Source organism: Lithobates pipiens, unplaced genomic scaffold (genome assembly GCF_037356315.1).
Source record: "Lithobates pipiens isolate NorthernLeopardFrog02 unplaced genomic scaffold, aLitPip1_a1.2 Scaffold_16, whole genome shotgun sequence".
NCBI classification, from domain to species: domain Eukaryota; kingdom Metazoa; phylum Chordata; class Amphibia; order Anura; family Ranidae; genus Lithobates; species Lithobates pipiens.
In genome coordinates, this window is record NW_027507748.1 from 125,596,352 (window position 1) to 125,884,709 (window position 288,358).

Genomic DNA, 288,358 nt, shown 5'->3' on the forward strand with positions numbered 1-288,358 from the left:
TCCTCCAAAGGTACATCGTAGAAAGGGTAAAGGGGAAATATGAATCCAAACCACAACCTTTAAATTTTGTTGTTTGTAGTATGTTTTAAAGTAAATGGGAAGTGAATAAATGATGGAAATGTAATTGGAGGAGGGGCTTGAGGGAGGGGGGTAGGAGCAGAGATAACCAATGGTGGAGACACAAAAATAAACAACACAATTTTTAGGAAATATAAAGGAAGGCTTTCGACCTCCCTAAGCACAAAACACAAACAATACACTAAGGGGTCACAAATGGAATAAAAGCACGCAATAATGATTAAATGAGAAAGGGTTTTTCTTGTTCTCTTTTTTTTTTTTTTTTTTTTTTTTTTATATAAATAAAAGGAATCACAAGGGCACAATAAAAACACATAAAGAAGGGAAATAACACAGGGGAGAAATTTAAATCCCCCCCCCTTTTTTTTTTTTTTTTTTTTTTACACACAGGTTAACTCTGCTCCAAGTATCCCCTCCTCTCGGGCCACCACCTAATATTGTTATAGATATGTAATGGAAAAGTATGTATGTAAATGTGAAGACATTGGGGGACTTGTGTAAACCTCAATGCCTCAGGATTGAATGTAATTGTCTGTTGAATTTTATATAAGAAAATAATAAAGAAGATTTAAAATAAAAAAAAAAAAAATACACAATACTTTCCCTTTAAAAGAGAAGTATGGCCAAAGCTTTTGTCGCCATACTTTTCTTATGAATCACAGATGCACAATTACTTTTGTACTCCATTGACCCAGGTATGTCACAGAGCCGCCCCAAGGTCTGGAAGAATGCCAGCCATATTGTCCAGATCCACACAGCATTCACCCCCTCTCCTTGCCACCACTTCAGTGAGTAGGAGGGTGTCACGTGGGCCACGTACCTGAGACCGAAGTAGTGGGGAGGCCTCCCTTGCACCTTGGGTACTTGAAGCCTCTGGAGATGGAGACAGAGACTTGGTGGACATGGGTGCCAGGGGTGCAGAGCACTGTAAAAGCCTCTGAGATCCGAGGTCAAGTCCAGTTTGGCAATGAAGTATAAAAGGGTTAATCAGAAGAAGAATGCTCGAGATCCAAGCCAGGGTCGGTTCCAATCTGGCAGCTGAGTACAAAAGGGGCAAAGAAGTAGAATGGTCAAGGTACAAATCCGAGATCAATGGCAAGCAGCAATCAAGAGTAGTCAAATAGTTTTCCAGATCACACACTGGCACAGGAACAAGGGGGGACTGAAGATAATCCAGCAAGTGGCAGTGTCTGGGCTTGGCTTATATAGGGAAGTTTGAGGTCACTTTTTGTGCACCTCCTGGGTATTTTCCTGCCTTTTTCCATCAGATGGAGGTCAATTCCTGTGCACCTCCTGGGCATTTTTTCCATCAGGTCTTCTGTGCAGGTGTGGGTTGGCGCACTGAGGTGTCTTTGGTGAATGCTCAGTTGGCACAGATTTCCTCTTGCGTAAACGCGCTATTGGGGCATGTGCAGGGGCGGACTGACCATTGGGCCACTCGGGCACTGCCCGAGGGCCCCGGGCCACTAGGGGGCCCCATCAGGGTTGCTAGCCTCAGTAAAACCAGGGACAGTATGTAAAAATCTGTGTAAAATAAAAAGGTTATGGCGCTAAACCCTATCAGTGATGTGATGAGTTAACCTTCACATCACTGATAGGGTTTAGCGCCATAACCTTTTTATTTTACACTTTTCATTTCCCTCTCCTCCCTATTAAGGAAGTGAGGACTTCAGGCACAGGCAGCTCTAACCCAGTATATTTTCTTTTCTCTCTTCACTTTTTTATTAATTTTATTTCACATATTTCTATCGCATTGGAGATCTGATTTTTCCATAGCGCGACTATAGTTATTCATTTATGTAAAAATCTGTGTTTTTTTTACATCTGTCTCTGAAATGTCCCTTACCGACATCCTTTTGGTCTAAAAATCCTGAGATTATAGCTGCCCCACCGCTCCAGTACCTTCTTAGCCAATAGAAACATGTCTGTGTATACTGTGTGTACATGTATGTGTATACTGTGTGATTGGATACTGTGTGGCCCCATAATCTCTGATTGCCTGGGGGCCCCATGATCTCCTATTGCCCGGGGGCCCCATGTGTAGTAAGCCCTGGACTCTTAGAGAGGGGCAGAGCAGAAAGCATTGGCTGACTGTCACTGCTTTCAACTCTAAGAAGAATGAGAACGGAGTTACTGTACCAGGGGCCATATGATTGCTCAGTTTTTTGGCCAAGAGCCGGTGGGGGACAGCTACAGCATCAGACCGATGCTGTTGCATGAATGTGAGTAGGTATGTTTCATTTTTGAAAACCCCAAACTTCTCCTTCAAAGCCCAACTGCAGCCAAAACTTTTTTTTTAGAGACTTGAGAAAAGTAAACACGTCTACCAATTTTTTTATTCTATCTGTGACCATGGTAGAGACATTTCACCTCATTCCTGGTCCCTTTGACTGTCAGTGACAGTGATACAAGAAATGAGAATATTGGTAGTCACTAGGATAGGAGCACAAAGACAGTAATAATAAACTGACACAGGTTCTAACCTATCCTCATTTTACTTAAAAAAAAAAGGTGAAGAACTGTCCCCAAATGGAACGCAGACTACAATAAAAACCTGTTAGGCTTCATGGCTTCATCGCTCTGTCCATAACTGAAATTAATGTTGGGCTTTATTTTACATTATTGTGCCCACTATGCATCTCTTGGCTTACTAGAGCAGGGGTCTCCAAACTTTCTAAACAGAGGACCACTTTACCACCCTTCAGACTTTATGGGGTGCAGACTGTGGCCAATGGGAGTAGAAGATACCCTAGTGTCAGTGAGAGTAAACAATGCCTCAGGCTTTGAGGTTAGTGGGAATTTTAAAAATGACATAGTAACTGTGGTAAGTAATAGAAGGAATAGTGTCTCATTGTTGATGTCAGTGGGAAGAGTAGTGCCTCATATCAGTGGGAGGAATAGTGTCCTTTAATTGGTGTCAGTGGGAGGAACAGTGACCCATATCAGTGGGGGGAATAGTGCCTCATTGTTGATGTCTGTAGGAAGTATAGTTACTTGTTTCAGTGGGAGGAATAGTTCTCCAGTGTTGGTGCCAGTGGAATAAATGGTGCATCATCGTTGGTGACAGTGCGAGAAATAATGACTCATATCAGTGGGAGGAATAGTGCCCCAAGGGCTGGATAAAGGGGCTGCAGTTTGAAGACCACTATCCTAGAGTATCAGGAAGCTGTGTTAGGTGGCTGGTGGTATATTTTTTGGAGGGAGCGGCAAAAAATCCACCCACTGCCAACTCCCTCCCCTTGGTTGGTCGGGTCACAGGCACCCCTCCGGTCGGGCACCAGCCCAACCGGACTTACCCCGTCTAGCGCTTCCTTCAGGCGGCATCTCCTCCTCCTGGTGCTTCACAGCGGCTTCCCCTGCGTCTCCTCCCTCCTCCTCTTCCTCCTCCTCAGCAGCCAATAGGATCGCTTCTGCTCTCGGCCAATGGGGTGAAGGGTCTCAGGAATCCATGCGACTGGCACCCGCATGTAGATTAGGGGGCCGGACGCATGGATTGGGGGGGTGGCAGGCCGCCACTGGTGCTTTGCATGTATACACAAATGTAGATTTTGTCAAATTTGATCTTATATTCTGCATAGACATGTTCGTTTTCAGTAAAAAATAAGCATTTGATTAAATCACAAGTTTTGGGCCTAGTTCACATAAGGAGATTTGAAATCACAGGTAGAATCACTTGTCTTAATTGCACCCCAAATGCTGCCTTATTCTGCCGCAATTGTTGTGTGACAAAATCATTTGGCAATCATAGCAAAACATGGTTAAAAATCACACTAAGCTTGTTGCCCAAAAAGGAGCAGGAGTTTCTTTGGGGCAACAAACGTGCATAGGGCAGCCTATTAAATTCAATGTATGACATGAGTTTACATGTGTAAATTGTGCTTTAACCGCTTGCCAGCCGCCGGCCGTCATATGACGGGCAGGCGGTGTGGCTCTTGTTCGGGGCAATTGGGAATGGCTGTTTACCACTGGGCCATTGGGCATGGTTGTTTACCACGTGATCGGCCGTGATAAAGTCATGGCCAATCACAGATGGTACCACCCCACTTTGCCCGGCGCATGCAGCGATTAAGCCATTGGCTGGCAGCTGTTTACCACGTGATCAGCTGGGATCCTTTCTCAGCCAATCACTAAATGTAAACATAGAGCAGTAATGAGATGTTACCGAGTTCTCCTCCTCACACACCGATCGTGTGCGAGAAAGAAAGTAACATCTTGTTACTGCTTACAGTGTACATCAATCACACTGATTCCCCCCCTCAATAAATAGGCCCTGTCACCACCCATCAAAGTACCTGTCACAGTTCATCTGAGTACCTGTCACAGTCCATCTGAGTACCTGTCACAGTTCATATTAGTACCGAGTACCTGTCACCGCCCTTCAGAGCACCCGAGTACTAGTCACCAGCCCATCAGAGTACCCGAGTACCTGTCATCAGCCCATCAAAGTACCCAAGTACTTGTCAGCAGCCCATCACAGTACCCGAGTACCTATTTGCAGCCCATGCCTCATAGAATATACGTTGGGGTGTTTGCTTCCCAAAATGGGGTAATGTTGTAGGTAATTCCATTGTCCTGGTGCTCAAGGACCTTCAAAAGTGTGATAGGTAGGACTGAAATTACATTTATGCTCCTAGAACGCCTGAAGGTACTACTTCAATGTTGAGCCTCTGTATGTGGCCAGGCTGTGTAAAAGTCTCACACATGTGGTATTGCCATACTCGGGAAGAGTAGCAGAATTTTTTTTGGGGTGCAATTTTTGCTATACACATGCTGTGTGTTATAAATATCTTATAAATTGACAACTTTGTGTAAAAAAAATGGGTTTCCTTTTTTTTCCACATTTTCCAAAAACTTCTGGAAAAAAATGAACCATTCAAAAGACTCATCATGCTTCAGAGATTATACGTTGGGGTGTTTGTTTCCCAAAATGGGGTCATTTTGTGGGCAATTCCATTGTCCTGGTACTCCAGGGCCTTCAAAAGTATAATAGGATATTGAGAAATGAGATGTGTCATTTATGCTCGTAGAATGCCTGAAGGTGCTACTTCAATGTTGGTCCTCTGTATGTGGCCAGGCTGTGTAAAAGTCTCACACATGTGGTATTGCCATACTCGGGAAGAGTATCAACATTTATTTTGGGGTGCAATTTTTGCTATACACATGCTGTGTGTTAGAAATATCTTATAAATTGACAACTTTGTGTAAAAAAAATGTGTTTTAATTTTTTTTCCACATTTTCCAAAAACTTCTGGAAAAAAATGAACCATTCAAAAGACTCATTATGCTTCAGAGATTATATGTTGGGGTGTTTGCTTCCCAAAATGGGGTAATTTTGTGGGTAATTCCATTGTCCTGGTACTCCAGGGCCTTCAAAAGTATAATAGGTGATTGAGAAATGAGATGTGTCATTTATGCTCGTAGAATGCCTGAAGGTGCTACTTCAATGTTGGTCCTCTGTATGTGGCCAGGCTGTGTAAAAATCTCACACATGTGGTATCGCCATACTCAGGAAGAAAAGCAGAATGTATTTTGTGGTGTAATTTGTTGTATGCATATGCTGTGTGTGAGAAAAAAACTGATAATATGATAATTTTGTAAAAAAAAATTAAAAATCTTAATTTTGCAAAGGATTGTGGGGAAAAAATTACAACTTAAAAAAAACTCACCATGCTACTTAATACCTTTAAATGTCTACTTTCTAAAAAGGGGTCATTTATGGGGTATTTGTAGTTTCCTGACTTGTAAGTAATTAGCAACATTTTATGACAGAAACAAAGAAAGGCATTTTTTTCACAAAATGTACAGTCTTTTTTATTTATAGCACAAAAAATAAAAAACCCACTAGTGATTAAAAAGAAAGCTCTATTTGTGTGGAAAAAAAGTACGCAAATTTCATATGGGTACAGTATTGCATGACTGAGTAATTGTTATTCAAAGTGTGAGAGTGCTGAAAGCTGAACATTGGTCTGGGCAGGAAGAGGGTGTGAGTGCACTGTATTGAGGTGGTTAAACATCTCAAGCGGGAACACTTGAGATGAATGGGGCCTCAGTGGAAACGGTCTGATGTATACAGTATGACTATTAAATTATCATTGCATCAAATGACTTTACCAATATGTATGTGGCCACATTATGGACTTGTAAAAAAGGGGGGGGGAATGTATATCTCCATATACTGGGACTTTAAATGAAACGCACAAGGAAGGGGGGGGGGGGGCAGTGCGTCTCCATCCCTATTCAAAATTCAAAAAACAAGACGAGTATGGGACTTTAAATGAGGCAGGCTCAAAGAACAATGTAAGAGTAGAAATTTTATTATCAACTATACACAAATGTCGGGGACAGTTTCTATGTGACCAAAAAGTGTTCAATACATGTACAGGCGTAACATCCAAGTAAACATGATATAGAACATTAATAATCATAACAGGAAAAAGATTTATAAAAATTTCCAAAGAAGTAGTACAGTAATAATATACAATAGAATTCATAAACATGTTGTAAAAAATGATGGAAATGTGAGGGGTTGCATCCTCAATAGCTCAACGCATTTCGTCGGTTGACCGACTCATCAGGAGCGAATATACAATGTCTGTAAATTATAAATAATAACAGAAGTTCTAAATTAAAAAGCCTATAGTATAGGAAATATTATAAATAAATACATTTTATATAAAAAAGAGATGGTCAAGTCCACAGAACTTACACCCCGTAGGAATACCGAGCATGAGTTGTCCCGGTGTGCACGGGTCGCCACATCAAGCCGCCCCCGGGAGCTGAGGCGCAGTGAGCCCGCCCAGAGCACCCGGCCGACAATGAGCAGCCCCCAGCCAGCAGATAAATAGAGTAATTGGAGTATTATGCCAATAACGGCAAGTAGAATCTATAAGATAAATAGAAGGTATTTTTTATGTGATGAACCTGGTAGCACTGCCAAGCACCAAAGAAATAAAATGCCTGGAGTGAAGCGACAGTGCACAGATAGAGCCATTGAAACAGCCACCTAGAAAATGTGCAAAGAAGGTTGCAGAAAAGTAGAACAATACAAAGTGAAGAAAATATGTAGGCCGAGAGAAATGAGGGATGGGCAAGTGACCATATGCAATAGTATTAAGTGATGACCATAAAAGATCAGCTTGTGCTACTAGGGTCACCCCACTGTTTTTTTGCTCTATAATGTAAATAATTAAGAAATGTAATTATGTAGTTATTATAGTAGTTGGACCAGAGAAAACGTACTGTACTGTATAGAATATTCACAGTTTCAGCGAAGATTTGAGTAAATGGCCTGAATTCAGCAGACCACCCATAAATCCACCAGCAGGAAAATTTACCACAAGCTGCTTACCACCAAAGCTACCCGCAAGAGTCCCCTGGCCACCTGTGCAGTTAAGAAGCCTCATTACTAGTGATGGACGACCTTCCGATGGGACGTTTCACGAACGCGAACCGCGAACGCGGCCAAAAGTTTGCGAACCGCAAAGTTCGCGGCAGGGCCCCATTGACTTTAATGACAGGTGAACCTTAAAAACCTGCAGGTCATTTTTTCAGCCACAAAATACTTACTAGCTGTGCACACATAGTCCCACCACATGGACACTGACATAACAAAAGTATTAAGTGAATCTGGGATCGACAACGACAAGCATTCTTTTTTATCTGTGAAAATTTGACAATTCAGGAGCGCATGAAGGCCATGGAGGAGAGTAAAGGTCAGAGCAGGCTATGAAGAGGGTGCAGGAGATGATCCCCAGCACCGTGATAGAGAGTACTGACACCAGCACCGAGATAGAGAGCACTGAGACCACACCAGCACCGTGATAGAGAGCACTGAGACCACACCAGCACCGTGATAGAGAGCACTGACACCAGCACCATGATAGAGAGCACTGACACCGGCATCGTGATAGAGAGCACTGACACCACACCAGCACCGAGATAGAGAGCACTGACACCACACCAGCACTGTGATAGAGAGCACTGACACCAGCACCGTGATAGAGAGCACTGACACCAGCACCGTGATAGAGAGCACTGACACCAGCACCGTGATACAGAGCACTGACACCAGCACCGAGATAGAGAGCACTGACACCAGCACCGAGATAGAGAGCACGGACACCACACCAGCACCGTGATAGAGAGCACTGATACCAGCACCGAGTTAGAGAGCACTGACACCACACCAGCACCATGATAGAGAGAACTGAGACCAGCACCGAGATAGAGAGCACTGACACCACACCAGCACCCTGATAGAGAGGACTAACACCAGCAGCATGATAGAGAGCTCTGACACCAGCACCGTGATAGAGGGCACTGACACCAGCACCGTGATAGAGAGCACTGACACCAGCACCGTGATAGAGAGGACTGACACCAGCACCGTGATAGAGAGCACTGACACTAGCAACGTGATAGAGAGCACTGACACCAGCACCGAGTTAGAGAGCACTGACACCACACCAGCACCATGATAGAGAGCACAGAGACCAGCACCGAGATAGAGAGCACTGACACCACACCAGCACCTTGAAAGAGAGCACTGAGACCACACCAGCACCGAGATAGAGAGCATTGAGACCACACCAGCACCAAGATAGAGAGCACTGACACCAGCACCGAGATAGAGAGCACTGACACCAGCACCATGATAGAGAGCACTGACACCACAACAGCACCATGATAGAGAGCACTGAGACCACACCAGCACCGTGATAGAGAGCACTGACACCAGCAGCGAGATAGAGAGCACTGACACCAGCACCGTGATAGAGAGCACTGACACCAGCACCATGATAGAGAGCACTGACACCACACCAGCACTGAGATAGAGAGAGAGAGCACTGACACCAGCACCGAGATAGAGAGCACTGATAGCAGCACTGATACCAGCAACTCGCTGCGGGACCCAAAAATATGACACCGATCAACTTCTTCAAACAGGAGGGTACGGGCATATAGTACGGTGTGCTTTTTTTGTACAAGGAAGTGAGCCAAAGGTAGAAAAAAGGTCTGTGTGCTCGATTAAATAAATCGTTTATAGAGTTATGCATAATCCGCAGCACAACAGTCAGCAGCAGTGCACCACAACCCTATATATTGTACACCTATACCAGTCCTTAAAAGGACCTTTGTGGACCTAGTAGCTAGTGATTTGCAGACTGTCCCTCAGTCCCTACACTGACAAAAGACAGCTGCAGAATCGGTCAGCAGTGCACTCAGCAATCACCAGCACAGCAGTCAGCAGCAGTGCACCAGCACCCTATATACTGTACACCTATACCAGTCCTTAAAAGGACCTTTGTGGACCTAATAATAATAGCTAGTGACTAATCTGACTGTCCCTGCTCCACACAGCGTCCTGTTCCTACACTGACAAAAGATAGCTGCAGAATCAGTCAGCAGTGCACTCAGCAATCACCAGCACAGCAGTGCAGCAGAACCCTATATACTGTACACCTATACCAGTCCTTAAAAGGACTTTTGTGGACCTAATAGCTAGTGATTTGTGTCACTACAGTCTCTCCCTGCTCCACACAGCGTCCTGTCCCTAAACTGACATAAGACAGAATGTAAAATAGCCGCCAGATCCGGTCTATTTATAAGGTAGGGGGTATGTCCAATTGTCCATGTACTGAAATGTCTCAATTGGCTGTCCTGTACCCCATGATGGATGTGTCATCATGGGTCAAAGTTCTTTCACAATGTAAACGCATATGTCCGCCGGGCGAACAGCGCCAGAAGTCCGCCGGTTTGGTGAATCGTGAACACGCAAAATTTGCCGCGAACCGACCGCCGGGAGAACCGCAAGGCCATCTCTACTCATTACTACAGGCCGGGCACTGTGGCTCGCCAAGAGATATAAACTACTAGAAGTCCAGCCAGTTACTTATGGGGGTTGAACTAAATGGATTTCTGTCTTTTTTTTTTTCCAATCTAATTATGTAGCTACAGTGCCTTGCAAAAGTATTCGGCCCCCTTGAACTTTTCAACCTTTTGCCACATTTCAGGCTTCAAACATAAAGATATAACATTTTATTTTTTGTGAAGAATCACCAACAAGTGGGACACAATTGTGAAGTGGAACGAAATCTATTGGATTTTTTAAACTTTTTTAACTAATAAAAAAATGAAAAGTGGGGCGTGCAAAATTATTCGGCCCCCTTGCGTTAATACTTTGTAGAGCCACCTTTTGCTGCGATTACAGCTGCAAGTCGCTTGGGGTATGTCTCTATCAGTTTTGCACATCGAGAGACTGAAATTCTTGCCCATTCTTCCTTGCAAAACAGCTCGAGCTCAGTGAGGTTGGATGGAGAGCGTTTGTGAACAGCAGTTTTCAGCTCTTTCCACAGATTCTCGATTGGATTCAGGTCTGGACTTTGACTTGGCCATTCTAACACCTGGATACGTTTATTTGTGCACCATTCCTTTGTAGATTTTGCTGTATGTTTGGGATCATTGTCTTGTTGAAAGATAAATCTCCGTCCCAGTTTCAGGTCTTTTGCAGACTCCAACAGGTTTTCATCCAGAATGGTCCTGTATTTGGCTGCATCCATCTTCCCCTCAATTTTAACCATCTTCCCTGTCCCTGCTGAAGAAAAGCAGGCCCAAACCATGATGCTGCCACCACCATGTTTGACAGTGGGGATGGTGTGTTGAGGGTGATGAGCTGTGTTGCTTTTACGCCAAACATATCGTTTTGCATTGTGGGCAAAAAGTTCGATTTTGGTTTCATCTGACCAGAGCACCTTCTTCCACATGTTTGGTGTGTCTCCCAGGTGGCTTGTGGCAAACTTTAGACGAGACTTTTTATGGATATCTTTGAGAAATGGCTTTCTTCTTGCCACTCTTCCATAAAGGCCAGATTTGTGCAGTGTACGACTGATTGTTGTCCTATGGACAGACTCTCCCACCTCAGCTGTAGTTCTCTGTAGTTCATCCAGAGTGATCATGGGCCTCTTGGCTGCATCTCTGATCAGTCTTCTCCTTGTCTGAGCTGAAAGTTTAGAGGGACGGCCAGGTCTTAGTAGATTTGCAGTGGTCTGATACTCCATCCATTTCAAAATGATCGCTTGCACAGTGCTCCTTGGGATGTTTAAAGCTTGGGAAATCTTTTTGTATCCAAATCCGGCTTTAAACTTCTCCACAACAGTATTACGGACCTGCCTGGTGTGTTCCTTGGTCTTCATGATGCTCTCTGCGCTTTCAACAGAACCCTGAGACTATCACAGAGCAGGTGCATTTATACAGAGACTTGATTACACACAGGTGGATTCTATTTATCCCTATCAGTCATTTAGGACAACATTGGATCATTCAGAGATCCTTGCTGAACTTCTGGAGTGAGTTTGCTGCACTGAAAGTAAAGGGGCCAATTAATTTTGCACGCACCACTTTTCAGTTTTTTATTTGCTAAAAAAGTTTAAAATATTCAATAGATTTCGTTCCACTTCACAATTGTGTCCCACTGATTCTTCACAAAAAAATTTAAATTGTATATCTTTATGTTTGAAGCCTGAAATGTGGCAAAAGGTTGAAAAGTTCAAGGGGGCCGAATACTTTCGCAAGGCACTGTATGTACAGTATATCTAATGGAAGGCCCGTTTTCCATACTAAGCAGATATGTATGGTTATAATATCACTGGCTGGGTGTTCCTGCAAATATTACAAGCATTAAAAATAAAAACAATACAGAATCAACATTTCATTCTTACAAATTAGAGGGTGGTTGATTAGTATCCAAAGTGGCTGGTGGGCTGAAGGAAGTTTTTAGGTGAGCAATATAACAACTCATATGAGTAAAGTACTTGCTAACAACATCATTTAATTCCACCATTGTCTAAAGGTAACGAATAATGGGATTTTTGGATGGGGTGCATAACTTTGAACATTACACATTTTTACACAAATGTGCACTCAGTCTAATTATAGGATGGTACACAAATCTCTTATGAGTAATGCTGTATAATGTGGATTTAAAAAGGTCATCTTGCTTACACTTTTAAGGAATGCATTCAGTTTTAATGGATTATTATTTTGCATCATCATTCATTTTTAGTTAAGAATTGCAGTAGAAGATGCAAAACCCCCACATATCAATAGCTAAATAAAAGTTGATTCGAGTTTATTGGATTGTATTTAAGAAAATCTATTTATTTTATACAGTTCATTGCTATTCAATTATTTTATTATAACATAAAGCCCAGCTTCAGGGAAAACATAAATGCTCCATTGTAACGAGGTTGCACCTTAACTGTAAGGTTTACATTCTTTTTTAAGTCTAGGGGACAGGAACAGCAGTTTCACTTACACGGCCCTCTGATCTACGCTCCAGCAGTGGAAAGTTTCTTAGCGTCCTCATATCTAATTTTTTTAAGGTCAGACATTCATGTTGGATGAGTAGGCCTGGCTCGCAGTCTCTGCTCTAATTCACCCCAAAGGTGTTCTATCAGGTTGAAGTCAAGACTCTGTGCAGGCCAATCAAGTTCCTCCAGCCCAAACTCACTCATCATGTCTTTATGGACCTTGTTTTGTGCACTGGTGCGCAGTCATGTTGGAACATGTTGGAAATGGCCATTCCCAACCTTTTCCCACAAAGTTGGGAGCTTGAAATTGGCATTACCAGAGCCAGCTGGAGCCTACACAGAATATGGTCTACCTAGGAGCCCAATTCAATACTCAGGCAGCCACAGTTTCTTTGCTACCTAAGAAACTCCCCAAAATCCAGGAGAAGTTCCGACAAGCATTGGCTGCACCAGTGATGTCAGCATCCCAGTGCATGAGTCCTTTCGGAATGATGGCTTCATGTATTCTGATGATCCCCTGGGATCACTGGAAACTCAGAGTTTTCCAACGCTTCCTGATGCAGTGGAAGAGTTCATCTAGCCCAGCCAATCAGGATCACCAGCCAGAGGGGCCAGAGTCTCTGGTGGTAAATTAAACAAACGCTAAGTCCATTAGGGGTGAAGCCATAGATCATTGTTACCACAGATGCCAGTGCAGCTGGGTGGGGTGCCACCTGCGAACAACTCAAGATCCAGGGCAGAGGGGAATTTACCACTCAGGGCCTAGTTTCCAATATTGTGGAACTTCAAGCAGCATTCATGGCATTGGCCACCTTGTTGCCTCACATACGGGGTCGCCTAGTCCTGCTCCATCTGGAAAACACTGCAGCAAAGTTCTACATACAGAGATAAGGCAGGACACACAGCCAATCCCTCTTGAGAGAGGTGGAACCAATCATGACTTTGGTACAACAATATCTCCCAGATTTGAAGGCCACATCTTCCAGACTGTCAGAAGTGGATCACCTATCCAGACAATTCCTGGACCCCAATGAATAAACCCTTCACCCCAAAGTGTTCAAACAGATCTACCACGAGTGGGGGTGTCCACAAGATGGATATTTTTGCCTCATCAACCATCTGCAAGGTGAGCCGGTTCCTCTCTCGCTACCCTCATCCATTAGCAGATGGGATGGATACCTTCACCTATCCTTGGGTTGGGCAACTGGCCTATGCCTTCCCTCCAATTTCTTTAACCCTGAAATACCTGAGGAGATTGTTGACAGAGAATTTGACAGTCATCACAGTATTTCCTTACTGGCTTCACAGACCTTGGGTCTCTCTGGCAATGAATCTCAGCATGTGCACACCGATCACTCTGCCAGTGACTACTCATCTCCTGTCTGAAGGAGATACCCTACATCTGCAATCATCATGACTGGTCTTAGCGGCCTGGAGATTGTAAGGCAGGGGTTATAAGAGTTAGGATGTTCTCCAGAGGGTATTAGAACTTTACAAAGTTCCAGAAAAGGATCAACCAATACCATCTACTCCAGAATATGGAATAGGTTCACAAGCTTTGCTGGACGTCAGTTTGACCCTAGTGACCCAAATGTATCTCAAATCTTGTCTTTCCTGCAATCCGGATTGAATTTGTGGCTTCGTTTTCTTAAGGTGCAAATTTCAGCCATCTCGGCTTTTACCCAAAACAAATGGGTGGCAAATCTGCTGGTGGAGCACTTCATGAGAGCGGTACTTCACCTTAAAAACGGCTTTCCTATTAGCCATAACTTCAGGGGGAATGGTGTCAAAACTCCAAGAATTGGGAGCAGCAGAAACTTATTCCATGTTCTTCCCAGACAGGGTTGTGTTGAGACCATTGGATAATTTTGTCCTAAAAGTGGCATTGATATTTCATCTCTCCAGTGAATGGGTGCTTCCAGCCTTCCCAGCGGAATCCGATGCTGTTCTGCACGAGTTGGACATTCCAAAAGTCCTCAAATCCTATCTCCAGGATACTGGATCCAGCAGCTCTTACTACAGTAGAGTTTGGGAAGAAAACCATCCAAGCTTTTATGTCTATTGTCAAATAAAGACTAAGTTTGTAGCATTAAACCCTCCTTCTCAAAAGCTCATTATGTATCATATGTATGCTGCCATGTTTGGTGTCAGGAAAATGGAAAATTTTATCAAATACTTACCGTAATTTTCCTTCCTGACGCCAATATATGGGAGCATACGAACCCTCCCTCTAATCTTTGTGCTTTATATGAAGAATGGGGGAGGTAGCTCTCAGACAAACTTTTATAGTGCTAAACAGGTTCTGTGGGTGGATATAGGGGCGGAGCTATATTATATGTATGCTGCCATGCATTGGCATCAGGAAAGGATTGTGCATGTGTTGTCAATTGCCTCGAGAGAGTACTGGGTGTCCTTATATGTGTTGCAAATGCTATATTTTCTCTTTGTATTTTGTTTGTTATGTCTTTGCAAAACAGATGTGTTTTAGAGCAAGTACTTTTTACTTTTTTTTTTTTTGGGGGGGGGGGGGGATATTTTTCACTGAAATATTTTTGTTGTCACCGTGTGTTGTTTTTAGGTTGTTATTTTCCCTTTGATTTAATTGTCCTGCATTATTTTGCAAAATCTTCCTCAAGATGTTGTGACTAATAAGTGTTTAAATTCTTAAGAGACTGTCCGTTTGTGGGCGCAGTCCTTTTAACTCCTGTTAATTTCCTCTGCAAAGTGGTCAGACCTCAAAACCATATTCTGTTAGTGTCTCAAATTAACATACATGTGTTTTTTGCTTTCCTTGCCTTTTTCCAAGTCCTGCTTTGTTGACCAATAATATTTGTAGCAATTTTTATGTGCTTTGTTAATAATTTGTTTTGCAGATGCATGCTCAATCCAAGTAATTAATTTGAGATGTCCCCCTAAACAATTTTCATGCAACAGATTTCCCAGCTGCAGCTTAACTAGGCTGATTGACATGGCAAAACAAAAAAAGTGTGATTTGTCTAAAATCTACTTTCCTGGTGCTTCATGGTAGCATGTGCATTGATTGTGTGCATGCTGCCATGGATAGGAACCAGGAAAGGAAAATTACAGAGAGGTAAGTATTCAGTGTTTTCCATTTTAGCACAGTGGTTCTCAGTCCTCCAGTACCCCCGAGAGGACATGTTTTGGGAATTTTTATTTTAGCTAAAATAGCTGTCCAAAATAGCAAGTCATTGACTCTGATTTAAAGCACCTGTGCAAGATAAAGGTAAACCTGCAAACATGGTCTGTTGGGGGTACTTGAGAACAGAGTTGAGAACCACTGATTTAGAGCACTGAGCTAGAATCTAGATCAAGAGAATTATATTCTAATTGTGGGCATTTTAGGGAAACCAAGTAAGTTTTAGAACCCCTATTTGTCTTTTATAGGTTGGGCTTTGTGCCCCTTTTCTGAAAATTGGCTTCACTTCCTGTCATTTAGACAAATAGGAAGTGAGGGTAAACCCCTACCAATGTCTTTCCTTGGACACACACAGGTCAATCTAACTAGTGTCTCCATTAGGCAAATTGCACTCTAGCACTTTGTTGTGTACACCCCAAATTATTAGGTATTTGGGGATTAATTAAAGGATTTCCACTCTGCAATACAAGTGTACTCTGTGTAAATCTGAGGGGAAACACTGGCGATTTTATCATCCAGTCATGTAGAAGCAAAGATGCTCTTTTATTTTCCTTGCATGTCCCCCTCGGATCTCCAGCAACTGCACTCCCAAGTGCACTTGTAGTGCAAAGTGGTTTTGCCTTTAGTAAATATACCCCAAAATCCAAGATACCTAATAATTTGGGGTGCACACAGCAAAATGCTAGAGTGCAATTTACCTGATGGGGTCCCCAAGGAAAGACATTGGTAGGGTTTTACCCTCACTTCTGTTTAGACCAGGGGCGTCTTTAATATTGATTGGACCCTGGGCAAAAATTTTCTTTGGCCCCCCCCATGCAATTTCACTCTCCACCTGCTCTGAGACATACAATAAATAGCAGCTAGACATAAAATCAGCTTACTGTATCCGATCAGGCAGCAATTGTGATTCATTGCCAGTGGCTACAGCATATCATTACTGCTTACTGACTGGTTTCTAGAGGTTACAGTACACATTGCGGCTCACTGATTAGTTGCTAGAGGTTACAGCAATTGATTGCTGCTTGTTGATTGGTTGTTAGAGATTACTGTACAGTAATACTGCTCAGTGATTGGTTGCTGGAGGTTACAGCACATCAGCTCCTCACTGCAGGGGAGCATGATATACATATGAATGCTGCCTTTATTTACATATCAATGCTGCCGTCCGCAACCATTTACTTAGTAATGCTGCCACTATTTACATATGAATGCTGGTTATTTACATGTAAACACAGGGTCTGCAGGTCAGTCATCTGTACACAATAGGGCAGAGCTGGGCAGCATTAGTAACAGCACTTCACACTGAGATATCCCAGGACTAAAACTTCAAGGGACAAGGGAATTTAAACTGAGATAATTGGCAAGTATGAGGCAGCTTCTTTGGGCCCCACAACAATGACAGGACCCAGGGCAACTGCCCCTTTTGCCCTGGTTTAGACCTATAAAAATGCACTGATTAATGTGTAAATGTCACTGGCAGGGAAGAGGTTAAAGCTAGGGGATGATCAAGGGGTAAACTATGTTCCCTAGGGAGTGATCCTAACTGTGGGGGGAGGGGACTGACTGGGTGAGGAGACCACAAGTTGTTTATACTTAGTATGAACAACAGATCGGTCTCCTCACCTCTGACAGCACGGAGATCTGTCTGTTTACATTGACAGATCTCCGTTCTATCTCTGTGTGGAGCGATGTTGGGTGCCCATCGGTCATAGCACCCCCCGGGCACGCGCATCGGCTCCCCCTAGTGGTCAAAAGGGGAGCCAATCTGCCACAGTATAACTGCAGCGGCTGGTCGGGAAGGGGTTAATAGAAAACACCAGTTGCCTTTCACTAGAAACATTTGTTAGTCCAGTCCTGGAAATCTACTTTACTATTATTTTTCATAAAAATTGGGTTCCTGCAGCTAGATGCGCCAAATGCATCTAGATGAGGGACTGCTGTGTATGTGAGATGCGCAACTGCTGTGTGTGCGGAAGTATGTACCTGTGGCACATATCTGGTTCCTGGAAGCAGTGGCCAGCACACAGGAATGACATCACGCCCCTCCAGGAAGTTGCTTGTACTGCTGATAATTTCTTTCCACCACCATGCCCTGCTCACTGTTCTCTGAGGAAGAGATGATCCTTATTTGCAAATTAAGATCATTATATAATTATATTTACATGGAGAGGTGTTTGTGTGGGTCATGTATGTATGTCTAAATGATTTGGCCACAAAACACACACATACTTCCTGTGTACAGAGTGACTTCCGGGCCAATGTATATTGCTTCCTGCTTCAGTATGTGTTTGTATTTGTATATATATGTGTATATATATATATATATATATATATATATATATATATATATATATATATATATATATATATATACATATATATATATATATACATATATATAAATAGAGATGTAGATGAAGGTTCTTGTGTCCACCAGCAGAGAGAAGTTGGGTAGATGCCACACTCCCAATCCTGGAGGCATAATAATGATCTAGCACAGGGGTCTTCAAACTACGGCCCTCCAGTTGTTCAGGAACTACAATTCCCATCATGCCTAGTCATGTCTGTGAATGTTAGAGTTTTACAATGCCTCATGGGATGTGTAGTTCTGCAACAGCTGTAGTTTGAAGATTCCTGATCACTCTAGTCTTGAAAAAAGGTGTTTTTTCATGTGCCTTGTATAATGCCCAAGAAATATCGTTTGGAAAATACAAATGGGTCATGGTACATCTACATTCCAAATTTGGCACTTAAGATGGTCATGCACTATGCAATCTGGTCAATCTCTGTAGAACTCGATAATTAGGCAAAATTGGTAATAGGAAGACGCACTTGAACAATTAATTTAAATTTTAGAAAATCAAACAGGCTCTTGCACTAAATCTAATCTATTTTAAGATCTAACTGATTGCAGTGTATGGTCACCTTTTAAAGATCAAGATCTGAAAAAATGTATTTATTGGGTTTAGAAAACCGCAGTTACCCTAGTGACAGTTGCAGTTTACATATGCAGGTATTTATTATCGCTATGTGCGCTTCAATGTGCGCGGGTTCGCGCGCTCGATTAATGACTTTTCCGGCACACCAATTAATGTATGAACTGCAGTGCCTTCTTCTTAGTAAATAACCCCCTCTGTCTTTATTGTATATGCATATATTTTATATTTTGTTTAATATTTTACCATACCGAAGAATGAGATTTGTTTTACTTTAACCGCTTGCCAACCAGCCACCGCTGTTGTACTGTATCAACATGGCTCGGCTGTGCGAATCGGCGTGATGTTACATCACTTCCTTTTCTGCCCACTGTAGCAGATGTGAGTGCCCGGCGATCGCGATCTCCGCCGCTCTCCCATGATTGCTCGGGTCACACCGAGAACCGGGATCTGTGTGTGTAAACACACAGTTTCCGGTTCTCTGAGGAGAGAAGAGACAGATCGTCTGTTCATACAGAGTATGAACAGAAATCTGTCATCTCCCCTACACAGTCCCCTCCCCCTTTCAGTTAGAACACACACTAGAGAACACAATTAACCCCTTGATCTCCCCCTAGTGTTAACCCCTTCCCTGCCGGTGACATTTTTACAGTAATCAATGGATTTTTATAGCACTGATCGCTGTATAAATGCCAATGGTCCCAAAAATGTGTCAAAATTGTCCTACGTGTCCGCCATAATGTCGCAGTCCAATAAAAATCGTAGATTGCTGCCATTACTAGTAAAAAAAAAAATAATAATAATAAAAATGCCATAAACTATCCCCTATAACTTTTGTGCAAACCAATCAATATACGCTTATTGCAATTTTTTTTTTAACCAAACATATGTAGAAGAATACATATTGGCCTAAACTGAGGAATTTTTTTTTTTTTAAATATATTTTTAGGGGATATTTATTATAGCAAAAAGTAAAAAATATTTAGTTTATTTTTTTTCAAAATTGTCACACTTTTTTGTTTATAGGCCAAAAAATAAAAACTGCAGAGGTGATCAAATACCACCAAAAGAAAGCTCTATTTGTGGGAAAAAAAGGACGTCAATTTTGTTTGGGTGCAATGTCGTACGACTGCGCAATTGTCAGTTAAATCGACGCAGTGCCGAATCGCAAAAAACGCTCCGGGGCTGAAGTAGTTAATTAATTTACATGTATAAGATATACTTGGAAGTTTGTTAGAAATGTTAGACAAAGTCCAGGCTGAGTGTTTTGCTATCTTATATTTCTATATGCACACCGTACCATTATTTTTCATAGAATATCAGTTTTGGAAGCAATACATAGGCTGTGTGCGATTTGAAATGATAATTATCTCTATTCAGTATGATACATATTACACCGGAAAAGGTGTTCAAAGCTGAATCAGCAGATACGTTTTGAATGTAGGTGGATAATTCAGTAGCTGGAATCACAGGTGGGTTGCAATTTTCTCAAGAGTGTGCTGAGACGTCATAAATGCATATACAGAATGTTTAAATGCTGAACTATTTTAAATTACTATTGTATTTAGGCATAGTAATTAATATAGGATATGACACAGGATATTAATTATTCACATAAAATAACCTCACCTTTTTAAGCCTCATTTTTGGTAAGTATACTAATATAAAAAATACTCATTTGGAAAGATTCAAATATCCAAGGGTTGCACACTACCTATATAACACATATTTAAGGTACCACATTATAGAAACTGAATAAATGTAATTACCCCAACAGAAAATAAACCAGAGAATTTTAAAAGGTACCCATTCAAAACACATTATATAAGATAAAGCATTTTTATTTGTTCTGTTAAAATAGTCAGGATAAAATGTGCATTCTTTGCTGTTCCTTAAACACATACATTTTTACATGTACAATGGTTTACCCCAGACACCCCAATACAAAATATATAACTACATTTTTCACAATCCATGATTCCATTGTTTGTTCAGGTGAGTATCATTGTATCAGGAATTTCAGCTGGGTCAGCCTTCGCTTCTTCAGGAGTAAAAGTTGGAATAATTGTGTACAATGCAAATGAAAGCATGTTTCTATCAAGCAATAGTAAATATAGCCTACCTCCTGAAAAGCAATAAGCCAATAGTCACAGTTGTACACAGTTTATAAATTAGGAGTCGGCATTGCCAGGGGTAGATACATGCAACCATCCAGTATATCAACCCAGTGGGGTACCAAGTGGGGGGCGGGCCATCCCAGGTGCCACACACTGGGGGGGGGGGTCTCAGGCCGATGTCCCCTGTCCACAACTGAAGCGCTGACAGCGCTTCGGGGCAGGTTTAAGCAGTGGCACGGTGACAGACAGGTAAGAGCAGGGAGAGGCAGTGGTGTTGCAAGGGGGGGGGGGTGAATTGACATCACTCCACCAACCATCCCCTTCTCTTGCAGTCGTGGGCTGTCTGAGCAGTCCCGGATGTCACACAGGTACAGCCGAGCAGAGTGAAGCCGCCTCCCCCTCCTCTCTGTTTATGTGTACTGAATGGAGGGGGTCTGCACTGAAGGGGGGTCTGCACTGAAGGGGGGTCTGCACTGAAGGGAGGGGCTCTGCACTAAAGGGAGGGGCTCTGCACTGAAGGGGGGGTCTGCACTGGAGGGAGGGGGTCTGCACTGAAGGAAGGGGATCTGCACTAAAGGAAGGGAGTCTGCACTGAAGGGGGTCTGCACTAAAGGGAGGGGGGTCTGCACTAAAGGGAGGGGGGTCTGCACGGAAGGGATGGGCCCTGAACTGAAGAGAGGGGGTCTGCACTGAAGGGGGGTCTGTGTAACATGCAGGGGGTCCAGAGCTGTGGGGTATTTATAATGTATAGGGGTTCAAAGTGACAGGGTGCTGTGTAATGTAAAGGAGTGCAGGGGGCTGTGTAATGTAAACGGGTCCAGAGGTACAGGGTGCTGTGTAACGTAAAGGGGTGCAGAGATGCAGGGCGCGGTGTAATGTAAAGGTGCAGCTGTGGAGAGGGGGTACACAGTAGTGACAAAGAGATATTGGGGTATGCAGGGGGCACAGTGGGGTGTTTTTACATTTTAATGTGGGGGTGCCAGATATAGTATCCGCCCTGGGTGCCAAATGCTCTAGGTCCGCCCCTGTATCAACCACCTCATTATCTAGCCACCCAGGGGGCAAAACAGATCATTTACTCCTGTGCCTTAACTGGCACAGGAGTAAAAACATAAATTGTATAGGACTTGGTAATGAGGTATTTACTAACAAATTTGTATATCACTTAATGTGGGAGTAAACTCCCTTGGTTGATTTTTACCTATAGGTAAGCCTATAATAAAAATATGTGTAAAATCTCAGGCTTAAAGTGGTTGTAAACCCTTACAAACCACTTTGACCTACAGATAAGCCTAGATTAAGGCTTACCTGTAGGTCCAAGAAATATCTCCTAAACCTACACAGTTTAGAAGATATTTGCCAAAATACAGGCACCGCTGTCTATGGCGCATGCGCCGTAGATAGCGGCGCGCAGGCGCACTGAGCGTGCCACTGTCAGCAGCGATATGCCACGAGTGGCGGCTCCCGTGCGCATGCGCGGAAGTGACGTCATCGCAGCTTCGTCGAATGACAGCGGTGGAGCAGTGAGACCCACCGAGAAGATGGATGCTCCGGGCTACAGGGGACAGCGGTGACTTCGCTGGCTCCTGTGTCAGGTAAGTGACACATAATGGACTACTATGCAATGCATAGTAGCCCATTATGTTTTACCTTTGCAGGGAATCAAAGAGGAAGTAAACCCATCAGGGTTTACTTCCTCTTTAATATAAATGAAGACTGCTGCACTTTTACCACTCCTTGGATACATGGAGATGATGAAAAAACGTGACAATATAAAAGATTGCGCTGTCTCATAAATAAAGAAAAACTCTTATCAAAGAATTATAATAAACATGGGGTGATTTACTAAGAAGAAGGCACTTCATCCGTTCATACATTAATTGGTGTGCCAAGGTATCTGCGGTATAACGCACGCCCAATACAATTGGCTGATTTCATCTCATTGGATGTGTCTTGTTAGGCAATTAGTAGGTGGTCTCAGTTAATTCACCCTTTTGCTGCTAATCTCATTCCTATCACTTCTAATATATCTTTGAAGTGTGTTTTTCTTTCTTTTTTTTACCCAAATCTTTCAATACATTACAAAGAACAGAGAAGTGTTTCTAAACCCAATAAATTATTTTTTCCAGATCTTTATCTTTAAAGGTGACCATACACTGCAATCAGTTAGATCTTAAATAAATTAGATTTAGTACAAGAGCCTGTTTGATTTCCTATAATTTGAATTAATTGTTCAAGTTTGTCTTCCTATTACCTATTTTGCCTAAATATTGAGTTTTACAGAGATTGGCCTATCAGATCGCATAGTGCATGACCATCTTAAGTACCAAACTTGGAATGTAGATGTGCCATGACCCACTATTTTCCAAACGATATTTCTTGGGCCTTATACAAGGCACATGAAAAAACACCCTTTTTCAAGACATGCTAGAGTGATCAGGAATCTTCAAACTACGGCCCTCCAGCTGTTGTGGAACTACACATCCCATGAGGCATTGTAAAACTCTGACATACACAATATGACTAAGCATGATGAGAATTGTTGTTCCTGAACAACAGGAGGACCATAGTTTGAAGACTCCTGTGCTAGACCATTATTATGCCTCCAGAATTGGGAGTGTGGTCTACTCAACTTCTGTCTGCTGGTGGACACAAGAACCTACACCTAGAGATCGATCTAGATAGATAGATAGACAGATACACACATATATATACACACACACTGAAGCTGGAAGCAATATACATTGGACCGGAAACGACTCTGTGCACAGGGAGTATGTGTGTGTTTTGAGGCCAAATCATTTAGACATACATACATAAACCACACAAGCACCACCCCATGTAAAAATAAATAAAAATGATCTTAATTTGCAAATAAGGATCATCTCTTCCTCAGAGAACAGTGAGCGGGGCATGGTGGTGGGAAGAAATTATCAGCAGTACAAACAACTTCCTGGAGGGGCGTGATGTCATTCCTGTGTGCTGGCCACTGCTTCCAGGAACCAGATATGCGCCATGGGTACATACCTCCGCACACACAGCAGTTGTGCATCTCACAAACAGAAGTTGCACATCTAGATGCATTTGGTGCATCCAGCTGCAGGAACCCCATTTTTAGGGAAATATAGTAAAGCATATGCAGATTTCAAGGACTGGACTAACAAAAGTTTCTAGTGAAAGGCAACTGGTGTTTTCTATTAAACAAGGTCTAAATGGGCCATTGACATGCGTCACAGTTGAACTTAGGAATGGGTCTTTGCAAAGGATTTTATAGATGAGCTCCGGCGTGTTCGCATACTCCATGTGCAGAGCCCACCAAGAAGTCAGCGCAGCGCTGCGCTAATCACAGGCAGTGAGACATTGCCCGATCTCTGCAGCCGCGCATCAGGGCAATGTCTCACTGCCTGTGATTAGCGCAGCGCTGCGCCAACTTCCTGGCGGGCTCTGCACATAGAATATGCTAACACGCCTGAGCCCATCCTTAAAATCCTTTCTTATTTTTGCTTGGAGATAGAGTACAGAGGGATTAAAAGTCTTGTCAGTTTTGGGGGATGTCTGCACCCCTGATAAGGTGAAGACACCTCCCAAACTTTGCAGTTTCTCCTTCAAATTTATTCACTTCCTGTCACATAGCCAAATGGTAAGTGAAGATGAAACCCTACCAATGTCTTTCCTTGGGGACACACAGGTCAATCTAAATAGTTTCCCCATTAGGTAAATTGCACTCTAGTATTTTGCTGTGTATACCCCAAATTATTAGGTATCTAGGATTTTGGGGTTTATTCACTAAAGGCAACTCCACTTTGCACTACAAGTGCACTTTGTGTGCAGTTCCTGGAGATCCGAGGAGGACATGCAAGGAAAATAAAAGAAGACATCTTTGCTTCTACATGATTGGATGATAAAATCAGCAGTGCTTCCCCTCAGATTTACAGTGAGTACACTTGTATTGCAGAGCAAGGATGAGCTCTGGCGTGTTCGCACACCCCATGTACAGAGCCCGCCAGGAAGCTCATCCTTATTGCGGACTGGATTTGCCTTTAATAAACCTCAAAATACCTAATAATTTGGGGTGTACACAACAAAGTACCAGAGTGCAATTAGCCTAATGGGGACACTAGTTTGACCAGTGTGTCCCCAAGGAAAGACATTGGTAAGGTTTTATCCTCACTTCCTGTTTGTCTATGTGACAGGAAGTGAAGCCAATTTTTAGAAAAGGGACACCTAAAAAAGACAAACAGGGGTTCTAACACTAACTTGGTTTCCCTCAAATGGCCACAATTAGAATAGGATTGTCTTGAGCTAGATTTTTGCTCAGTTCTCTCAATCAGTGATTCTCAACCCTGTCCCCAAGTACCCCCAACAGGCCACGTTTCCAGGTTTGCCTTCATCTTGCACAGGTGCTTTAAATCAGTCCATGGCTTGGTATTCTGGACAGCTATTTTAGCTAAGATAAATTCCCAAAACATGTCCTGTTGGGTGTACTAGATGACTGAGGCTGGGAACCACTGCGCTAAAATGGAAAATTGAATACTTACCACTCAGTAATTTTCCCTTCCTGGTGCCTATCCATGGCAGCACAATCCATGTATATGCTACCATGAAGGCACCAGAAAAGTAGCTTTTAGACAAATCATACCCTTTTTGTTTTGCCATGCCAATCAGCCTATTTAAGCTGTAGCTGGGAAAGCTGTTGCATGAAAATTGTTTGGGGGGGGGGGGGGAGTGTAAAATGCATTACTTGGATTGAGCATGCATCTGCAAAACAATTTATTAACAAAACACGTAAAACAAAACATAAAAATGTGCTACAAATTTTATTGGTCGACAAAACAGGATTTGGAAAAGAGCAACACGAGTCTGTTAATTTGAGACACTAACAGAATATGGTTTTGAGGTCTGACCATTTTGCAGAGGAAATTAACAGGAGTTAAAAGGACTACGTCCATAAACAGACAGTCTCTTGAAGATTTAAACATTTTTTAGTCACACAACATGTTGAGGAAGATTCTGCAAAACAATGCAGCACAGACAATTAAATCAAAGGGAAACTAACAACCTAAAAACAACACACATTAACAACGTCCAAAATATTTCAGTGAAAAATATCCCCCACCCCAAAAAAAATAAAAATAAACAAAAGTAAAAAGATACTTGCTCTAAAACAAGTCTGCAAAACAGAACAAACAAAATATACATGTTACAAACTCTATAAGGACACACACACACACACACACACACACACAATCTTGCCTCTTTTCAGGGCAAGGTAAAGAATGCTATCTACAAGCTTTATATAAAACATTTGTTTGGTTTGTGTGCTAATGAGACAATTGAAAACACATGCACAGTCCATGAAACACACACAAATTGAAAATTGTATCAAATACTTACTGTAATTTTCCTTTCCTGATGCCAATACAAGGCAGCGTACATATGATATAGCTCCACCCCTATATCCACCCACAGGACCTGTTTAGCTCTATAAAAGTCTGACTTAGAGCTACCTCCCCCATTCTCCGTATAAAGCACAAAGATCAGAGGGAGGGTTCATATGCTCCCATATATTGGCATCAGGAAAGTAAAATTATGGTACGTATTTGATAACATTTTCAATTTTTCTGACGCCAAACATGGCAGCATACATATGATACATAATGAGCTTTTGAGAGGGAGGGTTTAATGCTACAGACTTAGTCTTTATTTGACAATAGACATAAAAGCTTGGATGTTTTTTTCCCCAAACTCTACTGTAGTAAGGGCTGCTGGATCGACCCTGTAGTGTTTTAAGAATGTATGATGTGATGACCAGCTAGCCTCTTTGCAGAGACAATCCTGCCCGTGTAACCCAAGAAGAAGATGTCCCCCTAGTTGAGTGAGCTCTAACCACCTCTGGAGGATCCTTCCTGGCCGCTCTATATGCCTGGTGAATAGTTTTTACTATCAAGGCGGAGATGGTTCTGGCCGAGGCCTCTTTCCTTTTAAATTTTCATGATGATGCAAGTTCACCCAATGTAGAGACAGAACTTCAAAGTAGGTACACCTGTTAAGGATGTCCTTAAATTACTAACCCAAAAAACACACTCTCTGAGCCTGCCCAGAAAAATCCAAGTGCTGTTCACAGACAAAGCACAAAAAAACAAAGTCCCTGAGCATGCTAAGACCAACCCAAATGCAGCTAGCACAAAATAAGCCACCCCTTTCCAAAATTAAGCACATCATCCAGCATGCTACAAAATTACAGATGGGACAAACACCCCCCGGTTCAGGGGGGCAAACAAAGAGCCTAACATGGGCAAAAGTTATACAACAAATACCATTGCAGTCTATGACTTTATAATTTTGCTAGTCCCCACTTGGCTGGCTTATATTCTAGTTATTGGCCTTAAAATGGGTATGGGGGCCTAGGTCCCACCCTCAGGGACATACAGTATATCAATGTTGCCAATTTGGACAACCTCAAAAACTAAACAAGAAGTGCCTTTAAAAATGCAAAATTGCTTAAAAGCTATCAACTTGGGGGGGGGGGGCTTACTCTCTCTGTAAAGGGGTGCATCTGTAGCATGCATCCACAATGCTGCTTCAAAGATGTACAAATCTGCCAGATTTTAACCCAAAACAAAAAATAGCCTAGCCCCCCCCCCCCCCATACATACAAGGCCATTTGGTCTGTTGGGTCTGTTAAGGCTTAAAATGAGAACCCCCATGTGAAAAATACCCCAAACTACAAACTAAAAAAATATTGTGTCCCTCCCACACACTAGCAAACCCCTAGCCAAACACACAGCAAGCCAACCCATGAAAGGGAGGTGGATAAATGGGGGGCAGGAGGGACTTGGGCACCCCAAAGTCAACCACCTTGTTCCCATATTCAGGAGGGCAAGGGCCTCTTCCACACAACCCTAGGCTGGGGTTGTGGGGGGCTGCAGACAGGGGTGGTTTACCCGAATGTGGAAAGCCCCTTTAAACTAGTGGGTACAAGGTGCTTTGTGGTTGGTATTAGACTGAGCCCCACATGCCCCAAAGGCAGCCAGCTATGTTGAGTGCATGTAGCCTTGTATGGTTCAGGAGGGGGATGGGTGATCGCTCTTCTCGCCCGTTTCCTAGCTGACCCTGTTGTATGCTCTGAAAAAGTATGTGGTTTGAATTGGTGATGGCAGCTCACAGCCTTTTGAGAATGGAGTGGAGTGTGGAGTTCCCCTTTAAAAGCAAAAGTTAGCCCATGGAAATCCAAGGGATGAAACATGGAGTGGGGAGTTCCCCTTTAAAAGCAAAAGCCAGCCCAATTAAATCATATGCATTAGGGGGAAGGTTAAATGCCCTTTTAGGAGGAGCTAGAGGAGCGAGAGTCTTTTTACATAATTTTAACAAGGTGCATGTCACATGTTGGCAACGTAACACGCTAACATGACCTGTGTGCAAATTTCCTTAAAAAACAAAACAAAGGCGAACCAGCGTTAACATTCTCTCCCTCTCAGATGCTAAAAAGATGGTTCATGCTCCAGACTGGACTACTGTAAGCCCTTGTACACACGGTCGGACATTCCAACGGAAAATGTCCGATCGGACCGTGTTGTCGGATAATCCGACCGTGTGTGAGCTCCATCGGACTGTTTCCATCGGAATATCCGACCGACAAAGTTTTAGAGCTGGGCTATAAAATTTTCCAACAACATGATCCGCTCAGACTTTGTCCGATCGTTTGTAGAGAATTCTGATCGGACAAAGTGCCACGCATGCTCAGATCAAATTCCTAGACCAAAGCTATTGGCTACTAGCCTGAACGTAGTCCTGTCGTAACGAAATAACGTCATCATGTTCTGAATGGATTTTCTGACAACTTTATCTGACCATGTGTATGCAACGCCAGTTTCGGACAAAATCCATCGGACAAAATCTGACGGATTTGGTTGTCGGAATGTCCGACCGTGTGTACAAGGGCTAACACACTTCTCATTGGGATTCCTAAAAAAGAGTCTGCAGAGGCTTCAGTACATGCAAAACTTTGCAGCAAGGATCCTGATGAGAGTGCAGAAACATGAGCACTAAGGATGACAGCCCCGGCTGCACAGATCGGGAAAAGTCCCACTGCCTGTGATTAGCGCATTACAGTGCCGGCTCTGCACATGGGCTGTGCGAACATGTCGGAGCTCATCCTTAACCACTTAACAACCGCCCATAGCCGATTAACGGCTTCAGGGCGGTTGTTTAACTTTGAGAGGCCGTTAATTAATGGCCTCCCAGAATTCTGCTCGCGCGCGCCCCCTAGGGCGCGCACTCGAGAGCATCCATGACCGCTGGGTCCTGTGGACCTCATCGCGGCCGATTACGACGTGATCGCTCCGTCAAATGACGGAGTGATCACTTGTAAACAAACCGGCGTCATGTTATGACGCCGGTTCCTCCCTCACCTCTCTGTACCGATCAGTACAGCGGAGGGGAAAGAAATTGGTGTCAGCAGCGCTGTGGGCTGCATCTGCAGTGCCCACATCGCTGCTCACCGAATTTAACCCCTCAATACCCTGGCAATACTCTGCAATACCAGCCAATACTCTGCAATACCCGCCAATACTCTGCAATACCCGCCAATACTCTGCAATACTAGCCAATACTCTGCAATACCCGCCAATATTCTGCAATACCAGCAAATACCCGCCAATACTCTGCAATACCCCGCCAATACTCTGCAATACCCTGCCATAAATTGCCATACCCAGCCATACTTGGAGATACCCTGCAATACCCAGCCATACTCGGAGATACCCAGCCATACTTGGTGATACCCTGCAATACCCAGCCATAGATGCCCCCCCCCTCGCCGCCCTCCGGTGCTTCTACCAACTCGCCAATATGATCAAAGCCAGAATCTTTTTATTTATTTTTTTATTTTAATTTTTATTTCAGGCTTCCCAGCCTAGAGGTGACATGCAGCATCTTACTGACCCCATATCTCACTGTAAAGAGGACCTGTCATCCCATATTCCTTGTAATAGGAATAAAAGTGATCAAAAATTTATTTTTGGGGAAAAAAATTTCAAACTAAAATAAATAAAGTAAAATGAACAATAAAACAATTAAAGCGCCCCTGTCCCCATGTGCTCGCATGCAGAAGCGAACGCATACGTAAGCCCCGCCCACATATGAAAACAGTGTTCAAACCACACATATGAGGTATCACCGTGAACGTTAGAGTGAGAGCAATAATTCTAGCCCTAGACCTCCTCTGTAACTCAAAACATGTAACCAGTAAAAAAATTTAAAGCGTCGCCTATGGGGATTTTTAAGTAGCGACGTGTGGTGCCATTCCACGGGCATGTGCAATTTTGAAGAGTGACATGTTAGGCATCTATTTACTCAGCATAATTTCATCTTTCACTTTATGCAAAAACTGGGCTAACTTTACTGTTTTTTTTTTTAAGCACAAAACAGGTTTTTTTCCTCAAAAAAACTAGTTCGAATAATTGCTGCGCAAATACCGTGTGAGATAAAAATTTGCTGCATCGACCACCATTGTATTCTCTAGGGTCTTTGCTAAAAAAAATATAAAAAAATAAAAAATAAAAAAAATATATATATATATATATATATATATATATATATAATGTTTTGGGGCTCTATGTAATTTTCTAGCAAATAAATGATGATTTTTACATGTAGGAGAGAAATGTCAGAATTGTCCTGGGTGCTCCAAAACACCTGATGGCGCTCCCTGCATTTTGGGCCTCTGTATGTGGCCACGCTGTGTAAAAATCTCACACGTGGTATCGCTGTACTCGGGAGTAATAGCATAATGTGTTTTGGGGTGTAATTTGTGGTATGCATATGCTGTGTGTGAGAAATAAACTGATAATATGACAATTTTGTGGAAAAAAAAAGGAAAAAAAATCTTGATTTTGCAAAGAATTGTGCGAAAAAATGACAACTTCAAAAAAAACTCATCATGCCTCTTACTAAATACCTTGGAATGTCTTCTTTCCAAAAAGGGGTAATTTGGGGGTATTTGTAATTTTATGGCATGTTAGGGTCTCAAGAATTGAAATAAATAGGCTGTCAGTACTTCAGGTGTGATCAATTTTCAGATATTGGCACCATAGCTTGTGGACTCTATAACTTTCACAAAGACCAAATAATATCCACCAATTTATACTTATTTTTACCAAAGATATGTAGTAGTATAAATTTTGGCCAAAGTTTATGAAGAAAAAATTACTAATCTGCAAAATTTTATAACAGAAACGAAGAAAAATTCATTTTTTTACTGAATTTTCGGTCTTTTTTCTTTTATAGCATAAAAAACCGAGAGATGATTAAATACCACCAAAAGAAAGCTCTATTTGTGTGAAAAAAAGACAAACATTTCATATGGGTACAGTGTTGCATGACTGAGTAATTGTCATTCAAAATGTGAGAGCACCAAAAGCTGAAAATTGGTCTGGTTATTAAGGGTGTTTAAGTGCCCAGTGGTCAAGTGGTTAATGAGCACATTACCCCCATTCTTCACTCACTCCATTGGCTTCCTGTCTTAAACCATAAAACACAACAAGTCCCCTTTGCTCCATTCACTCAAACCTTCTTCATATACTCAAGACAATGGGAGACAGAGACTTTTGTGCAGCTGCCCCAAGCCTGTGGAATGCCCTACCTGATGCCTTGAGGACTCCTGAATGCTGACTGTTTTAAAAGTCTTAAGACATTTCTTTTTATCAAAGCTTTTTGTTCCTTTTAGATGTTTGTTTCATTGTATAAATTGCTCAATTTTCTTTTTTGTTTTTAACCTGTAGCACTTTGAGATCTTTCCATGAAAAGGGCACTATAAATGTATTATTATTATTATTATTTAGTAAGATTTTGGGTGCGCAGTGAACAAACGCATGTGAACGAGCGCAAGATCCGCTTGCGCACTGCTTACATTGATCTCATGCAATTCTAAATGTACTAGCAGGCACAGCAGGCTTTCTCTAGATTATAGAAGATCATCTAACGCATGAGGTAAGTAAATGCTCCATGCCTGGCCAGATCCTCTGTGTGTCTCCCGACCTCTGAGATGGATGGATCCGACAGCCCCCGGCTCAGCGTCCCCACACTGCACACTCTGGACTCTGTCTCCACACTGGAGGTTTACTCCACAGTTTCCCAACACTTACAATAGAGATGATAATATTAAGCAGTAGAGAGAGGATGATCCAGCGTTGAGATCACCAACAAATCTGGATGCCAGCTTGTAAACCAGCAGTAGCTCTGACTTCGGTCTCCAGAGCGGCAAAGTCCTGGACTGATAATATTGAGTTAGCTTTGAAGCAGAGCATCGAGTCAGATGAGATTATTAAAGCCCTTGATGAATTAAAATTAGCATACAATTTTATGGCTAAAGAAGCCATCAATACATTAAGATGTTCATCCCGAGCCATGCTATACTCAGTTACCGCCAGAAGAGCGCTTTGGTTAAAACCAAGGTCCGTGGACCCCTCCTCCACGCAAACATGGCACTGCATACCCTATGATGGAAAAGCCCTCTGAAAAACTTGATACGGCTATTAACCGAGTTACCAGAGGGAAGAGTGACCTAATACCTCAAGATAGTAACAGGAGGAAAAAGCTTGTAGTTCAGCCTTCTTTTCAGCAGAAGAACAAGGACAACAGGTCATATAGGCCAGGGAGAGAATATAAAAGGGGCTGGAGAGGTTCACAGGCTACCTTTTTAAAGATGGGAAAGCAGAAGGCTAATCTACTCCATTCAAAAAACAGAAGTCCTTTTGACTTCTTGCCCACCCAAATCAGTCTGTTGGGGCTCATCTCAGGGCTTTCGCTCAGGTTTGGGTGGAAACCTGTATAGATCAGTGGGGCACCTTCACGATACTCCACAAGCACTTGATTCAGGCACCACCCGCCCCATTCTCCGTTTCTACCCACCATGATCCCAAGCTCCAAAGAAAAACTGGAAATTCTTCTCCAGTATGTACAAACATTAATACATCAGGAAGCAGTAGTACCAGTGCCAGAGGCAGAAAAATTATTGGGGTTTTACTCTCCAATCTTTTTAGTACCCAAACAATCAGGAAGCTGGAGGCTGGTTCTGGAGTTAAAACTATTAAACAAATTCTGCAATCTAGAACATTTCAAAATGGAATTTCTCAACACAGTAATCCTAACAGTTCAACCGGAGGATCTCTATAGACCTCAAAGACGCCTACCTACATATCCCAATTCATCACGATTTCCAGCCTTATCTACGATTCAAAGTACAGATCAGCTCTGTTTCTGAACTGAACGATCGGCAGGTCGCAGCAACCCACTGATCTGGCGGCATGCATGTGCCCCCTACACCCAGGGGTGAATCCAGAGTCTAGTAGTCTCGGGAGGGGCACTGCTATAAAATATATTTTTTTGTGTGCAATTTGTATATGGGAAATGGCTGGTATTGGCGCTTCAATCATTACGGCACCATGGGTGTTATGGTGTTAGGATGATTGAAGCGTATTATTTTTATTATTACATTGTAATATAAAATGAAATGGTTCAACTCACCATAATGCAGAATCAGTGGGAGCCCTGAGGGTGTCACTTGCCAAGCCGCCTGCCACAAAATGTGGATTGCCACTTGCCACATCACTTGTCACCAAATGCGGATTGTCACTTGCCACGTCACCTGCCACACATTGCGGATTGTCACTTGCCACGTCACCTGCCACACATTGCGGATTTTCACTTTCCACTTAGCTTGCCACACATTACAGATTGTCACTTGCCATGTCACCTGCCACACATTGCGGATTGTCACTTGCCACGTTGCCTGCCACACATTGCGGATTGTCACTTGCCACGTCGCCTGCCACACATTGCGGATTGTCACTTGCCACGTCGCCTGCCACACATTGCGGATTGTCACTTGCCACGTCACCTGCCACACATTGCGGATTGTCACTTGCCATGTAGCCTGCCACACATTGCGGATTGTCACTTGCCACGTTGCCTGCCACACATTGCGGATTGTCACCTACTGTGTCACTTTTCTGCTAAAGTGGTCTTTTTCTGTGTCCCAGAGTGAGGTTAGGCAGCAGAGAGATGATGTAATCTCTCTGCTGCCCACAGCTGCCTGCACAGTGAGGGCGGAACTGCAGGGATGCAGGGCAGTGAGAGATGATGTCATCTCCCTGCTCCCCTGCCTGCTGGCTTCCTGATTGGCCAGCAGCCCGCTCAGACACTGAGCTGCCAAGCTGCTCCCCCAGACTCACCCACCCACTCACCAACTGAGCCGCCAAGCGCTGTCACCCGTGGAACTGGCCGCACTGTCACCCACGGAACCAGGCACGCTGTCATCCACGGAACCAGCCACAGAACCGGCTGCTCTGTCACCCATGGAACCGGCCGCAGAACGTCACCCGCAATTCTCGTAGGGGGCAATTGCCCCATTGCTCCCCCTGGATCTGCCCCTGCCTACACCGCATGCACAAAGTCATGTATAGGTACGTGATTTTGTGCGGCCGGGCCACAGTATATATATATATATATATATATATATATATATATATATATATGGTGGGCGGTCCGGAGGGGGTACATTTTCTAATTGGTGGGCTAGTACAAAACATTGGCCTCTACAATTACAGACTCCAGGCCATGAATAGCTGCCATTTACAACTATGATGAATGAAGAGACAAAAACTAAGAAGGCCTAAATAACATTTGGTCCACTTGACATGCATATCCACTTTTCCACGAATATCAATGATGATTTTAATTTATTCACGTCAATGGAAGGGTTTAGCCAATATACAGTATTTGACAAAAATTCCAACTGCCCAATTGTGAGCAATCCAAATTAGGTTGATTGGATCATTCAAGTGCACAGACCGATTATAACACATTTTGTGGTGTTATTCAAAACAAGCTTTTTTACCTGATTGTGCAAGATAGGTGTAACATTTATCCCAAGTTGGGCCTTCACTGCCTTACATAGAGATTTAGTCTGAAGGACACTTCTTGAAACAGTTTGTAAAGATATGTGGGAGTTCAATTGCAGTCAGGTTTAAAACCCTAAGAACAATGGCCTGAATCAAGTAACCGTCATAATGACTTAGAACAGGTAACAACTAATCATTTCCCTGATTAACAAGAAATGTCAAACACTTTCATGTACTTTTAGGTAACCTAACCCAAAGCCCTTGTACACACGGTCAGAGATTCCGTCGGAATCTTTCCTATTGGACCGTTTTGTCGGATATTCCGACTTTGTGTGGTCTGTATCGGACTGTTTCCATCGGAATATCCGACGAACCAACTTTTCCAACTTGCCGGTAAAATTTTTCGACAAAATGCTCCGATCGGACATACTCCGATCATGTGTAGCCTACTCCGAAGGACAAAGTGCCACGCATGCTCAGATCAAATTCCTAGACCAAAGCTATTGGCTACTAGCCTGAACGTAGTCCCGTCGTAACGAAATAACGTCATCACGTTATGTACAATCGGATTTTCCGACAACTTAGTCCGACCGTGTGTATGCAACATCACTTCCGGACCTCTTCCGGAATTAATCCGTCGGAATAACTCAGACGGATTTGGTTGTCGGAATCTCCGACCGTGTGTACAAGGGCATAAAGGTTGCAGATGATACAGCACTTTGGTTCTCACTTCATACATTTATTTAGCCAACTCTTGACTCAAAACAGCTGTTGGTAGAGTAATAGGGATAAATTAGATTTATTCAGTAAGTATTATGCCGTGTACACACGACTGGACTTTTTTCAACGGACTAGGTCGGACGGAATGAATCCGCCGGACAATTCAATCGTGTATGGGCTTCATCGGGCCTTTGCTGTCTAAAAATCAGACAGACTTTAGATTTAAAGCATGTTTCAAATCTTTCCGACGGACTCGAGTCCGGTCGAAAAATCCATTCGTCTGTATGCTAGTCTGACAGATGAAAACCGACGCTAGGGCATTTATTGGCTACTAGCTATGAACTTCCTTATTCTAGTCCGGTCGTACGTCATCACATTCGAATCCGTCGGACTTTGGTGTGCTTGTGTGTGGCCAAGTCCGTTCATTTGGAAAGTCCATCGGAACTCCGCCGAAAGTCCGTCGGGAAGACCGTTGGACCTAGTCCGTCGAAAAGTCCGGTCATGTGTACACAGCATTAAACTTACTTTTGGGTAAAACTGACAAATAAACATTCAAGAAGCACAGCCAACATGCATACGTAATTAGTTCAGGCACACAGTAGCCAAACATTCTATTTTAAAAGATGAGTTCATTTAAAAGTATGAATGAATTTTATGTTGACACTGGTGGGTTTGATTTTCTGGTAGAAAATCCTATACATATCTATGAACTGAGATTGTGACCCTGATATGCATGGATCCAACCCCCATTATATAGTAGCCATAATGATGTTGACTTGTACTTAATTCTAACAACACTGAAATCATTGCTGCTACATTCAAGCTGATCACAGCTTACCACAGAGTCATAGGCTTGATTTAATTGTGAGACTCAATGTAAGCCGTCAACACACAGCTTGTACATACTGGGTTAAAGTCTCTTCTGATTTAAATCAATCAATTCAATACTACACACTATGGGGGTTATTTACAAAAGGCAAATCCACTTTGCACTGCAAGTGCACTTGGAAGTGCAGTCGCTCTAAGGGTCCTTTCACACGGGGCGGATCAGTTCTGATCCGCCCCGTGGATATCCGTTTGCTCAGCGGGGATCACTCCGCCGATCCCCGCTGAGCAGGGAGATGACAGCTCCGTCTCTGCACACTGCGCAGGGACGGACCTGTCACAGCGCCGCTCTCCCCTATGGGAGATCGGATGACGACGGACCGCAGTGCCCGTCGTCACCCGATCCGATCCGCAGACGGATGGAAAAATAGCTTTTTCCTCCGTTACACTTTTTCGGATCGGAGCGGGTCGGATGTCAGCGGACATGTCACCGCTGACATCCGACGCTCCATAGAGCTCTATGGAGCACCCGTTCAGGTCCGCCTGAAAAACTGACAGGCGGGCCTGAACGGGACGTCAGTGTGAAAGAGGCCTAAATCTAAGGGGTAGATCTGAAATGAGGGAAAGCTCTGCTGATTTTATCATCCAATCATGTGCCAGCTAAAATGCTTTTTTTATTTTCCTTGCATGTCTCCCTCGGATCTACAATGACTTTACTTTCAAGTGCACTTCGGGGGTTATTTATGAAAGGCAAATCCACTTTGCACTACAAGTGCAAACTATAAGTGCAAAGTGCACTTGAAATTGCACTGAAAGTGCACTTGGAAGTGCAGTCGCTGTAGATTTGAGGGGAACATGCAAGGAAAATAAAAAAACAGCATTTTAGCTTGCACATTGGATGTTAAAATCAGGAGAGCTTCCCCTCATTTCAGATCTACTCCTCAGATTTACAGTGACTGCACTTCCAAGTGCACTTTCAGTAGTGCAAAGTGGATTTGTCTTTCATAGATAATCCCCTTTTAGTGCACTTCCAAGTGCACTTGCAGTGCAAAGTGGATTTGCCTTTCGTAAATAACCCCCAATGAGTCTATTACCAAGTGCAGCTGCAGCCAGCATGCTAATATCCTTTATAAGGATGCAACCAAGGTAAGAAAAGACACTATGGCACTTGCAATTCCCCTATGTGTTTGCTTGCACTTGGTCCCCATTGTACTTACCTCCTTGGGTGTTGAACTGTCAGTGCTCACAAAGCCACTGCAATTCTCTGAAGAATTGAAATACCCACTCCTCTCCCTCTCTTTTCTGCGGCAATTCTGGGACAGATCAGAATGATGTTCTGTGGCAGCACTGACCAATGAGAATTGCTCTGATCTGTCCCGGAAGTCCTGCAGAATGAATAGGGAGCAGAGTGGGGATTTCAAATCCCTGAACTGCTGTACTGGCTGCGTTGGCACTGACAGCTCATCAGCCATGGAGCTAAGCACAGCATGGACCAAAAGGTGGGAACGGTGCAGGGTGTTAGTTTTCCTTTTCATTTTTCCTGGCAAGATGAACTTAGACTTTAGCACTATACCTGATTATTGGAGACAGTAAGTCATACCTAGAGCAAAATACACTGCTAACGTATAGCATAAGATCATCCACCCTTAATTTTACTCCTTTTATTCATAGGTTTACTTACCAACCCACTAACCAACCAAATATTGCTGGCAGAGGGAGATTTTATTGGACTTTGAGGGAAATCCTCTTTCATCCACGTTGAGCTCTCAGCCTTTATTCTTGACAGGGAGTAAATCTTTGATGGACTCATTCTCTCATGTTTATTTGTTAAAGAATGAAGTGTAATTGCAGTAATGACCCGTCTGTCTGAATTTACTAGACAGGCGTGGTTCTAAAATGGAAACTCTCTGAAAACCTAAGTGAGACATTTCTCCTTGTCAGAATGCACCTATCAAGAGCATTCTATAAACTCCTATATTTAAAGTCATAAAAATAAGTTTAAAAATAAAATACATTGGGTTTGTACCTCTATGGTACCATAACACATTCTTTGATATGCCAATACTGTGCTTTTTCACCATATTGAGGTTGGCAGTTGACATAATTTATCATTGGCTAAAGCTGAACTGTAGCTCACCGAAACACAAGTTAAATATGGCTTTTTAGGAATGGACATTTTTGTGAAAGAAATTTACCCAAGTAAATAATTACCTTGTATCCTTGTATTAAAAATAGCATCCCACCACGCTCCATGCTATTGTTAGTAAAGTTCTGCTGTAAAATGTATGTCTGGGCAAAATAAACGCAAAACAAAAAAAATCCAGTACAGCTCTGTAATTAATACCTGCACATTGTTCCATCGGTTGTCTCTTTACAAAACCCGGCAAACAGAGAAAAATACCTGCCAATCCTGCCAGAAATAGGTAAAGCTTCTAACCTCCTAACCGCAGCTGGCTGAGAGGCTGAGACGGTGTCAGTCCAGGCAGCTGGCGGATCCAGACTTCCACTGTCATGATGGCGCGGTGCCTGGACTTCAGTCCGCTCTCTGCTGAAAACGGTCACAGGAGTGCAAAATGAATTGCATTTCTGTGATCCACAGGAGAAGCCCAGCCAAACGAGCTTTGGCTGGACTTCTCCTTAAAACTGGCTTGTCCCTGTTTGCTAAAGGGATAGACAACTTATTGCTTCCGGTCAAAACCCATGCCTTGCCATTTCTCTATGCTGCATCACCGTGGGAGTTCTAATTTGATCAATACATCTCTTTTATTTCATTGATTTGCCTTCTTGTGTCTGTGCCAGATTTAATTATTAGCTTTCACCTGCACAGCACTAGAATGAGAGACACAGGGATTGTGGGATATATAGTTTATTCACAGGAAGTGGCAGTTCTTAGACTACAGACTGAAGTCATGCATTTTTTTTTTTTTTGCAGAGACATGCATTTTAGGTAAGAATGAGAGCATGCCTCACGTCCACCAGTTTGCTCCTAACTCATTCATGACCAGTGGTCATTAATGCTTTAATGCTTAGGGGAAATTTAGCAGTCAGTCAGTTTACATCCCTTAAGCCGCGTACACACGGGGCGGACTGTCTGGCCAACTTAGTCCGTCAGACAATCCGACGGACAGTCCGTCATACTTTCGAATGAACGGACTTGACCACACACACCACTTTTTGAGCGGACTAATACGGCGTACTAAGTCCGCCATACTATCCGCCCTACTTTTGAAATGAACGGACTCGCCCACACACACGGAGGAAAGTCCGCTCATTTCGAGCACGTCTCCAGGTAGGCGGGGCCCGCGAAGGAGACGTCGCTGACCCCGCCGCCTGGAATGGACTTAAAGGGGAACACCAACGCCGAAAAAAATCGGCGTGGGGGTCCCCCCAAGTCCACAACAGACCCTTGTCCGAGCACGCTACCCGGCCGGCCAGGAAAGGGGGGCGAGCGAGGCCGTGTGCCCTCAACATGGGGGGTGCCTTGGGGGAGGGGGGGGCCGCGCGGCCCCCCCACCCCAAAGCACCTTGTCCCCATGTTGATGAGGACAAGGGCCTCTTCCCGACAACCCTGGCCGTTGGTTGTCGGGGTCTGCGGGCGGCCCCCCACCCTATGTGAATGAGTATGGGGTACAATGTACCCCTACCCATTCACCTGTAAAATAAAAGTACCAAAAAAACACAACACACGAGATAAAATACTTTATTGCACAGCTCCGGGGGTCTTCCGTCTTCGGGGGTCTTCTCGCCGGACTCCTCCGCTATCTTCTTGTAGCTCTTTTGCTAGCGGAGGAGTCCGGCTTTCTTCCTCGCTGCCGGCCTCTTCTCCCGACTTCGGGGGTCTTGTCCCCCTCTTCGGTTCTTCTGCCGGGCCACCGCGCCTTCTTATAGCTCTTTTACAGGCGGTGGCCCGGTCTTCTGTCGCCGCCGTCGCCTTCCGTTCTTCTTCTTCTTCTTCTCCAGGAGATGTTGCCTCAACGATCTCTCCGGCCGGAATGCCAGGGACGCACTGCGCGGCCACTTATATAGGGACAAGGGGCGGTGTCACATGGCTTTATGTCACATGGGTTGGTCACATGGGTTGATGTCACATGGGGACTATGACATCGTAAGGGGGCGGGGTCACCATGTGACACCAACGCATGTGACATAAAGCCATGTGACACCGCCCCATTGTCCCTATATAAGTGGCCGCGCAGTGCGTCCCTGGCATTCCGGCCGGAGAGATCGTCGAGGCAACATCTCCTGGAGAAGAAGAAGAAGAAGAAGAAGAACGGAAGGCGGCGGCGACGGCGGCGACGGCGGCGACGGCGGCGACAGAAGACCGGGCCACCGCCTGTAAAAGAGCTATAAGAAGGCGCGGTGGCCCGGCAGAAGAACCCGAAGAGGGGGACAAGACCCCCGAAGTCGGGAGAAGAGGCCGGCGGCGAGGAAGAAAGCCGGACTCCTCCGCTAGCAAAAGAGCTACAAGAAGATAGCGGAGGAGTCCGAGGAGAAGGCCCCCGAAGACGGAAGACCCCCGGAGCTGTGCAATAAAGTATTTTATCTCGTGTGTTGTGGTTTTTTTTGTACTTTTATTTTACAAGTGAATGGGTAGGGGTACATTGTACCCCATACTCATTCACATAGGGTGGGGGGCCGGTATCCGGGGGCCCCCTTATTAAAGGGGGCTCCCGGATTCCGATAAGCCCCCTGCCCGCAGACCCCGACAACCAACGGCCAGGGTTGTCGGGAAGAGGCCCTTGTCCTCATCAACATGGGGACAAGGTGCTTTGGGGCGGGGGGGCCGTGCGGCCCCCCTTCCCCAAGGCACCCCCCCATGTTCAGGGCACGCGGCCTGGTACGGCTCAGGAGGGGGGGGGGCGCTCGCTCGCCCCCCTTTCCTGGCCGGCCGGGTAGCGTGCTCGGACAAGGGTCTGTTGTGGACTTGGGGGGGATCCCCACGCCGATTTTTTTCGGCGTTGGGGCTCCCCTTTAAGTCCATACCAGGCGGCGGGGCCAGCAACGTCTCCTTCGCGTGCCCCGCCTACCTGGATACCCGCTCGAAATGAGCGGACTTTTCTCCGGGCGGGAAAAGTCTGCTCATTTCAAAAGTACGGCGGACTGGCACACACACGGGCGGATTGTCCGCCGAAATGCGAGTCCGACGGACAGTATTACGGAAATTCCGAAATACTTAGTCCGCCAGACTGCACGCTGAAAAAGTCCGCTGAAGCCCACACACGAGCGGACTGTCCACTGAAATGTGTTTCGGCGGACTAAGTAGGCCAGACAGTCCGCCCGTGTGTACGCGGCTTTAGGTTCTGTGTCATTGTATTTTGTTTGCATCAAATGGGTTTCCCATACAAGTCCAAGGGAATGCAATACACACCTGAAGAAGATCAAATGCTGTTAGAAAGAGGTCAACTCTAGGATAAATGCACCTGTCAATGAATTCTGAAGGATCTCAGCATCTTAAACTGATTTCAGATTGATGCCAGTAACACAAACCCAAGGTCATCTACACAGGCCCTTAATGTGACAACAACTCTATGACTAATTTGCATACCTAATTAATTTTTAATAGGATATTAGGCTTTTTATTGATACATTGCTTTATAAAATACCCTTCTCGTTTGTTAGTATAATTGGACAAATATAAAACTTGTTTAAAAATGTGTTTGATTACTTTATTCATAAAAATTTTAAAATATATCTTTTACTTATCAACATAGCTAGTTATACATATACAACTGTCATCCACAGTCAGGGCCGCTGATAGGCCAGTACGACTGGCCCTGTTGTGCCGGGCCCAGCCAGCAGGGGGGCCCGGGCAAGCTGAGCAGATAAATAATATAAAAAGAAAAAATCCTCCAGCCATGACCGATCCGGCTCAACTACCAACCAAATAGCCCCCACCACCCCCCGGTTATTTTTAAGTTTTTTGTTTTTTTTTGTGCAGATAGTTATCTGCAGACTAGGTGGCGGCAAGGGAGGGACTATTTCCTCTATTTCGGGTGCGGAAGAATACCTCTTCTGCACCCGCTCTTCATGCTGGCTGTGGCTCAAGTCCCAGCCAGTGCGTCCTCTATCGTGCCGTCCCCCTTGGCACCGTGGAGTGATTCCTCCCCCTCCTCTTGCGAGAAGTGCCAGTGAGGCGAGCGGCAGTGGCAGAACACAAAAAATAAGTAGCTGGCATCATTGACATGATCGCATCTGAATGGAATCATTTGTGGACAGTTGGACACTCCAGTCCAGGCAGCAGGATCAGGGAAGAAGTGCCTCATGGAGCCCAGCTAAAAATGACACAGGTGTGTGCTTGCTTGGGGGGGGGGAATTCAAGATCTACTACTGATGCAGCAGCATATATACATTATGATATTAGCAGCATGGGTGGCACTGTCTGCAGTAGAATATGGCATTGGTGGCATGGGTGGCACTGTCTGCAGGTAGCACATGCGTTATGGCCCATAAGACATGTGCTACCTGCAGACAGTACCACTCATGCTGCCAATGCCATATTGTGCTGCAGACAGTGCCACCCATGACGCTAATGTCATAACGCATGTGATGCCTGCAGAGACAGTGCCATCCATGCTGCCAATGGCATTATGCCATTGGCGGCATGGGTGGCACTGTCTGCAGCACAATATGTCATTGGCGGCATGGGTGCACTATCAGCAAGTAGCACATTCGTTATGCCATCCGTGTCACGGCTGGCACTGTTTGCAGCACATTACAGCATTGGCGGCACTGTCTGCCGGTAGCACATGCTTTATGGCCCATAACGCATGTTCTGCTTGCAGAGATAGTGCCACCTGTGCCGCCAATGCCGTAATGTGCTACAGACAGTGTCACCCATGCCGCCAATGCTGTAATGTGCTACAGACAGTACCGCCAATGCCGTAATGTGCTGCAGACAGTGCCACCCATGCCGCCAATGCCGTAATGTGCTGCAGACAGTGCCAGCCATGCCTATCACTTGTAGACAAACCTGCACTTTGTTTCAAGGCGGGGTCTGGGGAGGGGCTGGGACAGGGCGGGGCTGAAGGAGGGACCATGGGCGGGGCCAGGAGTGGAGCTGAAGGGGGCCCCGTCAGGTAGGCTGTACGGGGCCCCATGATTTCTATCAGCGGCCCTGTCCACAGTGACAGTTGCAGCCTGCAGGTTTGTTTATAAACAAAGCTCATGTGATCACAATGACTGTGTGTCATAGTAATCACGTGTTGGAAACCTTGTTGATTGGTTATTGATCATTATAATTAACACTGCTGTTAGCTCCTGGTTCTAAAATTAAGTATTCCCCCAGCATGTGGAACCATGCCTATGAATACATTTATCTACAGATTGTGGTTGGTATGATGTTAATCTTACACTGGAAAATCACAGTTGAAAAAGGAAAGTCCGAATCGGATTAGTGGCTGTGGGGAACATGGACTGCAACTAGTTAGAGAATAAATGAAAGCCAGTCAAATCCTTGAAAATCAGGAAAAACCCTCCATAGGATTACTCCAATAATACCTCCTACCTGTTGGAGATGTAATGACTCATTTGGGAGCCTACACCATATTTACTGGGATAGCCCCAAGATTTGCCCTTTTTGGGAACACACTAAAATTGCACTTTGATTATTCGGCCCTCTAATTCCTTCAGATCCTGTATTCTATCCTCTGGGTTTGCCCATGCCAAATACAGCAAAACTCACTACTAAGTTGTTCAACTATTTTTTGACTATGGCTAGATGCCTGATAGCTTTAAAATTGAAGCAACCACTACCACTCTCATTGGCAGGTCTTTGCAAATATATTAATTATGTCTATAGTATGGAATATTTGACAGCTCGGCTCAACAACACTGTTTCTAAATTTAGCAAAATATGGAGCCCCAGGCGCCTTATAGCTTTGCCCTAACTAGTATGTGTATGTATGAATTTGAGTTAGGGACCTTAGATTGTAAGCTCCTTGAGAGCAAGGACTCATGTGAATCTACAGTATATGTGTAAAGCACTGCCTACATTGGCAGCATTGTATACAAACCTGTAATAATAGTAATAACTTTATGTGCAGCAATCTTCATTCCTATCTTGGGATATTTCTTTTTTTCTGCTTTTTATCTTATCTTTCCTGTTGTATCATTCCTTTATCTCAATTGCACTTAGGGCCAGTTCTCACCAGGTGCAGTTCCTGTGCGCCTTTTTTCTGCACTAGGGGCCAGTTCACACCACATGCAGTCCAATGTGTTTTTTTTTTAATGCATCAAAAACGCATGGAAAGTAGGTTATTTGGTCTTTAATGGCATAGTTCACACCAGTGTTTGCAATTCCAGTGCGTTCCAGTTCCAGAAAAAAAGTAAAACATGTTGCATGTTTCCTGCACTGGACTGTAGTGGAATGCTGTATAAAGCATCAAAATCACACTGGAACACACCGGAACGCACCAAAAATGCACTGTTACACACATGTCCTTATTAAATAAAAAAAAAAAAGAGGGGGGAAAAAATGCACTGGACTTCATCAAAAATTTTCTGTGGTGTGAACTGGCCCTAAAGTTTCTGTGGTGTGAACTGGCCCTAAAAATGCATGCACAGTGTTTTCCATGTATTTCAATGGCTCTAGTTCACACCAATGCAGTCAGTTTTCAGTGCAGAAACTGACCGCAAACTGACTGCATGGTGTGACCTAGAGCCATTGGAATACATGGAAAACACTGTGCATGCATTTTGTCCAGAAAAAAAGGGCAAGGAACTGCATCTAGTGTGAACTGGCCTACTATTTCTATTACAGTGGACATCAGTTATTTGCATGTACTTTCACTCCAGCGCCAGAGAATATGCTTACTATTTTTCTATACATCAGGGTAATACTGTCGCTAATAATGTGAATTGTTGGACCTAAACATTATGCAATTAATAATACTTGAGTATATTTTTACTAATGTATTGGAACTTGGACTTCCTTGCTAATTTGCTAGTGATGTTCTACTGTATTGCTGGAATGCTTATTTATTTAACATTTATAACTGTATTTTCTTTAAAAATCCTTCAATAAACAAAAAGATAAAACTTAACACCAAAACTGTCTTTGTGTCACCTGTATCCCCATCCCAATGGACCCCAATATACTGTATTTTGCTACTGCATCTCATATTTTCCCCAAGACTTCAAGGCAATTAATACTCTCATGCCGTGTACACAGGATCGGAAATTCGGCCAGCAAAAGACAGATGACAGCTTTTGGTTGGAAAATGCGATCGTGTGTATGCTCCATCGGACTTTTGCTGGTTGAATTTCAGCCAGCAAACGATTGAGAGCATGTTCTCAGTTTTTCGGTCGAAAAAGTTTCTATCCGAAAATGCGTTCTTGTGTTTGCAATTCTGACGTGCAAAAACTCACACATGCTCAGATTCAACTACAAGAGGGAAGATATTGGCTACTGGCTATTGAACTTCCTTTTTCTAGTCCCGTTGGGAAAACCATCAGAGCTTTTTCGGACCAAAATTCCGATCGTGTGTATGCGGCATCAGTTTTGTAGACATGGGTGCCGTCAAAAAAATTGTTTTGTTTCATTCCGTACGGAAAAAAAAAATTTGTGTACAAAATTCAATTCGGATTCGTATGAAATACAAATTTTTCCGTTAGATTCATAAACTTTTAGTTAAAATAACGAAAGTTCGTTATGATGAATTTATCATTATGAGGGGTTCCCACCATCCCTGTGCTGAGTTCCCGGGTCTAAGTGTACACCCGCTGTGCCCATTATGAGGGGTTCCCACCATCCCTGTGCTGTGCTGACTTCCTCTGATTAGTGAACAAAACACCAGTCAGGTTTCTGGTAATTTGGAACCCGAAATTCGTTAACGAAATTTCCTATTTCGTATGAAATTCGTAAGCATAGAAATTCCCATAGTGTTCCCATCATCCCTGGTCTGACTTCCTGGGGTTTTAACTTTTAGGTTCATTAACTTTTCGTAACAATTACACATTTTCGTTATGATGAATTTATCATTATGAGGGGTTCCCAACATCCCTGTGCTGTGCCGACTTCCTGGGTTTTAAATTTTTAGGTTCATTAACTTTTTGTTAATTACAAATTTTTATTATGAATTTGGATCCGAAATTGGTAAACTAAATTTTGAATTTCTTACGGAATTCGTATGCATAAAAATTTGTATTTCAGATTCGTATGGATGTACGAATTTCCGGAAATTCGTACGAATTTTCGCTTCGTACGAAACTAATAGCACAGTTTTGTGGAGCAGTCTTTCTCACCTAGAGATCCTCTAGAGATTGTTGGGGGTTCCTTGAGCAATTTCTGCTGCTCAGATATATAAAGTAGAGCTATAGGAAAAACTTTTTTTTTTCATTTTAGATTCTGACCCCTGTAAGTTTTTTACTTTTGTCCTCTTTGTCTCAATGGGGGGGATTTACCTTCACTTCCTGTCCCATAGCAAAATCAGGAAGTGAGAGGAAATCCCTGAAAATTAAGAGAATCTCTTTGGGACCCCCAGGGCGCCAGAACTAACTTCCCCATTGGAAGAATTCCTCTTTATTACTTTTCTGGGGAAAACCCAAAATTTGGGGTTTTCTTTTTTTCAATAATAGTAAATGGTAAAGGGGGAATATCAGACAGACAGCAATACAAAAATGATAGGTGTTCTAATCCTACTCCAATCTATCTATCTATAACTAGAAAAAAATAAAATAATTGCCTTTTAGTTATACTTTAACCACTGACATCAATTAGCAATAATAATCTTTTAGCCATATTTAAAAGGGAGAATTCTTCACACTGACACCCAAAGTAAGGAGCATTCTTCCCATTGATCACCATCGTATATAGTAGAGCATTTTTGGAAATTACCACCAATGTAAGGAGCATTCTTTCCATTGGCTGCCAATGTAAGAAGTATACAGTATTTGCCACTGCCCCTCCAATGTAAGGGGTATTTTTCCCACTGGTCACTAATGTATACAGAATTCTTCCCACTGGCCTGCAATGTAAGGAGCATTTTTCCCACTGAGTACACCGACTTTCCATTGTAATGAAGTCCTTCCCCCATTGACCAGCAGTATTATGCCGCGTATACATGGTTGGATTTTCTGACGGGAAATGTTTGATGTGAGATTGTTGTCGGAAAGTCCGACCGTGTGTATGCGCCATCGGACATTTGCTGTCTAAATTTCCGCCAACAAATGTTTCTTAGCAGGTTCTGAAATTTTCCGCCAACAAAACTTTGTTGTCGGAAAGTCTGATCATGTGTACACAACTCCGCACACAAAAGTCCACGCATGCTCGAAATCAAGTACGAGCCGGAAGCTTTTGGTCTTGTAAAACTAGCGTTTGTAATGGAGATATCACATGACTATGTGTTGTACGTCACCGCGTTCTCACGTTCTGAATTTTGGGCCAACATTTGTGTAACCGTGTGTATGCAAGACAAGTTTGAGCCAACATCCTTCAGACAAAAATCCGTGGTTTTGTTCTCGGAAAATCCAATCGTGTGTACATGGCATAAGAGGGCCCTTTTCCCAATAACCACCAAAATAAGGTGAAACTTCTTGGACTGATGGCCAATCTAAGGGGGCCCTTCCTCACTGACCACCAATGTAAGGAACACTACAATTTTTTGCTTTTTTTTCTTGCCATTTTTTTTTTTTTTTTAATTATTACTGAAAATAATTGTCATATAAAGTGGATGTGAAAAATGTAAAGTATACCACATGCATTAGTCTTTAATTTATTGTAATATGTCAAATTTCTATACATGCAAAGGTAGAGGGCTGTTAGGCCTCAAACACACTGGACGTTTTTACAGCTGCTGTTTTTGGCTTCAGGCGTTTTTTTTCTGCAGTCAGTAAACTCCTCAGAATGTTATGCTATGTGTCCATGCAAACATAGGCTTTTATCAGCATTTTTTGGCAGGGATGTTTGCAGGGCTGTCGTTAATATTGATTGGACCCTGGGCAAACATTTTCTTGGGCCCCCCATGTAATTTCACTCTCTACCTATTCTGAGACATACAATAAATAGCAGCTAGGCTTAAAATCAGTTTACTGTATCCGATCAGGCAGCAAATGTGATTGGTTGCCAGCAGTTACAGCATATCAATACTGCTTACTGACTGGTTGCTAGAGGCTACAGCACACATTACGGCTCACTGATTAGTTGCTAGAGGTTACAGCACATCATCTCCTCACTGCAGGGGAGCACAATATACATATGAATGCAGCCTTTATTTACATATTAATGCCGCCAACCGCAGCTATTTACTTAGTAATGCAGCCGATATTTACATATGAATCCCGGTTATTTAGATGTAAACACAGGGTCTGCAGGTGAGTCATCCATACACAACAGTAGGGCAGAGCTGGGCAGCATTAGTACCAGCACTTCATACTGAGATATCGGGACACAGTACAGAACTAAAACATTAAGGGACAAGGGATAGTTGACAAGTATGAGGCAGCTGCTTTGGGCCCCACAATGTTGACAGGGCCCAGGGCAGCTGCCCCTTTTGCCCTGCCTTAAAGATGGCCCTGGACGTTTGCTAGCTGGAAAAAAAATCAGACTGCGCTTCAAGAGGAGTTTTTCATCTGTAAAAACGCATGTATCTGGCTTTTGAGTGTTTTTGAGCCTCAAGCTTTTGCAGGAGAATAGCTTTGCTTAAAAAAAAAAAAAACACTGAAAAATGCGTTTTTAACGTGGCATTCTATAGCTAACTCTACTGTCATTGAGGCCTTATTAGCAGGAAATCTCTGAAACCTGAACGTCATTTCCAATGGCTCTCAAATGTTGAGAAAGGTTGCTGTAGAGGGTCCTGGGTCAATAATAATTTTGAGACCAAGTAATATTTTATACTTAGCAGTTCACCTACCACTGCTTAGAAGTCTCTTGGTGGTCCCCTGTACTGTTCAGTGCCTACAATTTCTATTTAATTTGCAACACCCAAGTTATTCAATATGTAGAGAAACTTTGGGATATGAGTCGATCTTCACTGTACCAGGAAATAAGACGTGTTTGCAGAAAGGTTAAACAAATCATCTTATGACAAACTAATAACTTCAGTATATAGGATGATTTAGGCATTTAAAGCACAGGGATGAGGATTACGAGTCAGACTGAAACTAAAGTCATAACATTTATTGTTGAAAGTGATTATTTCTATGGGATGTATGTGCTGGGACAACCGTAGTAATCACCGTGCCCTAAGCTTCAATTAAGCAACATCATAAGATATTATGAAATAATGTAAAGTGGTAATTAATTCAGCCTAATTTTTCAATTTTGCTATATCCATTTAAAACATATCAATCTGGTACTACCGGCTGCTTGAGCATGTAATTGCATTGTCACATCACCACCTAGTGGCGGTATCAAGACAATATTTTAATATGAGGCTTTGTATGTTTGGCTGATGTATGCTCAATTGTCATAGAAATAATCTACTAAAAACAGTTCAGTAAAGGCAGACAGTAAAAGAAGAGCAGCTATCAGAATGACAGGACATTACACTTACACAATATACTTCAAAAATGCAAAAACATAGGTAGACAATGGAAATAACAACTTAATAAAATCTTAATCTATTCTGTTCAAGCTCAGGTCAAATTCCTAGACCAAAGCTATTAGCTACTAGCCTGAACGTAGTCCCGTCGTAACGAAATAACGTCATCACGTAACGAACGATCGGATTTTCTGACAACTTTGTCCGACCGTGTGTATGCAACACCAGTTTCGGACAAAATTTGACGGATTTTGTTGTTGGAATGTCCAACCATGTGTACAAGGGCTAATATGTACCTGAAACCCATCTCTATCCAGCTATGTCCACGAGTGTCTTGGCCATCCGGGACTCTCCCTACTGAGTGGCTGAGACACAGCAGTGGTTCCATTGGCTCCCGCTGCTGTCAATCAAAGTATGTTAGCCAATCAAGGCAGGGGAGAGGGGGAGCAGGATGGGGGGAGGGGTCGAACTGCAGCTCCATGTCTGAATGGACACAGCAATCTGTGACTCCACTTGGGTGCCCCCATAACAACCTGCTTGTTGTGGGGGCCCTCAACAGGAGGGAGGGGCCAGGAGCACAGAAAAGGCACCTGAGAAGAGGATGATTCGTGCTGCCTTGTGCAAATCCACTGCAACAGAGCAGGTAAGTATAAGATCTTTGTTATTTTCATATGTAGCGGTGACACTTTTGACAAAGTGTCCGCTATGTGCGAATTTAGTTTTTTTCCTCAGAACAGTAAAGGGGTTCTGAGGGTTGATTGTGCAGGTTTAACTTTGGCCTCAGTTTGGCTGGGCTGTGTTAGGGTTCTGCCTGGTCACGTGTACAGTTGGGTGCACATGACAGGTCCAGAACCAGGCCTGGTTGGACGCTTTGGGTATCAGCGTTCCTCTGAACCAATCAGTGGGTGAGTCTGGCCCCGCTGAGAAGTGTGGGGAAGGGTACTTAAGAGGCTGAAGTCACATGTTCAGGTTTGTTTGTTAGGCCAGAGCTGCCTGTTCCTGAATCTGGACCACGGTAGCCCCGCGAGGGGTCCTGGTCACATGATCAGTTTGACTAGCCCCATTAGATCCGCATGGTCTGGGGCAAGGATCCATCTGTTCCCGAGTCTCAGAACCGGCTGGTCCGAGGGACAGTAACTGAGGGAGGATTCAAGGCGTCCGGGTGGGCTCTCAACTTGGAGGGGCACCGCAGCTCGTGTAAGCGACCGGGCGAGGACTCGTCACAGGAGGGCCAACTAGCTGGCATCCCAAGAAGTGCCTGGTTGCTGGGTTGTCAAGGACACTAACGGATCCACGCTTTTCCAGTACTGCCAAGGAGACAGAGAACGTTCCAGGTACTGAGGAAAGGTTCCTGTTCACTTTCGGTTGCAAATTTGTTCAAGGCTAGAGACTTTGTAAGTTCCGGATTAAAGTGCTGACTACCATAATCTCTGGAGATTTGTTCAGCTTTGAAACGCCCACCTGCGGCTACTCTCTGGGTTGTATTAGAGACTTTCTAGTGATTAGCAGTTCAAGGTGCCTGAGTTTCTTCACCCTTGCCCTCTGTTCCCATACGAGACTGTGTTTGTTGGATGTTACCCGTGCAAATAAAAACCTTTCTAAAGGACTTTTATGGTGTCAGCGTCCAAGGTTGTTGGGTACTAACCCTGGGAACCCCTAGACATGGAAGAACAAGCCAAGCGGAGGTAACCGGTAAGCCCAAAAGTCAAGGCCGCCCCATTGAGGGTTATGGCCGCTACACAGAAAAAAAAAAAAGACTTTACAATTACTTTAAATCACTCTATGACTTGTCAGATGACACCAGGATAGATATTCTCTACCCCATAAGATGTTAGGTCCACAGCTAATGCCCAGCTGTAGTGGTCTATATTCTAAAGAATCGTGGCAGGGAAGATGACATCTCCACTTGAACCATACTTCCCAACTTTTTGGAATTCGGAGAGACCATCCTGAGATTTTAACTAAAACCTGAATCCAAGCTAAATCACGGAGCCCAGTGCACGAACAAGTTCCAGCACGTGGCTCCACATATTAGCCTGGTAGGGGAGAAATTCCATTCTGTTTCCCTATTATGTGTGTCCCCTGCAGCTACCATTGTCAGTGGCAGCGACAGAATAAATGCTGTTTATTTATGCCGGGGCAGGTGCTAAAGGCCGGGGAAGGGAAGCATGGCTATGATTGTCCTAATGCCAGGGAGGTGGCGGGTGCTAAAGGTCAGTGCTGGTGTAGGGGGCAGGCTATAAGCCAATCACAGTTAATTATAGCCTTGACCCCTACTCTCTGTGGCAGCTTTTAGCACCCGCTACCTCACTGCAATAAACAGTATTTACTCTGTAGCTACATGTGACAAGCACAACTGCAGTAGAGATTAGGGATGAGCTTTGTGTTCGAGTTGAACCCACGTTCGACTCGAACATTGTCTGTTCGGCTATTCCCTGAATTCCAAACATTATGGGCTGTTTGCACCAAATTCTAGTGGCACGTCATGGCCCATAATTCACTGCGGCATCGCAGTGCAGTGCTGGCTGCTGATTGGCCAAGCATGCACTATGACCCGCATGCTTTGGCCAATCACAGTGCGGATAAAACGGAGAGCCATGATTGGCCAAAGCCAGGGGGTTTAGTACACGCCCCACACTATATAAGACCGCCTGCGTGGGGGACTTGTGTAGTGTGTTGCGGCAGTGGTTAAAGACAGATAGAGAGAGAGAGACAGTGTCATTTAATTTGAGGTAGATAGAGTAGGCAGGTGAGTCAGTTAGCTTCAGTTACAGTGTGTAGAGGATATATATGCATCCCAGGTGTGTTGTATATATATTTATACACTGTATTCAGTTTAGCTAGATCTGTTCCTGTTATTCTCTTCATAATATACTGACAGGCAGGGAGCTGCAGTATTTTCACTTATCGTCCTTTGCACAGTGTGCACCTAAATCTTTACCTGAATACAATTGCCGGCGTTCTCATACAAATACAGGCAGGGAGCTGCAGTATTTTGTTTTAGTGTCCTTTGCACAGTGTGCACCTAAAGCTTTACCTGAATACAATTTCCGGCGTTCTCATACACATACAGGCAGGGAGCTGCAGTATTTTGTTTTAGTGTCCTTTGCACAATGTACACCTAAAGCTTACATGAATACTATTGCCAGCATTCTCATACAAATACAGGCAGGGAGCTGCAGTATTTTGTTTTAGTGTTCTTTGCACAGTGTACACCTAAAGCTTTACATGAATACAATTGCCGGTGTTCTCATACAAATACAGGCAGGGAAATGCAGTATTTTGTTTTAGTGTCCTTTGCACAGTCGGCACCTAAAGCTTTACCTGAATACAATTTCCGGCATTCTCATACACATACAGGCAGGAAGTTGCAGTATTTTGTTTTAGTGTCCTTTGCACAGTGTGCACCTAAAGCTTTACCTGAATACAATTGCCGGTGTTCTCATAGAAATACAGGCAGGGAGCTGTAGTATTTTGTTTTAGTGTCCTTTGTTACAGTGTGCACCTAAAGCTTACCTGAATACAATTGCCGGTGTTCTCATACTATTAATACTACAGGCAGGCAGTTGATTCTGCTAGCTGTAGTATAATCAGTATATATATATATATATACGTCCCAGCTTTGTGCAGCTACATGTCCCTGCAGACCATTAGTATGTCTGGAAGGCCAAGAAGGAGAGGCAGTCACGAGCCAATAAAAGTGGACAAGCAGGCTCTGTGTCTAGAGGCAACAGTGCTGGTTGTGTCTTGTCCTCCTGAGGAGTCCCCCGAACTGTTTGACCACAGTGTTGTGTACATGCTCCAGGAGGATACCCAGTGTTTTGAAGGCTCTGATGATGGTACCCAGCTAGAGGAAGGCAGTAACGTGAGCCCAGAGAGAGGAGGTGCCCAAGAAGGACAGCAAACTGGCAGTCATGTTGCCCCAGCTTCAGCATTCAGCCAGGTTTGCTCCAGTGATGAGGAGGGCGGGGATGATGAGGTCGCTGACTCCACGTGGGTGCCTGATAGGAGAGAGAAGGAGTAGGAGGCACATTGCCAATGAGGCAGGAGGCCCTCCAGGGGCCAGCTTAAGGGCAGCACACTGACTGCATCACACTGCAGAACTCCACATGTGCAGGGCGCTGCTGTCTCTGCGCACTATTCCAAAAGTTCTTTGGTGTGGGCCTTTTTTGAGATGAGTGCATCAGATTGCACCGCTGCTATTTGCAACATCTGTCTCAAGTGTATCTCGCATGGCCAAAACATCAGCCATTTGGACACCACATGCTTGACCAGACATATGTCGACCTGCCATGCAGTTCGTTGGCAAGCGTACCTAAAAGACCCACACCAAAGAACAAAGCGGACCTCTCCTTGCCCCTCATCAGCTGGAATGTTCAACCCCACTATACATTCAGTCCTCTCTGAAACCTGCACTGAGAGGAATGAAGGTGTAGTATTAGGTGTGTCACAGCCAAGTACTTACGGGCAATCTGCTATCGGTACACCGGCGTCAGATTCTACCAGGCAAATTTCCCTGCCCTAGCTGCTGCACCGCCAAAAGAAGTTCACTCCCAGCCATCCACATGCCCAGCGGTTGAATGCTAGCTTGGCTAAATTGCTAGCATTTCAACTGCTGCCTTTTCAGTTGGTAGACTCTGCCCCCTTCTGTGAGTTTGTGGAATGTGCGGTTCCTCAGTGGCAGGTTCCCAAGCACCACTTTTTCTCATGGAAGGCGATTCCGGCTCTCTACCAGCATGTGGAAGGCAATGTCTTGGCTTCGCTGGACAGGGCGGTCAGCAGTAAGGTGCATATTACTGCTGACTCATGGTCCAGCAGGCATAGACAGGGACGTTAACAACAAACCTACAGTCCCTGTCTTGTTTGCACCGCCTGTATACTGCTGTTCAGAGTATATAGGGCCTGGGGGCCCCCACGCCTTTCCATTTTTTAATATGGGTATGGGTTCCCCTTAAAATCCATACAAGACCCAAAGAGCCGGAATATGGATATAATATGGATGTAATATGGATTTTCATCCATATTACATTAAAGCCGCAAGCAGTTTTAAATGACTTTTATTCCTTTAAAAAATTCATTTTGTGCAGGGACTGTTCTAAGCATGGGAAACACGTGCCACTTTACAGGCATACTATAGACACCCCCCAGGTATGATATTTAAAATGAATATTTCACTTTTTTTATTTTTATTTAAGCATCATTAAAATCACTCCTCCCGAAAAAACGTCAATTTTTAAAACTTTTTTTTTGCATTGATACATGTCCCCTGGGGCATGGACCCGGGTCCCCAAACCCTTTTTAGGACAATAACTTGCATATTAGCCTTTAAAACTGGCACTTTTGATTTCGAACGTTCGAGTCCCATAGACTTTAATGGGGTTCTAAAGTTCATGCAAACTTTTGGTCCATTCACAGGTTCTGGTGCAAACCGAACCGGGGGTGTTCAGCTCATCCCTAGTAGGGACACAGAAGAAGAATTAGCTTACTTCTGATCTCTGCCCAGGGAGTAGGTGGAGCTATGATTAGCTGTAATTTAGCTCACCCTATTGGACCAAGGAATAGGAGAATGGGGTAAAGAGATGGAGCTGCAGTACCCTAAGTACTGTGATGAGTTCACAGAGAAGAAAAACAGAGGTAAGCAGAGCAGAGGTGAGACAAAGGTTCCATAACTATAGGCAATTTTTTTTCATTTTTGTTAGAGTAGGTAAGGGTTACAATCCCTGTCATATTTATTTTTTTGCCATCTGTGACCCATTGCAGAGATTTCCCTTCACTTCCTGTCCCATAGCCAAACAGGAAGTGAGAGGAAATGTTTGAAAATTAAGGGAATTCCTTGGGGACCCCCAGGTCACCTGAACTAGTGTCTCCATTGGAAGATTTCCCTTCTAATACTTTTCTGAGGACAACCCAAAATTTGAGACTTTCTTTTACTTTCCCTTTCATTGATAATGGTAAACAGGACAATGAGAGAGGGTGAATCTCCTTAACAGGGGCACAGACAGCAATAAGAACTGAAAAGCATTCTAATCCCCCTGCACTCTATCCAAAACCCCCCAAAAAATAAAGAGTTTTGCCTTTAGTTATACTTTAATATTGTACTCTGTGGTACTACTAACCCCTGAACTCTGTCTAACATAGTACTGACCTCTGAACTTTGTAGTAAATAATTCAGAGGTCAGTAGTATGTGACTCAAAGGCCAGTAGTAAGTTAATCAGAGGTCAGAAGTAAGTAACAGAGAGTTCAGAGGTCAATAGAAAGCAATAGAGTGTTGAGGGGTCAGTAGTAAATAATGGAGACTTCAGGGGTCAGTAGTAAGTATTGGAGAGTTCAAGGGTCAGTAGTAAGTAATGGGAAGTTCAGAGGTCAGTAGTAAGCAATGGAGAGTTCAGGGGTCAGTAGTAAATAATGGAGACTTCGACCGTAGGTCTCTAACTCCCTGAAGTGTCCCTCATTCTCAAGTTTTAAAGTTGAGAGGTATGCTTAAAGTGTTTCTAAAGTCTATCCTACCCTCTATAAGCTTACCTGGCTCCATGTCACCACTCTCGCGATGTCTCCGGTACTGGCGCCACTCCTTTCACTTCCTAATTTTACAGGAGTACCTGCACACAGAAAAGCCAAAGGCTCCTGCTGCCATCAGTCAAATACCTGTGAGGAGAGAGTGGAGGCATGTCCTATCAGCACTGTGTGTTTCTATGGATGCGCTCAGCTCAGGAGTGCACACACACGTGAGCCTCCTTAGCAGCTGGCTAGCTACAGGAGGCATCAGGAGGCAAAAATCATGCAGCACTAACACATGTATATTTTTTATTGAAAGCATTATTAGCATCTGTATTTCATTTGGTATCAGCCCCTTGAAGTCTGTTGTACAGCAAGGGCAACACAATGAGCCAGGTAGACAGTAGTACAAAGACATACCTCACAACTTTTTAAAATGGGAACGAGGGACATTTATTAGCATAGTATGTTGGCATAGGACACACACCCTGCCATGCCCCCTTAAAGGAAAATGATACAAAACAATTATGATTAGTTAAATCCACAAGTGCTTTTTTTTTTATCACTACTATTCCCTTAGACTCCTTTCACACTGGGGCGCTTTGCAGGTGCTACAACAATAAAAATAGCACCTGCAAAGCGCCCTGAAACAGCCGCTGCTTTGTCTCCAATGTGAAAGCCCCAAGGGCTTTCACACTGAAGCGGTGTGCTAGCAGGATGGTAAAAAAAATCCTGCTAGCAGCATCTTTGGAGCGGTGAAGGAGTGGTGTGTATACCGCTCCTTCACCGCTCCTGCCCATTGAAATCAATGGAGCAGCACTGCTATACCATCAGCAAAGTGCCTCTGCAGAGGTGCTTTGCGGTGTTTCTTTAACCCTTTCTCGGCCGCTACTGGGGGATAAAACCACCCTGCTGGCGGCCGAATAGCACCACAAATCTGACGGTAAATCGCTGCTAAAAATAGCGCCACTTTACCACCGACGCACCTTCTGCCCCAGTGTGAAAGTGACATACTGACTTTGGAAATGTACAAATGCAGCATGTTAGAAATTAGATGAAAGGTTTAGCACTGGGAAACACTTTTTGAAAGATAAAAAGTGCATTTTATACATAACTATATAGATCAGATCAAAATGAGGAACGAATGAGGAGGAAAGAGGGACAGAGGGGGACATTGCTCCAAATCAGGGAGAGTCCCTCAAAATCATGGACAGTTGGGAGGTATGACACAGAGTATGTTGTTAGGAGGACTGTACTATTTGGACTGTACAATGTGAAATCTCAGGACTGGTTGGACAGATTTCCAAACTTTTTGTAGGTAAAACAGCTCCTGTATTTATATTTCATCTATGCATTTAGCTGTTTTTCTGGAGTTTATATTTAACATAAAGCTGAACAAAGTCTATCATGGTAGCAATAAATTAAATGAGTAATGGCCACACACCAAATCCAGATTGAATGAGTCTATTTGTAGGCAGAGCCTAAGGCCTATGGTACACAATCAGGGAGAGACCACACACACAGTCTTTGATGATGTAATTTATCCATGGGCATTGGTATTAAACAACATAGCAGTTGGTATAGCGCACTATAGCAATCAGCATTTTTACAGTATCACCAGGCTTGGGCCTGTATTACCTGAGGACAGCTTTCACTGGAGAGATGCTGGCTTGCTGTGTTATGGGATGGCACTCTTATGCAGCTCAGGAAAGCCCCACTTTGCTGGCCCAGATACTGGGATTTTCTTTGTGCACAAGCATTGCTCCTGAGCTAGCCCTACTTGACATGCATGCCTGAATGACGAGGGAAGCCCTAATTTACATTGTCTCACACCAAGATTTCTGCCAAAGGTCACCAGAAGTTGCAATGCTCAATCATACCTTTTGAGATGCCGATGGAGTCTCTGAGGGAACATTTCCCTCTAAAGTCTCCACTCCATCTGTATAGTGCCACACGATCACCTACTGGATGAAGGAAAACCTGCACCTGTCTACACATTTATTACACAAAATGGTGCAAACACATCCCTGCCTAAAACCAACCATACATATGTAGCGCTGATATTTCTGCCTACTAATGCTTTAATATGTAATCCTATGGACAATGCTATACCTAGTATTTGGCGCCATCTAGTGGCCAAAAACAGGAAGTGACTGTTGTTTAATTTTCATGTTTGACCTACCTACCCAGAATGCCAGGTGACCTACCCATGATCACCCTGTACTGAAATGCATACTGGGTAGGCTATAAAAGGACCCCGCGCGACCATCTTAGCTCTCTTCTGGACAGATGGCTTGCCTGTAAGGAACCAGGAGGAGGGCTGCAGAGAGCCCAGCTTACAGCCACTGCGGAGCACAGCCATTGCAGACTCTGCTATCCATCTGTACTGGAGCGACTGAGTAACCAGATCAGGGAGGATCCGGAGACACCTGTCGGCGTCATCAGAGGGGTCTGGTCCATGTTGCAGAGTGGAGCGGTGTGACGGAGCCGGCCGACTAGAAGCAAGACACGGTGCACCGTAGCGGAACTGCTGCATTTCTTCAGATCCGGTTGGTGAGCGGCTGTGGCCCACAGTTTATTACACACTTGCATACAGTTAGACTTCTACACAGAGGTTCTGGGACCATGGAGGAGGATCTAACAAAGATTGACATTAGGCAGGCCTAAAGCCTACTCCTCATTGCATTTTAGTACTGTGCCATACCAGAGGCAATAACCATTGGAGTAATTACAGGAACAGTTCCAGGATCCCTTTTAAGTTAACCCTCGCCATCTTACTTTTTGGATTACACATTTTTATAGCTAGCAGAAGAAAGAAGATCAAAGACTGTGTGTTATTGCGAGGCCTTGCACCTAGAATTCAAAGTAGGGGGAGCTCCCTTGTAGTTATGCTATATTTATCTGTTATTCAGATTTATTGTACTGTCACGTTACGTTGACGTGACAGCACAAATATTGTAATTACCTCCTTATCATAAGCATAGTAAAATACACTTTTGGCTAAGCACTTTGGTGTGGAGTATTGTTCTTTTCCCAGCAGGTGCATCCATTGGATACCCAGGTGATAACAAAGGTATACTGTCATTATATTGTATATTGCAGGGTTATATTTCACCATTTATTCCACACCAACATTGCACCACAGCTGTGTCAAGGGGACTGAGCCAAGTCAGTGGGGGGTTCATTAGCAGAGTGCAGGCCCAAATAAATTAAGCAGCTCCTTCGGGGGGTCAGTGCTACACATATGTAGCTCCACCTGGAAGGAGCCGCTTGGTAATTTTGGGTTCTCTGATCCCTGCCTCAACTCCAAGAATTAAACAAATACACACCTGGTAGTGATAAACAAGTTGAATATATTATCATGGTTTAAAACGGGTGGAAACTCACAGCACTGTTAAACCTTGCCACAGAGAATCAATACAATAGAAACGAAAACCTTGAATAGTAGCAACTGTAAATATAGAAAAGACAGTAAACTATATGCCCTTAGTACAGTGCTGAGAGGGAGGGGAGAAGGTTTGTCAACTTCTCAGCTACTTCTGAGCCACAAACACCATTGAGAGTTGAGCAACACACAAAAAGAAATTTGTTAAACAGCTACAGTAAGCACAGTTCTATAACGTTACAGGTCCTGGGGTGAAGAGTACTAATGTCTTCTGCTAGCAAACACTGCGGCACTTTAACCACTTAGCAACCGGCCCATAGCTGAATGACGGCTACAATGCGGTTGCTTAACTCTGGGAGGACGTACTATGACGTCCTCCCAGAATTTAACTCTCTGGCACGCACCCAAGAACTTCCGTCACGGATCACGGTGAACGGACGCTGATTGCGGCCGTTTACCCTGTAATCGCCCCTTCAAATGACGGAGCGATCACATGTAAACAAACCAGTGTGATTTCCGGTTCCTCCCTCTCCTTCCAGTGTGAGCACGGTTCCATGCATCAGAGGGGGGTGGAGTCACTGGGTGGCCCCGCCCTCTGTTATAAAAGAACTGTCAGAAGAAGAGAAGCGCCACACAGCGGGATTCTCCCATTGCGCGGAGCGGCCCGAGAACGAAGAAGAGACGCTGTGGTGGAAGATGCCGGACGAGAACACCGGAGCAAGAAGAAGCAGATCGGAGGAAGAAGAGGATCGGAGGAAGGAGGAAGAAACCGAAGGATGAAGAACAGAAGAAGGAAGAAGACCAGAAGAAAGAAGATGAAAGAAGACTTTAATAAAGGACTTGTCAAAGACCGTCTCCTGTCATTTTTAACACTTTTTTGTCACTTTTTTGGTGAAATGGTAGGGGTACTTTTGTATGCCCTTACCATTTCACACAGGGGGAGGCCGGGATCTGGGGGTCCCCTTGTTAAAAGGGGGCTTTCAGATTCCGATAAGCCCCCCCGCCCGTAGACCCCCACAACCACCGGCCAGGGTTGTGGGGATGAGGCCCTTGTCCTCATCAACATGGGGACAAAGTGCTTTGAGGGGGCCCCCATGCCATTTTTTTTTTTTGGTGAGGGGGTTCCCCTTAATATCCATACCAGACCCGAAGGGCCTGGTATGCTCTTGAAGGGGAACCGTTTCTTTTTTTTACATTAAAGTCATGTTGTAAGTCGTGCTGTGATTCACACTCAAGTCGTGTCCAAGTTGCCTCCCAAAGTCGCGCTGGAAGTCGTGTTGCCCCTGTGTGAATAAATGGACTGTTATGATACAAGTTCAATAGACACAGATTGTTATTGTCAGAGTCACGTCGAATCTCCTATCTGTATCTAACTGTGTCAAAACGAAAATAAAGCATTTATTTATGTCGGATCTTTCGTTTTCAAATTCTGTGCTTTCGTTATCGATTGTCAAAACGATAACGAAAATACCTGAAATTCGGACGAAAATGCATTCGGACAAAAACGAATGCACATGTCTACTGACTTTACTTTTCACTTAGGAGACTGGAGCTCCTGGGCAAAATGCACAGTCTGTTTGCCTTTAGTAAATCAACCCCTTAGGGTCATATTTACATGGTTGCGTTTTTAGTGTGCTGTCGTTCCCAGCGTCAAACCTGGTGTTTGGAAAATGCAGCATGTCTGTTTTTTTTCTGCTTTTAGTGTGTTAAGAGTAGGGTTGCCACCTGTCCAGTATTCACCTGGATAGTGAGGTTTCAGACTGGTCAGGTTTCAGACTGTCTGAAGAGCCCGGACACATTATTCAGATGGGACTGCAAACCCCCCCCCCCCCAATCCAATTTAGGTGTGCCTATTCACCCAGTGCGGTGCAGAGACCCAGGGCGGTGCAGAGTCCCCTTGTTGCCTGGGTTGCACACACCTATGCTCCCCATTAACCAAGTACCACAACCACCCAGTGCATAGGCCCTCTCCTTCCCTTCTCTGTCCTGCCCCTGAGCAAATGAGTATACTAATGTAGCACTGACCCCGAAGGAGCTCCTGGTTTTGTTGAGCTTACCGTTACCTTCTTGACCTCACCTCTGTCTAGGGGTTCCCCTGGTAGATGGCCTAAAGAAATGCAGAAACTCAGACTGGATCCTCTTTTGGGTTATTTATTTTAGAAGATAACACAGTTTCGTAACAAAGGGAAGAGGGTTAGGAAGGAAGTTCAGGTACTTTTGGAACTGCAAAATCCAGAGAATAAACGTTTCACAGCTGGATTCTCACAACCTCCGGATAGACCTCCTCTCACTAGGCCTAGCAGCCAGCAGGGTATTAAGTAAAGCAAAGTTTCTGCCACAGACTTGTATGTAGAACCTTTGAGAAACAAAAGTCTCTGCGACAGACTTGGATGCAAAACACTTGAGAAATAAAAGTCTCTGCCACAGACTTGGATGTAACTGAGGGACATAGACAAATTTAGAGAACTATCATACGGTACCAATATCTCTCAGCCGGTCCTGGCTATACGTATGAATATAGATCCACAAAGTGTCCTTCAACTGAGCCTCCAGGCTCCTTCAGAGAAACCAGCCTTGCGCATGGCCTTCTCCCAAAGAGTCCTCCCCTGGGTGCTTCTCCAGTTGCTGGGCCTCTCCCTAGATGAGTCGGCACTGGACCACCTTTGAATCATTATGGCCTCATATCCACTCAGGCCTGTCCCTGCAGTTGCTTGGCCTCTGGCTATCCAGCCCTGAGGCTCGGAATTGCATGGATCCACACCCCATGCCATAGCAATAGATACTATGAGTGCTGGGTGGACGCTACTCAGCGCTTTGGAAATTGCCGCAAGCCAGGCTAAACGCCCCGCAAATGTAGCGCCGCATCTGCAATCTGGTGATTGCATAGACGTAGCGCTTCCCATAAGTGCACTGTGTCCGGCGTCCAAACACAGTGGAAACATTTTTTTGACTGCGCCAAATGCGTCCCCTATTTGTGCATCAGTGTGCAGCCATGTTGCAACAGGAAGGGACCATCCCCAAACTGTTGGGAGCATGATACAATTTGTCTTGGTATGCTGACACCTTAAAGGGGTTGTAAACCCTTGTTTAAAAAACAAACAAAAAAAACCCAAACATGTCATACTTACCTCCACTGTGCAGTTCGTTTTGTACAGAGTGGCCCCGATCATCCTCTTCTGGGGTCCCTCAGCGGCGCTGGTGACTTTACCCGCATTGAGTGTCCATGTTAGAGAAGTGCTTTCCTTGGTGGACACCCGTGCGTGCTCACTCCCGAGTCCCGCATCTGTGTCCATTCAGACAGAATGCAGGACTCGGCACCACCACCGGCGCTGCGTCATTGGATTTGATTGACAGCAGCGGGAGCAAGTGGCTGCACTGCTATCAATCTATCCAATAAAATTGTAGGGAAACAGACAGGGAAAGGGTAGCGTACTTAAAAGTGGTGTATGCCTGTAGTTGAAACAAGGACCAAACCATGGTATTCATATGCCAAATAATCTTTAGTTATACAAAAATTTACTTAGTGAAAAACCACCCTCTATGTGCAATAAAATATTTTAAAATATATCAAAGAGACAACATTGTCACTTTAAATTAATTGACACACAAAACGCGTCTGCAATAGTCTGGAGTAACCGCATCAAACATGGAGCACATGCATTCCCATATATCGAAGCCGGAATGGTCTGTAAGTGGGTTTATCTAGAACACTGTGCAATACTTGTCCCATTCAGGCTGTTTGTATGCTACATGTGTCATTGATTCCCAACACAGATATCGACCGATTGATGGACAGATCGTGCGGGGGTTTTTTAGCGATACTGAGGGAATTAATACACCACTGGATAACACAATTGCCTATTGCTAAATTGATATATCACATTTGTTGAGTGCATGACACCTGGATAAAGACCTTGGAAGATATCACGTACCGCACAGCAATTAGATGTCACTAAATTGGTATCCCAGTTAAATGAGTCTGGTGGAATAGAGCATCATAGCATTAAAACCCATAGAGAATAATGTCCTCCTTGAATATATCCCGAGTAGCCAGAAAATAAATGAGGGATATAGGGGGTTACTGTATTTATAACACATGCCGACGCATATAACACGCACCCCAAGGTTAGGGGGGAATTTTAAGGAAAAAAACTTTTAGGAGGGAAGTTTAAGGATAACAAACTTACATTTAAATGCCCATCAATGCAGCCTTATTAGTGTCCATCGGCAGCCTTGTTAGTGTCATTTGCAGCCTTGCCCCAGTGTCATTGCAGCCTCGTCCAGTGTAATTTTCAGCCTTGTCCCAGTGTCATTGCAGCCTTGTCATTGCTGCCTTGCCCCAGTGTCATTGCAGCCTTGTCATTGCAGCCTTGTCATTGTAGCCTTCCAGTTTAGATATGGCACCGCCGAGATAGAGTCGGATGTCCTGTGTATCTCGGCGGAGCTTGGCTCCTCTCACAGTCCCGCCCTATGGTGGACATAACACATGTCCAATGGCGGGACTCGGCGTGACTGTGAGCGGAGCCGAGAGGAGCCGAACGCTGCTGATATACACATAGAGCCAAGTGTTATGTCCATCATAGAGCAAGACTGGGCATGACTGTGAGCGGAGCCGAGAGGAGTCGAGCCTAGCGAGTACACTCGGCTATGTGTATTTCGGCGGCGCTCACTCAGCTCACAATCAGAGGAGATCGGTGGGGATCAGCGTATAACACGCACCCACGATTTCCCCCTGATTTTAAGGGGAAAAAGGTGCGTGTTATATGCCGATAAATATGGTATTTACTAAAGGCAAATCCACTTTGCACTACAATTGCAAAGTGCATTAGAAATTGCACTAAAAGTGCACTTGGAAATGCAGTCGCTGTAGATCTAAGGGGGACATGCAAGAAAAATAAATAACAGCATTTTAGCTTGCACATGATTGGATAGTAAAATCAGCAGAGATTCCACTCATTTCAGATCTATCACTCAGATTTACAGCCACTCCACTTCTAAGGCCGCGTACACACGCGCGGACTGTTCGCCCAACCTTGTCCGCTGAACAGTGTTTGGGCGGACAGTCCGCTCGTGTGTGGGCTTTCAGCGGACAGTTTCAGCGGACAGTTGGCCGAACAAGGTCTTACGGAAATTCCGAAAAACTGTCCGCTGAAACAAGGTTTCAGCGGACTGTTCGCTCGTGTGTAGGCTTGTTCGGCCAACTAAGTCTCGCGCATGCTCAGAAAGGATTTCCACGTCGGAAGGTTGCATTGCAGTGTATAGGACGTCGTATTTTTCGTCCCGTCGTACGTGCCGTTCACGTCATCGCGCACGGTTTCAGCAAACTGTTCGTCCGTCGTGTGTGGCCATGTCCGTCCATGCTAAGTTTGAGCGGACTGTTCGCTCAAACTGTTGGACGGACAAAGTTGGGCCAACAGTCCGCGCGTGTGTACGCGGCCTAAGTGCACTTTCAGTGCAATTTGCACTTGTAGTGCAAAGTGGATTGGCCTTTCGTAAATAATCCCCATAGTGTCCTAATGATCTATACTCATTAGATCTAGAACCCACGGGAAAGCCTATCTGGCGTTATTTGAATCCAATTGTGTCAGATTCCTGACATAACAGCTGATTTTGGGTTGGACCATTGAATAGTATTGCACCCAAAAGACATGGCATCAAACAAGCATCAGTATAGATGATTCAGAGGGGACAATCAAGTTCAAGAGAAGAACGCTGTACATACCACTTCCCAAAGTCTTGCATAGGCAGTTAAGGATGTCGGAGGCAGGTCAATTTAGACTCAAGTCGCTCCTGAGCTACACTCAGCGGAACTATGCTCCTACAGCTGCTTAGATTCACTGTCATCCAGTGGAAAGAGTACAGGTCACAGTCCTCATGAACTTGAACAAGATTCCTTGAAAGATGCACTGACGGTGTCCCGGTCTCACGTCTCCAGTATGTTAGAGCCACGCTCTGTATTGCCTCAGCTCAGCGGCATACAACGTGCAGCTTGGCGTCCTGTGGGCTCTGCTCACGTCAATGCATTTCCCGAACCTTTACGTTCGCTTCATCAGGACACAAGACACCATGTAGAGCTGGTGTGCTTGTTCCCGCCCAGAAAAGGATTGGGGTCAGGTAAGTAAAACGGGTACTCAGGGGGCTGCAGCACCACAGAAGGTTTTTACCTTAAGCCCTGTACACACGATCGGACTTTCTGACAACAAAACTGTGAAATTTTGTCCAAAGGGTGTTGGCTCAAACTTTTTTGCATTCACACGGTCACACAAATGTTGACCAACAATTATGAGCGTAGTGACATACTAAACGTACTATGTGTTTTTTCAGCTTTTTGTAAACGTTGATTTGCGCTTTTCTTTTCGTGTTTTTCATTTAGCGCTTTTCAGTTTGCGCTTTTCATTTTATGCTTTTTAGTTTGTTTCTGAATGGCTCTTCGTCAACCAGTCATGTTGCGGAATCGGAGGAGATAATGTGTTATTTATTATTGGCCTTGGCGCTTGCTTTGACATTATTTTTTTGGTTGAATAATGATTTGATTTGGCATATTTTCTATATTTTTGGATACATAGAAAGCACTTTTTGGTTAAGTTCTATTGGCAGATGCCATGTTTAACCGGTTTCCGACCAGCGTACGCCGATGTACGTTGACAGAATGGCACGGGCAGGCATATTGGCATACAGGTACGTCCAATCTTCAATGCTGCCCTGCCATCGGGAGCGCGCCGCCGGCGGCGCGCTCCCGCGCTGGTCGGGGCCCCCGTGAGTCCGGTCGCGGGACCCGCGATTGTCTCACGGGACGGCTGAATGGAGGAAATGCCGTGTAAACAGCATTTCTCCATTCTGCCTCCATGTGATTGGAGCAGAGATCAGTGTTCACTAAATGAAAGCCCAACCCCCCCACAGTTAGTAACACACCCCTAGGAACACTTAACCCCTACACTGCCACCCCCTGGTTAACCCCTTCACTGCCAGTGTCATTTACACAGGAATCACTGCATTTATATAGCAGTGATTACTGTATAAATGACAATGGTCCCAAAAATGTGTCAAAAATGTCCGATGGGTCCCCCACAATGTCACAGTCACAATAAAAATCGCTGATTGCCGCCATTACTAGTAAAAAAACAAAATAATAAAAAATTATTAATAAAAATGCTATAAAACTATCCCTATTTTGTAAATGCTATAACTTTTGCGCAAACCAATCAATAAAAAAATGTTTTTTTATATATTTTTGGGGGATATTTATTATAACAAAAAGTAAAAAATAATGCGTTTTTTTTCAAAATTGTCGCTCTATTTTTGTTTATAGCGCAAAAAATAAAAACCGCAGGGGTGATCAAATACCACCAAAAGAAAGCTCTATTTGTGGGGAAAAAAGGACGTCAATTTTGTTTGGGAGCCACGTCAGACGACCGCGCAATTGTCAGTTAAAGCGACGCAGTGCCGAATCGCAAAAAGTGGTCTGGTCTTTGACCAGCAAAATGGTCCGGTCTGTAAGTGGTTAATTTTTATTTTTTTTAACGCACAATTAAAAAAATAATAATTGTGTAGAATAATACTTGGCTATGCGTTTTACTTCAAATGACAGTTTGGGAGTAGGCAGTTACAGTTTAAAAAATACAATGTAAAATTGACAAGGGACACCAACATAGTTGTATCTAAGATCTTAAAAACTACGGGATAATGGTGTTGAGGTAACTTGCACAAATAAAAAATAAAATAATAATATTTTTCTTGATATCACTAGAAAAAAAAGCCTTTGAAAATTAGTTTGCAATAACTCCATCATTATCACCAGCAAAGCAGCTTCATTATTATCCCATTAAAGAAGAAGAGAATTATGTGCTGCATTTGGAGATTTCATAATTTGCCACATCACGAATGTTAATGCTCCATTACAAACACTTGTTTAGAAGACCGACCGCTTCTGCTTCCGAGTATGCATGTTTGTACTTTGGACCTTTGTCTGACGGACTTGTGTACAAACCATTGGAAAATCCGACAACACATTTGTTGGTGGAAAATTTGAAGACATGCTAGCCAACATTTGTTGGCGGAAAGTCCGACAACAATTGCCCGATGGAGCGTACACACGGTTGGATTTTCCTCCAACAGCCTGACATCCAACATTTCCGATTGGAAAATCCGATCATGTGGTTGGGGCTTTAATGCATAGTATGCATTAAGGTGAAAAGCTTTGAAGGTCTACAACCTCTTTAAGAGTTCCCTTCACTGGAACTAAGGGGCCAAGCCCAACCCCTGAAAAACAACCCCTCACCATAATCCCCCCTCCACCAAATGATTTGGACCAGTGCACTAAGCAAGGTCCATAAAAACATGGGTGAGCAAGTTTGGGGTGGAGGAACTTGACTGGCTTTCACATTCGAGTGGAGACTGAGAGCCAGACCTTCTCATCCAATATCAGTGCCTGACCTCACAAACGCGCTTCTGGAAGAATGGTCAAACACTCCCATAGACACGCTCCTAAACCTTGTGGACAGCCTTCCCAGAAGAGTTGAAGATGTTATAGTTGCAAAGGGTGGGTCAACTCAATATTGAACCCTACGGACTAAGACTGGGATGCCATTAAAGTTCATGTGCGTTTAAAGGCAGGTGTCCCAATACTTCTGGTAATTTCGCGTAAATATATATCTATAGATGTAGCTTCTTGTGTCCAGAAATGACACTGTGCTACAATGTTTCATAGTTAGTAAGGTTGAATAAAGACACCAGTCCATCCTGAGTGGGTGTCTACAATTGTCCCTATCCCTCACATCAGTCCCTACCCTCAATGAGCCCACAATCCAAGGTCCCCATTCATATACTAGGGCCAATTTACCTACCTGCATGTCTTTGGATTGAGGAAGGAAACCGGAGTACCCAGAGGAAACCCACGCAGGCACAGAGAGAACATGCAAACTCCAGGCAGGTAGTGTCGTGGTTGGGATTTAAACCAGCGACCCTTCTTACTGCTAGGTGAGAGTGCTAACCACAACACCACTGTGCTGCCCACAATGTAAAGTAGTGAGTGTACAGATTGTATAACAGTGTAAATTTGCCGTCCCCTCAAAATAACTCCACACACAGCCATTAATGTCTAAACCGCTGGCAACAAAAGTGAGCACACCCCTAAGTGAAAATGTCCAAATTGGGCCCAAAGTGTCAATATTTTGTGTGGCCACCATTATTTTCCAGCACTGCCTTAATCCTCTTGGGCGTAGAGTTCACTAGAGCTTCAAAGGTTGCGACTGGTGTCCTCTTCCACTCTTCCATGACGACATCACAGAGCTGGTGGATGTTAGAGACCTTGCGCTCCTCCACCTTCCGTTTGAGGATGCCCCACAGATGCTTAATAGGGTTTAGGTCTGGAAACATGCTTGGCCAGTCCATTACCTTTACACTCAGCTTCTTTAGCAAGGCAGTGGTTGTCTTGAAGGTGTGCTTGGGGTCATTATCATGTTGGAATACTGCCCCGGAGCCAGGGGCAGATCCAGGGTCTAGTCTCAGGAGGGGCACTGCCAGAAAAAACTTTTTTTGCGTGCAATTTATTGGGGACATGACTGGTGTTAGCGTTTCAATCATCCTGGCACCATGGTTAATATGGTGTCAGGATGTTGGAAGCGCATTATTTCTAATATTACATTGTTATATAGAATGTTATATAAAATGAAATGGTTCAACTCACCATAATGCAGAATCAGTGAGAGCCCCGAGTGTATCACCTACCACCAGTTGCAGATTGTCACTTGCCATGCCACACGTTGCGGACTGTCACTTGCCACGTCATCTGCCACCAGATACGGATTTCCACATCACCTCCCACACGTTGCAGCCTGTCACTTGCCACGTTACCTGCCACATGTTGCAGATTGTCACTTGCCACGTTACCTGCCACACGTTGCAGATTGTGACTTGCCACGCCATCTGCCACCAGATACGGATTTCCACATCACCTGCCACACGTTGCGGACTGTCACTTGCCACGTCACCTGCCACATGTTGCAGATTGTCACTTGCCATGTCATCTGCCACCAGATACGGATTTCCACGTCACCTGCCACACGTTGCGGACTGTCACTTGCCACGTCACCTGCCACATGTTGCAGATTGTCACTTGCCATGTCACCTGCCACACGTTGCAGATTGTCACTTGCCATGCCATCTGCCACGAAATACGGATTGCCACTTGCCACGTCACCTGCTACACATTGCAGATTGTCACTTGCCACATCACCTGCCACCCGATACAGATTGCCACTTGCCATGTCACCTGTCATTTGTTGCCGATTGTCACTTGCCATGTCACTTTCCTGCTGTCAGGGGCAGAGGCCTGCATTCAGTGTGAGTGATTGGGATGAGTATGGACAAGATGGAGGAAGGAGGTGATGCAGGTGGGAGGGGCCAACACACTCAGGGGCGGACGCATAGAAGGAAGATTGCTGAGACTCCGAGTCCGATGTGAGTCACGTGACTGTCTCAATGACATTACTCGTTGCTAGACGCCAGGTGGCCCAGGCGCTAGCAACGAGTGCAGGGTTGCCAAGCCAACGGCTCAGCACCACCCACCTCCTAGCTCCTCCTGGTCCAGCGGCGCCCTGTAACACACCAAAGTCTCTCTCTCTCTCTCTCTGCACCGCTGATAAGACAGAGAGAGAGACTGGGGCATAGCAGCGCTGCAGCCTGCAAGTGACTGACAATGAAACCATGTCAGTAGGTGTGATATTTTCGGGGGGGGGGGGGCATTTCCCCAGATCATGCTCTGCTTCAGTATGTCACAGTATATGTATGCATTTATGGTTCCCTCAATGAACTGTAGCTCCCCAGTGCTGGCAGCACTCATGCAGCCCCAGACCATGACACTCCCACCACCATGCTTGACTGTAGGCAAGACAAACTTGTCTTTGTACTCCTCACCTGGCCACACACCATCTGAACTAAATAAGTTTATCTTGGTCTCATCAGAGCACAGGACATGGTTCCAGTAATCCATGTCCTTAGTCTGCTTGTCTTCAGCAAACTGTTTGAGAGCTTCTTTGTGCATCATCTTTAGAAGAGGCTTCCTTCTGGGACGACATCCATGCAGACCGACTTGATACAGTGTGCGGCATATGGTCTGAGCACTGACAGGCTGACCCCCCACCCCTTCAACCTCTGCAGCAATCATAGTCTATTTCCCAAAGACAACCTCTGGATATGACGCTGAGCACGTGCAGTCAACTTCTTTGGTCAACCTGAGTTCTGAGTGGGACCTGTCCTGTTAAACCTCTGTATGGTCTTGGCCACCATGCTGCAACTCAGTTTTAGGGTCTTGGCAATCTTCTCATAGCCCAGGCCATCTTTATGTAGAGCAACAATTATTTTTTCAGATCCTTTAGAGAGATCTTTGCCACGAGGTGCCATATTGAACTTCCAGTGACTAGTATGAGAAAGTGAGAGTAATAACACCAAATTTAACACACCTGCTCCCTATTTACACCTGAGACCTTGTAAAACAAACGAGTCATTTGACACCGGGGAGGGAAAATGGCTAATAAGGCTCAAGTTGGACATTTTCACTTAGGGGTGTACTCACTTTTGTTGCCATCAACATGGGGGCAAGGTGCTTTGGGGTGGGGGGGCGCAGGGCCCCCTGCCCCAAAGCACCCACCCCCCATGTTGAGGGAATGCGGCCTGGTACAGCTGGGGGGGGGGGGCGCTCGCTCGTCCCCATCCCCTTTCCTGACCGGCCACGCTGGTGCTCGGATAAGAATCTGCTATGGATTTTGGGGGGGATCCCACGCCAAAAAAATTGTGTGGGGTCCCCCTTAAAATCCACACCAGACCGAAGGGGCCGGTATGCTCATGAAGGGGGAACCCATGCCGGTTTAGAAAAAAAAATAAAAATTGGCGTGGAGTTCCCCCTAATTATTTGGTAATCAAAGTCACGTCCCTGCTCACTGAAGTCATACTTCAAGTCCTGGGGCAAAGTCGGATCCACAATAGTATGACTATCTTGTCAAAATCGTGACCGCGAAATTGCAGCAAAATCGCGCGACTTTGGAGTAGCACAAGTGTGAAAAGGGCCTAACATGTTTGCCAAACTCTGCTCAAACCCAGGTGTTAGCAGCTCAATACTAGTCAGGAATGTATTCATGCAGACATGTAAAGTAAAGCAGCCTTTACATAAGTCCTTTTTTTTTTTAACCACTTGTCGACCAGTCGCCATCATTATACAGCAGCAGGTTGGCACGGCAGCACAAACCGCCGTAGGTGTACGTCGGCTGCTTTAAAAGCTATAGGGGGTGCCGGAGCGATGTGTGTTGCCAGCGGCTGCGATTTCCACTGGTGACCCGCAATCGCTCCTCAGAAAGCCAATGTAAACAGACAGATCCCCATTCTATCAGGGAAGTATTGAGAGATCTGTTGTTCCTAGTGATCAGGAACAGCCATCTTTTTACTCTCTGTCAGCCCCCCCCCCCCACAGTTAGAAACAATTCCCTAGCTGCTTCAGCCCCAGGAGATTTTACCCCCTTCCTGACCAGAGCACTTTTTGCGATTCGGCATTGCATCGCTTTAACTGGCAATTGCACAGTAGTGCGATGTTGCACCCAAATATAGCTTTCTTTTGGTGTTATTTGATCACCTCTGTGGTTTTTATCTTTTGCGCTATAAATAAAAAAAGAGTGTACATCTTGAAAAAAACGCATTATTTTTTACTTTTTTGCTATAATGAATATCCCCCAAAAATATATAAAAAAACTATTCTTTTTCCTCAGTTTAGGCCGATATATATTTATGCTTTTACATATTTTTGGTTAAAAAAAATCGCAATAACCGTATATTGATTGGTTTGCGCAAAAGTTATAGCACCTACAAAATAGGGGATACATTTATAGCATTTTTATTATTCTTTTTTTTTACTAGTAATGGCATCGATCTGTGATTTTTATTGTGACTGCGACATTATGGCGGACACGGACAATTTTGACACATTTTTAGGACCATTGGCATTAATACAGTGATCAGTGCGATTAAAATTGCATTGATTACTGTAAAAATGTCACTGGCAGTGAAGGGGTTAACAATAGGGGGCAGTGAATTGGTTAAGTGTGTCCTAACTGAAGGGGGATTGAGACAGGGAAGATAACAGAATGCTGTTCATACGCTGTATGAACAGACGATCTGTCACTTCTCCCCTCAGAGAACTGGAAACTGTGTGTTTACACACACAGTTCTGGGTTCTCCGTGTCTCATCGGCGATCACAACTCGCATCAGCTCGGGGGCCACTGGGTGAAGCGACGTTACATAATGACGATTCGCCCAGCCGTGACATTTTTGCCGCTGTACAACTGCGGCAGCTGGTCGACAAGTGGCTAGGGAACACTTAAAACCTTGATCGGCCCCTAGTGTTAACCCCTTCCCTGTCAGTGACATTTATACAGTAATTAGTAGCTATTTTTTTAGCTCTGATCACTGTATAAATGTCAATGGTCCCAAAAAAGTGTCAAAAGTGTCCAAACTGTCCGCCGCAATGTTGCAGTCCCGCTAAAAATCGCTATTACTGATCATCGCTATTGCTAGTAAAAAAAAAAAATTCAAATTATAATAAAAATTCCATAAATATATCCCCTATTTTGTAGATGCTATACATTTTGTGCAAACCAATCAATATACGCTTAATGCAATTTTTTTTTTTTTTTTAACAAAAGTATGTAGAAGAACACATATTGGCCTAAACTGATGAAGAAATTTGTTGTTTTTTTTGGATATTTATTATAGTAAAAAGTAAAAAATATTGCAAAAAAGAGACAGGGGACTTCCTACACAAGGTTTGGACCTGTGATTGGGTTTGGCCTTTTTGGTTGGAAGTTACTGCATTTCTTTCTGGTAATTTTGATCTTTGATGTGTAGTCATAAATGGTGTTTGCTTTGCATTTTTTTTAAAACTTGTACACTCAAGTGGAAATTCGGCCAGCAAAAGACCGATGAGAGCTTTTGGTCGGAAAATGCGAATGTGTGTATGTTCCATCGAACTTTTTGTAGCCGAATGTTGGCCAGCAAAAGATTGAGAGCATGTTCTCAATTTTTCGGTCGTAAAAAATTCCGATCGGAAATTACGATCGTCTGTACAAATTCCAACTCGTAAAATTCCTACGCATGCTCGGAAACAATTTGACGCATGCTCGGAAGCATTGAACTTCATTTTCTTGGCTTGTTGTAGTGTTGTACGCCATCGTGTTCTTGATTTTCAAAAGTTCAGAGAACTTTTGTCTCCGTGTGTATGCAAGACAGCTTGAGCAAAATCCTGTCGGGAAAACCATCAGAGCTTTTTCTGACCACGATTCCGATCATGTGTACGGGGCTTAAGACATCACAGCTAGATCCTTATTATATTACGCTAGGAAAACAATAACCCTACAACAGAAATACAACAGACTTTCCGACGGAGGATGTGCGATCGGACTGTTGTTGGAAATTCCGATCGTGTGCGGGCTCCATCTGACTTTTTCAGTCGGAATTTCTGACACACAAAGTTTGAGATCTGGATTTAAAATTTTCCGACAACAAAATCTGATTTGAAAAAACGCATTTTTTATATTTTGCTATAATAAATATCCCCAAAAATATATAAATAAACTTTTTTTCCCTCAGTTTAGACCGATACTTATTCTTCTACATATTTTTGGTTAAAAAAAATCACAATAAGCGATTATTGATTGGTTTGCACACAATTTATAGCGTTTACAAAATAGGGGATAGTTTTATGGCATTTTTATTAATATTTTTTTTTACTAGTAATGGTGGAGATCAGCAATTTTTACTGTGACTGCGACATTATGACGGACACATCGGACATTTTTGGGACCATTGTCATTTATACAGCAATCAGTGCTATACAAATGCACTGATTCCTGTGTAAATGACACTGGCAGTGAAGGGGCTAACCAGGTGGCAGTGAAGGGGTTAAGTGTGTCCTAGGGGCGTGTTGCTAACTGTGGGGGGCGTGACTGTGTTCAGCCTCCCTGTGAGACGATCGCGGGTATCCCCGCGGTGATCGGGACCCGCGACTGGACTCATGGGGGTCCCGACCGGCGGCGCGCACGTGATGGCACGGCAGCATTCTTAAAGGGACGTACCTGCATGCCCATATGCCTGTCCGTGCCATTCTGCTGACGTACATAATCGTGCGCCGGTAGGGAAGTGGTTAAAAAAAGTACAAAAAAATAAAAAATACATTTATTTTTTTATTTTTACATACTGTCACCAATCAGTGTCCCTGATCACCGCCATACCAGTCACATGATGATGCTGTACTACACTGGTGACAATATATAAAAAAATTTGGGGAAAAAAAACAAACATGTTTTACATTTCTTAATTTTCCAAAAAATTTGGACAAAAAATTACAACTTCAAACAACTCACTGTGCCACTTACTAAACACCTTGGACTGTCTACTTTATAAAAAAAAGGGTAATTAGGAGGATATTTGTATTGTCCTGGCATTTTCAGTACATCGGGATTGTTCGATTTTCCAACATATATACCATCGTTTGTGGACTCTATAACGTTCCTACAGACTAAATAGTATATATTGATTTGAGTTATTTTCATGAAGAAAATGTAGCAGTATACAACAAAAACAAAGAAAAAAACGAATTTTCATTTTTTAAATCATATATTTTAATTCATTTTGCAAAAAATACAAAAACCCAGTGGTGATTAAACACCACCGAAAGAAAACTCTATTTATGTGAAAAGAAAATGATAAACAATTAATTTGGATACAGTGTTGTATGACGGTGCAATTGTCATTCAAAGTGTGACAGCACTGAAAGCTGAAAATAGACCTGTGCAGGAAGAGGGTAAAAGTGTGAGGTATTGAAGTGTTTAAAGAGAAGTTTCCATTTGAATTTTTTTTTTTAAAGTCAAAACAAATACTGCAGCCGCTGACTTATAATAATTGGACACTTACCTGTTCCAGGGTCCAGCGATGCAGGAAATCAAAGCTCCGCTCACTCCCCCCTCCATTCGGTGGCACCGGCATTGCAACTGTGGGCACCCACTGTGCAAGCGCGAGTGGCCCCGCTTGCCGTGATTGGCCGTGCAGTCATCTGGGACCTGTCACGTGTTCCAGGTGACTTACAGGAGGGAAGGGGCAGAGCTGAGCCCTTTCTGCACCGAGGGGAAGTGATGTCACCAGCCCAGGTACTGAAGGGGGCAGACTACGAGGGACCCCCTAGCAACAGGCATTTAGAGGTAAGTTAAAGAAAAAAATTCCAAATGTTTTTTTTTTTTTTTTTTTTGTGTGCAACACCACTTTAAGGAAGCTACTGAAAGGGAACTTTTTATGAGCTATACATGCTACATTCCTCTGCTTTAATAATGCAAAGTGAATGCCCAAAAAAAGTTAACAGATATATTCATTTATTGTTACAATTACTGTTGTTACAATATGTTGCTCTGTAGATAGTAACATTTTATACATGTGTACACAAACATGTTTTCCATAGATACCCTGTACTGTGTTTACTGATGCCTGAGATGTATTGCTCATGTTGTAAGTAAATCATTAACATTGATATAGCTCTGAATAAACAGAAAAATGTCTGCAAACTAATAAAGTAAACAGATAGTTAAACGGTTTTAATCATGTGACATTTTCGGATGCATTCCCAGACATCAAAGTCCTTAGTAAGTGGACAAGCCCTTTCACCTTTCTTTTTTTGTTATTATTATTTAAATTGCAGATTTCCTTATTGAGGCATCCTGAAATCCTGGCATGCTGTACTTGATGATATGCAGACTGTTCCATTGGTGCATTTTTGGGGGGTTTTGCATGTAATATGCCCTTGTTCTTGTAAACCGCTGCCATTTTTAATCCGCTGTCAGATCATTATATATTTGTCCAAATAATATCAAAGGCCATCAGGGTTTTACAGTGGAATTTGCCCAGGAAGGGAAGGTGTGTAGGTTGAACATGTAATATCCCCAGGTGTTAATCGACAATGTGATAACAAGCACTCCTATAATATTCAGTAAAAATCCTGCTTTTGCCTATGACAAGAAAAAAAAAAGAAGAAAGCATATATTACACAACGAACTTGCATGTATTTGTTGTACAACTATGCCTTTAGTTAGAAACTTGATATCTTAAGGTAAGTGAAATCGCTAACAATTTCTATAGTATTCATTCAAACAACTTAATCTATTATGCTTGCCAGGCTTTTATGGCTCTTTTACATTGATGACTAGTGGGTGGTAAAAACAGGTAGCTGAACCACTGTTTTATCATCCCACCCCCCTCCCACCGGAATTATACCATCATCATCTAATGCCGCATACACACGACTGGACTTTCCGTCAGAATAAACTGTGATGGTCTTTCCGACGGATTTCCGACCAAATGGACTTGCCTACACACGATCACACCAAAGTCCATTCATTTTGAACGTAATGACGTACGACGGGACTAGAAAAGGAATTTCAATAGCCAGTAGCCAATAGCTGCCCTTGCGCCATATTTGGTCCGTCGGACTAGCATACAGACGAACGGTTTTCCTGCTAGGAATTGATTCCATCGGAAAGATTTAAAACATGTTCTATTTCTAGGTCCGTCAGAATTTTTGAAGAAAAAAGTCAGATGAAGCCCACACATGATTGGAATATCCGATGAAATGATTCCGTCTGACCTTTTTTGCCGGAAAATCCAGTCGTGTGTACACGGCATAAGAGCAATATCCCCCTTGCACGCATACATGAAAACGGCTGTTCAGTAATGGTGGGTGCTGTAAGCCCTTGTACACACGGTCGGACATTCCAACAACAAAATCCGTCTGAATTTTGCCGACGGATTTTGTCCGAAACTGGTGTTGCATACACACGGTCGGACAAAGTTGTCGGAAAATCTGATCGTTCGGAACGTGATGACGTTCGTTCATTAGGACGGGGTATGTTCAGGCTAGTAGCCAATATCTTTTGTCTCGTAATTTGATCGGAGCATGTGTTGCACTTTGTCCGATTGGCATTCTCTACAAACGATCAGATGAAGTCCGATCGGATCATGTTGTCGAAAAATTTTATATCCAGCTCTCAAACTTTGTTGGTCGGACATTCCGATGGAAAAAGTCTGATGGAGCCCACACACGGTCGGATTATCCGACAACACGGTCCGATTGGACATTTTCCGTCGGAATGTCCGACCGTGTGTACAAGGGCTAATGATTACAGGCTGGAAACCATCCATGATCAAAGTGAAGAAATGTCATCAGTACACCAGGGATTCCTCGAAAGGGTCCAAAGCTTTATTATCATAGTCATGTGATAAACATACAGCAACGTTTGGGGGGCCACGCAGGGCCCCTTCATCAGGCAAGTTAGCTGTACACATGCCGCAGCCACAATGCTTTGCTTTTTGGCTGTGGCATTTTTAACTCGGGCTTCAGAGTTTGACAGGCAGCACCATCTGGGATGAATAGGGCTGCACCACAACCGCAAGAAAAATACTTGGCTTGCTGCATTGGCACAGTCTTGCAATGTAATGTTGCTATTCAGAAAAAAAAAGTAAGCATTAGTGCCACCTCCGAAGATCCTGACAGCAGTTGCGATACTACCCCCTTTTGAAAAGCGATAGACTGTGGATCACTTTTTTACAGAGGTAAGCATTACTGCCAGTGTAAAAAAAGAGCCCTGAAAGGGGTTGTAAAGTCTTGTTTTAAAAAAAATAACAAACATGCAATACTTACCTCCTCTGTGCAAGGGTTTTGCACAGAGTGGCCCCCAATCCTCCTGTTCTGGGGTCCCCGTGGCACTCCTGGCTCCTCCTCTTCTCGAGTGCACCGACGGAGAAGTGCTTTCCCTGGGGGCACTCATGTGGGTGTGCTCCTGAGTCCAGCTGCTGTGTCCATTGACCCAGACAGCAGGACCTGGCCCCGCCCCCGGCTCCCGCATCATTGGATTTGATTGACAGCAGCGGTAGCCAATGGCTCCTGCTGTTGTCAATCTATCCAATGGGAACCGGAGCTGGAGCTGGTGTGATCATCCCCGTCTCTGGAAAGACCGGGTTCAGGTAAGTAAAACGGGGGCTCTGGGGGCAGCTGCAGCATAGGGGATTTTTCACCCATGAAAAAACCCTGAGGGTTTACAACCTGTAGACACAGGTTTTTTCAGCTTTAAACAAAAGAATTATTGTCAGATTTTTAATCCTGTTTGTGTGCATTTATTATTTTTCTCAAAAGAGTCTGTAAAGCATTGCCTTCCTGATCAGTAGATCACGGGTGCAATGTCAGGCTCCTGCAGACAAACCCTGCAGCTTTCAGCCCGTATAGAGGTACAGGCTATCAGTTTGAAAGCTGCAGGGCTAGCGGGGTCCTGGTAGGTTAGTATGGGGCAAACATTTACTTGGTAGGGCCCCGTCTGAGGTTGGGCTCCCAGTATTTGGTATGTTTGTATCTGCAACTGGTTGTGTCCGAGTCAGTGGTGTGGTGGTTGGAGGCCTAATTAAGTTGGATGCAGGTACTTTCTTCTTCTAGGACCGTTGAGGCTCCAGGTAAACTGGGTTTAAGATGTTATTAATGTTATATGTATACAGTTTGTTAATAAAAGGCTGCTATGGTCATTTAAATTCAGCTTGTGGTCATATGTGGTTATGTATAAGGGGTAAAGGAAGTGAAGGTCAGAGCAGAATGGAAACAAGCCATCTTTAATATCCTAGTCATGTAATTGTACTTGCAAAGGGCTTGGTGGCAGTGTCCACCCGGGACCTGTTCAGTAAGGAAGGAAAATCGAGGATACAGCAAATGGGAAATATCAGAAGGGAGGAGTAACCATATATTAGGTCTATATAGAGGGGGAGTGTTTTGGCTACTCCCACTCTCTCCCTATAGCCTCTAAGTCCCTCCTCTCTTTAGAACAAAGCCCCACCGATCAGCCAAACATTATTTAAAATTGATTATCTCATTACAGTGGAATCTGATAGCAAGTTAGATATATAAGGCAGCAAGTAAACATGTTGTCCATGAAGTTAATGTGTTTAAAGATGACAAAATTGATATTGCAGTTTGTTGCGGATGGTTGCATAGCTACAGACAATCCAGGGTGTCCATGCTAACTTGTGTCCACAGCCAAAAGCACCTACAATGAGCATGTGAGCATGAGAACTGGACTACAGAGCAATGGAATAGGGTGGCCTTGGCCCATGAATCACGTTTTCTTCTACATCATGTGGATGGCTGGGTGCGTGTGTGTTGCTTACCTGGTTAGGAGATGGCACCAGGATGCAGTATGGTCAGAAGATAAGCCAGAGGAGGCAATGTGATGCCTTGGGCAATGTTCTGCTGGAAAAAACTTGATTCTGCCATTCATCTAGATGTCATTCTGACATGTACAACCTACCTAAACATTGTTGCTGACCCAGTACACACCTTCATGGAAATGGTATTCCCTGATGGCAGAATAATGCACCCTGCCACACTGAAAAAATGGTTCAAGAATGGTTTGATGGACACTGAGTTTAAGGTGTTGACTTGGCCTCCAAATTCTTCAGATCAATCCATCATGCATCTAAGGCTTCATGCACACGAGACGCTGTTAAACGAGTGTTCAGAGGCATTTGGACACTTTTTTCAACTGCCCCTGAACTCATTCAATGTTATCCTATGTGTCCATGTACACAGTCTCGTTTTTTGCAGTTTTTATGCATTTGCATTTAACCTCGTTTTTCCAGAAGCAAAAAAATGGGTTCAGACGCAAAAGTTTCCACGTTTCAGACCAAAACGTTTATAAGCGTTTTTAAAGGTGACCTATTTTTTGACATTAAAAATCTCAAAAATGATTGCAAATGATGAAAAACCATTAAAAACATATTTTAAACAATTGCAATTGCAAGTGGACAATCCACAATTTGTGGCAAGTGACATGGCAGGTGGCAAGTGACGTGGCAAGTGGACAATCCACAACTTGTGGCAAGTGATGGGGCAGGTGAAGTGGCAAGTGACCTGGCAGGTGACGTGGCAAGTGGACAATCCACAACTTGTGGCAGGTGACCTGCCAGGTGACGTGGCAAATGACCTGGCAGGTGACGTGGCAAGTTCACTATCCACAACTTGTGGCAGGTGACGTGGCAAGTGGACAATCCACAGCTTGTGGCAGGTGACTTGGCAAGTGGACAATCCACAACTTGTGGCAGATGACCTGGCAAGTGATGTGGCAAGTGTACAATCCACAACTTGTGGCAGGTACCGTGGCAAGTGACACGCTAAATACAAGTACACTGCTCTCACAGCTGCTGCTACTCACTCTGGTCTCACAAAATTGCTGAAATAGTTAATAATACTGTTTTTTGAGCTTGGGGAGGGTCTATGATGTTAGCTTAACTAAACGCTTCTAGATGCAAACGCGGTAAAGCGCCGCTAAATCGCGGTAAAAATTGTGGCAAAACAGGCATTTCTAAACGCAGGTTTCAGCTTTTAAAAACATGTGTCAAGCAGAGTTTGCATCTGCGTCTCGTGTGCATGAAGCCTAAAGGGGGTACTGGAAAAACAAGTCATCTTGCAACATCTTGCAACTTACAGGACTTAAAGGATCTGGCAGATACTACAGTAAACCTTCAGAGGTCTAGTGGTGTCCATGCCGCTACCTGCAGGGCTGTTTTGGCTGCAAAAGTTGAATTTTTGGTGGAAGAGGGGGGCCAAATCAATATTAGATGGGTCACTATAATGATATGGCTGATTGTTGTATATTAGTGCATGGTAGTCCTGTGCAGCCTGAGATAAAAAAAAAGTTATATTTGTATCTCCGGCATTTCTTGAACCTCCCCATTTTCCTTTAACTTTCCGACATCTTTCTGATGGAGATGGATCTTTCTGGCTTCATAGCTATCCCCAAGTTTTAGATAAGGCTGGCAAAAAAATTACAGTAATTGCTGGGGATTTCTTTCCAGTAAGGAAAAATGACATCACTTCACTATTCCAACTGAAGTGGACACCTCTATCATCAGTTCAGAGGAGAAGTAGCAGAAGAGGTTCTCGAAGATGGTGTGGCTTTTTGATACAACCACAGGGAAGTATTGCAGGTATGCATGCACAATTTTACTGAGCTATTCTACAAGAGTTTCATGAAAAAGAGTTTGGCTCTAACTGCATAGTATTGAAGAACTGAAGGACTGAAGGATATGTTGGTCATACGTACCATATCCACAACCTTGAGCTGCCCATATGCAAAGGCTATAGCATTTGGGGGTGTGGCCACTGGTAACATAAAGGCTAAAGAGGCAGAAAGTGTGCATGGAAGCATTATGTATAATGGATTCAGTTGTATTGCTTTTGCCTGGAAAAAAACAAAAAAAAAAACAGAAAAGAATAAAAAAGTATTAGAGCCCAAATTCACTTTATTTCACATTACAGTCATGCTGATGATTTCTGATTGGTTAGCTGATATACTGATTAATGTCAATGTTTAGCTTCCCAATTTCCCCCCCAAAAATGGCTTTAAATGCATACACACGTGCACATGCATATATGATCTTCGCAGAGAATGATTAGAACATATTGCATTAGGGTGTGTGCACCCCAAAGATCAAACACACATGCGTGTGTATGTGTATATATATATATATATATATATATATATATATATATATATATACATATCTAACAACTTCAACTCTTCTGGGAAGGCTGTTCACAAGGATGAGAAGGCCTGGCTCGCAGTCTCCGCTTTATTTCATCCCAAATGTGTTCTATCGTTTTGAGGTCAGGACTCTGTGAAGGCCAGTCAAGTTTTTCCACCCCAAACTCACTCATCCATGTCTTTATGGACCTTGCCTTGTTCACTGGTGCTCAGTCATGTTGGAGCAGGAAGGGGCCATCCCCAAACTGTTCCCACAAAGTACGGAGCATGAAGTTGTCCAAAATGTCTTGGTATGCTGATGCCTTAAAAGTTCCATTCACTGGAACTAAGGGGCCAAGCCCAACCCCTGAAAAACAACCCCACACCATAATCACCCCTCCACCAAATGATTTGGACCAAAGCACAAAGCAAGGTCCATAAAGACATGGATAAGCGAGTTTAGGGTGGAGGAACTTGAGTCCTGACCTCAACCCAATAGAACACCTTTGGGATGAATTAGAGCGGATACTGAGAGCAGCTAGACCTTCTCGTCCTTGTGGACAGCCTTCCCAGTACAGTTGCAGCTGATAAAGGCAGGAGCCCAAATACTGTGTATAGGCAGGCGCCCAAATACTTTTGGTAATATAGTGAGATATATAGATATATATCTATATATATATAGATATATATCTTATATGTATATGTGTGTGTGTGTGTGTATATATATATATATATATATATATATATATATATATATATATATACACACATATATGTATCTATATATATATATATATATATATATATATATATATATATACACTCTTATCAATAAATGTAAACAAACAATTTAAACATTTATTAAAACATAGACGGTCTCAGTAGCAGGGAGAATCTGTGCCGCACTGGGTTATTAGGGTGTGCCCAGGCACATCCGGCATACCCTGTGCGCACGCCTATGGATTAGGATACTATACGCACAATAACTAGCAGTAATTATTTAGATTTATTATTACTATAGTTAACCACTTTCAGACCGGACCATTTTGCTGGTCAATGACCAGAGGTCTTTTTACAATTTGGCACTGCGCTGCTTTAACTGGTAATTGCGCGGTCATGCAATGTTGTACCCAAACAAAATTTGCGTCCTTTTTTTCCCACAAATAGAGCTTTCTTTTAAAGGTATTTGACTGACTCTGCGATTTTTATTTTTTGCGATATAAACGTAAAAAGACCGCAAATTTTGAAAAAAAATGATATTTTCTAATTTTTGTTATTAGAAAAATCCAATAAACTCAATTTTAGTCATACATTTAAGCCAAAATGTATTCAGCCACATGTCTTTGGTAAAAAAAAAAGTCAATAACTGTATATTTATTGGTTTGCGCAAAAGTTGTCACATCTACAAACTAAGGTACGTTTTCTGGAATTTACGCAGCTTTTAGTTTATGACTGCCTATCTCATTTCTTGAGGTGCTAAAATGGCAGGGCAGTACAAACCCCCCCAAATGACCCCATTTTGGAAAGTAGACACCCTAAGGAAATTGATAAGTGGCATGTTGAGCCCATATTTTGAATATTTTATTTTTCTGCCTCAAGCGATTGAATAATGACAAAAAAAAAATCTTTTTTTTTTTTTTACACAAAGTTGTCACTAAATGATATATTGCTCACACATGCCATGGTTATATGTGGAATTGTACCCCAAAATACATTCTGCTGCTTCTCCTGAGTACGGGGATACCACATGTGGTCGACTTTTTGGAAGCCTAGCCGCGTACGGGGCCCCGAAAACCAAGCACCGCCTTCAGGATTTCTAAGGGTATACATTTGTAATTTCACTCCTCACTACCTATCACAGTTTTGAAGGCCATAAAATGCCAAGATGTCACAAAACACCCACAAATGACCCCATTTTAGAAAGTAGACACCCCAAGCTATTTGCTGAGAGGCATGTTGAGTCCATGGAATATTTTATATTTTGCCACAAGTTGCGGGAAAATTACAAACTTTTTTTTTTTTTTTTTTTTTTTTTTCACAAAGTTGTCACTAAATGATATATTGCTCACACATGCTATGGGCATATGTGAAATGACACCGCAAAATAAATTCTGCTGCTTCTCCTGAGTACGGGGATACCACATATGTGGGACTTTTTGGGAGCCTAGCCGCGTACGGGGCCCCGAAAACCAAGCACCGCCTTCAGGCTTTCTAAGGGCGTACATTTTTGATTTCACTCCTCACTACCTATTACAGTTTTGAAGGCCATAAAATGCCAAGATGGCACAAAACCCCCACAAATGACCCCATTTTAGAAAGTAGACACCCCAAGCTATTTGCTGAGAGGCATGTTGAGTCCATGGAATATTTTATATTTTGCCACAAGTTGCGGGAAAATTACAAACTTTTATTTATTTATTTATTTTTTTCACAAAGTTGTCACTAAATGATATATTGCTCACACATGCTATGGGCATATGTGAAATGACACCCCAAAATAAATTTTGCTGCTTCTCCTGAGTACGGCGATACCACATGTGTGGGATTTTTTGGGAGCCTAGCCGTGTACGGGGCCCCCGAAAGCCAAGAACCGCCTTCAGGCTTTCTAAGGGCGTAAATTTTTGATTTCACTCCTCACCACCTATTACAGTTTTGAAGGCCATAAAATGCCAAGATGGCACAAAACCCCCCCAAATGATCCCATTTTAGAAAGTAGACACCCCAAGCTATTTGCTGAGAGGCATGTTGAGTCCATGGAATATTTTATATTTTGCCACAAGTTGCGGGAATATTACAAACTTTTATTTATTTTTTTCACAAAGTTGTCACTAAATTATATATTGCTCCCACATGCCATGGGCATATGTGAAATGACACCCCCAAATAAATTCTGCTGCTTCTCCTGAGTACGGGGATACCACATGTGTGGGACTTTTTGGGAGCCTAGCCGCGTACGGGGCCCCGAAAACCAAGCACCGCCTTCAGGATTTCTAAGGGTGTAAATTTTTGATTTCACTCCTCACTACCTATTACAGTTTTGAAGGCCATAAAATGCCAAGATGGCAAAAACCCCCCCCCCCCCCCAAATGACCCCATTTTAGAAAGTAGACACCCCAAGCTATTTACTGAGAGGCATGTTGAGTCCATGGAATATTTTATATTTTGCCCCAAGTTGCGGGAAAATTACAAACTTTTATTTTATTTTTTATTTTTTTTCACAAAGTTGTCACTAAATTATATATTGCTCACACATGCCATGGGCATATGTGAAATGACACCCCAAAATAAATTCTGCTGCTTCTCCTGAGTACGGGGATACCACATGTGTGGGATTTTTTGGGAGCCTAGCCGCGTACGGGGCCCCGAAAACCAAGCACTGCCTTCAGGATTTCTAAGGGTGTAAATTTTTGATTTCACTCCTCACTACCTATCGCAGTTTTGAAGGCCATAAAATGCCAAGATGGCACAAACACACCCCCCCCCAAACGACCCCATTTTGGAAAGTAGACACCCCTAAATTTAGGGGTACACTAGTGAGACTCACAGGTAAAAAAGCACCTAGGCTGTCAGCGACTGTATCAAAACGCTACAAAAAAAACTGTTAGCGATCGCAGGGATCAGGCCTGACTCTGCAAACGCTGCAGTTATGTGTGTTGTGTTTTGTAAGTGACAGTGATCGATCGATCGATACTGCACTTGGGTGGGCTGGGCTGGGCTTGGCGGAGGGGCTAAACGCAGGTGCTAGCAGGTAACTGGGCTGATCCCGCTAACAATGCGTTTTGGGAAACCTAAACTGCTGGCGACGCTAATATAGATCTGATCAGATACTATATTACTAAGGGAGGTGTATGCTTTGCGCGTGGGTGTTAGCGGTACTGGCACTAACCTGACGCTGCCTGGGGCGACGCAGACCATATCTGACCCTCAAACTTATATCACCCGCCGGGTGATCAGGGGGTTAAACCTTTATTAGGTAATAAATGGCGGGTGCCCTGAAACTATAAAAAATAACTAACCAACCAGCGTCACCTGTAACAGTTATATGGTGATCACTGGTGAAAGGGTTAACTAGGGGGCAATCAGGGGGCTTTATGCGGTAGTATATTGGGGTCCCTGGCGCTATAAAAAGCTGCGGCGAACCTAAATACCTACCTGCCTAACTAGCGTCACCTGTGACACTAATACAGCGATCAGAAAAACGATCGCTTATTAGGCTGGGTTCACACTGGAGCGATGCGGGAACGCCACAAATCCGCGGTGGGTTCCCGCATCACACTGCCCTATGCGAACTGCTGGGAGTGTCAGTGAAATGTTAATGACACCCCCAGATCAGTTCGCATATCGCAGTGCGATCTGCAAACTCGGACAGGAATCGGATCGCATGGTGTGGACACCCATGCGATCCGATTCTGCTGCGGACCAAAAAAAGGGTCCCGTGCGAGTTTGCGGCGGGTGTGGCGGGTGTGATGCGAATTCAGCCATACTATCTGTATGGCTGAACTCGCATCGCACAGAGAACGGATGTGATTTGCACTGCAGTGCGGTGCGAATCACATCCGTTCTCATAAACCGCTGCAATGTGAACCCAGCCTTAGTGACACTGGCGACGGGGGGTGATCACAGGGTTAAACCTTTATTGGGGGGGTTAGGGGGGTACCCTAGAACTAAAGGGGGCTAACCCTAACTGCCCTAACAGTTATTACAGTCACAAATGACACCAATGCAATAAAATAAAAAAAATGCAATTGGTGTCACTGTGACTGGGGGTGCAGGGGTGATTGGGGGGGTGATCGGGGGGTGATCGGGGGGTGAAGGGGGGGTGAGAGTGTGCCTGGCATGTTCTACTGTGTAGTGTAGTGTTGGTGCAACTCACCGATCCTCTCTCCTCGGTGACGGAACGAAAAATACCGACACGGAGGAGAGATTACATCACTTCCTCTGCCTGTGTTTACATTACAGGAGAGGAAGTGATGACATGCTGCACTTCCATTCGTCAGGAGCGATCGCGAGGGGGTGGCCATGAATGAATGGCCGCCCCCTCATCCCGGATCGCTCCTGAACGGATTCCAACCGCCGCTGGCACCGGGGGGGGCCCGATCGGGCCCCCCACCCACGGGAAGGCAGGGATGTACAGGTACGCCCATATGCCTGCCCGTGCCATTCTGTCGACGTACATCGTCGTGCGGCGGTCGGCAACTGGTTAAATCAATAAAATATGAATTTGTATTTAGTTTCCCATGGGTTTTTCAGTTTGCAAAGATTATTGTGTATCTACAACCAAAGGTTTTATTGTTTGTTTGTTTTTTGGATGGAATAGGGAATGCTCAGAGCCCCCTGCCAAAGGTTTGTCATTTCTCCTACTAGCGAGTTTTCCCTTCACTTCCTGTTCCTGGAGACACAAGAAGTGAAATCTCTTCAAAATGAAAGGAAATCCCCTAATGGCCTGTACACACGATTGGTTTTCCCGTCGGAATAAAATCTGAAGGTTTTTGCGTCAGAGTTCAGATGGAATTCCGCTGAAACTGTCTTGCGTACACACGATCACACCAAAGTCTGACCGTCAAGAACGCGGTGACATACAACACGTACGAAGGGACTAGAAAATGAAAGTTCAATAGCCAGTAGCCAATAGCTTCCGTCTCGTACTTGCTTCAGAGCATGCGTCGTTTTTGGTCTGTCTGAACAGCATACAGAAGAGTGGTTTTCCCGATAGGAATTGGATCTGTCGGAAATATTTAGATCATGTTCCATTTCTAGGTCCGTCAGAATTTGACATAAAAAGTCGGATGGGGCATACACATGATCAGAATATATGATGAAAAGCTCCTGTCTGACTTTTTCTGTCGGACATTCTGCTCGTGTGTACACGGCATAAGAATTGTCATCAAAACAGGTGACCTATTGGCAGGATTTTCCTCCACCGCCTGCTCTGGTGACAACTCTAAGGTGGTTTCAGGTGCAAAATATGTTTTGACATAAAATCCTGACGTTTTTCCCTGCCCAGGGAACTTTGTCTCTGCCTGAGGATCAGTGGGGGCTGGCAGACATCCTGTGCCCAGCACCCACAGATCCACTACTGCTGTGAGTAATCACAGCAGAAGCGGCCCACCAGTGGTACGCTCCCCCTAGGCGGAAATGCAGAATCAAGTATATATAAAAAGGGGATTAACGTCAGGGTTAAAGCCATAATTCTCCCACTCTACAAGACTCTGGTCCGGCCTCACCTGGAGTATGCTGTCCAGTTCTGAGCACCAGTCCTCAGGAAGGATGTACTGGAAATGGAGCGAGTACAAAGAAGGCCAATAAAGCTAATAAAGGGTCTGGAAGATATTAGTTATGAGGAAAGGTTGCAAGCACTGAATTTATTCTCTCTGGAGAAGGGACGCTTGAGAGGGGATATGATTTCAATTTACAAATTCCATACTGGTGACCCCACAATAGGGATAAAAGTTTAACCACTTCAGCCCTGGACCATTTGGCTGCCAAATGGCCGCTTTTTGCAATTCGCCACTGCGTTGCTTTAACTGGCAATTGCGCGGTCATGCGACTATGCTCCCAAACAAAATTGATGTCCTTTTTTTCCCCACAAATAGAGCTTTCTTTTGGTGCCATTTGCCACACCTGCGTTTTTTGTTTTTTGCGCTATAAACAAAAATAGAGCAACAATTTTGAAAAAAAAAGCAATATTTTTAACTTTTTGCTATAACAAATATCCCCAAAAAATATATATTTTTTTTTCCCCCAGTTTAGGCCGATACATACTCTTCTACATATTTTTGATTAAAAAAAAAATCTCAATAAGCGTTTATTGATTGGTTTGCACAAAAGTTATAGCATCTACAAAATAGGGGATAGTTTTATGGCATTTTTATTTTTTATTTTTTTTTACTAGTAATAGCAGCGATCAGCAACATTATGGCGGACACATCGGACAATTTTGACATATTTTTGGGACCAATGGCATTAATACAGTGATCAATGCTATAAAATTGCATTGATTACTGTAAAAATGTCACTGGCAATGAAGGGGGTTAAACCACTATGGGGCGGGGAAGGGGTTAAGTGTGTCCTAGGGAGTGATTCTAACTGTCTTGGGGATGGGCTAGCAGTGACACGACACTGATCGCTGCTCCCGGTGAGAGGTAGGTACGTTACTTTGCCCAGCCGTGCCATTCTGCCGACGTATATCGGCGTGAGCCGGTCTTTAAGTGGTTAATGGGACACATGTCCACTCAATAAAATTAGAAGAAAAGAGGTTTAAACTTAAACTGTTTAGAAGGTTCTTTACTTTAAGAGCGGCAAGGATGTTAAATTCCCTTCCACAGCCGGTGGTTTCAGCGGGGATAGTTTAAAAAAACTATTAGATAAGCACCTGAACGACCGCAACATACAGGGATATACAATGTAATACTGACATATAATCACACACGTAGGTTGGACTTGATGGACTTGTGTCTTTTTTTCAATCTCACCTACTATGGAACTATATATACGTGATTCGGCGCAGGAGGGCCACCCTGTAGCAGTAAATCTACTATAGGGTGGTCCTTAACTGGTTATCTACTCTATGGCAGGCACATTTTTGGAAATACTACTGCATACATTATTTTGAAGTAAATAAAAGGAAACTGCACGTAGGCAGGTTGCAGTCTGTACTCCCAACTTCAGGGGGCGCTCCAGGTGGCGCTCAACTGAAGCTGAAATGCAAAAGGGGAAGGAAGTTCTGCAGAACTTGGTTGCTCTTTGACTTCCTGCAGTCACAAGGAGACAGTTGTCTGCTTGAATGCTGGCGCTCCACAAGACTTCAGTGGACATCTTGGGTCAGGCAGAGTCTATTTAAGACTCCAGCTCCCAGGTTTGGTACTCTTTTTGTGAGTGGCTAGTGTAGAGACAGGTTCCCTGTCAGTCCTTGGAGACAGGGAGAGCTTCAGGAGGAGGAGCGACAGTGCAGGGTCTATGTTTACCTCGCTTCAGGAAGGCCTCCTCGTTGTAGATGCTGTCGGCATCTTCCTAGTCTACAGACCCAGTAGCTCAGAAGTGGCTGCAGGCTGGCGTGCCTTCCCGGTAGGCCTTGTTGGGTTGTGCTAGACCTTTCTATAATATAACACTGTTGCCTAACTTGGACTCTGTGTGTTTACTTCCCACCAAACCACACCACACCTTTCTCACATGCATGTCCCAATAATGGTATATATGTTGGTCATTTAATATTTGACTTTGTTTCTTACCATGGATGCAAGGATTGGTAGGAATAGTGTAGTTGTCGCTACATTACTGGTACATTCCGTGAATGTAGCAATCAGCAGGCACAAGACTAGAGCAATAGCAGCTGGGGGAATACTCTGCAATGGAGTGAGCTTTTCTCCAAGCCAGATCGACAACCCAGAATCCTAGATGAGAAAAAAAATAGCCTATTGACTCTTTATTCCAACATATTAAAATCTAACAGCAAGATAGTAGTGTTGTGCCCCATTCACACAATCAGACTTTCTGACAACAAAACTGGATTTTTGTTTCGAAGGATGTTGGCTTCAACTTGTCTTGCATGCACACAGTCACACAAATATTGGCCAATAATTACATACGACGAGCCGAGAAAAAGGAAGTTCAATAGCCAGTGCGACTTCTTCTGCTTGATTCCGACCATGAACTTTTGTGCGTCGGACTTGTACACACGTTCGGACTTTTCAAAAACAAATTTTTGTTAGCGGAAAATTTGAGAACCTACTATCAAACATTTGTTGGCGGAAAGTCCGACGGCAAATGTTCGATGGACCATACACATGGTCAGACTTTCCAACAACAAGCTTACATCCAACATTTCCCGTCAGAAAATCCAACCGTATGTACGCGGCATTAGTTTAGCATAAGAGTAGCCCATCTATGTCTCATTCTAATGTTTGATATGAAGCTAGGTGAGTATATTATCTGAATGTATATTACCTATGTGGCATGAAATCATACAGTCTTTCTTAAAACTCTCCAAAAGATTCATTTTATAATTGTTTTATATGTATTTTACTGGCAAGTTCATGAATGGGTAAGTGACAGAACAGACTCTATTCCAAAGTATTTTTTTCTATGATATATTAACAATGTTTGTGTGGTATTAGGTAAACTAACACTTTAAGACAAAACTATGTCTTACCTCACTGCCCTTAGCTAGAGCAAAGCCTCCTCCCAGCAGGATGACAATGTTCCAGGGCATCTTCTCGTTTACAGTCTTCCAGTCCAAGAGAGGTGGCGGTACATGGATTTTTATTTTTTTCCCTAGTATTAAATGAAGCAGCAGAAAAAGATGAAAGGTGAAAAGTGCTGTAAAGACGTTTATTAAAATGTATCTTTAGTGTCCTTATTAACAACTAGGAATTAAATAAATATGATGGTCTGTAGTAGTCAAAGTAAAGTTCCAAACAAGTATCTGAATATGCACTTTACCCACCTCAATACTGGGCACTTTCACCCCCTTCCCACCCAGGCCATTTTCCCGCTTTCAGCACTGTCACATTATGAATGACAATTGTGCGGCCATGCAACACTGTACCCAAATACATTTTTTTATCTTTTTCTTCACACTAATAGAGCTTTCTTTTGGTGGTGTTTAATCACTGCTGGTATTTTTTTTTTTTTTTTACAAAAAAAAAAAAAAGGCTGGAAATTTTGAAACAAAAAAGTTTTTCTTATTTTCTGTCAGTAAATTTTGTAAATAAGTATATTTTCTCGTTCACTGATGTGCGCTGATGAGGCTGCACTGATGGACACTGATAGGCTGCACTGATGGGCACGGATGAGGTGACACTGGTGGGCACTGATAGGTGACACTGGTGGACACTGATAGGCAGCAGTGGTGGGCACTGATAGGCATCAGTGGTGGGCAGTGATAGGCGGCATGGATAGGCAGCATTGATGGGCACTGATGGACAGCACTTATGGGCACTGATGGGCATTGATGGGAGGCGCTGATGGAGAGCACTGATGAGCACTGATGGGAGGCACTGACTGATCACTTATGAGCACTGATTTGTTGGCACTTATGGGCACTGATTGGTGGCACTAATGGACACTGATTGGTGGCACTGCTGGGGCTTTCCTGCCCAGGTCTCCTCTGCGAGGAGATGTGCTGATCAGCACTCCTCGCCACACACTCTGTCAGTGTGAGGAGAGCCGATTCCCAGCACTTCCGTATTTACATGTGACCGGCTGTGATTGGACACAGCCAATCATATGGTTAAAGAGCTGGGGCCGTGGCTCTTTATAGAGATCAGGGTTGCATCGTGATCTAGCAACATGCGCGATAGTGGTCATTCTGAGGCGCCATCATATGACGTCCTCCCAGAACGAGAGCCACACCGTCCCTCCATCATTTGAAAGTGGGCAGGCGGCAAGCAGTTAAGAACATCCTTGTCTGGTTTAAAAAAAATACTGATGAAAAGCCCCTGCAACAGAAGTATTTTACTCCCCTCTGTGGTGGACCTGGTTTCCTACCCTCCCTCTATTCTAGGCCCTGCAGGCCCTACCAGCATCTTCAGCATATAACAATTCCTTGAGTGTTGTTGGCTGTGTCCAGGCCCGGACTGGCCATAGGGCACACCGGGCGTTTGGCCCGGTGGGCCGAAGGCCGTCTGTCTGGCTGTGACATGCAGGGTTAGCCGCGGATTCCGACATGCAGGGCCGGCTGCTGATGTTCTGCATATGCTGCTGGTGGTGGGAGGAGTGGAGGCATTCTCCGCCTACCAAGAGCTGCTACAGCTCAGTCTGGAATCTGGGCTGCGGGGACAGCAGCATCACTGCTTCTAAACACATACATTGCCAGACGGTGTACAGAGTATTCTTTCTATTTCCCGGACAAACTTGTGCACACTCACTCTGCGCCCTCCTGCACCCCGATCTCCAGTGCCCTTCTGAGAGAAGCCGGAGCCCAGCTAATGTTGCTGACCCTGTGCAGTGTGGGAGTTGGGCTGAACTGTGAAAAGTTTGTGAAGAAAAGCTGATTAATGTCGGGACACAGGACGGATTTTCTTGCAGGACAAGAGACACTGGAGGAGTCAAAACAGCAGGCGAGTGTGTGTGTGTGTATGTATGGGGGGGGGGTCTGCTAAGTTTGCAGTCTCTCCCCCATAGCTGACACAAATCTCTCAAGCAGGCAGACATCACTGTAAAAGCACCCCATCAGTCTCTGTCCACATACTGTGAACTTCATTTTTGATCGTTCCATTTAACCCTGTATTATCCAAAAAGTATACAGCGAAAAGTATAAACTCACCACAGAAACTAATAATAATCTTCAATAAACAGCAGAGCGCAGTGTTCACAGCTATTTGCATGCTAGCACTGTTGTATGAACACTTATTCATTTAGAGAATAATTTCTGTTTATGGAGTATTTTTTTTTTGCGTTTAGGCTCAGTTCACACATACAGGTGTGACCAAACATGGGCATATTTTTCACGCATCATGTGTAAGGAATCCCAATCTTTCCAATAGTATGCCTTACCTGCAAACAACTAAAAGTATGTCCACCATGTCAGTGCCAGTGTCCACGTCATGGCAATACATGGGCATTGCCATGATGTGGATCCTGGACTGCGACTATAGAATACATCCTTGTGTATAAAAGGGAACTTTGCTTAACAGGCCAAAAGCTGTGTAAGAGGCCCCAAAATGTTTGATGGCCGCCCTGTGCAAGGCAGATCCTGGGTGGGTGCTGAGGCAGAGGGGGGGTGCGGTCCGGCCCAAGTACCACACTGGGGGGTGTCAAGCCAGCATCGCCCACTGTGACAGCTTAAATTTGAATCACTGGGTGCCCACCGTCAAACAAGTCCCGGCTCCTGGTTTGGCTCCTTTGATAGACAACACACTTGTCCAATGCCGGGACATGTGCTGTCTATAATAGGTAGGAGCCAATTCAGGAGGCAGGACTGATATGACAGCAGGATGGCAGTGATTCAAATTAAAGCTGTCACATGCGTTCTCTAAGTAGCGCACTCCTGAGCCATGCATTCTTTCTGTAGCGCACTCCTGAGCCATGCATTCTTTCTGTAGTGCACTCCTGAGCCATGCATTCTTTCTGTAGTGCACTCCTAAGGCCATGCATTCTTTCTGTAGCGCATTCCTGAGCCATGCATTCTTTCTGTAGCGCACTCCTGAGCCATGCATTCTTTCTGTACCGCATTCCTGAGCCATGCATTCTTTCTGTAGCGCACTCCTGAGCCATGCATTCTTTATGTAGCGCACTCCTGACCATGCATTCTGTATGTTGCGTACTCCTGAGCCATGCATTCTGTATGTAGCGCACTCCTGAGCCATGCATTCTTTATGTATGTTTACAGCATTTACTTAACTATAAAGCTTCCTATCCGTGTGAAGTTGACCGTTTATATATTTTTTTATGTATCTGGCACTCTCAATTTCTTTGAAAGCATTTTATTTTTACACACTATGCCCAAAAGGTTGCCCCTGGATAACAGCAACCCTCATCTTGTGCTGCTTCATACTATTTTCAGCACTCCGCCATCAAAACCGGAGTTAATGTAATCAAATCCACACATCCTGGAACCCCACATCTGCCATCAACCTCCCCCGCGAATGCGCCCCCCCCTCCTCGGGCTGCTAAGTCTAAAATGCCCGGGCCTATTTTTTGCCCCAGTCCGGGCCTGGCTGTGTCCCTCACCATATTGTGGTTCCATCCTCCCACACTTACACATCACACATGCTAAAGCCATCCATATCTTGACTAATAGGCCCTAGCACATGGGTGCCTGAGCCTGTTCAATGTAAATTACAGCGTTTTTCCCCCACCCAGAAAGTCAAAGTGCTGTGTGCAGCCTCCCATTGGCACAAATGGCTATGCACAGCTTTACCGGGCTTATGGTAGTGCTATTTTAACATGTATAGAGTAAGGGTATATTTAAAAAAAAACTTTTTGTTTTTATTTGTCCATATGCTAGACTTCATGTACTGCTGTATACCCAGAGTACATCCAAGCACAGCCATTCATGTATATGGGGAGCTGTACACAGCATCTTGCCAGCCAGGAGAAGGAGAGGGGGAAAGGCCATAAATTACGTTTAATGGGCTCAAGCACCCATGTGCAAGAACCCATAATATACAAGGATGCAACCAGCCCACGTATTGCTAACAATCATCATATTTCATCTATTATTATTGTTGTTAAGTGATTGCCTGTCTATTTCCAACCAAAGATAAGATAAACCAACCAAAGTAGGGATTTTGATTGAAAATAAAGAGGTTACTAAAGTAGAAAAAATTCAAATACGACAGAAAAAAAATTCAGGAGTGAGGCCATGTATTGTGTATTTGTATTGTATTTTTGAACAAAAATAGTACTTATTAAACAAAAATCGTACAATCTGGTATCATACAAGAAAAATTTTCATGTTTGTCCTTTTGGAAAATTTCAGACGAAAGCTGTACACTAACGATCAGATTATCATACCTTAAAAACTGTATTTTTTGTCCGATTTTCCGATTGTGTGTACGGGTCTTAAAGGTATCAAGTATCATCAAATGAAGTCATTTAAAACTTCATTGGACCAATTTCTTTTCTTGGTAATGCACCAATAACATGTAATTGAGCTTGTTAATCAAGAGCTAATATATCTTTTTTGTAAAAATAAATCTACCCTCAGTTAGAGAGAAAAACTATCAGCAAAGCTCCTTGCTCTTAAAAATCCCTCCATTCTGTTTACAAAAAGCCTCTGTCACAGGTTGGAGGCCTTTTCAGGTGGGGTCTGATAAAGTCAAGAGAAAACTCATACACCTTCTGCCTTTAAAGCAATGGGGTTCACTGCAGGCTTCCTCATTTGTCATGCCTGGAATTGCATGAAAACAAAACTACGGTAAAAACAAAATGTAAGGCTTCTATTATCTAGGCTCAATTGCACTATGTTCTATTAAGGAACCCTAGGGGCCCCAAAATACCCTTTTTTACTTACTATTTAAACATAAAATCAAAAGAAACAATACTGAAAATAAAATAAGGAAAACAAAAACCTATTAACTTGCGGTCAACTGGAATCACTACCGTTTTTTAAAAATGTCAATATATTAAGAAGTTTACCTGTCTGCTCTGAGTCTTGGGCTTTACATGATGGAAATTCAGATGGAAAAAGAAACAACATAAGTGCTATGAATACAGCAACTGTAGCATCTGTGACATACCTACAAAACAGTAATAAATAATATGTAATCAGTCTTTCTTAAGTATCCATTATTAGACTTCACACCAAGATAGTCGATTCAATTTTAACACAGAGCTGCTACTTTATAAGTAAAATGTTGCATAGAATTAGGGAAGGTCAAAATCATAACCTAAGCGTAAGAAAATGGAAGGCGCATGATCCAGTACATTGATCAAGATGTTAAGGTTTATTCATGAAAAAAGGGGGGCGAGAGGGGAAAGGGGTTTGAATCCATACAGAAAGTATCTACGTGTTCATAAAATCAGGTTACAAGTATACACATTAAATCAGAAAAATAGACATGCCCATGCAAGGGCAAGTGCTAACGTTTGGATTGCCCTTGCATGGGCATGTCTATTTTTCTGATTTAATGTGTGTACTTGTAACCTGATTTTATGAACATGTAGATACTTTCTGTATGGATTCAACCCCCCCCCCCTTTTTTTTCATGAATAAACCTTAACATCTTGATCAATGTACTGGATCACACGCCTTCCATCTCTTTCTTACACTTGGCTTACTTCAGACCATCCCTGGTCAGTTTAGGCATTGGGACTCACATGATCTTCTTTTAATTTATCTCTTCCTTTGAAAGTACTACTATTTTATATCAACAAACGCCTTCACGAGCGCAGGAGAAAATTCTTTCTTTGTTTACATTGTCACAAAATCATAACCTGCCTTTTTTAACATCTGAAATTATCAGGGCATTTATGAAAGCCATTACAGTGGAACCTTGGATTACGAGCATAATCTGTTTCAGGAGAATGCTTGTAATCCAAAGCACTCGCATATCAAAGCGAGTTTCCCCATAGAAGTCAATGGATACTGTATTTATTGGCATACAACACTCACTTTTTCACCATGAAAATCGGGTGCAAATAGCATGTGCGTGTTTTACGCCAATACTTCAATTTTAGCTGCCTCAGAGGGGACAGGGAAGGGGGCAGGGAGAGCGCCATCAGATTATAACTGTATGCAATCTCCAGTTTATTTGGAGACCTCTGTAATAGGAAGTCTCGTCTCCTGGGCTGCCATTGGACCACTGATTTTCTATCATAGGCGATTCTCACTGTATGTAATCTGTCGGCGCTCATCCCACCCCCCTCCCTGTCCCCTCTAGGCTGCAGATGGGCATCGATCAGACTGCACTGATGGCAATGGTGAGACTGCTGCATTGAAGGCTATGGTGAGACTGCTCTATTGAAGGCAATGGTGAGACTGCTGTATTGATGGCAATGATGAGACTGCTCCATTGAAGGCAATGGTGAGACTGCTGCATTGATGGCAATGGTTAGGCCGCTGCATTGATGGCACTTGTGAGGCTACAGATGGGCAGTGATCAAGCTGCATTGATGGCAATGGTGAGGCTGCACATGGGCACTAACCCTTATTTTGCTTCAAAGTTCCTTTTTTTAAATTTCATTTTTTTTTCCTCTTAAAATGAATGTGCGTGTTATACACCTGTGCGTGTTATATGTTGATAAATACGGTAATTTGTTCCACATTGACTTCTATTGCATGCAATACCGCATGTGGGGGGGGGGGCGCCGGAGAGCCTAGAAAAAAACTTGTGGACAGCTCGGCTGAATTGGTAAACCCTTTGGAAAGGCTCGGAAACACTCGGGAACTGAGTATTCCAGAAAGGCTCCAAACTGCTTAGAGCGTCACCTGCGCCCCCGCACCTAGCTAAATGCGGTACTGCAAACCACATTAGCTTGAATTCTGCTCGTTTTGCGAGACAACACTCGCAAATGGAGTCAGGATTTTTAAAAAAAAGTCACTCGTCTTTCAAAATGCTTGTTAGCTGCATACTCGTTAACCAGGGTTCCATTGTATTGTTTTTATAAAATAAATCAGACCCATACATAGATGCCTGCAGCCAGCCTGTGTGAGTGGACAGACTTTGGGATTGACTTACAAAATTTTCCCTAGAGCTTAGTGAATGTGGTGAGGCTTCACTTTCTAAAGAATACCCAATCAGGTGCGAAGATGATTGAAGAAACTGCATTTTTTGCTTTCACATGATTGGATGATGGAAATCAGCAAAGCTTCATCACATTCACTAAGCTATGGGGAAAATTAGTGCAATAGCACTTGCAAAGTGCACAGTCTATTTGGCTTCAGTAGATCAACCCCAATGCTGTGAGTCCTGGCTGAATCATGGAGATTTCACAATTTATTCAGCAAATGAAAAGCCTTCTCCTGTCCCTCCCCTAGGCTAATGGTACTAAAAAGAAAATAAACCTATATTGAGAGAAGTATGTAGAGCTGACTGCTCTTTCAAAAAAAAATTAACTAAAATCAATAGTTACCTGCTTGTGTACGCTTGTATGCTACTCATGCATTTTCCTAATAAAAATTCACTGACCAAAACTAGTTTTCTGACTGACATGCTGACAAAGCTTTAATACTTTCTTAGTCATTTCTCCGAATTGGGTATGTAGATTATAACCTGTGGTTCACTTTACTTTTTCTTACTAAATACTTGTTCCAAATCAATGACTCATAAAGCAATGAAGCTGCAGAATCAATTGGAAAATCAAGCAACATTTTCAGATGAGCGTTGGCTATGGCATCCTTCATATTCCTCTCTTCTCTGTAAACAAATGTGATCTTGTTTCGAGAAATAGTGGAATAAAAACAAATATCTACTATAGATCTCCTAATATATTACCACATTTACTGCTGTGATCCTACAGAATATTTTAGGAAGCATTATTACAAGGTCAACAAGGTGGTTATTACGCTTTCCCTTTAGCTCTGGGTTTATGTCTTAAGTAGGATATGCATGGAGTTTAACCTCTTTGCGCCCAAGGGTAAAACCAGACTTATTGCCTGAGCACAATTTTGCAACTTTAACATGTGTTCGTAAAACTGTACATATTATCACAACTACTTTGTGTATCCAGGTGGGTCACACTGAGTTTTCTTTTTTTTTCAGGAAAAATTGGGCTTTCATTTGGTGGTAAATGGTAATGGATAATGGATGATTTTTTTTATTATCAAAGGAAAACTGACCCAAAGAACAACCCAAAATAAATTCTCCTGCTCCTGGCGATACCACATATGTGTATGTTGTTGTTTATACCCGTAGTACAGGCCAGAAACAATTGTGAGCTTTTTTTATTTTTTTTATCCAACCTAAAACACACCAAAACCCCTAACACACTATCAGATTTTCTGCTGTTTTTTGTCTTCAGATTTACCAAAACCATGTAGTGCAAGGGCCTACCTGATTGCATACAAATTGAAACTCCTAAAGTTTGACCTCGTATTATATGGTTTTGGTAAATCTAAAGGATTTAAAGGAAAAAATCAGCAAAAAATCTGATAGTGTGTATGGGGCTTAACACTAACTGATGCTGATACTTAAATAAAAAGTCCTGTCCAAAAAAAAAATACTGACCCTAATTTTTGACCCTAACCTTGACCCAAATACTAACCCTGGCACTGACCTAAATCAAACCTTGATCTACTAGGTGTTTTTTATAAAAAAAAATTATTTAATTTATTATTTAATATTTATTATTATTTTTTACATACTTTTTTTTCCTGCAAGGAGAGAGAGAGAGATATGATGACTCTTCCATTCACAGAGAGAGAAAACTGAACACTATGATATCCATTCAGAGGCTATTACAGCAATCAGATACCCTTGGTGCTGGGAGCGCACCATGCGGCGCTCCCTCAGTACAAAGGGAGATAGGCAAATATGCTGCCCCACGAGGAAAAAAGCCCAGTGCAGTGAGGCTGCATATTTGCGTACACGCAGCGTCAAGGGGTTATGCTCCATGGACGCTAGCATTTTTTTAAGCTCCTAGATGCTGTTATTAGCATATTTTTTTCTGCTCCTAAAAGCTAAATAGTGTTATCCTGTGTCCATGCAAACTACAATTGGCTATTAGCATTTTTTGAGCTTCAGCGTCTTGGAACAGAAAAAAATAATGTTTTTTGTAGAGTTTTTTTGAAACGTTTTTCCAGCAGAAGAAAATGCTGAATGCTCCTAACGGCTTCTAAATGCTAATAAAAACCATTGTTTTTTAAGCTTTTTCTTCATGTACTGCAAAAACGCTAAGGCCCCTTTCACACATGCAGACCATTCATTTCATCAGTTTAGTCACGTTTAAAAAAAAACAAAAAAACGGATGAAGTGCACCTCAGTTTCTCATCAGTTTTTTTACCAATGCAAAAACAGATGGAAAAACAGACTATTTGTCCATTTATTTTTTTAATGGAAAAAAAAAATAGGGCTTTGATACCTTCCAGAAAACGGATGTCGACAGATATGGATGTAAATGGATGTAAATGGATGTAAATGGATGATTGTTTACATCCATTTTTCCATAGAGATACATTGATATCTATTTTTCATCCGTCAACTAAAAGCTACTAAAATGCTACTAGAAGCTAGCAAAAAATGTTATTATCAGCATTTTTCATCCACAATTTTTTTCTAGGTTTTTGAGCTTATGAAATACGTGTGCACGGAGCCTTAAAGTGATTGTAAGCCCTCACATGCACCCAGTGAAGTGAACAGCCTCAGATGATACACAGAGATGAAACAGATCCTCCTACATAAGTTTTACTTGTATATCTGCTGTCTTCAGCTTTCTACACGCTTTAGAAAGTGCAGATCATGTTAGAAATCTTGTTTCCTCTTCCAGCAGTGGGTGTAGAGTCTGGGCTTACACTGTGTAAGAGCTAATTGGAGGAAAATGCACACCCCCGCTCCCTCAGCATAGGCAGAGGAACAAAGAAATACAGTATGTAGAGCTGCAGTCTGAATAGACCAGCTCTCTGCTATTCTACCTCTAAACTCTCTCCCCGACACAAATTTCCAACTGCTATTATCTCATGTGTTGGAGAACTTGTCAAAAGTTATCATACTTATAACAGAGAAACAAAGCAGCAGAAAGACTCAGCACTTAGAGCTTTGGAGAAAGATAAGTAAACACTACAGATATATGTGCCTAGGTCAGATTTAATGAATGGGGGTTTAAAACCACTTCAAATGTTCTCAGCATTTTTGTAAATGTACTTGTGTAATTTGTACACAAGTACAAATTGTAAATGCTTTCAGAAAGTAGAAAATATAATTCCTGCTTGCATTTAAAAGGTAAATTTGGTGTTTTGAAGAAATATATATGAAGGGCGCAAAGGGAACAATAAATTAATTAAATAGCAATTAAATCATATACAATGTGTATCTAATTAGTGCACAATAAAATGAACCATCAGAAATGTCCATAATAAACATATGTGATCAAATCTTCTTGTGTCTACTCCAACAACGTGAATAATAAAGTGCAAACGTGCATCAATAAACTTGCTTAAAGTGCTTCACCCGAAGTGGTAACAAAATGCGCTCACCAGCCTTGGCCACAAAGTGACCACAAAGTATGATAAGAAATCCTAAATTCAATGCTGTATCTCCTTCATATATCCCATTCCAATCAAGCAATCATGTATGGAGGAAGCTGAATCCCAATCCACTATGCAGGTAATGAATGTAGGTATCTTCACCTTATAACATCTCTCAACTTGCATCAAGTATGTCTGTGAAAAAGCGCCACAACAAAGAGCCACAGAAGGCAGGATATAGTATAATACTTCTTATGTTTTATTGCTTAAAAAGAGCACTTTCATAGTCCAGCATGGGATCACAAACAATCCGCTTAAGGGGAAGCAGGAGCCGGTCGCTAGAGCGTACATCATCAGGAAGTGGGTCTTAAGCGGATTGTTTTGTGATCCAGTGATCCCTGGACTATGAAAGTGCTCTTTTTAAGCAATAAAACATAAGAAGTATTATACTATATCCTGCCTTCTGTGGCTCTTTGTTGTGGAGCTTTTTCACAGACATATTTGATGCAAGCTGATATATGCAGTGGCGAGATGTTATAAGGTGAAGATACCTACATTCATTACCTGCATATTTGGGATTAGAATCATGTATGGAGGAACATACATCTGAGGAATCCCAGTGGATTGGGATTCAGCTCCCTCCATAAATGATTGCTTGATTGGAATGGGATATGTGAAGGAGATACAGCATTGAATTAAGGATTCCTTCCAACAAATCATGCTTTGTGGTCACTTTGTGGCCGAGGCTGGTGAGCGCATTTTGTTATCACTTCGAGTGAAGTACTTTAACTGCTTAAGGACCGCCTCACGCCGATATACGTCGGCAGAATGGCACGGCTGGGCACAATCACGTACCTGTACGTGGCTCTTTAAGTGCCCAGCCGTGGGTTCGGGAGCGCGCTGCCAGCGGAGCGCTCCCGACCCAGTCCTGAGCTCCGTGACCGTGGCCGTGGGACCAGTGGACCCGATCGGGTCACAGAGCTGAAGAACGAGGAGAGGTCTGTGTAAACAAACCTCTGCCCATGCTTTCTACTGTGGCTGTCACCGATCGTCTGTTCCCTGATATAGTTTATTGATGCACGTTTGCACTTTATTATTCATGTTGTTGGAGTAGACACAAGAAGATTTGATCACATATGTTTATTATGGACATTTCTGATGGTTCATTTTATTGTGCACTTTACTAATTAGATACACAATGTATATGATTCAATTGCTATTTAATTAATTTGTTCCCTTTGCACCCTATATACTGTATATATATATATATATATATATATATATATATATACATTTCTGTGCCGACACCCTACACTTTCCCCATTATAGTTGATGTTTTGCGGAAGTCTGTGGACACAAATTTACACTTTTTTCAGTTTTCTATAAACTCACTCTTTTCCACCTTTGTTGAAGCTGATAGTTGCCCATCCTGGCATGAAACCTGGATCTCTAGTGAACCATAAAATAACTAACAAGGTGAAAAGAACCAAGACACAGATTTCTGCAAATGCCATGGATCCCAGGTTCTTGTGCTCCTCAGAGATGACTTTGTATGCTCTCTTCTCTTTCTCCTTTTGTTCTGGTTTTCCGCCACAGCCAAAATTCTGCTTAAATCTGGGGAAGACATGCAGACAACAGATGATCATCCATGTTTTCTAGAGGATAAGTGTACATTTGTGATACAAACAAAATTAATCTATGCTAATCATTATACTTGTTTGTTACATTGAGGGGAGTTTACTGTCCCAACATCATAATTTTTATAGCTCAGAAATTTTCTCTAGACACAGCAGTGGAAGCGTGAAAGGTACAGGACATTCTGTATTGTTACTATATAAAGTAGGGCATCCTCTGCATTATTGTCATTCTTTCATGAGATTAGAAGATGTGTGAAAATGGTTTTATCAGCTATCAACAAACAATTCTGGACTGACATGCATTTGAGAATCCTGATAGAGTTTCTTAATGAACAGCAAGGGAAAGGAGAAGGAAGAAAGTCTTTGTTTGGAAAGTTGCTTCAGTTTTCTGGTACATGAGCCGGTGTGCTAAATATGTAATTAATAATTAAAGTATATGTAGCACCCTCCTAGGTAGGTACTAGAAGAGAGTATAGTTTTTGGTATTTCTGCTTACCAGGAAGATGGTCAGTTAAACATTAGCATGCTCTTTGCCTACCAGGGAGCAGGATCTATTGCTTAGGTCTGCTCATTGTTCTCAGGTGCAGCTCAGCTTGTCTGACAGTCCCACACTGGTCCAATAGGGAGGCATATTGGACAGTGGGAGGGGGACCTTGCAAGTGCACAGGCTTTGTTACAGTCCTGGCTATTGGCACAGGAAAAGTACTGCATTGCATGTTGGGATACTGTACAAAAGCCCATGGCACATGTGCTTGGGGTCAGTTGAGTTGGAGAGCGGAGTGCAGGAGGAAGGGGGTGGCTGCCCCTCCTCCGTAGAGGCGGTTGTGTGGCCTTGGGTGGTTGATCCAAGGGCCTAGAGAGAAGCTGAACCCTGGGGTCCTGCAGAGCTGACTGGAAGAGGGACACCAGGAAGGATCTGATTCTGCCTACAGTGAGTACAGATCTATGTCTTTGGGACCTGTCCTGTGAGGGCCACTCCTTCAGCTAGAAGAGTGAGTGGATGAGTGTCAGTAAAGGGGATGGTAGATAGTATCCTGAAGATAAGAGTGCATAAAGTCTACTGCTAGTGAGAGCATCATACATGTGGCAGTATGGTTAAAGCATTGTGTCTGCTTCCACAATTCTTCTGGTGAGGCCAAGTGAGAGTTGTCCTTATCCATTGTGAATAGTTCAAGTTGGAATATCCCACTAATCCCTTCTCCCATCCAAGTTCCAAAATAAAATACACAAACACAAATACCCTGGACTGGTCATTGAGTATATGTAGACCAGCATTAATATTTTTTGGTGAGTGAGAAAAGTTAAAGTGGTTGTAAAGTCTCAATGTTTTTCACCTTAATGCATTGTATGCATTAAGGTGAAAAACCTTCTGTGCTGCAGCTGCCCCCCAGACCCCCCCACCCCTACCTTTTTCTTACCTGAGCCCGATCTGATCCAGCGATGTGCATGAGCTCAGCTGCACCAGCTGCTGTCGCACTCCTCATTGGACAGATTGATATCAGCAGGAACCATTGGCTGATTCCTACTATCTGTGTCAATGTACGCAGCAGCAGGACTCGGGACCGAGCCCGCACGGGTGCCCCCATGGTGTCCATCAGGCATTCCTGCTCTGCTGCGGTTTACTGACGGTCTCAGCCTGCTCCTTTCTCCTGCTCACTAGTTTCCATCCAGCACTCCTGCTCCACTGCGGTCTACTGATGGACTACACCTGCTTGATCCTGACAATCCATCCAGCCCTGCTGCTAGCAAGACCAATAGGCATATGTGCCACACTGTACACCTGCGCCACCTGTCTGCTCTATCAGGGGCCCTGATTCAGATGTGTAAGAGAGGCCTTCCTCACCATGTCAGGCTCTCCCACCAGGTACGTGACACAGGTGTTCTAACTCTTTCCCCCTTCTATCCAATACTAATGTAAAATATTTTTGCTGGACATAAATTATGAGAAATAAATCCCTATTTAGGTTGCAAGCAGTAAGCTGCAGCTATTTACACAGGTAGTACATTTCACAATAAACTGACATATGACTCCATAAAAATAGATGCCGATATAGACTTACTTGGTTCCCAGAAACATAATCTGTAGCCAGATCCAGGCGAGAGCAAGTAACAATATCATTGTAGGGAAGGCAAATCCAAACCATGAAGCAAAATTTATTATATTATCGTTTCCAGGGAACAACCTGCAAGATAAGTTCCATTTATCACTAAAACAATGGCAATCCATAAAACAGTGTATAATGTTTTGTAAGTATGGATTCAGACATTTTTGAATCCTTCATTATAAATGATGGCATTATGAACATTGCCATGTGTATTCATTTGAAATACTAGAGCAGTGTTTTGAATGCTGATTGTAATCAAGAGTTTTTACTGAAAAAGGGTAAGGTGTGCAACAATCCAGTCAACAAATGATAGGCCAGTTTATTAATCGTTGATTGTTATTTGATGAACAAGGTACCCATAGATTTCAGTGCCCTGGGGAAAGTGTACCAATGCAAAATATGTTCGTTAGCATAATGCAGTGATTTCTCAATGCTTAGAGTGAAACATTAAAAATGTCTAATTCCTTTAAATAACATACCTGGTGCCCTAATCCTGGCTGTGAAGGGGGCGTATCTACGTGGTGACATTTACATTGAAAAAATAGTTTAAAATTGGTAGCAAATGAAACCCCTCCAAGAGTCTGCTATGTACTTTGGGGGACCTCCAGTGCGCGTTTTTTTTTTCTTTTTTTTAAATGCCTTTTTTAATACCAGATCCTTTGATATAAAGAGGCTACCTCATGCAAAAAAAAAAAAAAAATCCATACCTGGCCCTTAATCTAAGCATGCAGCTTGGGGGAGGTGAACCCCCTTCCTCTGCCATACCAGGCTACATGCCCTCAACTTAGGGGGTTGCACATGGTGATGTGGACAAGGGACTCTTCACCACAACCCTGGCTAGTGGTTGCGGGGGTCTGCAGGTGCGGGATTATCACAATCTGGAATAAGGGATGCCCCAGATACCACCCCCTAAGTTAATAAGTATGGGGTACATAGTACTCATACTTATTCACAAAAATATCTAGAATCTAGAAATAAAGTCATTTATTAAAAAATAGAAAACTCCCAAAAAAGTCAGTGTAAACTCATCATCACGATGGCCTTCAAAAAAAACAAAAAAAACCCACAACAACCCAACTCACACAGCCTATTTGAGCAGTACCACTAGCTGAATGATAGCTCTTTGAGGAAGGGGTGGAGACATGTACTGTACATGCAGTATAATCAAAACTATACAAACAAGTCAGACTGCACTGATTTTAACATACATTATTAAGTACTATGTTCCTGCACTTACTGTATAGGAATGACATAATAGGCTGAATGTACTTTGTAACTAAAGGTACATAAATGTCATTGAGGTAACTATAATGTAGGTTATTACCAAAAGTATTGGGACACCTGCCTTTACTCGCACATGAACTTTAATGGCATCCCAGTCTTAGTCCGTAGGGTTCAATATTGAGTTGGCCCACCCTTTGCAGCTACAGTGGTGTGAAAAAGTGTTTGCCCCCTTCCTCATTTCCTGTTCCTTTGTATGTTTGTCACACTTAAGTGTTTCGGAACATCAAACCAATTTAAACAATAGTCAAGGACAACACAAGTAAACACAAAATGCAATTTGTAAATGAAGGTGTTTATTATTAAAGGTGAAAAAAAATCCAAACCATCATGGCCCTGTGTGAAAAAGTGATTGCCCCCCTTGTTAAAACATACTATAACTGTGGTTGTCCACACCTGAGTTCAATTTCTCTAGCCACACCCAGGCCTGATTATTGCCACACCTGTTCACAATCAAGGCATCACTTAAATAGGAGCTGCTTGACACAGTAAGGTCCACCAGAAGATCCTTAAAAGCTACACATCATGCCGAGACCCAAAGAAATTCAGGAACAATTGAGAAAGAAAGTAATTGAGATCTATCAGTCTGGAAAGGGTTATAAAGCCATTTCCAAAGCTTTGGGAATCCAGCGAACCACAGTGAAAGCCATTATCCACAAATGGCGAAGACATGGAACAGTGGTGAACCTTCCCAGGAGTGGCCGGCCCCCAAAATTACCCCAAGAGCGCAGTGACGACTCATCCAAGAGGTCACAAAAGACCCCACAACAACGTCCAAGGAACTGCAGGCCTCACTTGCCTCAGTTAAGGTCAGCGTTCATGCCTCCACCATCAGGAAAAGACTGGGCAAAAATGGCCTGCATGGCAGAGTTCCAAGGAGAAAACCACTGCTGAGCAAAAAGAACATCAAAGCTCGTCTCAATTTCTCCACAACACATCTTGATGATCCCCAAGACTTTTGGGACAACATTCTGTGGACCGATGAGACAAAAGTGGAACTCTTTGGAAGGTGTGTGTCCAAGTATATCTGGCGTAGAAGGAACACTGCATTTCATAAAAAGAACATTATACCAACAGTAAAATATGGTGGTGGTAGTGTGATGGTCTGGGGCTGTTTTGCTGCTTCAGGACCTGGAAGACTTGCCGTGATAAAAGGAACTATGAATTCTGCTGTCTACCAAGAGATCCTGAAGGAGAATGTCCGACCATCTGCTCGTGTACTCAAGCTGAAACGAACTTGGGTTCTGCAGCAGGAGAATGATCCTAAACACACCAGCAAGTCCACCACCGAATGGCTGAAGAAAAACAAAATGAAGACTTTGGAGTGGCCTAGCCAAAGTCCTGACCTGAATCCTATTGAGATGTTGTGGTATGACCTTAAAAAGGCCGTTCATGCTCGAAAACCCTCTAATGTAACTGAATTAGGACAATTCTGCAAAGATGAGTGGGCCAAAATTCCTCCAGGACACTGTAAAAGCCTCATTGCACGTTATCGCAAACGCTTGGTTGCAGTTGTTGCTGCTAAGGGTGGCCCAACCAGTTATTAGGTTTAGGGGGCAATCACTTTTTCACACAGGGCCATGATGGTTTGGATTTTTTTTCACCTTTAATAATAAACACCTTCATTTACAAATTGCATTTTGTGTTTACTTGTGTTGTCCTTGACTATTGTTTAAATTGGTTTGATGTTCCGAAACACTTAAGTGTGACAAACATGCAAAGGAACAGGAAATTAGGAAGGGGGCAAACACTTTTTCACACCACTGTATAACAGCTTCAACTCTTTTGGGAAGGCTGTCCACAAGGTTTAGGAGTGTCCTTGGGAATGTTTGACCATTCTTCCAGAAGCGCATTTGTGAGGTCAGGCACCTATGTTGGAGTGAAGGCCTGGTTCGCAGTCTCCGCGCTAATTCATCCCAAAAAGTGTTCTTTTAGATTGAGGTCAGGACTCTTTTCAGACCATTTAAGTTCCTTCACCCCAAACTGGCTCATCCATTGCTTTATGGACCTTGCTTTGTGCACTGGTGCCCAGTCATGTTGGAACAGGAAGGGCCAACCCCAAACTGTTCCCACAAAGTTGGGAGCATGAAATTGTCCAAAATGCCTTGGTATACTGACGCCTTTAGAGTTTCCTTCACTGGAACTAAGGGACCAAGCCCAATCCCTGAAAAACAACTCCACACCATAATCCCCCCTCCACCAAATGAATTAGACCAGTGCACAAAGCAAGGTCCATAAAGACATGGATGAGCAAGTTTGGGGTGGAGTCCTGACTTCAACCCGATAGAACACCTTTGGGATGAATTAGAGCACAGACTGCAAGCCAGGCCTTCTCTCCAACATCAGTGCCTGACCTCACAAATGTGCTTCTGGAAGAATGGTCAAACATTACCATAGACCAGTGATGGTGAACCTTGGCACCCCAGATGTTTTGGAACTACATTTCCCATGATGCTCAGGCACTCTGCAGTGTATTTGAGCATTATGGGAAATGTAGTTCCAAAACATCTGGGGTGCCAAGGTTCGCCATCACTGCCATAGACGCACTCCTAAATCTTGTAGACAGCTTTCCCAGAAGAGTTAAAGCTGTTATAGCTGTAAAGGGTGGACCAACTCAACATTGAACCCTATGGACTAAGACGCCATTAAAGTTCATGTGTGTGGAAAGGCAGGTATCCCAATACTTTTGGTAGTATAGTATAATTAACCATAACATCTAAAATGGTATAGTGACAAAAACATTGTGATTTTTTCAGTCATTCCCTGATAAGCATATGGCATCAATATAGAAGTTAGTAATGTATTTTGATGCATTTGAGGGTATATATTTTTTCTTAGTTATTGCATATGTCAAGAGAACTTTTTTAACCTACATTATAAGTCTTTTAAAAGAATACAACCTACTGGTCCATTTGTCCTTTCATGACTAGATTGGGCGTAGTTCCTGTTAGTGTTGCAATGCCCCCAATGCTGGCAGAGTAACATACACAAAGACTCATGCCTTTGCACAATTTCAGATGGTTCTGTTTTCTCAAAGATTGTCGCTCCTGCTTTGATTTTTCATCCTCTAAATCCATCTCAAGTGCTGTGACACCTATGGAATAAAACATAATTTATAAAAGATATCTAATTTCCTTGAATAAATTAATATAGAGTATAAATTTGCTAAACAAGCCATTTTGTACTTGAAAATTATAAAAAAAATACATTTACATATCAATCTGTAATTTTCTAAAAATGTTTAAATATTCAATATAACATGACAACCTGGAGGGTCTCTGTACACTAATTGCAAGTAATTGTCTGCTTTTGTAAGTGACGCATGGTGGCTGGTGATTTTTTTTCAGATGTCTGCACTAAGATACTAGTACATTTTTTTAGCATCCTCTGCAATAGCAATTTCATTTTTGGTGAAAGGTTAACTAATTCTGAGGTCTTGTTCACACAAGGCGTACATAACTGTACCCCCTCGGAGGGCTGTGTTTACCCACACTGGGATGCACAGGTGTTCTGTGGTTTACCATGCAGGCAATCCCATTACTGTCAATTTGGATGCAGCAGATGCACAGACACAGCTGCCGCTCCCAATGTGACATCTGTGTGGGTGCGTTCGCAGCTGTGCTTCCACATCCACATAGATGTCACATTGGGAACAGTGGGTGTGTCCCAACTGACAACAATGAGACGCATCCCTCTGTGAGTAAATATGGCCCTACATGGGCGTTCGGTTTTGTACACCCCATGTGAATAAGGTCTAAAGCAGTGGTTCTCAACTCCTGTCCTCAGGACATACCAACAGGCCAGATTTTAAGTGTTACTGTGGAGAGATGCAGACTAGAATACTGCAATCACTGAGCAGCAAATGATATCCCCTGTGATGTATTTTCTTTATCTTGCAAATCTGGCCTGTTAGTTGGTCCTGAGAACAGGATTTGAGAACAACTGGCCTAAAGACCTTGCAGCTTGCCTCATCAGAATACTGAGAGTGCAGCAGGTGGTTATAATGAACCAGATCCTTCCATTCAGGAATTCATCTGTAAATTATTTCATGAAACAAACAGCTCTTTCTTGAGAACAGGAAAAAAGTTGGAATCTACAAAAAATCTTGTTTTCTCTCAACAAATGTGTTACACTTTGAGTGCATAAACACAATTCTGAACCCTAATCTAAATTAGAATGATTTGGATGAAGACAACAAGAAAATTCATGAATAACAGAAAACTCAACAAATGTTGGAGATGCTTAAGTGGCCATCTTAGGTCTAACATCAACCCCCATCAAACCCATTCTACAGGCTTCTTTAAAGGTTTAACACCTGTGACAGAACCGTCCCAGCATCCAGCCTTGGTGCTTCTGAAAGTATACCGCTTCCTCCAGTCTGGACATAGATACCAGATATTATAGCTGCAGCATGCAAGACTAGTCAACAAATAGCTTTTATGAAAACTGGAACTGTTTATTGTAACTCAGACACATGCTTTATACCCCACAGGAGAACAGTCCCCAGCTCATCATATTACCCTAACAATACAAACTGTAACCAGAAACATAATTAACATAAGATAATTAACTAGTCACCTAAACCAGCCTAGGTGACTCAATGCCCACCCAGACAATGTTGTGATTAATCAGACAATAGATGACCCAATTAACACTTAACCATGGGACAGACATGCTTAGCATAAAACACATAACTTATTAAAAATATAATGGCAGGAGACCACCAGCACCAGGTGGCTTGCTGAATATATTAACCACATGCTGACCAGGCTATAGCCTAAAGATGACTGCAGCTCGGTCAGATTATTCCCAGAATCTTGCTCCCACGCGCCCCACCCCCCCCCCCCCCCCCCCCCCCCCCCGGGGCATGCACTCGGGAATTTCTGTGATCATGGATCAGGGTAAACTGCCGCTGTCAGCTGTTTACCAGGTGATTGCTCCGTCAGATCACTTGTAAACAAACTGGCGTCATGTCCGTTTCCTCTCTCCCCTCTCTGTACAGATCAGTACAGTGCGTGCTAATCCATCCATCCATACTCAGAAATACTCATCCATCCATCCATGCTCAGCCATCCCATTTACCCCATCCATACTCAGCCATATTCAGTCATACTCAGCCATACCCAGTCATACTCAGCCGTACCAAGCCATACTCAGCTGTAACCATCCATATGACTTATCCATACTCAGCCATACCTAGGCGTACTCAGCCGTACACATCTGTACTCAGCCGTACCCAGTCATACTCAGCCATACCCAGGCGTACCCATCCATACTCAGCCATACCCAGTCATACTCAACCATACCCAGCCATACTCATCCATACTCAGCCGTATCCAGTCATACTCAGCCATACCCAGCCATACTCAGCCGTACCCATCCATACTCAGCCGTACCCAGTCATACTCAGCAATACTCAGCCGTACCCAGCCATACTCATTCATGCTCTGTTATCCCATCCATATGCCGCCATCCATGGCTCATCCACCCCCATTCATGCTCATCCATGCCACATCCATGCCACTAGAGTGCCTCACAAAAGTGTAATAGGTAGTCAAATTAGATTTGACCCTAGAACGCCTGATGCATGTTGGGCCTCTCTATGTGGCCAGGCTGTGTAAAAGTCTTCCACATGTGATATCGCCGTACTCAGGAGGAGTAGGAGAATCAATTTTGGGGTGTAATTTTTGATATGTTCATGCTATGTGTTAGAAATATTGTAGAAATGGACAACTTTGTGTAAATAAAAAATGCGTTTTCATTTTCTTTACACATTTTCCTAAAACTTGTAGAAAAAGATGACATGTTCAGAAGACTCATTCTGCCTCATAGATTATACGTTGAGTTGTTTTATTTCCAAAATTGGGTAATTTTTGGGGTGTTTCCATTGTCCTGGTGCTCCGGGGCCTTCAAAAGTGTAAGAGGTAGTCAAGAAATGATATGTGTAATTTATTCTTCAAGAGCGCCTGAAGGTGCTCCCTGCATGTTGCGCCTCTGTATGTAAACAGGCTGTGTAAAAGTCTCACACGTGGTATCGCCATACTCAGGAGTAGTAGAATGTATTTTGGGATGTAATTTGTGCTATGCATATGCTGTGTGTGAGAAATAACCTGCTAATATAACAATTTTGTGGAGAAAAAATCTTGATTTTGCAAAGAATTATGGGAAAAACTTCAAAAAACTCACCATGACTCTTACTAAATACTTTGGAATGTCTACTTTCCAAAAGGGGTCATGGGAGGAGGGGGTATTTGTACTTTCCTGGCTTGTTGGGGTCTCAAGAAATGAGATAGGCCATCAGTACATCAGGTGTGATCAATTTTCAGAGATTGGCACCATAACTTGTGGACTCTATAACTTTCACAAAGACAAAATAATATACACAGATTTGGGTTATTTTTACCAAAGATATGTAGCAGTATGAATTTTGGCCAAAATTTATGAAGAAAAATTAATAATTTGCAAAATGTTATAATGGAAACAAAGAATTTTTTTTTTTTACAGATTTTCCGGTCTTTTTTCTTTTATAGCGCAAAAAATGAAACACCCAGAGGTGATTAAATACCACCAAAAGAAAGCTCTATGTGTGTGGAAAAAAGGACAGAAAATTCATATAGGTACAGTATTTACAGTATTGAAATACTGAGTAATTGTCATTCAAAATGCGAGAGCACCGAAAGCTGAAAATTGGTCTGGTTAGGAAGGGGGTTTAAGTGCCCAGTGGTCAAGTGGTTAACATCTGCCTCAAGTCTCTTACAACATAAGAGGGGCCTGGGGAGCTGAGACAGGGGTTTCCTAACCTCTCTAAGGTAAGCTGGGTTCCAGGGGCCCCCCGCCCAAAGGGACACTTGTCACAATACCTACCTAAGACCAGATGCGGAGGACCATGTAACCCAGCACTGCAGCTGTGCCCAGTCCCCTTGTCTTGATTTCATTTCCTGCAGAATCTCTTCTGAATCCTAAGAGCCCTCCAGAAATGGTCAGCCACTAGGAAGTGTCAATGTCATGCAGTATCACAAACGTAAAATATATATTTGTATGAATAAATTAATAAGTGCAAATGTGCAAAAGTGAAATAAAAAATCGTGTTGCTCCAAACAAGCTTTAAAGTGCAAAGTGCATATAAATCAGTCCATTCAGATGTATCCAAATTGTGCAATCAGTCCAACGTATGATGATAACCATGCAAAGTGAATAAGGGTGCAGACTACACCGTTCCTCCACACTTCAGTGCTTATGGTGCACCCCTTGTTTCCCCCAGCCTCTCACCTCAAATCAAGGTCCCTAAGGACCGGATCACACTTCAGGGATAATGGGCTGGCAATCTTCCACCTTCTCTTAAATATAACCTCCAGGACACCAACTTAAAATCTCCACAACTCCCAATCCGGGTTATATCATAATGGGAAAAGAGAATAAAGGGGCCTCCAATGTGTAGTATAATTAAAAACCCTTTATTCATAAAAATATCCACATTTACATATGAATCCAGTAATGTGCGAATGTAAACAATGGTACTTCCGGTCTCGTCCGCGACCGGAAGTGACGATCGACACCTAGCTTCCTCCTGACGCGTTGCGTCACATACCACGTGACTTTCTCAAAGGGTCATTGCACATTTGCACGTTTGGTTTATTTATACAATTCATTTTGATGTTTGTGATATTGGTAACATTCCCTTTGCATTTTATATTTTTCTGAAAATTGATGCACTATATGAGGTTTTATATATGGATTAGATTTATTTATGATAATTTATATATTTCACTGAGAATTCACATTTATTAGAATCCATTTAGGATTTACTTATTTAAGTAGCGCCACATAAAACACCTCTTATATTTATATTTTTGAGTGCAGAGAACACTTTTATATGTGAGCAGCTTTCTAAAATTAAGATCAGACTCATCTGCCGAAGGTTGTGCGCAACAGTATTTATCAAATTTACAATGTCATGCAGGCAGTGACATGGACACCTGAATAAGGACCCCGCCTTCTGTGCATTGAAGAAGAGAGAAGACATTAGGTGATCTTGGATCCAAGTGAATAAAAGGAGCGTTTGGACTTTTATTTATTTTTATGCCAGCAATTAGTTAGAGGAGAGTGGAGAAAGGAGATGAGTGGGACAGAAAGGGGGGGGTTAGAGATTAGTTTTAACCCTTTTGTTGTCAGAGCCATTTTTGTGTTTTTCCACGCATTTTAATAATAACTTTTTAATGACTAAAGATTATATTTAACCATAACCATATAACCATTATTTATTTCCTACAGAGCTACAGAGGCCCTGGAGAATAAAATAGTGGTAGTTCCTGTGTTGAACTTGTGTAGGGGAGGGGCTAGAGCGGTGAAGGCACTTGGGCTCTATGTTGTGCTTTAAATCCTTGTTCGTATTAGTGTGGTGCGCTGGAATCAACCGCATATTGTGAGTGCCCTGTACATTTTAATAAGTGCAAGTTAAAGTGTTTTAAACAATTCAAGCACTATTGGGGTCTTTTTCTCTCCATATGTTCTGCTGCTGAAATACTGAGGAGGAGATCTTGGGAGAAGTTTAAGAGCTATCTGTGTTGGATATCTCACCGGGTCCTGGGGTGGCTCACAGGCGTTTTTGACCCTGCTTATTTTGTTGGTGGTCTGGAAGTTTTACATACAAGATTTCACAATTATAAACGCATGTTAAGTGTTTTAAACAATTAAAGCACTATTGGAGTCATTTTCTCTGCATATACTGTGCTAATGACATAAGGAGGAGATCTTGGGAGAAGTTTAGGAGCCAGCTGTGTTAGTTATCTCACTGTGAGTCCTGGGGTGCCTCACAGACATTTTCTTACCCTGCTTGGTTGGGGGGGGGGTCACATTCCCAGAGGTGAGCCTATACCCAGGGGGGGGGGGGGCATGAGTGAGGTGATCCGTTGGTGGCCTGGAAGCTTTATATATAGGATTTAGGATTATAGGATTGCGATGTGAGGAGGATTAGGCAGATGCACGGCATAGGTTTACACACAATTATGCCTCTCAGCTTTTTCCTAATAAACTCCTTAGGAAAACAGAGGACATCGGCTATTGTCAGCTTTCTTCTTCTGGCTGCTGGGCTTTAAACTTCCCACCCAAACATCCAGGGCCATCTTAATAGCATCATGGGACCTTGGGCAAAGTAATGCACTGGGGCTCCTACAAGCCTGTCATCATTTTTGCACCTACTCTCAAGAATTACAACCCACTACTACTAAATGCAACCCATTCAATTAAAAGGGGGACATTAGTCTAATTGTCCAGGGATGGGGTGGTGTTTAAACTTAGACCCCTTTCACACTGAGGCGGTTTTCAGGCATTTTAGCGCTAGAAATAGCCTCTAAATAACGTCTGAAAACCGCCTGCCATTCATTTCTGTGTGATTTTTCACATCCGGGTGGTGCGCTTGCAAAGCGTTAGGAAAAGTCCTGGGGTGGTTTGGGAGTGCTGTATACACCGCTCCCAAAATGCTCTGCCCATTGAAATGAATGGTTAGGGTTTCCGAAGAACCACAAAATGGGTGCTTTTAACCCCTTCTTTGGAGTTAAGAGTGCCTGCTAGCAGCTGAAAAGTGCCACTTAAACAGCAGCTAAAGCTCCGCTAGAATGAGTGCTTTAGCATTACTGCGGCCGTAGTGTGAAAGGGGTCTTACAAATTTTTCAGCCTCTAGTGTGCATGTACTCCCCTTTGCTACCTGTCCTGCACACCTTAAAGCATTTGTTACCCCAAAAAAAGTTTTGATTCTGCTCCCTTAAAGCAGCTTGTGCTTGGTAATCTGCCCCCCTCTAAACTGTAAAAAAAAAAACCTAAACCTACCACTTCCTCTATGCCCTCTCTAATCAGACCACGATAACCAGGGCAGCTCCACCCTGATCACCATGGTCAAAGTGCCTCCCTCTGTGATAGGCTGCCTGCTCTCTGCTCTCCTCTCTCCCCCCCTCACCTCTTCTTCCTCCTTGTCAGTGCCCTGTCTGTCTCCAGGCCAGCCCCGCCCCCCCGTTCTCTCCGCCCCTACTATTTTAATATTAAAGTATACATTTTGCCACTGCCAGCGTCTCTATTAGAGGCTGGCAATGTACACTGTGTATGTTTTATTTAAAAACGAGCACTGTAAATACTGTATAACAGCTGGCTTCAGGCTGGTCACGTGACTTCTGCAGAGGAGATGAGTGGCCATGTGATCTCCCTCTGACATCAGAGGGAGATCAGGGCCCCTCCCACAGAATACATCTATCAGAGCTGGAAAGCGGCCGCGAGTGAAGAGAGACTGGCCTGAAGACAGCTGATATACAGTATTTACAGCACTCATTTTTATATAAAACATACACAGTGTGCTATGCCAGCCTCTAATAGATGGGCTCGCATAGACTTATATAGGTGCCTTAACAAACACTTTAACATACACATAGAAAGTGTGTCTGTGTGTGCATCAGGGGTCAGAGTATGGATGCAGCTGATGGGGCAGGCACAACTGAGATTGGAGTAGGGTTGGCACCTGTCCGGGATTCACCCGGACAGTCCGGGTTTTGAATCATGTGTCTGGTTTTCAGTCTGCCTGAAAACCGGACACATTATTTAGACCAGACTGTGGCTCCCTAAGATAGATAAAATACTCTCTTATTTGGTGTGTTCTCCAACCTCCAGCTTGCAGGGGGCGAGAGAGAGCCGTCTCAGCTCAGTGTCAGCATGGCACTGCAGGGGAGTGAAGAATGGAGTTAGGAAATGGGAGCTGCATTGTTTTCAGTTATTGATCTGTGAGTACAGAGGAAAAGGGGGGGGGCAACTTTGATGCGTGGAGGGACACCTGGGGGTACCTGATGTAACAGGGGACTGTGATGTGTTGGGAAACTCACATGGGGGCACCTGATGTAAGAGGGCTCTGATGGGGGCACCTGATGTAAGGGGGAATCTGATGGGGCACCTGATGTAAGGGGGGCTTTGATGGGGGCACCTGATGTAAGGGGGGTTTTGATGGGGGCACCTGATGTAACGGGGACTCTGATGGGGGCACCTGATGTAAGGGGACTCTGATGGGGGCACCTGATGTAAGGAGGACTCTGATGGGGGCACCTGATGTAAGGGGGAATCTGATGGGGCATTTTATGTAAGGGGGCACTCTTATGGGGACAACAGATGTATAGGGACTCTGATGAGGACACTAGATATAAGGGGACTCTGTTGGGGACACCTATGGTTGCCACCTTTGTTTTGTTTTTCATTTGTTTTGCATACTAAAAAAAAAAATTGATGTGTGTGCTAAAGTGTTTGGGTTTGGCTTTAAGAAAAAGTGGTGACCCTAGATTGGAGGTGGGGCAAAATCACTGGCCTTTTCAGCAAACTGTGCTGTTCATTTTGACTATAGACATGTGTAGTTAAAAAGCAAAAAAAAGAAAAATAAAAAGAAATGTTGGTCAGTCTTAAATGTAGTCAGCAGGGTGGACACTAAAATCCAGACTGATCTATAATGAGAAATGGCACTTCTCTTCATATGTCAGAAGGTAGCATTAGCCATACAGGTAGCATGAAAGGTAACCACACATACAAGCAGACATTAAGGTGTTAAATCCCATTCATACCAGCAGCCTGCAGATAATTAGCTGTAAAGAGTTAACTATTTAGCTAATCAGCAGTGTACATGTGTTAATTGTAGCAGAGTAGAAAAACACAGTCCTCCCCTAGCACCAAGGACACAGAGGGTTAATTACCAGAGTCCTATTTCAGATAACAGGATAGGAGAAAGTTGGAAAGCTGTAGTACAGATAAGCAGCATGAGGTTTGGAGAGACAGATTGTGAGGATGGTATTTTACTCTCACCCCCTCCAAGAGATACACTCCTGCTGGAGCCACAATCCGACCGGCCCTAATACAGTTCTATGTGCTCCTAGAGAAGCTGACCAGCTCTCTCTCTCTGCTCTCCTGACTGTGCAGAGGGGAGGGAGAGGAGGAGGGGAACTGTCATGCTCTATGCTCCATGAGAGAGACAGACACTCTCCAAACGCTGCAGCCAGCAACCACGGCAGAGAATGGGCTGACTCGGGAGGAGTGGGTGCTTTTTTTGTGTGTGGGGGGGGGCGCAAAAAAGCAAAGCGCCGCCCTAGGCCTGGGCCTTGTCGGCCTAGGCCAAGACACAGTACTGGAACCAAGCCTTAAGGCCCATACACGCGATACGAAAATTGGAAGTAATATTTTGTCAGATGAACGATCTACCAATTTTTGGATCATTAGTATGGTGTTTTCATTCCAATTGCTGGATGTGCAGACTATAAAAATATAATCGTATGTATGCACAAAGTCCGATTTTCGTTTAACTATTATGATTTGCATCAAAAAAAACGCAAGAGCAAGACTAAGCATTCTCAGAAACGAAAGAATACATACAAAACAATTCAACACATTACGTCAATTCTGAAGTTGAATTCTGTTGAGAATTTTCATAACTTCTTCACTTTCGATATGAGATTAGCATGCAACAAAAAACAGACGAACGTTAATCCAAAAATCTGATTGTGTACGAGGCTTTAAACATCCTGCAGGACTGCTTTAACAGAATAATGTAAGAAAAGCTGGTCGTAGACGGTTCGAATCTCAACTGGTTCAGCAGGGACTGGCCAAGATTCAAACCACGTAGGGGCAGGCTGAATGTACCCAAGTTGATCAATCAATCAACTTGGGTACAACCCAGCCTGCGATTATTGCTAGCGACTGATGTGCGATATACGAGCAGGCAGTTTTACACTGACAGGAAGAATCAATGAACTACCTAGAGCACTCAACAGCGCTATGGTGGTTCCTTGAGGACTACAAGCCGACATCCGCAAAGGCCGTCGATAGTTATAGTCTATTCCTTCACAAAACACTGTAAATAAATTAATGCGGCTGGATGGGTGCCCCACACGGCCTTGTTTTCTTTTAATGGTGGCAGCAAGCCTAGAGACAAGATCCCCCGCTTGCCGCCAAAACAGGGACTCGGTTAGGGTTGCTACCTTTTCTTCAAGTTAAGCGGCCTGGGACACCTTTGGGTGCCCCAAGGAGAGTAGTAATGGAGTGCACATAGCGTGCCGCAGCAAACAGTGGATGTAGCCGAATTGCTCTTGCTGACATCATCGTCTTGCCCCCCAGTGATGCCAAACCTGTCCCCAGACAGTCACTCCTGCAGCTCCCAGATGACAGCAGATTTGTGCGTGACTATCTTGGTTACTTGGGGAGCCACAGCCTGGTCAGAATAATGTATCTGGGTTTCAGTCTGCCTGAAACCCGGACACTTGATTCAAAACCCAGACTGTCTGTAAGAATCCCGGACAGGTGGCAACCCTAGACTCGGTGGGGTGCAGGGGACGGTATATTTATAACATGTTACATGTTACACCCTGAATATGGGTGTAACATGTTACAAAAGCTGAACTTCCGCTTTAAGAACTACTTCTCTAGAGGCAGAGAACTACATCAATGTAGTATGCAGTCTAACTGTAATAAATGCTAAAAAATGATACACAAAAACACTGATGTTGGATGATTACTCAAACATAGCTCTGAATTGTTAATCAGCATGTCAAAGTCTTAACAACATTTAATTTGTGAACAAACATTGGGGGTTATTTAGGAAAGGCAAATCCACTTTGCACTACAAGTACACTGGAAGTACAATTGAAAGTGTACTGAAAGTGCACTTGGAAGTGCAGTCGCTCTAAATCTAAGGGGTAGATCTGAAATGAGTGGAAGCTCTGCTGATTTTATCATCCAATCATGTGCAACCTAAAATTCTGTTTTTTATTTCCCTTGCATGTCCCCCTCGGATCTACAGAGACTGCACTTTCAAGTGCACTTGTAGTGCAAAGTGGATTTGTCTTTCGTAAATAACCCCCATTGTTTTTAATTGTGTATTTAACTTACTTGGCTTCTCCTGTTTAATGAGATCGGAATCTATGTTTTTTTCATACATTTCAAAGGCCTGGTTTATGTTTCCATTTGGCTGATTATCTTCTGCTTTGGATTCCTTGGTTACTTTATCCTCAAAAGTCAATTTGGTGTCTCCGTTCGTTTGATTTTCGTTTTGTTTGACATTATCGAAGGCTGTTGAACACTCTTCTAGTTTTTCTTCTGAAGTGTAAAGCTGCTCCAGGACAGCCTGAGCTATAGGTATCATCATGGCAGTGGTGGCTGTATTACTGATCCACATGGACAAGAAGGCTGTAACCACCATGAACCCCAGAAGCAACCTGGAAACAAAATGTTTTATTTTTATTACATTTTTTTTTAGTTATATCATATTTTCAGTTTGTAGTGAATTAACTTTTCAGAATACAACATTATATAAAATTATAAAAAAAAATTTTTTTAAGCCTGTGTTGACTGCTGTTGAAACAAGATATTTCTATTCATCTTAAAAGTCCCTTTCTTGGAGTCCATTGAGTGACATGAAGTCTTGTACTGTCAGGTTGTATTGCTGTCTACAGGAGTAAAGGATCCATGTTTTTTTTTTCTCATCCAACAGCAGTCCACTCAACTGATGGTTGGGCATCAGCAAACAAAACACTAGCAGGCCCACAAAAAAACAACAGAACAAGGGAACTTCCTGCTATTCAAGAGCCGCCTGGTGGACCTTATGACCAAAGCTGGCATCATATGAGGTTGAACATCCACCTTGCAAAACTTGGAGAACGTATAAACAAAAGACCAGGTGCCAATCACAGATCTAGTGGAGTGTGCCTAATCAAAAGACTTGAAGGATGAGTTGTCTGAGCTACTGAGAAATGGTGGAAAGAGAAGCTTGATCATCCTATGGGGACCATCAGGAATGACAAAGAGAGAGTTAGTCCTTCTGAATAAAGAAGAGGTCATGAGGTAAACTGTCACAGCACAAATTTTATCCAGGCATTGGAGGGAAATCCATTCTAAAGCTAGAAAGAGAAACATTGGAGGGGAAAGGCCAAAACTAAATTAGATAGGAAAATCCTTTTAACACCACCTTGTCCTTACATAAGAACAGAGTTCTTTACATGATAGCGCTACCAGCTCAGACATCCACCCAACAGGTTTAATGAAAACAAGAAACACAACCTAATGAGTAAAAGTGGAAAGGAAAATATCCCTGGTCTCTCCACAAGGAGGTTTTGAAGTGCAGAAAGAACCAAATTCAGATCTGATTGAGTCACAAGGGTGAGCACAGACAGCGTATTATCAATAGGGATGAGCCGATGACCCCGCCCCTCTGACGCAGGAGAGGGAAGCCAGAGGTTCCCCAGTGACGTGTGGGTGACCCCGCCCCCTCTGATGTAACGCAGGTTTCCGTTACATCAGAGGGGGCGGGGTCACCCACACGTCACTGGGGAAGTGATTTTAAAAGACTTTTTTTCCTGCACAAATGACACTTTGTGCAGCGACAGTTCTAAGCACCAGAAACATGCGCCCCTTCACAGGCATACTATAGATACCCCCCAGCTACGAAATTTAAAGGAATATTACACTTTTATTGTTTCACTTTAATCATTATTAAAATCACTGCTCCTGAAAAAACGGCCGTTTTTAAAACTTTTTTTTGCATTGATCCATGTCCCCTGGGGCAGGACCCAGGTCCCCAAACACTTTTTAGGACAGTAACCTGCATATTACCCTTTAAAATGAGCACTTTAGATTTCTCCCATAGACTTGTATAGGGTGTTCCGGCTTTTCGAATTTGCTGCGAACAGCCCAAATTGTTCACTGTTCGCTGAACAGGCGAACAGGCAATGTTCGAGTAGAACATGAGTTCGACTCGAACTCGAAGCTCATCCCTAATTATCAAGAATGGAAAGCCAGTGATCTCTCAAATCAAATTAGAAGCACAAAGACCTGACTCTTAGTCAGTGCTAAGGACCAGATGCTGGTCCACACCCAATCTGCAAAAAAACAGGATTTCCTAGGGAGAATGTCTGTTGCCTCGCACCATGCAAATTATGCCTTGGGTAGTAATAGACTATGCAGAATGTAGGCTTTCTAGCTTTTAGAATTGTAGGAATAATTGATTTAGAAATGCCCCATCTCTAAAAATGTTCAGCTTTGACAGCCATGGCTTTGGAGCTAACGACTATGAGAAGTAGGTGTTTTTGAAACAGAAAATTCAGATGATCTAAAATGTGTTAGGAGTCTTGTTAGGTCAGAGCACCATTTCTGATTAAGCCAGTCTAGAGCTTTGAGAATCACTGGACTGCCAGACTTTTCAGAATTGGCTCCAGGCTAGCCATAATGGCTAGTGTGATTGGTGAGAAGAACCCTGAACATTGTTCGGCGCTGTTCTGCTACCTGGATGCTGTGGGTGAGGCACATAGAGTCTACGGGGGAATGCCATGGTTGTGCTATGATGAACAGTTTAGGCAGAGGAGGGTGAGACAGCTGTCACTACGGTGGGACCACAAAGATATTAGTCTGTGGATGCGACTTATGATGTCAGCAAGGACAGCGAGTACTTTTTTTCCAGGGGGGTGGCAGCGGCTCATCCATTCCCGGACAATTGGCCACAAGAAAAAGAGGGTATGTGCTGGCAATATAACGAGGGCTCCTACAAGTCTGGTAGGTCCTCCAAGTACAAACACAAATGCTCAGGATGGACACCCATTGTCCCGCTGCTTTAAACAAGGAAAGGGCCATGAATGTGGAAAAGATGGAAAAGTGGATTTGCCGTGGTCTTTGCAGGAAAAGAGTTTTCCTGCAAAGACCAACGCAAGTATGTAACTGATGGGTGGTGGTTTAACGGTTGTTTTATAAAGTTAATGTAAATTTACTTGAGTGTTAATAAAAAATGGCTGCTAAGGCCAATATTTACTCCAGGTGTGGTCTCCATTCATGGGTAAGGGCAAAGTAAAGCAGAGCTGTGTGTGTGTGCGCGTGCGCACGCAGTGGGGTGGCCAGTTTTGAAAAGATATAAAAACTAAATAAGCGAGTTATTTCTACAGTAACCACACATGCCTGAAATGTCACTTCTAGCCATTTATTTATTTATTTATTTACACCACATCACAACTTATAAATATTTTTTTTAACCCAGCAACACTCTCTCCCTATCTTCCACCTCCTCTTCCTCCAACTGCCTAACAGTTGCACAAATAAACCTTCGTCACTTTAACCCTTCTCTTCTCTATTCTGCTACTGACCACCTCTATGACAAAATCTCACTCCTGTCCTGCCCCAAGCTGGCCACTTCTGTCCACAACAGTTCACTGTCATCCTCCTACAACACGCTCGCCCCAACACGCCCCCCTCACTACACACAGATTTAGGCCCCGACCCCTGCAATATGGGAAAACAGCTACACCAGAAGTCTCAAAAGACATAGCCATGCCCTAGAGCATCTGTGGCATAAGACTAATGGCGTGTACACACGACCAGACTTTCGGCAGGCTTCCAACGGACTTTCCGAACGAACGGACTTGACCACACACAGTCACACCAAAGTCCGACGGATTGGAATGTGATGACGTATGACCGGACTAGAATAAGGAAGTTTGTAGCCAGTAGCCAATAGCTGCCCTAGTGTCGGTTTTCGTCCGTCAGACTAGCATACAGACGAACAGATTTTTGGACCAGACTCGAGACCGTTGGAAAGATTTGAAACATGTTCTAAATCTAAAGTCCCCCTGTTTTTTCGACAGCAAAGGTCCGATCAAGCCCACACACGGTCGATTTGTCCGACGGATTCGTTCTGTCGGACCTTTGCTGTCGAAAAGTCCAGACGTGTGTACATGGCATAAGTCTCAGAAAGACTTCAACCAGCTGTCCTCAAAAAATACAATACAATTTCTGCCTCCACATTGCCAAGCACTTATTTTATTACTCTCAATACCGTCCTCTCATGCAGTCCCATCGACTCTCCTCTACTTTTAACTCTCTAATTCATCCTCCACTGCCTCCACAACCTAACTCTCACTGCCAAGGAGATCAGCAATCACTTCTTAAATAAAGATTGATATAATTTGTGATGAGATCTCCACTCAGTGGTGGCTGATGTTTTTTTTTTGGGGCAGGGAGCGGCAAACAACCACCCCTCCGGTCGGCCAGCAGCGTGGCACTAGCCAACCTGCCCCCCCCCCCGCTGTCTGCCGGTCAGTCCTTATCCTATCTAGGTGGCAGGATGCGGGCAGCTACTCCGATGTGCCCTCCAGCATGGTGGATTTGCCCCATCTAGGTGGCAGGTGGTATGGTGCAGGCAGCGGCTCTGGTGTCCCCTCCAGCACGGCAGGTGGACCCCATCTAGGTGGCGGGTGGTGGCTAGGTGCTGACAGTGGTTTCGGTGTCCGCTCCTCCAGCGGTTTCCGCAGGCATCTCCACTCTCTTCCTCCTAAGCGCTAGGCGTCCAATTGAATCGCCTGACATTTTGGCTAATCGGGTAATAGGTCCTATTACCTGTATCCTGATTGGTGGGGAGGAGATTTAGTGTGAAAATAGTAAATATTAATTCGCTATCGTTACACAACTGGGTGGGATTCAGGCGCAGTGCGCACTGCGCCTGGAGCCCACTCTTTTTTTTAAGCCTATCAGAGCCTCTGCTTCAAACCTCCCCCCCATTGGAATCCATGGTCCGTGCCCTGTATGTAGATCGAGGGGCCAGACGCATGGATAGAGGGTGTGGTGCCCGTGCGCCCCTAATGGACAGGCCACCACTGTCTCCACTATACAGATTTCTCTCACACTTAATACTCCAGGTCCACAGGTAAATTCAATACTACCCTCATTCAACCCCACTACTATAGATGAGGTTGCTAAACTTTTTTCTAATGCCCACCTAACCACATGTCTCCTGGACCCTGTTCCCTTGCAAATACTACAGTGACCCTATGGCTCCATCCTACACTCTAACTCACATTTCCAATCTCTCCCTCTCTTCTGGCATCTTCCCCAACTCTCTAAAAGATGCACTAGTCCCCCCATACTTAAAAAGTCCTCATTGGATCCCACCAATCTTAGCATACTATGCCCCCATCTCCTTGCTGCCCCTTTCCTCCAAACTCATTAGCTACCACTTCACTGAGAATAACCTTCTTGATACCCTTCGGTTGGACTTTAGCCCTAAACACCCCACAGAAACTTCTCTCCAAAAACTTAAAAATGATTTACTAATGGCTAAATCCAATTGTCACTACACTCTACTCCTAATCCTGGACTGATCCGCTGCCTTTAATATGGTTGACTACCCCCTCCACCTCAAAAAACTCCACTGTCCATGGCTGTACTCTACACCTTTAGTGTCACCTCAGTGTCTCCTCTTCCTTTTTCTCTCGGGGTCCCACAAGGTCCTGTTCTTGGAATCTCTCCTATTCTCAATTCACACCTCCTCTCTGGGTCAGCTGATAACCTCCCATGGCTTTCAATACTATTTGTATACTTTTATTTTCTTTATCATTCCATCCCCCACAGTTATTACCTTTTTGTATCATATGACCCCTCTCATTTGCATTGTATGTTGTAAAGTGCTGCATAAGCTGTTGGCACTATATAAATCCTGTATAATAATAATAACACCTACAAACTTGCTTCTGAACCTATACAAGCATTCATATATGTAACTCACAGGGCTGGTTTGACTCCAATAAGGAGCAATACCCTTAGGGCAATCCGTTTATGCAAATTCCATTTCTCTACTGATATGGCCACCAGCAGCCCACCGATGAAAAGCATGTTGGTATCTTTCAGATACTGGCTGCAAGCCTGAAATGAAAAGGACCATAGATATATTAAAACATGGTAAAACCTGCTGAGGGAGAACAACCTATCCAACAACAAGACAAAAATCTATATTAAAAAAAAATTTAGACTTTTAATAACATTTTGAATCTCAGAGAGGGATGGGAAAAAAATCTAACTTTTGCAGCTGCTACCAGAACAGCAGATGAGGACAAATTTTCCAGAAGGGCAGATACCTCAAAGGAGATTTAGCATGAAACTAGTGTAAGCTCTGTACTAGGGGGAGGAATGGGGTGAGCTTGGTAGCCAGAGGAGAGACGGGGGTAGGAGGAACTTTATAGTGGTGTTTCTTTCAGTGACATCACCGATGAAGGGACATTATTTATTTTCAGTGATACTACCAGGGACATTTTTTCCCTTTCACTGACACAACCAGAACAGGTGCCGGGACATTTTTTCCTTTCAGTGATACTGCCAGGGACATGTTTCTTTTTACTGACACAACCAAAGCAGGTGCATTTTTTCTTTTCAGTGACACCACCGATGCAGGGACATTTTTTTACTTTCAGTGACACCACTGAATGTAAGGGCACAACTGGCCCACATCTTACTTCGGGTCCACTCAATATATAGATAGGGCTACTATGGGCCTAGATTTATAACATTAAACTGTAGCTCTAGTAGACAGTAATGGTAATGTGCCTCGCGGGAGCCAGAGTGGAAACCAAAGTGATTAATATACTGTACATCAGACTGGAAGTTAACTTTCAGTATGCGTTATGTACTGATCCATCTTGCTCCCTTTAAATTACTTAATGTTTATTTTCCTTATTTCCATCTAATTGTCCTCTCTGAATGGAGATCTGAAGCTTGTGTATTTTGTATGTTATAAAATGCAAATAAAAACTTAATGGAAACAACTAGTCACTTTAAAATTAAATTCTGGTTTAAGAAAAACACATTTTATTAAAGTATGTATTGCTAACTCAAGAAAGTGCCCTATATTGATTTCTGCCTCCTCCAAATCCCCTAATTCCTTTTTTTTTCTTTTTAGGCTTTGGTCCCCCATATCCAGATATGTTTGTGTAGTGATCTGGAAATAACCTGGACCTCCCTTACCTGTAGAGAGGCTGTCAGCTTAGGTACCAGTTCCAGGGCACACTGACAAATTTCAGACTCAGTCTAGGGATGTCATTTTGAAATCTTTTAGCAGTATTTGAACACAGGTGGGTAGAGGAATGAGGGTGCAGGATACTCAAAAAACACATTCAAGTATAAGAGGACAAACACCCTGTTTCAGTGACAGTCCCAGGGCCCTTCAGTAGCAGCCTTAAGTATTTCTGGAAGTAGAGGGGACAGCCAGCTAATCTGAGACTCTGTATGAGCAGTCACAGTCCCTGTAGTAACCTCTGGCATCTAACTCTTCAAGTACTGGTACACCTGGAGCTTTAGGAGAAAGGTCCTACTCAAAATGGCAAGCAACAGCTCCCCAACCTGTGACATTCTTCAGTGAAAGTGTTCCCTTTTCTGCCCGTCTTCCAGCAAGTCTCTCTAAGTCCAGGTTCCACCAAGGACCTCAGCCAAGCACATGCTGAAGCCTAACAACAACAGCTATTCTGTAACACACAGGCTGCATCCTAGGGGAGACCCCAGGAGAGAGAGTTCTGATCAGACCATGCCAAACATTTATCTTCTCCTTGGCCATACCTTTTGGGCCTCCCTCTCAGAGATTGGCTAGCATCAGATATATACTCATAACCCTTAACACACTCTATTTTTAAAAGCTTCTTCCAAATGCAAGCAGGAGTAATTAACCACCAGGCTTAGGGACAGGCATAACCAGACCTGACATCTGAGCAGAGCCAAAAACTAAATATAGCCAGTCTAGAGCAGGGTGCTACATTTGTATATACAGTACCTGGATACAGGGGGCCAAAGCTTAAATCTGTACATGCTTTTATGTTGAATTCAGGGTTCAATGCATATGTGATATAATTTCAAAATGAGGTATGTTTTCCAACGTTGATTGTTCAAATATGGTGCAATATATATACCTACAATGGGATAACTAAATTTGTGTTTTTTTTCAAAGGCATGTTTTAAGATTGATAAAGTGTACACTGTTCCTGGAAACACATTGAATAGACAATCCAGTGATCTATGTTTTAGTAGTCCTTGTTTTGAGATGATGTAATGCATTTGCATTATGATTGGACCCTTTCTCTATTTTGTGGGGACACTAGTAGCGATGGCCGAACGGTTCGCCCGGCGGTCGTTTCGCGGCTAATTTCGGCTGTTCGCGATTCGCCCGATCGGCGGACTATTGCTGCCGTTCGCCCGTCGGACTTCCGTGTTTTTACTGTGTAAAAGAACTTTGACCTATGATGACACATCCATCATGGGGTACAGGACAGCCAATTGAGACATTACAGCACATGGACACTTGGACATTCCCCCTAACTTATAAATACACCCGATCCGGCGACCATTTTACATTCTTTCTTCTGTCACTATAGGGAGAGGTTGCTGTGTGGAGCAGGGAGAGATTGCAGTGACCCAAATCGCTAGCTATTTGGTACACAAAAGTTCTTTTCAGGACTGGTATAGGTGTTAGGTGTATATAGGTTTGCTGTGCTACTGATTGTTGCAGCAGCCTGAGTGTCTTTTGTCAGTTTAGAGAAAGGGACAGGACGGTGTGTCTGCTGTAGGCACAGTCAGTTTAGTCATTAGCTGTTACTATCAGGTCCACAAAAGTGCTATTCCAGTTATTGTTCCAGTAGCCTCTGTTTTGTCAGTTTATATAGGGACAGGCAGGAAGCAGTGTGTGAGGCAGTGAGGGTCAGTTTAATCAGTAGCTGTTACTATATTAGGTCCACAAAGGTTCTTTTCAGGACTGGTATCAGTGGTATGGTAATAGGCTTGTACACGTATAATATTCTTTCTTCCAAATATAGAAAGAATATTATACTTGACTGCTGCCCTTCTGCTGCAGTCTGCTAATCATTCAAACCTACTTGTTTCACAAAGGTCCTTTATAAGGACTGGTAATAACCTGGTGTAGGGTGCTATAGTACATAGGGTTGAATGAGGTACAGTCTGCTATTCTATAAGGACTGGTATAGGTCCACAATACATAGGGTTGAGGTGCACTACTGCTGACCGCTGCCCTATACTGCAGCAGTCCTTCATCGGTATAGGGACTAACGTACAGTCTGCTAATCACTCACAACCTACTTGTTCCACAAAGGTCCTTATAAAGACTGGTAACTTGGTCTGTCTAGGGTTCTACAGTACATAGGGTTGAGTGAGGTACAGTCTGCCATTCTATAAGGACTGGTATAGGTCCACAATACATAGGGTTGAGGTGCACTACTGCTGACCGCTGCCCTATACTGCAGCAGTCCTTCATCGGTATAGGGACTGACGTACAGTCTGCTAATCAGTCACACACAACCTACTTGTTCCACAAAGGTCCTTATAAGGACTGGTAAGGTATAGGGTACTACAGTACATAGGGTTGAGTGAGGTACAGTCTGCCATTCTATAAGGACTGGTATAGGTCCACAATACATAGGGTTGAGGTGCACTACTGCTGACCGCTGCCCTATACTGCAGCAGTCCTTCATCGGTATAGGGACTGACGTACAGTCTGCTAATCACTCACAACCTACTTGTTCCACAAAGGTCCTTATAAGGACTGGTAACTTGGTCTGTCTAGGGTTCTACAGTATATAGGGTTGAGTGAGGTACAGTCTGCCATTCTATAAGGACTGGTATAGGTCCACAATACATAGGGTTGAGGTGCACTACTGCTGACCGCTGCCCTATACTGCAGCAGTCCTTCATCGGTATAGGGACTGACGTACAGTCTGCTAATCACTCACAACCTACTTGTTAACTTGGTCTGTCTAGGGTTCTATACTGCAGCAGTCCTTCATCGGTATAGGGACTGACGTACAGTCTGCTAATCACTCACAACCTACTTGTTCCACAAAGGTCCTTATAAGGACTGGTAACTTGGTCTGTCTAGGGTTCTACAGTACATAGGGTTGAGTGAGGTACAGTCTGCCATTCTATAAGGACTGGTATAGGTGTACTATTTGGTGTGCAGTATAAAGTTGTGTAATACACGTATAAAATACTTGCACATACTTGACTTCCTCCTGGGGCTGCTTATTATGAGGGGCTCCCACCATCCATGTGCTGTGCTGACTTCCTCCTGGGGCTGTACCTCTGTTGTACATATTATGAGGGGATCCCACCATCCCTGTGCTATGCTCATTATGAGGGGCTCCCACCATCCCTGTGCTATGCTGACTTCCTCCTGGGGCTGCTTACGGTGCAGGTGTCAGTGATGTATATCACGGTGCTGATGTCAGTGCTCTCTATCACGGTGCTGCTGTCAGTGCTGTATATCATGGTGCTGGTGTTAGTGCTTTATGTCACGCTGCTGATGTCAGTGCTCTCTATCACGGTGCTGTTGTCAGATGACTCTATCACGGTGCAGGTGTCATTGCTGTATGTCACGCTGCTGATGTCAGTGCTCTCTATCACGGTGCTGGTGTCAGATGACTCTATCACGGTGCAGGTGTCATTGCTGTATGTCACGCTGCTGGTGATCATCTCCTGCACCCTCTTCTTTGCCTACCCTGGTCCCTGACCTTCCCTCTCCTCCATTGCCTTCATGCGCTCCACAGTCCTGAATTGTCACAACAATTTCCCATATAAAAAAAGAATGCTTGTAGTTGTCGATCCCAGATTCACCTCATACATGTGTTATGTCATTGGCCATGTGGTGGGACTATGTTTGCACAGCTATTAATTATTTTGTGGCTGCAAATTTGACCTGTAGGTTTGCGAAGTTCGCCTCCCATTGAAGTCAATGTGGCCCGCCGCGAACGTTCCGGTTCGCAAACTATCGGCCGCGTTCGCGGTCCACGTTCACCAAACGTCCCGTCAGAAGTTCGTCCATCACTAGACACTAGTGTGGTTAATACTTTCAGAGGTTTTTCTATTAATAAAGCTATACTGTTTTACACAGTTTTGTTGTTATGCATTAGTTGGTTAGTTATCACACCCAAATATTGCTGCTAGACTATACAGTTTTCAGTAATGTCACTATACAGTAAAATAATGCTTTATACCGCTGTTGAGTCCATGATACCCATCATAGGGAATAGCACAACTGGAAATAGTGCAGTTACAGCAAGCGGGAGGGCCTCTGTGCACCAGAATAAAGCCATTAGAACAATCACATAGCCACAGCTTGCTTCCTGTGAAGACACAAAAGAAAAACACTTTCATTACAGTATTTCCTAAAGCTTAGTTCTGTAATAGGCCATAAAAATGCTGATGGGAACCTATAAAGCCTCTTTCTAGTATTGCTTTATAAAATATGAATGTAGTGATCTGCTAATTTCATAGATGGTGCTTTTATAGTTTTGTGATTTGTGGGAAATAGTTTGGCAGTAGCCAACAAGTGTTTCTCCAATACTGATTACTCTTGCTGCTGTTGAGCCTGGTTTAGTGTAAGGATTAAGGGGTGTCTAAACAAAAAATGGTTGACCTTATGTCTTACTAAATACATGTATTTTTCTATCCTTCTCTGTAAAATAAGGATTCGTCATCTATTGTCACGTACTCATCAAGAAGAGGCCGCATCAGCCCTAAAAAGCAGTCTACGCCCAGAAGATTGTCTTATCAGCTGATAACACCCGGAGAATTGTCTTTACTTTGCAAAAATGTTGTTTTTTTACATTTGCTGATGTTTGCTCTTTTCTGTCTATAAAAGATGTAATAAAGAAGCCTCAGAGCCAGAGAAAGTCAGAGACAGTCAGAGTTAACGACGGACTTCTGAGCAGAAATACTGAATAATATCTCCGTGTCTCTTTGCTTGGATAAGAACTCTAACTAACAATTGGGAAACGGTAACATAACCTGACAAATAGGTGACTTGTTGAGGTCACACCTAACATTTCTGGCGCCGCGAATAGGGACTCGCTGAAGAAACTACAAGAGGCGAACGAACATAAGGACGGAACGAAATGGTCGGGCACATCAAGAACCACAGACAAATCCTGCGCAGGTAAGAAAAGCTTTATTTTCTTATAAACTCTGTGCTTCTTAGATTTGTGCCCACCTGATCTGTCTGAATTGTTCTTCAGGTAAACACCAACCTCTGTAGTAAGCGGGTCTTGAACTTAATATTTTGGCTTATGTTACCGTTGTTTCTTGTCTGTCTACTTGTCATCTGTCTGTTGTGAATGAGATAAGCCCTGTTTGTATGGTGTGAATTGAAACATATATCATCCCAATGGGTAACGGAATGCGCCCTTAACTCGTAAGAGTACTTTGGGGGTCCGACACTTAAGTTTGATATACGCTTTTTGATTCATGAGCCTAAAAACGGGTTGAAAGTATAAGTCCTGACTGCCTCGATAAAGCAGGAATAAGAAACGAATGCTGAGAGATTCCATGGTAATGGGAAGGAAATAAGGTCTCCACAAAGCCCGGAGACCTAGTCATATGTGTTTGGCCACCAAAAGGGAATGCTTGTATATGTTGTAGCTGTCAGTCTGGTCATAATATTTGTCAGTTGGCTAGCATATAAGGTAATTCGATTTCAGAAATCTCATCCAGGAGAGGTTTTTAGTATTTTGGCACCCTAGGAGGAGAAGGCAACGAGACACTTAGTAAGTGATCCAAACGCCACCTAGGCAGGACTGTCAAAATGGGCCAGACACATGGTAAACCCCAGGAGGAATCTCAGAAATGTTATGCTGTTAAAGACATAATTACAATGTTGTATGGGAAGGATAAGGCACAGGGCACAAATAGGATTCTCAAGAAATTGGGGATGGATGGAGAAAATGGGCTAAGTGTAGAAGGTTGGGAAGAAATAAAGAGAGACAGACAGGGAGAGATATTGAAAAACGGATGGGTATCACAAATACAATGTTTAATTAAGGTTTCCAACAGGGCTAAAGAGGAGGGATGGGAGTATTGTCAGGAAAAGGGTGGATGGGATATGAAGGTCCGACACAAAAGTCTTCCTTCTGCTCCCGGCGATAGGGTAAATACGGGAGATACTCCACCTCCTTATAACACTACCACACCAGGTAGCGAAAGACCAAAACTTTATCCTTCCTTAAGAGGAAGAGGATGGGTATGCCGAGTATGCGGTACCCAGAATACAGACTGGGCACAGGAATGTGTGCATTGCGGCGCTCAAAGACCAGAGCCCGTAGCTCCAGTCCATAGTCGGACTAGGGTAATACAAGTAAATAATCCAAATGCGGGTCAAGCAGGACAGCCACCTACAGTGACCCGACAAGTCGTTCTGAGGACATGGACACCTTGGTCGGCTGACACTCTTATGGCATTAATACAGAATGCTCCTGATCCCGTAGCAAAACCTGCCGCATTCTGTAGATTCGTGACACAATTACTAGACACACATGAAGCAACTTGGCAAGATGGGGAAGATATATGTAGACATAAAATGACACTGACAATGTTTAATCAATTTATGAATGAAATTGCTCCACATAGACCACAAGGGGATCCAGCGGCAGATCCGCCAGGAGTACATCCCCGTCATATAGACTCTAGACCCCTGTTTATTGCTCAGTTACGAGAATTTTGCCAAGGGAAACAGCAGGAAAGGGGTTCGACAGCGCCCATAAAACAGGCCCCAGGTCAGACTGTTACAGAATTTTACCTCAACATGGAAAGCATGATGGCTGACGAAGGTCTAGATTTAGCCTTACCCGTCACCATTAGGGCTTTCAATCGACAGTTTATGGAAGGACTAGTACCCCAAATAGGTGACAAACTGAAGGCATGTACTCCCGAATGGAGAGCCATACGGGACAGAGGAACATTGTTGCAGAAAGCACAAGGCATAGAGGCTGATTTAGCAGAAACTAAACCCAGAAGGACACCGGGAGTTAACACTGTTGCCCGGGTCAATGAAGGAGGGAATTCCTCCCGTAAACCTCTTACCTGTTATTACTGCAACAAGGTGGGACATATAAAAAGAGACTGTAGGAAAAGGATAAAAGACGAACAGGAAGGAAACACGGACAGAGACACGAGGGACTACAGACAGAGGCGTACCAATGATAGGGACGATCCGACCGCATGACTTGCCCCAGTCCTAGCTGAATCAGAGAACAAAATGCTCCACATGTTGATGAAGGTGGAAGGTAAACATATTCCTTGTTTGGTTGACACAGGAGCGTCACGCAGTCTGTTGTCTGATTCAGTAGTCCCTCCACACATGACGTCCCGTGACACCATACCCATAAGTGGTTATGACGGACTCCTGACTGATGCCCCGCTGACTAAACCTTTAAAAGTAAAGATAGGAAATCACATGTTTTTGTCACGCTTTTTGATTTCCAGAGGAGCTCCCACTAATTTATTAGGAGCAGACATTCTTCAGAAAATAGGAGCGAACATTACTTATCACCCAGATGGCATGGTCACCCTAGCAATAGGAGATGACCCAGAGGGTATAGAAATCTGTAGTAAAATACAATGCTTGGAAGAAGAACCAGAACCGTCCAATACGCCCTCACCGGAAATAGACCAAATTCTGTCTAGCCTTCCGGAAGGGTTATGGGAAACACATCCAGCAGACGTTGGGCTTCTGCCCATACCCCCGGTTACTCTACAGCTGATTCCAGGAGCAGTTCTCCCTCAGCAGAAACAGTACCCACTCAGTGCGCCCCAGGAAGCAGCTATAGAACTACAAGTGGAGGCTCTACTTAAAAGTGGAGCATTAAAAGAAATACAATCACCAGCCAATACCCCATTGTATCCAGTTAAGAAAAAGACATTGGGGGATGGCCCAATAAGGTATAGGATGGTACAGGACTTAAGGGCAATAAACAAAATATTGGCCCCAATAACGCCATTAGTACCGAACCCGCATACCTTACTGTCAGAAATACCGTCAGATAGCTCCTCATTTACAGTTGTAGACTTGGCAAATGCTTTCTTTTCTGTACCCCTGGCGGAGGAATGTCAACCATGGTTCGCGTTCCGCCTTCGAAACCGTCAGCTAACCTGGACACGCCTACCTCAAGGAATGGCGCATTCGCCAACTCTATACTCACAAGCCCTGCAGACAGTGTTAGGAGAATGGCTACCGCCTGACACTTGTGTATTGTTGCAATATGTAGATGACCTATTGTTATGTTGTCCGGATAACGATACTTGTTTAAAAGCCACTCTATCTTTGTTACAATTCCTGGCTGAAAAAGGGTGCAAGGTGAATAGAACTAAGTTACAGGTATGTCAGAAAAAGGTTGTCTTTTTGGGCCACTGTATATCCCAGGGTACTCGACATCTCACTGAAGACCGAGTCCAGGCCATAAGACAAATGAATATCCCACGCAATTTTAAGCAACTTCGTATGTTTCTGGGAATGGTATCATATTGTAGACAATGGATACCACATGCCAGTTCTCTGATGCAGCCATTATATGATTGCTTGAAAATAGTACCCTATGTACTCACAGAAGCAGGTCATGAATCTTTTAGCACCTTAAAAAGGTTACTAATTTCGGCACCTGCGATCGGGATCCCTGACTATACCAAAACATTTCATTTGTACATTGCTGAAATCACGGGACACGCAACAGGGGTGTTGACACAACAACACATCAAACAAAGGCCGGTAGCATACTTCTCGGCGGCTCTCGATCCTGTCTCTAGAGGATCACCGTCCTGTGTACGAGCAGTTGCAGCAGTGTCAATTATCATTGACAAATCCTCAGAAATTGTCTTAGACAATCCTGTAGTGGTACATACCACACATGACATACACGCCATCTTGTCACAGGTCCAACCAAAATACATATCAATGGCAAGGCAGCTGCGTCTACAATGCACTTTGCTCCTACCCCCCAATGTTACCTTTCAGCGATGCACTTCTTTTAACTTAGCACAGCTTTTACCATTACAGACAGATTTGACAGGGGGGAGTAATGATGATAATGGTGTAGACACAGCACAAGATACTCAGGATTCTGACACACTTTCATTTCATGACATAACATCTGATGAACACGATTGTTTTCAACTTATGGAACAAGAAACCACGGGGTTCCCACATGTCACAGACATACCCATTACAAATGCAGAACACACACTGTACATAGATGGTAGTAGATTTGCCGATGACAAAGGTAAATATCACACAGGTTATGCTGTGGTAACGGACACACAGGTAATTGAGGCAAAGTCACTACCAGCACACATGTCGGCACAAGAAGCGGAACTAACCGCTCTAGAGAAAGCCCTAGAACACTTGGAGGGACAAGAAGGGAACATTTACACTGATTCCGCATACGCCTACGGTGTTGCACATGATTATGGCCACATATGGAAAGCTAGAGGTTACCTTACAGCAGCAGGCACACCTGTTAAACATGGTGAAGGAATCAAAAGAGTCCTGAACAATCTTCAAAAGGTTATAAGAGTAGCCATCATGAAGATAGCGGCACACACGAGCGCAAAAACAACTGAGGCAAAAGGAAACGCATTTGCAGATTTAACTGCAAAGAAGGCAGCTCTAGGGGAAGTAAGCCCTGAGACCTTAGCCACGGTACAGGTGAGTATGCCCGAAACCACATGGCAGCAGCTAATGGAACTACAGGAACAAGCAGGGGCTATTGAGAAGGACCGTTGGGTTAAGGAGGGAGCTGCACCAGGCCTTGACAATGTATGGAGAGAAGGAGACAAAATATGTCTACCCGCTTCTCTATACCCCGCAATGGCAGCGGCTGTTCACTTACCCACTCATGTCAGCTCCAATTCTATGTATAGGATTGTAAGCCAAGGATGGCTAGCCCCTGGATTCAGTAGTACTGCAAGGAACTACTGTGCTGCATGCCAAATCTGTCTGATTAATAACCCAGGACAGAGAGTGAAAACCCCACGTAAACATCAGGTCCGGGCCCAATATCCCTTTCAGAGACTGCAGATTGACTACATACAAATGCCTAAGAGTGGCCCCTTTGAATTTGTTCTCGTGTGCATCTGCCTATTTTTCAGGCTGGTCCGAAAGTTATCCTGTGAAATCAGCTACGGCAAAAGCCACCGCCAAGAAACTGATTACTGAGCTGATACCTAGGTTTGGTCTCCCAGAAACAATAGAATCAGATAGGGGGACACATTTCACGGGAGAAATAATGCAAAATGTGATGGCAATGTTAGGGGTTCAACAAAGTTTTCATACTCCTTACCACCCACAGAGTTCAGGATCAGTAGAAAGAGTAAATGGTACAATCAAGCTGAAAATACAAAAAGCTATGCAAGATTTAAATAAACCATGGCCTGAGTGCCTAGCTTTAGCTTTGTTCTCTATTAGGTACACCCCAACAGGAAAAACAGGGTTATCCCCATATGAAATACTGTTTGGAAGTGCACCTAGATTAGGTTTATATTTTCCTCAAAGTATGCAATTACAATGTGATAGTTTAACTACGTATGTAATACAGTTGCAACAGCGTCTGACTAAAATCCACAAGAGTGTGTATTCTTCTCTTCCAGACCCTAATTCTGTCACAGGTACACACGATCTACAACCAGGAGACTATGTGTATGTAAAGAAACATACCAGAAAGACACTGGAACCAAGGTTTGAAGGTCCTTTCCAGGTGCTATTGATTACAGCAACCTCAGTGAAATTGGAAGGGAAACCTACCTGGATCCACGCTTCTCATTGTAAAAAGGAGCCAGTTGGCAAATGACAACATGTATCTTTTTATTGTTTCAGTAATTCTGGCTAATAGTTTGGTTACCTCACAGAATAAAATACACAAGGATGAAGGATTTTCTAAAAAAATTTTATTACTGAAGTTTAAATATGCTTATGCCCAGAAGTCAGGATATGAGAAATGTTGGATTTGTAGCAAATTACACCCCAGCACAGCAAGTATACCACTGATGGCAGTTCCTATAAACTATACTGATCTTGCTAACAGTAGCATTAACATAATTAGAACAAATACCAATGAGACAGTAATGTTTAAGTCAAATGGCCTCGCCTTTTTCCCTGATTGGTGTTTCAACTTAGGGAACACAACGGGAGGAAATGGAGAATGCCAAGACAGCAAGTTTAATTTGTCCATTGTCGTATTAAATGGAAGCTTCTACCCCAGTAATTCCAGCACACACCAGACATTATCTGACTTCCTCACTAACATTGTGGATAATAATGTTAGGTGGTTAGTATCCAACTTATCCCTCTATGGATACACCTCTCGTTATAGAAATGATATCAGTTCAAGATCAGTAGCACTGGGAAACAATATATATATCTGTTGTGAGGATAAATGTTATACTTGGATACCTAGAAGAGCTCAGGGATGGTGCTACCTCGCAAGTTTAGTACCAGTAATGGGAGTAGTAGGTGATGAACGAGGTGATCACCTATTAGAAGCTAGCATGCATCCTAGATATCCCCTCAGGTATCGTAGTAAAAGAGAAATATTCCTGAAGAAGGAAATGGCATGGGCTTGGTTCCCGTCCTGGACAGGATGGGGTATAGACTTAATGAAAGACTAAATAACTATACAGGAATTATTAATGATGTTTTGGAGAAAAACTCTGATGACATTACTAAGTTAAATCTGGAGACCAGAGCCATCAGACAACAATTAGAATTACATGAATTAGCAATTGAAAGTATGAGTGCAGCACTGACAGGACTCTGTGAAACTACTGAGGACTATGAGTGCTGTACTTGGATACATAACACCAGCATTGAGGTACCTGATTATTATGACATCATTGCACAACACCGTACGGAAGTAAAGAATTTACAAGAGAAGGCCCGAAATATTGGTCGCGACTGGGATCCGTTTGGTGGAACTTTTAGTTTCTCAGGGTTATTCTCTTGGGTTAAGAAGGCAGCAATGACGATTATAGTGGTGCTCTTATTCGTATTTTTCTTTTATGTATGCTTTAAACTGCTCATGTGCTTTTGCAAGAAAGCCAAGGTAAATGATGCGGAAAAGATGGAACTTTTGTGAAGATAGGTAGATTTAGTTTCTTGACATCACCCATCTGTCAGAAAAGCCACTCTTCCTGAATTTTAGATGTTGGTACTGTCCAGGGGGATGGGTGTATACCCCTCTGACAACTCGCGGTCAGGGAGAGTACTCTGGATATAGGCTGACTAGAACTTGTTCAGGTGGACCCAGGGCAAGAGGGAGGGGTGATGTCAAAGGGGGAAATGTAAGGATTAAGGGGTGTCTAAACAAAAAATGGTTGACCTTATGTCTTACTAAATACATGTATTTTTCTATCCTTCTCTGTAAAATAAGGATTCGTCATCTATTGTCACGTACTCATCAAGAAGAGGCCGCATCAGCCCTAAAAAGCAGTCTACGCCCAGAAGATTGTCTTATCAGCTGATAACACCCGGAGAATTGTCTTTACTTTGCAAAAATGTTGTTTTTTTACATTTGCTGATATTTGCTCTTTTCTGTCTATAAAAGATGTAATAAAGAAGCCTCAGAGCCAGAGAAAGTCAGAGACAGTCAGAGTTAACGACGGACTTCTGAGCAGAAATACTGAATAATATCTCCGTGTCTCTTTGCTTGGATAAGAACTCTAACTAACAATTGGGAAACGGTAACATAACCTGACAAATAGGTGACTTGTTGAGGTCACACCTAACATTTAGCAATCTGACAGAAGAGTTAACTTCTCAGTTTAATGCTTACACCTGGACTGGCCTCTTGGTATGACAGGTTCTATGTTCTTTGCCACGACTCTGAGAACTGCTTTGGCGCCATTAACATACCTGGTTAAGAAATGAGATGCTGCAAACACCTATGAGCTCAGTTAGTGGTACAACTGTATTAGCATACATATCGATATGTAGTAGTAAATAAAATAAGTATATTATCACCAAGCAAAATAAATGGCAGGCAAAGGAGTCTGAACCCAATAAACGAACTGATGTTAACATCAGGCTTTAATATGGAAGTTAATCTGGATCACAGTGGTGCTAAGCAATACTAACCTAATATCATCAGCACTGGTAAAGAGCAGCATAAACAGTGAACCATATAAACAATGAACTGCAGAAACAGTAAGGAAAAGTCTCACAGTGACCACTCTGCAATAAATCATAGGTGTATCAGGTGTATCTGGCACCTGACTTGCAAACCTTAGCTGGCTAATGGTGGGGCCCAATCTGTACAGTGGTGTACTTTAATCACTTTCCCTTTAAGGCTGCATGCATTGATCAGTTTGGAGCTATAGGGAATGGTAATGAACTGCTAAATATCAGTACAGTAATAACAGTCTCAACCACTCACAAGTCCTAGCACCTAGCTAACATCCTGTACACTCTTCTGACTTTGGTCCTCAGGTACCTTATCCTAAGCATCCCAGTCCTCACAGTCTTGTCCTCAAAGCTCAGTCCTAGCACTCCAGTCCTCTCAGGTTCAATTCGCAGCACTAAAGTTCTCAGTAGCTGTCTCTGGTCTCTGCACCCACATGTCTGTACCACTCAGGTCTCCACACTGCAATGATAATCTGTGTCTCAAAGTCTGGAAAACTTTTTTGTCCCTTTGGCATTGATCCCATGGGGTTGTGTTATGGTGGTCTCCCAGGAAGAGTGCTAGAAGAGACTGGTCTACTAAAAGACAAGAAATACTTTACCTTGAGGAAGCATTTGCAGATATCACCATTGCAAGCTCCAATCAGCTGGGATACATGCTTCACAAATGTTGCTGATTATCCCACACCATATTTCCCACCATTGTTTTTTTTTATAACTATGCTCATTTGCCACCACTACAGCACCAGCCTTCCCCTACCTTGCATGAACGCAAACCTACCCCCACCTTGCATGCATGGAAAACTGCTCTGAGCCCTCCTGCAACTCCTTTGCCTGGTGATCATTTGATTCTTATGCCACGTACACACGATCGGACTATCCGGCGAACTTAGGCGGACAAACTGCCGGACTTTGCAGCAGAGGTCTGCCGGACTTTCCGAACGAGTGGACCTGCCCACACATGACCAAACTTTTCCACAGATCCTCCGGGACTGTGACATCATAAGGGAGCGGTGTCACCACGTGACATCACCCGGTGACCCCGCCCATTGTCCCTATATAAGTCGCTGCACAACGCGTCCCTGTCATTGCGGCCATAGAGAGCGCTGAGTCAACATCTCAAGGAAGAAGAAGAGAAGGCGGCGGCGACAGAAGACAGGGCCACCGCTAGTAAAAGAGCTGGAAGAAGAAAGCAGAGGCCCGGCAAGAACAACCAAAGAGGGGGACAAGACCCCTGAATTCGGAAGAAGAGGCGAGGGTGACAGAAGCCCAGGCCACCACTAGTAAAAGAGCTGGAAGATAGTGGAGGCCCGGCAAGAAGAACCGAAGAGGGGGACAAGACCGCCGAAGAAGGGGACAAGACCCCCCCAAGTCAGAAGAAGACCCCCGGACGGCGACGACGATGACGAAGAAGAAAGCCGGGCTAGTAAAAGAGCTAGCAGAAGATAGCGGAGGAGTCCGGCGAGAAGACCCCCCAAGACGGAAGACCACTGGAGCTGTGCAATAAATTAATTTAAAAACATGTGTTGTGTTTTTTTCTTTATACTTTTTTTCACCAGGTGAATGGATAGGGGTACATGGTACCCCAATAATCATTCACATAGGGTGGGGGGCCGGGATTTGGGGGGCCCCCTTATTAAAGGGGCTCCCGAGTTCCGATAAGCCCCCTGCCCGCAAACCCCGACAACCAATGGCCTGGGTTGTCGGGAAGAGGCCCTTGTCCTCATCAACATGGGGACAAGGTGCTTTGGGGTGGGGGGGCCGCAGGGCCCCCATTCCCCAAAGCACCCCCCCATGTTGAGGGTATGGCTCAGGAGGGGGGGCGCTTGCTCGTCCCCACTCCCTTTCCTGACCGGCCAAGCTGCGTGCTCGGATAAGGGTCTGATATGGACTTTAGGGGGGACCCCCACACAATTTTTTCAGTGTAGGGCTTCCCCTTTAAGTCCATACCAGGTGACGGGGCAAGCAAGGTGTCAATCTCGCCGATGGAAGCGGTGACATTGACCTCCTTCACTAGTCCCACCTACCTGGAGCCGCGTTCAAAATTAACAGACTTTTCTCTGTGTGTGGGCAAGTCCATTCAATTCAAAAGTCCAGCAGAATAGCACACAGACGGCTGGACGGCCGAGTCCGGCGGACAATTTTGAGTCAAAACTTCTTTCTAAGCCGGACTTTTGGAAAGAAAAAGTCCGCCGGAGCCCACACACGGGCAGATTGTCCAGTGTAATCTCAACACAGTCATTTTTCTCCGGGCAAAGCTTTTGTTCCAGGATTTTATATTGTTTCTAGTACTATCTGGGGCCCTGTTGAAAATGATCTCCTCACTTGCTGTCCTGCTGACATTTAAAGTGATTGTAAGGGTTTGTTTAAAAAAAAAAACATATCATACTTACCTCCACTGTGCAGCCCGTTTTGCACAAAGTGGCCCAGAACCTCGCCTTCTGAGGTCCATTGGCAGCTCTCGCATCTCCTTCCCACATCAGATAACCCCCTAGGGAGAAACTCTCTCCTGGGGGGGGGGGGGTTACCTTGCAGGCGCACTCCCGAGTCCAGCATTTGGCATCCATAGAGGCCAAATGCAGGATCTGGCCCCGCCCCCCGGTGCCTGCGTCATTGGATTTGATTGACAGCAGCGGGAGCCTGTCTTTTTCTCACGGAGCGGACTCAGTGCTCTGATGTTAGGTGGGCTCCCACTCTGCTCCCCCAATCTGAATTCTTCATCTTCCCCGTTCAGCTCTGATTGTTTTTCAGCCTTCCTCCTTCCAGATTCTTCATGCAAGTTTTGTTTTGAAGTTTTGGAGCACTGTTTTTATGCAAGATTCTTTAATGCATACTTTACTTTGAGAACCCAAGCACAATGGACACTTACAGTGGTGTGAAAAAGTGTTTGCCCCCTTCCTCATTTCCTGTTCCTTTGCATGTTTGTCACACTTAAGTGTTTCGGAACATCAAACCAATTTAAACAATAGTCAAGGACAACACAAGTAAACACAAAATGCAATTTGTAAATGAAGGTGTTTATTATTAAAGGTGAAAAAAATCCAAACCATCATGGCCCTGTGTGAAAAAGTGATTGCCCCCTAAACCTAATAACTGGTTGGGCCACCCTTAGCAGCAACAACTGCAACCAAGCGTTTGCGATAACGTGCAATGAGGCTTTTACAGCGTCCTGGAGGAATTTTGGCCCACTCATCTTTGCAGAATTGTCCTAATTCAGTTACATTAGAGGGTTTTCGAGCATGAACGGCCTTTTTAAGGGCATACCACAACACCTCAATAGGATTCAGGTCAGGACTTTGGCTAGGCCACTCCAAAGTCTTCATTTTGTTTTTCTTCAGCCATTCAGTGGTGGACTTGCTGGTGTGTTTAGGATCATTGTCCTGCTGCAGAACCCAAGTTCGTTTCAGCTTGAGTACACGAACAGATGGTCGGACATTCTCCTTCAGGATCTCTTGGTAGACAGCAGAATTCATAGTTCCTTTTATCACGGCAAGTCTTCCAGGTCCTGAAGCAGCAAAACAGCCCCAGACCATCACACTACCACCACCATATTTTACTGTTGGTATAATGTTCTTTTTATTAAATGCAGTGTTCCTTCTACGCCAGATATACTTGGACACACACCTTGCAAAGAGTTCCACTTTTGTCTCATCGGTTCACAGAATGTTGTCCCAAAAGTCTTGGGGATCATCAAGATGTGTTGTGGAGAAATTGAGACGAGCTTTGATGTTCTTTTTGCTCAGCAGTGGTTTTCTCCTTGGAACTCTGCCATGCAGGCCATTTTTGCCCAGTCTTTTCCTGATGGTGGAGGCATGAACGCTGACCTTAACTGAGGCAAGTGAGGCCTGCAGTTCCTTGGACGTTGTTGTGGGGTCTTTTGTGACCTCTTGGATGAGTCGTCGCTGCGCTCTTGGGGTAATTTTGGGCGGCCGGCCACTCCTGGGAAGGTTCACCACTGTTCCATGTCTTCGCCATTTGTGGATAATGGCTCTCACTGTGGTTCGCTGGATTCCCAAAGCTTTGGAAATGGCTTTATAACCCTTTCCAGACTGATAGATCTCAATTACTTTCTTTCTCAATTGTTCCTGAATTTCTGTGGGTCTCGGCATGATGTGTAGCTTTTAAGGATCTTCTGGTGGACCTTACTGTGTCAAGCAGCTCCTATTTAAGTGATGCCTTGATTGTGAACAGGTGTGGCAATAATCAGGCCTGGGTGTGGCTAGAGAAATTGAACTCAGGTGTGGACAACCACAGTTATAGTATGTTTTAACAAGGGGGCAATCACTTTTTCACACAGGGCCATGATGGTTTGGATTTTTTTTCACCTTTAATAATAAACACCTTCATTTACAAATTGCATTTTGTGTTTACTTGTGTTGTCCTTGACTATTGTTTAAATTGGTTTGATGTTCCGAAACACTTAAGTGTGACAAACATGCAAAGGAACAGGAAATGAGGAAGGGGGCAAACACTTTTTCACACCACTGTATTGGGAGATTGCACATATCTTCTTTTTTATATAAATATTTTTTTATATGTTTATGGGCTATTTGCACTTTGTAGTTTGTAAAAGCATACATGCATTTTTTACATTGTTTCATCGTTTGAGTATTATTATTCTTTTTGATTTTAACCTACTTAATGTTATTGTAGTATTGCTGTGGTTGCGCTAGGCTGCACCACTTGTGATTGCAAAGCACAGAGTATTTTTATGGTTTATTAATAGTTTTTTAGAGCCAATGGTCGGCTCTCTTGTAAAAGCAATCAGAATGGCTAACTAGGTGCTCGATTGCTATTACAAGCACCAGTAGGGGACGCTCTTTTGGGCTTTCCATTCCCACCAGGAGACCCAAGCTACTAGTCAGCATGTCCATGGGATCGGCTTTAATTGGGTCTCCACTATGGTAAACCGGAAGCAACGACATGACATCACTACCGGTTTACCTGGATGTCAACTGTGCCATTTTTGAAAATCGAAAGTGTTCAAAAAACACTGATCCTGGTGTTTAGAATGCTTTCAAGGGCAGAGGAGGGATTTGGGGTCTTATATACCGCAGTTCTCTCCATAAAGAGTACCTGTCACATCCCTATTGTTGCTTTCACAAAGGACGTTCGCATTCCTTGTGACAGCAATAATAAAAAAAAAAAATTAAAGCAGCAGTTTAAAAAATAAAAAATAAAATAAAATAAATGAACATAAAAAAAAAAAGTAAAGTGCCCCTGTTCCCCAGCGCTAGAGTGCAAAGTCCGCATGCACGCATACAGCAAGCGTCCCAAACATGCAAGGTATTCCCTCAAACGTCAGATCATGGGCAGTAATTCTAGTACTAGACCTCCACTGTATATCTAAAGGGGTAACCTGAAAATTTAAAGCATAACATATGTGGTATTGTTTTACTCAGCATAACATCATCTTTTATATTTTACAAAGAAAAACGGGTTATGTATTGTTTTTTTTTTTGCACTAAAATTAAAAAAAATATATTTTTTCCCAACAATTGCATTTGAAAAACTGCTGTGCAAATACTGTGACATAAAAAAATAGCAAAACTACCAAATTATTCTCTAGGGCCTCTACTTAAAATAATATAAATAATATTTTTTTTTTTTTTAAATAGTTAAGTAATTTTCTAGCAAAAGAAAAATTTATTGTTATATGTAAACAAAAAGTGCCAAAAAAGGCCTGGCCTTCAAGTGGATAACAGAGGTTGAAAATATAGAAGGGCTCTTCAAAAAGGTAGGAATTATTTAACCACTTGCTTACTGGGCACTTAAATCCCCTTCCTGCTCAGACCAATTTTCAGCTTTCAGCGCTGTCACTTTTTGAATGACAATTGGGCAGTCATGCTACAGTTTACCTAAATTAAATTTTTATCATTTTTTTTCACACAGACAGAGCTTTATTTTGGTGGTATTTAATTGCTGCTGGGGTTTTTATTTTTTTCTAAATAAAACAAAAAGGGACAGAAATTAAACACAAAAAAACAAAACTGTTTCGTAGTTATAAAATTTTGAAAACAGGTCATTAATCTCCTTCACTGATGTGCGCTGATGAGGTGGCACTGATAAGGTGGCACTAATGGGCACTGATAGGTGGCACTGATGATCACTGATGGGTGGCACTAGTAGGTGGCACTGATAGGCAGCACTCATCTCTGGCACTGCTTATTAGACACTGGTGGAGATTGATACCAAGCTTCTGTTTACATCACGTGAGCAGCCGTCATTGGCTGACAGCTGACCACGTGGTAAGGGATCGACCCCTTACTCGGATCTGTGATCAGCCGAGTCTCATAGACTTCATTTGCGGGTTTTTAACCCGCCTTGCAGCACAATGTAGAATGCCGACTAGCTTCTGCCTATGAAATAAGTGTGTTTCTATGGGCGGGAGCCTTGTCGTTCAAAGACAGGCAGGTCACTTCCGGGTTTCGTGAAGCAGCTGAAAGCCGGAAGTGACGTTGGTGGCTCCGTTCCTCAGCCCGAGCGGAGCTGCAAGTGAGATGAGTGGCATTGCAGCCTTGTCTCTATGGAAAAAAAGAACTATTTAAATTGAAAATTAATTGCCAAATGCACCCCGGCCGGCCTAAGCCTTTACTACACCAGTAGTCAACTGTTGTGCAGTCTGAGGACTTTTTGACCCAGATCTCATATTTAAGAGGACCTGTCATGCTTTTTTCTATTACAAGGGATGTTTACACTGGTGCAAAGGCAGGCATTCCGATACTTTTGGTAATATAGTGTATGTTAAAGCCAAGCAAATTACTCATATCAAGAAGATGAAATAGCACTATGTGCATGAATGGAGGAAGTTTCAAGGTCCAGAGGATTTTATTCAGTCATATTCTTTCATGATAAGCCAAGGGGCAATGTGAATAAGTTATTATTTATTTGCTTAATTTAGATATACTTGAAGACATGTTAAATATTGAAGGTACACGTGCAAGGTTTTATAGCTTGTAGTTTTCCAGAAATCTATTTTATATCAGCTTCATCAAGGAAATTGGTAGGTTGTTTGCATTTCATGTAAGCCTAACTTCAGCAAATTTATTTTCCTTGGGTTTGGGCAGAGTAGAGAAGAGTTCAAAGTTTATATTTCTTTTTTTCTCTGACTCCATTGGGGAGATGCTCACTTACTTCATGTCCGTGTGATCCTTGTAGAAATGGTGGGATTGATTGTCCCCGCAATGGGGAATGTGGATAGCAACAAAAAAACCTCCCTTCCCACTCTACTAAAAATGTGTTCTAACTAAATATTGTTTTTTTTCTGCGCTGCTGGAGAAATGTTACATTATTTCCTTGCTTGACAGGAAAGGAGGGGGGATCAGCCCAACAAAACACAGATGTCGATAAAAACCTGACAGGGGCTTGAACCCTTCCCTGCTGTGTTCAAAACAAAATAAATGGTTTGGTCAGTAATCAGGCTTTCAGTATACTTAAAATAAGAATAATATGTAGAAATACAAAAATTTATATAATATTGTTAACTAAAGGCAAATCTTTTATTTCTAATTTAAATAGTGTAGTGAGGGTTTTGAACCACTGCTGGTATTCATTGCTGTCTGTGTGAGCATTAGGAAGATTCACTCTCTCTAATTGCCCTGATCACCAATTACACCACAAAAAAAAAGTGAGGTTACAATAAAATTCTTGAGTTACCATGACAACTATCTATGAAACGATTTTCCTCACTTTGGAAAGATATCCTCTACCTTCCCGTTAAGGTATAACTAAAGGCAAAACATTTCTTCTAGTTTTGGATAGAATCGACTATACACCATCGAATGCACTGGATATATAGGCTACACTGAGTGCAGAGTATATATATATATATATATATATATATATATATATATTAGACTGTGTATATAGTTATATATTAATACACCGCCTGCGCTGTATTAGAAACTGTACAACCGCTGCACGAAGTGTATTAGAAACTATACACACTGTATTATATACTGTGCACACAACCTGCACTGTATTAGAAACTGTACAACTGCTGCACTGTATTATATACTGTGTACACCACCTGAAGTGTATTATAAACTGTACATACTGTATTATTTATTGTGTACACAGCCTGCACTGTATTAGAAACTGTACAACCTCTGCACTGTATTAAATACTCTGTACACGGCCTGAAGTGTATTAGAAACTGTACACACTGTATTATATACTGTGTACACCATCTGCACTGTATTAGAAACTGTACAACCGCTGCACTGTATTATATACTCTGTACACCGCCTGAAGTATATTAGAAACTGTACACACTGTATTATATACTGTGTACACCATCTGCACTGTATTAGAAACTGTACAACCGCTGCACTGTATTATATACTGTGTACACCACCTGCACTGTATTAGAAACTGTACAACTGCTGCACTGTATTATATACTGTGTACACCACCTGAAGTGTATTAGAAACTGTACACACTGTATTATTTATTGTGTACACAGCCTGCACTGTATTAGAAACTGTACAACCTCTGCACTGTATTAAATACTCTGTACATGGCCTGAAGTGTATTAGAAACTGTACACACTGTATTATATACTGTGTACACCATCTGCACTGTATTAGAAACTGTACAACTGCCGCACTGTATTATATACTGTGTACACTATCTGCACTGTATTAGAAACTGTACAACGGTTGCACTGTATTATATACCTAGAGGCGATTCAGTTCGCATTGTGCGCTATATAAGTATTTCATTCATTCATTCATACTGTGTACACTATCTGAAGTGGTATACACTAAATGATGGAGGAAGAAGAGAAACACTGGAATACTAGCCAGTACCAATGTGCAGAAGTGCATATGATTTGGAAGAATAAATCACTTCTTACATTGAGTGTCCTACATGTGTATATGTTGATGTATTATGTAAAATTATTAGAATAGCTTTTTACATTTTAGAATGGGGTGTCTCGAGACTGTCCATAATTTTAAAGGGTTTCTTGAGATTGTCCATAATTATAAAGGGTGCCTTGACTGAAAAAAGGTTGAGAAACACTGGCCTGGTGGACAGTAAACTGGCCCTTTGTTTAGAGAGTTTGGAGACCCCTGCCCTAGAATGTATTTTTGTTTGGCTGTGCAAGACCGTATTATCAATCAATTAATCCAAACAAACATAAAGCTGCCTGTAGCTAAGCGTATAAAATCAAAAACAGGATAACACAACAGCTTGTGATGTCAAAACAAGCCTAAAGTGTGCATTATTGAAGAAAAGCAGAACATTAAGTCTTGAGGTGAGAAGAAATTAGTGTATAATAAATGCAAAGTCCACTAAGTTTATCTTCTACATAAACACTTCAGATATGGGCCAACCTATTTATAAGGTGGAAAAATAACAAGGTCAATTACATTCCTGGTAGGTGGAAAAAACTTTATGACCACTTTATAACTGTTTGCATGAACAGATCCCGCAGATTTCACGTGGCAATTGTTAAATTTATACTGCAATTAAAATGCAGATACTTTGTTAGACTCAGCAACTATTCATATGTGTAGGCAAACTCATGTTAGTAGCCAATTTGCAAAAGGGCCAAATGAGAATTTATCTCACACTCATTAGCTCACTTTATTCTTTGGCAGGTAATTGGGCAACCTTCATGATGATTGATGTGGATCTGCATTATAGGATGATGTAATTGACAGTGGATTTTCATTACTTTCACAATGGGACCGATGAGCTTTAGCGCTAAAGCGCCACTCTTTTAAGCGTTGATTTTCGTCCGCTAGTGGGGCGCTTTTGCCCCCGCTAGTGGCTGAAGAAGGGGTTAAAAGAAACAACAGGAAGATTTAAAACATGTTCTATTTCTAGGTTTGACTGACTTTTGGGAAGAAAAAGTCAGACAGAGCCCACACACGATTGAATTGTCCGCCGGATTCTGGTCCGCCATACCAAGTCTGACGGAAAGTCCGATCGTGTGTACGCGGAATAATAGGCTTCAAAATAGGGTGGACTCACAGTGCTGAGCACTGCCTCCCGATCCCACCCTGTTGTGTGGAATAGCAAATTAATTTTTGTTATTTTCACACAAACTTTTCTCCCTGCCATTCAGCAGGCAGGTCATTGAGACCGGTCTCCCGATTGGCCAAAGCATTAGGCGATCCTATTGGATGCCTAACGCTTTGGTGGAAGAGGAAACATGAGGACGAGCCGAGCAGACACAGGAGCCGCAGCCACCGCTGAGGAGGAGAGCCCCATCACTCCAGGAGAGGAGTAGAGCCCCGCCACACTAACAGTAAGTGCCGCCGCACCGGCTGCGGGGGGTTAGTGAAGTGACCTCAGAGCCTGGCTGCATTTGATCGGCACAAGTGACTGCATATACTGGGAACAAGTGGCTGCATTTGATGGGCACAAGTGGCTGCATTTGATGGGCACAATTGGCTGCATATACTGGGCACAAGTAGCTGCATATATTGGGCACAAGTAGCTGCATTTGACGGGCAGAAATAGCTGCATATGATGGGCACAAGTGGCTGCATTTGATTGGCGCAAGTGGCTGCATTTGATGGGCACAAATTGCTGCATTTGATGGACACAAGTGGCTGCATGTGATGGGCACAAGTGGCTGCATTTGATGGGCACAAGTGGTTGCATATACTAGGCACAAGTAGCTGCATATGTTGGGAACAAGTAGCTGCATTTGACAGGCATAAATAGCTGCATATGACGGGCACAAGTGGCTGCATATGATGGGCACAGTGGCTGCATTTGATTGGCACAAGTGGCTGAATTTGATGGGTACAAGTGGCTGCATATACTAGGCACAAGTAGCTGCATATGTTGGGAACAAGTAGCTGCATTTGACAGGCATAAATAGCTGCATATGACGGGCACAAGTGGCTGCATATGATGGGCACAGTGGCTGCATTTGATTGGCACAAGGGGCTGCATTTGATGGGCACGAGTGGCTGCATTTGATAGACACAAGTGGCTGCATATGATAGGCACAAGTGGCTGCATTTGATGGGCAGAAATTGCTACATATGATGGGCACAAGTGGCTGCATATGATGGGCACAAGTGACTGCATATACTGGGCACAAGTAGCTGCATATGATGGGCACAAGTGGCTGCATTTGACGGGCAGAAATAGCTGCATATGATGGCCACCAGTGGCTGCATATGATGAGCACAAGTGGCTGCATTTGATTGCCACAAGTGGCTGCATTTGATGGACACAAGTGGCTGCATTTGATGGACACAAGTAGCTGCATATGATGGGCACAGTGGCTGCATTTGATTGACACAAGTGGCTGCATTTGATGGGCACGAGTGGATGCATTTGATGGACACAAGTGGCTGCATATGATAGGAACAAGTGGCTGCATTTGATGGGCAGAAATTGCTACATATGACCGGCAAAAATGGCTGCATATGATGGGCACAATTGGCTGCATTTGATGGGCACAAGTGACTGCATATACTGGGAACAAGTGGCTGCATTTGATGGGCACAAGTGGCTGCATATACTAGGCACAAGTAGCTGCATATGTTGGGAACAAGTAGCTGCATTTGACAGGCATAAATAGCTGCATATGACGGGCACCACTTGTGCTGCATATGATGGGCACAGTGGCTGCATTTGATTGGTACAAGTGGCTGCATTTGATGGGCACGAGTGGCTGCATTTGATTGGCGCAAGTGGCTGCATTTGATGGGCACAAATGGCTGCATTTGATGGGCACGAGTGGCTGCATTTGATTGGCGCAAGTGGCTGCATTTGATGGGCACAAATGGCTGCATTCGATGGACACAAGTGGCTGCATTTGATGGACACAAGTAGCTGCATATGATAGGCACAAGTGGCTGCATTTGATGGGCAGAAATTGCTACATATGACGGGCACAAGTGGCTGCATATGATGGGCACAGTGGCTGCATTTGATTGGCACAAGTGGCTGCATTTGATGGGCACGAGTGGCTGCATTTGATTGGCGCAGGTGGCTGCATTTGATGGGCACAAATGGCTGCATTTGATGGGCACGAGTGGCTGCATTTGATTGGTGCAAGTGGCTGCATTTGATGGGCACAAATGGCTGCATTTGATGGACACAAGTGGCTGCATTTGATGGACACAAGTAGCTGCATATGATAGGCACAAGCGGCTGCATTTGATGGCCAGAAATTGCTACATATGACGGGCACAAGTGGCTGCATATGATGGGCACACGTGGCTGCATTTGATGGGCACAAGTGACTGCATATACTGGGAACAAGTGGCTACATTTGATGGGCACAAGTGGCTGCATTTGATGGGCACAAGTGGCTGCATATACTAGGCACAAGTAGCTGCATATGTTGGGAACAAGTAGCTGCATTTGACAGGCATAAATAGCTGCATATGACGGGCACAAGTGGCTGCATATGATGTGCACAGTGGCTGCATTTGATTGGCACAAGGGGCTGCATTTGATGGGCACGAGTGGCTGCATTTGATGGACACAAGTGGCTGCATATGATAGGCACAAGTGGCTGCATTTGATGGGCAGAAATTGCTACATATGATGGGCACAAGGGGCTGCATATGATGGGCACAAGTGGCTGCATTTGATTGGCACAAGTGGCTGCATATGGTGGGCACAAATGGCTGGATTTGATGGGCACAAGTGACTGCATATACTGGGCACAAGTAGCTGCATATGATGGGCACAAGTGGCTGCATTTGACGGGCAGAAATAGCTGCATATGACGGTCACAAATGGCTGCATTTGATTGCCACAAGTGGCTGCATTTGATGGACACAAGTGGCTGCATATGATAGGCACAAGTGGCTGCATTTGATGGGCAGAAATTGCTACATATTACGGGCACAAATGGCTGCATATGATGGGCACAATTGGCTGCATTTGATGGGCACAAGTGACTGCATATACTGGGAACAAGTGAATGCATTTGATGGGCAAAGTGGCTGCATTTGATGGGCACAAGTGGCTGCATATACTGGGCACAAGTAGCTGCATTTGACAGGCATACATAGCTGCATTTGACAGGCACAAGTGGCTGCATATGATGGGCACAGTGGCTGCATTTGATTGGCACAAGTGGCTGCATTTGATGGGCACAAGTGGCTGCATTTGATGGACACAAGTGGCTTCATTTGATGGACATAAGTAGCTGCATATAATAGGCACAAGTGGCTACATTTGATGGGCAGAAATTGCTACATATGATGGACACAATTGGCTGCATATGATGGCACAAGTGGCTGCATTTGATTGGCACAAGTGGCTGCATATGGTGCGCAGAAATGGCTGCATTTGATGGGCAGAAGTGACTGCATATACTGGGCACAAGTAGCTGCATATGATGGGCACAAGTGGCTTCATTTGATGGGCAGAAATAGCCGCATATAATGGTCACAATTGGCAGCATATGATGAGCACAAGTGGCTGCATTTGATTGGCACAAGTGGCTGCATATGATGGGCACAGTGGCTGCATATGATTGGCACAAGTGGCTGCATTTGATGGGCACATTGGCTGCATATTATGGGCAAAAGTGGCTGCATATGATGGGCACAAGTGGCTGCATGAGGGGCACAGTGGCTGAGTTTGATGGGCACAGTGGCTGCATATAATGGGCACAAGTGGCTGCATTTGATGAGCACAGTGGCTGCATATGATGGGCACAGTGGCTGCATATGATGGGCACAGCGGCTGCGTTTGATGGGCACAATGGCTGCATTTGATGGGCACAGTGACTGCATTTGATGGGCACAGTGACTGCATTTGATGGGACAAAAGATGCATTTGATGGGCACAGTGGCTGCACTTAATGGACAGAATGGCTGCATTTGATGGGCACAGTGAGGCTGCAATTGATGTGGGAGGGGAGGGGGGGGGGGTTCAGTATTTTTCAGTTTGCTTGTGATTCCCCCAAAAAGTTAGAGCACCAGCCACCACTGGCTTGTAGACTCTATAACTTTTACACATACTAAATAATATCCACTTATTTGGGTTATTTTCACCAAAGATATGAAGCAGTATAAATTTTGGCCCAAATTTATGAAGACATTTTTTTTTTTCATAAAATGTTCACTCTTTTTTCGCTTATATTGCAAAAAAACACTGTTGCTTTTTTTCATTTTGTTTTTTGGGGGACCTCACCTAACATCTATAACAGAGTACATCCAACACTCCCGGGTCTGGGGTGCACATGCACGCCACCGGCGACCCACTCCCACTGTCATTATACACAGCGGGAGCTGATCTGCAGGTACCACCCACAGATCACCATTCTGTCACTAAGGAGGGCATGGATCCTGTGTTCATGCAAAGCAGAGACACGGTTCCATGCCTTCCTCTAGAACCTCCCAAACTACACAAAATAACTAGCTAGGCACACCCAGCCAGATTAGTACAGTGCATATTTTTAGCACTGATCACTGTATTAGTGTCAGTGGTCCCCAAAAAGTGTCAAAAGTGTCAGTTATTGTCTGACTGTCTGTCCATTCTATGCATTAAGATAAAAAGCTTTCTGTGTGCAGCAGCCCACCTAACACTTTCCTGAGGTGGTCCCTCTCTGTCCAGCGATGTCCATGAGTGTCTTAGCTGTCTAAGACATAACAAAGTCTTGGGGGGAACACCATAAATTTGCATTAAAGATGGTGCTGCCATAAGACCATGCAAACAGAACAAAAAATTACAGTGCACCCATACAAAAATGACATTTAAAACCTGCGTCAAAGTACCCCATTATCAGTGGGTCCTACACTCTTTATAGAATGAAAGATCCTGCTTCTCATAACCATAGGAGAAATACACTCCTCTATATGGGAGAACTAAATGACTCCTCCTATAACACAGGGGGATACTAATGAGAGGTAATGACAGGGGGATGGGGTGCTCCAGCCATTGGCTGCTGTCAATCAAAGTCAGCTAGCCAATCAGGAGAGAGAGGGAGTAGGGGCCGGATCAGAGCTCCATGTCTGAATGGACACAGGGAGCTGTGACTCGACTCGGGTGTCCCCATAGCAAGCTCCTTGCTGTGGGGGCACTGAACAGGAGGGAGAGGCCAGGAGCACCAAAGAGGGACCCGAGAAGAGGAGGATCTGGGCTGCTCTGTGCAAATCCACTGCAACAGAGCAGGTATGTATACTATTATTTTTATAGGAAAAAAAAAAAGACTTTACAATCACTTTAACTACTTGACTTGGAGAAGGTTTAACTCCCTTGATCAGGGCATCTTTTGGCATTCGGCACTGCGCTACTTGAACTGGAATTGCGCAGTCTTGCAACACTGTATGCACGTTAATTTTTTTGTCATTCTTTCACAAAAGAGAAAAAAGAGATTTCTTTTGGCAGTATTTGGTCACCACTGCCACTGTTTTTTTTTTGTTTTTTTTGCTATATAAACAAAAAAAGACCAAAAATTGAAAAACAATACAATATTTTCTATTTTCTGTTATAAAACATATCCAATTAAAAAAAAAATCGTCATAAATTTAGGCCAAAATGTATTCTGCTACATGTCTTTGGTAAAAAAAATCCCAATAAGTGATATTTATTAATTGTTTTGTGTGAAAGTTAAAGTCTCTGCAAACTATGGTATATATACTGGAATCCATGCAGCTATAGACACTATACTGTATAGTGTGATTACGCTAGAGTGGCTGGCAAATTGACGCTAAGAGACACTATCTGGGAGGGTCACTAACTGACACTGACATCGCTACTGACACTAATACAGTGATAAGTGATAATACTGTGCACTGACACTGTATGAATGACCCTGGTTGGGAAGGGGTTAACACATAAGGGCAATCAAGGGGTTAATTGTGTTGTCTAACAATATGTAATGTGTGTAATATGTGCTGTTTTTACTTTTCTATCTGACTGTTTTTTCTCCCTGCTTTGCTCGGAGTAGAAACAGCTAGATCGCTGTTCCCTGTATGCAGAGTTTTGCATTTTTTTAAACACAGAACTCCGTTTTTGTACATTCAAAACATTTTTCACTGTGCCACAAAGTGCGAAAATACAGTGCAATCAATAATCTTCTCTATGTGCTGTTGTGAAGCTCCACTTACGCACCAGAGAACTCACCAAGTTGATATGACCACCCACTAAAGGACAGTCATACAATGCAAGTTTTTACAGGAGATTCCACCATCCGCATTCCACCAGGGACAACCACCTTTCTACTCATCAATATTAGACTGCATTCACATGTATACTTTAGGGAGGACAAGGAAACTCTGCCATAGTGTAAAAACTCTTAACTTTATTCAAATCATTAAAAACCTCCTAGGTAATTCTTACTCACATATTAAAGTTCTATGCCTTGCACCAAGCATAAGTCACTTTTTAAAACCACTCATTTGACATCAGATGGATCATGGTACCTGCTTCATATATTCTATTGCACGTACCCTGATGCATCTGGGTTGAGATGCTTTTTGAAGGAACCACCTATACTTTAGGGTTTCCTTAAACCCAGGTATTAATCCTATGTAAACTATCACTAACTTTCACAATTAGAAAGATTGAAAACCTAACCCTTGCTGCAACTCCAGCCCTCACATTTAGCCTACCTGTAACTTTTAACAGAGAACCCCAACCCTAACACTAACACTGTAAATACCAGTCCCTTGTGCTTATACAGTGCCTTGAAGAAGGATTCTTACCCCTTGACATTTTCCAAATTTTGCCATGTTTCAATCATTAACCTAAATGTATGTTATTGGGATTTTATGTGATAGACCAACACAAAGTGGCACATAATTGTGAAGTAAAAGAAAAATAATAAGCGGTTTTCAAAAATGTTCACAAATATGTAAAAAGTGTGGCGTGCATTTGTATTCAATCCCCTGAGTTAAAGCAGTTGTATACCCGCTGACACTTTTTTGATTTTTTAATACCCCTGTAAGGCAAAATGCATAATGAGCTAGTATGCACCGCATACTAGCTCATTATGAAATACTTACCTTAGCACGAGGCATCGGTATCTCACCTGGTCCACGCCGAGGGAGATGACATGTTGCCTTGGCGCGTCTTCCGGGTATCGAGGCTCCAGCCACTCAGCGCTGGATCCTCCATACCGATGTTGTTACTCCCACGCATGGTCGCGGGAGACTTCTTTCTGGCAAGGTCCAGCATCTGCTAGGCTTTCAGCCCAGAATCCCCTGTGCACATGCGCCGCTCAGTCAGTTGGTCATTGCAAGGGGAATATCTCCTAAACCGTACAGGTTTAGTAGATTTTTTTTACCTACAGGTAAGCCTTATTATAGGCTTACCTGTAGTTAAAAGTTAAAAAATAGACTATACAACCACTTTAATACTTTGTAGAACCACCATTCGCTGCAATTACACCTACAAGTCTTTTTGGGTATGTCTATATCAGCTATGCTCATCTAGAGAGTGACATTTTTTCCCATTCTTCTTTGCAAAATAGCTCAAACTCTGTCAGATTGGATGGAGAGCGTCTGTGAACAGTAATTTTCAAGTCTTGCCACAGATTCTCAATTGGATTTATGTCTGGACTTTGACTGGGTCGATCTAACATATGAATATGCTTTGATCTAAACCATTCCATTGTAGGGATGAGCCGAACACCCCATGGTTCGATTCTCAGCAGAACATGCAAACAGGCAAAAAAGTTGTTTGAACACCGTTAAAGTCTATGGGACATGAACATGAAAAATCAAAAGTGCTAATTTTAACAGCTTATATGCAAGTTATTGTCATAAAAAGTGTTTGGGGACCCGGGTCCTGCCCCAGGGGACATATATCAATGCAAAAAAAAGTTTTAAAAAAAGGCTGTTTTTTCAGGATCAGTAATTTTAATAATGCTTAACGTGAAACAATAAAAATGAAATATTCCTTTAAATTCCTTTTAACTCCTTTATTTTCCTTTAAATATCGTGCCTGGGGTGTATCCTTGGTATGCCTGTAAAGTTAGCACATATTTCCCATGTTTATAACTGTGCCACAGCAAAATAACATTTTTAAACAAAAAAATATCATTTAAAACTGCTAACTGCTAGATAAAAATACCCCAAAAAATGGTGTGGATGTCACCCCGTAATCCATACCAGGCCCTTCAGTTCTGGTAAGGATTTTAAGGGGAACCTTGCACCCAATTTTTTTTTAGCGTGGGGGTCCCCCAGGCACCATATACTCTCAACAGCATTATATATACTATACTGCCTGCCCTATATACTCTGCAGAAAATTGGGCCTTAGGTGTTGGTGGTACCAGAATACTGTAAGCCCACACAGTTGCTCTTGTTGGACACAGGAACAGGCCCTGCATTGAAATATTATATCAAACATTTTAATTACATGCCCCTGTTAAACAGGGGCAGAAAAATTGGGCCTTGGGTGGTGGTGGTGGTGCCACAACACTGTAACCCCATCACAGATACTCTTGTTGGGCGCAGGAATGGGCCTTGCTGTGAAATATTATATCGAAAATTGTAATTACATGCCCCTGTTAAACATGGGCAGTAAAATTCCGCCTTGGGTGGTGGTGCCACAACACTGTAACCCCTCCTAGATACTCTTGTTGGGTGCAGGAACAGGGCCTGCTGTGAAATATTAGATCAAAAATTGTAATTACATGCCCCTGTTAGACAGGGCAGAAAAATTGGGCCTTGGGTGGCGGTGTCCTAAACCAAAAATAGTGTTTGAAGCTAGCATCAGGAGATGGCCTCCTGTGAAAAAAAAATGGCATTTTGGAACCTGCCACTGAGGTACAGCACATTCCACAAATTCATGAAAGGGGGCAGAGTCTATCAGCTGAAAGGCAGCAGTTGCAGTGCTAGCAATTTGGCCAAACTAGCATTTAAATGCTGAGCATGTGGATAGCTTCAACAAAATTTATTTTTACGGTTCAGCAACTAGAGTAGGGAAATTTGCCTGCTAAAATTAATTGGTGGCGTACTGCTAGCAGATTGGCTGCAAGTACTTGGGACACCTATTGCTATACCTTTATTACCCTCAGTGCGGATTTTTGAGAGGACTGGAAGTATAGTAGGGTTGGAGATCCTAGATGAGGAGGAAGGAGAAGTCTGCCTTTTTCTTTGATGTGGGTCTTTGAAGTGCTGTTGCCAACTGACTGCATGACAGGTCATCATATGTCTGGTCAAGCATGTGGTTCCCAAGTGGCTGCTGTTCTGGACATGCTTGATCCGCTTCAGAAAGGTTGCAAACAACAATGGTACAATCTGCTGCACATTCATCGAAAAAGTCCCACACCAAGAAACTTTTAAAAGTCAGCGAGGAGTCACCAGCACCCTGCACCTGCGGAGCTCTCCGGTGTGATGCAATAGGGTGGATGCCCTTAAGCTGCCCCCTAGACATCCTGCCTCATTGGAGTTGTGCCTCCTCCTCCGTCCCTATCTTCTCTCAGGCACTCAAGTACAGTCAGTGACCTCATCATCCCCTCCCTCCTAAGCACTGGAGCAAACCTGGCAGTATGCTGCAGCTGGGAGAACATGACTGCCAGTTTCTTGTCCTTCTGTGGCACCCCTCTCTCTAGGCTCATGTTACTTCCTTCCTCAACCTGGGAACCAACATCAGAGCCCTCAAATTGCTGTGTATCCTCCAGCAGCATGCACCCGACACTGTGGTTGAATAATTCTGGGGACTCCTCCGTGCATGATGGTGGGGCTACAGAAGCAGTGACTGTGGACAAGGAGCCAGTGGAATCAGCTGCTTTAGCAGCTGCGTTGGAAGGCAAACTACACTGACACTGGGTGACAGTTGATGAGGACGGTGAGGATGGCTTTGTTATTCACTCCACTAACTCTTCTGTATGTTCTGTCTCAATAACATAGCCAGCAGCAGAAAAAAAGGACAAGCGTGCCCCACGGCCACCTGCAGAGGCTGCACCATGTCCACGACCACCACTGTTGACTGTAGTCACAGAGGCTGCTTGCCCTCTTTTAGTGGCTTGTGAGCGTCTGCCTCTCCTTGGTGGCCTTCCGCACATGATGTATTTTTTGTTTTGCAACACCACAATACACTGTATTAGATACTGTGTACACCACCTGAAGTGTATTAGAAACTATACACATTGTATTAGATACTGTGTACACTGCCTGCACTGTATTAGCAATTGTACAACAATGTGTACAATGTGTTTTCAATTTTTACTAAATCTGTAGTTAAAGAGAGTGTAAAGGCTTGTTTAAAAAAATAAAAATAAATAACAAACATGTTATACTTACCTCCTCTGGTGGTTGGTTTTGCACAGCGCAGCACGGATCTTCCTCTTCTCGGTCCCTCCTATCAAGTGCCCTATAGCCAGCAGCTTCCTATGGGAAAACTGGTGCCGAGTCAGCGCTCATCGTATCCATTCAGACACGGAACTCAGACCTGGCCCCGCCAACCTCTCACCCCTGATTGGCTGACTGACTTTGATAGCTGCAGGAGTCAATGGTGCTGCTGCTGTGTCTCAACCAATCAGGAGAAGAGTCCCAGATGGCTAAGACACTCGTGGACATCGCTGGAGAGAGATGGGTCTCAGGTAATTAAGTAGGGGGTGCTGGAGAGGCTGCTACACACAGAAGGTTTTATTATCTTAATGCATAGAATGCATTAAGATAAAAATAAAAAGTCTGCCTTTAAAACTCCTTTAAGCTGAAGGAACTGACTGAATCAAGCTTTAGAGTCTTTGTTGTGGTCTTTGAGTATATTTTAGAACAACTATCTTAATTTAAACCTTTTACTGCATGATTTAAAGTGGTTCTAAAGTCATAACATCTTTTACCTTAATGCATTCCCTGCATTAAGGTAAAAAAGATCCTAGTTGCAGTATCATCTGAACTGCCCCTCACCAAGTACTTACCTTGAGTCCTTATTAAATCCAGCACTGTATCCAAGGCAGCTGATAAGACAGTACAACTGGTCCTGTAGTACTGGGCCCAGGTCTCATCATCTAAACGGGGGCCAGTGGAAGATTTATTGTTCATTTCTGCCTAAACAAATAAATGCATTTTACTAGACGACACACCCTGCCTACTTGCTTACCAGTGATAAAATTAAATTTCCCTGGGCCCCACTGGGTCAACAGAGGGGCCCAGTATTGCTGTGTTTACTGCACCGTGAGGGGTAGGTGGGGTTTATTAGGAGTTGGGGGGACCCAGTCAGGAAGCCTGTATGGGGCCTCATGATTTCTAACAGCAGCTCAGGCTGTAATCATCTGGAGTGGTTCTGTCCTCTCTTCCTGCTATTATAGGGCACAGAGGCAGCAGTGGGAGCCATTGGCTTCTGTTGCTGTCATTTAATTTCTATGAGCAGAGAGGGGGGCTGAGTTGTGCTGTGTGTGTCTTTGGACATACACAGCCCAGCTCGGAAGTGAGCAAGCGTCTTGCTATGAAGAAAGACGCAGAAGAGGAGGAGCAGAGAGCACCAGCTAGGGACCCCAGAAGAAGAGGTTCGGGGCCATTCTGTATAATACCATTGCACAGAGTACGTATAACATGTTTTTATTTTAGATAAAAAATGTATATTTTGGAACCACTTTAATTTCCATAATCTGGACACAGATACATTTTAAAGTACACTTTGTTATAAGATAAGTAACATTTTTTATTTTACAAATTTACACATTTGCATAGTGGTTCGGCTATTGAAAGTGCAAGTACATCCTGGGGAAAAAAAATGTATTAGGCTATTTCCTAATTAGGTTGATTGTTATTAATTGATTTAACCACTTACAGACCGGACCATTTTGCTGGTCAAAGACCAGACCCCTTTTTGCGATTCGGCACTGCGTCGCTTTAACTGACAATTGCGCGGTCATGCGACGTGGCTCCCAAACAAAATTGACGTCCTTTTTTTCCCACAAATATAGCTTTCTTATGGTGGTATTTGAGTATATTTATTGGTTTGCGCAAAAGTTATAGCTGGAATTTAAGCAGCTTTTAGTTTATGACTGTCTATCTCATTTCTTGAGGTGCTAAAATGGCAGGGCAGTACAAACCACCCCCCCCCAAATTACCCCATTTTGAAAAGTAGACACCCCAAGCTATTTGCTGAGAAGCATGTAGAGTCCATGGTATATTTTATATTTTGCCACAAATTTGGGGAAAATTACAATTTTTTTTTCCTGCAAAGTTGTCACTATCTGATATATTGCTCAAACATGCCATGGGCGTATGTGAAATGACACCCCAAAATACATTCCGCTGCTTCTCCTGAGTACAGGGATACCACATGTGTGGGACTTTTTGTCAGTCTAGCCGTGTACAATACCTCGAAATCCAATCACCACCTTCAGGCTTTCTAAGGGCGTAAATTCTTAATTTCACTACCTATCACAGTTTCCGAGGCCATGAAATGCTCAAATAGCATAACCCCCCCCCCCCCCCCCCCCCATGACCCCATTTTGGAAATTAGACACCCCAAGACATTTGCTGAGAGGCGAGGCATGTACCGTATTTATCGGTGTATAACACGCTCCGGCGTATAACACGCACCCCAAGTTTAGGAGGGAATTTAAAAGAAAAAACCTTTTTAGGAGGGAAGTTTAAGGAAAAAAAACCTTACATTTAAATGCCCATCAATGCAGCCTTATCAGTGTCATTTGCAGCCTTCCATTGCAGCCTTGTCAGTCATTTGCAGCCTTCCATTGCAGCCTTGTCAGTCATTTGCAGCCTTCCATTGCAGCCTTGTCAGTCATTTGCAGCCTTGCATTTAGCCTTGTCAGTCACTTGCAGCCTTGCATTTAGCCTTGTCAGTCTTCCTGTGGCTTTGCCATTTAAAAATGGCACCGCTGAGATACAGAGCGAATGTCCTATGTATCTGGGCAGCGCTCGGTAGTTCTCGGTGGCTTTTGGCTATTTTCGGCCGCACTCGGCCGTTCTCGCCTATTTTCGGCCGTTCTCGGCTATTTTCGGCCGTTCTCGGCACCTTTCGGCTTTCTGAACAGCCGAAGATAGCCAAGAACGGCCGAGTGTGGCTGAAAATACCCCGAAGCCGCAGAAAGGGTTAAAAATAGTGGGGGATCGGTGTATAACACACATCCCCAATTTCCCCCTGATTTTAGGGGAAAAAAGTGCGTGTTATATGCTGATAAATACGGTATTTTTCATATCTCGCTTTTTGTCACAAAGTTTTGAAAATTTCAAAAAAGAAACATTTTCCTTTTCTTTCTTCATTTTCAAAAACAAATGAGAGCTGCAAAATATTCACCATCCCTCTTAGTAAGTACCTTGGGTGTTTACTTTCCAAAATGGGGTCATTTGGGGGGGTTTGTGCTATCTGGGCATTTCAGGGCCTCTGTAACTGTGATAGATAGTGAGAAGTGAAATTACCATTTTACATCCTTAGAAATCCTGAAAAATCAATAAGTCCCACACATGTGGTATCCTCGTACTTAGGAGGAGCAGCAGAATGTATTTTGGTATGTCATTTCACATATGCCCTTGGCATGTTTGAGCAATATATCATTTAGTGACAACTTTGTGGAAAATAAAAATGTATTGTCATTTTCCCCGAAACGTGTGGCAAAATATTAAATATTCCATTGACTCAACATGCCTCTCAGCCAATAGCTTGGGGTGTCTACTTTCCAAAAAGGGGTAATTTGAGGGGAAGGGGGTTGACCTGTCCTGGTATTTTATGCACAACATTAGAAGCTTATGCCACACATCACCCACTCTTCTAACCACTTGAAGACAAAGCCCTTTCTGACACTTTTTGTTTAAAACATATTTTTATTTTGCTAGAAAATTAATTTGAACCCTCAAACATTACCGTATATACTCGAGTATAGGCCGACCCGAATATAAGCCGAGGCCCCCAATTTACCCCCAAAAAAACTGGCAAACTTATTGACTCGTGTATAAGCCGAGGGTGAGACATGCCTGTCCATCCCTGTGTGTGTGTCCGTCCATCCCTGTGTGTCCGTCCATCCCTGTGTGTCCGTCCATCCCTGTGTGTCCGTCCATCCATCCCTGTGTGTGTGTGTGTCCATCCATCCATCCATCCCTGTGTGTGTGTGTCTCCATCCATCCATCCATCCATCCCTGTGTGTGTGTGTCTCCATCCATCCATCCATCCATCCATCCCTGTGTGTGTGTGTCTCCATCCATCCATCCATCCATCCCTGTGTGTGTGTGTCTCCATCCATCCATCCATCCATCCATCCCTGTGTGTGTGTGTCTCCATCCGTGTGTGTGTGTGTGTGTGTGTGTGTGTGTGTGTGTGTGTGTGTGTGTGTGTGTGTGTGTCCAGCCTACCTGTGTCCCGAGCCTTTGTCCCGAGCCTCCGTCCCGTGTCGTGCCTTGCCTTCGTCCCGTCCCGTCCCGTCCCGTCCCGTCCCGTCCCGTCCTGTCCTGTCCCGTGCCTTGCCTTGCCTCCGTCCCGTGCCCTCTTCGTCGGCGGCCATTGTAAAATTCAAAAGCCGCGCCTCCTCCTTCGCCTGTGATAGGCGGAACACTGAATTTCCCAGCAGCCTGTGTTCCGCCTATCACGGACGTCGTATCATCCTCGTCCGTAGTACGAGGATGAGAAGATGCCCGTGATAGGCGGAACACAGGCTGCTGGGAAATTCAGTGTTCCGCCTATCACAGGCGAAGGCGGAGCCGGAGGCGCGGCTTTTGAATCATAGAATGGCCGCTGTCTGTCTGCTCGACACGCTGATCGAGCGGGCAGACAGCGATGACTCGAGTATAAGCCGAGGGGGGCACTTTCAGCCTCAAAAAAGAGGCTGAAAATCTCGGCTTATACTCGAGTATATACGGTATATATTTTTTTAAAGCAAAGGCCCTACAGATTAAAATGGTGGGTTTTGCAATTTTTTCACACAATATTTGCGCAAAAATTTTTTTTTTGGGAGAAAAACACATTTTTAATGCACTAAAACACACTATATTGCCAAAAATGTTTGGTAAAATATAAAAGATGATCTTATGCCAAGTACATAGGTACCAAACACGACATGCTTTAAAATTGCATACAACCACACAGCGGCGACAAACTACTACACATTTTTAAAAGCCTTACAGGTTACCGCTTTAGATTTACAGAGGAGGTCTACTGCTAAAATTACTGCCTTTGATCTGACGTTTGTGGTGATACCTCCCATGTATGGTGCAATTGCTGTTTACATATGAGACCAGACCAATGCTTGCATTCACCATTGCACGCAAGCATGGGGGGGGGTTAATTATTATTTATTTGGCTTTTTTATGAAATTTTTACACTGTTCCTTTATTTTATTTATTTTTTTTAATCACTTTTTAGAACAGGGAATGTAACTATCCCCTATGATAGCAATAGGTAGTGACAAGTACTCTTTAAAAAAAATTGGGGTCTATTCGATTTTAGATCTCTCCTCTGCCCTCAAAGCATCTGACCACACAAAGATCGGTGTGATAAGATGCTTTCCTAATTTCCCAATGTATATCCGTTGAAACCGAAATCAAGAAATTCTCGTAGCTTCTGGTTTCTTAGGCCATAGAGATGATTGGAGCCATACTGGTCTTCAATCAGCTCTATGGTCAGCTGGTGGAACCACCGGCTGCATTTTCATGTTCCCCAGGTGGGACAGGAGAGCCAGAGAAAACCATGGAAGATGGCGGGAGGGGGGGGGCGTTCCATCCCGTTGCTTGTAAAAGCAGTCTAGGGGCTAATTAGCTGGCTGAAACTAATGAAATCAAGATGATACCTAAACCTGCAGGAATAATTTTGGTATAACCACTCATAGTCCAGCATACCTACCAGTACTTTGCTGATCTTTGTTGGGCATATATTGTAATGTTCTTTTTTTTCATGCAGCCTGTGGGCTGAACAAAAACGATTGATCGGTGGGTATGCCCACCATTAGAATACCGCCCTGCATCCACCCACTTATAATCATGGGTATACATGCATTTTTTTTTTTAACTGTGGTGGTAAAATCACCTCCTACAGCACTGGAGTTGCTGATTTATGTATCGTGAGAGCAAACGCTGTTGCTGTCAAGATAAATAAATCAGTGCTGCAGCTGAATGGCGTACCTGGAAATAAAATAATGGTTAACAATAAAACACAGTAAACAGTAAAGTATAAAAGGATTACATACCTGAAAAGCAAACATGATAAAACATAGTAACAATAAAACACTGCAGTTAAAAAAATACAGTAAAACAGAGCAGAACAATAAAGAGAGAATAGAGAGAGAACAAAATGACAACTATTTTTGCCTATTTTTATATATATATATATATATATATATATATATATATATATATATTTCGTTTTTTTATTTTATTTGTATTTATTTGTAACTGTAACGGTTCCAGGTTTGTGTCTCTAAAAATGTGATGGCATCTTTGGAGACCCTGTGAAAGTGTGTCCTAGTCTGTGCAGTGCCGTACCCTACGCTAATACTCCACTAGTGTGTGGTCATAGTTCCCAACTGTTCCTGATTTGGAGGGACTGTCCCTGATTTGGAGCAATGTCCCTCTGTCCCTCATCCCTCCTCATTTGTCCCTCATTTTGGTCTGATCTATATAGATGTATATAAAATGCACGTTTTATCTACCAAAAAGTGTTTTGCAGTGCTAGATGTTTCATCTATTTCTAAAATTGCTGCATTTGTCATTTTAAAGTCAATATAAAGGAATAATAGTGGTAAAAAAAAGCACTTGTGGGTTTAACAAATCTTGTTTTTTTGTACAATTCTCCTTTAAGGGGGGTGTGTCAGGGGGCGTGTCCTATGCCTACATACGTTTGCTTATAGGTGTCCCTCATTCCCATGTCAAAAAGTTGGGAGGTATGTGTGGTAGCATTCAAAACATTCACTGATGCAGAGCCCAGGTTGGTGTCAGGACAGGAGGGACAACAATAGCGGATCTCACGCCTAAATCCGCGCTTGTTACAGGCACAACATCTTCTTTGGGGTGATCGATTGGTAGGGGTACCAGGGAGGACATACAGAAAATGCCTCCCATGCAGCCGGCTCACTGCATTTGCATTGGGAACTTGGGCCACAGCACCATCTGGAAACAAAAGGGCTGTGGTGATCTCTTCCTGGAATTTAAGGAAGGATCCAGTTCGTCCTGAAGCTTTGTATAGCACATAAGCGTTCAGCAGAGCCAATTGGAATAAGTATACAGACACTTTTTTGTACCAGGGTCTGGCCTTACAGGAAATTAAGTACGGCGCCATCAATTGGTCGTTGAGGTCCACCCCTTCCATATTAAGGTTGTATTTGTGGACACAGGGGGGTTTCTCCACAACACCAGTTGCTGTTTGAATTTGGACCGCTGTGTCAGCGTGAAGGGAGGACAGAACAAAAACATTCTTATTATCCCTCCACTTCACAGCAAGCAAATTATTACATCTCAAGCAGGCTCTCTACCCCAGGACTACGATGGGTATCTACAAGCCACTGGGTTAAGCCCCGGTGATTAGATCGCACAATGCCACATGATCAAACAAGTGACAAAAAAATGGTGCTTGAGTAATAATTGTCCACGTAAAAGTGGTACCCCTTTCTGTATAAGGGTGACACCAAGTCCCACACAATCTTACCAGCGCTCCCTATGTAGTCTGGGCAGTTCTCCGACTCTACGTAACTATCTCTTCCCTCGTAAAGCATAAAACTATATGTATAGCCTGTTACCGTGTCACAGAGCTTATACATCTTGACCCCATATCTGGCACGCTTGCTTGGAAGATACTGTTTGAAAGACAAGTGGCCAGAAAACCTAATCAGGGACTTATCAACGCAGACAACTTGATCGGGAGTAAACAAGGCTGCAAACTGTTGGTTGAAGTGGTATAAGAGGGTCTGAATTTGGGGGGTGGTTTGTCCTGGGAGGGTCTGTACTAATAGAGGGGGGGGGTGGTTTGTCCTGGGGAGTCGGTACTAATGGAGGGTGGTGGTTTGTCCTGGGTGGTCTGTACTAATGGAGGGTGGTGGTTTGTCCTGCGGCGTCTGTACTAATGGAGGGGGGGTGGTTTGTCCTGGGGGTCTGTACTAAGAGGGGGGTTGGTTTGTCCTGGGGGGTCGGTACTAATGGAGGGTGGTGGTTTGTCCTGGGGGGGTCTGTACTAATAGAGGGGGGTTTGTCCTGGGGGTCTGTACTAATGGAGGGGGGGTGGTTTGTCCTGGGGGGTCTATACTAATGGAGGGGGTGGTTTGTCCTGGGGGTCTGTACTAATGTAGGGGGGTGGTTTGTCCTGGGGGGGCTGTACTGATGGAGGGGAGAGGTTTGTTCTGGGGGGTCTGTACTGATGGAGGGGGGGTGGTTTGTCCTGTGGGGGTCTGTACTAATGGAGGGGGTGATTTGTTTTGGGGGGCCTGTACTAAAGGAGGGGGGTGGTTCTGTACTAGTGGATGGGGTGGTTTGTCCTGAAGGGAGTCCATACTGATAGAGGGGGGTTTTTATACTTAGTTGGGGGTCTGCATTGACGGAGGGGGTCTATACTTAATGGAGTGGGGTCTGTACTGAGGGGCGACTATAGTTGGTGGAGGGGGTGATACCATGTTTTACTGCACCGGGTGACACCAACCCTAGTGACGCCACTGCAGCCGCGGGCTCTTATTTCCCTTCTCCCTCTCCTTGTGCGCGCTGCTGTACTAATGAGCGACGTACTATGTTTCTTCCCCCACCTTCATATCGGCTAGGGAAGAAAAAAGAAAGGAGCAAAGAAGAGGATTGTGGGACATGTGGTCCCAAGGACTGGCAGCACCACTGTAACACTGAAACTGCAGCCCACACAGCATGCTCATCTGAATGGGAGAGAGAGAGAGCCAGGAGCCCAGGAAATCTTTCAGGGAGGTACACCAAGGACTCCAGAGGGAGAGGACAGTGCTGAGAGAACACCATCAGAGAGAGAACCCCTCTACCCTGCACCACTAGAGGGAAAGCCACACAGCCTGGCACCATCCCTGGTGGAGAAAGGAATGGAGTCATTGCCAGAATACAGATCTGGGCTCTACTCAGCGGAGTTGACACAGGCAATTCAGAGTAGGCTGACTCCTGATCAGAGGAACCGTTGTTGCTGTATCTCTGGATCAGGTGAGAGAGCCGATAGCCCATTATCTACTAACGTCCATAGGAACTGCAGTCTCTGACCATCTCTTGTAACATGTCTGCAGTCTCTGACCATCTCTGTATTATGTCTGCCGTCTATGACCATCTCTTGTATCACGCCTGCCGTCTATGACCATCTCTTGTATCACGTCTGCAGTCTCTGACCGTCTCCTGTACTATGTCTGCAGTCTCTGACCGTCTCCTGTACTATGTCTGCAGTCTCTGACCATCTTTTGTATTATGTCTGCAGTCTCTGACCATCTCTTGTATTATATCTCCAGTCTCTGACCATCTCCTGTAGTATGTCTGCAATCTCTGACCATCTCCTGTACTATGCCTGCAGTCTCTGACCATCTCCTGTAACATGTCTGCAGTCTCTGACCATCTCCTGTAGTATGTCTGCAGTCTCTGAACATCTCCTGTAGTATGTCTGCAGTCTCTGACCGTCTCTTGTATCATGTCTACAGTCTCTGACCATCTCTTGTACTATGTCTGGGGGCTCTTTCTAAGATACTCTCTAAAAGAAGCCCCCTCTGTGTGCATCAGAGAGACTCCCCTCCAGGTCTCATTAGTGTACGCTTTTCCTATATTTTCTTTCTATTGGTAAAAGATCATGGGAGGATCCCAGGGTAACGAAGACTTCTTAGGGGAGCATCTCTGTGTTTGAGTCATTGCCATAGTAACATTTTTAAAGGGGAGGAGTTGGTAAGATGACCACGCCCACGTGGGGGCGCCAGATTTATTTCTGCACCCAGGTGTCTGTGACCCTAGGATCGGCCCTGGCCAGGTTATTCAGGTTCCGTCAAGTGTGGACAGAAAGGATAAGGGAGCCGTGGGTGATATTGACCATCAGGTATGGGCACAGCTGGAAATTCCTCAAGCAGCCCCGCAGAGCTTTTGTCTCAACAAAAATGCCTCCAGAAAAGGGAAAACAGGATGTCTTTTGGAAATACATACAGACCCTCCTGGAGCAAGATGCGATAGTCTCAGTTCCTCAACAGGAGAGTTTTTCTACTCGTCTCTGTTCTTGGTTCAGAAAAAGTCGGGGAGTTGGAGGCCAGAAATAGACCTCAGGGACCTCAACAGGTCCATCAAGAAGGATCGATTCAGTCACTCCAAACAATTCTGAAGGTCATTCAACCGGAACACTGGCTACTGTCGGTGGACCTCAGGGATGTGTACTTCCACGTGCCCGTGGCCCTGTTCTACCAGAGGTTTCTTCAATTAGCAGTAGGACAACTTCACTATCAATTTGTATGCCTGCCCTTTGGGCTGACCACATCTCCCAGGGTATTCACGAAGATCCTGGTGGCCCTGGTGGCATACCTACGATTGCAAGGAATCCGTATACACCACTATTTGGATGACATTTTACTTCTAAGCCAAGGACACGCTCCTGACACACTGGAAGACAACCTTGTTGACTTTGGAGAGCTTTGGCTGGCTGATCAATCAAGAAAAGTCACCTCATGCCGACTCAATCTCTGGTGTACGTAGGTGCCAAGATAGATACCCATATGGCATCAGTGGCATTACCCAGAGACAACATGTCCGTATCCTGAAGAAGATGTTGGTAGCTCGAAAGAAGGCGTACCTGCTAACAATAGACTGCATGCAACTTCTTGGTATAATGATCTCAACCACTCCTATGGTCAAATTGGCCCAATGGAACTCGGACCTCTTCCACATGGGTCTCCTAGATCAATGGAGATGGGGGGATCTTGGTCAGAGAATCCAGATCACAGTCCAGATGAGGGTCAGCTTGGACTGGTGGTCGAGGCATCAGAATCTTCTTTGGTGCCACTCCTTATTCACAAAGAGGTGGCACATAGTCCAGTGGGATGCCAGCGGTACAGGCTGGAGAGCCCTATACAAAGACCACTGGGCCCAAGGCCATTGGACTTTTTCAGGCGGCCAATGTAGTTTCCAATATACTGGAGTTGATGGCAGCCTTCCAGGCCCACTTGGCCTTCAAAAGTTAGATTCAAGGAGCACCCATATTTTTGAAGCTAGAAAATGTGACGACAGTGGCTTACATCAGCAGGTATGGAAGCACTCGCAGCAGGGCTCTCCTGAGAGAGGTGACCCCGATCATGGATTGGGCTCAAGCCAATTTACATTTGCTAACAGCAGTATATGTGCCCGGGCATCTGAACACTCAAGCAGGCTACCTGTTCAGAGCGGACTTGGACAACAACGAGTGGGCCCTGTCACCACAGATTTTTTGGAGCCTGGTGGCATGGGCCTTCCTTCCGGAGGTGGACCTGTTTGCCTCTCCGACCAATATCAAACTGCCACAGTTCTTCACCAAGTCCAGCCACCTGCAAGCAACGGGGGTGGATGCTCTAACAGCAGAATGGCATATGCCTTCCCTCCCCTCCCGGTAATCCACCTCTTTTTGCGCAGGTTGCGGCAGATGAAGGTGTCAATTCTGGTGGTATTACCGGACTGGCCGAAGAGACCTCGCTTTCCTCTGCTCCTCTCATTGAGCATCAGGGAACCACACCCTCTACCAGTAACATCAGACCTGCTGAAGCAGGGGCCAATCTGCCACCCGGCCCCAGAGAACCTGAAATTGACGGCTGGGGTCTTGAGAGGCGAAGGCTAATCAGTCTGGGTTGCTCAGCCAGAGTCACGTGTACCCTAATGAAATCCAGGAAAGACAGTACCAACAATGTCTATACCAGAACTTGGAACAAGTTTATGGAATTTTGCATACAGACATGACTTTTTGCCAGATTCGCCAGGAGTCTTTCACATCCTGGAGTTCCTACAGGTGGGATTGGAACTAGGCCTCTCCACAAGTACTTTGAAGGCCCACGTGTCTGCTATCTCAGATTTCACTGGTACCCAGTGGGCCTAGGATAAGTTGGTGCTCCGATTCTGTCCCACTTTGGAAATCTTATAGACCATCTGCCAAAGACTGCTGAGGTCTATAAGATTTCCAAAGTGGGACTTGCCTCTAATCTTGGATTTCCATTCATCGGACACCTTTGTTTCTCCTGTCTCTCTATGGCATCTCTCATTGAAGACCGCCTTTCTCGTGGCAATAACTTCAGCCAGAAGGGTATCCGAGATAGCGGCATTGGGGTTTAAAGATTCCTCTCTTTCTTCCCAGATAGAGTGGTGCTAAGGCCAGGGCCGTTTTTAAAACAGGGCAAAAGGGGCAGCTGCCCTGGGCCCTGTCATTGTTGTGGGGCCCAAAGCAGCTGCCTCATACTTGACAAGTATCCCAGTTTAAATGTCCTTGTCTCTTGCTGTGTCCTGATATCTGTGTGAAGTGCTGCTACTAATGCTGCCCAGCTCTGCCCTATTGTTGTGTACAGATGACTCACCTGCAGACCCTGTGTTTACATGTAAATAACCAGCATTCATATGTAAATAGCAGCATTCATATGTAAATAGCTGCATAGATATGTAAATAAAGGCAGCATCCATATGTATAGCATGACCCCTGGAGTGAGGAGATGATGTGATATAACCTCTAGCAACGAATCAGTGAGCAGTATTACTGTACAGTAATCTCAACAAGCAGAAATCTCAGAAGTCTAGCTGCTATTTATTGTATGTATCAGAGCAGGTGGAGAGCAAAACTGCATGGGGGGGGGGGGCAAGAAAAGCTCAGAATCAAATCATTATAAAGTCAGACCATCTCTTCGTCACATTGAATGGTGCTCGGAAGGGCCTGAGGGCTTCTGGTAGGGTGATCGCCTCATGGCTAGTCAAGACTATATCGTTGGTCTACAGAACAGAGAGTTTGCCTGTACCTGAGGGGGTCACAGCGCATTCCACTAGAGGAGTATTTACCTCCTAGGCAGCGGCGAGACAAGTGTCCTTGGAGACGATCTCCAAGGCAGCCAGCCACATGGACATCCATACATACCTTCATGGCACAATATTGTGGCTCTGACTACTGTAGATTTTGGTAGGAGTGTTCTGGCTTCCGCCTCCAGTGCAGATGGAATTTTTTTCTAAAGTATTACCTTCCAGTGTGTGGCTAGTTAATTCTCAGCTGTGCTGAAAATGTAATTCAAATAGTTACCATAATTTTCCTTTCCTGACAAGCTCCATGGCGGCACAATACCCGCCCAGTTAAGTAGTACTAGTTACGGAACGCTGAGGCTGAGGTGAGTAAAAAATGTATAGTTAAGTCCTGATTACGTAGGGGGTGGACAGGGCCTCACCCAGCTGTGCTGCCATGGAGCTGGTCAGGAAAGGAAAATTACGGTAAGTATTTGAATTCAATTTTACATTTTACATTCAGCTGTCAGCGGAGAACCCTACTGACAACTGATGACTCATTGGTTGTTAAGGACACGGCAGCTGCCTGCTTCTTAACAACCATGAAAGTTACTGGTTGTTAAGGACGCTGGCTACCGCCGGCGTTACATTATTGCAAGCTTTCACTACTAAAATACCACACCATGGCCACCTGTTTGGAGGCAGTTAGCTTAGGCTCCCTGACTGATCTATGGAATTGTGTCTATAGAGGCTTGAGGGTGTAGACAGGGATTCCTGGACCAATGGGGGCTACCTGGAGGGTGTGGGTGGCTGTTAGGTGGGGGTATGTGCGTCCCAACCAGTGGTCTCCGGCCCACCCACTATGAGGAAATCCCAGTTTGCCACAGTTCCGCACCTTGCCAGATCCTCAGGCCTGGACCAAACATGGGGTCATCACCCTGGGAGATGTTATGTCTCAGGGTGTTTTACTACCGATTAATGAGCTATTTCATATATTCCAGTTACCTCAATAGATGCGATTTTGGTACATACAGTTGCGACATCCCGCTAGGGCACAATAGGCTGATCCTATTGAGGAACTTGTATACCTTGGGGATTTAGACAAGCCTCTTTCAACCTTATATGCTGCACTTTTGGGCACTGACTCCGCTAAGATGGACAGGCTATGGGAGGTGTGGCATGGGAACATACCATCACTGGACAGAGAGGATTGGAATAACTGCTACTACACTTCCCAGAAATGATGTTTTTTAAGATTAATATGGGGCTCTAGGCGCTACCTCTAAAAAAAATTTAAGTGGGCTAAGCCCGTAATTTATGGAAATTTTCCAAATCCTCTATGCTGGTCGCGATCAGTGGCTCACCTCCACTGAGGAAAAAGACCCCAAGCTCTCTCCAGTATTCAAATTGGACTATCTAGTCTTAGGCAGGTTACAATATCCAGATTATAATGCTAGAATTTTGTACAATATACCCCTATATTGCGTATATGTGCAGTAGATGCTGAAGAATGATAATAACCCAAAGTGGGCAAAGGAAAAAGAGAAAAAACCCACACACAGAAAAAGCTCAATAGCAATTATCCTGCGTTCTCTACATACACCCTGTTAGTAAAGAGCATTACTAAATGATGGGATATTTTGGACCAATGGGATGTGGTGCGTAATTGTAAACACTAGAGGGGGAACTTTAAAGTGTAGACTAATCTAAGTAGAATAATCAAATAGAAGATATATAAAGAAATATAATAAAATAAAGAATAAAAAATAGCTGTGTAAATCTAATATTTAATATATAACTCCTCATTCATGGCTTTCCTATAAAATTCAATATGTCCACAATTTCTATCTCCACATGAAAAAGGAAAAAAGAAAGAAAAAAACTAATATATTCAGTGTGACAATAGAATCTAAATCCTTATCCAGAAAGTGCAAAAAATGCAAAATGTGCACAAATTACAAAAAATTTGCAAAAAGTGCAAAAATCCAGTGACTTGGTGATCTGGTGAGTGGGGACCCAAAAGGGGGTGAACACAGAAGTCACTGGATTTATGTGAATAAGCACCAAAGTCACCTTTCTCTGATCCGTCTGGAAACCTGTTACAAATTGACTGAGCACTTTATATTCATTTTGAAGTTTAATGGGCACATTGCACTTTAATGAAACTTTGAATATTGTTCTGTTCAAGATTTTTGCACATTTTTTTATATATTTTTTTTATGAATTATTGCTACTTTTTGCACTTTTTGCACATTTTTGTAATTTTTGCACATTTTGCATTTTTTGCACTTTCTGGATAAGGTTTTGGATTCTATTGTCACACTGAATATATTCGTTTTTTCTTTCTTTTCTCCTTTTTCACATGGAGATAGAAACTGTGGACATATTGAATTTTATAGGAAAACCATGAATGAGGAGTTATATATTCAATATTAGATTTACACAGCTATTTTTTATTCTTTATTTTATAATTTCTTTATATATCTTCTATTTGATTATTCTACTTAGATTAGTTTGCAATTTAAAGTCCCCCTTCTAGTGTTTACAATTCCGCACCACATCCCATTGGTCCAAAATATCCCATCATTTAGTAATGCTCTTTACTAACAGGGTGTATGTAGAGAACGCAGGATAATTGCTATTGAGCTTTTTCTGTGTGTGGGTTTTTTTCTCTTTTTCCTTTGCCCACTTTGGGTTATTATCATTCTTCAGCATCTACTGCACATATACTCAATATAGGGGTATATTGTACAAAATTCTAGCATTATAATCTGGATATTGTAACCTGCCTAAGGCCGCGTACACACGGGCGGATTGTCTGCCCAACTAAGTTCGTCAGACAATCCGACAGACAATCCGTTCAAAATTTGCATGAACGGACTTGACCACACACGATGAGCAGACAGTCCGCTGAAAGCGTGCGTGATGACGTGTACATCACGTACAACGGGACTAGAAAAACGACGTCCTATACACTGCAATGCAACCTTCGGCCGTGTAAATCCTTTCTGAGCATGCGCCATACTTAGTCCGTCCAACTTGCCTACACATGAGCGGACTGTCCGCTGAAACCAAGTTTGGACGGACAAAACCAAGTTTGAACGGACTGTCTTACGGAAATTCCGTACGACTTTGTTCGTCAGATTGTCTGCTGAAAAAGTCCGCTGAAGCCCACACACGAGCGGATTGTCCGCTGAAACACGGTTCAGCGGACTAAGTTGGACAGACAATCCGCCCGTGTGTACGCGGCCTGAGACTAGATAGTCCAATTTGAATACTGGAGAGAGTTTGGGGTGTTTTTCCTCAGTGGAGGTGAGCCACTGATCGCGACCAGCATAGAGGATTTGGAAAATTTCCATAAATTACGGGCTTAGCCCACTAAAAATTTTTTTTAGAGGTAGCGCCTAGAGCCCCATATTAATCTTAAAAAACAGTTGAATACCCACAGCCTCCAGGTGGCGGCTGAGGACTTGCAGGGAGGCAGCAACCTATTACATTCCTGAGCACGGCTCTTCCACCACCTTTTATTTGAACTTCCCAGAAATTACATCGCATTTTCCCAGATCGAGATCCCATATGCCCCAAGTGTAAGACACAGGTGGGGACTTTCTTCCATATATTCTGGGAATGCCCGATCATAACATAATTTTGGTCAGAAGTTTTCAGCAAAATAAATCTTAGGCTGCAGTTGTCCCTCCCGGTTATGCCAGAATTGGCACTGTTGGGGGTTCATTATGATGCGCAGCGCTCCCATCATTTCAAACTGTTGATATCCTATCTCCTATTTTATGCTAAAAAATAGATTCTCCTGAAGTGGATCTCACCTCCCCCCTCTATCCTGGTTTGAAGCTTTGATAGACACTTCCCTGCCCATGTATAGAATAAACAGAGGTTGTCAGTGGAAATATGACAAAGTATGGGCCCCTTGGACCACTACCTGAACTGTTTTTGGAGGGTGGGGGTGTTGTGTATTACCTATGAGTCTTTTTTCCCCTTCCAAACCTTCTGCTATTTTTGATAAATGTGGTTAACTGTACTGCCGAGAATTTTTCCCAGATTTCCGAGATTTTCCCAGATCGAGATCCCATATGCCCCAAGTGTAAGACACAGGTTGGGACTTTCTTCCATATATTCTGGGAATGCCCGATCATAACATAATTTTGGTCAGAAGTTTTCAGCAAAATAAATCTTAGGATGCAGTTGTCCCTCCCGGTTATGCCAGAATTGGCACTGTTGGGGGTTCATTATGATGCGCAGCGCTCCCATCATTTCAAACTGTTGATATCCTATCTCCTATTTTATGCTAAAAAATAGATTCTCCTGAAGTGGATCTCACCTCCCCCCTCTATCCTGGTTTGAAGCTTTGATAGACACTTCCCTGCCCATGTATAGAATAAACAGAGGTTGTCAGTGGAAATATGACAAAGTATGGGCCCCTTGGACCACTACCTGAACTGTTTTTGGAGGGTGGGGGTGTTGTGTATTACCTATGAGTCTTTTTTCCCCTTCCAAACCTTCTGCTATTTTTGATAAATGTGGTTAACTGTACTGCCGAGAATATGTTTTTTCCACTGTTTCTTGTACGGTATGTAATCCAAGCATTTTGTTTTGTTCTAAGTAGATCTGTATGCTCTGTCTCACCTGTTATGACAACAATAAAGCACCATTGAGCGTTAAAAAAAATACTGCGTCACTTAATAAAATAGAGCATTTAGTAGCGTTTTTTGTGAATGCCCAAAAAAATTTGAAAAATACTAAGAGATATTCTACTACATTTCTTAAAGTGGTAGATACCACTTTGTGAATGGAGCACACCAGCACTGTGGGGAGGAGTCCTCCATCTACCTTACTTGTGTGTATGGTGGAACCAGTTTGTTCTTTTTCTAGTAGGCCTCTGGCTGATTGAAAAAAAAAAAAGCCTCTCTGGTCAGCCTAAGTAATGAATTCTTGGTCACTCTAAATAGGTCAGACTATAAATCCATCACGTGGCTTAGTGAAAAAGGTTATCTATTAACTGGTGTTTACTATGGTAGAAAGTCCAAATCTAACAACATAACTGTTTTGTGTTTGGAGATTTCAGAAGCTAGTTATATGTTAAAGACAAAAAATATATACAGTATATTTAATGGAAGACATTTCTCCAGCAACACTGAAGCACTGAAGAGACCTCCAACAGCGGTGCTTTAAGGGTCTAAGATAAATTACATGGGCCTTATTGGTTCCCACAATGAAATGCTTTTTAATGGCATACAGTATTGATAAATAACCAACATTAGAAAGGTGTAACAACTGCTAAATACTTGTAAGAAGCCCCTCTAATTGAGCCTTCTTCTTGACCCTCTTCCTTCATATATGTAAATTCTCCCAATTTTTTATTGAAAGCATATAAAAATACACCTGTCATAAGAAATTATTGAGGAAGCCATGGATGATGGGGCCTCCTGAATATGTTAGTGGCCCGGCTGTCACACTGGTACCTTGTTTATAGCATGTTATAAGTAATTTATCTGGAACAGATAAGGAATTCTGACATTTCTTAAACTTTTATTTGCTGCATGTTTGGTCTTGGTCTGTGAATCGGAATGATGTACGTTAGATATAGCCAAGCAATTTTTCAGTAGTCAACATTAACGGATTCCCTATACTTCTCCCATGACAGGTGAAGATATAGTGGCAAATCACAATGGGCCAAAATGTTGCAATTTGTCGAAGTTCAATGCTGATGCATAAGGAGCCATTGTGTGCTGCATTATGTCCTAATGATATAATTTCGAAACACTGGATTTTGCATGTGCTGTTTAATCCTGTTTAATCCTTCGCTGCCAGCCTCTAATCAGATAGTGAAAGGCAGATTTCAATGGGAAACAAACAAATCATACATAATCTCCTATGTGTCTCAAGCCTTGGTTGGTTGCCAGTATTAAATGCACTGGTCTGTAGAGTTGGGCCGAACAACTCCCCGGTTCAGGAAAAAAGTTTGGCCCCAAACCGCAAACTGAATTGAAGTCTATCGGAGCTGAACAGGAAAAATCAAAAGTCCCCATTTAGAAGGGTTATATACAAGTCATTGGCCATAAAAAGCATATGGTGGGTCGGGCATTGCCCTGGGGGACATGTATCAATGCATTTTTTTTTACAAAAACGATAATTTTTAAAGGATCAGTGATTTCAATGATGCATAAAGGGAAACAATAAAAATTAAAAATTCCTATAAATACAGTGCCTGGCGGGTCCTCTTAGTCTGCCTGTAAATCGGCACATCTGTACCATGTATAGAATCTGCTGCAGCAAAAATGACATTTCTAAAGAAAAAAATGAGTCAATCACATTTAAATTGACTGGCGGTTGCAATTGCCGGTCTGGCTATTTAAAAAAAATGGCGTGGGGCCCCCCTAAAATCCATACCAGACACTTATCCTAGCATGGAGGTCATGAAAAAAAAGCACCCTCCCAAAACCATACCAGGCCTCATGCCCTCAACATGGAGGCTCTGCCCATCCCAAAGCAAAATGTCCCTATGTTGATGGGGACAAGGGCCTCTTCCTGACAACCCTGGGTGGTGGTTGTGGGGGTCTACAAGCAGGGGGCTTATCGGAAACTGGAAGCCCCCTTTAAAAAGTGGGCCACTAGATCTTGCCCCCCCCCATGTGAATGAGCATGGGGTACATCGCTACCCTACTCATTCACCAAAAAAGTGTCAAAAAAGAAAGAAAAACAATAGAAGGTTTTTGACAAGTCCTTTATTTTTAAAAAACGATGTCTCCCAATGTAGATCTATCGTCAATCACGACACCTGCAGCACCGCTGTCACCAGGTGGCCCCGCCCCTTACCTATTTAAGAACTGTCATCTGGCGGAGTAGGTATTCGGTGGTTAGTCTTCATCGCGGTCTGAACTTTTTTCCTGGGGACAAGGTGCTTTGGGGTAGGGGGGCCGTGCCCCAAAGCACCCCCCCATATTGAGGGCATGTCACTCGCTCAGCTCCCCCTTTCCTGGCTTGCCAGGCTGCATGCTCGGATAAGGCGTGGGGTTCCCCTTAGGTTTGGGGGGACCCTCACACTTTTTTTTTACACTGTTTTCAATTGCCGGCAGTGTTTTTTTTTACTAAGCTGTCAGCGGGGAAGCCTGTTGACAGCTGATGACTCATCCGTTGTTAAGGAAACGGCAGCTGGCTTCCCGGCCCCATTCCTTAACTATCAACTATTCACTGTGCCCTGATTGGGCAAAGCTTTGCCCAGTCAGGGATTAAAATGCACTGCGCAGTTGTGGGGCGCTCGGCGGGCAAACATCTTGCTGAGCACTCTGCAAATTCGAGTGTTCCCCCAACTCTACTGATCTGTTCTAATTCATGATGTGCTCAAAAACATGAGAGGATAGTCTCAAAATCTAACTGCTGAGCCCGACATGTTCCCAGTTATCATCCTGTCCTGTGTGTAACTCCTGCCTGCTGCCCAGCAGCACAAGCCTGACATGCTCTGTTCTCCACCAGGGCGGTGCAGCTGCACACTGTGCTCTCCTCTCCAGCTGCTGCCCGGGTGTGTTTTAATTAGCTTAATGGAGGGGGGTCTGTACTAATGGGGGGTTCTATACTAATGTAGGGGGGTTTGTGGGGGGTCTATACTAATGGAGGGGGGAATTTGTGGGGGGGTCTATACTAATAGAGGGGTCTATACTAATGGAGGGGGGATTTGTGGGGGTCTATACTAATGAAGGCGGGGTTGTGGGGGTCTATACTAATGGAGGGGGGTTTGTGGGGGTCTATAATAATGGGAGAGGTTTGTCCTGGGGTCTATACTAATGGAGGGGGGGTTATCCTGGGGGGTCTATACTATTGAAGGGGGGTTGTCCTGGGAGGGTCTATACTAATGGAGGGGGGGTGGTTTGTCGGGGGTCTATACTAATGGGGGGGTTTGTCCGGGGGGGTCTATACTAATGGAGGGGGGTTTGTCCTGGGGGGTCTATACTATTGAAGAGGGGTTGTCCTGAGGGGGTCTATACTAATGGAGGGGGGGTGGTTTGTCGGGGGTCTATACTTATAGAGGGGGGTTTATCCTGGGGGTCTATACTAATGGAGGGGGGATGTCTTGGGGGGGTCTATACTAATGGAGGGAGGTTTTGTCCTGGGGGGTCTATACTAATGGAGGGGGGTTGTCCTGGGGGTCTATACTAATGGAGGGGGGGTGGTTTGTCGGGGGTCTATACTAATGGAGGGGGGTTTATCCTGGGGGGTCTATACTAATGGAGGGGGGATGTCTTGGGGGGGGTCTATACTAATGGAGGGGGGTTTTGTCCTGGGGGGTCTATACTAATGGAGGGGGGGGTTGAACTGGGGGGTCTATACTAATGGAGGGGGGGTTGTCCTGGGGGGTCTATACTAATGGAGGGGGGGTTGTCCTGGGGGTCTATACTAATGGAGGGGGGTTTGTCCTGGGGGGTCTGTACTAATGGAGGGAGGTCGTTTGTCCGGGTGGTCTGTACTAATGGAGGGGGTGATTTGTTTTGGGGTGTTTGTACTAATGGAGGGGGGTGGTTTGTTCTGGGGGGTCTGTACTGATGGAGGGGGGGTGGTTTGTCCTGTGGGGATCTGTACTAATGGAGGGGGTGGTTTGTTTTGGGGGGCCTGTACTAATGGAGGGGGGTGGTTCTGTACTAGTGGAGGGGGGTGGTTTGTCCTGAGGGGAGTCTATACTGATAGAGGGGGGTTTTTATACTTAGTGGGTGGTCTGCATTGACGGAGGGGGTCTATACTTAATGGAGTGGGGTCTGTACTGAGGGGCGACTATAGTTGGTGGAGGGGGTGATACCATGTTTTACTGCACCGGGTGACACCAACCCTAGTGACGTCACTGCAGCCGCAGGCTCTTATTTCCCCTCTCCCTCTCCTTGTGCGCGCTGCTGTACTAATGAGCGACGTACTATGTTTCTTCCCCCGCCTTCATATCGGCTAGGGAAGAAAAAAGAAAGGAGCAAAGAAGAGGATTGTGGGACATGTGGTCCCAAGGACTGGCAGCTCCACTGTAACACTGAAACTGCAGCCCACACAGCATGCTCATCTGAATGGGAGAGAGAGAGAGCCAGGAGCCCAGGAAATCTTTCAGGGAAGTACACCCAGGACTCCAGAGGGAGAGGACAGTGCTGAGAGAACACCATCAGAGAGAGAACCCCTCTACCCTGCACCACCAGAGGGAAAACCACACAGCCTGGCACCATCCCTGGTGGAGAAAGGAATGGAATCATTGCCAGAATACAGATCTGGGCTCTACCTAGCGGAGTCGACAGTTGATCAGAGGAACCGTTGTTGCTGTATCGCTGGATCAGGTGGGAGGGGCGATCAGCCATTATCTACTAACGTCCATAGGAACTGCAGTCTCTGACTATCTCCTGTATTATGTCTGCCGTCTATAAACCATTGCTTGTATCACGTCTGCAGTCTCTGACCGTCTCCTGTACTATGTCTGCAGTCTCTGACAGTCTCTTGTATTATGTCTGCAGTCTCTGACCATCTCTTGTATTATATCTCCAGTCTCTGACCATCTCCTGTAGTATGTCTGCAATCTCTGACCATCTCCTGTAACATGTCTGCAGTCTCTGATCATCTCTTGTAACATGTCTGTAGTCTCTGACCATCTCCTGTAGTATGTCTGCAGTCTTTGCCCATCTCCTGTAGTATGTCTGCAGTCTCTGACCATCTCTTGTAACATGTCTGCAGTCTCTGACCATCTTTTGTATCATGTCTGCAGTCTCTGACCGTCTCTTTTATCATGTCTGCAGTCTCTGACCGTCTTTTGTATTATGTCTGCTGTCGCTGACCATCTCTTGTAACATGTCTGCAGTCTCTAACCATCTCCTGTAACATGTCTGTAGTCTCTGACCATCTCTTGTAGTATGTCTGCAGTCTCTGACCATCTCTTGTAGTATGTCTGCAGTCTCTGATCATCTCCTGTAGTATGTCTGCAGTTTCTGACAATCTCCTGTAACATGTCTGCAGTCTGTGACCATCTCTTGTAACATGTCTGCAGTCTCTGACCATCTTTTGTATTATGTCTGCAGTCTCTGACCATCTCCTGTATTATGTCTGCAGTCTCTGAACATGTCTTGTATTATATCTCCAGTCTCTGACCGTTTCCTGTAATATGTCTGCAGTCTCTGACCATCTCCTGTAGTATGTTTGCAGTCTCTGACCATCTCCTGTAGTATGTCTGCGTTCTCTGACCATCTTTTGTATCATGTCTGCAGTCTCTGACCGTCTCTTGTATCATGTCTAGAGTCTCTGACCATCTCTTGTACTATGTCTGGGGGCTCTTTCTAACAGACTCTTTAAAAGAAGCCCTCTGTGTGCATCAGAGAGACTCCCCTCCAGGTCTCATTAGTGTATGCTTTTCCTATATTTTCTTTATTGGTAAAAGGTCATGGGAGGATCCCAAGGTAACGAAGACTTCTTAGGGGAGCATCTCTGTGTTTGAGTCATTGCCATAGTAACATTTGTAAAAGGGGAGGAGTTGGTAAGATGACCACACCCACGCGGGGGCGGCAGATTTATTTCAGCACCCAGGTGTTTGTGACCCTAGGATCGGCCCTGCAAATGCAGAAGGAAGGGCACTATGGGCTCGATGGGCTTGCCTTTGTCTTCTTGGTGGCTACAGGACATTACTTGTGCTAGCCACCTCACCAGCTTGAACTGCACTTATGGGACTCGGCACGTCACCAAATTTTACCACAGTGCTGAATGTACGACCAGGATGTACTAGACCGCTGGTGCTTGCCAGTTCACCAGAAGGATGAGTGGCACTAGTAGTGGCTCTCCACTCCAGTACTAGTTACTTGTCAGTTAAAGGAAGTTTAAAAAAAAAAAGATACGCGGCCATTCACTAAAATTGGAAGAGAAGTGGTGTAACCTTAAAGTAACACTAAAGCTTTGTTTTTTTTGTTTTTTTTTAACCACTTGACCACTGGGCACTTAAACACCTTTAATAACCAGACCAATTTTCAGCATTCGGTGCTCTCACATTTTGAAAGACAATTAGTCATGCAACACTGTACCCATATGAAATTTTTGCCCTTTTTTACACACAAATAGAGCTTTCTTTTGGTGGTATTTAATCACCGCTGTTTTTTTTTAATTTTCTTGTGCTATAAAGGAAAAAAGACCGAAAATTCTGTAAAAATAAATACATTTTTCTTCGTTTCTGTTATAAAATTTAGCAGATTAGTCATTTTTCTTCATAAATTTTGGCCAAAATGTATACTACTACATATCTTTGGTAAAAATAAGTACAAATTGGGGTATATTATTTGGTCTTTGTGAAAGTTAGACCCCTTTCACACCAGGGCGTTTTGCAGGCGCTATAGCGTTAGAAATAGCGCCTGCAAAACGCCCTAAAGAAGCTGCACCATTGTGTGTAGTGTGAAAGCCCCGAGGGCTTTCACACTACAGCGGTGCGCTGGCAGGAAGTCAGAAAAAAGTCCTGCCAGCAGCTTCTTTGGAGCGGTGAAGGAGCGGTGTGTTTACCGCTCCTCCACCGCTGCTGCCCATTGAAATCAATGGGGCAGCGCTGTAATGCCGCCGGCAAAACGCCGCTATTGCGGCGTATTGCCGGCGGTTTTAACCCTTTCGCGGCCGCTAGCAGGGGGTAAAAGCGCCCCGCTAGCGGCCGAAATGCGCCGCAAATCCGGCGGTAAAACGCCGCTAAAAATAGCGGCGTTTTACCGCCGACGCAAGGTGCGGTGTGGTGTGAAAGGGGTCTTATAGAGTCCACAAGCTATGGTGCCAATCACTGAAAATTGATTACACCTGAAGTACTGACGGCCTATCTCATTTCTTGAGACCCTAACATGCCATAAAAGTACAAATACCCCCCAAATGACCCATTTTTGGAAAGAAGACATTTCAAGGTATTTAGTAAGAGACATGGTGAGTTTTTTGAAGTTGTAATTTTTTCTCACAATTCTTTGAAAAATCAAGATTTTTTTTTCCTTTTTAATTTTTTTACTAAATTGTCATATTATCAGTTTATACCACATGCGTGAGACTTTTACACAGCATGGCCACATACAAAGACCCAACATGCAGGGAGCACCATCAGGCGTTCTGGAGCACCCAGGCCAATTCTGACATTTCTCTCCTACAAAAAAATCATCATTTATTTGCTAGAAAATTACATAGAACCCCAAAACATTATATATATATATATATATATATATATATATATGTTTTTTTTAGCAAAGACCCTAGAGAATACAATGGTGGTCGTTGCAACTTTTTATCTCGCACGGTATTTGCGCAGCAATTTTTTCAACGCGTTCTTTTTGGGAAAAAAAACAGTTTTGTGCTTTAAAAAAACAAAACAGTAAAGTTACGCTGAGTAAATAGATATAGAGTTATAGAGGAGGTCTAGGGTCAGAATTATTGCTCTCGCTCTAACGTTCGCAGCGATACCTCACATGTGTGGTTTGAACACCGTTTTCATATGTGGGCGGGACTTACATATGCGTTCGCTTCTGCCTGGGGACAGGGGCGCTTTAAAAAAAAAAAAATTATTGTTAATTTTACTTTATTTATTTTAGTTTGACACTTTTTTTCCCCCAAAAAAAATTTTTTGATCAATTTTATTCCTATTACAAGGAATGTAAACATCCCTTGTAATAGGAATATGGCATGATAGGTCCTCTTTACAGTGAGATATGGGGTCAATAAGACCCCACATCTCACCTCTAGGCTGGGAAGCCTGAAATAAAAAAAAAAAAAAAAAACAATTATGGCTTTGATCATATTGACGAGTCGGTAGAAGCACCAGAGGGGCGACGGGAGGGGGGGCGTCCCCTCTCGCCTCCTGTAAGAACAATCATGCAGTGGAACAGCCGCTATGATCATTCTTATGGTGTAGGGAATCGCTGGCTGAAAAAGTTGATATCTGAATGATGCCTGTAGCTACAGACATTCAGATATCCCCGCACAAAATCAAGGACGTCATATGATGGCCGGCCGGCGGGAAGGGGTTAAAATGCATTTTTTTTAACACAAAGTTGTCCATTTATACAATATTTCTAACACATAGCATGTACATACCAAAAATGACACCCCAAAATAGATTCTCCTACTCTTCCTGATACGGCGATACCACATGTGTGAGACTTCCACAGCCTGGCAACATACAGAGGCCGAGTACAGCCGAGCATGGCTGGGTATCACCGAGTATTGCGGGGTATCACGGAGTATGGCTGAGCATGGCCGAGTATTACTGGGTATTGCAGAGTATCACCGGGTATGGCTGGGTATTACCGAGTATGGCTGGGTATTGCAGGATATTACCGAGTATGGCTGGGTATCAACGAGTATGGCTGGGTATTGCAGGGTATCACCGAGTATGGGTGGGTATTGCAGAGCATCACCGAGTATGGATAGGTATTGCAGAGCATCACCGAGTATGGCTGGGTATTGCAGGGTATCACAGAGTATTGCTGGGTATGGCAATTTATGGCAGAGTATTGGCAGGGTATTGTAGGCTATTGCAAAGTATTGCTGGGTATTGCAGAGTATTGGCAGGGCATTGCTGGGTATTACAGAGTATTGGCAGGGCATTGCAGAGTATTGGCAAGGCATTGCAGAGTATTTGCAGGTTATTGCAGAGTATTGGCAGGGCATTTCAGAGTATTGGCAGGGCATTGCAGAGTATTGCAGAGTATTGGCAGGGCATTGCACAGTATTGGCCAGGTATTGCAGAGTATTGGCAGGGCATTGCTGGGTATTGCAGAGTATTGGCATGGCATTGCAGAGTATTGGCAGGGCATTGCTGGGTATTGCAGAGTATTGGCAGGGCATTGCAGGGTTAATTGTCGGTGAGCAGCGCTGTGGGCACTGCAGATCCAGCCCACAGCGCTGCTGACACTGATCTCTCCCCTCTCACTGTACCGATCGGTACAGAGAGGGGAGGGAGGAACCCGCCTCATAACATGACCCCAGTTTGTTTGCAAGTGATCGCTCCATCATCCGTGATGCTCTCAAGTGCGCACCCCAGGAGGCGCGTGAGAGCGGAATTCTGGGAGGATGTCATATGACGGCCTCCCAGAGTTAAGCAACCGCCCTGTAGCCGTCATTCGGCTATGGGCCGGTTGTTAACTGGCTAAATAACAAACATGTCATACCTCCACTGTGAAGCTCGTTTTGCACAGAGCGGCCCTGAACATCCTCTTCGGGGGTCCCTTGGCAGCTCTCACGGCTCCTCCCTGCATTAGATAACCCCCTGGGAGAAGCGCTCTCCCAAGGGGTTACCTTAAAGGGATTGTAAAGTGAATGAAAAAAAATAAATAAATAACAAACATGTTATACTTACCTCCACTGTGCAGCTTGTTTTGCACAGAGTGGCCCCGAAACCTGCTCTTCTGGGGTCCCTCGGCGGCTGTCTCGGCTTCCTCCCGCAGGTGCTTTCTTACATTCATGCGAGCTCCCTCGCATGGTGAGAAGCATCTGTGGGCGCGCTCCCGTGATACAGCCAGCGGCTATAGCTGCTGGCTGTATCACACAGCCCCGTCCCCCGGCGCTCCTCGTCAGTGGATGTGATTGACACCCATCCCCTCCAGCCAATCAGCGGCCAGGCTGAACGGTGGAAAGGACGTCGGGGGACGAGTGCGGGACTTTTGAGGGGTGAGGTAAGTAAAACGGGGGGGCTGGGGGCGCAGGCACTGTCAGATGTTTTTTCACCTTAATGCATTTACAACATTTACCTTTACAACCCCTTTAAGGGCGCACTCCTGAGTCATTCATTTGGCGCCGGGTCATTGGATGTGATTGACAGCAGCGGGAGCCAGTGGCTGCACTGCTATCAATCCATCCAATCCATAGACACTGGTTTTTGCTGGTGTGCTCGTCCCCAGGACGTGATAGAGGGGGTACAGGTAAGTAAAACTGGGGCTCGGGGAGCTGCAGCATTACAGGAGGTTTTTCACCTCAATGCATAAAATGCATTGAGATGAAAAACCTTAAAGGTTTACAACCCCTTTAACCACTTGCCTACAGGGCACTTACACCCCTTCCTGCCTAGGTCATTTTTCAACTCTCAGTGCTGTCGCATTTTAAATGACAATTGCACGGTCATACTACACTGTACCCATGCTACACTATAATTTTCTTCACACAAATAGAGCTTTCTTTTGGTGGTATTTAATCACTGATGGGCATTCATGGGTGGCACTGATGGGCAACACTGATGGGCATTGTTTAACAGCACAGATGGGCATTGATAGGTGACACTGATACCCAGCCCTGACTGGCATTGCTAATTGGCACTGATTGATGGCACTTGTGGGCAGTGGTGGGCACAGATTGCTGGCAATGGTGGGCAATGATTGCGGGACACAGTTGGCGCTATATTGTAATCAGGGCACTGATGATCAGTGACCTGATTACATGTGTAGATGCCCCCCTGCGTGGAGATGCCGCTGATTGACTCTCCTTGACACACACTTTGTCAGTGTGAGGCGAGAAACGGCGATTACCGGCATCTCCGTGGGCGCTGATTACCGGCATCTCCCCCACGGGTGAGCAAGGTCAGGCATTCTGGGGCACCATCATATGACGGCGTCCCATTATGAGAGCCGCACTGCCCCACCGTAATTAACAGTGGGCGGGCGGCAACTAGTTAAACTGCGTATAGTGTTCTTTACTGTGAGAGCAGTAAGGGTGTGGAATTCTCTTCCATAAGCAGTGATATCAGCAGGGAGCCTTGATAGTTTAAAAAAAATTATTTGATAAGCATCTTAATGATCACAACATACAGGGATAAATTATTTACTATAAACAAAGAAAAGAAGTAACACACTACCCGAGGGTTAGAGAGTGCTGCTCACCCCTAAATCATGATTGAAAAAAGAAAAAGAAAAATATCCCCTATGGTGGGGTTTTCTGGAAGAAGAGCAATATCTGTAATGTATGTAAGAAAAATACTAAGTAAAAATTAAATTACTGAGTAAAAGGGGATTTTATATTTATATTTTATATATTATAAATGTTTATTATTACATAAAAAAAATATATAAAGGTATAAATGACACAGTAGTCAAAAAATGAACTCCACTGAACAGTTAAAAAACATAATATAAGAGTAGGATATACACATCTAGACAAAAAAAGGGAAAAAAGAAAAAAGGGGGAAAGAACGGGGGGGTGGGGTGGGGGGAGGAGGGAGGGGAGAAAGAAGAAGACCACCCCCGTCAGGCCATCCCAAAACCGTGATAGTGCAAAACAATATTGAAAACTGAAATGAAATGAAAATAAGTAATGAATAAAAAACAATAACTGTGAATAGGTGAAAAAGGAAACCAGTGTATGTGGGCAGTGAAAAGAAAACTGAAAGTACTCAGAGTAAAAATATTTTTACCTGAATGGATCATTAAGTGAATGAAGACTCCTTGGGCAACCAAGAAAACGTGAAAAAAGAAGGGGAAGTAGTGGCAATGACCCAGTCCTCATAGGTCATACAAACACCAACCCTACACAAATATGTGATCCAATAGGGCAGACAAAGCCCAGATCTGTAAGTAGATGTGAATAATAAGCATCTAAACCTCAGATGTGTCCCAAATGCATGTCAAAACAAAGATAACTCACCACCTGTATAATAAGCGGTCAGCAGGGTAATCTCCTACAGAGGAAGGAATAGACCTATCTCAGTGTGGAAGGGGTATAAATAGTGTGAACCCCCGCCTAATCTTGTTTGCACCAAAGATTCGCCACAGGTGGGTCCCGCCCACCCCCCAGCCTAATGCTGATCTACACTGCGTGGTCGCAATAACAGCCGACCGCATGTGGTCCCCCCGGCGTTCCGGAAATGGCAGAGTCTGCCCCGTAATGACGTTAGCTCCGTCGCACAGACGTGACGTCCGCACGTCACACGCACCCACGGATTCCGCGCATGCGCTGTGAGGTGCGGCGTCCGGGGCTGTTCCGGAATGTACCTACCCGCTTTATACATGGGGACATGGGGGGGAGCCCGCGTGCGCAAGGGCTCACCCCCTCCCCCTGCCGGGAAATCGCATCAGAGCAGTCCACCCATCCCGGAACAGCGGCAGTGAAGACCAGAAGCACCACCCAGAGGCAGAGAGAGAGAATGCATAATTAACTACAAAGTGCCAAACTGTAAAAAATTCACTCAATAGATACTTATATTGTACAGAAAATGCATATACACATGAATGCGAAAGATAATAGATGTTGTCGGTCCAAAATACTGTAATATTAACTACAGGCCAAAAAAGGAAATAAACAAGTATAATGGCTTGACAGATGTACTTCGAGCCTATGTTAGAAGAATCCCTATTGTGTTTTTCCAGAAATTAATCCCTTTAAAAAGGGAGCAAAAGAAATTGCTTCATTCAGCCCAGGATAGATGGTAGCGTTCAATTTGAATATCCATCTCTGTTCATGTTGAAGCAGAGTCTTGTTCCAGTCCCCACCCCGATCTGGAATGTGTATTCGATCGAGTACAGCAAAAGAGACCATGGGCATTTTATAGTTATGTATGGCGACCACATGTCGCCCTATAGGTAGATAATGGTTGCCGATCTCCATGCTGTAGATGTGTTTGGCTATCCGTCAGTGAAATTCCAATTTGGTTTTCCCGACGTAATAGGCCCCACATTCAGATTCCATAAAGTACACAACCCCCCGTGTTTGACAGTTGGCAAAATGTGCAGGACGAAACATCGCACCATTGGGTAAACGAAAAGTTTTATCTCGTCTAATAAATCTGCAGGAAGAACAATGACCACAGGGAAAGGAGCCAAGGACCGAACAATGTCCAGCTCTCTTTATTTCATTTTTATACTCGCTTTGGACCAGTTTGTCATAGAGTGAGGTGGCACGTTTATGGGTGATTGAAGGATGTGCTGGAATGAGACTTCCGATTTTTGGGTCGTCCCTTAGGATCGACCAGTGTTTTTGGATAATGTTTTGGATGGCAGTATGTTGTTTAGAAATGCGGAGGACGATCCTGGCTACCTCAGAGCCAGAATCGTCCTTCGCCCCTTTGGGGAGCAACAGGTTTCGGCGAGACTGTACTGCTGTCCTGTTATAGGCTCATCGTAGACATGACCGGCTGTAGCCGCATGCTAGAAGTCTCGCTTGCAATTTGTCAGCCTCCTCTCTAAAGAGGAGATCGTCTGAGCAGTTTCTGCGCAAACGCAGATACTGCCCGTAAGGAATGGAACATTTAAAATTTTTGGGATGGAAACTCTCCGCATGAAGCACAGTGTTACCTGCAGTGCTTTTGCGATAGAGTGTGGTAAAAATTTGATTAGTAGAAGTGCGGCCAATTTGCACATCCAAAAATGTAATTTTGTGATGGTCATATGACATAGTAAATTTAAGATTATAGTCATTTTTATTGATACAGGACAGGAATTTTAGCAGTTGGTCCTCCGGTCCCTCCCATATGACGAGGATGTCGTCGATGTACCGCCGCCACATTGAAATGTGGTGCGTGTACTCGACGAGACCCCGTCACACAGGAGGGATTTCTCCCACTCCCCCAGGTACAGATTGGCATAGGCCGGGGCACAACATGTGCCCATGGCCACGCCCTGCACCTGGAGGTAGTGGGAGTTGTTAAATGCAAAGTAATTGTGGTGTAAGATATAGTCCAGGCCATGGACGATAAAATCGCTCAGTGCCTGGTCATACCTACCACTATGTTGAAGTATGGCTCATACAGTCACGATACCTTTGATATGCGGGATCGAGCTGTAGAGTGCTTCCACATCGATAGCTACCAAAATAGCATTAGCCGGTAGGATCAAATTATCAATAATCTGTAACAAATGTATAGTATCCTTTATGAAGGAAGGCATGCACACCACAAGAGGTTGTAGGAAGGAATCAATCAATTTACTAAGGTTCTCTGCTATCCCCCCTCTTCCTGAGACGATAAGTCGTCCCGGTGGGCGGGATTGGCATTTGTGGATTTTTGGAAGGCAATAAAAGGTGGCCTCTCTTGGAAATTTAGTATTAATAAAAGAATGTTGGTCTCTTGTGATGCCTCCTGTTTCCAGGGCTGCATCAATGAGATCCTGAAATTTGTGATGATAGGATTGTATTAGTTTGCTTGGAATGGTTCTGTACCAGTCTGTATTATCCAATATATCCTGGCACATACTCACATAGTTAGCATTATACATCAAAACCACATTGCCCCCCCTTGTCGGAGGGCTTGATAATGATGTTAACATTATTACATAACGATTGGATGGCTTTACATTCATCATAGTTTAGATTGTCTGGAATGCGATTTTTTAAAATCGAGTTTAGAGATGTCCCTCAACACTTGTTTCACAAAGATCTCATTACTTGGACTGAGACTTGGTGGGGGGAAATGAATTTCAAAATTGATTTAGATTTAGTAGATTTGTTGGCATTATCCAATAGGCATTCCAGATCTATTTGGTCTATCAAATCCAGGGTATTATTCTCTTCAAATAAGAATGTTAGGTCCCGTAGGGCTCTGAACTCTTTCATACTGAATTTCAGCCAATCTGGGATATTCGTAGTGGTACTATCTTTCGCATGTAGACTCTTTGAAAGGAGTCGGCGTGCGAAAAGTTGGATATCGGTAACCACCTCAAAAGTGTCAAAATTTTCCTGTGGACAGAAAGTCAATCCCCGTGATAGAACATTGATCTCTACCGGGGACAGTGCATAGGATGACAAATTGATCACACTGAAGGATTCGGTAGAATCCGAGTGACAAAAGCATCCAGATTTCCTGTTCCCCTGTTCACTAGGGGGGAGGAAAGTCCCCGCATGGCATTTAAAGTATTATGTCATATCTCAGGTAGATGTCCAACGGTATTTTGGTCATCCATAGTGTGCACTAAATTTGCAATAGTCGTTTTAACCGACCTATTCACATGCACGTTTAGGGGCTCATCCTGAATTATTACCTCATTCGTATTGGTCTTCAGGGTTTGTATGTTATCTGATCTATACCGGCATCTCCGTGGGCGCTGATTACCGGCATTTCCCCCACGGATGAGCAAGGTCAGGCATTCTGGGGCACCGTCATATGAAGGCGTCCCACTATGAGAGCCGCACTGCCCCACTGTAATTAACAGTGGGCGGGCGGCAACTAGTTAAACTGCATACAGGGTTCTTTACTGTGAGAGCACTAAGGGTGTGGAATTCTCTTCCACAAGCAGTGATATCAGCAGGGAGCCTTGATAGTTTCAAAAAAATTATTTGATGAGCATCTTAATGATCACAACATACAGGGATAAATTATTTACTATTGACATAAATACATGCATACACATCACAGATTAAATTGGATGGACTGGTGTCTTTTTAAAAAATGTTAATACCAGATTGTAAGCAGGTTGAAATAGTCTGTTTATCCCGCCCAGGAAGGGTACAAGTCGAATACCATATTAATTCAGTCTATGCATTAAGGTGAAAAACCTTCTGTGCTGTTAAATCCCCCCCAGCCCCCCCTTATAATTACCTGAGCCCGGTCCAATCCAGCGATGTGCACAAGAGCAGTGGCTCTCGCCTCTGTCTCGCTCCTCCCTGGGCAAATTGATAGCAGTGCTGTCTGTCAATCAAATGCTGTACCAAGCAAATGGACCGAGCCGTCTGCTCTATGTCAATAGATGCAGACACAGTGAACATGCACTGAGGCCCCCATAGGAAGCATGAGAGCGCTTGCTGAAGAGCAGGCAGAGGACCCCAGAAGAAGAGGATTGGGGCTGCTCTGTGCAAAACCATTGCACAGAGCAGGTAAGTATAACATATGTAAAAAAACAAAAGAAGCTTTAATGTTGCTTTAACCACTTCCAGATTGTCCACCACACATATACTGCAGCGGGGGCGACCCGGCTGCGGCGCGAACCGACATACCTGTACATTGGTCCGTGCATGAGATACAGTGTGTGCGCCGCTAACGCAGTAAAAACAATAACAAAAAAATAAGTCTATAAATCTATCCCATAGTTTGCAGATGCTATAACTTTTGTGCAAATCAATCAACATACGCATATTGCGTTTGTTTTTGTTTTTTTTACCAAAAATATGTAGAAGAATACATATTGGCCTAAACTGATGAATACTATATATATATATATATATATATATATATATATATATATATATATATATATATATATACACTTTTATTATTTTTTTGGGATATGTATTATAGCAGAAAGTAAAAAATATAGTATTTTTTTGTTTATTGTGCAAAAAATTGCAGATGTGATCAAATTTCACCAAAAGAAAGCTCTATTTGCGGGGAAAAAAAGGACATCAATTTTGTTTGGGTACAATGTCGTACGACCTCGCAAATCGATGCAGTGCCGTATTGCAAAAAATAGCCCTGTCTTTAAGGGGCTTATTCCTTCTGGGGCTGAAGTGGTTTAAAGTGGTTGTAAACCATTACAACACACTTTGACCTACAGGTAAGCCTAGATTAAGGCTTACCTGTAGGTCCAAGAAATATCTCCTAAACCTACACGATTTAGGAGATACTTGCCGAAAGACAGGCACCGCTGCCTACGGCGCATGCGCCGCAGACAGCGGCGCGCAGGCGCACTGAGCGCGGCACCATCAGCGGCGAAGATGCCGCGCGTGTCGGCTCCCGTGCGCATGCGCGGGAGTGACGTCATCGCCGAATGACAGCGGCGGAGCAGAGAGACCCCACCGAGAAGATGGATGCGCCGGACTACAGGGGACAGCGGTGACTTCGCTGGCTCCTGTGTCAGGTAAGTGACACATAATGGACTACTATGCGATGCATAGTAGTCCATTATGCTTTACCTTTGCAGGGAATGAAAGAGGAAGTAAACTCATCAGGGTTTACTTCCTCTTTAAGTGATAGTAAAGGCAGAAGGTAATTTATGCATTCTATGCATTCTAAAAAAAAACTTCTGTGTGCAGTAGCCCCCCTAATACATATCTGTGGTCCATCTAGATCTAGAGATGTTGTAGGATTGTCTCAGCTGCCTGGGACTCCCCTCCTCATTGGCTGATACAGCAGCGTGGCGCCATTGACTCTCGCTGCTGGCAATGAAAGTAAGTCAGTCAATTGTACAACAATTTAAAGTAGGTATTCTTTACTTCCAGTTTCATTATCTAGGAACTGGAGGTAATTATTTTTGATATTGGTGCATAAAGTGGAGCTATAAGGAACTGAATTAGCCGCAAGAGTTGGTAAAGTTACTTTAATTTTGCAAACGCACAAAAACAGTATATAAACTATATGCAATTGCACAAAAAAACACAAGTAAAAACATTCCACTGTAAGTATAAATGGCTTTTTTAAACTTTTTATTTAGAGAAAAAGATGCATTCCAACATTACAGATGCCATGAATGGCATGTGTAAGTTGTATAAAAGGTATTGGGCATAGGGCAGAACATATATCTGTCCTCCAACATTTATTTTTCTGTATGAAAATGTGTTAACTGAAAATAGACTCTAACTCCATCCTCTTTTATTTGACTTATTCTCCTTTGTATTTTTCTTCTCCTTCCTTCTCACATCACTGCGTGAAGTGGGAGGGCTAACGTCATGTGCAGGAACATTGCTACAGCCTCATTGGCTGGAATTACAGAAACTGACATTGCTGCACTCCTTTCAGCAATGCAGTAGCACTCTGGCTGAGCCGGGTTGTGCACTATGAAGTGATGTGATGTGCAGTGTGGATAACCGGTCTCTCCTATACTGGCTGGCTAGACAATCCTGTACCCCCCCCCCCCCCCCCGGGCCGGCCAGTCAACCCCGATGGCCAGTTAAGCCACCCCCCCCCCCTTCACTGGCCATTAGCTGTTCTACTTTATTTCTCTTATAGGCAGTACAGCGGTGCTCACGGATAGGCACAGACCAACACTGTGGCAGACAATTTCCAAAGTACAGACCTTAGTGAAGGATACCACGGTACATTTCAAATTAAAACCATTAAAAAACACCCTGTCTACTCTCTGGCCTAGTTCTACAAGTACAAATAAGCTTAAAATAACATTTACATAAAGACTACTTGTAGTGTATGTGTGTGTGTATGTATGTATATGTATATATATATATATATATATATATATATATATATATATATATATATATACCCATCAAACGCAGCCTCACCAGTGCCCATCAAATGCAGACTCTCTGTGCCCATCAAATGCAGACTCTTTGTACCCATCAATGCAGCTCCTCAGTCTGTTTCGGGGGTGCACCCCCTTCCTCAGAGCTAGAACTAGTTCTGAGGAAGGGGGTGCGCCCCGAAACGCATTAGCTGTACCCCGTGTTCTGTGCATGTCCATACACTGTGTCTCTATGGCTGCATTTTGTGAGTATCCACTTTTATACAATTATCTTTGGTAATGCACTAGGTGTGCGCGCCTTTCATTTTTGTTTTTCTTGAGGAACTGCTCTTATATCTCCTTCCGTATAACAATAAACCTTTTATCACAAAGTATGTAGCACATCTCAATGACCAACCCCCCCCCCCCCCCCCCACTTCGCTAAAAACACAAACCTTGAATAATAAGAATATACATAATAATATGCAGAAAATAATTGTGTAAACCCACAAGTACTTTTTTTCATCACTAGTTTTATTTTATACTGGCTTTTCAAAATAACAAATGCAATCACTTTGGGGCTGGATAAAAATAAATGATACATTATTTGTAAATGTCTGTACATCAGACCAAAACGATGCACAATTGACAAAGAGATTTGGCACTGTACCAAAAGAAGGACAATTATTCTATATATAAGGCAGTTGGAAGCTATATTATACCTAAAGTTCTCTAAGCCTGGATTCACACCTATGCATTTTTAGTGCTTTTTGCATTTTGCAGATTTGCACTACAGAACGTGTTCCATAGGAAACCATGCTAAATGGACTGTAGTGCAAAATGCAAAAAGCACAAAAAATGCATAGTGTGAATCCAGCCTAATTGGAACTTTTTTCAAAGGAAAATGTATACATTTCCAATTGAAAGATCTGTATAATTTTAAGAGCCTATATGGGTATAACAAATAATATAATTTACAATGTGGATTATTTCACTGTTCTGCCCTCCAGTATTACATTTGCCAGATAAGTGGATTAACATTATTTTTGCAATATTATAACATTATAGCACAGGCACTTTTGCAAAAGTCCAAGCTCGATATTGTCAAATTTAGCATTCTTGTATTGAATATTCCCTGTGCTGATAATGTGGAGACCTGAAGATGAGTAAACATAAAGCATAGGTGCTCTGAAGACTGTGAGGGTGATTTACTAAATCTGGTGCACAAAGAATCTGGTGCAGCTGTGCATAGTAACCAATCAGCTTCAGCTTGTTCAATTAAGCTTTGACAATAAAACCTGGAAACTGACTGGTTACTATGCACAGCTGCCCCAGATTCTGTTTTAGCAAATCTTCCCCTGTGAGTCTTGCTTGCAGTGATTACTGAGCGCCTTTCATTTTGTACACCTATATGAATAACTAGTACTTACTTTTGTTGACACTACTAAAGGCAGGGGGATAAAAAAGAGTGGAGTCAAAAAGATGATTAAATATTTTCTGTTCGCCAGCAGCCATCTCCGGACGGACACCATGTTATCAGTAGAGATTTGCACTTAAGAGGAGACTTCACTCTAATCCATATCTATTTAAACTATGAGAAACGTGTGTTTAATTGTGGGTGTTTATGCTTGCTTCCTGAGTATATGTCTCTGCCAATGAGGAAGGAGGTGAGTAACAAAGGGAAGAGTACGCAACTAAGATAGCAGGTAACAACACAAAAAGTTAACTGTTTCCCAGTGACTCGAGTCATTAGTTCTTGATCATCAATATATCAAACCCCTTCATAAAATGCAGTCTTTATTAAGGCTGCTTTTGCATCACTTACTACTGACTCCTGAACTCTGTGTCCCTTTAACCACTTCAGCCCGGAAGCAGAGGCGTTGCTAGGTGGGAATAAGACCAGGGGCTTCAGCCTGAAGTCCAAGCCCTGCAATGGGGGGGGGGGGGGGGGGTGTCCTTGTGTGGTGGGAAGGTAAGCTCACTTGCTGGTTGCTGCCTGGCTTAGAAGTGCTCATCAATGCTGAACACTAAAAACTGACCTACATGACACACACTGACCTACCTAACACACACTGTCCATTACACTGACCTACCTGACACACACTGATCCCTAGAATTACCTACCCGACCCATACTGACCCACCCGACCTACGCTGACCTACCTGACCCACACTGACCTACCTGACAATTACACTGACCTACCTGACCATTATACTGACCTAACTTACCCACACTGACCTACCTGACACACACTGACATGCACTGACCTACCTGTCCATTACAGCGTAGCGAGCGTCGAGCAGGGATCTCATAGTGCTTGATACTGTCGCATTGTGATTCCTGCCTTCTAGAGCCTGCAGCTCTTATGATGGATGTCACACGTCCCGAGGTCCGGCATTGGACCAGCGGGACGTCCATCATAGGCGCTGCAGGCTCCAGACGATGGGACCTGCTATGTCATTCGGCCGTGCTCAGAGACAGATCGGTCCCCGTTCAGGCTGATAATAGAATTGTGAATGCCTGAGACTCAGAGCTTTTTTCTGCCTCTCTGTGCAGGTTCAGGATCAGTTGCCAAGTCAGGAACAGGCAGAGGTCAGTAATGGGCTGGCAGCGGGGTATCCAGTCAGGAGGTAGAGCCGTAGTCATAAGTCCAAGCCGGAGTCAGTAATATAGGCAAAAGGCAGATAAACAGGCAGGGATGATCCAGGAGAATAGTCAGAGCCGGGTTTTCAGAAACAAGGTCAACAGATATGAATAGTAATCAGGAACACAGGAATGAGCTGAAGACAATCCAGCACTGAAGCTAGGCAGACTCTAAGTTTAATTAGGGCGCCATGCGCCAGGATTAGTGGGTGCATGTGCACAACAGCACACATGCGCACATGGTCGTATGGATGCACCTGTCAGAAACCATGAACCAGACCGAGACAGAAGTACAATTAAATCACACTTGTTTATTAATAAAAATAATAAGGTAAATAGAGTAAGCGTAGTCAAAGCATAGCCATAGTCCAGTAACCGGATCGAGTAGTCAGCCAGGCCAGAGTTCAATAACCAGATCAGGTAATCAGCCAGCCAGGAGTCAGGGATCCAAGTGGAGAAACAGCAAGCAGGATAAGGGATGTCAGCAAGCCAGTCTTTAAAAAGGAATGCGGGAGATGGTTTCCTGTGATGTGACCAAGGCGAAGGCAGAGATGAAGTGATCTGGACAGCCTTAAGTAGGCAGGTCAGACGAGCAGGATCAGAAACAGCTGGGTAACTGTGGAGAGAGATGAGAGCTGGCAATTAGCCGACAGCTGAGCAGCCAGCCCAAAGAAGGAAGGGCTAAGCCAGCCCTGACAGCACCATTGCACATGCCCATTCCAATCCTTGCCCGTCTCTGTCTGTGGCTCCGCGCATTCCCATTAACATTAGAGGAATGGAAATTAGCAGCTTCTGCATAGGAACGAGCACTTGCTGTACGAGTTCTCTGACAGTTACTTTGTTTTATTGTTAACCATCATTTGCTTAGCAGGTACGCCATTCAGCTGCAGCACTGATTTATTTATCTTGAGAGCAACAGCGTTTGCTCCCACGATACATAAGTCAGTGACTTCAGGGCTGTAGGAGGTGATTTCACCACCATAGTTAAAGAAAAAATGGTGCATGTATGCCCATCATTAGAAGTGGGTGGATGAAGGATGGTATTCTAATGGTGGGCATACCCACTGATCAATCTCTTTTTTTCGTTCAGCCCACAGGCTGCATGAAAAAAAGAACATTACAATGTATGCCTAACAAGGACCAGCGAAGTACTGGTATGTTACTGGACTTTGAGTGGTTATACCAGAATGATGCCTGCAGGTTTGGTATCATCTTGGTATCATTCTTTTCTGCCAGCGGTTGGTTTTCATGTAAAAGCAATCCTGGTGGCTAATTAGTTTCTAAACCCCCCCCCCCCCACCATCTTCCGTGGCTTTCTCTGGTTCTCCTGTCCCATCAGGGAACCCGAGCATGCAGACGGTGGTTCCACCAGCTGACCATAGAGCTGATCAGAGACCAGAAGGGCTCCAATCACCTCTATGGCCTAAGAAACCGAAGCTACAAGCATTTCATCCCGCTGAGCTAGCGTACAAAAGCGAACGCATACGTGAATCGCGCCCGCATATGAAAATGGTGTTCAAACCACACATGTGAGGTATCACCGCAATTGTTAGAGCGAGAGCAATAAGGGGGGCCCCCCACCCTATGTGAATAAGTATGTGGGAACATCGTACCCCTACCCATTCCCCTAAAAAAAGTGTCAAAAATAAAACACAGTACACAGGTTTTTAAAGCATTTTATTAAGGCAGCTCCGGCATCTCTTCCGACTTCTCCCCTCTCCGGCTCTTCTCCCTCTTCTGGTGACATCTTCTGCATCTGCCGGTTCTTCTAGCCCTTTCCGGTTCTTCTCCCTCTGTCTATTGATGTCTTATGCCTCTGCCGGGTCTTGTCTGCTGTCTGATGGGGCGGTGATGTCATAAGGGGTGTGGCCTCCTGGTGACGTCACCCCATGCCAATATAAGTAGTGGCACACTGTTCTCCCAGCATTAGAGCGGGATAGAGCATTTTGTCAACATTGGAAGAAGAACAGAGGGAGAAGACCCGGCAAAAGAGTGAGAGGGCATCGGACAAGAGCTGGCAGAGCTGGGATCTGGGGGCCCCCTTGTTAAAGCAGGCTTCCAGATTCCGAAAAGCCCCCCACCCGCAGACCCCAACAACCAAATGCCAGGGTTGTCGGTATGAGACCATCAACATGGGGACAAGGTGCTTTGGGGTGGCGGCGAAAGGCTCAGGAGAGGGGGTGCTCACTTGTCCCCACCCCCTTTCCTGACCTGCCATGTTGCATGCTTGGATAAGGGTCTGGTATGGATTTTGGGGGGACTCCATGCCTTTTTTTTGGCATGGGGTTTCCCCTTAAAATACATACTAGCCTGAAGGGCCTGGTATGCTCTTGGAGGGGGAACCCATGCCTTTTTTGAAATTTTTGGTGTGGAGTCCCCCCTAAAGATTCATACCAGAAACAATGTGCCTGTATTGTCAGGGATCAAAGTCGGATCTCCGTTCATTGAAGTCAGACGCAGGGCAAAATCAGATCCACAGTCATATGTGTCATGGTTATGCAATAGTTTGTCTGCTTACCTGTTCCCATGTGTTCATCTAGAGACCAGCCGACCCTCACCTGTGTGCTTTTGTAATCCATCCTCTGGCATGGCTCCACCCTAGCTCCTATCAGAGAGCTCTATATTAACCTGTGTACTGCAGGCCAGCCCTGCTGATCAACCTTTGTGTGTTAGCTTCCTGTTACCTGCCGTGTGCTCTTCTGTTGTTCCGTTACCGACTTTGGCGTGTCCTTGACTATCCCTGTTTGTCTGTGATCCTGACCTTTTGGCGTGTCCCTGACTATTCCCGTCTGCTTGTGGCCCCGACCTTGGCTTTGTCCCTCACTATCCCTATCCTCCTGTTGCCTACTGTGGGTGTGAGCTGGGGGACCCTGGGGGTCGCGACCTGGAGCCAATTACAGCCAAGTCCATCCTCACCACTAAAGGCGCTGGTGAACACCTGCTGGCTCTTAGACTCCACGCCCCAGGGAACCTTATGCTCTAACCCCAGTGGGATCTGTCCCCCATCTGCAGCAGTCAGCCGTAGGGTCCACAACCTTGCGGTGCACTCCTGATCCCTACGGTGTGCATCTGTCACCTCGCCTCAACGTGACCTGACAGTTTGATCAGCCATGGACCCGGCTGACATGCCGCTTCCTACAGTCGATCCGTTGCAGGGCTTAGTTCGCAGACTTGAGACCCAAGAATTGCATCAGACCCAGGTGATGCGATTCCTTCAAGATCTGGCTTCCTGCTTCGAGCAGCTACATGCTTCCTTGGGAACCCTGAACCTGCAGCCTCAAGTACAGTCAGCAGCTGCACCTATCGCACCAGTCGCATCCACGCATGCATTATTACTGCCAGCTCCGTCCCGTTTCTCTGGGGACTCCAAGGCTTGCAGGGGATTCCTTAGCCAGTGCACAATTCATTTTGAACTTCAGCCCCAAAACTTCCTGTCCGATCGGACAAAAGTAGCTTATATCATATCCCTCCTGTCTGGCGAGGCGCTAGCTTGGGCTGCTCCTCTGTGGGAACTGAATGATCCAGTGGTTTTTAGCCTGTCTGATTTCTTGAAACTTTTTCGGAATATCTTTGAGGAACTGGGTCGTGTCTCCTCAGCGGCTAGCGCTCTTTTACATCTCCGTCAAGAGTCCGCGTCTGTGGGACAGTATGCTCTTCAGTTCCGTATCCTCACAGCTGAATTGAGCTGGAATAATGAGGCCCTAGTTGCAACCTTTTTACATGGCCTCTCTGATAGAGTGAAGGATGAATTAGCAGAAAGATCCCTTCCTGCTGATCTGGACAGTGTCATCACCTTGTGTAACCAGATTGATATTTGCTTTCAGGAGAGGGCCCTGGAAAAAAGACGCCAGCACTCCCCGTTCTTTAGGCAGCCTGAGCCCCCAGTCCCTTTTCTTCGATCCGAGGAGCACTCCCTGCCTACAGAGGAACCTATGCAGTTGAGCTGGACTAAGATATCTCCTGAAGAACGTGCTAGGCACAGAACTCTGGGCCTATGCCTCTATTGTGGGGCCAAAGGTCATTTCCGTGACACTTGTTCTCTTCGTCCGGAAAAACGCTCAGGGCTAATACATCTGGAAGGTGGAGTATTAGACCCTGAAATATAACCTTCACCTTCTCGTCCTTTCCTTTCTGTGTTGCTTCATGTCGGTGCTTCCTCTCGTTCGGTCTCAGCACATCTGGATTCCGGAGCCGCTGCCAATTTCATGGATTGGGAAACTGCATCCTCCATGAGACTTACGCTTTTGCCCCTTACAATGCCATTGGTGGTCTTGGCGATTGATGGCACTGTTCTCCCAGGGGGCCCTATCCGCTTCCAGACTCTTCCTGTTAAGATGTCAGTAGGGACACTCCACCAGGAGTGGATATCCTTCCTTGTCTTACCTAAGGCTTCATTTCCTATCATATTAGGTCTTCCTTGGTTACGGCTCCATTCTCCACACGTTGACTGGTCTGCTGGACAGATCCTGGCTTGGGGTTCCTCCTGTTCCTCTTCCTGCCTACTCAAGGGTACCCCAAAGGAGAGACTTCCTGTTACCACCATCCCAGTATCTTCTGCTCTTCCCGCTGTATATAGCGATCTCTTGCGATGCGTCCTGCAATAGTCGGACTGGTGCACTCTCTAGGTCATGTGGTACTCTGGATGAAGGGCCCACCTATGAACCTGAGTCAATCATTCACTCCAGTTCGCATAACCAGTTACCTTTGCCTGTCCCTAATCTCCCTTGGACGCACAGCCAGGCTAACTTGTCTGCAAGTTCCACAGTTGCTATGCCCTGTGATGTGATTGAGATGGTCGCTACACCTGACAATACTATTCAGTCGGCCTCTGCACCAGTTATGCCAGTCCAGCCCATGCCCAATGAGCTTCCTGCTTCTTGTTCAGGACCTTCTGTGACCTGGCCTCACCCTACTGCTACTATGCCCGTTCAAACCCGTTTAAGAGGCTCAATCCATCCTTTGGATAGAATACCTAATTCGGCCAGGAGGGGTTTTCAATCTTTTTCTCAGGGTTCTCTGAATTCTGTTTGTGTTTCAGCTATCCATCTTGACTCTTGTGACATGTCACCTTCTAACCAAACTGACCTCAGGGATCCACTGACCTCTGCCCAGTCTGGTGGTCCTGTTACGGATGCCCAGCTCATCTTTAAGGGTCTGGGGGACCCTGCTCAGGCTCCTGATCTTCTCATGCCCTTACCCATTCCTAAGAAGCCTTTAGTCCTTAAGTCCTCTCGTCCTCTCCCTACCTCGGTTCCAGTCTCTGAGGATAATCTAAAATACGAGGTTAGTCAAGTTTTGGATTCCTGGCTCCGTAAAGGCATTCTTCAGTACCTCGTACATTGGAAAGGGTTTGGCCCTGAGGAGAGGTCTTGGATCACTGAATCTGAGGTCTTTGCTCCTAGTCTGTTGAGGAGGTTCCATCTGGAGTTTCCCTTTAAGCCTGAACCCAGGCGGGGGAGGGGGAGGCCTTGTAAGAGGGAGGGTACTGACATGGTTATGCAATAGTTTGTCTGCTTACCTGTTCCCATGTGTTCATCTAGAGACCAGCCGACCCTCACCTGTCTGCTTTTGTAATCCATCCTCTGGCATGGCTCCACCCTAGCTCCTATCAGAGAGCTCTATATTAACCTGTGCACTGCAGGCCAGCCCTGCTGATCAACCTTTGTGTGTTAGCTTCCTATTACCTGCCGTGTGCTCTTCGGTTGTTCCGTTACCGACTTTGGCGTGTCCTTGACTATCCCTGTTTGTCTGTGATCCTGACCTTTTGGCGTGTCCCTGACTATTCCCGTCTGCTTTTGGCCCCGACCTTGGCTTTGTCCCTCACTATCCCTATCCTCCTGTTGCCTACTGTGGGTGTGAGCTGGGGGACCCTGGGGGTCGCGACCTGGAGCCATTTGCAGCCAAGTCCATCCTCACCACTAGAGGCGCTGGTGAACACCTGCTGGCTCTTAGACTTTGCGCCCCAGGGAATCTTACGCTCTAACCCCAGTGGGATCTGTCCCCCGTCTGCAGCAGTCAGCCGTAGGGTCCACTACCTTGCGGTGCACTCCTGATCCCTACGGTGTGCATCTGTCACCTCGCCTCAAGGTGACCTGACAATATGACTGTCGTGTCATACCAATGTGAACCTGGCCTAAGACGTGAAAGCTTATGCTAACAATTCCTACAGGTTTTCCAACTTTTGTTGATTACTTGTTGCACCCTCTAAGGCCCCATGTACACAGGACGCTGCTAAACATACGTTCAGAGGCAGTTGTACGCTTTTTTCAACTACCTCTGAACTCATTCAATGTTATCCTATGTGATCATGTACACAGTCTAGTTTATTGCTGTTTTCTAGGCAGTTGCGTTTTACAGCGTTTCTTCGAAAGCAAAAAAATGGGTTCAGATGCTGAAGATTTCCACGTTTCAGACGCCAAATGCGGCTAAGCGCGGTACCGGAGTTTAGATGCATTTTCGTTTTTAAAAGTACCCTATATTTTTGTCCTGAAAAGACAAAAATATGATGGAAAACGATAAAAAAACAAATGAAAAATAGTTTAAAATGTTTTAATTACTTGCAATGATTCATAGACCATATATAGCCCTTGATGCGATGCAATGCAATACACCACTAGCATTGCTGTATCCAAATTTTAATTGTAATTCGACCCATATGTTCAGACCAAGATGACCTCACCATTGAGCTTGACCTTGCATAAAATAGCCAAAAAATGTGTTAAAAAAAGTAATTAAAAAACAAAAATATATATACAGCTGAAAAAAAGTCCAATAAATATATTAATCAATTAATATTTAATTATTAAAAATATTTTAAAAAATTGCCAATTTTTTTTTATAAATTCTAAAAAAATTAATGAACATTTAAATTAGCATAATAGACAAAAAATATTTTTTTACAAAAAATAAAGGAAAAACAAAATTAATACATCTGTACATCTATCTATATCTATATATATCTATATATATATATATATATATATATATATATATATATATATATATGTATATATGCATATATGCACATACCTGATCGTCACCAACAGACGTTCCTCTGGTGACACACTCTTCCTCATGTTGGTGTCCATGCGTGTCAGACTGGGTCGTACTTTTTCTAGTAGAAAGTCAAATGTGGCAATGGACATGCGTATGAAATTAAAAATTTGACGGGGTAGGTATTCAGCTGTACGTACATGTTGGAAAAATATCCTACCGACATTCACTGCACAATCAATGGATAGGTCCAATAGGGACAAACTATGACTCTGGACCTCACACACAATTTTCTATGTCGTTCTAGCCTCATCAAGAGCAACGTCAGGAGCATTTCCTCACATATGCTCATTATGGGAACCGTTTCTAAAAAAAAGCACAGAAATAGAGGCAAATACAAGTATACAGCTGCGCTCTCTGCTGCTGCTACTCACTCTGGTCAAAAACTAAAACAGTTAAATAACAATGTTTTTTGAGCTTTGGGATAGTCTTAATGAGGTTATCTTAATAAACGCTTTTAGACACAAACGCGGTAAAACTCTGTTAAACACGGCAAAACACGGCAAAACACGGCAAAACACGGCATGCAAACGCTACAAAATGGGCGTTTCTAAACGTCGGTTTCAAGTTGGTTCAGAGGAGGTTGCCCCAGCGTCCTGTGTACATGGAGAATAAGGGCTGGTTCACACCAGATGCAGACCAGTGCATTTTTATTCTGCATCAAAAATTCATGGACAGTGTTTAACACGGATTCCAATGGTCCTAGTTCACACTAGCGTAGTGCGTTCCAGTGCAGTCAACAAAAGTAGACATTTTTTTCATCAACACACATCAAAAACACACCAGAAGGCAAATGTCCTCAATTGAGAAGAAAGAAGAAAAAAAAAGAGAGGAAAAACTGCACAGGAATGCATCAACAATGCATCAAGAACATACCTGCGGAAACACATCTGGAATGCAGAAATTGTGGTATGAACCTACAGTTTGCTTAAAGTGATATTAAAGCTTTGTTTAAAAAAATTATGACAAACATGTTATACTTACAGTGCCTTGTGAAAGTATTCGGCCCCCTTGAACTTTTCAACCTTTTGCCACATTTCAGGTTTCAAACATAAAGATATAAAATTTTAATCTTTTGTGAAGAATCACTAACAAGTGGGACACAATTGTGAAGTGGAACGAAATCTATTTGATAATTTAAACTTTTTTAGCAAATAAAAAACTGAAAAGTGGTGCGTGCAAAATTATTCGGCCCCTTTACTTTCAGTGCAGCAAACTCACTCCAGAAGTTCAGCGAGGATCTCTGAATGATCCAATGTTGTCCTAAATGACTGATGGTGATAAATAGAATCCACCTGTGTGTAATCAAGTCTCTGTATAAATGCACCTGCTCTGTGATAGTCTCAGGGTTCTGTTGAAAGCGCAGAGAGCTTCATGAAGACCAAGGAACACACCAGGCAGGTCCGTAATACTGTTGTGGAGAAGTTTAAAGCCGGATTTGGATACAAAAAGATTTCCCAAGCTTTAAACATCCCAAGGAGCACTGTGCAAGCGATCATTTTGAAATGGAAGGAGTATCAGACCACTGCAAATCTACCAAGACCTGGCTGTCCCTCTAAACTTTCAGCTCAGACAAGGAGAAGACTGATCAGAGATGCAGCCAAGAGGCCCATGATCACTCTGGATGAACTGCAGAGAACTACAGCTGAGGTGGGAGAGTCTGTCCATAGGACAACAATCAGTCGTACACTGCACAAATCTGGCCTTTATGGAAGAGTGGCAAGAAGAAAGCCATTTCTCAAAGATATCCATAAAAAGTCTTGTCTAAAGTTTGCCACAAGCCACCTGGGAGACACACCAAACATGTGGAAGAAGGTGCTCTGGTCAGATGAAACCAAAATCGAACTTTTTGCCCACAATGCAAAACAATATGTTTGGCGTAAAAGCAACACAGCTCATCACCCTCAACACACCATCCCCACTGTCAAACATGGTGGTGGCAGCATCATGGTTTGGGCCTGCTTTTCTTCAGCAGGGACAGGGAAGATGGTTAAAATTGAGGGGAAGATGGATGCAGCCAAATACAGGACCATTCTGGATGAAAACCTGTTGGAGTCTGCAAAAGACCTGAAACTGGGACGGAGATTTATCTTACAAGACAATGATCCCAAACATACAGCAAAATCTACAAAGGAATGGTTCACAAATAAACGTATCCAGGTGTTAGAATGGCCATGTCAAAGTCCAGACCAAAGGTGGCTCTACAAAGTATTAACGCAAGGGGGCCTAATAATTTTGCACGCCCCACTTTTCATTTTTTTATTAGTTAAAAAAGTTTCAAAAATCCAAAAGATTTCGTTCCACTTCACAATTGTGTCCCACTTGTTGGTGATTCTTCACCAAAAATTTAAATTTTATATCTTTATGTTTGAAGACTGAAATGTGGTAAAAGGTTGAAAAGTTCAAGTGGGCCGAATATTTTCGCAAGGCACTGTATCTGCTCTGTGCAGTGGTTTTGCACAGAGCAGCTCCAATGCTCTTCTTTTCGTGTGCCTCGCCGGAGCAAACTGAGCCAGAAGTACAGCCCCCCCCCCCCCTTGTTCTCCCGCAGCCTTTTGTGACACTTCACAGGCCCCAGAGGACTCTGGCCCATTCACAAAGTGCAGAGCACTTCGCACATGCACAGTAGGAAACCAGCTGTGAAGCCACAATGATTCACTGTTGGTTTCTCTTGGTCAAGATGGCAGTGCCAGCACCCGATAGCTGATTGTTGAATCAGCTCGGGTGAGGACACCGCTGGATGCCTGGACAGGTAAGTGCCCTAATGTTAAAAGTCAGCAGCTACAGTATTTGTAGCTGCTGGCTTTTAATTTTCTTTGGGGGGGGGGCCTTGATGACATTGGCTGCATGTTTGGCTGCATGTTTGGGATCGTTGTTCAGCTGCATAATAAATTTGGGGCCAATCACACACCTCCCTACTATTATAAAAAAACATACAGATCAAAATCTCTAGGTAAACTAGAAGGATATAAAGTGGCAAGTTTATCCAAAAACATTCCACTTCTTGAGAATTAGTTCCCTATTACCACCTCTTTTCAATTTATGGATTAAAACTATAACAGTATATTTCAAATGGGGCACAGTATGGTATGGCCCACAAAATATCTTACAAAAAAATTATTGTTCAATATGTTTATCTCTCATAGCATATTTATGTTGCGCAATCCTTTCTTTAACCTGCTGAGTAGTTTGTCTTACATAACAGAGTCCACAAGGACATCTTATTATGTAGCTCACAAATCAGGTAAAGTATTTATCTATATTGATCCAATAACCTTTAATTATTTCTCAAAATATGCCAGTGCTGCTTAAGATAAGTCAAATTCTCTGTGCAAGGCCATGGTATTGAGACACAAAGGAGATCCTATCTGCCATTCGGGATCTAATCCAATTATGTGTGTTCTTCTGAATCTTTCACACTGTCATACCAATTAACGAGGATAATCCAGTACAATTAGTTGATTAGACATCTTTGTTAGGCCGGCCATACGCGGTTTGAATCTCGGCCAGTTCAGTAGGAACTGGCCGAGATTCGAACCGTTAATGGGCAGGCTGAATGTACCAAGTCGATTGATCAACTTGGGTACAATCAGCCTGCCAGATTATCTTGAGATTATCACTAGCCACTGCTATAGCTGTTACTGTCTTTAACAATTGGTTATGACCAGTTTTATTATGGGCAGGCTGAATGTACCAAGTTGATCGATCAACTTGGGTAAACCAGCCTGCCAGATTCTCTTGCGATTATTGCTAGCCGCTTCTATAGTTACTGTCTTTAACAATTGGTTATGACCAGTCAGTTTTATTATTATATCACTGCAGAGATTGCCCTCATGAATTGTACATAAACGCTCATATCTAGGAATGAAATAGCATGGCAAACATGCAAAATATTAAAATGTAAGTTGGAAAGCATCTGATTAAGAAAATCATTAAATAATATCAGTAAATCCACACTATTTATTGTCAAAAAACATAAACATCTTATGCTTGAGCAGGTGGCAAGGGCTGAGAGGAGACCTACATTTTTTGACTTTACCATCTGACAGCGGGTCTTTGTGTAGGTGAAAGTAGTGACAGACATTCTGTAATTATTTACGTCTTCATGGATATGGTACCAGACAGATTCTGAAAGAGTTCATTCTTGTTTTGGCCACTTACTGTAAAACAATAAAAATTATTGAAAATGAAACATCTTGCGCAACTCCCAGGGAGATTGATTGTTCCATGTATGGGGTCTATTTGTTCCCCACTAACTCAGGATTTTTGTCATCATTTTATAAAAAAAAATATCATGTGGCTGAAAATATAAATCTTTGTATTAAAGCTTTATAAATTAGGCCTAATGTTGGATTAGTCATACCATAAGACCTGCTGTCCACCAAAACTCCTGGAATTTGCTTTCTAGTCTAGAACATCTTATTACTAGGGATGAGCTTTGTGTTCAATTCGAACCCACGTTCGACTCGAACATCGGCTGTTCGTCCGTTTGGCGAATTCCAAACATTATGGGCGCGTCACGGCCCATCATTCACTGCAGCTTTGCACTGCATTGCTGGCTGATATTTGGCCAAGCATGCACTATGACCCGCATGCTTTGGCCAATCACAGCATGGAAAAAATGGAGAGCCGTAATTGGCCAAAGTCAATCTGATCCTATACCACAGGCAGGCAGCTGGAGTAATTACAGTCAGTGTATTGTGTCATCTGCACAGTGTGCACATAAAGCTACCCCAATTGCTGGTGTTCTGCTGATGTTATACCGCAGGCAGCTGCATTAATTACAGCCGGTGTACTGTGTCATCTGCACAGTGTGCACTTAAAGCTACCCCAATTTCTGGTGTTCTTCTGATCCTATACCACAGGCAGGCAGCTGCAGTAATTACAGTTGGTGTACTGTGTCATCTGCACAGTATGCACTTACAGATACCCCAATTGCTGGTGTTCTCATACTAATAATACTACAGGCAGGCAGTTAATTTTGCAGTATATACGTCCCAGCTTTGTGCAGCTACATCTCCCTGCAGGCCATTAGTATGTCTGGAAGGCCAACAAGGAGAGGCAGACAGTCACAAGCCAATAAAAGGGGGCAAGCAGGCTCTGTGTCTAGAGACAACAGTGTTGGTCATGGACATGGTGCATCCTCATCCGCACGTGGCCATGGGACACGCTTGTCCTTATTTTCGCCGCTGGATGTGTTGAGCCGCAATATGCTGAATACTTGGTAGAGTGGATGACCAAGCTGTCCTCATCCTCCTCATCCTCTCTCACCCAGACTACTGGCAAAGCAGCTGCCAATACGGCATCTTCCCTCGGCTCAATGGCATCAGTTACTCCTTCCCTAGCCCCATCATGTTCTCCCGAGGAGTCCCCCGAACTGTTTGAGCACAGTGTTGGGTACATGCTCCATGAGGATGCCCAGCGTTTTGAAGGCTCTGATGATGATACCCAGCTAGAAGAAGGCAGTAACATGAGCCCAGAGAGAGGAGATGCCCAAGAAGGACAGCAATCTGGCAGTCATGGTCCCCCAGCTGCAGCATACTACCAGGTTTGCTTCAGTGATGAGGAGGGAGGGGATGATGAGGTCACTGACTCCACGTGGGTGCCTGATAGGAGAGAGGAGGAGGAGTCACATCTCCAATGAGGCAGGATGCCCTTCAGGGGCCAGCTTAAAGGCAGCACACCGACTGCATCACACCGCAGAGCTCCGCATGTGCAGGGCGCTGCCTCTGAGCGTTATTCCAAAAGTTCTTTGGTGTGGGCCTTTTTTGAGACGAGTGCATCAGATTGCACCGCTGCTATTTGCAACATATGTCTCAAGCGTATCTCGCTTGACCAAAACATCAGCCGCTTGTGCACCACATGCTTGACCAGACATATGTCGACCTGCCATGCTCCTCATCAGCTGGGATCTTCAACCCCACTATACCTTTAGTCCTCTCTGAAACCTGCACTGAGAGGAATGAAGGTGTAGAATTAGGTGTGTCACAGACAAGTACTTGCAGGCAATCTGCTATCGGTACACAGATGTCTGATTGTATCAGGCAAATTTCCCTGCCCCAGCTGCTGCACCGTCGAAAGAAGTTCACTCCCAGCCATCCACATGCCCAGTGGTTGAATGCTATCTTGGCTAAATTGCTAGCACTTAAACTGCTGCCTTTTCAGTTGGTAGACTCTGCCCTCTTCCGTGAGTTTGTCGAATGTGCGGTTCCTCAGTGGCAGGTTCCCAAAGGCCACTTTTTCGCGATTCCGTCTCTCTACCGGCATGTGGAAGGCAATGTCTTGGCCTTGCTGGACAGGGCGGTCAGTGGTAAGGTGCATATTACCATTGACTCATGGTCCAGCAGGCATAGACAGGGACGTAACCTATCTTTCGCGGCACATTGGGTGACTCTTCTGGCAGCTGGGAAGGATGCAGGACAAAGTGCAGTAGTGTTGGAGGTTGTTCCACCACCATGCCTCCAAAATGCTACTACTGGTGATTGATACACTCCTCTCTCCTCCACCCCCTCCTCTTCTTCTTCCTCCATGGCCTCTTCCTGTGCTTTGCCCTCGGAACCAGTGGTGCTCCGTAGGCGTTCAAGGGGCTACGCAAGTACGCAGTCAAAAAGATGCCATGCCATGCTTGTGCTGGTGTGCTTGGGGGACAGGAGCCACACTGGGGCAGAGATTCTGTCAGCCCTGCAGGGGCAGGCTGAGAGGTGGTTGACGCCACACCAGCTTAAGCCAGGAATGGTGGTTTGCGACAATGGCACCAACCTCTTCTCCCCCCTTCAACAGGGACAACTGACCCATGTTCCCTGTGTGGCTCACATCCTTAACTTGGTGGTGCAGTGGTTCTTGGGCACGTATCCAGGCTTACAGGATGTCCTGAGGCAGGCCAGGAAAGTCTGTGTGCATTGCCGCTGGTCATATAATGCCAGTGCTCGGCTGGCTGACCTCCAAAAGGATCTTAACCTGCCCAAGAACCGCCTAATCTGTGACATGCCCACCAGGTGGAACTCAACATTGGCCATGCTGCAGCAGCTGCACATGCAGCAGAGGGCCATCAATGAGTACTTGTGCGACTACGGCACCAGGACAGGGTCAGGGGAGCTTTTTTTCCCCACGCCAGTGGGCCATGATCAGGGATGCATGCACTGTCCTGTCACCACTTAGGGAGGCCACGAGGATGGTGAGCAGTGACAGTGCATGCATCAGTGACACTGTCCCTCTTGTCCACCTGTTGGAGCAGACGCTGCGTGGAATAATGGACAGGGCACTTGAAGCCGAACAGAGGCAGGAAGAGGAGGACTTCCTTACCTCTCAAGGCCCCCTTTATCCAGACAGTGTTCCTGCTGGCCCACTGATCACACAGGAAGAGGACAAGGATGAGGAGGAAGAGGAGGAGGAGGCTTGTGTCAGCATGGAAGTGGAGCCTGGCACTAAGTATCAGCAGCAGTCTTTTAGGGATCATTTACAGTTCCAAGAAACCTGTGGATTTGTACGTAGCTGGGAGGAGGTGGCTGCGGATCATGTCATCCTTAGTGTCCCAGGGGACTCCGGACCGAATGCCTCAGCTAACTTAAGCTGCATGGCCTCCCTGATCCTGCAAAGCCTGCGGAAGCATCCTCATATTCGTCGGATCAAGGAGAGGGATCATTACTGGCTGGCAACCCTCCTTGATCCACGTTACAAGAGTAAGGTTGCGGACCTTATCTTGCCATTGCAGAGGGAGCAGAGGATGAAACGTCTTCAGGATGCCTTGCAGAAAGGTCTGTGCAATGTGTTCCCAGAGACTGGGAGGTTACAAATTCCAGATCCTTCACAATGTGTTGCTGAGGCTTCGGTCAGTCACAGAAGGAGTGGTGAAGAAGGTGGCCGTCTAACCGATGCATTCAGACAATTTTTTAGTTCGCAGCCCCAAGGTATGAACGGTTCCAGCAACCATCGCCAGCGTCTGATTTACATGGTGCAGGAATACCTAGGGGCAAGATCAGACTTGGACATCTTTGCCACTGAAAATCCTCTGGAGCTTGCCCGGTATGCAATTGAGCTACTGGCCTGTCCTGCATCCAGCATTCTTTCAGAATGCACATTCAGTGCTGCTGGAGGCTTTGTAACCGATCACGAGGTGTGGCTGTCCACCGACTCGGATGATCGACTGACCTTCATAAAAATGAATCAGGCTTGGATCACCACCAGCTACTAAGCACCTGATGCTGTAACCGAATATTTTTTTTTTTTAATGTCAGATCCCTTCAAGACTGCCTATCCTGATGCTGAGTGACTATCCTGTTATGCTGAGTGACTATCCTCTTCCTCCTCAATGATCATGCTGATAGCTTGTAAGAAAATTTTTGGTTCTGGGTGCCATCACCAGTGGCTAAGGCCCAATTTTTCAGCCCCTGTTTAACAGGTGCATGTAATTAAAAAATGTTATGTAATACTTTGCAGCAGGGCTTATTCCTGCACTCCAACTAGAGTATCTGTGAGGGGTGAGGGGTTGCAGTGTTGTGGCACCAGCACCAGTGCCTAAGGCCCAATTTATCAGCCCCTGTTTAACAGGCGCGTGTAATTACAATTTTTGATACAATATTTTGCAGGAAGGTTCGTTGCTGCACTCAACTACAATATCTGTGAGTGGTTGCAGTGTTGTGGCACCAGCACCAGTAGCTAAGGCCCAATTTTTCAGCCCCTGTTTAACAGGGGCGTGTAATTACAATTTTTGATGCAATATTTTGCAGGAGGGTTTGTTGCTGCGCTCAAATACAATATTTGTGAGTGGTTGCAGTGTTGTTGCACCAGCACCAGTGGCTAAGGCCCAATTTTTCAGCCCCTGTTTAACAGGGGCGTGTAATTAAAATTTTTAATCCAATATTTTGCAGGAGGGTTCGTTGCTGCACTCAACTACAATATTTGTGAGTGGTTGCAGTGTTGTGCCACCAGCACCAGTGCCTAAGCCCCAATTTTTCAGCCCCTGTTTAACAGTGGCGTGTAATTACAATTTTTGATCTAATACTTTGCAGCAGCGCTCATTCCTGCTCTCCAACTAGAGTTTCTGTGAGGTGGTGTAGTGTTGTGGTACCAGTGCCTAAGGCCTAATTTTTGTGCCCCTGTTCAACAGGTGCATGTAATTACAATTCTTGATATAATATTTCATAGCAGGGCCCGTTCCAGCGCCCACCAAGAGTAACTGTGTGGACTTACAGTGTTATGGCACCAGCACCACCACCACCAAAGGCCCAGTTTTTCTACCACTGTTCAACAATGGTATGTAATTACAATTCTTGATATAATAGTTCACAGCAGGACGTTCCAGCGCCCATCAAGAGTCACTTTGAGGGCTTACAGTGTTGTGGCAACACCAACACCTTAGGTCCAAATTTCTGCAGAGCATATAGGGCAGGCCTCTACTTTCAAACATCCAACTTACAAACGTCTCCTACTTGCAAACGGAAGGAGACAACAGGAAGTGAGATGAAATCTACCCTTAGGAAGGGGAAATCCTCTCCTGTAAGAGTTGATATGGGGAAAACGTGTCTCCTCTCCGCTGATGTTTTATCCCAATCCTTGTTTTACTAAAAAACCCACATTTTCAAAAAACATTTGTCATTGGGACAGAAAGTGAGGTGAAATCTTCTGAAGAGGTGCACAGACAGCAAAAAAAAATGTTACAGGGGGGATAACCCTTCCCTATGTTTTCCATGAACCCCGCGTCAAATTAAAAAAAAATTGACGTGGGGTTCCCCCTAAAAATCCATACCAGACCCTTTATCCGAGCACGCAACCTGGCAGGCCGCAGGAAAAGAGGGGGGGACGAGAGAGCGCCCCCCCCTCCCTCCTGAACCGTACCAGGCCACATGCCCTCAACATTGGGAGGATGCTTTGGGGGTCTGTGACCCCTCAAAGCACCTTGTCCCCATGTTGATGAGGACAAGGGCCTCATCCCCACAACCCTGGCCGGTGGTTGTGGAGGTCTGTGGGCGGGGGGCTTATCAGAATCTGGAAGCCCCCTTTAACAAGGGGACCCCCAGATCCCGCCCCCCCCCCTGTTTGAAATGGTAAGGGGGTACAAAAGTACCCCTACCATTTCACAAAGAAAGTGTAAAAAATGGTTAAATAAAACAAACACACTTTTGAAAAATTCCTTTATTAAAAATAAAAAAATAAAAAAAAGATTCCAGCGGCGGTAATCCACTCTTGCTATCCAGCGACGGACGGTCATCTCTCCAGCGATGTCTCATCTCATCCAGCGCAGCGAATCCTCCATCCTTCTTCTGTCTCCGTGGAGGAGACACTGCAGGCATTCCAACGGCTGACGTTTCTTATATACGGAGGGCGGGGCCACCCGTCACCTGACCCCGCCCCCTCTGACGCAAGGGAAAACCCGGGGTTCCCCGTGACGTATGGGTGACCCCGCCCCCCTCTGATGTAACGGAAACCTGCCTGTGTTACATCAGAGGGGTGCGGGGTCACCCATACGTCACAGGGAACCCCGGGTTTCCCCTTGCGTCAGAGGGGGGCGGGGTCAGGTGACGGGTGGCCCCGCCCTCCGTATATAAGAAACGTCAGCCGCCGGAATGCCTGCAGTGTCTCCTCCACGGAGACAGAAGAAGGATGGAGGATTCGCTGCGCTGGATGAGATGAGACATCGCTGGAGAGATGACCGTCCGTCGCTGGATAGCAAGAGTGGATTACCGCCGCTGGAATCTTTTTTTATTTTTTTATTTTTAATAAAGGAATTTTTCAAAAGTGTGTTTGTTTTATTTAACCATTTTTTACACTTTCTTTGTGAAATGGTAGGGGTACTTTTGTACCCCCTTACCATTTCAAACAGGGGGGGCCGGGATCTGGGGGTCCCCTTGTTAAAGGGGGCTTCCAGATTCTGATAAGCCCCCCGCCCGCAGACCTCCACAACCACCGACCAGGGTTGTGGGGATGAGGCCCTTGTCCTCATCAACATGGGGACAAGGTGCTTTGAGGGGTCACAGACCCCCAAAGCATCCTTCCAATGTTGAGGGCATGTGGCCTGGTACGGTTCAGGAGGGAGGGGGGGCCGCTCTCTCGTCCCCCCCTCTTTTCCTGCGGCCTGCCAGGTTGCGTGCTCGGATAAAGGGTCTGGTATGGATTTTTAGGGGGAACCCCACGTCAATTTTTTTTAAAATTTGATGCGGGGTTCCCCTTAATATCCATACCAGACCTGAAGGGTCTGGTTATGGATATTTAGGGGGAACCCCACGTCAAATTTTTTCTTAAATTTGAGGCAGGGTTCCCCTTAATATCCATACCAGACCTGAAAGGCCTGGTAATTGAATTTGGGGGACCCCCACGCTTTTTTTTTAATTTATTTATTTATTTTTTTATCAATGACTTTCAATGAGTGTTCTCTGTATTACGGAGCCGACAATTCATAATAGCTGCGAGTGATTTTAAAGGACTTTTTTTCCTGCATAAATGACACTTTGTGCAGGGACAGTTCTAAGCACGGGAAACATGCGCCCCTTCACAGGCATACTATAGACAACCCCCCCCTACGAAATTTAAAGGAATATTACAATTTTATTGTTTCACTTTAATCATTATTAAAATCACTGCTCCCGAAAAAACGGCCGTTTTTAAAACTTTTTTTTGCATTGATACATGTCCCCTGGGGCAGGACCCGGGTCCCCAAACACTTTTTAGGACAGTAACTTGCAGAATCTTTTCTCTCTGTCAAATCTTTTTTCTCTGTCGAATATTTTCTCTATATAATCTTGGACTAATAGAGGTAAGGTTAGGCACATTCGACCACAGGTTCTATAGACACAGATTGTTGTCAGAGTCATGTCGAATCTCCTATTCTATATCGAACTGTTGTAACAATGAAAACGAAAATAAAGCATTTATTTATGTCGGATCTTTCGTTTTTCGGATTTTGTGCTTTCATTATCGTTTGTCAAAACGAAAACGAAAATAGCTGAAATTCGGACGAAAATGCATTCGGACGAAAACGAATGCACATGTCTAGTAATTACAATTCTTGATATAATAGTTCGCAGCAGGACGTTCAAGCGCCCATCAAGAGTCACTTTGAGGGCTTACAGTGTTGTGGCAACACCAACACCTTAGGTCCAAATTTCTGCAGAGCATATAGGGCAGGCCTTTACTTTCAAACATCCAACTTATAAACGTCTCCTACTTGCAAACGGAAGTAGACAACAGAAAGTGAGATGAAATCTACCCTTAGGAAGGGAAATCCTCTCCTGTAAGAGTTGATATGGGAAAAACGTGTCTCCTCTCCACTGATGCTTTATCCCAATCCTTGTTTTACTAAAAAACCCACATTTTCAAAAAACATTTGTCATTGGGACAGAAAGTGAGGGGAAATCTTCTGAAGAGGTGCACAGACAGCAAAAAAAATGTTACAGGGGGGATAACCCTTCCCTATGTTTTCCAGCTTAAAAAATAGATTTTTTGACTAGAGCTACACTTTAAAAATGTACCAGTTCAAAGTTAAAAACAGATTCTACTTAACAACAAACCTACACAGTCCCTGTCTTGTTTGCACTGCCTGTATACTGCTGTTCTGAGTATATAAGGCCCATTTTTTCTCACTGATTTTCATTCATAATGCCGGGACCAGACTTTACATTAAAACCGCAAGCAATTTTAAATGACTTTTTTTCTGTTAGAAATTTCATTTTGTGCAGGGACTGTTCTAAACACGGGAAACACGTGCCACTTCACAGACATACTATAGACACCCCCCCAGGCACAATATTCAAAGGAATATTTAACTTTTTTTTTTTTTCACTTTAAGCGTCATTAAAATCAGTGCTTCCAAAAAAACGACCATTTTTACAACGTTTTTTTGCATTGATACATGTCCCCAGGGGCAGGACCTGGGTCCCCATACCCTTTTTAGGACAATAACTTGCATATTAGCCTTTAAAATTAGCACTTTTGATTTCAAACGTTCGAGTCCCATAGATTTCAACGGGGTTCTAAAGTTCGCGCAAATTTTCGGTCTGTTTGCAGGTTCTGGTTTGCAGGTTCTGACCGAACCGGGGGGGGGGGTGTTCGGCTCACCCCTACTTTTTATTTATTATAGTAATATTCTAGAGCATCTTATTATAGATTTGAAGAAAATACCATGATATTTAATATCCAGTTACTACAGTATAAACAAATGTCTCTGAGACCTGCAGAGTTTTTTTTGTCTTTTTTTTTTATTTTTCTATGCACACGACTCATTTTTAACTCATTTTAGGATTCTTTACTAAAACTATCTAGTCTCGTGTAGCTCTAGCCCCACAGGAGCCGCTTGGCAATTTGGATTCTCTGATCCGGGCCCTGAATCCAAGAACAACCTCAGCTCCTCAGACACACCTGTTTGAATGAAAGTTACTGGAAGCACTAATAAGAACACAAGTATGGATATCTTTAACTCAGCTGTGAATTAGCACCAGGTAATAGACACATGACTGTTTAGTAGTAAATTAACTCAATGCATTGGAAAGGGTTTGAATAAATGATGGTTTGAACATAAATTAACACATAGAAGGTAGGTTCAGAAATAGTCAGTTAGACAATATGATCACTATGCCGTGGAAACTAAGGCCGCGTACACACGCGCGGACTGTTCGCCCAACTTTGTCCGCTGAACAGTGTTTGGGCGGACAGTCCGCTCGTGTGTGGGCTTTCAGCGGACAGTTTCAGCGGACAGTTGGACGGACAAGGTTTTTCGGAAATTCCAAAAAACTGTCCGCTGAAACCTTGTTTGAGCGAACAGTCCGCCCGTGTGTAGGCTTGTTCGTCAAACAAAGTTGCGCGCATGCTCAGAAAGGATTTTCACGCCGAAAGCTATAATGCAGTGTATAGGACGTCGTATTTTTCGTCCCGTCGTACGTGCCGTTCACGTCATCGCGCACGGTTTCAGCAAACTGTTCGTTCGTCGTGTGTGGGCATGTCCGTCCATGCTAATTTTGAGCGGACTGTTTGCCGAAACTGTTGGACGGACAAAGTTGGGCGAACAGTCCGCGCGTGTGTACGCGGCCTTAGAATTCTTAAGAGTTCTGCATCACTAGACTGGAATTAACTCATGAACCACCAAAGTCAGCCATATACAGTGCATATAAGCGGTATAAAGAGGGATTCCACCTAAAAAAAAAAATATTAAAAGCCAGCAGCTATAAATACTACAGCTGCTGACTTTTAATAAATGGACACTCACCTGTCCTGGGTTCCAGCGATGCCGGCAGCCGAGGCCGATCGATCGCTCGGCTCTCGGCTGCTGCCGTCATCATTCTAGGTGAGGGAATCAGGAAGTGAAGCGAATCGGCTTCACTTCCCGGTTCCCTACTGCGCATGCGCGAGTCGCGCAGCGCAATAGGAATTGTCCGCGCTGTCACTGGGACCCGTGTGTGTCCCAGCAGACAGCGCGGCAGGACAGGAAATGACATAGACTCCCATGGGAGTCTATGCCCGGAAGTGGGTGTAAATACCTGTCTTTGACAGGTATCTCCACCCCCCCCTCCCCCCTGTAAGGTGGCAATTGTGACACCGGAGGGGGGGAGGGTTCCGATCAGCGGAAGTTCCACTTTAGGGTGGAACCCCGCTTTAACTGCAATGTGAATAGTAATATTATAACTAGTCTAGAGTGCACAATAGGAGAATGGCTAGGATATGGTGCAATGTCCCCTGAGAGGTACCGCTTAGCATAAGCGATATATGAAGGCCTCTGTGTAGCAGCTCTAAAGGGACAATCTTTAGTCCTAACTCTTTAGCGTTGGGGCCTAGTTGTAACATTGGCACACATGAGAATAGTCCCAGTCAGGCCTGCAGGCAGCAGTAAGGCTACTAGCTGGCTGTATGGTCAGTTCCTAATGGCCACTTTCACACAATTGGTCCAAACAGGTCCGCTTGTCTGTTTTTCACGCAGACCGAATTGGACCCTCCATTCTCCGCTATGGGCAGTCAGATGTAAACTGACTTGTGTTGGTTTACACCCGGCAATTTCCGATCCAGTAGAAACAAACAACTAGGGATCCATTCCCCTCCATTTGGCCGGATCGGCGGGCAGTTGGGTATAAACGGACAGCTGGTCCATTTACACAATTGCCCATAGAGCAGAGCGGGCTGTGTCCATGTCTGCATTAGCAGAGTGGATATGGACCTGTCACCTGGCAGCTCCTTTCAGCTCAGCAGGGGATCAATGGACAAATCCCTTACTGAGAAAACCAGACCCGCATTATATAAGGTCCCACAGGGCACAGTCTCACAGTTAATTTCCCACAGCAGCAGCAAACCAGTCCCAGTGGTATTGAAGTACACTATCCCGTCATACAGAGCCATTAGTCCTCCCTTTGTTCTGCACCCAAGTGACTCTGGATGTCAACATCCCCAAACTCAATGTTCTGGATCCCACTCAGGCCGCAATATGCAACAGTGATGGTGCACACTGGACATCAATGTGCACTCTCTGGTCTCCCTCATGGCAAGAGGAAGCTGTGTCTTGTACAGCCTGAGAAAATGCAGATCCTTCCTGTCAGACACCATGAGCCAGACTCAGACAGAAGTGCAGTAAAATCACACTTGTTTATTAATAAAAATAAAAAGATAAAAAGAGTAAGCGTAGTCAAGCATAGCCAGAGTCCAGTAACCAGATCGGGTAATCAGCCAAGCAGGAGTTCAGTAACAAAATCAGGTAATCAGCCAGGCTAGAAGTCAGGGATTCAAGTAGAGGAACAGCAAGCAGGATCTGGAGCCAGAAGGTATGTCAGCAAAGCCAGTCTTTAAACAGGAACGCAGGAGATGGTTTCTTGTGATGTGATCAAGGCAAAGGCAGTAATGAAGTGAGCTGGAGATCTTTAAGTAAGCGGGACTGACAAGCAGATCCACAATAGCTGGTTAACTGTGGAGAGAGATGAGAGCTGGCAAGTAGCTGACAGCTTAGCGGCCAGCTCAGAGAAGGAAGGGCTGAGCCAGCCCTGACACTTCCCCCTCCTTCTGGCAATCTTTCTCACGGAAATGCCATTCAAAGGCTTTTTTTTACAATAGAGTCTCTATCATCTGGACTAAAGTTCCCACAGTGCAGTGCTGCCTGACTCATTCTATTAAACTTGTACTGCTGAGCAGCTCCCTCCTCTTGCTGAAATAGCTGTTAACCAGTTCAGCACCACAGGGGAGCAGCTATAGAGAGCAGCTGCGGCCAAGATTTCTCTCTCCCTTCATTATTAGCCAAGCATCTGGCTAAACTTAAAACTATTCCCATTCACCTTCTAACACCTTTACTAACTACTGGGTGCTCTGGTACGGTCATGTATCTATCAACAGATTCAGGGGAGAGGAAGGAGCACAGATAATTGGATAGCCCATAGTAAGCCTATGGGTGACGTAACCGTTCAGGCATTCCAGCCACAGTGATGTAGCCGACACTGGTTGACACATTGGAGATCATGTGATTGGACCAGAGCTCTCTAAGAATTTTTCTACAGGGTAGTTAGTAGTGGGGGTGGAATCAGCTTTAAGATTAGATTTTTTTAACCGGAATTCTACTGTAAATCTGCTGCATATCAGGTAAATTGTCAGGCTGCAAAATCTTCTGTCCATTCTATGGCCGAAATAGTTCCCTGTCTGTTTTAGCATGCTAGAGAATATTAAACAATCTAAAAAACTGTATTACATGCAGTAACAACAATGCAGCATTTAAGAGGCATACTGTACTTTAAAATTTCTCCTTAGTTTGCCCTTAAACTAATTGATACTTTTGTTTTTCCTTTTTCTTTGATCAACAATGCTCCATTCTTGAACAGACAATGTTCTCTTTCACACAAGTATTGGAACATCTGACTGTACTGTGTTTAATATACATCCAGACCATGTTCTGCTTTTAATAAAACTCACTTTTACTAAAGCTGAACTACAAGCAAGAAACTTAGGGTCCATGAACATAGACTACTATGTGCATTTTTTATGTCTACAGTAAACTTTTGGGCGCTGTCCTCAAAAACATTTGCGTTCAGGAAATAGTCAGCCTCCATATCTTACAGAAAAAATGACAGGACTTTTAAGATACCATTCCATCCATTAATTATTTAACAAATCATAGTTTTTTTTGTCTTTATTTAAAACTTCAAGATAAGGTATTGTATGCTGTTCATTTTTTAAACATACTCCCGAAGGAGCTGCTTTTGTTTGTTCAGTCTGTTACTTTGCCTCTCATACACAAAGAACTGTCCAAGCCCCTCTTGCACACCTAGCAATGTGATTAATGGAATAACCCGGTAATAACACAAAAACTCAGTTCTGCTTTCTCAAATTTACCTGGACCAGAGAAAAGTAATATTAAGTAGCCAGGACTTGGTTGAAACAGTTCTCAAAACAGTCATTAACACTATGCAACAATAAAATACCATAGATTAAATGGGCTCCCCAAACAAGCTATTAATTGATGTAGAATACTATGGCTAAAGGGGAACCCCAGGCCAGGCCTATAGTACCTCCAATACACACACAATTAAGTAATACAAACACCAGTGGCGTGTCTCCTTTAAGAGCAACAATAATGTTCTAGGAGCAAAGCTTTGCGTTTGTTGTCTTCACCGGCATGTAGGAGCTCTGTGGACAAGGGTCCCTCAATGTAACAGGGTGATGAGAAGGAATGTAAAATAGCTGGTGCTGTGATATAGCACTCCTCTATGTGATCCGGATAACAGGTGTCTGTGCACAATATTCAGGTGTGGTGTTTTATGGAAGGCAATAAGATTCCTGGGCAAAGCCCCCTCACCAATCCTGTACACATTCAGCGGTCCTCCAAAGAGCGATCAACCGATTCTCCTTGTTGCAGATGTGTTGCGATGGCTTTCAGTCTCTGACCCGTTGAATCTGGTGATTCCGTGACATTCCGCGCTGCTGCAGAGCGTCTTTCTGGAAGCATGCGGGTTCTGTTCCTCTGGGCTGGAGCTGCAGACTGTGTGCCCCTTGGTAGGTCACAATCCCCCCTCACACAGCAACAGAGGGTTGTTCTCCAGATGGGATCCAGGAAACAAGGCCTCTCGGCCTGGTCTGCCCTGTGCTTTTTATAGTCTCCCCCACAATCCTCTTGACTCTCTGCAGTGCAGCCTGGGATTTGCAGTCCTGCCTCTTCACACAGTCAGCCAGGCTGCCTTGTGCTGGGACTCCATATTCCACAGTTCTTTGCTGCTGTTCTCTGATGATTGGCTCTCAGTCTCTTCCAATAGGGAGGCTACAAAGTAATCAGTTCTGTGTGCCTGTGTGTGTGAGAGGAGAGGAAGGGGAAGCCCACGCAGCTGCTAGCAGGCAGCTCTCTCCCTCGTGGATTCAATCAGTCTGGACAGGTACCTGCTACAAACATATTAGGAATAGATGTTTTTTACACCTCAGATATCCCAATACGTTAAAATACAGATCACTAATTAATGCATATTTCCATAATAGATGCGTATCAGGATATCAAACTTCAATGCGTTTCTCTGGTCAACACCTGATGAAGGAATACACTATATTAATAAAAGTATTGGGATGCCTACCTTTCCACGCACATGAACTTTAAAGACATCCCAGTCTTAGTCTGTAGGGTTCAATATTGAGTTGGCCCACCCTTTGCAGTTATAACAGCTTCACCTCTTCTGAGAAGGCTGTCCACAAGGTTTAGGAGTATGTCTATGGGAATGTTTGACCATTTTTCCAGACGCACATTTGTGAGGTCAAGCACTGATATGGACGAGAAGGTCTGGCTAGCAGTCTCTGCTCTAATTCTTCCCAAAGATGTTATATCGGATTAAGGTCAGGACTCTGTGCAGGCCAGTCTAGTTCCTCGACCCCAAACTCCCTCATCCACGTCTTTATGGACCTTGTTTTGTGCACTGGTGCGCAGTCATGTTGGAACAGGAAGGGGCCATCCTCAAACCGTTCCCACAAAACTGGGAGCATGAAATTGTCCAAAATGTCTTGGTATGCTGACGCCTTAAGAGTTCCCTTCACAGAAACTAAGGGGCGAAGCCCAACCCCTGAAAAGAAAACCCCACACCATAATCCCCCCTCCACTAAATTATTTGGAGCAGTACACAAAGCAAGGTCCATAAACAATATACATGGATGAGCGAGTTTGAGGTCGAAAAACTTGACTTGCCTGCTGATCTTGATAGAACACCTTTGGGATGAATTAGAGTGGAGACTGCAAGCCAGGCCTTCTTGTCCACATCAGTGCCTGACCTCACAAATGCGCTTCTGGAAGAATGGTCTAACTTTCCCATAGACAAACTTTGTGATCAACTTTCCCAGAAGAGTTGAAGCTGTTATAGCTGCAAAGGGTGGGCCAACTCAATATTGAACCCTACGGACTAAGACTGGGATGCCATTAAAGTTCATGACCATGTAAAGGCGGATGTCCCAATACTTTTGGAAATATAGTGTAGTTGTATGTAATACAGATCAAAAAATGTTATAACAAACACATGCTTGAAAATGTCTTACACTTTTACAGAGGTGATTTACCAAAGCCTACCTCCAGAACAGCAATCAATAATCAATACAAACTGCAAAATTAAATGATCAGCGCAGCGTTCTGGACAGTAGCCACATCCAGCTCTCCAGTATATTGACCACAGAGGATGGGTTCCATATGCCAGCCAATCAAGGGGTAAGATCAACAAAGTTGATCACTAAAGTTAAAATAAAGATTACAGAGGAGATAGGTAAATCCATAATTGTTCCGATGAGGGCATATCCCAATAAATTACTCAAAAAGTGATAGAAAGTATGATCCCATATAGGTCAGAAAAATTACATGTGTATGTGTACATATAAACAGCTTGTACCAGATGTCTACAAAATGTATGAATTAAGGCAGTATATGTTGGTAATTTAATGCTAAAACAAAACATAATAATTTATATTCCATGCAACAGGCCAGTGGGAACAGTTATGCCGGACTTTTCAACGGACCAGGTCCGACAGTATACCAGACGGACTTTCGGTGGAGTTCTGATGGACTTACCGAGCGAACGGACTTAGCCACTCACAAGCACACCAAAGTCTGACGGATTTGAACGATGATGTACAACCGAACTAGAATAAGGAAGTTCATAGCCAGTAGCCAATAGCTGCCCTAGCGTCGGTTTTCGTCTGTCCGACTAGCATACAGACAAACGGATTTTTCGACTGGACGTCGGAAAGATTTGAAACATGTTTTATTTGTAGGTCCGTTGAACTTTTGGAAAAAAAATTCTGCTGGAGCCCATTCACAATCGTAATATCCGATGGATTCATTCCGTCGGACCTAGTCCGTTGAAAAGTCTGGTCGTGTGTACATGGCATTAGTGAGTTATGGACATAAGGACCAATAAATTAAATAACCTATTAATGACTTCAAAAGGTAGCCTAATTTTCCCTATTATATAATACAATGTTCTGTATATTTTTAACCGTTATTAAAATTCCTCGGCTCCCTTCATAGGATCCTTTTTGATAATCTCATCTTAATACAAAATATAGGATTTTAATAAATGGCCTGCCATACATCCTACTTCCAGGATTTCTTCTGCCAAACAAATTAAGTGGGCTGATGTCATGAAGCATGTATTCCTCATGAAATCATAGCGTCGTGATGCAAATGGCATATAATGTTGCCACGCCCAGATATGCCCTTTCAAACCCCACCATCATATCACAGCTGACATTTGGCCAAGCAGAAAACTAAACACTGAAATCATATAAATCAAAAAAGAAAAGAACACGTTATATAGAAAGCACAAGTGTAGTCTAAATGCAAAATTGTATCCAAAAGTTGGCAAAAGATGAAAGCATAAAATCGCATATCTCAAATAGCTATATAGCCATATCTTTCCTCCCACATGTGATTGCCATCCTAAAAGATCTAACCTTACCTCCAAGCCACCACAATATTGAATGATTGGAATGTCTAAGATTGCATTATTAGCCCCCCCCCCCCAGAAGCGATCTGGGCCCCTCCTGCTTCCGGAACTACTCCCGCCGCAAAACACAGCAGGAGGATGTTGCAAATATGTGTCATGACAAAATGACGTCACTATGTATAACATAGTCACACCATTTACGCTTCCGGAAACCACCTCCTAACCATAAAAAGCCTAATAGTTGGGAAGACGTCCTCAACAAACATACCCAACCATAAAATGTTGAAGGTTATGTTAAAGTGATACTCCCCCCCCCCCCAAAAAAAATTCCAAAAAACATCCCTATGACAAAGTCAAGGAGCTCAGTTGTGGATGCTGGGTATAACTAGAAAGCAAATGCAGTAGTGCCAGGAACACCCTCCTGTTAACTAAATATAACAAATATACACACAATTAAGTATAACAATTTGTTACAAAGATACTACTAAACAATGATCATATATCTTAAGATCAATTTTCTTAACCACTTGGCGTCCGCGCTATAGCCGAATGACGGCTACAGCGCGGACTTGAATTTTCGGGAGGCTGTCATATGACGGCCTCCCCTTTGCACGCTCCCCACGCGGGCCATGATCCCCAAATCACTGAGACTTGGGTGATCACAGATCTGAGTAAGGGGCCAGTCCCAGCCCCTTACCATGTGATCAGCGGTCAGCCAATGACAGCTGATCATGTGTGTAAACAAAAGCTCGGTAATCTTTTTTTTTTCTCAAGGTGTCGCGATGACACCTTGAGGAGAAAAAAAAGCCAATCACCGGCTTATGTGCAAGGGACATCGGTCCCGAAGAGGAAGGAGGCACATCTGCCTCATCTGTGCCAATCAATACCCCCTGCCAGTGCCACCTGCCATTGCCACCTGCCAGTGCCCACCAGTGATACCTATCAATGCCCACCAGTGGTGTCAATCAGTGCCACCTAGTAGTGCTGCCTATCAGTGTAACCTACCAGTGCTGATCAGTGCCCATCACTGCCACCCATCAGGGCCCATCAGTGCCACCCATCAGGGCCCATCATTGCCAGCTATCAGTGCCACCTATTAGTGCCAGTTCTTAGTGCCCACCAGTGCCACCTATCAATGCCCTTAAGTGCCACCCATCAGTGACACCTCTCAGTGCCCACTAGTGCTGCCTATCAGTGCCCCCTTTTTGGGGCCCATCAGTGCAGCCCATCGGTGCCCATCAGTGCAGCCTATCGGTGCCCATCAGTGCAGCCTCATCAGCGTACATCAATGAAGGAGAAAAATTACCTGTTTGCAAAATTTTATAACAAAATTTAATTTGGTCTTTTTACATTTTTTTAACAAAAAATAAAAACCGCAGATATGATCAAATATCACCAAAAGTAATCTCTATTTGTGGGGAAAAAATTCAAAAAATTTTATTTGGGTGCAGTGTTGTATGACTGCGCAATTTTCATTTAAAGTGCGACAGCGCTGAAAGCTGAAAATTGGTCTGGACAGGAGGGGGTTTAAGTGGCCAGTAAGCAAGTGGTTTAGCTACAGCAAATATTTAAACACAGAGAGAAACCAAAATAGGGCACAAATGTCAGTGTCAGTGCCTATACTAGTATCGGTATCGGGACAACCCTAGTACTTGGACATTTCTTTTTTGTCTGTATAGCACTAGCTGCAATCTTTCCTATTGAAGTGAGCGCTATATATTGGGCATCTTTTGGCACTTTGCTGCTGTTAACCCACTGTACTAAAATAATGTTACCCCCTCTGTATCATAATAACATCTGTCCCTATGTCTGTGTAATGTAAAAAAACTGCCGATCTGTACTTGTACAAGCAGCACTCCGAGCGCTCAGCAGCTCCCTTGTTTCTTTATCTCAGAGCTGAAGTGGGCGGGGCCCAACCATCCTCCTGAAGTCTGCCGGTGGAGGAGGGGGAGAGAGGAGAGAGAGAGCCGACAATCAGCTGAGTGGCGGGAGCCATTTATACAGGTACAGATCGTCTGAGTTTTTACATTACACTGGGACAGATGTTCTAAAGCTACAGAGGGGATAAGAAGATTTATGTATAGATACGAGGGAGGAGGACAGAGGACACAGACACAGGGAGAGCTCCAGACAGGAAAGCTGTGGCTGACAGAATCACGCAAACAGACCACGGTATCAGGGGCTCAGCAGCCATGATTATCGTGTTTTTTTTTTGCAGGGGGGAGCCAGGCAGGATCAGTCCGTTTTTTTTAGGGTATACAGGTATATATATATATATATATATATATATATATATATATATATATATATATATATATATATATATATTTTTTTTTTATTATTATTATTATTATTTTTTAAATTAAGGACTCATTCACATGGGTTTGTTTGTGCAGCTGGAGCCATCTGTGACTCCATGAGGATGCAGTACTGTATGAGCACAACCGCAGGCCCTAATTTGAAAAGTGTGCATGTGTGGATGAGTGGCCCCAAATACATACTGTGTTTTTAGGCCATATACCTGCATCCACACACCTGTCAAATTAGGACCTGCGACTGTGTCTGTACAGCTGTTGTGTCCCCATAGCATAAAATAGGCTGCCTACACACAGCAGCCTAGCTAAAAAAAAAAACCTTGGGGCTCATTCACATAGATCTGTTCACTGTGAATCAAAGACCTCATTCAAACACTCAGTGCTTTATTATCTCAATACAGTTTTATCTTTTGGACCTGGTGGGAATTTTGTACGTTATTTTAGGTTTGTGCCTGCTGATAATGAATTTAGTGTATTTTTAGTAAAAATTAAATCTTTATATTTTCGAGGGGAGCGCTGTCAGGTAGGCTGTATGGAGCCCTGTGATTTCGACTAGCAGCTCTGGCTACCTGACTAAAGCTGTGTATTCTGACATCTGTCAGAATATAATGTATAATCCACCTTGTTTGTGTGGCTGAAGGAATCTAAGGAATCTATTTGTTTTGTTTTTTTCTGTTCAGTCCGTGGCCAGCTTTGCAGATTTTGACTTCGATCCCCCGGGCCAAAAGTTTCCAGTCCTCCTCTGTGCTGAAAAGTGTTTTCAACACTCTAGTTTTAGGCCTCACATACAGTTTTTTTTCTTGCTGCTTTTAGCAGCATCAGGTGCTTTTTTTTTTTTTCTTTTCACATCTTGAAACCTCCTGTCCATGTTATTCTATGTATCCATTAGAGCTGCACGATTCTGGCTAAAAGGAGAATTGCGTTTTTTTTTTGCTTAGAAGATAGATCACGATTCTCTCATGATTCTTATGGCGTAACATCCTCTTTCAAATTAAAACAAAAAAAAAATGTGCTAACTTTTTTTTATTTATTGAAGTATATTTTTTCCCCAAAAATTGTGTTTGAAAGACCGCTGGGTAAATACAGTGTGACATAAAATATTGCAGCAATTGCCATTTTATTCCCTAGGTCTCTGCTAAAATTGATATATATATATATATATATATATATATATATATATATATATATATATATATAATGTTTGGGGGTTATAAGTAATTTTCTAGAATAAAAATATTGATTTTAACTGAAGAAAGAAGTGTCAGAAAAAGAGATTTAGACTTTAAGTGGTTAAACTTCCTGCATTTACACTTGTTGAAAGCTTGGCAGACTGCCCAGATTATTTGTTTACACAAGAAGTTCTATCCCTTTGATCTACAAAGTAAGTTAGTTACAAGGTTTCAAGTTCTAAACTTGGCAGACTGCCCAGGATGCTTTCTTTTGGCAGCTGAGTGAGCAGATAATCTCTCCACTTGTTTATATGAAAGAATTGCCTACTCTCAGCAAGAGAGATTGTGTGGGGGGGGGGGGGGTGAATCGAGATTGCGATTTTGAAATGATTAATCGTGCAGCTCTAGTATCCATGCACACTAAAGTTTTTGCTTTACTACTTCATCTAGAATACAGACACCCTATAACAGGAGGTATGTTACTAGCCAGAAAAAAAGCCAAAAAGAAAAAATTTGAATTCAGCCACCACATTTAAGAATTCAGAAACTGCAACATATTACATTTTTGTTTTTGGGATTAATACTCATTTAAATATTTGTGTATCACCCTCTAGTGTGTTAATAGAGTGAGAACAGGTAAACTATAGTCTGACTCAGGGCTCTGGTTCAAGGTTTACTAGAGTTCAGAGCAGCATGACTCATACAGGCAACTCTCTGTCACCCCACCTGGTTCTGGAATGTTTGAGAATGTTCTGGAAACTAGAGGGCAGAGGCTAGGGGGGGTTGTCCTGCCTATTTAGGGGCCCTCCATAACCTTCCTTCAATGCCTTCCATCGTTATTAAAATGGGCACCACACAGTGCAGTACACCTATAGCATTTATAGCGTCTTAGTGATGCATTTATAAAGTGATAGCTTATTGTTCGGGGAGAGACAGTAGTGGTTCCTGCATCCCAGACTGCACTAGAAAAATAATAGAAGGATGGACAGAGCAGCTCCAGCCACTTTCTGTTTGTACAGATCAGCTGTGTGGTAACACCATTGCTTCTGAATGCAGGCAAAAGCATCAAGCCAGCCAGCTATATTGACAGTACCAAGCAGGAGCGGAGGCATTGAACATTATTGCCAGTGGCAACGTTTTTTGTGTTAGCAAAGTTGAGCTGGACCAAGCTATGTGTCAAAGAGATCAAATTATACAAATCCACCTTACAAATAATTCACAAAAATGTCTGCTATCACACCACAACCTCACCATACCTCCACAAAGGAGATACTTTCCTCTACATCCTTTCCCCTTTAAGCACTTCCCACTAGAGAAGCAACACTTTCATGGACATTTATCAAGCATTTTTGATGTTTTTTCAATGCTTCAAAAACACGTCATCAATTTTATAGGTGTGTTAATGAGCATTGCTTTGTTCTTCATAATCAATACATGAGCGATCAAGCACTTACACTCTGTCTCTTCCATCGATCAATAGAAGTGAAATATCCTACTAAAATATTGACTGATTAGCCAAACATTAATAACCGTGTACAGATTGAAAATGATTATCCTATTTTTTCCTTTTAACAAACCTGCCCAAATCTGCTGATCCTTATATATGGGGTACATCATGTTGCATAATAGGTATTGTAAATGATATCATAAGATTATAAGAAGTCAGATGAAAAATTCCCAGGAATGATTTGTATTCTCAGTGTAACAATATCATCCCAGAGTCCATGTTTGCCAATCCATGATTTATTGATTTACAATAGATGCTCAGCACAGTATCACTAAACATGTGATCTTTATCTTGCACTTTCAGCAATGTTGAAATGTAATTGACTGCGATGGGCTGTGTTTAGGTAATAAACAAATTTCATAATATGGATCAAGGATATGTGATTTTTTTTTGTTGAGAAATTAGTGCAAATAATCATTAACCCTGGTTCTATGGAAATAATCCTTTGCAGTGTTGACATTAAAGTATAACTAATGGCAACACCTTTCATTTTGGATAGAGTGGATAGGGATTAGGACACCTGTCAGGTTTTTATTGCTGTCTGTGCCCCCATTAGGGGGATCTTTCTCTCGATTTGCTTATTTACTTTTTTCTCTGAAAGGAAATCCAAATCCAAATTTTAGATTATCCCCGTAACAGGAATAGAGGGAAAATCTTCTTGTGAGAACTCTAGTTTTGGTGACATTAAGGGCTTCCCCCACTTTGAAAAGGGATTCCTCTTACTTCCTGTTTTGGCTGTGGGACAGGAAGTGAAGGGAAGTCTCTCCAAAAGGGACACAGATGGGGTTATAACCCTAACTTATCCTATCCACTATGGAAAAAAAATGTTGCCGTTAGTAAAGCAGAACCCCAGGCAACCAGCTAAATACACAGCTAAAATGTGAACTGTTTTATCTGCCAAAGTATTTATAATTTTGTTTAACTACCCTTGTAATTCACACAGTTGTGCCGTGCTGCATAGCCAGGATAGTGACGTGACGACACCCAGACCTGACGTAACTGCAGTTTCCTGTGTTACCTGCCTGTTCACTAGAGCATGCCCCTGGAATCCCTTTTTAAATTGAGACAGATACAAAAGGCACATACAGTATCTCAGAAAAGTGAGTACACCCTTCACATTTTTGTAAATATTTTATGATATCTTTTCACAACACTGAAAAAATGGCACTTTGCTACAATGTAAAGTAGTGACTCAATAAGTGATTGGTTTGTACAAAAGTTATAGCATCTACAAAATAGGGGATATATTTATGGACTTTTATTTTTTCATTATTGTTACTGTAATGGCGGCGATCTGTGTTAGTGGGATTGTGACATTGTGGCAGACAAATCTGACCCCAAGTGACACTTTTTGGGGACCAGTGACATTACAGTGATCAGTGCTAAAAAAAAATGCACTGATCAATGTTTTACTGACACTGAAAGGGAAGGGGTTAACACTAGGGGCGATCAAGGGGTTAACTGTGTTCCCTGGGTGTGTCCTAACTGTGTGGAGGATGGGCTTACTGGAAAAACACAGAGATCGCTGTTCCTGATCACTAGGAACAGCAGATCTCAGTATTGTCCCCTGTTAGAACGGGGATCCGCCTTGTTTACATTGACAGACCCCCATTCTGCCTCTCTGTGGAGCGATTGTGGGTGGCTGGTGGACATCAAGTCTGCCTCGGCGCATAGTGGTTGTGCGCATATGCTCATAGTATCTATTTCATGAAACAACATACAGGTACGCCATTTTGCAAAATTTGAGGAGCCCTGCCACGGTATATGTGCTATGGGCGGTCTTAAAGTGGTTAAAATAATCTACTAAGATGGCCAGAACCACCTCTGGAGGGAGTCAATTCCACATTTTCTCAGTTCTTACAGTGAAGAAACCTTTCCGTATTTGGAGATGAAATCTGTTTTCCTCTAGAAGTAAAGAGTACCCCCCTTGTTCTTTGTGATGACCTAAATTGAATAACTCATTTGTATCCTCCAGGAACTGGCTGCATACTCTTGCCGGGCATTGCTGTGCACCAGGAGGAACCCAGGACTTACTGCACCAGCGTAGGGTCTGACAATGGGTCCATAGATTTCATCTCGATACCTAATGGCAGTCAGGGTGCCATTGTCTAGCCTGTAGAGGTCTGTGCGTGTCTCCCTGGGTATGCCTCCCAGACTATCACTGACCCACCAAACCCGTCATGCTGAACAGTGTTAAATGGAGCATTACTTTCACCGGGATTCTTCAGACCCTTGCACATCTGTCACATCTGCTCAGGGTGAACCTGCTCTCATCTGTGAAAAGCACAGGGCGCCAGTGGCGGACCTGCCAATTCTGGTGTTCAATTGCAAATGTCATTTGAGCTCCACAATGCCGGAGAGTGAGCATAGGGCCCACTAGAGGACGTTGGGCCCTCAGGCCACCCTCATGAAGTCTGTTTCTGATTGTTTGGTCTGAGACATTCACACTTACGGGCCACTGAAGGTCATTTTGTAGGGCTCTGGCAGTGCTCATCCTGTTTCTCCTCTCACAAATGTGCAGGTACCAGTCCTGATGAGTTAAGGACTTTCTAGGGCCCTGTTCAGCTTTCCTAGAGTAACTGCCTGTCTCCTTGAATCTCCTCCAGGCTTGTTTTGATTGATTGTGCCATCGTGGCCATCGTGCCTGTGCAACCTCTATAGGGTCCAGGTATCACGTCATGGTACCAGTAGTAACACTGACCCTAACCATATGCAGAAATAGTGAAAAACAGTCAGAAAACATGAGTAGGGAAAAAAATGTCAGTGGTCTCCACCTGTAAAAACATTCCTGTTTTGGAGGTTTTCTCATTGTTGCTCATCTAGTGTACCTGTTGTTCATTTCATTAACACCAAAGCAGCTGCAACTGATTAACAACCCCCTCTGCTACTTTACCAGATCAATATCCCAGGAGTTTTATTGATGTGATGCTATACTCTGATTAAAAAGTGTTCCTTTAATTAAAAAAAAAAAGTATATTTAGCTAATTAAAACTGAAAGTGCAATTAGGCTTCACATTCCAGTGTATTCGTTTTTTGATATTCCCCTTCCTTTTTATTTACTTGCTTCTTTTTTCTATTGCCTGAAGGGAAGAAAAACACCCAATGTGACAATTGCATTCTCAGTCCCAGTATTGATCATAGCTGCCTTCACACATTTTAACAGAAACATGCACAATTGCCACACCCAGACATGAATGTGCAGAATGTAAAATAATGTAGCCTCCACAGAGGAAAGGATTCTTTCATTTCTGGTTAGAGCATTTAGAGATTCCACTTTACAATTTAAAAATGTAAAATATTTTAATAAAAGAAAAAAAAAATGCAAGAACATATTTGTAGGAAAAAGATATTACAAAATGCACAATAACTACAAGAAATGGAAATAAAAGATTACATGCTCTTTGGTTTCGTGCAGAATAAGTTGTCAGCTGCCAACTCCTGCCGCTTTTTGTGAACCCTCTAGATAAGGGTGTCACTGAGCCAACTCCTATTCAAAAGAGGAGAGTTGGATGTAGAAGTACTGAAGTTTGATTATAATTCAGTGGACGTTCCTTTAACCTGTTCACTGCCAGAGCCGTTTTGGTGTTTTTGAACACATTTAAAAAATCATTTTAGATCTAAAGATTGGGTAAAAACTCAAAATATTATATATTTTCAGGGAGTAGAGTCAGAGGTAGTTCTAATGTTTTATGTCACATAATATTTACACAACAGTTAATTAAGCGCAACATTTCAGCACAAAATACATTACAGTTGATTTTGGGGCACAAAAACACAAAATATCAAATTTGGTAAAATATGCATATATAAGGTTGTGCCGAATAAATAGATACCCAATATGCCAAGTTTTAAATTTGCACATGCTTGCAACATGATGATGAACTTTAGTACCCTATATTTTGCCTAGGTGATGTTTATAAGCCCCTACAGCCCATTCATTTAGAATTAATTGTGAATTTGGGTCTTAGAATTATTGCTACTACTCCAGCAGACATGAAGATATGTAGTCAATGTATCACAAGCAATGTTTTCACACATAGGTGCCTCAATGGGTGCTTTTACATTCATGTGTGTGCACATGAGGGCGGGGTGGGCTCAATTGTTTTTTTAGGGGGTGTGAAATTTAAGTGGGTGTAACTGTTTTTTTTTTACCTTAACAAAAACTTTATTTAAACCACATAAAGCACAAAAAAGGCCACTATGTGATATAATGTTTTTAAGACAGGTTCTCTTTAATAAGAAATTAGGGGACTTTTCAACCCCTGATGTCTCACCTGCCTTCTATTGAAGTGCATGGAGTGCATATTGTAATCCACTAGATTCTGCCCTGGCTGCTAGGGCCAGGAAACGTCACACTTAAAAAATGAAAGTGACGTTTTACACATTGATTCCGAGTTCATTCCACCAAGGGGTGATTAGCAAACAGATACCTGGGCCCGCAGTTGGGGCATTGGAGCCCAGGATAAATGGTGGGGGGGTTTGCGCACCAGGGCACACTCTAGGGTCACGGAAAGCAATCAGGCGGCGGTATAGCTGCCCTATCGCTTTCATTAGAAAGCTGACAGTGAGTGCTTTTACATTCATGTGTGTGCACATGAGAGCGGGGTGGGCTCAATTGTTTTTTAAGTGGTGTGAAATTTAAGTGGGTGTAACTGTTTTTTTTTTTACCTTAACTAAAACGTTATTTAAATCACATAGAGGACAAAAAAGGCCACTATGTGATATAATGTTTTTAAGACAGGTTCTCTTTAATAATAATTTAGGGGACTTTTCAACCCCTGATGTCTCACCTGCCTTCTATTGAAGTGCATGGAGTGCATATTGTAATCCACTAGATTCTTCCTTGGCTGCAAGGGCCAGGAAATGTCACACTAAAAAAATTAAAGTGACGTTTTACACATTGATTCTGAGTTCATTCCACCAAGGGGTGATTAGCAAACAGATACCTGGGCCCACAGTTGGGGCATTGGAGCCCAGGATAAATGGCGGGGGGGGGGCTTGCGCACCGGGGCACACTCTAGGGTCACAGAAAGCAATAAGGCGGTGGTACAGCTGCCCTATCACTTTCATTGGAAAGCTGACAGTGGAATTGTGGAGTGTATACAAACAGCCACTGGAAGTGTGTGTAAACCCCACCCCCCTCGCTGTCATTGTTGTAAGGGCTTACGGCAGTGGTAGTAAAGGTGTTATTGGCATTTCTAATGATGACACAGTTTTACAATATGTCAACCAACATCATTTTGAAAGAAATCATGAATTGATAGACATCTGACATTCACTGATGGTCTGCAAGTTTATCACACTCACACTTGAAGCCCCACCACTGTGCCAAAAGAAAAAAATGGAAAATTTGTTAAAGCTGCCACTTTAAATGAGTCAAACTAAACAATGTATTTACCCTCTACCTAAAAGTAAATAGTGGCGCTGGTGTTAGAGTACTGTAAATAATGCAATAAATACTGTAAAATAACACCCACTGACAAGTGTTAGTCACTGTATCAACAGTGACTTTAAAATAAAATCCGTGGTTTAAACAGTCCTAATTTTATCTTTGTAACCTCAAATATGCTCCTATAATGATTGTGATAATCAAAATCTTCCACCACACCATGTAAACGTGCTTCCACTCCCCTTAATAAACGCACTTACCGAATACAAATGCTTCGCACTCTCATGCTTGACAACTAAACATTTACCCTCATAGGATTATAAAATCCAAGCGATATCCAACCGTGAATGGGGTGTCAACTCCTCTCCACATGAAAATAAATTAAGTGCTCAGATAGTGTGATATCATTTAAAACAATTTAATGAATAAAATAAAATCTTCAAATATTGCACTCACATAGTTCAAATAAATCAAGCATGAAAGATCCTCCTGCCAACAGCAAGCAATGGTATATTGTGGTCACAGCGGACCCGTGGTGTGTATCCTGTATCTCACCCACACTGACTCATCAGTTTGACATCAGACGTCACAGCTGGTTGACATACAGCCACACCCGATGCATTTCGTCACCATTACTTATTCATGGGATTGGATGTACGGCACAGCAACCCTTCCCTTTATTGTCCTCATGTCCATTACTGGCAGAAGTACCTTTACTGCACCTGTGCACACTCCTTGTCCCCGCAATCACAATAGAACCAGCTTTACATTGTTTACAATCATATTGCGGGACACCACATTAATTTCAATCAGCATGTTATTTGCAAAATTCTTATCCATGTCCCCTCTCGAGCACCTTTACAGATGCCCACAGCGGGACAGATAACTACCCACACAGTGTTATATTATTGATATCCTCAGTACCAACAAGTATTTAATATCAATCATATAGATTTAAATGATCCTAAAATACATATTATCAATCAATCATCCCTTCAATGATGTTAGCCTCAATCCTTTACTATATAGTAAAAACCCCTGTATTTAATATCTATCATCCTGGAAAGATTACTAGAGCAAATTGAAAAGAATTAAAAATTATTATTAAAGCAGTTGAGATCCAGCTCAGTGTTCAAACCTCTAGGAAAAAGACTCTTTAATAAAAAGAAAATCCACCTGGTTTCTTTTTGAGCTAAATCACGTACACGGTTTGAGCCCCTCCATGATGGAAAAACACAATCTATTCCACAGAACTGCAATAGTGTGGGATCTTGATTATGTTTTTCCTTAAGGTGTAGGGAGACACTGATGTTTAAATCCCTTTCTTATGTTCGTCAGATGTTCAGAAATGCGGATCTTGAGTAATCTTTTATTTCTCCCCACAAAATATAACCCAAATGGGCACCATAGCAAGTAAACCACGTGTGAAGTATTACACGTGATGAACTCATCTATGGAAAATATTTCATGGGCAACATTAGTAATGCTGCACATGCCCCATTTGCTGATTTTTACTGTTCTGCAGCATATATACTTTCTTCAAAATCCCTTTAAATCAATTTTTAAAGTTTTCTGGCCAGGTGGGTCCAATGTTTTCTTTACCACCTGGTTTCCAAAGTTGGGGGCTCTTCTATATATGAACTTGGGTCATTCAGGTAGAACTCCACCCAAATCTCTGTCCATACATAAAATATACCAGTACTTATTGAAAATATTCTCAATGATCTTGTACTGGTAGTGAAAGTTAGATATGAAACTCCATTGGTGTTGGTCAGTAGATGGTTGAACATCCTTCTTAATTAGAAATTGGGTTCTATGTATATTGGCTACCTCCTTAATTGTTTTATCCAAGACATCCCCTCTATATCCCTTTTGTACAAATTTCTCTTTTAATACATTCTCTTGTATGTAGAAGTCTTCTTGTTTGGTGCAGTTAAATCTCACTCTAAGCAGCTGTCCCTTCGGGATATTTTTAATCCATGCTGGGTGATGGCCACTCTTGATAGATAAATAGCTGTTGCAATTCGTTGGTTTAAATTAAACCCTAGTACTTAGTTATTAAATATTCTTTTCAATAGTAACGTACAGAAAATTAACTATTTTATCACTTATTTGGTGATCCAAAACAATATTATTGTCATTGTTATTCAGATGGGAGAGAAATTCTGCTGATCCCTCCCAAATAAACAGGAGATCATCAATAAATGTACAATATAATTTAAATTCAGGCCTGTGTATATTAAAGACATAAACAAGTTGGCTAAGCTGGGAGCAAATTTCGCTCCCATAGCTACGCCAACCTGCTGGGAATAAAACTGTCCATGGTACCAAAAATAGTTATGTGAAATACAAAAATCAAGTACCCTACCCAAAAAACATTTTTGTGTATGTGGGATGTTCTCCCTTTTACTCAAAGCCCAATTGAGTGCCAGTAATGCATCATCATGCTGGATGATGGTATACAATGAAGATACATCCGCAGTTACTAGGTAGGCCGCGAAAGCAGGATTCAGCTTGACCTCATTCAGCAACTGCAGAAGATCTGTTGTGTCTTTCAGATATGCCTTGGTTATTTTTACACTTGGCCGGAGAAACTTATCTAAGTACTCTCCTAGTCTTGCTGTTACACAAAGAAAGAGGGTCCGGACTTTAAATAAGTTGTGTATAAGTCCAGACCCTCTTTCTTTGTAAACCTGATTAGGGATGGAGATGCATGCTATCATGCGTCTCATTCAAAGTCCCAAAAACCCTTCTATAGTCTTGCTGTTACAGAACCAATCCGTTTCACGATTGATTGTGCAGGCGGTTGTTGTAAATTCTTAAGCAAAAAATGGGGAAATCGACAATTGTGTCCTCATAGATATAATGCCACATCCAGAAATTGTAAACAGGAAAAAGAGTACCCCTAAACTGAATTTTAAGGCATTAATATCTACACAAAAAATGTTAGTGTTTGATGTATTACAAAATATTTATTTGGCAAAACAATTTAAAAACATAATGGCTTAAGACATAAAATGGTTGGAATGTATACAAATCTGTGTGTGGAAACACCAATATTTCAGCACACGATCAATTGTGATTCTTCCTCTAACGCGTTTCATTTAAATTCTTTCCTCAGGGGTGTTCTCCAGGAAACACACATCTATAACTTTATGTGATTGATGTGGACATTTTGAAATTCATATTCATATCAAGGAGCTTCAAGGGAACCATTGTGAGGACTTTCTAATTAAAATACCATGCCCTGTTTTGTATATGTATATTTGTGTATGTGTGTGTGTGTGTGTGTGTATATATATATATATATATATATATATATATATATATATATATATATATATATATATATATATATATATATAATATTTAATGTATATGTATATATGTATGTTTTATAGGAACGTGTGTACTTAATATTTTATGGCCCAGCTTCTCCTTTGAAGTGTATTGAGCCAAGGGAGCACCATTGCTCTTTTTGTACTATAGAGGGCTCATTTTGTTTTTTTTAACCCCATTGTGTTACTGGCCGATTAATCGATTGTGAAAATAGTAGTCGATTAATTCCATAATCGATTAGTTGTTGATTGATCGATTAGTTGTTTCAGCCCTAGTATGAATCTGTCTTTCTTTGTAAACTATTAACTGGAGATTGTAAGCTTTGTAATTAGACCTGTAAACACTGGCTATATTGTAACTGCTACAAATCATATTGAAATTAGGTGTGCCTCAGTTGACAAGCACTCATAGGGTTCTGATTATCCAAGTTTGTGCTAATCATTCTTGACATAACAGAAGTAATAGCCCTTCTTTAAGCATTTCTTTTAAAATGCTTCAGAAAAGTCCATGGAGGGATTGAACTATTGAGTTTGGAAAATCTCCAGGCTAATATTTTGAAGGACTATAGTCAGGACAGGGAATTGTTCTGACAAGTAGTGAAAAACAATTAGCAACGGCGACAGGGGCAATACCTGTCAACCCAATTCTTGGCCAGAGAGTAGCCTCAAGGCACCCCAAAAGGTCATGTTTTCAGGATTTCCATTATTTTTCACAGGTGATTTGATCAGGTTCACTGCCTTAGTAATTACCACAGCCATTTCATCTGAGGGAAATCCTGAAAACATGACCTGTTGGGGCACCTTGAGGACTGGAGTTGAGAAACACTGCTCTGGAGGATCAACCTATAAAAAGTTGAGAAATTAGGTCAGAGTCCAAGCATCCGTAAGGATGGCAAAATATGGGCCCTAGGATATTCGTGACTGGGATTGTTGGATGGGGAAGAGGTTTTCTAAGAAAGGTTAAACTTAGGTTACGGGAAGATCTATACCGTGCTCATGACACAAATATGACTCCGCCATATGACTTCAGTTACATAGTCAGATAGAGGCAATAACAGAACAACGGATTTTGGTATGTCTGGAATTCAGGAGGACATCCTCCACACCTAAGGTATGAACCAACAATGTTCCATCCCTGGTGTTTCTGCAAGAATAAATCCCTGGAAGGTAAGAGTCTTTTTTTTTAAATTGCCCCCATATCTAGTAAACAGCCAGCTACTAATCCAGCTGTAGCCATCGAACTTTCTCGGTCGACTAAAATAAAGCCGTTTGTTCCAAAATCCTGAGAATGCATCCATACAGGCTGAGAAAGGGCTAATGACATGGATGGATTTCTGAAATAATCTCAACTTTACCAAACAAATGTTTGGTAAATAAAAAATGCCGGCCGGGCATGCAATCGCCCGTCCACCCCTATGCTGTATAGCAATGACGTCAGCACGTCTGCCTCCCAATGCACGTTTTTTATGGGCTTTATTACTGCTTTTTTACTGCTTTGTATGTAAGTGCATTTATTTATTCTTATTAAATATTTGTTATAAGGAATTATGCTATGGTGAGTCTTCTTTACATTTCTCTGGGATCCCGAGTATTTGCTTCACCTGCTGAGGTTGACGTTCGCGGCCTGTCCTATTCAATAAGAGAGCCTATTGTGACCATCGTCTGAAGAGGTGTTGTGGAGATTTATTATGGGCATGAAATCGCTTGCCTTTTGGTAAACGCATATTTTGTGTGGTGGTGGTCACGATCCTTGGTGTTTTTTTGCTGCACGGAAGATTAAATACTTTTTTTATTTATTAATTTTTTATAAATTTTCACTGTATATTTATATAATTATTCATTAATTTTTCACTGGACTATTTTCACTTCACTGGACTTTTTTATCACTTCACTGGAATTTTTTGTTGTTTATTTTATTATTCACACTTGGTATTGATTTATAATTCACTTATATAAATGATGCAATGTTTGATTTATTAGAGGGGTTGATAGAGTTTTTTCTAACATTATTAGTAAAACTATAATAGGCTATTTCAATTTTTCATTGTTTTTTTCTGCACCATTCTAAACCCTGCATGTTTTCCTCCAGTTTGTAATGAGGGAGGAAAAGGGGGGATGATAGTGGTGAGAATGACAAATTTTCAAACCAATAATACCAACCGCTCTAATTCTAGCCAAGTTTGTGACCTAGTAGGAACGACAGGTTCCACAACTTTCTTGCTTTGATGGAATTTGAATCAGCAGTCTGGTGAAAGTTGTCTCAACTGCTGAGAACCCACCCAAATGACCCCCCCTTCTTTCTGACCAGGTCAGCGAGAGTGTAAAGCGAACTGTATTGACATGCAAATTACCTGAGCCAAGATAAATATCTGTAATAGGGAAATAAAAGGAGTATTTACTAAAATGTGTTTGTTTTCCAGAGACAGTTCTGCGAGAGGTTCTTTGTGGTGAGGTATTATGAGTTGTAGATAAATGGTACTGCTAAAAGGTTTATTACGAGTAGCTAATTTTTTTTCTTACCATGGTGAATACATTTTTTGGGGGAAATGAATGGTATACCATAAAACAATCCATGTGTAAGGGTAATTAAAGTTGAGCTCAACAATTTTTGGTATTTAAAAAAAAAAAAGTCCACTGTTCCAAAACAAATAAGAAAGACTTTTTTTATGGAATGGAATGGAATTTATGTTTGTGTTTCATATGCTAATGTCTTGTTACAGGTATATAGCCATTTGTTTATTTTGTGTCTAGGAGGAAATATTGAATGTTTATTACTAAAATTGTATTGTTGTTTTGTCCCTCAGATTTAATCATTGGGTTTCATGGCTTTCAGAACAAAAGGAAATCACAGCCTCCATAGACAACTTTATGGCAGGGATGGAACATTGTGCAGATATCACGGATAATCTGGGTACTATTCTAGCAGACTCTACTGTGTTACACCCTGGAGTCCATCTTGTTCTGATGGTTTGAGTTTGGACAGTCTCAGATGACTGGTAGTGATGGGTGCTGGAAAAAGGAAGGTGTTGTGCTATAAGAAAAGGCAGTGATGTTGGCACAGGAGGGGGTCATGTCCAATGGATGCCAGAGTAGTGTCCCAACTGGTCCTAAACAAAGTTAAAAATACTTGAGGCCAGAGTACTGGTGCTGGTATCACATGTCTAATGATGCACTGTTTTCAGCATAAGGTTAAATTGTACTTAGCAGGGTACACTACCTTGGGAAGTCTATTGTACATCTCCTCTTGCCCTTGGCATGGATATAGCAGGAACACTGGGTTTTACCCCGATCACCCCTGAAGAAAGGGTTTATAGGAAATCTGACATCCCCTTACACCCACTGAAACTTCCGTTGGCATTTGGGGAGGAGTTAAAAGTTGGGTAGTTGGGCAGTTTGGGCAGCAGGTAGATAGTGCCAACAGGTTGTGCAGGGCGTGAATAAAAGGGCCCTTTTTATGATCTAAGGGGAGGAGGGATGGTATAAAATAATAGCTGCTGGGAATTATCTGACATGGAGCTGGATGAAGTAACAGTTTAGGTGGAGGCGGGGTAGGCTTCCCAGAATAAAAGTTTTTAGGGATCACCTAGCGGTGGTCAGGGTAGGAGCTGGCTGGACATATTGGGGTGGGGAGTTTCAGAGGTTCTGGAGTGGTCTAGATGTTGAACATGGGAGGAGGTAACAAGGGAGCTGGAAATCAGGATGTCTTGGGAGGAGCGGAGTGAACAATTTGGGTGATATCTCAAGATCGAAAGAGGTAAATTCAAATATCTCAAACTAAGGTTTCTTAATGGGAAAAGTTTATTCAGGTACCGTCTTAGAATGAACTTCAGGGGGGACTGATGTGGAAATTTATATTTATATCAAGGAGCTTCAAGGGAAATATTGTGAGGACTTTATAATTAAAATACCATGTCCCGTTTTATGTATTTATATTTGTGTATGTGTATATATAAGTTACCCTATTGTTTGTAGAGATAGCCCTATCATACACTGTGTCTCCACTTGGTCTTGGAGGCTTGATATGCTACTTTCAGAACTGGTTATATTAGGATCAAAGAGGGCTAACTGTTTTAAGGCAGACAGAGAGGCACCAGGGGGAGTCTAATGTGATGTTTAACTGGACTTGAAATTACAGCCAATTACAATTTGATGCAACTCTGGACCAATGACAAAGTTCCAGGGTGGGTAGAACCTGGATTGGTGGGAGTAGGGGCGGGGGGGGGGGGGGGGTTAAAAAGCAGTACAGAGAGCTACTCACACTCTCTTCCTCTCGGTGTGCCCCCCCTTTCAAGAATGGTAACATAAGGGCTGTCTAGGTAATATATCTGTATTATCTATATTATCTTTTTTTTTCTCTAAGCTTTTCTATCCTAGGTCTTGCCTTACCTTGATAGCATGTGTATGTCAATTGTAACCATATCTCCTTTTTGCATTAACTATCTTTGTAGACTGGTAAAACTGCATTTGTAACATCATTATACTATATGTGGTAATCTCTGATTATTCAAACCTTTCTTTTTTGTATGAATAAATGTGATTGTTATTCTTTTTGCACAGGTATCATTCCTTATTGATTTCATGGGTTATAGCTGCAACCGCATTGGTTGATTCATATATGGATAAAAGGTTTTAATCACTTGTTATGTATCATTAGGCGTATAAGTGAGGTAGGTAAAAATCGCCATATCAAGAGATATGCAGTATCAATAAACATTATTTCATGAAAAAAAAAATTTTTGTATATTAGATGCCCTTGCATGTGCTAAAGTGGTGTCACAGATGAAACATTCCGTAATTTAAAAGCAAAGAGAGTTGTGTCTCCTAAAACGATCTTAGTAACCCCACAGATGTAATCTCATCTATGCTGGACATGAACCGGGAAGCCAGAGATGACGGGCCTGCCCTCCCCCAGAAGGAATCCCCCAGGACAGGGCAGCCAAGAGCACTAAGGCCAACAAATTTGAAGCATGGCCAAAACGCAAAAGGTAGATGTAAATTTTTTTCTAATAATAAGTATATATGCCCTATTAATTAGATCTAGAGTATAACTGGTACCGTTAAATTACTACCTGAATAGTGTGTTGATCCAAAATGGGGATCGTAGTGTTCATAAAGGTTACCAATATCTATATAATAAGATTAACTTGAATACATATCTACACTGATACAACAGTTATAGTATAGAATAAAATGAAATGCCTGGAAACAAACCAATAAGGGTGAAGGAGTAAACCCGCCATGACCGGTGACCCGATATATGTATAATACATTTTACATTGTAACGGAGTACATCCGTTCAATATTGTGTGTCCAAAAGTCGGAACAGTTCATTGCCGTCTAGAACTACAAGAAAAGATTATAAATTTTTTGAACAAATAGAAGATGAACAGAGGTTAATTTGTGCAGAGCACACACATATGATAAATATAGCTAACATATGATACATTTTCACAGGTAATGGAATAGAACTAGCAAACAAATTAGCATGATAACATTAGAAATAAAAGGCATGAAGGGGAGGCTTGGCGTGTGGTTATAGGACACCAAGTTTCTATTTCTCCATACCTCCAGATGAAAGCCCTCTAAAAAGGGTTTAAAGCATATTGCTTCATTCAGGCCTGATGAGCATGTAGCTTTTAGGTTATGGATCCACCGTAGTTCCATTTGGAGGAGGACTTTGCGCCAGTCCCCCACCCCCACCTGGGATTGGGGTGGATAGGATCTAGAAACAAAAATTGAATTTTTGGAAATTTTCTTCCATGTATTAGTTTTGTGTGATGACCAAGTGACAGGTCTGGTTGGAAACCTGTATACTCCTGATGTGTCTGTATGCACGCCTTCAAAATTGCAACTACACTTTTCCGACAAAAAAAGAGCCACACTCACAGTACAACAGGTAGATTACACCGATTGTTTTGCAGTTGGTGAAGTGTTTGGGTTGAAAAGTTTTTTAACCATTTGGAAAGATGGGGTCCCTCTGAGTGAGCATGTACTTACAGTAGTTACATGCCCCACAGATGGGCTGGTCTATATATGGTTTCTCCAATCATATCAGAGTCCTCCCATCACAGAACTCCCCAATCAAACAGCCTCCATCCCACGGCCTCCCCCCATCATAGAGCACCCCATTCACACTGTACCCTCTTCACCAGAGCCCTAACTTTTGCCTCCTGTAGAATTTCGGGGGGCAAGAGGAGGAGGTCTGGATGAGGCAGACTTCAATCCCCTGAATGCTAGGTGCAGCTTTATATGTGGCCTGCCCTAAATCAGAATCATGCACGTGAGCCAGTCGCCATCACCATAGAAACTAATGATGCCATGTGTCCTAGAATTAGACGTTACTGGTTATTATGATGCAGATCCAAGGCAAACTGAGTCCCATGCTTGCGGCACCCCAGAGGAACCCAGGTGACACCCCGGTTAAGAAGCACTGACCTAGAGTTCTACTTTGATACCACTGTTGATAGCTAGAGCATCTGAAATACTTTACTGCACACCATTAGAGAGTAATGGATACTGCCATTGCTGACCTTTCCTTCTGGGAATCTCACTTCTCTAAATGTCAAGTTGATGCTACAGTTTCAGAGCTGTGATAAGGAATTATAAAAAGAATTTTGATGCACATTCATAGCATAAGTGTTCTGTAACCCAAAAGTGTTATAGCCAGACACAACTAGTATTTTTTCATAAGGATGCCAGTAAGCTTGGTTCCCATACTTTTCATTAAAAAAAATAACTAAGAGGTTTAGTATTTATACAAGGGTGCCATCTAGTGGAATATATTGTGTATTACAGCCATTGAACAAAATCTAAATAATAGCACTGGACAATATGTACTATATTTGAAGCAGCATTAAAATAGGACTATTGTCAATGATTTTTTTTCTAATCCAGCACTGCCTATGCACTTCAGAAAAAACACTTTAAACCCTAATGATGGACATACACACTTTGATAAATTATCAATTTCTTTTTTGATTGATCTCCTTTAATAGGAATAACCAATCTATAGATGACAACCCATTCAGTCAATATAACATATTTGGGGAACTGGATTTCAATTGAAAGGATACAATTGTAATGGATCATAAATGCAATCAAATGCATTTCTGTTTCCATCACGTAATCCCATAACCTGATTGGTCACAATAGTAGAGTGGGAGAGCTTTAGATCCCGCTGACAAGTCTTTATCACTGTCTGGGTCCCCATTGTGGAGATTTACCCCTCACTTCCTCTGGGGTCAGAAGGACAGGAAGTGAGCAGAATTTCTCCCATAGCTACCCAGAAAGCAATAAATTAGGGGATAAGGAGCATATACTGTACACACGGTGGCCAATGTGAATTGCAGAGTCTCTTTCCATGGATGAATGCTTTAGGGAACTACTAGGATTATCCCCAAATGGTTAAAAGGGAACTCATCCTGAGAGAAATATGAAGGTGTACATTGCTGACTGTTGTCTGAAAATGCTCCTGGCTGGCTCTGGCATCCATGCATTCTGTTTATTCAGAACTGTTCTTACTTGATCCCAATCAGTGATGGAGAATGAACAGAAACCAGTGGATCAGGATAACAGCCAGGCAACTAGTATATTCGGAAGGAGACATCAGCAGTCACAGTCTCTGTATTCTCCCAGTACAGGTTTCCCATAATAAACAATCCAGACTTTACAAGATGCCCCCACTACCCTCATAGCAATCAAGCACTCTCATTTCTTCACATTCCACATTTAAAAAAACTGCACTTCTGATTGCTTGCTATTGGCAACATGAGATGTCAGCTAAAAAGGTAAAACATCCTTGTTGCCATAGCAACCATTTTGTTTACATACCTGAGCTGTAAAAAAACTGTCTATATTACAGCTCAGGATTGTAGACATGTGTAGCACTGACCCCCGAAGGAGCGTCTGGTTATTTTTGGGCTTACCGTTGCCTTCTCCTCCTCGTGCTCGTCTAGGGGTTTCCTCAGGTTGATGGTCCAATAAACTGTAGCGAACAACACTTGAATCCACTTTAGGGATTTTTATTTGCAAAACGTTGAACAGAACACAGTCTCTCAGTAGGGAATAGAGGGTATGGGTAGTAAAGCTCAGGTACTCTTGGAACTGCTAATACTTGAATGTCTCTCTTTATACAATCCAGGGAATAGCCAATCGCAAATGGATGGTAAAGCTATCGGATAAATCCCCTTTTTGTGGATTTAGCAACCGACAGATAATAAAAAAAAAAAGCAGACACAGTCTCTGTTACAGATTTGATTATAGAACTTTAGAATTAGAAAAGTCTGCCACAGACTTGGTTGTAACTGAAGGATGAAACTAGGAACTTTCATATGGTACCAGTATCTTGCAGCCGGTCCGGCGACACCGTAAGAATGTGGATTCACCTTGGTGTCCTTTCCAGCTTAGCTTCCAGGCTCTTACTGAGCAGCCAGCTATGTGTGTGGCCCTCTCCTGAAGAGTCCTCCCCTGGTTGCGTTCTCAGTTGCTGGGCCTCTCCAAAACCGAGACGGCACCGGACCACCTTGGAATCCTCCTTCCAGTTGCGGTGCCTCTGGCTAGCCAGCCCCGAGACTCGGAAATGGATGGATCCGCACCCCAGGCCATGAGGGCCTCTTGGGGCTGATCAGGAGGACCAGGGATTCAGAACATAATTCTGGACCGGAACCCAGAACCACTTGACCTCAACACCTTAAGTACCCTCTCCCGGAATACAACGAACCCACTGATTGGCTCAGAGAGAGAGATTGGTACCCAATGCGTCCAACCATACTGCGTTCCAATGCCTGCCAAAGGTGACACCCTGTCAGAAACTATGAATCAGACCGAGACAGAAGTACAATTAAATCACACTTGTTTGTTAAATAAAAATAAAAAGGTAAATATAAAAAGTTTAGTCAAGCATAGCCAGAGTCCAGTAACCAGATCGAGTAGTCAGCCAGGCCAGAGTTCAATAACCAGATCGGGTAATCAGCCAGGCCAGAAGTCAGGGATCCAAGTAGAGCAACAGCAAGCAGGATAAGGAGCCAGAAGGGATGTCAGTAAGCCAGTCCCTAAACAGAAAAGCAGGAGATGGTTTCTTGTGATGTGACCAAGGCGAAGGCAGAGGTGAAGTGGGCTGGACAGCTTTAAGTAGGCAGGTCAGATGAGCATGATCAGGAACAGCTGGTAACTGTGGAGAGAGATGAGAGCTGGCAATTAGCCGACAGCTGAGCAGCCAGCCCAGAGAAGGAAGGGCTAAGCCAGCCCTGACAGTCCTCAATGATCCCTCTCCCTCGGAGGGCCACCGGCTTGAGGGGAACCGTCTATGGAACTCGCGGAAGAGGACAGGGGCATATATGTCCCAGGATGAAACCCAGGAGCGTTCCTCCGGACCGTACCCCTTCTAATGCACCAGGTACTGTATGCGCCCACGGAACCTACGGGAGTCAACAATGGATTGTACCTCATACTCCTCATGGTTCTCAACCTGAATAGGGTGAGGGCATGGCATCGAGGTGGTAAATCAGTTACAGACCAACGGTTTCAATAAGGAGACATGAAACACATTTGAGATGCATATACTAGGAGGAAGGTCCAATGCACAAGCCACTGGGTTAATCCTGCGAAGGATACGGAAAGGCCCAATAAACCAAGGTGCAAACTTCAGTGAGGGAACACGAAGCCGGAGGTTGCAAGATGAAAGCCAGGCCCTGTCCCCAACCTGGCAGGCGTCTGCGGTCAGCATGGAGTCTGTACCTATCATTAGCAAGACGCAAAGCCTCCTGGACTTGTACCCAAATGGAACGAAGACCACGGAGATGCTCCTCTAATACAGGAATACTCTGCGGAACAAATGAGTCAGGCAACATGGAAGATTGGTAACCATAATTTGCCATAAATGGAGACAATCGGGAGGCAGAATTCAAGGCACTGTTGTGAGCAAACTCTGCCCATGGTAATAGGTCTGACCAGTTGTTAGGGTGGTCAGAAATATAGCAAGGTAGAAATTGCTCCAAGGACTGATTGGCTCACTCTGTGCCCCCATTAGCCTGAGGGTAATACGCATTAGAGCACGCAAGCTGGATTGCCAACTGTGCACAAAAGGCTTGCCAGAACCGGGAGACAAACTGACTGCCCCTGTCCCAGACAATCACCTTGGGTAGCCTATGTAAGCAAAAGATCTCCCAAGCAAAAATGGAAGCCAGTTCCTTAGAGGTAAGCAACTTCTTAAGTGGAATACAATGACACATCTTTGAAAACCGGTCAACCACCATAAGGATAACAGTGTTGCCTTGGGAGTTGGGCAATTCCACAATGAAATCCATTCACAGGTGAGTCCAGGGCCTCTCTCCATTGGGTATGGGTTGTAGGAGGCCCACTGGAAGGTGTCGTGGAGTCTTAATCTGAGCACACACGGGACAGGCAGCTACAAAGGCAGTAACATCATCCCATAGACTAGGCCACCAGAATTGTTGGGAAATGGCCCAAATGAGTTGATTCTTCCCAGGATGGCCAGCTGCCTTGGGAGAATGGTAAGTCTGGAGCACAGCAGTATGGAGACTCTCTGGGACAAAGCAGCGGTCACAAGGTTTCTCAGGAGGAGCATGGACCTGAGCAGCAAGAATTTTGTCACCCAAAGGAGAAGGCTGGTGTGAACCATAGCCAAGGTACGATCAGGAGGAATTATAGGAACCGGAACCGACTCCGACTTGGAAGTGGAGCAAAATTGTCGTGACAAGGCATCGGCCCTTACATTCTTAGTACTGGGTACAAATGAGACAATGTAATTAAAGCTCGACAAGAAAAGAGCCCATCGTGCCCTTCTGGGAGTGAGTCACTTAGCCTCAGACAAGAATGTAAGATTCGTATGGTCAGTAAGAATAAGAACAGGCACAGTGGTACCTTCAAGGAGATGTCTCCATTCTTTCAGGGCTAAAATTATTGCCAACAGCTCTCTGTCACCAATCTCATAATTGCACTCAGCAGGTGACAATTTCTTGGAAAAGTAGCCACACGGATGCATAGCGCTCTCAGAGTTAGGACTTTGAGACAGAAGGTCGCCAACTCCAGTCTCAGAAGCATCAAGTTTAAGGGATCGTTTCGATGTGGAGGCAAATTACCAGCTTGACCTTTATCAAAGACATTGCTAAAATCGCGGTACTCCTCTGGCAGGGAGGAGAGTGAAGAGGTGCACAGGACCTTGGATACCTTCAGGAAGCATGTCTCACTGCATTGTGGTGACCAGGAAAGAACCTTAGCACGGAGCCAATCAAAAGAGGGGTGTTGCCTCTGTAACCAAGGATAACAAATAACCAGCGGAAATCTGGGTGAGGAAATAACTTGGAATTGAATTATCTCATGGTGAAGAGCCCCTACGGCCATGGACAACGGAACCGTCTCATGAGTCATATGGGCAGGCTGTAAAGAGCCTCAATGGCAAGTGGAGTGTCACGCAGCTGCAGTGGAATCAAGTGCTGCGAAACAAATGCAGCATCAATGAACAGTAGTGATGGACGAACTTCCGACGGGACGTTTCGCGAAAGCGAAATGCGAACGGACCCAAACGTTCGCGAAACCGAACGTTCGCCGCGGGCCCCATTGACTTCAATGGGAGGCGAACTTTGCAAACCTTCATGTCGAATTTGCGGCCACGTGGTAATTATTAGGGGGTAAAACGTAGTCCCACCATCTGGACAATGACATAATACATGTATGAGGTGAATTTGGGATCGATAACTACAAGCATTTTTATTTTATTTGGGAAATTGTTCTAACAATTCAGGACTATGGAGCTAATGAAGGCAATGGAGGAGAGGGAAGGTCAGGGACCAGGGTAGGCAAAGAAGAGGGTGCAGGAGATGATCACCAGCAGCGTGACATACCGGAATGACACATGCACCGTGATAGAGGCATCTGACAGCAGCACCGTAATACAGAGCACTGACAGCAGCACCGTGACATACAGCGCTGACAGCAGCACCGTGACATACAGCGCTGACAGCAGCACCGTGACATACAGCGCTGACAGCAGCACCGTGACATACAGCGCTGACAGCAGCACCGTGACATACAGCGCTGACAGCAGCACCGTGACATACAGCGCTGACAGCAGCACCGTGACATACAGCACTGACAGCAGCACCGTAAGCAGCCCCAGGAGGAAGTCAGCACAGCACAGGGATGGTGTGATCCCCTCATAATAAGAACCCCCAGGAGGAAGTCAGCACAGCACAGGGATAGTGTGATCCCTTCATAATAAGAACCCCCAGGAGGAAGTCAGCACAGCACAGGGATATCATAAGCAGCCCCAGTAGAAATATGACACCGCTCAACCTCTTCAAAGAGGAGGGTAGGGGCATATAGTACGGTGTGCTTTTTTGGGTCAAGGAAGTGAGCAGACTGTACGTCAGTCCCTATACCGCTGAAGGACTGCTGCAGTATAGGGCAGCGGTCAGCAGTGGTGCACGTCAACCCTATCTATTGTGGACCGATAGCGGTCCTTACAGAACAGCAGACTGTACCGCACTCAAGCCTATGTACCGTAGCACCCTATACCAAGTTACCAGTCCTTATAAGAACTTTTGTGGAACAAGTGAGTTGTGAATGTTTAGCAGACTGCAGCAGAAGGGCAGCAGTCAAGTATAATATCCTTTCTATATTTGGAAGAAAGAATATTATACATGTACAAGCCTATTACTGTACCACTGATACCAGTCCTGAAAAGAACCTTTGTGGAACTAATAATAACAGCAAGTCTTTAAAATTACCCTCACTGCCTGACAACACTGCTTCCTTCCTGTCCCTATACAAATTGGCAAAAAAAGAGAACGATTAGTGGTTACTGGAACAGCTCTTTTGTGGACCTTGATAGTAACAGCTAATGATGATGATGATGATGATGATGATGAAAGACTAATCTGGCTGTCCCTGTAGCATACACCGTCCTTTCCCTTTCTCTAAACTAACAAAAGACACTCAGGCTGCTGCAAGAATCAGCAGCACAGCAAACCTATCAACACCTAACACCTATACCAGTCCTGAAAAGAACTTTTGTGTACCAAATAGCTAGTGGTTTATCTCTCCCTACTCCACACAGGAACCTGTCCCTATCGTAACAGAAGAAAGAATGTAAAATGGCCACCGGATCGGGTGTATTTATAGGTTAGGGGGAATGTCCAAGTGTCCATGTGCTGTCATGTCTCAATTGGCTGTCCTGTATCACATGATAAACGTGTCACCAAAGGTTAAAGTTCTTGTATACATTAAACACGTAAGTCCGCCGCGGCGAACGACGGAAAAAGGCGTTCGAACGTGCGGACCGCGAATGTCGGAAATTCGCCGCGAAACGACCGCCGGGCGAAACGTTCGTCCATCACTAATGAACAGGCCTGCAGCCCCAGAGTCGATTACAGCCTGTATCTAGATGGACGACTCAGCCCAAGAAAGGGTGACCAAAATCAGGGGCTTATCCTTCTGGATAACTGGGGACGAAACAACGCCACCTAAGGTCTGTCCATGACAGGACCTCAAGGTTCGGGTGTTCCCTGGACGCATAGGACAAGACTTCAAACAGTGACCTGCCTGGCCACAATAAAGGCACAATCTCTCCCTCCTCCTAAAGGCTCTCTCATCTGCAGAGAGACGCGTGAAGCCCAGGTGCATGGGTTCATCTTCACTGACCGACTTGGTACCAGGAGGCATGGGAGGTGAGGGAGGCATGGGTGGGACTACAAAGCTCGGAGGCTAACATACAGGAGGCTTCTGCAAGTGCTCCTTAAGAGAAAGTCTTTCTCTGTGTCTGGAGTCAATGAGGATGGCAAACGAGATCAAGCTCTCAAGCTCAGTGGGCATATCTCGGGTTGCTATCTCATCCTTGATGGAATCTGAGAGACCATGAGAAAAAGCAGCCATGAGGGCCTCATTGTTCCAAGCAACCTCTGCTGACAGAGTACAGAATTCAATGGCGTAGTCGGCAACAGTTCTCGTACTCTGTTTGAAGGACATGAGGCACTTGGCAACAGAAGCGGAGCGTGTGGGAACGTCAAATACCCTTTTAAAGGAAAGTGATTGGAATGAATGCAGTGCTTATTTACCGCTCTTTGAAAAGCGATCCAAAATAGTATAGCAGCGGTTAGCAGGCGTTCAGGGGGTCTCCTGCTGAACATCTGAATTATTTTTTTTCAATTCCAAGGAGAATTTTGTAATTAATCACATGACAACTGTTAAACTCTGCAACCCGAGTTTTAGGAAAGCCACAGCCACAAAGCGAAACATGATGGATTCTGCATGTGTACAGCCCTATCAGGCTGTAATTTTAGATGGGTGGGGCAGCCAGCAGGCCTCAAAACCATGCCTTGGACATCTGTTTTTGCTCCCTGACCAACAGTGTGAAACAGCCTTAAAAGTAAAATGCAGGTTTGGCTGGATCATATATTTGATACAGCCTTGCACCACCCATGTGAAGAGGCCAAGCTGGATACATTTTGTGACAAAACAATACAAACTGTGTGCACACTGAAGGATACCATTGTAGCACAGACGTCAGACCAGGTTCCATTCCCTGATAGGCACATGGTGACCAGGCACATAGCATTTTCATAGTCACTCAAGTCAAAGTTCAGCACATGAATGCCTTCTAAAATGTATATGCTGAAAGAACTGGGATAGGGGAGAGAGAGCCTTGGGATAATCTGAAAACTTCTAACAAAATTGTAACTGAGGACTTTAGTGCTGATCTGTGCTTACAGGTTGAGACCACCCTCTTGAATGTGAAGGGTAACTAGATTATATACAGGGTCTCCTCAACAGGAGTATAGTCCTGGATGTACTGTAGTAAGTTTTCCAAAATAGTGCAAAGAAAAGTCTCTAGAATTCACATGGCAGGTACTCATTGTGCCCTGTAAACTGTAATGCCACCTGCAGTATAAGCCCTTGTACACACAGTCGGATAATCCGTCGGAATGTGTCCTATCGGACCGTGTTGTCGGATAATCCGACTGTGTGTGGTATGCATCGGACTGATTCCGTCGGAATATCCGTCGGACCCAATTTTCCAACTTGTTGGAAATATTTTCCGACCAACTGGTTCGATCGGACATACTCCAATCATGTGTAGAGAATTTTGATCGGACCAAGTGCCACGCATGCTCAGATCAAATTCCTACATCAAAGCTATTGGCTACTAGCCTGAACGTAGTCCCATCGTAACGAAATTACGTCATCACGTTCTGAATGATCGGATTTTTCGACAACTTAGTCTGACCGTGTGTATGCAACAGTTTCGGACAAGATCCGACGGACAAAATTTGACGGATTTGGTTGGCAGAATGTCCGACTGTGTGTACAGGGGCTTAGTCAGCCTCTGTACTTCTTGCCTGTGACCTAGATCCTCAGTAGAGCTTTCTGCATGCTTTCTGCAGCCCTCAAAATTTCCACTCACCTGTCTGTATTTGGTGAGTGCAATATAGCTGAGGGTGAGTGTGGGCCGCATCAGAAGGAGGGGGGCGGGATCCACCAGAAGACAGGGTTGGCCGAGAGCCAAGTCTCCTCCTAGTGATTGGCCAGGAAACTGTGGGGAAGGGAGAGATGATCTGGACAGATCACACAGAGAGGGGAACACAGCTTGGATCTGAAACGTTGGCCGCAGTAACTCCTGCCTCCTGGACCCGCTCCTATGATAGATAGCACACTGGTCCAATGCTGGGAAATTGAAGTAGTATGACATCCATTATTGGAGGTGGGACTTTGTTTGACAACAGCCAGCGTTTTAGATCGAGGCTGTGTCACAGTGGGAGTTCCCCTCTCTGTGTGCCCATCAATGCAGCCTAATCATGCAGCCTATCAGTGTTCATCAGTGCAGCCTTATCAGTGCCCATCAATGCAGCCTATCAGTGCCCAGCCTATCAGCCCATTAATGGGCCAGGAAACTGTGAGGAAGGGAGAGGTGGGACTTTGACAGCGGCTTGCATTACAGATCCAAACTGTGTCACAGCGGGAGATCCCCTCTCTGTGCGATCTCTCCTCCTGATTCCTCCCTGTGGCTGCATTGATGGACACTGATGAGGCTGCATTGATGGGCACTGATAGGCTGCATTTATGAGCACTGATGGGCTGCATTTATGGGCACTGATAGGCTGCACTGATGGGCACTGATGAGGCTGCACTGATGGGCACTGATAGGCTGCATTGATGGGCACTGGTGAGGCGGAACTGATACAGTAGGCTGCACTGATGATTTCCAGAAGAATTGACCGGTAAGAGGGTACATTTTTCTGACAAATTAGTTTATCTTTGTAACCGCCAAATTATTCCTATTAATCTTCTCCACCATTACAGCATAGCGTTTACCTAAAGTCTGCTCAGTAAATTGTTTTTCTTTTCCTCCTCTCAATAAAATGGCGAGACCAACATCTAGAGTTTGGAAAAAAATCCACAGTATGATTTCTACTGAGAAAAAGCTGCAATTTGCAAATATTGTGAAAAAAAATATTCTTTTCCAAATGCTACAATGATAACAAAACACATCCTTGCACACCAGAGGTGCCCTAAACACATTACAAAATACTTTATGGAATGAAATGATGAGGACCATAATGAAAGTGCAAGTAGCTTTTCCCTCCAGAGTTTTCATTCCAGAAACATTCTTTCTGCTGCTTCTGGATCATCTGTTTCTTCACTAGCAGCATCTTCAAGTAAAGAAGTGTTGCAAACCACGGCCTCCCAAAAACACACAATTTAATTTATCAACTTTAATTTATAGATAAAATGGCACTTGATCAGGTGAACATTGATCAAGCTGATCATTGATCATTGATCATTGCAAGAGCAATATATGCTTCTGGATCAGCAATGTCAATAACAGAAAATGCATATTGACACTTTTAAATTATTACGAGGGAAAGGGGGTGGTTATCTATTCTCATGGATAGTTGAAATGTTCTTATCATCTACAGTCCTTGTTATTCCATTTGTAATAAAAAATATAAAAATTAAACAGCATATTTTTTTTTTTTTACTGAATAAGCTGTACTTTTATTTCAAACATAATACTTTTATATACACTGTATTTAACATTCTCTGTGTAACAAAATTACTTTCAATTTGTAAAACTACTTACTGAATTTAAAAAAAAAATTCCAGAAAAAAACGGGAAAAAATGTTTTTTTTCATGGCTTAAAAATTTTGGAAATTTTCCATCTCTACTCCTGAAGGCAAATGGTTCCACTAGATTTAACTTAGGGTACCAGAGTAAAGGGGGCTAAATACAAATGCACACCATACTTTTTCGTTAGCATGAATATGTAGGCCAGAGTCAAACTCCCCTTCCAACTGTATCTCAAATTTCAGGGGGATGCAGATGAAAGTAGCTGAGCCTGAACAGCAGAACCTAGAACAGACACTAATAAACGATTACTGCTTTCCCTGAATACAGGGAGACCAAAAACTAAATGTACCTAACACTAGCCTACTGAGGGGGCGCTACACTATCATAATGATGGCAATCAGCGTTGAAACGTTTGAATACAGCTTTAGTATATAAAGCAGTCGGGGCTGCGGTATATGCGTGTGTGGTTGTCTGGGGCAACGTTGTTTTTTTTTTGGGTTTATTGTGGCGATTGAAAGTATATATGAACCATTCTCTTGTAAAACATCCCATGCACTTTAAAATAGAAATGAAAGGCAAAACATTTATACAGTAAATAAATAAAAAAATAGAAACACCTTTCTTTTCTTTTTTTATAAGTGAACACATCATCTCTAATCTCAGCTGCATAAGAGGCTTTGAGAGGTGGGGATGGAGAAACAGGCTCTTCTCCCAATATAGTCAGAAAACTGACCACACTGAGATGGATGTGCTTCTATGCCTAGTGTGGTCAGTTTGAAATAGGAAAACAGGGAAACTGGCAAGATTACCAGGTATTTCACACAAAGGAAGCAATACAAAGAGAACGAGAATCTTTTTTAACTCAAGTACAACAGGCACATATCAGGAACATGGAATGTTGGGGTAACATTCTTTAAATACATTTCTCGTTTTCCTCTTACGCTGCGTGCACACGACCGGACTTTTCGACGGACTTGGTCCGGTGGACAATCCGACGGACTTTGCAGCTGAGGTCCACCAGACTTTCAAACGAACGGACTTGGCCACACATGATCACTCCAAAAGTCAGACAGATTCGAACGTGATGACGTAGAATAAGGAAGTTCATATCCAATTGCCAATAGCTGCCCTAGCGACGGTTTTAGTCCATCAGACTAGCACACAGAGGGACGTATTGTCTTCTAAAAGCCGAGTCCGGCGGACAAATTTGAAGCCAGTCTTATTTCTAGGTCCGCTGGACTTTTGGGAAGAAAAAGTCCGATGGGGCCCACACACGAATCGAATTGTCCACCAGAAAGTCCGATCGTGTGTACGTGGCATTATTGTTTGTGACATTACTATATATTTTTATCTACCATATTTCAGGCGTAACACATCTTGTAAAGGATTCTTTTCTTAACCACATCCTGCCTGGCCTATAGCAGAATGATGGCCGAGCAGAGGATCAGTTATCCTGACTGGGTCTCATATGATGTCCAGCAGGATAAGTGGTAAACCGATCGGTAGTGCGGTGGGTCGCTTTGACACACCGCATCTCCAATCTCTGTAAAAAGCCTATGACGTAGGCTCATTACCAAATGATCAGCTGTGACCAACCACAGCTGATCACAGCGGTAACCAGGAAGTGCCGGTAATCGGCTTTCTTGAGTTTGGGCTGACAAGGCCCGAGCAGAGGAGAGACAATCGGTGGCTCTCTCCTGGCGCAACCCCCCCCCCCCCCCCGTCAGGAGAGCCGCCATCAGAGGTGCCCGCCACAGATGCCAATCAGTGCCCATCAAAAATGCCAATCAGTGCCCATCAGTAATGCCTGTCAGTGCCCATCACAGATGCCAATTAGTGCCCATCAGTAATGCCTGTCAGTGCCCATTACAGATGCCAATTAGTGGCCATCAGTGCTGCATATCAGTGCTGCATATTAGTGCCTCCTCATCAGTGCTCCTTAGTGCCTCCTTATCAGTGCCACCTCATAAGTGCCCATCAGTGCCCGTCAGTGCAGCCTCATCAGTGCCCATCAGTGAAGGAGAAAACGTACTTATCTACAAAATTTTATTAAAGGAATTAAGAAAAACATTTTTTTTTTCAAAAAGAAAGCTCTATATGTGGAAAAAAATGATAAACATTTCATTTGGATACAGTGTAGCATGACCGCGCAATTGTCATTCAAAGTGTCACAGCGCTGAAAGCTGAAAATTGGTCTGGGCAGGAAGGGGGAGAAAGTGTCCGGTATTGAAGTGGTTAAAGCTACTTTTTCATGCTTGGCTATTTTTTTCAATTATTATGTTTAAAACGAATTGGGCTGAAAAGTGAACCTGTTTCTTTGCTCTGTGTGCCGTAACTTTTTATTGTGTAAAAGCACCAAGTTCATTTCTGTGTCAGATTGTAGAAGCATGTAGTCTGTGCCAATATTATACATGATGACAATTCTGCTTAATTCCCATTAACACAGTATGTATGTGATATGATGAGTTATTAAATAGGATTTTATTTCATATTTAATTACTATAAACAAATGTTGACAAGTGACAACAGCCATTATTAGCCAATGCTAATGAGAAAATAAATGTTTTAATCAACCACACCTTCCAGGAAAATTGGTATTTGAAATCATTGATTTTCCATCAGGTAATCTCTGCATTCAAAATTAGCTGACGGTAAATTTTATTTCTAGAGAAAACACAAGCACAAATGACTCCTTACATAGTAATTAGGCATAACCTTAGATAACAGGAGGTATGATCATATCTGATGTATTATTGGTTGGTGTCCTTTAGAACTTCTGAATGGGTTCCAGTTATGCCACGTACACACGACCGGACTTTCTGGAAGACTAGTTCCGAAGGGATTAGTCTGTCGGACAATCCGATCGTGTGTGGGCTAGTCCGATAATTTTTCGAAAAATAAATGCGAGGGACCTAGAAATAGAACATGTTTCAAATCTATCCGACGGACTCAATTCCGACGGACTAAAATTGGGAAAACCGTTCGTCTGTGTGCTGGTCCGACTGGCCAAATATGACGCAAGGGAAGCTATTGGCTACTGGCTACTGGCTATTGAACTTCCTTGTTTAGTCCCGTCTTACATCATCACGTTCAAAATTAACAGACTTTCGGACGGACTTAGTCCGTTCATGTGTGGCCAAGTCCGGTAATTTGGAAGGTTCGGCCGGTCTTCCTAGTGGACTCCGCCAAAAGTCCGCTAGTAAGACCGTTGGACCTAGTCTGCCGAAAAGTCAGATCGTGTGTACGTGGCATAAGGGTAATGTCAGAACAGCATTTAGTGTTCACAAACTTCTAATGCCGTGTACACACGACCGGACTTTTCAGCAGACTAGGTCCAACGGAATTAGTCCGTCGGACAATCAAGATCGTGTGTGGGCTAATTTGATAATTTTTCATAAAAATAAATCAGACGGATCTAGAAATAGAACATGTTTCAAATCTGTCCAACAGACTCAATTGCTATTGGGAAAACCGCTCATCTGTATGCTGGTCCAACGGACCAAATACGACGCAAGGGAAGCTATTGGCTACTGGCTATTGAACTTCCTTTTTTAGTCCCGTCTTACGTCATCACGTTCAAAACGAACGGACTTTCAAACAAACTTATGCCCCATACACACGGTCGGACATTACGACCACAAAATCCGATTTTTTCTGACGGATTTTGGCCGAAATTTGTCTGGCATACACACGGTCACACAAAGTTGCCGGTAAATCCGATAGTTCGGAACGAGGTGACGTTAAACACATATGATGGGACTACGTAGAGGCCAGTAGCCAATAGCTTTCGTCTCCAAATTTTTTCTGAGCATGCGTGGCACTTTGTGCGTCGGAATTCACTACACACGATTGGAAAAAGGATCGGATTTTGTTGTCGAAAAATTTTAGATCCAGCTCTCAAACTTTTTCAGTCGGAAATTCCGACAGAAAAAGTCCGATAGAGCCCACACACGATTGGAAAGTCCGTTGGGAAGACTGTCGGACCTAGTCAGCCGGAAAGTCCGGTCGTGTGTACGCGGCATAAAACATACACCCTGGAATTCATAAAACCTGGCTCAAGTCAAATTTTGCGAACATGTCCCACATGTGTCATACAAGTGGTTGAACCTGTTTAGAGCTTGTGTTTGAATTTGGCACATTCTGCTTCACGTTTAGAACATATGTAAGACATTTTCACAAAATCTGTCTCTGTATGGCAAAAAAAAATAAAAAATCGGGCCTAATTACCTCCACTTTCATAAGATACAAATTGTCGTGTTTTATTTTGAATTTGTTTCCGGGTGTTACGGCACAAGGGAGAAATAGAGCAAATTAGAACTACCTGAATTTTGCGCACAAGTTACTGTCAGAACCAAAACTGTCACAGATGTATTTTGAATTAGGCACAACGCTATAACCACTTGCCGACTGCCTGCCCACAATGTACGGCAGGTGAGCGCCAGCTGTAGGTGAAGAGATGTACATGTACAGTACATCACAGCTTACTTCTGGGTTTAGGGCGCATGCATGCGCACCCCCTGCCCGGCTCTCTCTGTGACTGTACACAGGAGCCTGTCAGCAAGTCCTGGGACAATGATTCACGGCTGCGACCTGCTGATTGGCTGTGTGCAATCACAGCCTAGAGCTGTGTTGGTAAACATAAACAATACAGTGCTCTGTACAGGCGGAGCAACCTTTAGTAAAAAGCAGCAAACTTTACACACATTACACATAGTTAGGCACACTTTTAAAATGGTTTTAAACATAGTAAAGTAAACGCCTAAACGGTGCACGATTAGGTGATATTTACAGCACCTATAGGTAAGCCTTATTATAGGCTTACATATAGGTACAAGTAAAAGATTGAAGTGCACAATCACTTTAACTAGGGTTGCATTGTTATGGGTATGGGTATCGATACAAAGCATTTCCAAAATTATCGGTACTTGTACAAATGCTCTGATACCTGAAACTGATATCTTTAGGTTTGATTCTTTCAGCTGGCAGCAGGATTCCTCTGCTGACAGCTGTAATGTAAACAAAAACAAAAAAAATCAGACAAAAGGAATAAAAAAGCCGGTGTTCTGCCGAGAAAGGTCCCCCTGTTGTGGTTTGCGATTGCACAGTACAAATCACAATGGAGCCGCCAAAAAGAGCCAAAGATGAAGAGCTGTGAGTCAGCTGTACACGGCGCCTTGCGTTATGACCACGACATTGTGCCAGACGCTGCCGCATGCTCCCGATGCTCGTGCTACACAGCAAGGAGCGGGTCTATTACTGTTATATCATCTAAGAGGCGGATGGCTACAGAAGAGGGCGAACTTCAAATTGATGGGCGACCTATTTAAGTAACAAACACAATGAATTTATCACAGTATCAGTACGGATTTTGAACGGCCCCTAAGTTATGAGCTCTGCCCATCAATGTAAAATTCGGCCCCTTCTGTAGCCATCCACCCCTTACATGATATAACAGTAATATACCTGCCCCTTGTAGAGTAGCATGAGCATCAGGAGCGTGCGGCAGCATCTGCCACAATGTCGTGGTCATTGCACAGGTGCCGTGTACAGCTGACTCAGAGCTGTTCATCTGCGGCTATTTTCGGCGGGTCCGTTGTGGTTCATACTGCGCAGCAGTACCGGCAGTTACCAGTTGTTAAGGAGCGGGGCTGCAGCATCCTTAACAACCAATGACTCAGCTGAAGTATAAACCAAAGAAACATCCTTGCAATTGGAGCCATCAAAATAAAAAAAAAAACTTGACAATATTTATCAAGAACATTGCTCTGCCCCTAAATTTTGTATCATTCTGTTTATTCATCTACAAATCATAGGGATGAAGTTTGATCTGCAGATGAAGTCAGTTAAAAGCAACCTGTCACATAAAAACCTGTTTTTTTTTTTTTAATTAAATATTCCTCTGTTTAACTCCTTATTAACCGTAATGTTATAAATCGGCAGAAGGGCACGTACAGGCAGAATCACGTACCTGCACGTTGCCCTTTAAGAGGCAGTGGGGGCGCCCAGGCACGTCGCTGGTGGTGCGCTTGCATGCCCGCGAGTCCGGTCGCGGGTCCCGCCTACTCAATCGGGGATACCTGTGATCGCCTCATGGAGAGGAAGAACGTAAAGTAAACAAGCATCTCTCTGTTCTGCCTAGCAACAGTGACACGCTCTCTGCTCCCTGTGATTGGAGCAGAGATCAGTGATCTGTAAAACACAGCCACACTCCCCACAGTTAGTAACATGCCCCTAGGACACGCTTAACCCCTACACTGCCACTTAGTGGTTAACCCCATTTGTATAGCACTGATTGCTATTTAAATGACAATGGTCCCAAAAATGTGTCAAAAATGTTCGATGTGTCCGTCATAATGTCGCAGTCACGATAAAAATCGCAGATCGCTGCCATTAAAAAAAAGTTATAAAAATGCCCTAAAACTATCCCCTATTTTGTAAATGCTATAACTTTTGCGCAAACCAATCAATAATCGCTTATTGTGTTTTTTTTTACCAAAAATATGTAGAAGAATACGTATCGGCCTAAATTGAGGAAAAAAATCGTTTGTTTAGATATTTTTGGGGGATATTTATTATAGCAAAAAGTTAAAAATAATGTGTTTTTTTCAAAATGAACGCTCTTTTTTGTTTATAGCGCAAATAAAGGGGTGATCAAATACCACCAAAAGAAAGCTCTATTTGTAGGAAAAAAAGGACGTAAATTTTTCTTGGGAGCCACGTCGCACGGCCGCGCAATTGTCAGTTAAAGCGACGCAGTGCCAAATTGCAAAAAGTGCTCTGGTCAGGAAGGGGGTAAATTCTTCCGGGGCTGAAGTGGGTAGTCAGCTATAATTAAATCCTTATTTTCCTCCATTTAATTATTATTTTCCTGCTGGTTTTTTTTTGTTAATTTCTATTTTATAAATTATTAATAGTTAAAACTTTTTGGGGGTTTTTGTTTGCTTTATTCGTTAATATTTTTACATCTTCATCATATATTTACATGTATCACATTGAAAAAGCCCAAAATCGAAAAAAATTTATTAATTTCATTTGTAAATAAATACCTTTTCAATACTTTGTACTAGAATTAGAATTTTAGTGTCATTTTAAACAGGACACTAACACAGCTCGAGAAAAAAAAGTTAAGAAACTGGGCTCATTCAGCTGTCATCAGTGTTACCCTGCTGAATGCTGAAGTTTAAACAAAACTGTTGCCGACAAGTATCAGTAATTGTGGAATTGGCACATCCCTACATTTAAGCCCTTGATGTTAATCCCTTTCCAGCTATCGTCCTTAGTACAGTGACAGTGTATAGTATTTTCTTATCATACATCACGGGACACAGAGCCATAGTAGTTACTATGTGGGTTATAGGCCACCTTCTGGTGATGGACACTGGCACATCCTAAGATAAAAAGTGCACTCCCTATATAATCCCTCCCACTACTGGGAGTATCTCAGTTTTTTCACCAGTGCTGTGCTGAGCTCCACTTGAGCAATCCTTGCTGAGGCCGCGTACACACGCGCGGACTGTTTTTTCCCAACCTTGTTCGTCAAACAGTTTCGGCAAACAGTCCGCTCAAAATTTGCATGAGCGGACTTGCCCACACACGAGCGGACTGTTTGACGAACAAGGTTGGGCAAACAGTTCGCTCAACTTTTGAAATGAACGGACTCGCCCACGTAAGGAGGAGGCAAATCCGCCCATTTCGAGCGCGTGTACAGGTAGGCGGGGCCCGCGAAGGAGACGTCGCGGGCTCCGCCGCCTGGAATGGGCTTAAAGGGGAACCCCAACGCCGAAAAAAATCGGCGTGGGGGTTCCCCCAAAGTCCACACCAGACCCTTGTCCGAGCACGCTACCCGGCCGGCCAGGAAAGGGGGGCGAGCGAGCGCGCCCCCCCTCCTGAGCCGTACCAGGCCGCGTGCCCTCAACATGGGGGGGTGCCTTGGGGAAGGGGGGGCCGCGCGGCCCCCCCACCCCAAAGCACCTTGTCCCCATGTTGATGAGGACAAGGGCCTCTTCCCGACAACCCTGGCCGTTGGTTGTCGGGGTCTGCGGGCGGGGGGCTTATCGGAATCCGGGAGCCCCCTTTAAGAAGGGGGCCCCCGGATACCGGCCCCCCACCCTATGTGAATGAGTATGGGGTACAATGTACCCCTACCCATTCACCTGTGAAATAAAGTACAAAAAAAAACACAACACATGGAAAAAGTATTTTATTGCACAGCTCCGGGGGGTCTTCCGTCTTCGGGGGTCTTCTCGCCGGACTCCTCCGCTATCTGTGTGTAGCTCTTTTACTAGCGGAGGAGTCCGGCTTTCTTCCTCCCCGCCGCCGGCCTCTTCTCCCGACTTCGGGGGTCTTGTCCCCCTCTTCGGTTTTTCTGCCGGGCCACCGCGCCTTCTTGTAGCTCTTTTACAGGCGGTGGCCCGGTCTTCTGTCGCCGCTGTCGTCGCCGCCGCCGCCGCCTTCCGTTCTTGTTCTTCTTCTTGTTCTTCTCCTGGAGATGTTGACTCGACGATCTCTCCGGTCGGAATGCCAGGGACACGCTCCGCTGCCACTTATATAGTGACAATGGGGCGGTGTCACATGGTATATGTCACATGGGTTGGTCACATGGGTTGATGTCACATGGGGACTATGACATCGTAAGGGGGCGGGGTCACCATGTGACCAACCCATGTGACATATACCATGTGACACCGCCCCATTGTCACTATATAAGTGACCGCACAGCGCGGCTCTGGCATTCCGGCCGGAGAGATCGTCGAGTCAACATCTCCAGGAGAAGAAGAAGAAGAACAAGAAGAAGAACAAGAACGGAAGGCGGCGGCGGCGGCGACGACAGCGGCGACAGAAGACCGGGCCACCGCCTGTAAAAGAGCTACAAGAAGGCGCGGTGGCCCGGCAGAAGAACCGAAGGCGGCGACGGAAGACGGCGACAGAAGACCGGGCCACCGGACCAGGCGCGGTGGCCCGGCAGCAGAACCGAAGAGGGGGACAAGACCCCCGAAGTCGGGAGAAGAGGCCGGCGGCGGGGAGGAAGAAAGCCGGACTCCTCCGCTAGTAAAAGAGCTACACACAGATAGCGGAGGAGTCCGGCGAGAAGACCCCCGAAGACGGAAGACCCCCCGGAGCTGTGCAATAAAATACTTTTTCCATGTGTTGTGTTTTTTTTTGTACTTTATTTCACAGGTGAATGGGTAGGGGTACATTGTACCCCATACTCATTCACATAGGGTGGGGGGCCGGTATCCGGGGGCCCCCTTCTTAAAGGGGGCTCCCGGATTCCGATAAGCCCCCCGCCCGCAGACCCCGACAACCAACGGCCAGGGTTGTCGGGAAGAGGCCCTTGTCCTCATCAACATGGGGACAAGGTGCTTTGGGGTGGGGGGGCCGCGCGGCCCCCCCTTCCCCAAGGCACCCCCCCATGTTGAGGGCACGCGGCCTGGTACGGCTCAGGAGGGGGGCGCGCTCGCTCGCCCCCCTTTCCTGGCCGGCCGGGTAGCGTGCTCGGACAAGGGTCTGGTGTGGACTTTGGGGGAACCCCCACGCCGATTTTTTTCGGCGTTGGGGTTCCCCTTTAAGCCCATTCCAGGCGGCGGAGCCCGCGACGTCTCCTTCGCGGGCCCCGCCTACCTGTACACGCGCTCGAAATGGGCGGACTTTCCGAGCGGGAACAGTCCGCTCATTTCGAAAGTACAGCGGACAGGCCCACACACGGGCGGACTGTTCGCTCAAACACAGTTTCAGCGGACAGTTTTTCGGAATTTCCGAAAGACTTTGTCCGTCCAACTGTCCGCTGAAACTGTCCGCTGAAAGCCCACACACGAGCGGACTGTCCGCCCAAACACTGTTCAGCGGACAAGGTTGGGCGAACAGTCCGCCCGTGTGTACGCGGCCTGGGGCTAGCCATGCAGCCGGATCCATTCAAAGTATTTTTTAGGCCGAATTGAATGGTACCTGGGCCTTGTGTCCAAAGAAGCGAGGTCTTGCCTTTAAACGCTTCTCTTTTTAGAGAGCTGGACCCCAGGATCCAGTACTTTGGTAGTAAGGCCATAAAGTTTTACTGGCGGAGGTGCTATTACAGGCCCAGGATTGTGGGTTTCCTTGAGGACCCCCAGCTTCTGAAGATTTAACGGAATCCATCGTGAAGGGTAAAGATTGGGTCTGTTGGTTTTACCACAGAAAACCCTACGGCGGGAAAGGTAAGTGGAGTTTTTCTAAGAAATGTTTGAATTTTCCTTTAAAGAGGGATTCCACCAAAAAAAAAAATATTTATAAATACTACAGCTGCTGACTTTTAATAAATGGACACTCACCTGTCCCGGGTTCCAGCGATGCCGGCAGCCGAGGCCGATCGATCGCTCGGCTCTCGGCTGCTGCAGTCACCATTCTAGGTGAGGGAATCAGGAAGTGAAGCGAATCGGCTTCACTTCCCGGTTCCCTACTGCGCATGCGCGAGCCGCGCCGCGCAATAGGAAATCTCCGCGCTGTCACTGGGACCCGTGTGTGTCCCAGCAGACAGCGCGGCAGGGCAGGAAATGGCGTAGACTCCCACGGGAGTCTATGCCCGGAAGTGGGTGAAAATACCTGTCTTTGACAGGTATCTCCACCCCCCTCCCCCCTAAAAGGTGTCAATTGTGACACCGGAGGGGGGGAGGGATCCGATCAGCGGAAGTTCCACTTTAGGGTGGAATCCCGCTTTAGTTAGTAAATGTTGTCATTCTTATGTGTCCCCACTGGGGGCTGTATAGAGCACATACCTTCTCAAGCTTCCTCAGAGAGCTCACGATGTGTACGTAGCAGCAGCCTCCAATTCCTCCAGCCAGCAGCAGGCTACTCGGCGGCTTTCAGGCTCTCCTTGTCATTTTCTTCCCTCTCTGTAAGATCCCATAGGATCAGAGGCCCGCGTTCGCTCGGGAAAACTCTTTTTTTTAAAGAGAGGAGAGGGGCCATAGACAAACGGAGGGGGGCGGCGTTGGCATCCTTCAACGCCCAGTGCAGGAAAGAGTGTTTTTAAAAGTATTGGTGTTATTAGCGCAAGCTGCGGGACACAGGAGCGTGAAAGAGGTTGGTGACATAAGCATTCTTTTTGAACACATTTACTATTTGCATCAGGCTGAGCGTTTATAGCTGAGGCAGTGGCTGACTATTGCTCAAGCCAGAGGCGTAACTAGCATCTTCAGGGCCCGGGTGCAAGAAACCATGAAGGGCCCCCACCAAGGTTGTTGCTAGGTCTACAAAAGATCTCAGGCTAGAGCCCATAGCAGCGAAGAAAAGAAAGTCATACACTTGGGCGGGCATACACATGTAAATTATATATATATATATATATATATATATATATCTATGTCATTACATATCTGAGTACGGGTCCCCCACTTACATCAGGGTCCCCAGAGATCCTCCACTTACATCAGGTACCCCAGAGAACTTTCCTACTTACATCAGGGACCCCAGAGAACCTCCCTACTTACATTAGGGTCCCCAGAGAGCCTCCCCTTACATTAGGGTCCCCAGAGAGCCTCCCCTTACATCAGTGTCCCCAGAGAGCCCCCTCCTTACATCAGACTCCCCATAGACCTCCTCCTTACATCAGGATCCCCAGAGATCCCCTCCTTACATCAGGGTCCCCAGAGAGCCTCCCCCTATATTAGGTTCCCCAGAGAGCCTCCCTCTACATTAGGTTCCTCAGAGAGCCTTCCCCAACATTAGGGTCCCCAGAAAGCCTTCCCTTACATCAGGGTCCCCAGAGAGCCTCCCCTTACACCAGGGTCCCCAGAGAATCTCCCCCTACATCGAGGTCCCCAGAGAGCCTCCCCTTCCATAAGGGATCCCCAGAGAGCCTCCCCTTCCATAAGGGATCCCCAGAGAGCCTCCCCTTCCATAAGGGTCCTCAGAGAGCCCCCTTACATCAAGGTCCCCAGAGAGCCTCCCCCACAATAGGGTCCCCAGAGAGCCTCCCCTTACATCAGGGTCCCCAGAGAGCCCCCTCCTTACATAAGGTTCCCCAGAGAGCCTCCCCTTACATCAGGGTCCCCAGAGAGCCTCCCCTACATCAGGGTCCCCAGAGAGCCTCCCCCTACATCAGGGTCCCCAGAGAGCCCCCATTACATCAGGGTCCCAAGAGAGCCTCCCCCTACATCAGGGTCCCTAGAGAGCCTCTCCCTACATCAGGGTCCCCAGAGAGCCCACTCCTTACATCAGGGTCCCCAGAGAGCCTCCCCAGAGAGCCTCCCCCTACATCATGGTCCCCAGAGAGCCTCCCCTTCCATCAGAGTCTCCAGAGAGCCCCCTCCTTACATCAGGGTCCCCAGAGAGCCCCCTCCTTACATCAGGGTCCCCAGAGAGCCCCCTCCTTACATAAGGGTCCCCAGAGAGCTCCCTCCTTACATAAGGGTGCCCAGAGAGCCCCTTCCTTACATAAGGGTCCCCAGAGAGCTCCCTCCTTACATAAGGGTGCCCAGAGAGCCCCCTCCTTACATAAGGGTCCCCAGAGAGCAACCCCTCTTACATTAGTCTCCCCAGAGGGCCCCCCCTTTACATCAGGGTACCCAGACAGCTGAACCTCCCTTTCAGAGGTTTCCCTGTACCTGGCTGGTGGAGGTGGGAGGCGGCGATCGGCAACTCTATGGTGTCCACAGGCAGGGGGATCTTCCTGGGGCTTGTAGTTCTTCTCTACCGAGTGTATACAGTGGAGAAGAGAGGGGCCTCTGACCAGGGCATGTATCAGAAACAGTGTACAAGCAGAGCGACTCACTGAAAGTGAAACTAATACCTGCCCGGGTCAGAGGCCCCTCCCCTTTCCTCTCCACTGTATACACTGACACTCGGGAAGAGAGAACTACAAGCCCCAGGCAGATCCCACAGCTCACAGGCACCATAGAGCTGCCGATTGCTGCTTTCCACCTCCCCCCAGTGCTTTCTAAAGTGCCAGCCAGAGGTGCAGGGGAGATGCCAGGTCTTGGGCCCCCCACAGTGGCAGAACGGCAGGGCCCAGTCGCAAGTGCGACTGCAGCGACCCCTATAGTTCCGCCGCTGGCTCAAGCAATGGATACGATTTCTCCTAGTAGTACCTCTGCTTTGTGCATCGGGCTATATTCAGAAACAAATATTTGGGGGTTGAAACACCCCCAAAAAAGGAGCTAAAAGGGTCTCCCTTAAGCTCTGGAAAGCCTACTTTTTAAATCGCATCCTCCCCTGAAAGGGGGTGGCTGGTCAGAGTGAGCATCGGGGGCATTGAATTGTTTGCAGCTGTTTTCAACACTGCAGCTCCTGTTAATTTCACTCTTTTTCCTCAGCCATGGTGGGTTTTTAAAATAAGTTTAGCGACTTTAATCGCATCCCAGAGTGGTTAATCACATCCCAATGTGGTCAGGTTGCGACAGGTTCTCATCCATTTTTCTAAGACCCTCAGACTGTGGAACTAGGGGCAGTAGAAGATGATTCCCTGGGCACTCCCATTCCCCAAAGCACCCACCCCCCATGTTGAGGGCACGTGGCCTGGTACTGTTCAGGGGGGGGGGGGGCGCTCGTTCGCCCCCACCCCCTTTGCTGACCGACCAGGCTGTGTGCTCACATAAGAGTCTGGTATGGACTTTGGGGGGACCCCCGCTCCGATTTTTCGGCGTAGGGGTTCCCCTTAAAATCCATACCAGGCGACGGGGCTAGCAAGGTGTCAATCTCGCCGATGGAAGCGGCGACATTGACTTCCTTCGCTAGTCCCGTCGTACCTGAAGTCACGTTCAAAATGAACAGACTTTACTCTGTGTGTGTGGGCAAGTCCATTCATTTGAAAAGTCCGGCGGACTAGCACACAGACGAGCGGATTGTCCACGGGAAAGCCGAATTCGGTAGACAATTTTGAGTCAAGTCTTCTTTCAAAGTCCACCGGACTTTTGGGAAGAAAGAGTCCGCTGGAGCCCACACACGGTCGAATTGTCCGGCGGACTCTGGCCGGCCAGAATAAGTCTGCCCGATCGTCCGATCGTGTGTACACAGCATTATTGGGATTTTCTTTAATCAAAAACATATAGCAGAAAATATTTGGCCAAAATGTATGATTAAATGTGATTTTTTTATTCAATATGTTTTATAGAAGAAAGTTAAAAAAAAATATTAAATGTTTTCTTGAATTTTCAGCCTTTTTTGTTTATATTGCAAAAAATAAAAAAACCCAGTGGTGATCAAATACCACCAAAAGAAAGCTCTATCTGGGTGAAAAAAAATTTGATAAATTAAATTTGGGTAGAGTGCTGCATCACCACACCATTACCAGTTAAGGTAGACCAGTGTCAAATAGCTCAATTGGTTAACCAATTCTGCCAAAGAAGATTTTGCCCCCTTCTTGACCAGAGCACCTTTTACAATTTGGCACTGTGTTGCTTTAATTGACAATTGTGTGGTCATACAATGCTGTACCCAAACGAAATTTGCGTCCTCTGCGGTTTTTATTTTTTGCGCTATGAACAAAAAAAAGACCGTCAATTTAAAAACAAATATATATTTTCAACTTTTTGCTATAATAAATATCCTCCAATTTTAAAAACAAAAACAAATTTCTTCATCAGTTTAGGCCGATATATATTCTTCTACATATTTTTGGTAAAAAAAAAATCACAAAAAGTGTATATTCATTGGTTTCTCCCACTTACTGCACTTAAGCCTCTTACACACGGTCGGATTGTTGGCCAACAAAACCGTGGACTTTTGTCCGAAGGGCGTTGGCCCAAACTTGTCTTGCATACACACGGACACACAATTGTTGGCCAACAAATACGAACGTAGTGATGTACTACATTGTTTTTCAGCTCTTTAGCGCCACCCTTTGGGCTCCTTCTGCTAATTTCGTGTTAGTAGAAGTTTGGTGAGTGTTGATTCGTGCTTTTCATTCTTCTGAAGTTAGGTGCTAGCCTGCTAGGTAAATAAATTTTTGGGCTCTTCTGTAATAAGCAATTGCTGATTGTTTTAGACTGATCAGGGTCTCACCGACTGCAGGCTTGATTGTTTCTCCCCGCCTTCTGGAAAGGCTCCAGGACATAGTAGTAGAGCAGGTCAAATGAGAAGCCTGAATGTGTATGGGGTCTCAGCCAATCCCTGGGGAGGTGTGCCCAGTAGGTAGCTGCAGAGCCCCTACATAGTCTGGGATCTGTAGCAGGCTTGTTCTTGTCCAGGAGGAGAAGTTCCCAGCATGGAGGGCTGTTGCCCTCCCAGGCAGTCCAGTAGAAATTTTCCTCAGCTCATCAGGGTCCCAGCTATGCTAAAGCTAGGGGGGCTGCTTGCTAAGAATCCATGAAGTCAAACAGGGGGACTTCACTTATGCCCTGTACACACGGTCGGCCATTCAGACGCAAAAGTTATAGCGTCTATAAACTATGGGAAAGAGTTATGGCATTTTTTTTTTTTTTTTACTAGTGATGGTGGTGATCTGCGATTTTTAGCAGTATTACGACATTGTGATGGAAGAATCAGACACTTTTGACACATTTTTGGGACCGTTGACAATTGCTATAGAAATGCACTGAATACTGTGTAAATGTCACTGGCAGGAAAGGGGTTAACACTAGGAGGTGATCAAGGGGTTAAATGTGTGTTCCCTCAGTGTGTTCTAACTGTATGTGCTGTGATAGAGAGGTGAGAGAAATGTGGGATGTGTTCTAAGGAGGGAGTTAGGTAAGACTGTGTGGAATGTATCTAGGGCATGGGCGTCCGCAGAACTTTTTCCAAGGGGGGGGCATCATTTTTAAGGCCACTCATGCTCCGCCCCTTTTTGACAATCTCATGAAAATCTTTCCACTGTTAATACATATGTGTTATATAACAGATAATTCATCTTCACTTTGTATTGGAAGTTACTCTGGCGGCTGTGTTCCAGGCCCATATAGCCTAGAGAATGTACATCTTTTTACATTGCAATACATCTGTTGTGGCCATATTTTGATCTCATACTGTCACTGTATAGGCCGTTTTCATCAAGATAAAAATATGGCAAAAACAGATGTATTGCAATGTAAAAAGATGTACATTCTCTAGGCTATATGAGCATGGTACGCAGCTACCTGAGTAACCTTGCGGATGCCCATGCTTTCAAATACCAGCCCTGGAAAAAATTTCATACCAGCCTCAAAGCATTATTATACCAGCCCAACAGCATAACGTCATTATTTTCTTGTTAATGAAAGGGAAAACCATACATTTTAAAGCACATTTGATGAAGAGAGTATTAGATATAAATATGAAATCACATAGGGCTTTATATATATATATATATATATATATATATATATATATATATATATATATATATATATATAAATTCCAGTTAATAGTGGTAAGTGATCAATCATCAAGGGGGAGCCCAGAAACTCAGAACATGGGGGGGGGACCACCTTCTGCAGAAAGAAAACTCTAAGGTAAGGGGGGTGGGTTACTAATATAAGGAGGAAACCCTTTATATCAGTGCCCCTTACATTATCGTATTTACTCCCCGCTTACATCAGTGACCCCCCCCCTGTCTGGCCTGGCGGTGCTTTCACTGACCTCCTCTCAGGTGCACTGTGCAGGGCTCAGTCAGTCGGCTCCAGCTTGGAGGTTTTATCCTATAGTCTCCTGTCCACAGTCCACACAAGTCTGAGTTCTCCCATGACCCCCATCCCGGCGGTGCTCCCACTCTTGACTCCTCTCCAGACTACCTCAGAGACTGCAGACATGCTACAGGAGATGGACAGAGACTGCAGACTTGATGCAAGAGCTCAATGCAGCCTCACCAGTGCCCATAAAATTCAGCCTCACTGTGCCCACCAATGCAGCCTCACCGTGCCCACCAAATTCAGCCTCACTGTGCCCACCAAATGCAGCATCACTGTGCCCACCAAATGCAGCCTCACTGTGCCCACCAAAATGCAGCCTCACTGTGCCCACCAAAATGCAGCCTCACTGTGCCCACCAAAATTCAGCCTCACTGTGCCCACCAAAAATGCAGCCTCACTGTGCCCACCAAAATGCAGCCTCACTGTGCCCATCAAATTGGAGCCTCACTGTGTCCATCAAATGCAGCCTCACTGTGTCCATCAAATGCAGCCTCACTGTGTCCATCAAATGCAGCTTTACTGTGCCGTGAATGCAGTCTCACTGTGCCCATCATTGCAGCCCCACCTGTGCCCCATGTCCCAGTCTGCAGTCCCTGTCTGTGGGAAGGTGTGTTGTTGATGCTCGGTACAGTACCTTGCATGCCAGCAGGATATCCATGACGGCCAGCAGCAGGCAGGGTCTGTTCTCGTTTTGGATGGGGACGGTGCTCCTTCCAGAGGATCTGTCTGCTGTGAGATGGAGTGGTCCCTGGCCACCTGCACCTTCAGCCGTCCTCATTTTCCAGCCCCAGTCAGCCTGCCCTCTGGTCCTGGGGAAGTGGAGAGCACTGGGTGGGAGTTGGAGAGAAGAGGGAGCAAAGAGTACTGGCGGGGATGGAGAACACATGGGTGGGGGCAAAGAGCGAGGGGGAGTGGAGATCACAGGGGTGGGGAGCAGAGAGCATTGGGGGGAACTTGAGAGTACTGGGGGGGCCAACAAGAACAGGGGTAGAGAGCACGGTAGGCTGAGAGCACTGGGAGGGCTAAGAGTGTGGGGTGGTGGAGAGCACTGGGGGGGCAGAAAAACAGGGGTGGAGAGCACGGGGGCTGGAGAATACTGGGGGGTACAAAGAGCAGGGGGAGTGGAGAGCAATGGGGGGGAGCTTGAGAGCACCAGTGGGGGCCAGAAAGAACAGGGGTGGAAAGCACGGGGGACTGGAGAGCACTATGGGGGGTGGAGAGTACAGGGGTGGGGAGTGGAGAGTGCTGGAGGGGAGCCAAAAAGAACAGGGGTGGAGAGCACGGAGAGTAGAGAGCACTGGGGGGGGGGGCTGGAGAGCACCAGGGGGGCAGAAAGAACAGGGGTGGGGAGAATGGGGGGCTGGAGAGCACTAAGGTGGGGGCTGGAGAGTGATGGGGAGAGATGAAGAGCACTGGGGGGGGAGAAAGAACAGGGGAGAAAGCACTGGGGGGAGTGGAGAGCACCGAGGGGAGAGCACTGGGGGTGAAAGAACAGGGGGAGAGAGGAGAGCGCTGGGGGGGAGGAGAGCACTGGGGGGGAGCACTGGAGGGAGTGGAGAGAACTGGGGGGGAAAGAACAGGGGGGAGAGCACTGGGGGGAGAACACAGAGGGGAGAGGACTGGGGGGAGTGGAGAGCACTGTGGGGGGGAACAGGGGGGAGAGCACTGGGGGGAAAGGGGGGAGAGCACTGGGAGGGAGAGCACTGGGATGGTGGCTAGAGAAGGATAAAACTGGGGGGGGGCAGGAGAGTGTGGTGGTGGAGGAGAGCACAGTGGGGGGGGGGGCAGGAGAGTGTGGTGGGGGAGAGCACTGGAGGGGTGGCAGGAGAGTATGGTGGTGGAGGAGACCACTGGGGGGGGCAGGAGAGTGTGGCGGTGGAGGAGAGCACTGGGAGGGGGCAGGAGAGTGCGGTGGTGGAGTAGAGCACTGTGGGGGGGGGGCAGGAGAGTGTGGTGATGGAGGAGAGCACTGGAGGGGGTGGCAGGAGAGTGTGGTGATGGAGGAGAGCACTGGAGGGGGTGGCAGGAGAGTGTGGTGGTGGAGGAGACCACTGGAGGGAGTGGCAGGAGAGTGTGCTGGTGGAGGAGAGCACTGGGGGGGGGGCAGGAGAGTGCGGTGGTGGAGGAGAGCACTGGGGGGGCAGGAGAGTGCGGTGGTGGAGACCACTGGGGGGGGCAGGAGAGTGCGGTGGTGGAGGAGAGCACTGGGGGGGGCAGGAGAGTGCGTGGTGGAGGAGAGCACTGGGGGGGCAGGAGAGTGCAGTGGTGGAGGAGAGCACTGGGGGGGGGCAGGAGAGTGCGGTGGTGGAGGAGAGCACTGGGGGGGGCAGGAGAGTGCGGTGGTGGAGGAGAGTACTGGGGGGCAGGAGAGTACTGGGGGGCAGGAGAGTGCGGTGGTGGAGGAGAGCACTGGGGGGAGGCAGGAGAGTGCAGTGGTGGAGGAGAGCAATGGGGGGGGCAGGAGACTGCGGTGGTGGAGGAGAGCACTGGGGGGGGCAGGAGAGTGCGGTGGTAGAGGAGAGCACTGGGGGGGGCAGGAGAGTGCGGTGGTGGAGGAGAGCACTGGGGGGGCAGGAGAGTGCGGTGGTGGAGGAGAGCACTGGGGGGGGCAGGAGAGTGCTGTGGTGGAGGAGACCACTGGGGGGGCAGGAGAGTGCTGTGGTGGAGGAGAGCACTGGGGGGGCAGGAGAGTGTGTGGTGGAGGAGACCACTGGGGGGGCAGGAGAGTGCGGTGGTGGAGGAGAGCACTGGGGGGCAGGAGAGTACTGGGGGGGGGGGCAGGAGAGTGCGGTGGTGGAGGAGAGCACTGGGGGGGCAGCAGAGTGCGGTGGTGGAGTAGAGCACTGCAGCCCCCCCCTTCGATCCTCCTATCCAGGCACTGTGGCACGGATGGGCATCTACTCCTCTGGATCACAACGCTGGATGGCTGTGTTCGGCGGCTGCTCTGTAACACAGTCCCGCCCCCCCAGACCAGCTCATGTGATAGGCGGAACGTGATTCTACTATCACACGAGCTGGTCTGGGGGGGCGGGACAGTGGTACAGAGCGGCCGCCGAACACAGCCATCCAGCGCTGTGATCCAGAGGAGAGAGCGGAGGATGCAGCATGGCGGTGGCGGCGGCAACACCTTGGGGATTCCAGGGGGGGGGGCACTTGACCCCCCTTGCCCCCTGCTGCGGACGCCCATGATCTAGGGTGTACTGTAAGGGGAGTAAGGTGAATGAAGATTGTGTTGTGCGTCTGACAGGCATTCGGGAGGTGCTACTTCCTCCTGCTTTTTGCGTTTGTTTTTTTTCTACTTTTAATTTTTTCATTATTTATTTGGCAACGTGATATTGCCGGACTGCACCACAACTGCAAGTCAAGCTTTTGGCTCGCTTTGGTGATGAATTGCACTCAAGGGGCGAGTTTTACACATGCTCTGCAGCCCAAGTTAAGAATGCTACAGTCACGAAGCAAAGCATGGTAGCTATGGCATATGTACAGCCTTACGTGTCTGTATTGTTTGGCTACATTCACATGTACTTCACTGGTGTACTACTAAGCCCCTGTACACATGGTCAGAGATTTCCACAACCAAATCTGTCGGATTTTGCCCGTCGGATTTTGTCCATCGGATCTTTTCCGAAACTGTTGCATACACACTGTCGGACTAAGTTGTCGAAAAATCCGATCTTTCAGAACGTGATGACGTAATTTCGTTACGATGGGACTACATTCAGGCTAGTAGCCAATAGCTTTGATGTAGGAATTTGATCTGAGCATGCGTGGCACTTGGTCCGATCAAAATTCTCTACACATGATCGGAGTATGTCCAATTGAACCAGTTGGTCGGGAAATATTTCCAACAAGTTTGAAAATTGGGTCCGACGGATATTCTGACGGAATCAGTCCGATGCATACCACACACAGTCAGATTATCCGACAACACGGTCCGACGGATTCTCCGACCGTGTGTACAAGGGCTAAGACATTCTGAATTGCATCTAACAGAATGTATCAAGTTGCAGTGTGCTGATTCTTGCTCCCACTTACTGCACTTAAGCCTCTTACACACGGTCGGATTGTTGGCCAACAAAACCGTGGACTTTAGTCCGAAGGGCGTTGGCCCAAACTTGTCTTGCATACACACGGCCACACAATTTTTGGCAAACAAACACGAACATAGTGATGTACTACATTGTTTTTCAACTCTTTAGTGCCACCCTTTGGGCTCCTTCTTAGTAGATGTTTGGTGAGTGTTGATTTGCGCTTTTCATTCTTCTGAAGTTAGGTGCTAGACTGCTAGGTAAATCCATTTTTGGGCTCTTCTGTAAGAAGCAATTGCTGATTGTTTTAGACTGATCAGGGTCTCACCGACTGCAGGCTTGATTGTTTCTCCCCACCTTCTGGAAAGCCTCCAGGACATAGGAGTAGAGCAGGTCAAATGAGAAGCCTGAATGTGTATGGGGTCTCAGCCAATCCCTGGGGAGGTGTGCCCAGTAGGTAGCTGCAGAGCACCTACATAGTCTGGGATCTGTAGCAGGCTTGTTCTTGTCCAAGAGGAGAAGTTCCCAGCCTGGAGGGCTGTTGCCCTCCCAGGCAATCTACTAGGAATTTTCCTCAGCTCATCAGGGTCCCAGCTATGCTAAAGCTAGGGGGCTGCTTGCTAAGAATCCATGAAGTCAAACAGGGGGACTTCACTTATGCCCTGTACACACGGTCGGACATTCCGACCACAAAATCCATTGGATTTTTTCCAATGGATTTTGGCCAAAACTTGTGTTGTATACACACGGTGGGATAAAGCTGTCGGAAAATCTGATCGTTCGGAACGAGGTGACGTTCATTTTATACGACGGGACTACGTAGAGGCTAGTAGCCAATAGCTTTGGTCTCGTAATTTAATCTGAGCATGGACTTTGTCCGTTGGAATTCTCTACAAACAATCAGAAAAAGTCCGATTGGATTTTATTGAGGGAAAATTTGAGATCCAGTTCTCAAACTTTCTGTCGGAATTTCAGATGGAAAAAGTCCAATAGAGCCCACACACGATCAGATTTTCCGACAACATAATCCAATTGGACCTTTTCCGTCTGAATTTCTGACCGTGTGTCCCGGACATTAGGATCTGATCTGGAGAGTCCACTAAGGATTGGAAGTGTCTGATACTGGAAGGAGGGACCTGAGTGCAGGATCTGGGTGACTGTAGCTGCTGTCAGCCCTTGTGCACTAATATCAAGGCTTGCCTGGCCTGGGACATTGCTTATGTTGTCCCAGCGCTGTCCATTTCCTGGGCTATTTTTAAAGGGATGGTTCTAAGATGTAGCTGCAGAGTGAAGAATGCCATTGAATTACTGCTCAGCATTTTTTTGTTTTTTTTTCTGTCCCACAGCTCCAAGTGTCCTATCCAAGTTTGTTCAGCTATAAATATCAAAAAGGCAACCCCAAGACTGTATATTGAGGCAGAATAGTGAGTCTGTCTGCAGGTGCACTAGGGGGCAAAAGAACCTGTGGCAAATAGGTGGGCTGTTTTCGGGGTGAGTGCTACAGCAGTAAGGATGGCATGGGATGATTGGAGAAAGGGGAGGGATGGAGTATGGATAACGAGGGATGATTGGAGAAAAGAGAGGGATGCAGTATAGATAAAGAGGGATGATTGGAGGAAGGGGAGGGACGCAGTATGGATAACAAAGGATGATTGGAGGAAGGGGAGGGACGCAATATGGATAATGAAGGAGTTATGGAGGAAGAGGTGGCATGCAGTATGGATAAAGAGGGATGATTGGAGGAAGGGGAGAGATAGAGTTTGTATAACAAGGAATGATTGGAGGAAGGGGAGGGACGCAGTATGGATAACAAAGGATGATTGGAGGAAGGGGAGGGACGCAATATGGATAATGAAGGAGTTATGGAGGAAGAGGAGGCATGCAGTATGGATAAAGAGGGATGATTGGAGGAAGAGGAAAGGTAGAGTTTGTATAACAAGGAATGATTGGAGGAAGGGGAGGGACACAGTATGGATAAAGATGGATGACTGGAGGAAGGAGAGGGTGGTATGGATAATGAGGGATGAATGGAGGAAGAGGAGGGATGCAGTATGCATAACGAAGGAGTAATGGAGGAAGGGGAGGGATGCAGTATGGATAACGGAGTAATGGAGGAAGAGGAGGGATGCAGTATGGATAATGAAGGAGTAATGGAGGAAGAGGAGGGATGCAGTATGGATAACGAAGGAGTAATGGAGGAAGAGGAGGGATGCAGTATGGATAACGAAGGAGTAATGGAGGAAGGGGAGGGATGCAGTATGGATAATGGAGTAATGGAGGAAGGAGAGGGATGCAGTATGGATAACGAAGGAGTAATGGAGGAAGGGGAGGGATGCAGTATGGATAATGGAGTAATGGAGGAAGGAGAGGGATGCAGTATGGATAACGAAGGAGTAATGGAGGAAGGGGAGGGATGCAGTATGGATAACGAAGGAGTAATGGAGAAAGAGGAGGGATGCAGTATGGATAAAAAAGGATGAAGGAAGGAAAGGGAGGGATGCAGTATGGATAACAATGGAGTAATGGAGGAAGAGGAGGGATGGAGTTGGGATAACAAGGATTGATTGGAGGAAGGTGAGGGCGGTATGGATAACCAGGGATGAATGGAGGAAGGGGAGGGACGCAGTATGGATAATGAAGGATAAATTGAGGAAGAGGAAGGATGGAGTTGGGATAACAAGGATTGATTGGAGGAAGGAGAGGGCGGTATGGGTAACCAGGGATGAATGGAGGATGGGGATGGATGCAGTAGGGATAATGAATGATAAATTAAGGAAGAGGAGGGATGGAGTTTGGCTAACAAGGAATGATTGGAGAAACACTGTATGTGTAGCGCCCACCACCTTTAGGTGGGTGCTAACAGGTTAGAGATAGGTGAAATTGTCAGTGCCGTACACTCTTGTTTAGGCCTGGTGGGTTAATTTGGTTTGGGAGGAGTGGTAGAATAGAGGGGTGGTGCGACCACCTGTACTCTGCCCTGGGAAAACCCTCCCTTGCGTTCTCCAAGAATGTTTTGGAAAGGAGGCGGGTCATGGACTGGAGTGCAGGCAGTGTATATGGCCCCTGGCCCAATCATTAATTTGTGGGGTGGAAGAACGGAGGTATGTTGGCAGTATGGTATGAAGTACACAGCAGCTCCCAAGGGAGTAGTGTGCTATATGGATATCAAGGAATGATTAGAGAGGAGTTTGGATAATGATTGGTGGAAGGGGATGAATGATTGGAGGGACTGGGGTGATGCAGTTTGGATAACAAGGAATAATTACAGAAAGAGGAGGAATGATTGGAGGGATGGAGTTTGGGTAAAGCCCCATACACACTATCAGTTTTTCTGCTGAGTTTTTCCTTCAGATTTACCAAAACCATATAATATGAGGTCAAACCTTAGGAGTTTCAATTTGTATGCAATCAGGCAGGCCCTTCTACTACATGATTTTGGTAAACCTGAAGGAAAAACTCAGCAGAAAAACTGATAGTGTGTATGAGGCTTAACAGGGAATGACTGGAGGAAGGAGAGGGATGATTGGAGAGATGGAGTTTAGATAACAGGGAATGACTGGAGGAAGGGGAGGGATGGAGTTTGGATAACAGGGAATGATTGGAGGAAGGGGGGGGGATGGAGTTTGGATAACAGGGAATGATTGGAGGAAGGGGAGAGATGGAGTTTGGATAACAGGGAATGATTGGAGGAAGGGGAAGAATGATTGGGGAGATGGAGTTTGGATACCAGGGAATGATTGGAGGAGGGGGGGGGGGAGTTTGGATAACAGGGAATGATTGGAGGAAGGAGGGGGATGCAGTTTGGATAACAGGGAATGATTGGAGGAAGGGGAGGAATGATTGGAGGAAGGGGAGGGATGGAGTTTGGATAACAGGGAATGATTGGAGGAAGGGGAGGGATGCAGTTTGGATAACATGGAATGATTGGAGGAAGGGGAGGGATGGAGTTTGGATAACAGGGAATGATTGGAGGAAGGGGAGGGATGAAGTTTGGATAACAGGGAATGATTGGAGGAAGGGGAAGAATGATTGGAGAGATGGAGTTTAGATACCAGGGAATGATTGGAGAAAGGGGAGAGATGGAGTTTGGATACCAGGGAATGATTGGAGGAAGGGGAGGGATGGAGTTTGGATACCAGGGAATGATTGGAGGAAGGGGAAGGATGGAGTTTGGATAACAGGGAATGATTGGAGGAAGGGGAGGGATGTAGTTTGGATAAAAGGGAATGATTGGAGGAAGGGGAGGGATGTAGTTTGGATAACAGGGAATGATTGAAGGAAGGGGAGGGATGGAGTTTGGATAACAGGGAATGATTGGAGGAAGGGGAGAGATGGGGTTTGGATAACAGGGAATGATTGGAGGAAGGGGAGGGATGGAGATTGGATAACAGGGAATGATTGGAGGAAGGGGAAGAATGATTGAGGAGATGAAGTTTGGATAACAGGGAATGATTGGAAGAAGGGGAGAGATGGAGTTTGGATAACAGAGGATGATTGGAGCAAGGGGGGGGGGGTGAAGTCTGGATAACAGGGAATGATTGGAGAAAGGGGGGGGGGTGAAGTCTGGATAACAGGGAATGATTGGAGGAAGGGGGGGTGAAGTCTGGATAACAGGGAATGATTGGAGGAAGGGGAGGGATGTAGTTTGGATAACAGGGAATGATTGGAGGAAGGGGAAGAATGATTGGGGAGATGGAGTTTGGATAACAGGGAATGATTGGAGGAAGGGGATTGATGGAGTTTGGATAACAGGGAATGATTGGAGGAAGGGGAGGGATGGAGTTTGGATAACAGGGAATGATTGGAGGAAGGGGATTGATGGAGTTTGGATAACAGGGAATGATTGGAGGAAGGGGAGGGATGGAGTTTGGATACCAGGGAATGATTGGAGGAAGGGGAGGGGTGGAGTTTGGATAACAGGGAATGATTGGAGGAAGGAGAGGGATGCAGTTTGGATAACAGGGAATGATTGGAGGAAGGAGAGGGATGCAGTTTGGATAACAGGGAATGATTGGAGGAAGGGGAGGAATGATTGGAGGAAGGGGAGGAATGATTGGAGGAAGGGGAGGGATGGAGTTTGGATAACAGGGAATGATTGGAGGAAGGGGAGGGATGCAGTTTGGATAACATGGAATGATTGGAGGAAGGGGAGGGATGGAGTTTGGATAACAGGGAATGATTGGAGGAAGGGGAGAGATGGAGTTTAGATACCAGGGAATGATTGGAGAAAGGGGAGAGATGGAGTTTGGATACCATGGAATGATTGGAGGAAGGGGAGGGATGGAGTTTGGATAACAGGGAATGATTGGAGGAAGGGGAAGGATGGAGTTTGGATAACAGGGAATGATTGGAGGAAGGGGAGGGATGCAGTTTGTATAACAGGGAATGATTGGAGGAAGGGGAGGGATGTAGTTTGGATAACATGGAATGATTGGAGGAAGGGGAGGGATGTAGTTTGGATAACAGGGAATGATTGAAGGAAGGGGAGGGATGGAGTTTGGATAACAGGGAATGATTGGAGGAAGGGGAGGGATGGAGATTGGATAACAGGGAATGATTGGAGGAAGGGGAAGAATGATTGAGGAGATGGAGTTTGGATAACAGGGAATGATTGGAAGAAGGGGAGAGATGGAGTTTGGATAACAGATGATGATTGGAGGAAGGGGGGGGGGGTGAAGTCTGGATAACAGGGAATGATTGGAGGAAGGGGGGGATGAAGTCTAGATAACAGGGAATGATTGGAGGAAGGGGGGGGGGTGAAGTCTGGATAACAGGGAATGATTGGAGCAAGGGGGGGGGGGGTGAAGTCTGGATAACAGGGAATGATTGGGGGAAGGGGAGGGATGTAGTTTGGATATCAGGGAATGATTGGAGGAAGGGGAAGAATGATTGAGGAGATGGAGTTTGGATAACAGAGAATGATTGGAAGAAGGGGAGAGATGGAGTTTGGATAACAGAGGATGAATGGAGGAAGGGGGGGGGGGGGTCTGGATAACAGGGAATGATTGGAGGAAGGGGGGGGGGGTGAAGTCTGGATAACAGGGAATGATTGGAGGAAGGGGAGGGATGTAGTTTGGATAACAGGGAATGATTGGAGGAAGGGGAAGAATGATTGGGGAGATGGAGTTTGGATACCAGGGAATGATTGGAAGAAGGGGAGAGATGGAGTTTGGATAACAGAGGATGATTGGAGGAAGGGGGGGGGGTGAAGTCTGGATAACAGGGAATGATTGGAGGAAGGGGGGGGGGGTGAAGTCTGGATAACAGGGAATGATTGGAGGAAGGGGGGGGGGTGAAGTCTGGATAACAGGGAATGATTGGAGGAAGGGGGGGGGGGGGTGAAGTCTGGATAACAGGGAATGATTGGAGGAAGGGGAGGGATGTAGTTTGGATAACAGGGAATGATTGGAGGAAGGGGAAGAATGATTGGGGAGATGGAGTTTGGATACCAGGGAATGATTGGAAGAAGGGGAGAGATGGAGTTTGGATAACAGAGGATGATTGGAGCAAGGGGGGGGGGGGGGGGGGGGTGAAGTCTGGATAACAGGGAATGATTGGAGAAAGGGGGGGGATGTAGTTTGGATAACAGGGAATGATTGAAGGAAGGGGAGGGATGGAGTTTGGATAACAGGGAATGATTGGAGGAAGGGGAGGGATGGAGATTGGATAACAGGGAATGATTGGAGGAAGGGGAAGAATGATTGAGGAGATGGAGTTTGGATAACAGGGAATGATTGGAAGAAGGGGAGAGATGGAGTTTGGATAACAGATGATGATTGGAGGAAGGGGGGGGGGGTGAAGTCTGGATAACAGGGAATGATTGGAGGAAGGGGGGGATGAAGTCTAGATAACAGGGAATGATTGGAGGAAGGGGGGGGGTGAAGTCTGGATAACAGGGAATGATTGGAGCAAGGGGGGGGGGGGGGGTGAAGTCTGGATAACAGGGAATGATTGGGGGAAGGGGAGGGATGTAGTTTGGATATCAGGGAATGATTGGAGGAAGGGGAAGAATGATTGAGGAGATGGAGTTTGGATAACAGAGAATGATTGGAAGAAGGGGAGAGATGGAGTTTGGATAACAGAGGATGAATGGAGGAAGGGGGGGGGGGTCTGGATAACAGGGAATGATTGGAGGAAGGGGGGGGGGGTGAAGTCTGGATAACAGGGAATGATTGGAGGAAGGGGAGGGATGTAGTTTGGATAACAGGGAATGATTGGAGGAAGGGGAAGAATGATTGGGGAGATGGAGTTTGGATACCAGGGAATGATTGGAAGAAGGGGAGAGATGGAGTTTGGATAACAGAGGATGATTGGAGGAAGGGGGGGGGGGGTGAAGTCTGGATAACAGGGAATGATTGGAGGAAGGGGGGGGGGGTGAAGTCTGGATAACAGGGAATGATTGGAGGAAGGGGGGGGGGGTGAAGTCTGGATAACAGGGAATGATTGGAGGAAGGGGGGGGGGTGAAGTCTGGATAACAGGGAATGATTGGAGGAAGGGGAGGGATGTAGTTTGGATAACAGGGAATGATTGGAGGAAGGGGAAGAATGATTGGGGAGATGGAGTTTGGATACCAGGGAATGATTGGAAGAAGTGGAGAGATGGAGTTTGGATAACAGAGGATGATTGGAGGAAGGGGGGGTGAAGTCTGGATAACAGGGAATGATTGGAGGAAGGGGGGGGATGAAGTCTGGATAACAGGGAATGATTGGAGGAAGGGGGGGGATGAAGTCTGGATAACAGGGAATGATTGGAGGAAGGGGGGGGGGTGAAGTCTGGATAACAGGGAATGATTGGAGGAAGGGAAGGGATGTAGTTTGGATATCAGGGAATGATTGGAGGAAGGGGAGGGATACAGTATAGATGAAGAGGGATGATTGGAGGAAGGCGGTCCAGATGAGGCGAGATGTGTGGTGTCAGGGGCGGTAGGTGGGCGGGTTCCTCCCGCTCGGCCCTCCCTCTAGTCTGCCTGTGGCCGCAGTGCGGAGCTCTCCGGTCTCCCGGCCTCGCTATGTATGAGAGCGATATGCGGGAGGTGGTGGGCTCCGAGCCGGGTACGGAGGTGCTGGTGAAGCCGGAGCGCTGGCGCTGCTATGTGAGTCGGGTGACGGTGGAGCCGGTGATGTTCCTGGCGATGTTCTGTGTGGCGCTGCAGGGTCCCCTCACCACCCAGTACTTGTGGGAGAGAATCAGCGCCGACATCGGATACAACGGGACCAAGACCGAGGGCTGCACCAACCTCACCAATGAGCTGGAGAAGGTGAGACCGAGACACCTGGGTGGGGCGGGACTGTGTGCTGGTCACCTGCCACCATCTGTATACAGTCAACCCCCCCCCCCCCCCACTATATACACAGAACCCCCCCCCCCCCCCACTATATACACATGCCCCCCCCACTATATGCACATAAGTCCCCCCCCCCACTATATACACATGGCCCCCCCACTATATGCACAGAGCCCCCCCACCACTATATACACAGAGCCCCCCCCAGTATATGCACAGAGCCCCCAACTGTATACACAGAGCACCTCCCTCCACCCCCCAACTGTATACACAGAGCAGCACCCCATCACTATATACACAGAGCCCCACCCATATACACAGCACCCCCCCCCCCCACTATATACCTAGAGCAGCCCCCCCCCCATATTCAGTATTCAGGGCACCCCCACGGAGCGCGCACCCCCCACACTATATAGACGGAGCACTCCACACCATATACACAGAGCACCCCTCGCCTGTCCTCATAGTCCTAATTCTTTTCTTTTTTCTCCTCTTCTTATACACTTTTATTACAGTCAAGTATTATTGCTGGAGTGGAAGTATCTGTCTGGAAGATGAATATGTCCCGTCTGTGCTTTGCTGTGATGAAGCCCTCATCACTAGTTATCATATTACCTAAATCCTAGGGCCAGGAGGAGAGCCTTGTCATGAAGCCTTTCAAAGTCACGTGACCAGCTTTCCTCCAATTACAAAACTCTGCTGAGAGACAGCTCTGTGCGGTAACACTGTACAGTACACATTTTATGAATGGTCCATGGTTTGTGGATGGTAGCACAGGAGAACAAATGGTGATGAGCTGTACTATTTTCAGACCCTTTCACACCAGATACATTGGTGTCTGTTCCAGCATAGACAACACAAATTGGCCTGTTTTCCAGATGTCAGCTCACCCCACATCATTGCTGTGCTTTGTGTAGAAGAAAGTACTGCATGCACTGCTTTCACTGTAGCGGGTTCTGATGTCCACCATCGCAATGCTGCTCCAGTGAATAGAACTATTGAAATGTCACTCGCGAGAACAGCCCTTTATGGGAAATCCTCAGGAAGTATGAGGAACAACCTTCTGAAAATGCTAGTTGCCTGGTTATATCTGCCTTCAGTACCACAGAGTCAGACCTGGAAAAAGTATGAAAGACAAGTCCAAAATACTTATATATTGGTTCTGGGCTAGCGTCAGCAGAAGAGTTAAAGATCAAAGCCTAATGTTTTCTGAATGAGAAGCCCATAAAAAGCATCCCCCATAGTCCTCTCATGACGTTTGTTTTTCTAAGTGGATGTGTGTGAGAATATATCATTTATCCACTTAACACCAAATCCCATACATGTATGTCATTTGCCTTTAAGTGATTATACCGGGATCATGCCTGAGGAGTCATCTCAGTATTATTTTGTACAGCCATCAGCCATCTTTTTTTATGTAAAGGCAATTCAAATTAACTGCTGGATGGCTTTTACAGGTGGAGGGAGGGGTTGCCATCCCAGCAGTGAGCCCGGAATGAAAGCCGGAGCTTCTGCTGGCTTTCCACAGAGCTCATAGAGGACTGGACGGCCCCTGATGAGCTCTATGGTAAAGGAAACCTGAAGTGACAAGCACTTGTCCTGTCTGGTTTTTCTGGATGTAAATAGTGCCATTTTTCAATTTGGAAAGCACCTGACCATACTGATCTTGGTGTGATCAGATGCTTTTAAAGGCAGAGGAGACAGCTGGGGTCTAACAGACCCCAGATCTCTCCATAAAGAGTGATGTTTACATTGACTGCAAAAAGTGATACAAACTGTAAAAAAACAAACAGAATAATAAAAAAAAATACAAAGTGCCCCCACTCGTGCTTGCAAAGGCAAACGCACGTGTTGGTCCCACACGCATAGATAAACTGGTATTGCCGTGAATGTCAGAGTGAGAGCAATAATTCTAGCACCAGACCACCTCTAAGCCCCCGTACACACGGTCGGACATTCCGACGGAAAATGTCCGATCGGACCGTGTTGTCGGATAATCCGA

At 44.3% G+C, this 288,358-nt stretch overlaps 2 protein-coding genes across 2 annotated transcripts in view; one reads left to right on the forward strand and one right to left on the reverse strand.

Annotated features, from left to right (window-relative positions):
- Positions 1 to 75,786: 75,786 nt before the first annotated feature.
- On the reverse strand, positions 75,787 to 197,702 carry SLC13A2 (solute carrier family 13 member 2). The gene is made up of 12 exons (XM_077480435.1): positions 197,545 to 197,702; positions 131,382 to 131,510; positions 126,125 to 126,261; positions 120,475 to 120,800; positions 109,480 to 109,669; positions 105,250 to 105,372; positions 102,945 to 103,166; positions 96,068 to 96,168; positions 91,137 to 91,258; positions 90,217 to 90,378; positions 81,569 to 81,706; positions 75,787 to 76,438 (listed from the first exon to the last, which is right to left on the reverse strand). Exons 1-12 carry the CDS (start codon positions 197,644 to 197,646, stop codon positions 76,310 to 76,312), a joined length of 1,881 nt encoding a protein of 626 aa, XP_077336561.1. The 5' UTR covers positions 197,647 to 197,702; the 3' UTR covers positions 75,787 to 76,309.
- Positions 197,703 to 286,029: 88,327 nt separating this feature from the next.
- Positions 286,030 to 288,358, forward strand: part of SLC46A1 (solute carrier family 46 member 1) — a 28,987-nt gene continuing 26,658 nt past the window's right edge. Inside the window, exon 1 of the mRNA XM_077480436.1 lies at positions 286,030 to 286,329. Coding sequence (XP_077336562.1) covers positions 286,081 to 286,329 — 249 coding nt within the window. The 5' untranslated portion in view covers positions 286,030 to 286,080. The remainder of the gene's footprint in view (positions 286,330 to 288,358) is intronic.

What these genes read in the sequence shown, in the direction of transcription:
- SLC13A2 (XM_077480435.1), bottom strand. Translation starts at nt 197,646, where the DNA reads ATGGTGTCCGTCCGGAGATGGCTGCTGGCGAACAGAAAATATTTAATC. An exon ending in CATTAAACAGGAGAAGCCAA is followed by an intron (nt 109,670 to 120,474) that starts GTAAGTTAAATA and finishes TTTATTCCATAG; the next exon opens with GTGTCACAGCACTTGAGATG. An exon ending in CTCTAGCTAAGGGCAGTGAG is followed by an intron (nt 90,379 to 91,136) that starts GTAAGACATAGT and finishes TTTCTCATCTAG; the next exon opens with GATTCTGGGTTGTCGATCTG.